The sequence below is a fragment of the Homarus americanus genome, unplaced genomic scaffold (assembly GCF_018991925.1).
Source record: "Homarus americanus isolate GMGI-L3 unplaced genomic scaffold, GMGI_Hamer_2.0 scaffold48354, whole genome shotgun sequence".
NCBI lineage: Eukaryota > Metazoa > Arthropoda > Malacostraca > Decapoda > Nephropidae > Homarus > Homarus americanus.
This window is the reverse complement of record NW_024723833.1, coordinates 7,806,774-8,094,273: the sequence shown is the minus strand read 5'-3', so window position 1 is coordinate 8,094,273 and position 287,500 is coordinate 7,806,774. Positions and strand designations below refer to the sequence as shown.

General features: G+C 39.0%; 9 protein-coding genes and 2 long non-coding RNA genes across 21 annotated transcripts in view; 6 read left to right on the top strand and 5 right to left on the bottom strand.

Moving 5' to 3' along the window:
- LOC121863908 overlaps nt 1-26,308 on the top strand; it is a 56,651-nt gene extending 30,343 nt beyond the window's left edge. Inside the window, exons 2-3 of the long non-coding RNA XR_006088472.1 lie at nt 4,097-4,308; nt 26,208-26,308. This is a non-coding gene — a long non-coding RNA (uncharacterized LOC121863908). The remainder of the gene's footprint in view (nt 1-4,096; nt 4,309-26,207) is intronic.
- A 45,061-nt stretch (nt 26,309-71,369) lies between these two features.
- Nucleotides 71,370-83,278, top strand: LOC121863870 (pleiotropic regulator 1-like). Its single transcript, XM_042362768.1, has 7 exons — nt 71,370-71,433; nt 72,741-73,462; nt 75,771-75,965; nt 77,429-77,617; nt 78,403-78,550; nt 80,138-80,253; nt 82,735-83,278. The coding sequence occupies exons 1-7, from the start codon at nt 71,388-71,390 to the stop codon at nt 82,792-82,794; spliced, it is 1,476 nt and encodes a 491-aa protein (XP_042218702.1). The 5' UTR covers nt 71,370-71,387; the 3' UTR covers nt 82,795-83,278.
- Nucleotides 83,279-86,441: 3,163 nt separating this feature from the next.
- On the bottom strand, nt 86,442-106,369 carry LOC121863902 (homeobox protein MSX-3-like). Its single transcript, XM_042362815.1, has 3 exons — nt 105,970-106,369; nt 90,352-90,455; nt 86,442-87,267 (listed from the first exon to the last, which is right to left on the bottom strand). The coding sequence occupies exons 1-3, from the start codon at nt 106,367-106,369 to the stop codon at nt 86,944-86,946; spliced, it is 828 nt and encodes a 275-aa protein (XP_042218749.1). The 3' UTR covers nt 86,442-86,943.
- Nucleotides 106,370-141,201: 34,832 nt separating this feature from the next.
- Nucleotides 141,202-161,313, top strand: LOC121863868 (translation initiation factor IF-2, mitochondrial-like). Of its 3 annotated transcripts, none has more exons than XM_042362765.1 (14): nt 141,202-141,391; nt 144,166-144,373; nt 145,043-145,154; nt 147,133-147,313; nt 147,841-148,001; nt 148,946-149,122; nt 150,507-150,556; nt 150,740-150,958; nt 151,945-152,085; nt 153,876-154,084; nt 155,985-156,205; nt 157,614-157,778; nt 158,086-158,226; nt 161,002-161,313. In XM_042362765.1, the coding sequence occupies exons 1-14, from the start codon at nt 141,384-141,386 to the stop codon at nt 161,172-161,174; spliced, it is 2,166 nt and encodes a 721-aa protein (XP_042218699.1). In that variant the 5' UTR covers nt 141,202-141,383; the 3' UTR covers nt 161,175-161,313. The 3 variants fall into 3 exon arrangements, with proteins under 3 accessions (XP_042218699.1, XP_042218701.1, XP_042218700.1); XM_042362766.1 differs by having other exon boundaries at nt 141,222-141,276; XM_042362767.1 differs by lacking the exons at nt 158,086-158,226; nt 161,002-161,313 and having other exon boundaries at nt 155,985-156,230; nt 157,614-157,777.
- Nucleotides 161,314-166,315: 5,002 nt separating this feature from the next.
- Nucleotides 166,316-200,282, top strand: LOC121863866 (sodium/glucose cotransporter 5-like). Of its 3 annotated transcripts, none has more exons than XM_042362762.1 (15): nt 166,316-166,405; nt 167,122-167,311; nt 177,689-177,760; nt 178,094-178,198; nt 178,685-178,849; nt 188,624-188,822; nt 189,697-189,917; nt 190,795-191,038; nt 192,880-193,114; nt 195,244-195,358; nt 197,473-197,563; nt 198,287-198,429; nt 198,660-198,804; nt 199,154-199,304; nt 200,089-200,282. In XM_042362762.1, exons 2-15 carry the CDS (start codon nt 167,189-167,191, stop codon nt 200,153-200,155), a joined length of 2,076 nt encoding a protein of 691 aa, XP_042218696.1. In that variant the 5' UTR covers nt 166,316-166,405; nt 167,122-167,188; the 3' UTR covers nt 200,156-200,282. The 3 variants fall into 3 exon arrangements, with proteins under 3 accessions (XP_042218696.1, XP_042218697.1, XP_042218698.1); XM_042362763.1 differs by lacking the exon at nt 166,316-166,405 and adding an exon at nt 166,411-166,435; XM_042362764.1 differs by lacking the exons at nt 166,316-166,405; nt 167,122-167,311 and adding an exon at nt 176,830-176,935.
- Nucleotides 192,722-195,380, bottom strand: LOC121863867. The gene is made up of 2 exons (XR_006088464.1): nt 195,261-195,380; nt 192,722-193,089 (listed from the first exon to the last, which is right to left on the bottom strand). It is a non-coding gene; the product is annotated as an uncharacterized LOC121863867 (long non-coding RNA).
- An 8,162-nt stretch (nt 200,283-208,444) lies between the features above and the next one.
- Nucleotides 208,445-250,205, bottom strand: LOC121863864 (PH-interacting protein-like). 3 transcript variants are annotated; one of them, XM_042362755.1, is made up of 25 exons: nt 250,056-250,205; nt 249,909-249,967; nt 249,803-249,832; nt 249,572-249,631; nt 247,833-247,983; nt 245,726-245,972; nt 245,310-245,499; nt 243,906-244,054; nt 242,955-243,071; nt 242,245-242,445; nt 239,947-240,170; nt 238,476-238,663; nt 237,720-237,945; nt 236,237-236,554; nt 235,099-235,451; nt 234,064-234,414; nt 232,733-232,978; nt 230,841-231,048; nt 228,156-228,329; nt 226,984-227,231; nt 223,241-223,392; nt 222,084-222,335; nt 219,874-220,054; nt 219,201-219,531; nt 208,445-212,518 (listed from the first exon to the last, which is right to left on the bottom strand). In XM_042362755.1, the coding sequence occupies exons 1-25, from the start codon at nt 250,123-250,125 to the stop codon at nt 210,690-210,692; spliced, it is 6,555 nt and encodes a 2,184-aa protein (XP_042218689.1). In that variant the 5' UTR covers nt 250,126-250,205; the 3' UTR covers nt 208,445-210,689. The 3 variants fall into 3 exon arrangements, with proteins under 3 accessions (XP_042218689.1, XP_042218692.1, XP_042218690.1); XM_042362758.1 differs by having other exon boundaries at nt 219,453-219,531; XM_042362756.1 differs by having other exon boundaries at nt 235,099-235,448.
- A 1,346-nt stretch (nt 250,206-251,551) lies between these two features.
- On the top strand, nt 251,552-254,646 carry LOC121863865 (dehydrodolichyl diphosphate synthase complex subunit DHDDS-like). Of its 3 annotated transcripts, none has more exons than XM_042362759.1 (2): nt 251,552-251,678; nt 253,165-254,646. In XM_042362759.1, exon 2 carries the CDS (start codon nt 253,186-253,188, stop codon nt 254,161-254,163), a length of 978 nt encoding a protein of 325 aa, XP_042218693.1. In that variant the 5' UTR covers nt 251,552-251,678; nt 253,165-253,185; the 3' UTR covers nt 254,164-254,646. The 3 variants fall into 3 exon arrangements, with proteins under 3 accessions (XP_042218693.1, XP_042218695.1, XP_042218694.1); XM_042362761.1 differs by lacking the exon at nt 251,552-251,678 and adding an exon at nt 251,960-251,980; XM_042362760.1 differs by lacking the exon at nt 251,552-251,678 and adding an exon at nt 252,183-252,513.
- Nucleotides 254,647-260,546: 5,900 nt separating this feature from the next.
- Nucleotides 260,547-271,484, bottom strand: LOC121863863 (F-box/WD repeat-containing protein 2-like). The gene is made up of 6 exons (XM_042362754.1): nt 271,358-271,484; nt 270,702-270,860; nt 269,029-269,181; nt 267,236-267,462; nt 263,580-264,492; nt 260,547-262,981 (listed from the first exon to the last, which is right to left on the bottom strand). Exons 2-6 carry the CDS (start codon nt 270,833-270,835, stop codon nt 262,357-262,359), a joined length of 2,052 nt encoding a protein of 683 aa, XP_042218688.1. The 5' UTR covers nt 270,836-270,860; nt 271,358-271,484; the 3' UTR covers nt 260,547-262,356.
- A 1,060-nt stretch (nt 271,485-272,544) lies between these two features.
- Nucleotides 272,545-279,427, top strand: LOC121863862 (microfibrillar-associated protein 1-like). Its single transcript, XM_042362753.1, has 8 exons — nt 272,545-272,760; nt 273,862-274,151; nt 274,877-275,125; nt 275,831-276,004; nt 276,561-276,767; nt 277,250-277,348; nt 278,486-278,641; nt 279,134-279,427. Exons 1-8 carry the CDS (start codon nt 272,667-272,669, stop codon nt 279,353-279,355), a joined length of 1,491 nt encoding a protein of 496 aa, XP_042218687.1. The 5' UTR covers nt 272,545-272,666; the 3' UTR covers nt 279,356-279,427.
- A 6,681-nt stretch (nt 279,428-286,108) lies between these two features.
- Nucleotides 286,109-287,500, bottom strand: part of LOC121863860 (metalloproteinase inhibitor 3-like) — a 77,670-nt gene continuing 76,278 nt past the window's right edge. For all 3 annotated transcript variants that reach the window (XM_042362751.1, XM_042362752.1, XM_042362750.1), the window contains one exon: nt 286,109-287,500. This exon is cut by the window's right edge and continues 592 nt beyond it. The gene's annotated coding sequence lies outside the window, so the exon portion shown is untranslated.

Below are 287,500 nucleotides of genomic sequence, written 5' to 3'. Positions count from 1 at the left end.
TTGGTGTTATTTTATTGCGAATTATTACAGGTTAATTCAGTCATACACCTTGTAACTCACCTGTGTTTATTTGTTTGTTTGTTTTTTGTTATCCGTTAAATACGCATGACAGCAACACCATGTCATGCGTTATTCTTGAGGTGACCCAGTACAGGTGTGCCCAGAGCCAAGGTCAACGAGAGTATTCCCGGGAATTCCCTTTGCCTCCCCACGAGGTCATCATAACGCCGTCACGACACCCGGACCTGGGAGGTGGGGAGACAGACAAAGAAAGAGGGAAGGAGTGGGAGAGACGGGAAGAGTGGGAAGGAGAGGAGTAGAGGTCCGAAGAGAGAGAGGGAAGGGGAGTGGAAAGGGAGAAGACGACAGATAGGAAGAAACAGGAATGGAGATGGAAGTAGACTAAAGGAAAGAGAAGGATGAAGAGGGAGTGGAAGAGAGAGGTAGAGAGGGAGACAAACAGGAGAAGAGAGGGAAGGAGAGGGAATCAGACTGAAAGAGAGAGAGAGGTGGGGGGGACAGACAAAAGGAAAGAGGGACAAATGGAAAGAGAGAGAGAGAGAGAGAGAGAGAGAGAGAGAGAGAGAGAGAGAGAGTGTATGAGGGAAGTGTGAAAAGGAAAGAAGAGGAGGAAGTGAAAGGAAATGAAGGGAGAGAATAGGGATCACCTATGAGTAGACCCCAACCTAATTTTACCTCTAGAACCTAACTTAACTCTTTACTTAACCTATCCTTAACCTAACCTAACCTTAATCTAACTTAACCTAATCTAACCTAAGTTTGCGTAGTTACCATCTGACCATTGCATTAGATGGATGGGTGAGGGGTTTCTCCTTGTATTATGGTGGGATGTTATGAATGTATATAGGCAGTAATAGATCAAACAAGGGATTTAAGAAAGAAAGTGGGGGGAAAATAAAGCCAGTGGTCTTTATTGTGACGTTTATGGCCGTACAGCACCGTTAAGCCTTTAGAGAGATGCAGTTAATGGCCTCTAGATTCATAGACAGACAGACACACACAGACAGACACACACAGACAGACACTGAAAATTAGATATATATAATACATGATGACTTCCATACGTAGACACAGTGGTGGTAGTAACATGCATAGTTTAACATAATACCGTCCAGGCAACACGGGGAGGTGGTGGTGGTGATGAGAGGAGAACACAACTCACCATGATGATCCTCAAGGCCGCTGTGTACACCATCATGTGCACAATTTATCCTCGTGATTGTGAACATATTTTCCTACATGTGTTGACGTAGTGTACATTACCTCCTCCTTCCTTCCTCTCTCTCTCTCGCTTTTCCTCCTCCTCCTCCTCCTCCTCCTCCTGACTTTCTGTTCGTGACGTCGAATACCCCATCCCCCCCCTCCTCCCCCCCTCTCTCTCTCTCTCTCTCTCTCTCTCTCTCTCTCTCTCTCTCTCTCGCTCTCTCTCTCTCTCTCTCTCTCTCTCTCTCTCTCCTTCATAGTAACACCTAATATAATACATTTATCTCAAGGAATTACTATATAACATTAAGTATCATCAAGATTACATAGTTAAATAGTCAAAGTAAATACCTATTAGAATGCATATGAGACTGGTATGTGGGTTATATGGTCAGCGGCTAATAAAAATGCATTGGAGAGAGTCAGTCCGCCTCAGCTAGCATACACAAGGTAAGGAGATGGATGATGTGAAGCAGAAATGACGCAGATACACAGGAATATACGAGTAAAGAGCGGGTAAGCGGATAATGGGATAATTGTGTTCATTAAGTGGATAATGTCAAGTTGATCGAAGTGTGTAAGTGGTGGTGGGGGTGGTGTGTAAGTGGTGTGTAAGGGGTGGTGTGTAAGGGGTGGTGTGTAAGGGATGGTGTGTAAGTGGTGGTGGAGGGTGGTGTGTGAGTGGTGGTAGGGGGGTGGTGGTGGTGGTGTGTAAGGGGTGGTGTGTAAGTGGTGGTGGGGGGGTGGTGTGTAAGTGGTGGTAGGGGGTGGTGTGTGTGTAAGGGTGTGTGTAGGTAAGGGGTGGTGTGTAAGGGTGGTGTGTAAGGGGTGGTGTGTAAGGGGTGGTGTGTAAGGGGTGGTGTGTATGGGGTGGTGTGTAAGTGGTTCCTTCTCTACCTCTCTACCCTTTCCATCCCCTCTCCACCTCCACTCCACCCTCTCCAACCCCTCTCCACCTCCACTCCACCCTCTCCAACCCCTCTCCACCCTCTCCAACCCCTCTCCACCTCCTCCACCCTCCAACCCTCTCCACCTCCACTCCCACCCTTCCCAACCCCTCTCCACCCCCCCAGCCCTCTCCACTCCCAGCCCTCTCCCGCTCCCCCCCCTCCTCCACTCCCCCACCCCTCTCCAACACCTCTCGATGGCAGAGTTCTCGCTACCTTGTGTTACAGAATGATTGGTAGCATCTTGTGTATGTCAGAGAGCCCCCTTTTGTTTCGGCTGCCACACTTGGTTTAAATATATACGTTAGTGTTGGCGGAGGCGAAGAGGAGAGAGAAAAAAAAATGGACGTGATCTCCTGAAAGCTGACTGATGTAAAAAGTTTGTGAACTGTTCTTAATAACCCTGTTAGTTGAGGAACCCTGATAAAAAAAAAACACAACACAACTTTTAGGTTTATTTTTACTGTTTTGTGTCCAATGACGTCAGCGTTTATATTATAATTCCTTTTAGGGAAAAAATCTCTCTCTTGTAACTCTTCCGCATACATAAGTGTTACCCATGTCATTAGAAAGGTCTTGCATTGGGGAAAGTTTTGGTTGTGATAATGAAAGTTGGGAAAGTTGGAGACCTAACCTTATCTATCCTTAAGCTAACCTAACCGAACCGAACCTAAAGCTAACCTAAAGCTAACCTATTCAAAGAGGTATTTTAGTAAGAGGTGTTTTATTGGTGAGAGAAAGAGTACCGTAGACCTTGGTGAGGTAGACACATGACAGGCAAGGGTACCACTTAGACGAAAGGAGTACCACTTAGCCAAAAGGAGTACCACTTAAAGGACGGGTACCACTTAGTCGAAATGGGTACCACTTAAAGAACGGGTACCACTTAGACGAAAGGGGTACCACCTAAAGGACAGATAATGTTGACAGAAGATTAGGTACTGTACATAATATTCGCATCTTTGTTCCTGTCTTAGGCCTCATCTTATGGAACCATTACCTATCATCATCACTATCACACCTCTAACAACCATCCACCACCACTACAACTACTACATCCCACAACCACCCACCCCTACCACCCCTACCACAGTCACCCACCACCACTACACCTCAAAACCACCCCCTACAACCACCTTCCTGTAACCACCCACCACTACTACTACTACTGCTACTACACCCCACCACACTCACCCACCCACCCACCCACCCACCCACCCCTACCACCTCTACCACACAGGTAAACAACACTACACGCCCCCCCCCCAAATGATGAAGGATGAAGATGTTCCCAAGAGCTATAGAATCCAGTTTTTCGTGTCCCAGACCAAGTTGAAGGACACCAACTAGCATAAGGACACCGCCTACCATTATTTAGGACATGTGTCTCTAGTTTACAGCTGACTAGGTTCAAGGACATGTATTGATACTAGTATGGGATGGTAATACGTGTCTTGTATCTTATTATAGGGTCGGTATGGACACGTGTCTAAACTCTCTTAATAGCGGTATTAGTACACGTGTCTCGCATCTCAATATTTGGTATTTTAAGACACGCGTCAGTATATCCTGGTTGGGAATTATTCATTATTCTATGATATGTAAGTCTTGTGATAATTGTTACTTAGGCTATTTTCCGGTAAACGGTTATTTTACATCTAACGGGGGCTATTTTCCACCTAACGGGGCTATTTTTCATTTAACGGGGGCTATTTTCCATTAACGAGGGTAAGGGGGGGGAGGGTCATGTTTTTCCAATATTAATTAAAAGATTTATTTAACTCCTCGGTAGAATTTCCATTAAAAATAAACCAACGTAACACAACATTATTCTAACATAAACCAACCAATTGAAATATTAACTTACGAGAAATTTTCATTATTGTCGTTTTATATATTTCTTCTATTTCCCTTTTTTTTTCCAGAACGATCATGACGGGCTTAAAGAAACACAACCAACCACTTGTTTCCTTCTGTGTGTGTGTTAACTATTGGTGTTGATGTCCACATATGAGGTCTGAGGACATTAGACAGTGAAAAGGACACGTATAGTTAATTGAGGACACGGCGCGACTCGTCTGGATGAAGGACACGAAGCGGACATCAAATTGGTCCCTCAAGTAATTTTTTTTCACAGGTGAGTCTCCGCAACGTGTGTCTTCTTGGACAGGATTATGTACATTAGGCAGGTGTGTTGTTTGAGGTGACAAGTGTGTTATTGGAGGTGACAGGTGTGTTGTTGGAGGTGATAGGTTTGGCTCTCTCTCATGGCTCTCCGTTACGTGCTGTCATCCCCGAGTTGGTTCTGTCTGTGTATGTCGTGCTTGAATGCTTAAGGAGGACTTGTCACGCAAAAGACGAAGGAAAACACCACAAGAGGAACTGCTTTGTGTGGTAGAAAAAAAGCGTAATAAATTAAAAGTTATTCGGTAATAAAAAGACTCAATCATGTGTCAGGAAAATAAGAGGGATTCGTTGGGGAGGGGGGAGGGATTTGGCGGGAATTTGTTTTTATTTTTTAGGTAATAAAGTTTTCTCTTAAGGTGACTTGTGATAGCTTTCCTTCTTGAAATGTGTTTGATACAGAAGGAAACACTATAGTTGAGGCAAATTATAATTATGTCTAGTTAGGGGACAAGATCTGAACAAATCATCATACTATTATTATTATTATTTTATTTTTTTTTTACGGTTAAAGGTTTGGGAAGAAAAAATGGATCTTCAAATTAAAAACATCGATTTATTCTGACGCGGTATGTAAAGACGCATATATTCTCCCCAAGAAAAGTTTATCAGCCGCTGGTTCGGAGAGTATCGCGAACATCTTTTCACACAGCGAGAGACGGCAGTAGTAGCGCCGACGACTGAGCAACACCTCCATATCCTTGTTCCTCCTGGCTCGTCTATCACCGGCCAGAACCAATACTCGACCAGCTCACCCCCCAACCCCTTGCTATATGCCCCCTCCCCGCCCCTCCCCGCCCCTCCCGGAGTAAAGTAGAATAACAAGGTCCTTTCTGGGTCCCAAGGATACACGTATGCATTCCAAATTCAAGGACACCTGTCGACCCCAAGATCTCCACGGAAGTTACCCACACCGGTCCAGGTTCGAGGAAATACAGCCCGAGTAAAGAGAACCAATTCTTCATGGGTGTCCACCAGGTTAATGGACACAAGAAATGCTCTGAATAATAAACAAGTTTTCACATACCCTGTGAGGACACTTACCGACGGTAGTAGTGATGACTTCACCACCCGTCCAAGGCAGGTTTAAGGACGCGCCTCCAGTTCTTTGCCTGAAGGACACGCGTCAGTCGTATGTAGGGTACGCGTATCACGTGTCCAGTAGATGTTTTAGGTAATAGATGGATAAAAGTGAATATGTATATATATAACAGTGTGGCCTTACTGCCATCTCAGGTTCACCAAAAGTCGACCATAATTCACGCTTGAGGAAAACATTCATAAGAGAAACCCGCCTAATATAGTAGTCTCTGATGCTCTTATATCTCTCAAGACCAATTATTTTTCAAAACCTAATACCAGTGAGAATCAGATCCCCCTTAAAGACCGAGTCACTTGTTTAAATATGTAGTCTTGGATCACATGTCTTCACAATGAGCTAATTTATCCCCCGCCCCGAGAAATCTCACAGTAAACCACCCACTTTGACGTAACCTCTGATCCCACAGCTTACAGGATCTGATTCTCTTCCCGTGTTGAGGTGGCAGTAGCAACAACAGCAGCTTCCGCTTGTCTCTCGCCGCTCTTGTTATGCTTTACACTTACCGGATCATTCTCGTTTTGGTAACTGGTCAAGTGACTTTTGTTTTGCTGGACCCCGCTCACACCTCCACCCCATCCTCCTCCTCCTCCCTGCTGACGGGGTGGCAGAAGCAAGGCATCCGGGATATAACCAGGGCGAACTGGAGTGTTAAGAACTGTAGACCATCACGTTCTCTGTAGACTTTAGTGAGACTGGTTGGTAATAATTATAATAATAAGAAGAGGAAGAAGAAGAATTAATATCAACATCAATAACAATAAACAATATCATTTAACTTCCAAGAAATATTCTACGAAGAAGTTACATATCTGTTATCAGTTTCTCTTAACAGGAACATTATTATGTTTAGTGTTACGAGTTTATGAAAAATGGACGACTAACACACATACGGCTAAGATCAGGCTGTTCATTTATCAGCTGAACGATGAAGCAAGTAGACCAACACACACACACACACACACAAACACACACACACACACACACACACACACACACCAGAGTAATATTTCTTGCACTCTAAATTTTCACGGGTTTGGCGAGTCCATTCGTGGTAGTTCATTACGTCGCTGGAAATGATGTAACTTGTAGGAAAATTCTTAGGTAACGAAATTATATAACAAACTACAATAATTATAAATCCTTTCACTACATCACTTAATAACTGTCAATAGATAAATGACATTAATTTAGCATAGACAGTCGATGTATTGAACTGACTAACTGTAAAGGGATCCTAACCTAACCTTAACCTATAAACGAAAGTCCAAATTAGTTACACTCAGGGTCACTTCTTGTTATAATGTCAGGTGTTAGTTTTGTTCAGGTGACACACGTATTACTTCAATGTTAGTATTACATTTATGGTGTTTTGAGTGTTCAGGTGTGTGTGCTGATATTATTTACGAGCCAGGTGTTAAAGGTGTTCAGGTGTGTACTGTTATTAATTACGAGACAGGTGTTTTAGGTGTTCAGGTGTGTACTGTTATTAATTACTAGACAGGTGTTTTAGGTGTTCAGGTGTGTACTGTTATTAATTACTAGACAGGTGTTTTAGGTGTTCAGGTGTGTACTGTTATTAATTACTAGACAGGTGTTTTAGGTGTTCAGGTGTGTACAGTTATTAATTACGAGGTCAACCATTCCTACTCACTCACTTACTACTACTACTACTACTACTTTTTTTTTTAACGTGGCCTCAGCCTCCCCAATAGCCACACCTTCGCCACCATTTATTTATAATATTAAATATCTAATACATAATAAGCTATCTACTACTACTACTACTACTACTACTACTACTACTACTACTACTACTACTATCACCATTAACACTAGGTCTTTTCATCTGACACTTCCCCTAGACAGTGACCAATGTCTTCGTCATCTTTGTCACCTCCCCCATTGGTCTTCCTCACTCACTCCCTCCTGTCTACCCCCCTCCCCCCTCCCCCCTCTCTCCCTCCTCCACACATCCTCCCTCACCCACCCCTTCCTATTTACCCCCCACCACTCCCTTCCCGCCTGACTCTCCCACATTTTATTTTCCAAAGTCTCACACTCCCTCCTCTGTCTCCCTCCTCCTCCCCATCCCTTCCTACCTCCTCCCTCCCCTCATCCCTCCCTATATCCCTCCCTCCTTCTCTCCCTCCCCCCCTCCCTCCCTCTCCCTCTCTCTCCCTCTCTCCCACACTCTTTTCAATCAGTATGTAGATAAATAATCCAGGCTTGCCATGTCCGTATATAAGGACATATTACCTGTGTAGGGCATGGCCATTCATGTTTTGTTTTATTAACTAATCTTTGGCCTAATTAGCCAATTATTTATCTTGATGATGTGCATATTTATTCAAGTAATAATGGGGTAATTCTGACACACACACGCACACACACACACACACACACACACACACACACACACACACGGTTCTGTATCAGTACTGGTGGAGAGTATACAGTACAGTGTGTATTTCTGGTCTCTCCCTCTCTTTCTCTCTTTCTTCACGCCTTCTTGTTTGACGAGTTGCTTCTTCCCTTCCTCTTCTCTATCACTGTTCCATAGAAACGCAGCAAACAACACATCAATCCATCCTTTCCTTCCTTTGCTTTCCTTCCTTCCTTCCTTCCTTCCTTCCTTCCTTCCTTCCTTCCTCCCTCCTCTTCCTTCCTTCCTTCCTCCCTCCCTCCCCTTCCTTCCTTCTTCACCTGAAGATTGCCCCCCCAGCTTATTTCACCTTAAGATTAACCACCCAACCTAACCCAACCACAACCTAACCACATCCCAACCACAACCTAACCCAACCATCACCTAACCACAACCTAACCACAACCACAACCTAACCACAACCACAACCTAACCACAACCTAACCACAACCTAACCACAACCTAACCACAACCTAAAATTTCAACATTACAATAAAACGTTGACTTAGATTAGGAAAGTCTTTAAAACCCCATTACAAAATATCCCCATAGAATCATAAGCTATTTTGGTCAAACACAAAAGTCACATGAGTTGACCCTGACCGGGTGTGTAGAATGATGCCCAAGGGGAGGCCGGAGGGAGGGTTGAAATATGGGTTGGGTTGGGTCATAGGTCTATAGTTATTGGTAGGGTACGCATTAATGTAGGAAGAGTGTTGGTTCGAGGGAGTGGTTGTGGTGAAATGGGTGCTGGTGTCTGTGTGGAGTGTCTGTGTGTGGGTGTCTGTGTGTGGGTGTCTCTGTAGGTGTCTGTCTGTGGAGTATCTGTGTGTGGGTGTCTGTCTGTAGGTGTGTCTGTCTGTAGGTGTCTGTGTGTTTTTCTTTCTTTCTCTCTTCTTTTCTCTTTGTGTTTGCATCAAATTAACCTTAAGTGAAAAAAAAAACTTACGATGTTTAGTTGATGAAAAGTGGAAATAAATTGATTGAGGTAGAGAAAGTGTGTGTGTGTGGTGGGTGGGGGGGGGGAGAGATAGGAACGTGTGGGAGATAGGAACGTGATGACAGTATGAGAACGTGAAGTAGCTAGGAACGTGATGATGGCGTGAGAATGTTAAATATTACAGCTAAAAGTCAGAAAATACTAAAGTTATGAGCCACGAAAACAAGTGAATCATGTAGGAATGAATAGTTAATAAATATACTGTGTACATATCGCGAGAACCCGGGGGAAAAATTTTTGTCTATTCAGTTAGGTAGAAAGGAAGAGATGCACAGGAGCAGCCACTAAAAGGATTAAAGGAGGAGGAGGAGGAGAATGTGAGGAGGAGAAGAAGAGAAACACAAACTGGAGAATTTGTGTCAAAGCGTGATGGTTTATGCAAGACGCAGAGGACATATTGTAAAGGGGCAATTCACGGTAAAGATGGATGGGTGTGAAGATTTTGTTTAATGTTTTTGGTATAAATGAGTATAAACGCCATGAAAACAGTATAAATGTCATGAAAAAAGTATAAACGCCATGAAAAAGTATACATGTCATGAAAAAAGTATAAACGCCATGAAATAAGTATAAACGCCATGAAAAACGCATAAACGCCATGAAAAAAGTATAAACACCGTGAAAAAAGTATAAACGCAATGAAATAAGTATAAACGCCATGAAAAACGTATAAACTCCATGATATATATATATATATATATATATATATATATATATATATATATATATATATATATATATATATATATATATATATATATACTCCATTAGAATAGTATAAACTCCATGAAAAAGAAATATAAACTCCATGAAATAATTATAAACTCCATGAAAAAAATATAAACGTCAGGCAAAAAGTATAAACGCCAGGGAAAAGTATAAACGCCATGAAATAAGTATAAACTCCATGAAAAAAATATAAACGTCAGGGAAAAGTATAAACGCCTTAACATAAATATAAACTCCATGAAAAGGTATAAACACCGAAATAAAAAACAAATGGGGTAACACACTGGCAGGAGGGGAAGAGGAAAGAGACCAGGAGAGTGTCCAGCTATGTGCACACGTGTGAGTCTTGATGCAATATATGTGAGAGCTTGGCAAGATAGTGGTGGTATGTATAACAGAATTGAATGGCTGCCATGATGGTAGGTATAACCTTTATACTGTACACTCAACAAAAACTCCTCCAACACCTGGGCACGATAGATGTGAGAATGAACAGAATCGGGGCTTGTCATCTCGGAATGGTTTCAGATTCATCGTTTGTTTGTTGTTGTTTTTTTTTCAGATTACATAGTGCTTATAGCGTCCAGGAAGTTTTTGGGTGAGAGTGTACAGAGTGAAAGCATAAAAAAAAATAGTGGTGAGTGAAGGGAGTGGTTATACAGACGAGTGAAAACAAGGTGAAGATAATGAAGTTAATAGTTTATTGTTTATCTGAAGAAAGAATTTGAAGCAAGAACAAGAGGAGAGTGTTATATAGGAGGGAAGGAGTTGTTTGACGTGTACAGTTAAGGATGTTGTTGAGATCTGAAACAGGACTCTCTACGGCTGGATTATGTCATTGTGTGTGTTAACAAGGCAAGCTCTGTGAGGGAAACATATTGTGTGTGTGTGTGTGTGCCCCCAACATTTTGCTATTTTAAAGGGTGACCTCATTAGCTTTATTTCATGCTCTCTCTCTCTCTCTCTCTCTCTCTCTCTCTCTCTCTCTCTCTCTCTCTCTCTCTCTCTCTCTCTCTCTCTCTCTCTCTCTCTCTCTCGTAACACTATAGGAAGATAACTGACTTCCTAATCTTATGTATACGTTCCATGATTCTCGGAGATACGTACCGTCAGTTGTTCCAAGTAACTTATGTTTACGGTAGGTATATAAAAAAAGTCCACTTTACGCTGGTAAGACTCATTCGCCCACAGACTCACCATTATTAACTGTCAGGTGCTATTATTAACTGTCAGGTACCATTATTAACTTTATGAAGATTGCCATTGTGTCCAACTTTGCCAGGTGCCATTGTATTAACTGCCAGGTGCCATTGACAACACAATGGGTGCCGGTATTAACTATCAAGGTGCCATTGTGTGCTGATAAAGGTGCCATTATTAACTGTCAGAATTTTCATTATTAACTGTCAGGTACCATTGGCCAACTGTCAGGTGCTATTATTAACTGTCAGGTACCATTATTAACTGTCAGGTGCTATTATTAACTGTCAGGTGCCATTATTAACTGTCAGGTACCATTATTAACTGTCAGGTGCTATTATTAACTGTCAGGTGCCATTATTAACTGCCAGGTGCCATTATTAACTGTCAGGTGCCATTATTAACTATCAGGTGCCATTATTAACTGTCAGGTGCCATTATTAACTGTCAGGTGCCATTATTAACTGTCAGGTGCCATTATTAACTGCCAGGTGCCATTATTAACTGCCAGGTGCCATTATTAACTGCCAGGTGACATTATTAACTGCCAGGTGACATTATTAACTGCCAGGTACCATTATTAACTGTTAGGTGCCATTATTAACTGTTAAGTGCCATTATTAACTGTTAGGTGCCATTATTAACTGTTAGTTGCCATTATTAACTGTCAGGTGCCATTATTAACTGTCAGGTGCCATTGTTAACTGTTAGGTGCCATTATTAACTGCCAGGTGCCTTTATTAATTGTCAAGTGCCATTGTGTGCTTTGCCAGGTGCCATTTATTAACTGCCAGGTGCCATTATTAACTGTCAGGTGCCATTATTAACTGTCAGGTGCCATTATTAACTGCCAGGTGCCATTATTAACTGCCAGATTGCCATTATTAACTGCCAGGTGCCATTGTCCCGCTTTGCCAGGTGCCATTGATATTAACTGTCAGATTGCCATTATTAATTGACAGGTGCCATTATTAACTGTCAGGTGCCATTATTTAACTTTGCCAAGGTGCCATTATTAACTGCCAGTGCCATTATTAACTACCAGGTGCCATTATTAACTGCCAGGTGCCATTATTAACTGTCAGGGTACCATTATTCGCTGCCAGGTGCCAAATATTATCTGCCAGGTGCCATTATTAACTGTCAGGTGCATTATTGGCTTTGTCGGAGTGCCATTATTATTAACTGCCAGGTGCCAAGTAGTAACTGCCAGGTGCCATTATTAACTGTCAGGTGCCATTATTAACTGCCAGATTGCCATTGTGCTTTGCCAAGGTGCCATTATTAACTGTATCAGATGCCATTATTAACTGTCAGGTGCCATTATTAACTGTCAGATGCCATTATTAACTGTCAGGTGCCATTATTAACTGTCAGATGCCATTATTAACTGTCAGGTGCCATTATTAACTGTCAGGTGCCATTTTTAACTGCCAGGTGCCATTATTAACTGTCAGGTGCCATTATTAATTGTCAGGTGCCATTATCAATTGGTGAAATGTCGATAGAAATCTCTCTCTCTCTCTCTCTCTCTATCTCTCTCTCTCTCTCTCTCTCTCTCTCTCTCTCTCTCTCTCTCTCTCTCTCTCTCTCTCTCTCTCTCTCTGGGACAGGTTGGAGATATACAGTATATGTGTTTGAGAGTGTTTGTATGTAATTGACTATTCACAGAAGCCTTAATGAATGTTAACTGCTGTGGGTGTCATTGTCCACCCCAGAATGACGGCAATATTTTCCCACTGTTGACGTGACCTGTCTGTCGTCCTGCTGTATCGTATACACTGTACTTCCTCTCTACAGTGACTCGTTGGACAATTTTACTCATTCACCAGTTGAAGTCATGGTCATTTATGGACATGGCTGGGCGGCATGATTGGTCACAGACTGCTTTAACGTCACACCGGGTTAATGGTAATAACTTCCCGCCTGAGTTGTTCTTATATCCAGCTGTGTATATTGTCTAAGAACTTCATGACTGTTTTTTTCTTATAGACCAAACGGCGGCGGATGTTTATTGTATAAACAACCATGGTCAAACAGTTCAAGTGTTATAACGTCATTTACCAGCCTTACCATCACTATCTAAAGTCTTAACGAAGGATTGGCTATATAATTATTTCATGTTCAATCATCCATCAATTATTCTTAAATTTTTTGATAGTTTTAAATCAGTTCGTCCGTCGTGTTTCGGGCCAGCAGGTGTTGGCGGTCGGCTTGTTGGAGGAGTAACTCAAGATAAGATAACAAGAATGGCTTTATGATAACACAACCTGGTATATTACTAATGGCAGAAGCGGATTGACTCTACTTTAGTGTTGAAGCTGGCGTAGTTATCTGGTCATTACTCTCTATACTGTACTCTTATTGCTGGCGTAGCATCGCCTGGCGTGACTGTATAAGATGTCATCAACGCTAGGGGTGGCAGTGGTTGTGTTGGGTGTGAGAACGCTTCCTGTCAACAGTGAGCAGAGCGGGAGCAACATAGGTTCTCTTAATAACTATCACTTAAGATAACAAAAAAATGGGTCTATAAAAGAACATACTGTACATCCTTGGAAATCCTAACCCAGACACTCACTTCATTACGGGTTGTGTTGGGGTGAAATACGTCATATACACGATTAATATTTTTTTTTTTTACATAGTAAGTAGTAAGCAGCTATCAGACAGGGAGGTACTACCGCCTGGGAAGATATTGGAAACATAATGTGTTGTCTTATTGGTAGACCCTGCTGCCATATGGCACCACGAAAATTGTGACCAACACAACACAACATACATACAGTATATTGTTTCTCACTATTGATCTTTTTTCTTTTTTGTTATCGTCCTTTATCATTACTTTTATTATTATTATTGTATATTTTTATCTAATATATTTTATTATTATTATTATTATTATTATTATTATTTTTATTATTATTATTATTATTATTATTATTATTATTATTATTATTATTATTATTATTATTATTATTATTATAATTATTACTATTGTAACCGCCAATCAGGCGGTTAAAGGAATATTCAGACTCGTGACGTTGAACTCAGACTTTATAATTCGGTCAAACCTGTTGGATACAATTCCTTTTAGTATTTCACATAAATCATACATAGGCAATCACATAAATGTCTAATCCAATATATGTTTGCATAACAATCATAGCTATGTCATCAGTCTAATCTTAACACTTACAATGAGTACTTAATTTTCCATATTTTTATGTCGTCACAATGATAAACGATGCAATGGACACAGTCTACCTGTGTACACAATAAATACCAGTTAAACTTACGTGTTGAAAGTTTCAAAGGAAACCAGGTTAGGTGCTGCCTCTGTGATCTGAATGACTACAGAGGAACCAGGTTAGGTGTTGCCTCTGTGGTGTCAATAACTACAGAGGAACCAGATTAGGTGTTGCCTCTGTGGTCTGAATCGCTACAGTGCCGATACCCTGCTGTCGCCTCCCCAACCCTCTCTCGATGGGCAAGGCTGAGTCAGGTGATTATAATTATACATAAACAAAACTCCCCTTACACACTCCAACCTCCTCTGGGCCTCTCATCTCCACCATGCCAATACTCTACACACTGTATACGGGCAGGCACACCCAATAAACATGACATGACTTACAGCCTAACATAATGTTTGTTTATGTGTCATCCTACTCATTACTGCTTGCGGTAACAACTATTATATTATTTTCGCCCCAGACCCTGATGTGGGTCATTGACCTGTGCCCAGGTGGGCTAACTCCGTAAAAAAAAAGTAGATTGTTGACTCGTATACTACATAAATTAATAAACAAATATGACTTAAACTTACCCGAAACACCTTGCATACCAATTAACCTGTCTACACCTGACCTTGCCTACAGCCATGCATTCCAGTTAACCTGTCTACACCTGTTACTTCACCTGACATTACTAACAGTTATGTATACCAATTAACCTGTCTACATCTGACCTTACCTACAATCATGCTTTCCAGTTAACCTGTCTACACCTGTTACTTCACCTGACATTACTAACAGTTATGTATACCAATTATCCTGTCTACATCTGACCTTACCTACAGTCATGCATTCCAGTTAACCTGTCTACACCTGTTACTTCACCTTCCATACACTTTATGGGTTAGGCTTTCACCACACTTCCACCACCACTTCCACCACTTTCACCACTTCCACCATCACTCCGGCATGCAGTAATGGATGTTTAATGAAAGAAGGAAACTGCATCATCGAATCGAACTTATAAGAGAAGGAAAAGAACTAGTTACCCGGAATGAAAGATTTTTATCAGACGGAGAAATAAAAAGGAAATGACGAGGAGGAAGGAATTGGGGGAAATGTGGACTCATAAGAAAACATCCTTAAGATATTTGAAAATGAGATGCATGAGGAAAAAATGGTAATGGTGAAATGGGAAAAGGGAACGAGTGTGAGAATAACGGAGCCATGTGTTAGTTAGTGGTGTCTGGATGGAAAGAGTGAACTTTGTTGATATAGGTTAGGTTAGGTTAGGTTAGGTGAACTTTGCTTTAAGGATGTCAGGATTTTATGTTTGAAACCATTTATTGTTGTGTGTGTGTGTGTGTGTTGATGATGATGAGGTGAACTGTATGTGTATATACGCCTGCTATACCCCTACGACTAAGTAAGTTGTTACCATCACTATAATCAACACACACACACACACACACACACACACACACGCATGGTAACTTGCTCATATAAACACAACATATTGATTTGCACCTTCGAAACACACACGCGACTTAACAGGTCTGAACAAGTATGACAGCAGCGAGACCGATCGATAAATTCAGTATCGACCCTGAGCGGTGGACGTCCTCGACACAGCGGCAGATAACAGTAAAACAGTAAAGAAAATATTTGATGTGTACTTTCTTCTCCTCGTATGAGTTTCGGATTACAGTACTACTTCTTACTGCGGAGGGATATATACGGTTAATATGATACGCGGCTCTCAGTCCCCCCCCCCCCCTTATTTAGAATGAATATTGAGTATATGATTAATATAAACTTAACATTTTTGTTCTTATTTTTATTGATTTCTTAATTTTGTGAATGGAAATTGATACGGAAATGCTGGAAAAGTGTTGAGGAAGTGCAGCGGTATGTTCTAAAGTGGAAGCATTCTACATCTGGCGACCCGACCATTGGTGAGTCACCCATTCATGTGATGTGCCTGGAGCTTAACGGCACCGAAATTCATCGTGACTTGTTCTTTTCAATAATACTCATTTTTAGCCACTGAACAACATCAAACCATATTAAAAACTTATACAGCTCATCTTCTTATTAATTCTGTTTCTATATGACTTCTTTTGAAAGAGAAATATTGATTCGTTAAGGATAAATAAGAAAAATTTGGCAGGTAGTGCGTGGTCCGGATCGAGTGGCGACGTGGATTGCGTCATGTGATGCTAGCCAGTGCACGTTTGTTTGTTTCCTGAAACATCTATTACGCTAGTTGACGCAACTTGCATCTTTACTTACGCTCTCACTTTGGCCTTCTTGCATTTAGTAGGTTTTGTTCAAGGCTTTTCCTGAAAGGGCAAAAGGTAGATATTTGTGCAGTATAATCGTCATATAAGTTCATTGTTGTATACAAAGATAAAGTCAGTCGATTAACACTAAAAAGTTTATCAACATTTATCCTTTACGTATTATAATGATGACAAAAATATATACATATATGCATGCATACAAACAACCAGACAGACATATACACTATACAGTGCCTCCACACTTACAGGCACACCTCCCATACAGTAGTCACGGCTGGTGGTCCGCGACAACGTTTGCTTAACGTTGTTGGGGACCACGACCCCCTAACGGAGACACGATGATCCTCCCCATACTGGCCAGATATTTTGTAAATAATATTGATATTGTGTTAAAGGAATATCCTTCCTTCCTTAGGCTTTAGTAAGCCCCTTTATAATATTTATACTGTATATACTTGTGACACTTGCCAGATGCTTCTGGTGTCATTGTACAGGGGTACCTAGTGACAGCACTAGGATCCCGCTTCCTCTATCAAGGAATAAACAATTGAAATTGAACGTTGTTGGTCCGGACGCTCAGTGGTAACAGGTGAGCTTTAGTACTCAGTCACTGGCGATGTAATTTTTAGTTCTCTTATAATCATTCATAAGGAAATTTTCTTATTGATTAATTTAATTATTAATGTTTCTTTTTTAATTACATTGCAGTACGTCTTACGTTATTTGTAAATCTGTCTGTCTTTGTTTTGTGTACTATTCATTGTAAGTGGGACGCCCCTAGTCGACCCAGCTGCAGACTGGATATGTAACTTACAGATGGGGAATTGAAATGGGGCAGCTACGTTCACTTCCAATATTCTATAAAAGATTCCTGTTTTAGTTATTCGTAAGGTATAGGAATCGTATGTTATTCTTTCCAGTGTAATTAAATTTTTATTCATATAAAAAATATTCATTAACAATGTATACGTTCTTGATTTATTTATTCATAATGTATAAATTCCAGTCTTATTCATTCGTCATGTATAGGGTTCATATATTATAACAAAATCAGTATGTATAAGTTCTTTATTTATTCATGATGTATAAATTCCAGGTTTAATCACTCGTCATGTATACAGTAACGTTCACATAACAAAATCGGATCAATTGTTTACGTAATTATACATCAGAGAGTTAAATATAATACTCAAAGACCTGAGTACCTGAGGTACAGGAGCTGCCATGCACAGGCCAACCGACCTATTGCAGACTCCTTATTTTCTTATGTTCTTATATAATCCAGCATCATCAGAGAGTCGTGGTAGTGACCCTTGGGCGTGTGTGTGTGTGTGTGTGTTGGTCAAGGTGACGCAATACCTGGTAGCTCGTGGGGTGGGGAAGGAAAAACGACTGTAGGACGTTTGGTATATGGATCAAAGTGTGTGTGTGTGTGTGTGTGTGTGTGTGTGTGTGTGTGTGTGTGTGTGTGTAATTTCAGTTTATTTGATAATCTAATTCAACTTGGTAGTAGTAGTAGTACAGTAGTATCAAAAGATGGATCACCTAGCTTATGTTGTCTGAGGATTAACCTAACCTAATCTGAATTAACCAAACCAGACCAAACCAAACCAAAATTGACCAAACCAACACTGACTAACCAAACTAAACCAAACCTTACGTAAACTCAACCAAACCAAGCCAAAATTAACCTAACCAAACCTAACTACACAACAAAAAACAAGATTCAGAAATTATGGAGTTTCCTTTACTTCTTAAATCTGTACAGCAACACACACACACACACACACACACACACACACACACACACACACACACACACACACACACACACACACGTGCTTTCCTACTCAAGGTTAACATTGTAAGAGAAATATTGACTACGTCCTAGGGAGTATTACGTGGCATCACCCCGCTATTGTGAACACTGACAGCTGACCGGGTAAACAAACACGCGCCTGCAGCTGACTACCTGTGACGTCACTCCGCCAGCATCTCGGCTCCCCCACAAGCGTCATAGGGTCATTAACGTGTTGGAGGATAATAGAGGTATAAAGTAAATATGTCATAATATCCAGGGTAGTGTTCAGGATAAATTGTTGTATTTGTTTTGGTTAGTTAACAGAGTACGTCAGAGCTCCTCGGTCTTCTTGGAATGCTTCGTTTGTTGACGTCGTTTAGGGGGGTCGGAAAAGGGATCTACTGGTTAGGCGACTCTTCTTACAACATATTATAATCAGGGATATTGGAGTCGTCTGTGGCCATCTTAACCTGTCTAGTGTTTGTCCAGGATCTACGGCCTTGGAAACGTGGCCTCTTGTTCAGGTAAGCTGGTGCACTCGTCCACCATGTACAGTCAGAGGTTATTTAGGTCAGTTTGGTGTGTAGATGTGTCTTGAACAACTTAAAATTCGCCTCTCTAGTTCAAACTCTGTGGATATACTGATTAAAGCCTTATTTTCAGTAAAGAATGTGATAGTTTTAACAGATACAAGATAATGAAGCACCGAAATCCTGCTTCAGTCGCAGGTTGAACTGAAATGCCACTTCCTGCACCACACACACTGATACTATCGGACATAATTAATGCTGTATTACGGAAGTGAAGCGAAAGAATTCACCATAGAACGTCACATGTGGTACAGGTACAGGTAGTGTGGCGTATACTAATGATTTATACGCCACACAGGTGCTCCAAGATACTCACGAGTAATTTCCACTCTGGTGACGTGAGAATGTTTTGAGACAGTCAGCCAGACTAAGTAAACAACGAGCTAAAAATAGACCCAAAGAGACCCCCCCCCCCAGATACGGTCTTAAATATTGTTAATTTCAAGTTTACACAGACGAAAGTAAGATGATGAATTCTGGCAAGGTAATAAATAGAAGTATAACACAAGAAGAATGATGGACACGATATAAAAAAAATAAGATCAGAGAGAGAGAAGGACTTGGCTGTAGTGGATGACATCAAATTGTTGTTTTCAAGTTAACATAAACAACAGAGATAACAAGGAGGATCAGATGGTAGGTGTGATCCAGTGACTATTCAAACACACAAGATGTAAAGTCCCTCGTCCAACCAGTTATGAGTATGCATATTTAGAAGTCTTTTGTCCCGCAAGAGGAAGGGCATCCACCCATTCGAAAGTGTTTAGTGAAGGACAATGGAATTATTATCTTGGTTAAGGAACTTGAGACAACGAAGACCTGAGAAAAAAACTGAAGATTCCATTATCGTTGTAGAGAAGATGTTGAAGAGGAAGTAATGAATATATATAATAGAGAAGCGTCCCTGAATCTCTGGCCACACAACGACTACCAGAAGTCACTCATAAAATTTGTAAAGGACATCGGGTATACAGACCAGGCTGGGACAGTGGGACATAGTACACTAGTACAGTACAACCTCTCAACGAAAGATAACCAACGTGACACGACTGGACAACTACTAAACCGATTAAAAGAATGACAACAGCTGCCCCTTAGTGCAGCGTACTTAATATTGGAAGAACAAATACTGTCAATATATACAGCCGTAACAACATCAACCTAGAGAAGTCGACTTGTGAAAGAGACTTAGGGGTACTTGTAAGCACGGACCTACGGCCTAGAAAACAGTGCGTTAATGTTCGAAATAAGGCAAACAGAGTATTAGGTTTTATATCTAGAAGTGTAAGTAATAAGAGTGCACAGGTCTTATTGTAACTATATCTTGCGTTAGTCAGGCCGCACCTCGATTATGCGGTTCGGTTCTGGTGCCCTTATTATAGAATGGATATAAATTCACTGGAGTCGGTGCAGCGAAGAATAACGAAAATGATTCCAGTACTTAGAAACCTGCCATATCAAGATAGATTAAAAAAACTAAACTTGCATTCCTTAGAAAGACAAAGAGTACGGGGAGATATGATAGAAGTATTTAAGTGGGTGAAAGGAATCAATAAAATAGAAATAGATAAAGTTCTTATAATATCCAAGCAGGATAGGACTCGGAGCAACGGATTTAAGTTGGATAAGTTTAAGTTTAGGAGGGAGATAGGAAGGAACTGGTTCACAAATAGGGTGGTGGACGAGTGGAACAAGCTTAGCAACTATGTAGTAAGTGCTGGAACGCTGGAAAGTTGTAAAAGGAGGCGAGATAGATTCATGGATGGTAAAGGGTGGTTGTAACTCTAGACAGGAGCTGCCATGCACAGGACAACCGGTCTATTGCAAACTCCTTATTTTCTTATGTAATAACTCCGCCACCACCAGCACCCCGCCAGAAACAGTACCGTTTGTGTTTTATCCTGTCCAGCAAGAAGTGTATGACGACCTATAGATTCAGTGGCCTTGACGCCTTTCATCTGTTAAGAATAAACACAAACAAGTAACAGGTAAATTAGGTGTAGTCTCAGCTGGGTCTCGTCATGATACATATCCCTTTTTACATCATGTTGAAGATCTCCATCACGCCTCTATTATACAAGTGTAAATTTACATACGCCTGTCTTTCATAATGTTGGGGGGAATCTACTCTATCCTTGTGTATGTTGTTTCCTTATATTTGTGTGTTTTATATACGCGTTGGATTCACACACACACACACACACACACACACACACACACACACACACACACACACACACGTCATCATCTATTGCAGACTCCTTATGTTCTTATGTGACTCAAGCATCAGTTTACTTTCCACGGCTCACTTATTATGTTCTCTTTTCCTTTCCTTGTTCTCCGTAACCCGAGTGTCTCACAGCTCCACTCACCCTCGTGTTTGAGAGTCTTGACATCACAGCGTCCCGTCCTAGGTGTTGTTTGTTTGTTTGTTTGTTTGTTTGTTTGTTTGTTACATATACCACACGGCATCACATCACATCCAAGGGCAATGCTGTTAACCACATACAGTATATGTTACAGCACGTGTGTGTGTGTGTGTGTGTGTGTGTGTGTGTGTGGCGGTAAACACGTACAGGTCATGAGTGGTGTGACTAACTGCATGAACTCCGGTGTTACAGTATGTGGTAACGCTCACTCCACGCCGTGAAGATACGCATGTAGGTGGGTTGGGCATGGTATGATGGTCACACACACACACACACACACACACACACACACACACACACACACACACACACACACACACACACACATTCATTTATTCATTCATGGGTAAAGTAAGAAGAAAATCAAACACATCCACAAGCTACCACACTTATTTCCACCACAACACCTCAGTCGCCGTTTGTTGCTCAGGGTCCCTAGAAGCAGCTGAAGCAACATAGCAACAAGTCTCTCTATGACAACATAAGCTTCTTCAAAACACAGCTGAGATTGAACTATAGGACCATGTAATACCCTGCCAAGCTTCACTAGGTCGATATTAAATAATGTTAGAGCAAAACTTAAAGAACTGATGTGGTTCGTCCTTCAGAAGTCCTCCTCGTTAGTCCCCAACATCAGTCACTTTTCTGACGATGTTGTGACAGAGATTTCCTAGGTTAGACTCTATCAATCTCCCGGTTACTGTAGAGGAGCTTAAAATCCTGTGACAAGCGTTCCATCACACTCGTTGTTCTTCAGACTGCAGAAGAATTCATACCTCGTCACCCACTGTCCCGTTAGCCCTCCTGTAGAAGCGATATCCTTCAGTAGCTCTCTCAGTCATTGACCTCATCAAGGCTCTCAAACTTGTATTCCCCGAAAGTATTGTCTCTTGGTTTGTGAATATCGGTTAGGAATGTCGTCAGGCTGTCTAGTATCGATAGCCCACACCCTACTTTCTGTAATTCACCTGTGGAGTTCCTCAAGGGGCGAGAATGGACCCTCAGTGACTTATCCATCCACCGGAAAAACACTTTGAAGACCCTCGACACAATCTTCTGAACTAAACCATGGCCACCAGTCAGGTCAACCTCCACTCAGGCAGTCGTAACTTCCAGCCGTATTGTAAAGTTTATAAATCCCCGAGAAATTTTGCTACAGATAAAGTGTATTGGAAAGTCCACGTCAACAACGTAATGAAACGTGCTAGTTATTACCCCACCTGCTGAGGCGGCTGAACATACACACTGGGATTTCCACCACTCCAGCTAAAACAAAAACAAACAAAACATCCACACCATCTTGAGGTGGCTGAGACAAACACACGTGCACCTCACCTGTCTGGATGGGCCTTCTCCTCTCAACTCCTGCAGGAGAAACAAAAGAGAGCTACAAGATCCTTCTCAACTGCCTCAATTATCACTTTGTATAATATTTTAATTATTTCTAACCAACAAACTCTTTAATAATGTTAATATCTTCTTGGACATCACACGTATATTTTTTTTTATTTTTAGTATTCTTTTGTAAATTTAATTCACTGTTTAAATTATTAGGCTTTGGGTACAGAGTCGTCAATCAAGCGTTAATAATAGTAGTAGTAGTAGTAGTTATAGTGTTGTTGTTGTTGTAGTAATATTATCACCATTATCAGAAATATTAACCTGTACATAATAATATTCACACTCATACTAACATCCTACAGAGGGCGGGAGGCAGGAGGTTCACTTACTGATAATATACATGACACTAACCACGTTTTATTTACCGCGTAGTATGTGACGTGCTTGGGTGTGCGTCTTACAAGCTGAAGGTGGTAGTAGAATCCTGGTGGTGGGTGGGTGGGTACTGGGTGGGTCAGTGGGTGGGTACTGGGTGGGTCAGTGGGTGGGCCCTCCTTTGATTACGTGTGTTTAGCTTCTCCCACTTATTTTTCTTCCTCGTTGAACTGGTTTTAATTTTGAGGTTTATTATTTCGTTTTTATTCTATTTTATTTGATTTTATTTTTTATTGACAATTTTATTTTGTTTTTTATTGAATGTTTCGTTGGATACTTTTTTTTTTGGGGGGGTTTGTTGATTCTATTTTGACCTTAGTTATAGTTATTGGTTAGGTTAGGTTAGGTTAGGTTAGGTTAGTTTAGTTTAGTTTAGTTTAGTTTAGTTTAGTTTAGTTTAGTTTAGTTTAGTTTAGTTTAGTTTAGTTTAGTTTAGTTTAGTTTAGTTTAGGGTTTAGTTTTTAGGGTTTTAGGTTTTAGGTTAGGTTTAGTTTAGGTTAGTTTAGTTTAGTTTAGTTTAGTTTAGTTTAGTTTAGTTTAGTTTAGTTTAGTTTAGTTTAGTTTTGGGTTTAGTTTAGTTTAGTTTAGTTTAGTTTAGTTTAGTTTAGTTTAGGGTTTGGTTTAGGTTGGGTTAGGTTGGGATTGCAGGTTGGGTTGGGTTGGGTTGGGTTAGGTTGGGATAGGTTGGGTTGGGTTAGGTTGGGTTAGGTTGGGTTAGGTTAGGGGTTGGGTTGAGTTAGTTTAGTTTAGTTTTAGTTTAGTTTAAGGTTTAGTTTAGTTTAGTTTAGTTTAGTTTAGTTTAGTTTAGTTTAGTTTAGTTTAGTTTAGTTTAGTTTAGTTTAGTTTAGTTTAGTTTAGTTTAGTTTAGTTTAGTTTAGTTTAGTTTAGTTTAGTTTAGTTTAGGTTATTAGGTAAAAATTAATTAGAATAACTTGTTTGAAAAAAAAATTGTTGGCTATAACAGAAAGAGGAAGAGAGAGAATGGAGTATGAAATAATGAGAAAATGTAATAAAACAAGAGAGAGAGAGAGTGTCATGAGTAACTAGAAACACAATGTGAATCATAAATAGAAAGGAAAAATTTTTTGTAACTCCTCCTTCTCTTCCTCCTCTTCTTCTTCCTCCTCTTCTTCTTCCTCCTCTTCTTCTTCCTCCTTCTCTTTTTCCCCCTCTTCCTTCTCCTCCTCCTTTTCTAGAAACCTCACTACTGGCTGTCACACATCCTCTCTCTCTCTCTCTCTCTCTCTCTCTCTCTCTCTCCTCTCTCCTCTCTCTCTCTCTCTCTCTCTCTCTCTCTCTCGTGCTAGTGTTGTATTTCCTAGACCGTGTATGTATTTTCACGTGTCTGTGTTGAATTTCCTAGATGTTACATGTAGGTTAGGTTAAGTTAAGTTAAGTTAAGTTAAGCTAAGTTAAGTTAAGTTAAGTTAAGTTAAGTTAAGTTAGGATGAGACACACCTCGTCAGGACATTTTTTTCCTACTGGTTTATCTTCTTGTCATATATAGTTTCGTGTGTGTGTGTGTGTGTGTGTGTGTGTGTGTGTGTGTGTGTGTGTGATAATAATAATAATAATAATAATAAACGGTTTATTAATAGATTTGCATCCGGTGGCTGAAAATATACAGACTTACATTTGATTTAGACATAATGATATAATATGCATTGAATACATTTACAGGGCTGTACAGTACATAAATCAGGAGTTGTTTATTATTTTAACAAGAGATGGGATGGTGCTGTTCTTATATCTATCGGTGCGGGCTCTAATGGGCTGAATTTTGTTGTAGTGGCGGACTACGCCAGTTGGGTGGGGGGCTGCCTGCGGCAGGAGGTGGCGATGGCGAGGGTGGTGCAGTAGTCCACTGCCAAACCTTTCCAGTGCTTGGTGGTGGAGGTCACTGAGGGATGGCATTTCCAGGGTGGAGAGAGCGTTGGTGTAGCCGGAGTATTCTGTGTGTGTGTGTGTGTGTGTGAGAGATTCAGAGAGATGAACGATAATAATGAATGAATGAATACACACACACACACACACACACACACACACACACACACACACACACACACACACAAACAAACAAACAAACAAACAAACACCTCAGTAGGAGGATACAAAAGAATTATATACTGTTAAGATTAAAATTTATATATAATACTGTACATCATCCCACTCTTCCCTCTCTCCCCACTCTCCACTCCCTCTCTCACCCCCTTCTCTCCACTCCCTCTCTCCCCCTCTCCCCCCCTTTTAACCTCCCATTCCTCACCCTCCACTCTATTTCTCTCCCCTCGATCCCTCTCCCTCTTCTCCCTCTCTCTACTCCCCTCTCCCTCTTCTCCCTCTCCCCTCTTTCCCCCTCTCCATCCCTTCCCCCTCTTCTCCACTACATTTCTCCCCCTCGCTCCCCCCTCTCCTCCCTTTCTCCCCACTCTCCCCACTTTCCCCTCTCCCCCACTTCCCCACCCCCTCTCCTCCCCCTCTCCCACGACTGTAGAGAATCAGCTAGTTGGTACCTTGCCTTGTTAGTGTGTTAGGTGAGCCAATCAGGCACCTCGACTCACTGCTCAATGGTCGCCAGCAATTGTTGATGTGTGCGTGACTGAGGGCATGGCTTGACCTACCTACTCTCTCTCTAACACAGGCTCCCAATGCCATGTTCAACCCGTTCGTGATACTTGTAATAATAATAATAATAATAATAATAATAATAATAATAATAATAATAATAATAATAATAATAATAATTAACGGTTTATTGATAAAGTTCTGGGTGGGTCGTTTAACAAAAGGTTCCATTACTGAAAGGAGAAGGAAAATGAACTGAACATACAAATTATTATAGTTTGCTGCTGATGGCCCAGGCTGGTCTCTTGCCATACTGTGTGAGGTCACAAAGGCCTCGTGGTGCAGTAACTCATCCGTAGGCGTTAAGATGAAGGACCTCACGTAGTCATGGGGACACCGTGGTGTGTGGGGTGGTGTCACAGTACTTCACTCTCTCTGCCAGGTGGTGTTGTGTTATCTCGTGTGTGTGTGTGTGTGTGTGTGTGTGTGTGTGTGTGTGTGTGTGTGTGTACGATAGATAGATGAAGACCATGTAGTATATATTTATGTATATTTAATCTTTGTTAATGTATAATATGTTCTATATAGTAATGTATACAGTATATCATGTATATTAATTTATATATAATGTATGATAATGTATATGTAATGTATATTGATGCATTTTGATGTATTTTAGTAACTGTATATGTCACTCAACAGGGGGTGCTGTGGCTGAGTGGCTACAGCGCTCACTTAACCTATTCCAAGGTCTCTGGTTCGATCCCAATGCACTCAAACGATACCCGCTGGAGTGCCAACCTGTGAGTGATATCAAGTACACTGTTGGCACCATGCACTCATTAATCTTGTGGCACCATAGACTCATTAAAGCTTTGTGGCACCATAGCCTCATTAAAGCTTTTGTGGCACCATAGACTCATTATAGCTTTTGTGGCACCATAGACTCATTATAGCTTTTGTGGCACCATAGACTCATGAAAGCTTTTGTGGCATCATTAAAGCTTTTGTGGCACCATAGACTTATTATAGCTCTCTGGCACCATATATATTATACCTCAAGTTATGGTGAATTTAGTGTATAGTGAATGGACTGCATACATCGCTAAACCAAACACAAATGGTTCATGGTGTATGGTGTATAATATTGTATTTTATGTATAGTATATATTGTATTTACTCCTTGGAATAATGTCTATGTCCTCAGTTGTATAGTTGTATAGATTACTTGGAGTGTATAGCGTGAGTGTGTATTTTTTGGTGGGTATATCGAGCATTATGGTCTCGTAAGTATTGTGTATTAGTGTATATCTACACCTTAAGACACCAATGACGTAGAGTCGTGTATACAAACTGTCACCACCGGAAGTAAGTATGCTGTATAAATGTATAGAGTATGATGTATTTCCCAGTCCTCTCACAAAAAAAAATCCTTTCCGCATTCACTAACGTTCTAAAGGTCATTATTCTGCGTAAGTGAAGGTATAAAATGGTACTAAACTAATTGACTAACTAAACTAATTGACCTAACCTAACCTCCCTCAAAAGTTTTCATCGTAAAATATCGTCAAAATTGTCCTGAGGTTCTCATTTGATCGAGTGTTGTTTGGTGGTATGAGTTACGTGATATAATGAAGGTAGTGTGTGAGTGAGTGTCGGGAAACTGTTATCTCGTGGCTTTAGATCCGCTAAACACGACTTACTTCCTCAGAAACCATACCACTTTTTTTTGGGGGGGGGTAGTCACAGTCACCAATTAGATCTCTTCCGACAAATACCTGATTACACAAATCTCGTGAGTGTGAACGTAAAAGTGTTAGATCCCCTGTCTCCTCCTGAGTGCGGAAGTTTATCATATATGGTTGTTACTACTAAAAGGCGAGTAGCTGGCACCCCCTCCACCACCCCCTCAAGATGATATATGAAGTGGTATACCCTTGAGACACCCCCCCCATGTTGGTGTATGTATGTCCTGCAAGTTCTCTGACGCCCACCCACCCCGCCCGCCCACTCCCCACCCACCAAAACCCGAGACGTAGTTCCGGGTTTCATAAAAGTCATTGCTGGAGAGGAGGTACAGTAGATGTGTCTAACCTCAAGATAGTGGTATTAAAAAAAATGGATCTTCTACGGGTATGTGTTAATCCATACTCGTTTCTTTACCTGCCTAGTGTGTGGTGTAATGATGTAGGTGGTGGATGAGGTGGATTATTTTCTGGATGTGTGTGTGTTTCTCTCTCTCTCTCTCTCTCTCTCTCTCTCTCTCTCTCTCTCTCTCTCTCTCTCTCTCTCTCTCTCTCTCTCAGCAGTAAACCCTTCACCATTATAGCGGAAACTGATAATAAATTTTTAATCTTCAGGAAGTTAGTGTCTTGAGATAAGAACCGAGACGCCACCTGACACTACATGACACAACACCACACCACACCACACCACACCCACACCCACACCCACACCACACCACACCACACCACACCCACACCCACACCCACATCACACCACATCACACAATACCAAATTAGTATAAGTGTGCTAGTTTTCCGCTGTAAAAACTAGACCTCACGTAACTATGCCATCATGTACTATCGTGGACAAAAGTTTGCTCCTTCCCAAACTGAAGCAGTATCGACCCGCACAGCACACCCGCACTAGATAACAATCAGGGTAAGTCAGTTCGGAGACTCATTCTCGTGTCTCAGTTTCACTACAGGGAGCGAACTTTTGTCCACGATAGTACAGTATTTTTTTCCCATTGACTCGTTTTTTTTTCCTTAACCACTGTTTTTAGGGGAAATAAAGTAAGAATGTGTGAGAATCTTTCTTTTATTTATGGCTGTGATACAGTGAGACTTTTTTCCTGGGTCTAGTTTTACTAAACTCTGAGAATCTTATTTTGTTTGTCCTTTTATGTCGTATAAGTGAGTCAGTTTGAGATAATCTTACATTGAAACCCACAATTCTTACGTCATAATTTAAGTGAACTGGTTAGGTTAGGGAAGGTTTGGTTAGGTTAGGGAAGGTTTGGTTAGGTTAGGTTAGGTTAGGGAAGGTTTGGTTAGGTTAGGGAAGGTTTGGTTAGGTTAGGTTAGGGAAGGTTTGGTTTGGTTTGGTTAGGGAAGGTTTGGTTAGGTTAGGGAAGGTTTGGTTAGGTTAGGTTAGGTTAGGGAAGGTTTGGTTAGGTTAGGGAAGGTTTGGTTAGGTTAGGTTAGGTTAGGTTAGGTTTGGTTAGGTTAGGGAAGGTTTGGTTAGGTTAGGGAAGATTTGGTTAGGTTAGGGAAGGTTTGGTTAGGTTTGGTTAGTTAGACTTGTGAGTTAGAGTTGTTCTTTCACTTGAAGTTAAGGGGAAATATTAACCCAAGAACTACTGAAGACATATCTTAGGCCTCACGAATATTAGGAACACCTGTTTAGTGCACCTGGGGATTAAATACCCTAATGCAAACTTAACCAAATATAATCTAACATAACCAAATATAATCTAACATAACCAAATATAATCTAACATAACCAAATATAATCTAACTTAACCAAATATAATCTAACTTAACCAAATATAATCTAACTTAACCAAATATAATCTAACTTAACGTAACATAACATATCCTAACGTAACGTATCCTAACGTAACCTAACCTAACCAAATAAACTAAGTAAACTTAACCTAACTAAACCTAACCACCAGACAACCCCATTAGTACTGTTATCGTCATTTCACTAAACTAGACAAGAGGGAATAAGAAATTACTTATAAAAAAATGAAATTCCAGCTTTAATAAGTTAGTGAAGTCAGGGATTTAAATATAATCTTACCTGCAATTTAAAGGAAAAAAATTAACTAATGAAGATTTCTGTTTGTTACTACGTATGGGAACTGACGCATTCCAGTACTGGTGGTGTGTGTGTGTGTGTGTGTGTGTGTGTGTGTGTGTGTGTGTGTGTGTGTGTGTGTCATCGGTAATGGCATTGTTGATTGAAGAAACTCTCTCTCTCTCTCTCTCTCTCTCTCTCTCTCTCTCTCCTCTCTCTCTCTCTCTCTCTCTCTCTCTCTCTCTCTCTCTCTCTCTCTCTCTCTCTCTCTCTCTCTCTCATAAGTCATCAAAATGTTACTTCCGAGGGATTAGTGAATAGTGTGGATGAATGCTGTTGGTAAGAGGTGGATGGTGTGGATGTGGGTGTGAGCTGGATGTGGGATGGATGATGTAAGTGAGGATGGCTATTGAGATGGATGGGGGTTGATTTGTCTGGATGGGAATGGATGATTTACTGAAGTGGATGGTAGATAAATGTAGTGTAAATGATAGTAAGTGGATGTGGATGAAACAAGTTCGTGGAAGAATATTACATCCATATAGATAGCAAGATAACATAAATGCGTATTGAGAGAGATAACATATGTGCGTATTGAGCGAGATAACTTATGTGCGTATTGAGGAAGATAACATATGTGCGTATTGAGCGAGATAACATATGTGCGTATTGAGCGAGATAACATATGTGCGTATTGAGGAAGATATCATATGTGCGTATTGAGGAAGATAACATATGTGCGTATTGAGCGAGATAACTTATGTGCGTATTGAGGAAGATAACATATGAGCGCATTGGAAGAGATAACATATGTGCGTATTGAGGAAGATAACATATGTGCGTATTGAGGGAGAATACATATGTGCGTAGTGGGAGAAATAATGACATAATGTAACACACTGGAAGCATAACGGCGTAAATCAACTGAGAGGAGGTGTGTGTGTGTGTGTGTGTGTGTGTGTGTGTGTGTGTGTGTGTGTACCGTGGAGGGGCGGCAGAGATTCACTACCACTTGTCTATCAAAACAACATCTCCGGGCCATGAATCAATCAGACGGGCGCCATCAGGTTGCCTTCCTCCCCTCCCCGTAGTTCAGCCATCAGCTTACGAAAGGCGGTGAGGAGGAGGAGAGGAAGGGTAGGAGGTAATGGGGGGGGGGAGGGGGAGTAAGGGGGTTGTATTTTCACTTCCCGTGGCCAAATAAGCTGGGCCTGATCTTGATCTTCAAAGGTCAGTTCCTTCTTAAGATACTTCGTGGGGGGGCGGGTGTCAATGCGGATACTCACTCACTCACTCACTCACTCACTGCCGGATACAGGTAAAGATTTGTTAAGGGGTGAAGCTGTTGGTATGTGTGGGGGGGGCGGTCCATGGTGCTTGTGCTTTATATTGTGAAGGGCTATCATCATCATTATCATCATAATCATCATCATCATTATAATCGTCATCATCATCATTATAATCATCATTATTATAATCGTCATCATCATTATTATCATCATTATTATAATCGTCATCATCATCATTATAATCATCATTATTATAATTGTCATCATCATTATCATCATTATAATCGTCATCATCATCATTATAATCGTCATCATCATGATCATCATTTTGCTGCCATTTTCCAAGATTGCGTGAATGGCAATGATGATGACAATGATGATGACAGATAATAATGATGATGATGATGATGATGATGATGATGATGATGATGATGATGACGACATTTATTACCTATAAGTTACTTTTTTAATTACCTGAAAATTAGTCACCCTAAATTATTTCACCTGTAGATTATTATTAAACCATCTTAACGTTACCTGTGGGGATGGGGTCAGGTCAGGTTAGGTTAGGTTAGGTTAGGTTAGGTTAGGTTAGGTTAGGTTAGGTTAGGTTAGGCTAGGCTAGGCTAGGCTAGGCTAGGCTAGGCTAGGTTAGGGTAGTTAATCTTCAGGTGAAACAAATTAAGTTGCATAATCTTCAGTTGAACCGAACAAACTTGATACTAACCTGTAAAAGACGAGTATAATAATACCTCACTTAACCGAATATTGATGTTAAATTAGAAGTTCGGATAAAGAATTAGAAGTAACATTAGCTCCTCTAGATGGCAGGTTAATGAGACAGGTAACGTGGCATCTAGGTATAGAATCCAGCACCACAGTTTGAGGGACTGGTCTTTTAGGGGCTGGTATTTAAGGTGCTGGTCTTTTCGGGGCTGGTATTTAAGGGGCTGATGTTTAAGGGGCTGATGTTTAAGGGGCTGTTATTTAAGGGACTGGTATATTAGGGGCTGGTATTTTAGGGGCTGATGTTTAAGGGGCTGTTATTTAAGGGAATGGTATTTTAGGGGATGGTCTTTAAGGGGCTGATGTTTTCGGGGTATTTTAATGGGAAATAAGGGCAAGGGTATTCTCCAGGGTCGTATGTTATTCCAGAAAAAAATAAATCATTATATACCATGTAATGTGTTAATGTATTACCTATTTCACTTTTTAATTTGGGTAATTTTTATGACCTGTAAAGTAATTTACCAGTGTAATAGCGTCAAGTAATTACGTCGATTTTTTTTGGGGGGGAGGGATGGTGGGGGGGGGTCATTAATGTATCACAGAAACATTTGAGATAAAAATGTATTTATTACTTCAACAACGGCAAGTGTTTTATTGTTCAGTTTCTCATAACACTAATATAACCCTTCATTTTTGTTTTTTGTTTTTAATGAAAGTTCGACCCATCTGTTGTTGCAATTTCCATAGTTATCATGTGAGAAAATATACGTAAAAATATTAGTTAATTGGTTGTATGTATAGAGATATGCAAATTATAATCCTACACATAACATAACCATAACATAACATAACCCTAACATAACCATAACATATCCTAACGTAACACCCTAACCTAACCTAACCAAACCAAGGAAGGATTCTTTTCTCACCTGGTAAATATATCAAGACTGTTGGATGTCATCTGTCACTCTGCTTAATTACCTCCGTCATACAGTATTTAATTATTAGTCGTATTGTGTTTTTGTCCACTGATTCTGTTATTAAAAGGTGGAATTATTTGTTTTTTTACATATTTAAATCATATCTGTTCTACCAGTTGATACGATACGCCTGATACCATACGCCTGACCCTGTACGCCTGACCCCGTACGCCTGACCCCGTACGCCTGACCCCGTACTCCTGACTCCATACGCCTGACCCCGTACACCTGAACTGACCCCATATACCTGACTCCATACGTCTGATGCTAAACCTCCGGTACACACGGAAGCAGTGTTGCCAGTCACTCAACTCAAGCATTTTCACTCCCTTAATTATATTGTTGGAGACACAGTCACAGTTGGGTCGACTGTGGGTGTCATGGGCGGGAACCTGGGGCCGTTAGGAGACAAGGTGAATGTTGTATCCATTCTGCCACCACACGCCTGGGGACTAATAATAATGTTAAGTACAGCTATCAGTCAACTACCATTTTTAGAGTTATTATCTGAAATAGGATAAATATATCTTCTTATGAGTAATTGTGGGCGAACATTATTATGAACCAATATTGAACATGTGCGGCAGAGTGGATCACCGTGAGCAAACAACCGTGCATGCTTTGACGTGATCCCTCATGACCCATGATGTCAGCTTAACTCTTCCGTCTCGTGTGTTTTGTGGTCACTAGATAATTGTATCTGAGTTTATCAGTGAAGTAAACTTTGATCTGTACACAAGCAAATACACTGTCAGGTGAGGCCCCCTGCTGTGACACACACACACACACAACACACACAAATGTTAAAATTTACTGCCTGATCGCACTTATAATCACGTATCAGTAATCATTTAGTTCGTGGCATAATATAACCTATCAAATAATAACATAACCAGTAAGACAATAATATATTATAATACGCATAAAGATACTGTAAATAGTGACATTTATTTCGGTGTAGGCAGAGGTGGACAACATGGTAGCCTAGCAACTGGCGCCATGACAACAGCTTACCTCTCCATCATGGCGTAACCCTCTCCCAGACCCTCACATACTCATTAATCTTTAATTTGAATTACCTCTCTACAAGGGCACTCACAATGGCCACATCATACGGCCCCTTCGTTTAGTTTGTGACATATCCGTTTATACCTTTGTTTGTCTTTAGTTAAATTATTTGATCCATTTGTTATGTAATTTATAACACTGGCGGTTATGGCCATTTTGCCTAAAATTGTGGTGTGGCGTGTGTGCAGGGCCACGTGCCTCCAGAAGCTCGTGTTATCTGCCATCACCACTCCCTCTGTTATCTCTTGTTATCATTATTATCCTTTAATGAGAGGGACTGTGGTGAGGCAACACGAGGAAGTCACCGAAGCTAGGCTGGGAACACTCCGCCATCTTGCCCACTCGCTAAACTCTCGCGTATTTTTTAATAATTTTTAAACAATTTTCCTTTGATTTTGAGTTAATTGTGCTCCCTTCTTCCTCCCTCATTCCTCCTCCAGGTGCCTCCAAGATATGAGTTCTGAATGGGTAGTTAATTTAATTGATCCGTGTGTTTGTTTGTTTGCTTGCTTGCTTGCTTCTTCAGACGTACTCAAGCAATGTGTGAACTATAATGCTGAATTTAGGACCCAGTAGTAACCAAGTTCTTCGGCAAAAACTTATTGTGGTTTTCTATTTAGTTTTCAAGTCAATTTTGAACGTATTTTTGCTCGTGTCACTCCACCTGTAACGTTGCAGTGTTGATGTAGTGCACGTCCCTTAAGTGTCAGTGCACCGTGTTGATGTAGTGCACGTCCCTTAAGTGTCAGTGCACCGTGTTGATGTAGTGCACGTCCCTTCAGTATCAATGCGCATAGAGACAAGCTATTTTGTTTTCGAAATTTTGAGTCAAGTTTCTTTTTTTGTGATTTGAACTAAAAAAATTTATTTATTCAGCTTCACGGTGACGCTTAACACAATTCATAGTGTCTCGCTTGTCCTCCATAGTTAATGTTTGGAACTCTCTAAAGTCTTTTAAAAATAGAGTACATAGTGTTTTTGTTTTTAACTATCCCTTCGTTAAAGCATTTATTTATTGTTATTCTTTGGTTATATGATTTTTTTTATCGTTTGTTGTTATTGCGTTTTTTATTCACTACGGGGACGCCATTTTAGTTCAGTACAGTATCTGCACTAAATTACTTTCTCCCACACAAGCAGCTCCTCCGACGTGCTCTTACCCCTGCAGTAACTGTTGACGTCACGTGATTAATTCTTGAGCAGCTGCACAACTCGACTCGTTTAACACCACCGACTAACAACAACATTCCACAGGCAAGAAAATTAACGTCTTGAGTTATAATCACCATCCGGTATTACTCCATCTTGTATTCCTCCGCCATGTGATGTATATATTACTCCATCTTGTATTCCTCCGCCATGTGATGCATATATTACTCCATCTTGCATTCCTCCGCCATGTGATGTATATATTACTCCATCTTGCATTCCTCCGCCATGTGATGTTATAAGGGAAATAGTCCGCATCACCTGAAGATTCTCTCTCCCCATCCCCAGATTATTCCACCTGGAGATAAACAACCTAACCTAACCTCGTCCCCATATAGCGCGCTGATTAGCCCTTATCGACATATAACGTAAAGGAAGTATTCTGGTAACTGCGCTTGTGATGAGAGTTTAGTTCGGACCAATCACCTCATGCTATGCCCTTATACGCATGTTTTGGGGGACCAGTTTTCTTCCGTATGAGTTTTGTAGGGTGAGGCAACAAAACACTTTAGGTTCGTCCTCCCTTACTGAATTACGATACATGTTTGATAATGTCATTAGTAGAATTTGGAACACTTAGTTTATTACAAGATGGGTTTTAAAAAGTAAGTAATTGTTATAGAAATCACTAAAAAGCATTGCAGGCTGCGTGTGTATAATATTGCCCTGATGTGAAGGTCTTCGCCATGTATTAAATTTTGTTTGCCTTATTTATTTATTTTTGTATTTATTTATTTATTTATTGCAATTATAGGCTGGTGATATGTTTGTCCTTCCTTCCGTCCGTTAGTCCTGTCCAACACTAATATTCCTCTTACAGTTATGAAATTTTTGTAACTTAAACAATATATAAGGGTACTATTATAATATAATTATAGATGCATATACTATAATGTGGGTCACGTCTCATAATTTTTTTCGACTTTCATTTGATTTCATATAATTTTAGTTTCAATGAGATAATTTCAGATATTATACTTTAGGGAAAATTACTATATGAAGCTATATTAAACGAATTGCCTAATGTTCCAGTTTTATGAGTTAATGTATAAATTCCATATATCTATTCCAATTACTGAAAATTAAATTACAGGAAAGAGAGCATTTTTGTGTTGTGTAAATGTGCTCATCAAATAACTTTCATTTTATTTTATTGTTTTATTTTTATTTTTTTGTAATATCTGTGAAATTAAATTGCTTTACCCTCTCTCCTCGGGACTTTGATGGGAGATACTATGTCACTGCTTAGTCTGTACACGGGACCACTGGGCGAGACGAGTTGTGTGTGTGTGTGTGTGTGTGTGTGTGTGTGTGTGTGTGTGTGTGTGTTTTACAGGTTTTATGTGTTTTTTTACCAATAAAATCAGTTTATTTCTTTTATTTATTTATTATTATTTGTTAGTACTTTTCCTACTTTTATTTTTCATATTTTTGTTAATTTATTCTTTATTTATCTTTCAGTCTTTCTTACGAGTCTCTATTTTCTCTCTGCCTCTGTGTACTGTTTTCTTATTATTTTTCTTTACACTGGGCGTTATTCTTTCTCTATCTATTCTCTTCATTTAATTCTTTTATCTATATATTTCTCTGGGTTTTCCTTCTCCCTCTCGCTTTCTCCCACTCGCTTTCTCCCTCTCGCTTTCCTTTCATCCTTATTCTCTTATCACTCCACCCACCTTATTCTTTCCCTCTCCTTCGCTCCTCACCCCTATCCCTCTCTCTCTCCCTCATATTTCCGTCTTCTCCTCTCATAAGCCTTTTGCCCATCTATCCTTTCCACTCTATCAGCCCCTTTTCCACTGTTTTATCACCTATGTCTACCCTTCCTACTTTATTCTATCGTGTTTCTTGTCCTTTATCAGGTATAGTGTCGAATTGCTCTACCGCCTCGTCATGTTCCGTGCCATCTGCTGCCGCCCCTCCATCCTCTTCCTCCTCCTCCTTCTTCTCCACTACTACCATCAGTGCTACCTCCTCCACCACCACCACCACCACTACCGCTACTGCCTCCCCCACCACCACCATTACCACCACCAGCTCTCTCAGTGAATCGTGTCTTATCCACTCTCTGTCGCACTGAGGTTGTTATTAATAGTGCCATTACCTGATGCACTGTCATGATGGTGCCAGAGTTATTACCCTCCAGTGCCAGTACCTGATGCCTCGCCAAGTGCCACCTCCTCTCCTAGCCTGACCATGCTGCTAAGTTACTCACCTGAGCTGAAAGTGAAAGTGGGGTCACATAAGCATGACTGCCCATTAGGGATACAACACACTGCATACTAAGCCTTCGGTACACAAGGAGGCATCATGGCCGGTACTGCACTCGACCGCCTTCACTTCTCCGTTTACAGCTGGGTGAACTGGGGTCGCCACGGGATCGGACTATCGACCCTCTTGACCAGAAAGCAAGCCCTGTTTCCACTCAACCACCGCACTCCAAATTACTCATTTAAAAAGTATATATATTTGTATATACTAACTCATTTACATAATTAACTTACAACAGTGACGGAAATGTTAATAGTAAAATAAGGGAGAGATTTAGAAAAATTAGAAAACTTAGTACAATTTTGTATATAATTAAATAAACCTAAGTCAAATTATGCCATCCAAACCTTAATCCTACTCAAACTTACTCCAATCTCAATTCTACCCTACCCTACCCTAGCCTTTAATTTTATTCCCAATCTTCACCCTAACGTAACCTAAACTTTTTAATCTGACGAGCACCAAACTTTCCTCCAGGTGGTCTGCTCTGCTCGGTAGCAGTCAGTGAGAAATTATGACGCAATGTTCTCAATCTAGAGATGGTGGCCGCGAACACGAACTGGACGATGTTAAGTAATGCAAAAGAGTAGAACAACGTGAGACTCTGAGGGTGCACAGCTAGTAGGAACCTCTGGCGCTGTGGAACGAGACATAGGGCGGAGGTAACAATAAAACCAGACTTAAATAACAGCTTAATTAGTTCAGGTAAGAAGGAAAAGTTGCTGTGTAGTATGTGTGAAAGTAGCGGAGAGAGGTAAATTGAACGTTAAGGCAGCAGGAGGCGGTGTAGGGGTCAGGCAGTGTGGGAGCAGGAGGCGGTGTTGTAGGGGTCAGGTAGTGTGGCAGCAGCAGGAGGCGGTGTAGGGGTCAGGTAGTGTGGCAGCAGCAGGAGGCGGTGTAGGGTGGCTGCTGCAGTACAGGTAACATGCACCGGGTAGTGGCGTGACTAACACGAGGTTGTAGTCCAAAGATGTGTTGTTGTTGTGGTGGTGGTGATGGCGGAGTGTGTTGTTGTGCGTGGCTGAGGGGTGTGTGTGTGTGTGCCAGTCGAAAATTCTTAATAAAAATGTTTGTTTAGTATCAGATAGTGTTGGGTGTTCTAAGTACTTGTCTGGCCTAGCTACTAGTCTGACTTGGGTACTTGTCTGACCTGGGTAGTAGTCTGACCTGGGTACTTGTCTGACCTGGGTACTTTTCTGGCCTGGGTACTTGCCCAGTGTGACGTGTTGATCTCAGTCGGTAAGGAAGGATGCAGGCGTGTTTTTTGGTAAACACGCATTATAATTTTAATAGATAATTAATTTAGAGACAATGGTTGTAAAAGTCGCATGTAATGATAGGAGTAATGACAAGTAGGAACCTTAAGCCAAGTAAACAATGTGTTTTTGCTCGTAACAAGGCTAATAAAGTACTTGGGTTCATACAAAGGAGTGTTAGTTACAAGACTAGCGAGGTCATCCTAAAACTGTATCTTGCTCTTGTGAGACCACACCTGGATTACGCAGTTCAGTTCTGGTCACTGTATTACAGAATGGATATAGAATCCTTGGAAAGAATTCAGAGGAGAATGACAAGCATTCAAGAAATAGGAACCTTGGAGCATAGAGAACAGGTTGGGGAAAGTAGTCTAATTTGCACCCATCGAGAGACGTAGAGCGAGAAGCGACCTGGTGTATCACAGTAGTCAGGCCAAACAAAGGGTTGTCATAAAGGTACTCAAACTATCCAACCAGGAGCGAACTCTGTAACAATGGTTTTAAATTAGACAAAATTCTAGATTTAGCGCAAAGAGGTAAACACTTACGGAAACAGAGTAGTGGATGAATGGAACAAGTTACTAAATATCACCATTAACTCGAATACGCTGAATAGCTTCAAACATAGGTTGGATGCTTATATGAGCAATAGGGGTTGGGTGTAAACGGGACTGCCCAGTATGGGCCAACAGGCCAGCTGCAGTTTCCTCCATTCTTATGTTCTTATGTTCTTATGTCATCGCCCCTTCCACCTCTTACAGCACAGCCAGTGCGTGACGTCAATAACCGGTTTTCATCTTCTCAGAATGTATCAAGTAACGTCACGACATACTGCAAATTTCTCGCACGTTGTCGGCAGGTTCGCGGTAAGGCTCGCCTCTCAGTTTCTAGGTATGGAAATTTCCTCCTGCAAATGGAGAAACCCCCCCTCACCGTGGCCGATGGAGAGAGAAGGGGAGAAGATATATATTCGTTAGAGTAACAGCGGATCTCTCCCGTTTGGCGACAGAAACTCAAAATTGTCAAATGTACAAACGCCATTACCACAAGAATTAAGTTGCCTGTTGTACAGTACTTGTTCATATTCTCAGTTTACACGCGCAGTATACCATGTGAATCCTTAATCTCCACATACAATACACTCATAGTGCTTCATATTTGTTTGTATATTTATCAAACTCTTAAGTGGGGCAAATTTTATATCCCTCCCCCTACAGGAATTGCCTAGCTTATACTACAGGTAGTCAAGGGGCGACTTAATTGAAGTTTATAAACAACTCAGAGGGCATTACTCAGTCGAGGGTTCATACCTGGAGCTGGGGGACGTGCCCCACTAGCCTAGCGGGGCGGGTGGTCACAGCTTATGGTTGAAGAAGCCACAAGTTCGGAAAATTGTCAAGGCAAACTTTTTCTGGTGTGTCCTGCTGCCCCGGAGCGAAGTCCTGCCCCATCTTCACGACACTTGGTGCCTCAACCTGTCCTCCACCCACCGCAAGCCGCGCCCACTCCTGTATCTGAGCAGTCTCCACCAGGGCTATCTGGACCTGAGGACACCACCCCCGGCTACCTGTACCCCACCGACATGTCGACGCACACACCATCACAATTACACTAAAAGGTGTGTCCCTCAATGATGTCAATGCCTATGTGCCTCCCTCCACCCCTACTGTACCTGCCCCACCACACCATATCACCTCCACCACCCCCACTGTACTTCGCCACGCCTAGTACATTGGCATCCCTGAGCCTGGCCGCACTGTTTGTAAACTTTGTGGTCAACCAATTCTAACACTCTCTTTCACCACATCCCCATTTGCCCTATGACCTCCTCCTACAGGTCCCCAACCGTCACCAACACCTCTTCCCTCCCTGACCAGATATCCCTCCATCTAGTCACTGGCCTGGCACTTGACATTATTAGGGACCTGCCACACTTTGCCATAAACAGATAAATTGTATCGGGAATTTTCCCCCCCACACACTCATCATTCTGTCACTTTATGTAACTTGCTGACAAAATCCATGACCCTTCAAGCTTTTACACCCTTAATGCATGAGTCATAAAGGCAAGCATGAACTCTGCATGCTTCCCAGTTGGGCACTGTAAACGGTTCTGCGCTTCACCTTGCACAGGATGCAAGGGGGTGCCCAATAAACTAGCCCCCTCGTGGGCAATCTGTAAAATCTGTAATCAGGTGGGCGGGGAGTCCAGGGGGATGGCTGCTTCCCGAGCTTCTCTCTGTTTGCGGCGAATTTGAGTCCTAAGCTGTAAAAGTGTTCGACGAACAATGTAGTCAGGTGTGGCCTTGTTGCAGCCAGTCTTGGCAAGGCCATCTGCTGCCTCATTCCCCAAGATACCGACATGACTGGGTACCCATATCAATATCACAGGATGGCCTGCATCCTGAAGTGTGGATGTTAACCCTCGTATTCGGAGGATGAAGTCCTTATTTTCCCCTGATCCAAATGCGATCCCGTCGAGAGCAGACCTGGAATCGGAGCAGACAAGCAAGGGGCAGAAGCCATCTGCTTCTTCCTCAGCGAGAAGGGCAGCAAGGAGGGCTATTAGTTCAGCCTGAGTGGAGGATGCCCTGTCAGAAACTCTGAGAGACAGTTTGATAGGCTCAGGGGCATCAGGACGGGAGATGTAGACACCAGCCCCGGCCCGACCTGTAGCGGGGTCAACAGAACCATCAGTGTAGCGGACGACCCTACCTGGGGACCAGTGGGCGATCCTGGAGAGGTGGTATTTGCAGAGAATAACAGGGTTCACGTGGGGTTTCGGGAGCGGTCCACCGAGGGCAATCACTTCAGGTTGAAATTCCAGCCAGGGAGAAGGAGACGAACCAAAAGCAGGGGCTCAATTGGATCTTGGGTTGTATATCGTAACGTGCGTATTTCTCTCCCACAAGACCAGGGTTCGAATCGCCTCTGGTTTAAATGTATGTCTCACGTAGCACGATTTCCGGTTTTCGCCAGCACCAACATTGGATAAACTAACCACCCAGATGGCTTGTGTCCCGATATCAGGTGTTCTTATATATGGTAAACAAAAATACTCAGCCTTTGGATACGCCCCTAGCAACCACGCCACTAGCAACCACGCCACTAGCAACTACGCGAGTATTATCATTTTATATTTAGCCTTTCATCCAGAGGTTTGCCACTGAGGGAATTAGTATGACTGACCATTCATAAATAGTAAATGAGGAACTCTGAGGTAGGTTATTATTGCACGGGGACGAAGCCATAATGTGGGGTGAAATGAAACCTAACCTAACCTCACCCCTGTAAATCAAACCAAGTGTGTGTGTAGTGATGATGAATTGTCTTATAATAACTGAGGATCATTCAGCAGCATCATTCATCATCATTATTCATCATCACCATCATTATCATCATCATCACACACACCACACATTACCACCCCTGAGCCCTCTCCCCCGCCCGCCTTGACTACCAGCAGTGTCAGTTGGTACAAATTAGTGGTTATTTCGGTTCGTTTACGCCATTTTGTAGATTTTCTCATAAAAATAAATATATCGTAATATACCAAATAAAAATCTTTGTTTGGCATATGCAATAAATTCTGATTATCTACATGACATTAAGTGTAATTTATTCAGAATGTATTCATCATGCAGAACCTCTACCTATCGGAATATGTCAACCTGTCGTTTGTATCATGAGTTCTGAGTGGCTGGTCACCACAAAGGAAGCGCTGAATCAGGAGTCGAGCTTGGCGCCACATTTCTCTGAACCATCTGTGATTTTTGTTGATCAGCTGAACAAAAAACGTTTCCCATTATTTCCTGCAGAAGCAACTCAGTTTTTCTGTTAGTGAGCATTTACATGTAATATCCGGTCCTTATCATTACAAGAGCGTTGGTTAGATAAAAGTTTCGATCGGGTGGTTCAGTGTCTGGGAGTCGAGCTCTCAGTTGTCACTTTGGAAGGTATCAGTACTTTCTTGTGGTGTCAAATTAAGCAAAAGAAATATGGCCACGCCAGCCATCCGATTAAGTGTTATTACTAAGGTTCGCAAGTGACGCTTAATATCATGTACTTCAATACCACAAGAGCGTATGTTCGTACTGGAGATGGTTCAGTGTGTGGTGGAGATGTGGATGAACTTTAGACCAGGGACAGCCAGACGTGGAGGGAGGGAGCCGGCCAGTAATGAGACGGTCGAGGCGATTAGTGGATGTGTGACGGAAGTTAACGTTTACAAAATGCTCCTAAATTAATACATCCAGTTGTCAAGGATTATAAAATACAGACGCCATCATGTGTGTGTTGGTGTTGAAAAATATACGGTATGTCGCTGTGTATATTTCCCTTACAACTTATTTCTCTCTCCAATCTACCCTGTTTGTGAACCAGTTCCTTCCTATCTCCTTCCTAAACCTAAACTTATCTAATTTAAATCCGTTGTTACGAGTCCTATCCTGCTCGGATGTTATAAGAACTTTATCTATATCTCCTCTATTGATTCCTTTCACCCACTTAAATACTTAAGTACTTCACCATAATCATTTGCCACCATCACTTCACAATCACTTCACCATCACCACAATCACTTAACCATCACCAAAATCACTTCGCCACAATTGCTTCACCACAATCTTCATCATCATCACAATCACAATCACTTCAATTGTGTCTTATAAAAACTAACCCACATTATAGAAATATTGCCCAGGCGTTTAGTATCTTAACCGCGGCTCATACACTAGTTCCTGTGGGTGATGTAATTATATAAACAATGTTTGTAACCCACATTAATATAAGTATTACGGTCTGTCTGACGGGCTAAGACGTTATTATTATGTACCATCCATTTCTATATTTATCATTTTTTTAAGTTGTTGTTCAGGTTTTAATCACCAGTAATTAAATATTTATAATAACGTAGATATGAGGATAAATATTGAAAAATACGAGGGTGGAAATCACATTTACTTTTAATATTTACCAACACAGGTCATACATATTATCAATAGCCTGTCCAATGGCCTCCCTTTTATATAGCCCCCTGGAGCCTTCTTGGGACTGAGACACTAGGTTATATAGGTGGTTGGTTCCTCACAAACTGCTCACACTCGTCATGGGTGTGTACTGTAGGTTCCCACCCGTTCAGTGTCTGGGTCCAAATGGTCTCTATAGGGTTGAGGTCTGGGTAGCACTAACAAACGGTCATAGTAATCTCTTAACACAAGCAATGGCCCTATACAATATTTGTGATATTAAATGTTTCAATAAAAATACAACATTATTATTCTATTGGGTAAAGGAAAAGTTGTATTGTTTAACTGAAAGAAACTTATTGAATATGGACCTGAAGATTTAGATGGCCAGTCCAAAAGATCAATTTCATTCGACCTTTCCTCTGACCAGCGCTTCATCTCTCGTGCCGTGTGAACAGGGCAGTTATCAAAGAAGTGAACAATATTCATCAAACATGATTTGTTAACACTTATATCATGAATTGGCGCCTTCATATAGGTGAAAATGCGCGACTTGGAAAAATAAAATAGGCGAGTGTGGAGGCACGGATGGTGGGCAGCCTCCATCAGCTCGAGGCAAACTTCAGAAATGATGATGGGTAATGTAAACTGTTGTACACTGAAGATGAAAAATAAGAGATAACTGTATTATATACTGATGGAAAAAAAGAACAAAATATTGGTATTGAGGGAAAGGTGTTTGTTGATCAAGTAACCCAAATTAAGGAGCACATTTCAGTATTAATGGTATGGATAGATCTACGTAGAATTAGTTAAGGGCTGCAAATTGGTGCCATCTTTTACTGTAATAATACAAGACTAATACCGTATGATGGAGTTTGATAAACTTTATATAGGAGCAACTTTTCTAGACTATTATAAATTCAAAATAGCAATTTAAAATATGTATGCCCTTTTTGACCCGATCTAATGTTGACACTGGTGTATATACTATTCAACACAGTATGGTGGCTCACTGGCAAGGTACCTGTTGTGGATGATGGAGGCTTCGGGTTCGACTGCCAGATGGACTGAAGTCGTGTTGAACTGGACGAGGCAGAGACAGGATTTTGAATGGTTCGTAAGTAAAATTTATGTTTTACCAGTGATGTTGGGGCTGGTGCAATGGAATTACTCTACTATAGAGAAAGAAGCTGTGGCTCTGCTTATGGCACTGGAAAAGTTCAACATATATCTTGGCAACACCTACCACAGAATTGTAGTTTACAGTGACAATAATTTATTACAGTTCAGAAGTCCAATGAAAAACAAGACTCAGAGACTTAATAGATCGTGATAAAATCTGCAGGGAAGGACTTGGTATGTTGTGTAGGAATGTGGGAAGGACTTGGTATGTTGAGTAGGAGTGAGTGATGGACTTGTAGTACTGTGTAGGAGTTAGGGAAGGACTTGGTATGTTGTGTAGGAGTGAGGGAAGGACTTGGTATGTTGTGTAAGAGTTAGGGAAGGACTTGGTATGTTGTGTAGGAGTGAGGGAATGACTTGGTATGTTGTGTAGGAGTGAGGGAAGGACTTGGTATGTTGTGTAGGAGTAAGGGGAGGAATTGGTATGTTGTGTAGGAGTGAGGGAAGGACTCGGTATGTTGTGTAGGAGTGAGGGATGGACTTGAAGTATAGTGTAGGAATGAGGGAAGGACCTGGTATGTTGTGTAGGAGTGAGGAAATGACTTGGTATGTTGTGTAGGAGTGAGGGATGGACTTGGTATGTTGTGTAGGAGTAAGGGAAGGACTTGGTATGTTGTGTAGGAGTGAGGGAAGGACTTGGTATGTTGTGTAGGAGTGAGGGATGGACTTGTGTAGGAGTGAGGGAGACTTATACTTGTAGTGCAGGATTGAGGGTGGACTTGGGATGTTGTGTAGGAGTAAGGGATGGACTTGTGGTATTGTGTAGGAGTACTTGTATGTGTAGGAGTAGGAGTGAGGGATGGACTTGTAGTAGTATTGTGTAGGAGTGAGGGAAGGACTTGCAGTATTGTGTAGGAGTGAGGGAAGGACTTAGTTGTGTAGGAGTGAGGGAAGTGTACCAGGGGGGTGAGGGAAGGACTTGTAGTATTGTGTAGGCGTGAGGGAAGGACTTGTAGTATTGTAGGAGTGAGGGATGGACTTGTAGTAGTGGACTTGTAGTAGTGTAGGGGTGAGGGAAGGACTGTAGAGTGACTTGTAGTATTGTGTAGGAGTGAGGGAAGGACTTGCAGTATTGTGTAGGAGTGAGGGAAGGACTTGGGTAGGAGGAGGGGAATGTATTTGTAGGAGTATGTTGTTTAGAATGAGAGATATATCTAGGTGTGTTGTAGGAGGAGATGACTTAAAGAAGCTTTGTGTGTAGGGGTGAGGAAGGACTCAGTATTGTGTAGAGTGAAGGAAGGACTTGGTAGTATTGTGTAGGGAGAGGAAGACTCTGCAGTATTGTGTAGGATTGAGGAAGGCCCTGCAGTATTGTGTAGAGTGAGGGAAGGACTTGTAGTATTGCAGGGAGTGAGGATGGACTGTAGTTTTGTAGGGGTGAGGGGAAGGACTTGCAGCTGTGTAGGAGTGAGGAAGGACTCTGTAGTATTGTAGGGAGTGAGGATGGACTTGCAGTTTTGTGTAGGGTGAGGGAAGGACTTGCAGTATTGTGTAGGAGTGAGGGAAGGACTTGCAGTATTGTGTAGGAGTGAGGGAAGGACTTGCAGTATTGTGTAGGAGTGAGGGAAGGACTTGTAGTATTGTGTAGGAGTGAGGGATGGACTTGTAGTTTTGTGTAGGGGTGAGGGAAGGACTTGCAGTATTGTGTAGGAGTGAGGGAAGGACTTGTAGTATTGTGTAGGAGTGAGGGATGGACTTGTAGTTTTGTGTAGGAGTGAGGGAAGGACTTGCAGTATTGTGTAGGAGTGAGGGAAGGACTTGCAGTATTGTGTAGGAGTGAGGGAAGGACTTGTAGTATTGTGTAGGAGTGAGGGATGGACTTGGTATGTTGTTTGCGAATGAGAGATGGACTTAGTGTGTTGTGTAGGAGTGAGGGATGGACTTGTAGTTTTGTGTAGGGGTGAGGGAAGGACTTGCAGTATGTGTGTTGCAGTATTGTGTAGGAGTGAGGGATGGACTTGGTATGTTGTTTGCGAATGAGAGATGGACTTAGTGTGTTGTGTAGGAGTGAGGGATGGACTTGTAGTTTTGTGTAGGGGTGAGGGAAGGACTTGTAGTATTGTGTAGGAGTGAGGGATGGACTTGTAGTTTTGTGTTGGAGTGAGGAATGGACTTGCAGTATTGTGTAGGAGTGAGGGAAGGAGTTGTAGTATTGTGTAGGAGTGACGGATGGACTTGGTATGTTGTGTAGGTAGTGAAGGAAGGACTTGTAGTATTGTTTAGGGGAGAGGGAAGGACTCTTAGTATTGTGTAGGAGTGAGGGAAGGAATTGCAGTATTGTGTAGGGGTGAGGGATGGACTTGGTATGTTGTGTAGGAGTGAAGGAAGGACTTGTAGTATTGAGTAGAAGTGAGGGAAGGACTTGTAGTATTGTGTAGGAGTGAGGGAAGGAATTGTAGTATTGTGTAGGGGTGAGGGAAGGACTTGCAGTATTGTGTTGGAGTGCGGGAAGGACTTGTAGTATTGTACAGGAGTGAGGGAAGGACTTGGTATGTTGTGTAGGAGTGAGGGAAGGACTTGGTATGTTGTGTATGAATGAGGGATGGACTTAGTATGTTGTGTGGGAGTGAGGGGTGAACTTGGTATGTTGTGTAGGAATGAGAGAAGAACTCGTAGTATTGTGTAGGAGTGGGGGATGGACTTGGTATGTTGTGTAGGAGTGAGTGATGGACTTTGTATGTTGTGTGGGAGTGAGAGAATTTCGTAGCAAATGCTCTATCTCATTCACCAGACAGAAAATAAAACACAAGTGTTTTATCTTTGGGGAGGGAGCTTTATATGGCACTGAATTTATATGATTGAGAGGTAATTACACTGCTTCTTCAGTAGGTAGGACAATATTTTATATGTGTTCCTGTATGTAAACATTATCTAGTATGTAATATATAATAATTTATAATAAGTATGTAATAAGTAAATCAGCTTAACGATGTGCATTTGTTAGGTAAACTAGTATGGTAATTGGCGGCATGGTAGCCACATTGTGTGGGTCACGGAAAGTGCAGGGAGGTAGACGAGCCTGGCTGGTGATAGTGTGTGGTGCAAGTGTGGTACAATTGGTCTGGACTCAGGATATATTTATATGGAGATAAGTGGTGTATACTTTTGTACTTTTCTAGTGTATGGTGAGGCTGAGGTTCGGGTTTGGGTTAATTTAGGCTGTGGTCATCTGTACTGTACTTAAATTGTTCCTTTACTTGACCTTTGTTTGTGGTCTCTTAACTTTATAATGCTAAGTTATGCATTTCATGAGTCATCTTCAACATGATACCTATATTTTGAGTTAATCTGAGGGTTATTATTGAGAATCTGGTGGAGATAATATAAGAGTCATTATAGTGTTTACCCTGCTTGTTGTTGTGACCACTCGTGTGACTTGACTAGTGGCAAATTCTAGATAAAGAGGAGTGCTGGAATAACAGTATGAAGAAAGGGTGATTTTAATTCTTGTCGCCTTGCAATTTATACAAAAAAAAACTATTTTTGGTGAATAAAATTTTAATTTCACAGGTATTAACAGAAAATGCTACTCCAGGGAGGATGAGGACCATAACTTGGTGTACAGATGACGAGGCAACATCAAGATGGACAAGAGAAACGATCAAGAATACAGTAAAGGATGAACATTCTCTAAATAACTCAGTCTACCAAACATGACAGGAAGTTGTATTGCATATATGTAAGTGTTGGTTAAATACGTCCACATAAATACTAAAACAGATTATAACAGTGTGTTGAAATCTTATCTACTGACTACTGTAGAGATACTGTAGCACTGTTGGAGTGAGGAAAGAACAAGCAATATTATGTAGGAGTGACGGAAGGACTTGCAGTGTTGTGTAGGAGTGAAAGAAGGACTTGCAGGGTTGTGTTGGAGTGAAAGAAGTACTTGTAGTATTGTGTAGGAGTGAGGGAAGGACCTGCAGTATTGTGTAGAAGTGAAAGAAGGACTTCCAGGGTTGTGTAGGAGTGAAGGAAGGAGTAGCAGGTTTGTGTAGGGGTGAGGGAAGGACCTGCAGGGTTTTGTAGGGGTGAGGGAAGGACTTGTAGTATTGTGTAGGAGTGAGGGAAGGACTTGTAGTATTGTGTGGGGGTGACGGAAGGACTTGTAGTATTGTGTAGGGGTAAGGGAAGGACTTGTAGTATTGTGTAGGGGTGAGGGAAGGACTTGTAATATTGTGTAGGGGTGAGGGAAGGACTTGTAGTGTGTAGGAGTGAGAAGGACTTATAGTATTAATGGAGTGAGGAAGGACTTGTAATATTAATAATGGGGATGAAGGAAAGGACTTATGTGAAGTATTATTAGCAAAGGGGTAAAGGGAAGGACTTATATAGTGTGTGTAGAGAATTGAGGAAAGGACTTGTAATGTGTGTAGAATTGAGGAAGGACTTATGAAGTGTGTGCTTAGGGGGTGAGGGGAAGGACTTGTAGTGTGTGTGGGGAGTTGAGGAAAGGATTTGTAGTATTAATAACCCAAGTGAGGAAGGACTTGTAGTGTTGTGTAAAGGTGGGGAAGGACTTATGTAGTGTTGTGTGGGGTGAGAAGGACTTATGTGCTGTGTGTAGGGGTGAGGGAAAAGGAGACTTGTGATGTAATCTAGGGGTGAGGGAGAAAGACTTGTAGTATTGTGTAGGAGTTAGGGAAGGACTTGTGATGTTGTGGAGGAGTGAGGGAAGGACTTGTATTATTGTGTAGGGGTGAGGGAAAGACTTGTAGTATTGTGTGGGGGTGAGGGAAAGACTTGTAGTATTGTGTAGGGGTGAGGGAAGGACTTGTAGTATTGTGTAGGGGTGAGGGAAGGACTTGTAGTATTGTGTAGGGGTGAGGGAAGGACTTGTAGTTTTGTGTAGTAGTGAGGAAAGACTTATAGTGTATTGTAGGGGTGAAGGAAGGACTTGTAGTGTTGTGTAGGAGTTAGGGAAGGACTTGTGGTGTTGTGGAGGAGTGAGGGAAGGACTTGTGGTGTTGTGGAGGAGTGAGGGAAGGACTTGTAGTGTTGTGTAGTAGTGAGGAAAGACTTATAGTGTATTGTAGGGGTGAAGGAAGGACTTGTAGTGTTGTGTAGGAGTTAGGGAAGGACTTGTAGTGTTGTTTAGGAGAGAGAAAAGGACTTGTAGTGTGGTGTAGGAGTGTGGGAAGGACTTGTAGTGTTGTGTAGGAGTGAGGAAATGACTTGTAGTGTTGTGTATGAGTGAGGGAAGGACTTGTATAGGAGTGACCATATAGACTTGTGGCGTTGCGAAGCCTTTAACTTCTAATACAGTGTTGTAATCTTTTATGTGGATTTGTAACTAGACACTCATTAAGTATTTTGTTCAACTCAATTATTTTGGACTTTAGTTTCATCTTCATTTGCAAAAGAAAATATTTTATTCTTCCTGGCAGTGAAATACAAGATGTTAGTCTAAGATTTTACTTTAAAATTAAGTAATTATTACAGCTTTACAACTTACTTGTAACCAATGAGCATTTCCTGTTTGCAAATTTTTGAAATTGTAAAAAAAAAAGATTGTATTTGCTGTAAATGTTCTGAGGCAGTTTGTCACTCCTAGGGGCTATGTGAGACCCCCAGGGCTTATATGCCGCCGCCACGGACTGTTTGGCTAATTAGGGCTCTGTGATGATCATAGGTGGTTGTATAATGGATTTAAGGACTATGTAAGGTTGTCAGGGATAGTCTGATCCAACCAGAGGCTGTTTGTGGCTATATTGTGAATATGAACTTGGAGATGTGTGAGGCTCTTCGAGAGCTACTGTACTTGTGACTGAGGGGGTTAATTGATGCTCCTAATGTCTGTGTATAGAAAGAGATGAATATATCCTAAATAATTCGGTCTACCCGGCAAGACAGGAAGTTGTATTGTGTATAATATTTACTGTTGGTTGGACAAATCTTTATAAATGCGAAAATAGATTATAACGGTGTATTGAAAGTTTTTCTACTGATTACTGTAGGACTGAGGGAAGGACATGCAGTGTTGTGTAGTATTGAGGGAAGGACTTCAATATTGTGTAGGAATGAGAGAAGGACTTGTAGTGTAGTGTAGGACCTAAGGAAGGACATGTAGTGATGTTCGTAAATGAGAGAAGGACTTGCTGACCTCCTTATGAATGAGAGGACTTACTGACCTGCTAAGGAATGAGAGGAGGACTTACTGACCTAAGGAGTGAGAGGAGGATTTGCAGTGTTTTATAGGAGTGAGGGAAGGACTCACTGTGCTGTGTATTGGAGTGTGGGAAGGACTCACTGTGATGTAAGAGTGAGGGAAGGTCTCGCTGTGATGTGTAGGAGTGAGGGAAGGACTCACTGTGATGTGTAGGAGTGAGGGAAGGTGTCGCTGTGATGTGCAGGAGTGAGGGAAGGACTCACTGTGATGTCTACGAGTCAGGGAAGGTCTCACTGTGATGTCTACGAGTGAGGGAAGGTCTCACTGTGATGTGTAGGATTGAGGGAAGGACTCACTGTGATGTGTAGGAGTGAGTTAAGAACTGACTGTGAGGTGTAGGAGTGAGGGAAGGACTGATTGTGAGGTGTAAAGTAAAGGGCTTCTGTCTCACCAATGAGGCAGACTACTGGTGATGACGTCATTGCTCTTGTCGTCTGTTCCACCATTGACGTAGACTACTAGTGGTGACGTCACTGTTGTGGTCCACCAATGGAATGCCCAAGGTTACTTCAGCTCACTTAAAATGCAGAGAACTTGTGACATAATGTTACAAGCAAGTTGTAATGATTTAATAAGAACTGAAAATTACAGTAAATTCTTGAAGTAGCATCTTTAAATCCAGTGCCAGCAAGAGTAAAATAGTTCGTTTTACAAGTGGAAATAAAACTGAAGTACAAAATAAGTCAACAATGTCATAACATTGTTGAAGTTACGATATTTTGTACAGTAGTTTCATCTTCATTTGTATAACACAATGTTTTACTCTAGCTGGCACAGTTTAATAAGTGACCTTAATTATCAGTTATTTATTTATTACGTGTTCACAACTTACTTTGTAACCAATGAATTTTTCCTCCGGACAAACTTTTGTAATTGTATTTTGTTTTTGTATTTTCAAATGTTACACACATTAAAAATTAATTACAAGACAGTATATCTTGTAGGGGATAAGTGATGTTTGTGGCAACTTGGGTATATGTGAGGCTCTTAAGAGCTCTATCTGTGTCTCTGGGGAGGCTGATTCATTCTCCCCTAAGATCTACATGATGCTTCTAGGGGGCTTATAAGTAGGTAGTTGTGTACAGCTAGTAAGGGCTATGTGATGACATTAAAGGCTGTATGTCACTGCTAGGGACAGTGATGCTGCCAAGGGCTGGGTGCCGAGGCTTGTCTGAGCCCCTTACTGTAGAGATAGGCGAGACACGTCGACCAAGGTACACTGGTAGCCTTGCATGATCCAGGTTGGGTCGCCTTTATGGGACCCTGTGTACACAGGTTGTAGTACCATAAGGGCAACCTAATCTAGCAGTAACCTGGTGTCAATCATTGCAATACCTATTTGTATATTAACTTAATGTGTCGTATAAATGAAAAAAAAAAACGTTGTCTTTCTTTATAATAATCCTAATAAAAAAGTTGAAAACAAAATGGTTCCAAAGACAAAAATGAAACGAGCCAATTATTCTACTTTCCCGAAAAGTAGAAAATCTACGTCACCGAAACGTAGATACTTACGATCTTTTGAGAATTAGAAAAATCGTAAGTTATTTTTTTTCTCTTAAGTTCCAACTTACGACAATTAAAAAGAGCGTAAATTCGGATTCTCAAAAGATCGTAAGTATCTACGTTTCGGGAAAGTAGATTATCGACTTTTTGGGGAAGTAGATTATCGACTTTTGGGGAAATATTACCTAATTTTGCGAAGTAGATTATCATAGAAAACGGGAAATTTATATCATAGAAAATGGGAAATATCTACTTTCCGGGAAAGTTGGTTATCTACTTTCCCGAAAAGTAGATTTTTTTCTACTCTTCGGGAAAGTAGATTATCGACTTTTCTGGGAAGTAAATTATCGAATTTTGGGGAAATATTACCTAATTTTGCGAAGTAGATTATCATAAAGCAGGAAATTTGTATCATAGAAAATGGGGAAATATCTACTTTCGAGAGAAGTTGGTTATCTACTTTCCAGAAAAGTAGATTTTTTTTCTACTTTTCGGGAAAGTAGATTACCGGCTTTTCTGGGAAGTAAATTATCGAATTTTGGGGAAATATTGCCTAATTTTGCGAAGTAGATGATCATAGAAAACGGGAAATTTGTATCATAGAAAATGGGAAATATCTACTTACCGGGAAAGTTGGTTATCTACTTTCCCGAAAAGTAGATTTTTTTCTACTTTTCGGGAAAGTAGATTATCGACTTTTCTGGGAAGGAAATTATCGAATTTTGGGGAAATATTACCTAATTTTGCGAAGTAGATTATCATAGAAAACGGGAAATTTGTATCATAGAAAATGGGAAATATCTACTTTCCGGGAAAGTTGGTTATCTACTTTCCCGAAAAGTAGATTTTTTTTCTACTTTTCGGGAAAGTAGATTATCGACTTTTCTGGGAAGTAAATTATCGAATTTGGGGGAAATATTACCTAATTTTGCGAAGTAGATTATCATAGAAAACGGGAAATTTGTATCATAGAAAATGGGAAATATCTACTTTCCGGGAAAGTTGGTTGTCTACTTTCCCGAAAAGTAGATTTTTTTTCTACTTTTCGGGAAAGTAGATTATCGACTTTCTGGGAAGTAAATTATCGACTTTTGGGGAAATATTACCTAATTTTGTGAAGTAGATTATCATAGAAAACGGGAAATTTGTATCATAGAAAATGGGAAATATCTACTTTCCGGGAAAGTTGGTTATCTACTTTCCCGAAAAGTAGATTTTTTTTCTACTTTTCGGGAAAGTAGATTATCGACTTTTCTGGGAAGTAAATTATCGAATTTGGGGGAAATATTACCTAATTTTGCGAAGTAGATTATCATAGAAAACGGGAAATTTGTATCATAGAAAATGGGAAATATCTACTTTCCGGGAAAGTTGGTTATCTACTTTCCCGAAAAGTAGATTTTTTTCTACTTTTCGGGAAAGTAGATTATCGACTTTTCTGGGAAGTAAATTATCGAATTTTGGGGAAATATTACCTAATTTTGCGAAGTAGATTATCATAGAAAACGGGAAATTTGTATCATAGAAAATGGGAAATATCTACTTTCCGGGAAAGTAGATTATCGACTTTTCTGGGAAGTAAATTATCGAATTTTGGGCAAATATTACCTAATTTTGCGAAGTAGATTATCATAGAAAACGGGAAATTTGTATCATAGAAAATGGGAAATATCTACTTTCCGAGAAAGTTGGTTATCTACTTTCCCGAAAAGTAGATTTTTTTCTACTTTTCGGGAAAGTAGATTATCGACTTTTCTGGGAAGTAAATTATCGAATTTTGGGCAAATATTACCTAATTTTGCGAAGTAGATTATCATAGAAAACGGGAAATTTGTATCATAGAAAATGGGAAATATCTTCTTTCTGGGAAAGTTGGTTATCTACTTTCCTGAAAAGTAGATTTTTTTCTACTTTTCGGGAAAGTAGATAACCAACTTTCCCGGAAAGTAGATATTTCCCATTTTCTATGACAAAAATTTCCCGTTTTCTATGATAAGTAGATAACCAACTTTCCCAGAAAGTAGATATTTCCCATTTTTGGTGATACAAATTTCCCGTTTTCTATGATAATCTACTTCGCAAAATTAGGTAATATTTCCCCAAAATTCGATAATTTACTTTCCAGAAAAGTCGATAATCTACTTTCCCGAAAAGTAGAAAAAAATCTACTTTTCGGGAAAGTAGATAACCAACTTTCCCGGAAAGTAGATATTTCCCATTTTCTATGATACAAATTTCTGTTTTTATGATAATCTACTTCGCAAAATTAGTAATATTTGCCCAAAATTCGATAATTTACTTCCCAGAAAATGATAATCTACTTTCCCGAAAAGTAGAAAAAAATCTACTTTTCGGGAAAGTAGATAACCAACTTTCCCGGAAAGTAGATATTTCCCATTTTCTATGATACAAATTTCCCGTTTTCTATGATAATCTACTTCGCAAAATTAGGTAATATTTGCCCAAAATTCGATAATTTACTTCCCAGAAAAGTCGATAATCTACTTTCCCGAAAAGTAGAAAAAAATCTACTTTTCGGGAAAGTAGATAACCAACTTTCCCGGAAAGTAGATATTTCCCATTTTCTATGATACAAATTTCCCGTTTTCTATGATAATCTACTTCGCAAAATTAGGTAATATTTCCCCAAAATTCGATAATTTACTTCCCAGAAAAGTCGATAATCTACTTTCCCGAAAAGTAGAAAAAAAATCTACTTTTCGGGAAAGTAGATAACCAACTTTCCCGGAAAGTAGATATTTCCCATTTTCTATGATACAAATTTCCCGTTTTCTATGATAATCTACTTCGCAAAATTAGGTAATATTTCCCCAAAATTCGATAATTTACTTCCCAGAAAAGTCGATAATCTACTTTCCCGAAGAGTAGAAAAAAATCTACTTTTCGGGAAAGTAGATAACCAACTTTCCCGGAAAGTAGATATTTCCCATTTTCTATGATACAAATTTCCCGTTTTCTATGATAATCTACTTCGGAAAATTAGGTAACATTTCCCCAAACGTCGATAATTTACTTCCCCAAAAAGTCGATAATCTACTTTCCCGAAAAGTAGATACTTACGATCTTTTGATAAGAAATATCGTAAGTTATTTTTTTCTCTTAAGTTCGAGCTTACAACAAGTAAAAAGATCGTAAATTCGGATTCTCAAAAGATGGTAAGTATCTACTTTTCGGTGACGTAGATTTTCTACTTTTCGGGAAAGTATAATAATTGGCTCTCATCATTTTTGCCTTTGGAACCATTTTGTTTTCAACTTTTTTATTAGGAATATTATAAAGAAAGACAACGTATTTTTTTTTTCATTTATACGACACATTAAGTTAATATACAAATAGGTATTGCAATGATAGACACCAGGTTACTGCTAGATTAGGTTGCCCTTATGGTACTACAACCTGTGTACACAGGGTCCCATAAAGGCGACCATTGTACCTTGGTTGACGTGTCTCGCCTATCTCTATAGTAGGGGGCTCAGACAAGCCTTGGCACCCAGCCCTTGGCAGCATCACTGTCCCTAGCAGTGACAGACAGCCTTTAGTGTCATCACATAGCCCTTACTAGCTGTACACAACTACCTACTTATAAGCCCCCTAGAAGCATCATGTAGATCTTAGGGGAGAATCAATCAGCCTCCCCAGAGACACAGATAGAGCTCTTAAGAGCCTCACATATACCCAAGTTGCCACAAACATCACTTATCCCCTACAAGATATACTGCCTTGTAATTAATTTTTAATGTGTGTAACATTTGAAAATACAAAAACAAAATACAATTACAAAAGTTTGTCCGGAGGAAAAATTCATTGGTTACCAAGTAAGTTGTGAACACGTAATAAATAAATAACTGATAATTAAGGTCACTTATTAAACTGTACCAGCTAGAGTAAAACATTGTGTTATACAAATGAAGATGAAACTACTGTACAAAATATCGTAACTTCAACAATGTTATGACATTGTTGACTTATTTTGTACTTCAGTTTTATTTCCACTTGTAAAACGAACTATTTTACTCTTGCTGGCACTGGATTTAAAGATGCTACTTCAAGAATTTACTGTAATTTTCAGTTCTTATTAAATCATTACAACTTGCTTGTAACATTATGTCACAAGTTCTCTGCATTTTAAGTGAGCTGAAGTAACCTTGGGCATTCCATTGGTGGACCACAACAGTGACGTCACCACTAGTAGTCTACGTCAATGGTGGAACAGACGACAAGAGCAATGACGTCATCACCAGTAGTCTGCCTCATTGGTGAGACAGAAGCCCTTTACTTTACACCTCACAATCAGTCCTTCCCTCACTCCTACACCTCACAGTCAGTCCTTCCCTCACTCCTACACATCACAGTGAGTCCTTCCCTCAATCCTGCACATAACAGTGAGACCTTCCCTCACTCTTATATCACAGTGAGACCTTCCCACACTCCAATACACAGCACAGTGAGTCGTCCTCTCACTCCTATATGTACATCACAATGAGTCCTTCCCTCATACTACACAACATTGCATGTCCTTCCCTCACTCCTATAAAACACTGCAAATCCTCTTCTCACTTCTTAGGTCAGTAAGTCCTCCTCTCACTCCACAGTAGGTCAGTAAATCCTCCTCTCACTTCTTAGCAGGTCAGTAAGTCCTCCTCTCACTCCTCAGTAGGTCAGTAAATCCTCCTCTCACTTCTTAGCAGGTCAGTAAGTCCTCTCATTCATTAGGAGGTCAGCAAGTCCTTCTCTCATTTACGAACATCACTACATGTCCTTCCTTAGGTCCTACACTACACTACAAGTCCTTCCCTCATTCCTACACAATATTGAAGTCCTTCCCTCAATACTACACAATACTGCATGTCCTTCCCTCAGTCCTACAGTAATCAGTAGATAAACTTTCAATACACCGTTATAATCTATTTTCGCATTTATAAAGACTTGCCCAACCAACAGTAAATATTATACACAATACAACTTCCTGTCTTGTCGGGTAGACCGAATTATTTATGATATATTCATCTCTTTCTATACACAGACATTAGGAGCATCAATTAACCCCCTCAGTCACAAGTACAGTCGCTCTCGAAGAGCCTCACACATCTCCAAGTTCATATTCACAATATAGCCACAAACAGCCTCTGGTTGGATCAGACTATCCCTGACAACCTTACATAGTCCTTAAATCCATTATACAACCACCTATGATCATCACACAGCCCTAATTACTCAAACAGTCCGTGGCAGCGGCATATAAGCCCTGGGGGCCTCACATAGCCCCTAGGAGTGACATATTGCCTCAGAACATTTACAACAAATATAATCTTTTTTTTTTATAATTTCAAAAGTTTGCCCACAGGAAATGCTCATTGGTTACAAGTAAATTGTATAGCTGTAATAATTACTTAATTTTACAGTCAAATCTCAAAATAACATCTTGTATTTCACTGCCAGGAAGAATAAAATATATTGTTTTGCAAATGAAGATGAAACTAAAGTCCAAAATAATTAAGTTGAACACAATACTTCCTAACTGTCTAATTACAAATCCACATAAAAGATTACAACACTGTATTAGAAGTTATAAGCTTCGCAACGCCACAAGTCTATATGGTCACTCCTATACAAGTCCTTCCCTCACTCCTACACAACCCTGCATGTCCTTCCTTAACTCATACACAACCCTGAAAGACCTCCCCTCACTCCTACACAACATTGCAATTCCTCCCCTCACTCCTACACAATACAACAAGTCCTTCCCTCACTCCTACATAATCCTGTAAGTCCTTCCCTCACTCCTACATAACCCTGTAAGTCCTTCCCTCACTCCTACACAACCCTGCAAGTTCTTCCCTCACTCCTACACAACCCTGCATGTCCTTCCTTAACTCCTACACAACCCTGAAATTCCTTCCCTCAATCCTACACAACAGTGCAAGTCCTTCCCTCACTCCTACACAACCCTGCAAGTCCTTCCCTCACTCCTACTCAACCCAGCATGTCCTTCCTTAACTCCTAAGCAATACTGCAAGTCCTTCTTTCACTCCTACACAACAGTTCCAGTCCTTCCTTCATTCCTACACAACAGTGCTAGTCCTTCCCTCACTCCTACACAACATTGCAATTCCTCCCCTCACTCCTGAACAATACTACAAGTCCTTCCCTCACTCCTACACAATACTAGAAGCCCTTCTCTCACTTCTACACTACCCTGCACGTCCTTCCCTCACTCCTACACAACATTGCAATTCCTCCCCTCACTCCTAAACAATATTACAAGTCCTTCCCTCACTCCTACACAAGGCTAGAAGCCCTTCCCTCATTTCTACACAACACTGCAAGTCCTTCCCTCACTCTTGCACAACCCTGCAAGCCCTTCCCTCACTCCTACACAACACTTCATGTCCTTTCCTCACTCTTACACAACACTTCATGTCCTTCCGTCACTCCTCCACATCACCGCATGTCCTTCCCTCACTCCTACATAATATTGCTTGTTCTTTCCTCACTCCAACAGTGCTACAGTATCTCTACAGTAGTCAGTCGATAAGATTTCAACACACTGTTATAATCTGTTTTAGTATTTATGTGGACGTATTTAACCAACACTTACATATATGCAATACAACTTCCTGTCATGTTTGGTAGACTGAGTTATTTAGAGAATGTTCATCCTTTACTGTACTCTTGATCGTTTCTCTTGTCCATCTTGATGTTGCCTCGTCATCTGTACACCATGTTATGGTCCTCATCCTCCCTGGAGTGGTATTTTCTGTTAATACCTGTGAAATTAGAATCTTATTAACCAAAAATAGTTTGTTTTTGTATATATTACAGGGGGACAAGAATAAAAATCACTCTTTCTTCATACTGTTATGCCAGCACTCCTCTTTATCAAGAATTTACCACTAGTCAAGTCACAAGTCACACGAGTGGTCACAACAACAAGCAGGGTAAACACTATAATGACTCTTATATTATCTCCACCAGGTTCTCAATAATAACCCTCAGATTAACTCAAAATATAGGTATCATGTTGAAGATGAATCATGAAATGCATAACTTAGCATTATAAAGTTAAGAGACCACAAACAAAGGTTAAGTAAAGGAACAATTTAAGTACAGTACAGATGACAACAGCCTAAACTAACCCAAACCCGAACCTCAGCCTCACCATACACTAGAAAGGTACAAAAGTATACACCACTTTTCTCCATATAAATATATCCTGAGTCCAGACAAATTGTACCACACTTGCACCACACACTATCACCAGCCAGGCTCGTCTACCTCCCTGCACTTGCCGTGACCCACACAATGTGGATACCAATCCGCCAATTACCATCCTATTTTACCTAGCAAATGCACAACGTTAAGCTAATTTACGTATTACATACCTATTATAAATTAATAATACATAACATACTAGACAATGTTTATATAGAGGAACATATATAAAATATAGCCCTACCTACTGAAGAAGCAGTGTAATTACCTCTCAATCAAATATATTCATTGCCTTATAAAACTCCCTCCCCAAAGATAAAACACTTGTGTTTCATTTTCAGTCTGGTGAATGAGAGAGAGCATTTGCTACGAAATTCTCTCACTCCCACACAACATACAAAGTCCATCACTCACTCCTACACAATACTACAAGTCCTTCTCTCACTCCTACACAATACTGCAAGTCATTCCCTCACTTCTACACAATACTACAAGTCCTTCATTCACTCTTACACAATACTACAAGTCCATCCCTCACTCGCACACAACATACCAAGTCCATCCCTCACTCCTACACAATACAACAAGTCCATCCCTCACTCCTATTAGTTCAACAAGTCCATCCCTCACTCCTACACAACATACCAATTCCATCCCTCACTCCTACACAACATACCAAGTCCTACACAACATACCAAGTCCTACACCTACAAGTCCTTCCCTCACTCCTATACCAAGTCCTTCCCTCACTCCTACACAACATACCAAGTCCTTCCCTCACTCCTACACAACATACCAAGTCCTCCCCTTACTCCTACACAACATACCAAGTCCTTCCCTCACGCCTACACAACATACCAAGTCATTCCCTCACTCCTACACAACATACCAAGTCCTTCCCTCACTCCTACATAATACTTCAAGTCCATCCCTCACTCCTACACAACATACCAATTCCTTCCCTAACTCCTACACAGTACTACAAGTCCATCACTCACTCCTACTCAACATACCAAGTCCTTCCCACACTCCTACACAACATACCAAGTCCATCCCTCACTCCCAATAACACACCAAGTCCTTCCCTCACTCCTACACAACATACCAAGTCATTCCCGCACTCCTCCACAACATACCAAGTCCTTCCCTTACTCCTACACAGTACTGCAAGTCCATCCCTACTCCTAAACAGCATAGCAAGTCCTTCCCTCACTCCTACACAACATACCAAGTCCTTCCCTGCAGATTTTATCACGATCTATTAAGTCTCTGATTCTTGTTTTTCATTGGACCTCTGAACTGTAATAAATTATTGTCACTGTAAACTACAATTCTCTGTTAGGCGTTGCCAAGATATATGTTAAACTTTTCCAGTGCCATAAGCAGAGCCACAGCTTCTTTCTCTATAGTAGAGTAATTCCAATGCACCAGCCCTAACATCACTGGTAAAACATAAATTTTACTTGCGAACCATTCAAAATCCTGTATTTGCCTCGTCCAGTTCAACACGACTTCAGTCCATCTGGCAGTCGAACCCGAAGCCTCCATCATCCACAACAGGTACCTTGCCAGTGAGCCACCATACTGTGTTGAATAGTATATACACCAGTGTCAACATTAGATCGGGTCAAAAAGGGCATACATATTTTAAATTGCTATTTTGAATTTGTAATAGTCTAGAAAAGTTGCTCCTATATAAAGTTTATCAAACTCCATCATATGGTATTAGTCTTGGATTATTACAGTCCAGATGGCAACAATTTGCAGCCCTTAACTAATACTACGTAGATCTATCCATACCATTAATAGTGAAATGTGCTCCTTAATTTGGGTTACTTGATCAACAAACACCTTTCCCTCAATACCAATATTTTGTTCTTTTTTTCCATCAGTATATAATACAGTTATCTCTTATTTTTCCTCTTCAGTGTACAACAGTTTACATTAACCATCATCATTTCTGACGTTTGCCTCGAGCTGCTGGAGGCTGCCCACCACCCGTGCCTCCACACTCGCCTCTTTTGTTTTTCCAAGTCGCGCATTTTCACCCTATATGAAGGCGCCAATTCATGATATAAGTGTTAACAAATAATGTTTGATGAATATTGTTCACTTCTTTGATAACTGCCCTGTTCACACGGCACGAGAGATGAAGCGCTGGTCAGAGGAAAGGTCGAATGAAATTGACCTTTTGGACTGGCCATCTAAATCTTCAGGTCCATATTCAATAAGTTTCTTTCAGTTAAACAATACAACTTTTCCTTTACCCAAAAGAATAATAATGTTGTATTTTTATTGAAACATTTAATATCACAAATATAATATTGTATAGGGCCATTGCTTGTGTTAAGAGATTACTATGACTGTTCGTGAGTGCTACCCAGACCTCAACCCTATAGTGACCATTTGGACCCAGACACTGAACGCGTGAGAACCTGAAGACAAGCTAAACACTGGTCCCGACTCCTCCTACACACCCAGGACGAGTGTGAGCAGTTTGTGAGGAACCAACCACCTATATAACCTTGTGTCTCAGTCCCAAGAAGGCTCCAGGGGGCTATATAAAAGGGAGGCCATTGGACAGGCTATTGATATTTTGTATGACCTGTGTTGGTAAATATTAAAAGTAAATGTGATTTCCACCCACGCATTTTTCAATATTTATCCTCATATCTACGTTATTATAAATATCTAATTACTGGTGAGTAAAACCTGAACAACAACTTAAAAAAATTATAAATATAGAAATGGATGGTACATAATAATAACGTATTAGCCCGTCAGACAGACCGTAATACTTATATTAGTGTGGGTTACAAACATTGTTTATATAATTACATCACCCACAGTAACTAGTCTATGAGCCACGGTTAAGATACTAAACGCCTGGGCAATATTTCTATAATGTGGGTTAGTTTTTATAAGACACAATTGAAGTGATTGTGATTGTGGTGATAGTGTAGACTGTAGTGATTTTGGTGATGATGAAGATTGTAGTGATGGTGAAATGATTGTGGTGATGGTGGTGAAGCGATTGTGGCGAAGTGATTTTGGTGATGGTTAAGTGATTGTGATGAAGTGATTGTGGTGAAGTGATTGTGGCAAAATGATTATGGTGAAGTGATTGTGGTGAAGTACTTAAGTATTTAAGTGGGTGAAAGGAATCAATAGAGGAGATATAGATTAAGTTCTTATAACATCCGAGCAGGATAGGACTCGTAACAACGGATTTAAATTAGATAAGTTTAGGTTAAGGAAGGAGATAGGAAGGAACTGGTTCACAAACAGGGTAGATTGGAGAGAGAAATAAGTTGTAAGGGAAATATACACAGCGACATACCTTATATTTTTCAACACCAACACACACATGATGGCGTCTGTATTTTATAATCCTTGACAACTGGATGTATTAATTTAGGAGCATTTTGTAAACGTTAACTTCCGTCACACATCCACTAATCGCCTCGACCGTCTCTTTACTGGCCGGCTCCCTCCCTCCACGTCTGGGTGTCCCTGGTCTAAAGTTCATCCACATCTCCACCACACACTGAACCATCTCCAGTACGAACATACGCTCTTCTGGTGTTGAAGCACATGATATTAAGCGTCACTTGCGAACCTTAGTAATAACACTTAATCGGATGGCTGGCGTGGCCATATTTCTTTTGCTTAATTTGACACCACAAGAAAGTACTGATACCTTCCAAAGTGACAACTGAGTTCTCGACTCCCAGACACTGAACCACCCGATCGAAACTTTTATCTAACCAACGCTCTTGTAATGATAAGGACCGGATATTACATGTAAATGCTCACTAACAGAAAAACTGAGTTGCTTCTGCACGAAATAATGGGAAACGTTTTTTATTCAGCTGATCAACAAAAATCACAGATGGTTCAGAGAAATGTGACTCCAAGCTCGACTCCTGATTCAGCGCTTCGTTTGTGGTGCCCAGCCACTCAGAACTCTCGATACAGATTCAGCGCTTCGTTTGTGGTGACCAGCCACTCAGAACTCATGATACAAACGACAGGTTGACATATTCCCATAGGTAAAGGTTCTGCATGATGAATACATTCTGAATAAATTACACGTAATGGCATGTAGATAATCGGAATTTATTGCATATGCCTAACAAAGATTTTTATTTGGTATATTACGATATATTTATTTTTATGAGAGAATCTACAAAATGGCGTAAACGAACCGAAATAACCACTAATTTGTACCAACTGACACTGCTGGTAGTGAAGGCGGGCGGGGGAGAGGGCTCAGGGGTGGTAATGTGTGGTGTGTGTGGTAATGTGTGGTGTGTGTGATGATAGATGATGATGATGGCGTATATGTGATGACGACGATGTTGATGAATGATGATAAATAATGAATGATGACGATAATGATGGTGATGATGAATATTGATGATGATTGATGCTGATAAATGATCCTCAGTTATTATAAGACAATTCATCATCACTACACACACACTTGGTTTGATTTACAGGGGTGAGGTTAGGTTAGGTTTCATTTCACCCCACATTATGGCTTCGTCCCCGTGCAATAATAACCTACCTCAGAGTTCCTCATTTACTATTTATGAATGGTCAGTCATACTAATTCCCTCAGTGGCAAACCTCTGGATGAAAGGCTAAATCTAAAATGATAATACTCGCGTAGTTGCTAGTGGCGTGGTTGCTAGTGGCGTAATTACTAGGGGCGTATCCAAAGGCTGAGTATTTTTGTTTACCATATATAAGAACACCTGATATCGGGACACAAGCCATCTGGGTGGTTAGTTTATCCAATGTTGGTGCTGGCGAAAACCGGAAATCGTGCTACGTGAGACATACATTTAAACCACAGGCGATTCGAACACTGGACTTGTGGGAGAGAAATACGCACGTTTCGATATACAACCCAAGATCCAAGTGAGCCCCTGCTGTTGGTTCGTCTCCTTCTCCCTGGCTGGATTTTCAACCTGAAGTGATTGCCCTCGGTGGACCGCTCCCGAAATCCCACGTGAACCCTGTTATTCTCTGCAAATACCACCTCTCCAGGATCGCCCACTGGTCCCCAGGTAGGGTCGTCCTCTACACTGATGGTTCTGTTGACCCCGCTACAGGTCGGGCCGGGACTGGTGTCTACATCTCCCGTCCTGATGCCCCTGAGGTCTCTGTCTACATCTCCCGTCCTGATGCCCCTGAGCCAATCAAACTGTCTCTCAGAGTTTCTGACGGGGCATCCTCCACTCAGGCGGAACTAATAGCCCTCCTTGTTGCCCTTCTCGCTGAAGAAGAAGCAGATGGTTTCTGCCCCTTGCTTGTCTGCTGCGATTCCAGGTCTGCTCTCGACGGGATCGCATTTGGATCAGGGGAACATAAGGACCTCATCCTCCGAATACGAGGATTAACATCCACACTTCAGGATGCAGGCCATCCTGTGACATTCATATGGATACCCAGTCATGTCGGTATCTTGGGGAATGAGGCAGCAGATGGCCTTGCCAAGACTGGCTGCAACAAGGCCACACCTGACTACGTTGTTCCTCGAACACTTTTACAGCTTAGGACTCAAATTCGCCGCAAACAGAGAGAAGCTCGGGAAGCAGCCATCTCCCTGGACTCCCCGCCCACCTGATTAGAGATTTTACAGATTGCCCACGAGGGGGCTAGTTTATTGGGCACCCCCTTACATCCTGTGCAAGGTGAAGCGCAGAAGCGTTTACAGTGCCCAACTGGGAAGCATGCGGAGTTCATGCTTGCCGTTATGACTCATGCATTAAGGGCGTAAAAGCTTGAAGGGTCATGGATTTTGTCAGCAAATTACATAAAGTGACAGAATGATGAGTGTGTGGGGGGAAAATTCCCGATACAATTTATCTGTTTATGGCAAAGTGTGGCAGGTCCCTAATAATGTCAAGTGCCAGGCCAGTGACTAGGTGGAGGGATATCTGGTCAGGGAGGGAAGAGGTGTTGGTGACGGTTGGGGAGCTGTAGGAGGAGGTCATAGGGCGAATGGGGATGTGGTGAAAGAGAGTGTGAGAGTCGGTTGACCACAAAGTTTACAAACAGTGCGGCCAGGCTCAGGGATGCCAATGTACTAGGCGTGGCGAAGTGCAGTGGGGGTGGTGGAGGTGATATGGTGTGGTGGGGCAGGTACAGTAGGGGTGGAGGGAGGCACATAGGCATTGACATCATTGAGGGACACACCTTTTAGTGTAATTGTGATGGTGTGTGCGTCGACATGTCGGTGGGGTACAGGTAGCCGGGGGTGGTGTCCTCAGGTCCAGATAGCCCTGGTGGAGACTGCTCAGATACAGGAGTGGGCGCGGCTTGCGGTGGGTGGAGGACAGGTTGAGGCACCAAGTGTCGTGAAGATGGGGCAGGACTTCGCTCCGGGGCAGCAGGACACACCAGAAAAAGTTTGCCTTGACAATTTTCCGAACTTGTGGCTTCTTCAACCATAAGCTGTGACCACCCGCCCCGCTAGGCTAGTGGGGCACGTCCCCCAGCTCCAGGTATGAACCCTTGACTGAGTAATGCCCTCTGAGTTATTTATAAACTTCAATTAAGTCGCCCCTTGACTACCTGTAGTATAAGCTAGGCAATTCCTGTAGGGGGAGGGATATAAAATTTGCCCCATTTAAGAGTTTGATAAAAAGCAAACAAATATGAAGCACTATGAGTGTATTGTATGTGGAGATTAAAGATTCACATGGTATACTGTGCGTGTAAACTGAGAATATGAACAAGTACTGTGTGTACTTGTACTGTACTACATCTGAGTGTCTGTCGCCCCACGGGAGAGATGCGCTGTTACACGTACAGGTAGTTTCAGATAATTGCTGTGGAGCGTATGAACGGCTGATAGGTTTTCATAAAGGTTTTGTTGCACTACTTTAGGAATCCAGATTCAGGTGATTATCTGATAGACTTATATCCTCTCACCCGGAGTTGAAAGATAATTAACTGAGTCACATTTGTTTGGGTGTTGTAGTGACGACCGACGAGAGAGAGAGAGAGAGAGTATCGTCTAGTATATGAACTAACTCGGTGGACATCGTTAAAAATATTACATCTCGAATCAAAGAAGTACATGAATAAAACAGTGACTAACGATCTTTTCAACTAGTTACATTATAATTATGTTGTCTTAAAAATATAAGGTAGGTATTTTTTTATGTAAGGTGATAGTTGTTAATTAAGGTGGATAAGGTTCAATATACAGGTATGGTCACGGTACACCCAACACTCGCTGTAATAAGGACACCAATATACTGACCAAATTAATGGATGGAAAAAATATTCTGAGGATTTTCTTAACCTTAACCCCCTAATTTATTTCACCTGAAGATTAACCACCCTAACGCTAACCCAGGTATCGTTAGGGTGTATAATAATCAGGTGAAATAAGTTACGGGTTAATGTTAAGGTGAACCCAATTTAAAAACACGAAAATTAATTTGTTATTTTGGAAGTTAATTTTCCAAATAAAAAATAAACGTGTATAATGTAATTTATGGGAATGGCCCGTGTTACCCGAGTCATCGGTTATAGATAAGGTGACATGCTCCCCTCAGTTAGGAACCTTAACTACTTGACTTGTCATAGCAAAAGCTGCTTATTAAATTCCTTGCAGATTTTCGATTAAGTTTAGTCAATACCCGCCGACCAAGTTCGGTTCGGAAGTTCAGTCTCTATGTCCACCTACCAAGTATTAGTAGTACAGTACAGTATCATTTAGTTACTCCTAAAATACATATCTATCACTCATTTTAAATAATTTCTTAATCGTATAATTTAAACCATATTAAATGTCTCATTTACTTATTGAATTTAATACCAAATGAGTTAGGTATACCACCGTCAGACGCGAGAAGGAGTCTAGGGTAAATCATAAGCCCTGTAAGGTGGGCTGAAACACGCAGCTGAAGACTTGGAATGACGGCTCTTTAGTCGAGTCCGCTCACGTGCCCAACTACTGACCTACATCAGTTGGTTGGTTCGTCTCTCACGGTCAGGTTTATATTATGATCCCTCTTCTCCCAACACTGAAATTTACATAAGCTTCTGCTGCGTTGGTTTTAGTTGATGATGGTCAGGGCTGGAGTCACGCGCTTGTGTGTGTGTTTGTGTTTGTATGTACTGTACTTACTGTAAATTTGGTTCCTTATTTGTGTATTATGTATATGCCGGTTTGTTTATTTATGTATGTGTTCCCTCTTTCGTTTTTTATGTATATGTTGGCTTATTTGTGTACATGTATGCTTTATGTTCTCGTTTATGTATGTCCTGGTTCAGTTCTTTATATAAATGCTCCCTCACGTTAGCCGCCACAGCACCACACAACCCAGCTCAGCCAACCTCTCCCTCTCTCAGCTGTTGGACAGGAAGTGGGTGTTTGTGACAAGATCTACCTCTCCTTTATCAGTTATTGCCCACCTAGTAATCAAAGAGGACTCATCTTGATCCGCCCAGCATTTCTCAGAATAGTCTCTTGAAGAGACACCACGACTTTATCACCTGTTCTGGCAAGGTGTCCAAAACGTCCACAAGTGTTGATTAGTTGTTTTGCTCACCTTGGACTGTCGTAGTGTGACCATTTATGTGCTTATTATATTGAGTCCAACTCTGCACATACTTCACTGAGGACAGGTTGGGTTCTGTGAGTGACTTGACGGGTCTTTCAACGGGGCTCCCTGCTGACTTAAACTGCGAGATAAGTGGCATCTGAATACTTGGTCAGAGTCATGTCAATATAAGTTACTGAGTCATGTGGTGGTGGAGAACTGCCACCTTCTACGGCACATCACAAAACATAGATAAACAACTGACTAATATCGTCGCCAGGTTACATGCCAGTCTGTTATCTGCACACTGCAAAGGACTTATCGTCTCCTTAGGTAAGGAAAGATTCTGCAGAAACATTCCAGTTTAATCTGCCATCGTCATTACCTGCGATGGTTTTTAACCACACGGAACTACTTACAAGTCATGTAAATCTTCCCAACTCTCAAGAAAAGCCTAATTGGTGCCTGTACTGCATAGACTCTCTTTGTACACCTATACCTCCATCTGCTGCCAGCACGAAATGGCGATTGAACGTCCAGTACGGCCAACTTTTTATAATGTCATCGTAGTGCGGCGATCGAGTGGATACAGTACTCACCTCCTGTTCTGTAAGTCAAAGGTTCGATCCCCGGGCACTCCCAATTCATCCAGCAGTAAACAGACGTCAAAGTTTACATATTGTGTACCGAAGGCTTAGTATACAATGTGTTGTATCCACACTGTCCCTAACGGGCAGTCAAGCCTATGAGAACCACTTTCTTTTTATATAGAATAAACACTGTTCAGTATGAACCGGGGCACTTAACGCTTCTACAAGAGCGATGTAGCCATACTTCCAGAATATTCAATAATAATTTATCTACTGCTTAAAGACGGAAACTACCTGAAACGTCGAGAGAAGACCATGGCAGCAGCCTCCGTACTGACCTTGACAGACGACTTTCTTACCTTTCATCGGTGTTTTGGTTGACGACAGAACAAGACATGATGCAACTAAAGGATTGGTAAAAACAGTTGATATCTGTCCCTCTTTTTATTCCAACAATAAGTGTTGTTCCCAAAGTATAACATTAACATGTGACCTGCTATGGCGTTCTTCAATAACAAGGCCCCAATTTCTTCCCTCTTCTCTGAGGAATTTTCACTATGTTCTTTAATGCAAAAACTTAATCCACAGATCCATTTTCTTTACTGATACACTCACTTTTTTCTCAATAAACTTTGAAATGCATTTTGGGATCAATTAACAACTTAGAATGGATAGAAATATCAAGTTATAGAGAGTGTCAGTCACGGAACTTAAAAGATAGCAACTACTCTTATAAAAGCGTACACATTCCTCCCTCGGAAAAAATCCACCACTGCCTGTTGTTTGTACAGATGCATTTCATAATTAGTGCACACAGTCAAGTGTTTGTACCAGACCTCAGGTGTGATGATATTACAAAACAAACCATCATATGATTACCACAGTCTCTCAGTTCATTCAGCACACAGAATGATAAACTGAAAATTTAGTGTTCGTGACCCCACCTGAAGCAAGGTAAAGTGAGAGTGATGTATCGTCCCGGAGACTTGGTGAATACATCGCAGAACGGTTGAGCCATAAACAGTTGGCAGACCTGTGAAGCCTTGGTAAGGGGTCGCCAGTGACACCATTCACTGTGTTGGGTAGTCAAGTTTCAATATACTTCGGCTAAAGCTTGGAACATACTTCATTCTCTCACTTTACATAGAAGAATAGGTAGTACCTCACATAAAGCTCTTTGGTGATCAGGAAAAAATATGAATCGTGGTTGAAGTTTTCTTATGCTATGAAATGCTTCATTAGCATACAAGATAATGTAGATTTTTTTTTTATTGCGATTGGAGCGACTGATACTAGATGACAATGGGCAAATTAATCACTCATCAGCGATTGGTTCAGGGTGCTGATTGGCTAGCTATGGAAACCACTTGGCTCCGCCCCTTTGTTCCGATTGTTAACTATGAAGGCGCGATTCTTAAAGTGATCACGATGATGTTTTTGTGTAGCAATGGTAGTTTTTTACTGTAGCGTCGTGCCGTGTTTGGTGGAAGATGAAGAGGGGGGGTTCGGACCCCTTGGATCCGCCCCTGTACATGTTCCGGTTATGACTGCATATACTGCTATTAGTGGCAGTTATAATACAGTAATGTCTTTAAGAACCTAGATATAAAATTCTCAGTTAACGAATGAGTACAAGTGATTACAACGGGCCGGCCCGCTGGATATTGCTAAAGTACATTTGGAAGGGTACGGGATTTGGGGGAATGTTCTAGTGTGGATCGGAGACTTTCTCCATGACCACAAGCAGTGTGGGGTGATTAATGGCACAAAATCATCATGTGTACCTGTCACAAGTGGGGTACTACAGGGCAGTGTATTGGGCTCGCTGTTGTTTGCTTGCTTGCTTCATAAATGACATGCCTGACATTGTACATTCCTCCATACACCAATAGCTGCAGAAGGATTTCTGTGAGCTTCAAGAATGGTCGAAGAAATGGCTGCTAAGATTCAATGTCACGAAGTGTAAGGGGCTGCACCTGGGGCGTACCAACGGTAAGGAGGCGTATCATGTCCCAACGGGACGAAGAAACTGCAATAATTGAGACTGAATGTGAAAAGGACCTGGGTGTGTATGTTGATAATGAGCTGAAGTTCTCGGGCCATTGCGAGAAGAAGGTGAATCAGGCAACTAAATTATTAGGTCTTATAAGAAGGTCGTTCAGATATCTAGACGATCTTCAAGAGTGAGGTGCTTCCTCGTCTTGAGTACTGTCGCCCCGTCTGATCCCCGAGATATGCTAGGGACTGTCAGTTGATTGAAAATATCCAAAGGAGGGCCACCAGACCGGTGCTTGCAATTGCCTAGCTTATACTACAGACGGGCAAGGGGGGAGGGGCTAATTGAGGTGTATAAACAACTCAAAGGGCACTACTCAGTCGAGTGTCCTTACCTGGGGCTGGCGGACACTCGCTCCACAAGGGGTCACAGCTCAAGGTTGAAGAAGTAGCTAGTCCAGAAAATTATGAGGGGTAACTTTTTCGGAGTGAGAGTTGTCAACTCTCGGAGCAATCTGCCAGAGAATGTTGTGGCGGCACCGAGTGTGCGCTCTTTCAAGACCAGACTTGACCAACACTGGAGCAGGTTCAGATACATTCAGAAGCCGGTGCATGCTCAGTACTTGCCAACAGTGCGTAACAGAGACGTGACCGATCGCCCAAGCAGCTAACGAGTCTATCAGTAGTGAAGAGGATAAAAGTAAAATGCAGTACTACTGTTGGTTGACTTGCCCAGTATTAAACGTGTACAGAATTTCATCTCAATTAAACAATGGACCAGGAATTTCTATGATTATTAAAACCCCGTGGATACCTAAGGTATGTAAATTTTGACGTTATAATATTAGTACTGCGCTTCATGTATATTACGTATTTGGTACCAACCTGTAATGACGTGATTCATTTCTGTTTACTAAAACTTTCAATCCGGATTTATAGATGACATCGTTTATATGTAATTGTATAACATAATAGATATAAAATACTTAGATTTTTTGTTTTTTTATTATTTTTTATTTGGTACTTTAAGGTACATAGCAACATTCAATGGAATATATGTTATGTGTATATTAAGTAATTTCCGTAGTATAAGCGACCGACCAGAAGGTAAACAACTGGTGTGGTAGTTAAGCCAAGCCACGTTTATTGTTATGTGTTATTTACTATACTATATATTGCATTAAGAGTGTTAAAACTAGGTACTTGAATTTAATTTTAATTGCCAGATATTAAGAAAACGGTTCAGCTAGAGTAAGGTAAGTTTCTTATTTTCTTTATTCATATTAGTGACGTCTGTAAGATTTATCATAAAGCTCTACTACAAGGGAAAGTCTCTTGTGTTCTGGGTCAGTTTCAAATACTTCAATATTTAAAATGTGAGGCTGAAGGGGGGCAGGAATATAGTTTCTAGGGTGTTATTTAACTTGTTGTCACCTACAGGATTTTGAGATATTTATGGTTGCTATCAATAGTTTAAGACAATTCAAAGACACTTTTCGGTACTGTATGAGAACACCGCTACCACCAGAAGGAGGTGTTTGATCTAGTTCATTTTATACCACAGATGTTCCTATCTATAATGATAAGAACATCTGGAGAATGTTTTAGTTTCGGTCATCCCTGTGTTTAGGTATCCGAACTAACATTACCTAACCTATTCCCCGAATGACCAAAACTAAAATAATACCGTATTTTAAAAGAGGTGAGAAATATTTTTTTTAAGTAATTAAAAAAATATGTACATTAGTAATTAACTCAAATATTATAATACTGTACATGTTTAAACCAACCAGAGAATCCAGAAGGATCTCACCTAACCTCCTATCCAGGGGATTGTGTAAACCTAACCTAACCCAACAAGACAGAAGAAATAACAAAGGAACCTGAAGAAACAAACCTTTTATAAATATATATATATATATATATATATATATATATATATATATATATATATATATATATATATATATATATATATATATATATATATATATATATATATATATATATCCGATGAAAGCACTATAGTTTTTTTGCTCTCTCCGTACTTTTGCTTTTGTTGTCCCTTTTCACATGCAGAGGTCCAGGGTTCGATTCCCAACGACAAGTGAGGTATTGTTTGTTTTATGGAAGTCCATGTGTATATGGACTGTTGAGATATATTTGTAGCCTCGTGTTTCCTAGCTGGAGTCTGTAAAATGCTACTGCGACCAAATAGTTGGTACGGCAAATCCCCAGTAGAGGCTCACGTTGCTAAGAATATGACGAATGAGCCTAGAATTGCTTTTGTTGTCCTTCTGATGCCGTGGTAGTGTGTGTGTGTGTGTGTGTGTGTGTGTAGAAATATGCATACAGTACTGTATCTGTATATGAATATATATGTCATTAATTATTTTATTTTCATTTTTCAACAGCAAAAATGCCATCAACCACAGATGATGTGCAGCGTCATTCAGTGCATACATTGGTTTTCCGATCCTTGAAGCGGACCCATGATATGTTTCTTTGTGATCAGGGAGCCTTACCTCCAATTGATGAAGCTTTAGAAAAACTCCGGAAGCTAGTGAAGTCTCGTGACCAGTACGGCCCCGTCCTCAATTTGGTAAAACAGAATAAGAGGAAAGCAGCAGCACAAGCAATTTATGATGGGGAACCTGAAGATATCCCAGTGAGACCAAACAGTGTTTCAAATGGTTCAGCATCTGGACCCTTGGCTCTTCCACCACCATCTGGACCTCAAGCCCCTCCTCCTCCTGCACCCTCACCACAAGGAATGGCTGTCGTTCCTGTTGCTCCAATTGCCAGTGCCAGTGTAGGACAGCAGTCACTTGTACCTCGCCGTGCCCCAACTTTACCAAGACCCAAGTGGCACCCACCTTGGAAACTTGCCCGTGTCATATCTGGTCACCTGGGTTGGGTGAGATGTGTTGCCGTTGAACCAGCAAATGAATGGTTCGCCACAGGATCTAATGATAGGGTGATTAAAATTTGGGACTTAGCATCAGGTCAGCTGAAACTTTCACTGACCGGTCATGTGTCTGCTGTACGAGGCCTGGCAGTCTCCCCTCGTCACCCTTACCTGTTTTCCTGTGGGGAGGATAAGCAGGTTAAATGTTGGGATCTGGAATACAACAAGGTAAAAATCATAACCTTCTTTTGTAGAACTTCAAGTAAATTAGGGTCTTTAACATAACTTTAGTGGCACATTTATTTGACAAAAGATCACTGCATTTCCACTTTAAAAAGTATAAATTTATGACAGAAGATAGATTTTCAGCTGCAGGAAATTGGATACATCAGTCATGTATATGAGTAATATTGATTGGGTGTAAACAAGGCTGCTTAGTATGGGCTAGTAGACCTGCTGCAGTTGTCTTCATTCTTATGTTCTTATGCTATTGGTACAGTAGTAGGATGCCTAGCATACTTGTACTGTAAACCATGTACAGCTCCTCCCCGACTTACGATGGGGTTAGGGACCCAAATCCAGGTCGTAAGTCGAAATGGTCGTAAGTCGAAAATGCTTAAATCTGAAATGGGTGTCTCTTTTTCTTCTCAGCACCACAAAACTCTCACTTTTAAGCTTGCCATCCATTTTAAAGTGAATTACAAAGGAAAATTTTGTCTGTGTACTGAATTTGGGACTCAAAAATACGTAATTTGAAAAAAGTTTGGTACGACTGAGGCAGGTCGTAAGTGCGGGTGGTCATGAGTTTAGGTCGTAAGTCAGGGAGGAGCTGTACTATACAGGCCCCTTCACTACTGCATTTACAGGGGCTCATCATACAAACATTACATTAATCATTATACTGTATTAAGATACTTGTTTTATTATTGTTGTACATTGGTTCCAAAGTATGTTTACTCTTGCGAGTTTCCCTTCCGTAGAATGTAAATGAACACGGTTACCACACAGCACAAAACCTGACGACCCCTGTAAATGCACTAGTAGTCTGGTATTCACTTTACTGACATAAATGTAATGTATAAAATAATCTATTTCATCTGCCTTCTCAGTAAAGGAAAATGCGTTCTCATTTGCATATTTTGCCATGTCCATGTACAGTAGCTAAAACAACTATCTGTGCAGGTGGGGGTTGATATGCTCCGAAATTTTACGTGTGACTAGTGACAGCCCTCATATACTAAAATTACATTTCAGTAATAGTACATTATGCAAAAACAAAATTTTAAAAGATCAGAATCACATTGAAATATTACACGACCGTTAGCAGAGGCAGGAAAAATATGAAGTAGTTCGCAGTCATATTTCCCGCCTCTGCTGACGGCCGTGTAATATTTCAATGTGATTCTGATCTTTTGAAATGTTGTTTTTGCATAATGTACTACAGTATTGTTGATAAGTAATTTGTCTTGGTATGACTTATTGTGGGTAAAAATAAATATATATTAAATGCATCCTCCGAAAGCGTGAATTTGCTACCCGAGTTTATCAGTTAATTCACGTATAATACTTCTGATAAACTTACTACGTGCTCCTGTTTGAAATAATTTAGTTAAATAGCTTTCTCGTTAGAAACGGTCATTATGAATGAACTCATTTAGAAATACATCATTACTCAGGACAAAATCGGACAGGTTTGCAACAGCCAATCAGCTGTAACTCTTGAGGAGGGGGCGGGGCATCTTTTCTCAGCTGGGAAAAATGCACTGTAGATGTTGGAGTTGGTCCTGAGTATGTTTTCCTTGGTATGAATTGAATTAGAATGATGGGAAATACTGTAAATGTTACTGTATATAATATTATCTTTTAGGAGATATTGTATGTTCATTTATGGTCCTGCATTATAAATCATGGAAGAACTCTTAAAGGAGCCTGTTAAATGTCCTGGGTAGGTTTGGACTGGTCAAAGAATGCAGTAATGAGTGGAGACAACCTAGTTCTTCCCATAAAATTTACATGTACCTTCCCCCTAGAAGATCTATTTTATAATGGATCCAAAAACCAATGACTCAAATACCCTCCCTCCACCTCCCAGTGGGTAGTGGGAAGAATACTGGGAAGTAAGGATTAGCACCAGAAATATAATAAAGTTGACCTGTAACAACAGCTGAATGGCATGGTGCAAATGCCTTGGTGTGATGTTATGACTCCAACTTGTTGAACTTATTGATTTAATGGTAATTGTTGACTCCAGTTGCACAATCACTTTTTATCAGTGGTGGTGCAACAGAGATTAAAACTGATCATCAAATTAGTTCCTAGTCTTTAATGTCTACAGGGTTTAATAAATGTATTTTACTGCCACTTGGTTGTAGACTTGGTAATAAAATGGGATTTCAGGGCCTTTACTGTATGCTATTTATTAATGCAGTATTGTACTGTAATTCTGCTTTAATCCATTATTTGTAATTTTATACAATATTTGGATGTCGAAATTGCACAAACAAAACAAGAATCAAATATATTTTATTCTTTTCAGGTCATTAGACATTATCATGGTCATCTGAGTGCCTGTTATGGGTTGGCATTACATCCCACAATTGACGTCCTGGTAACTTGTGGGAGAGATTCTACAGCACGTGTGTGGGACCTGAGGACCAAAGCAAACATTCACACCTTGACTGGTCACACAAATACTATTGCATCTGTTGTTTGTCAGGCAGCTGAGCCCCAGGTTAGTTTAGGTGACTGCAAAAAATATTTAGAGATTATTTATAATGCAGTACTGTACTGTACTGTATATTACATGGTTCAAATTCAACGTCAGGTTGTGCTTGTTATACAGTATTTCAGAAGCCCTTGTTTTATAGTTCCACCATCGTGGGGCATCCATGTTCATTCAGCATCATCATTAATATTTTACAGCAATTTTTCACACTTGCATAGGTTAGTCTTATGCTAATATAAATTATTACTCCATGTTTATAGTACATGTAGCTACTAATGACGAAAATGATTCCGGGACTTAGAAACCTTCCATATCAGGATAGGTTAAAGAAACTAAACTTGCATTCCCTAGAAAGACGAAGAGTGCGGGGAGATATGATAGAAGTATTTAAGTGGATGAAAGGAATCAATAAAGGGGATGTAGATAAAGTTCTTATAATATCCGAGCAGGATAGGACTCGGAGCAATGGACTTAAGTTGGATAAGTTTAGGTTTAGGAGGGAGATAGGAAGGAACTGGTTCACAAATAGGGTGGTGGACGAGTGGAACAAGCTTAGCAACTTTGTAGTAAGTGCTGGAACGCTGGAAAGCTTCAAAAGGAGGCTGGATAGATTCATGGATGATAGAGAGTGGTAGTAACTCTCGACAGGAGCTGCCATGCACAGGCCAACCGGCCTATTGCAGACTCCTTATGTTCTTATGTTCTCATATAAAAGTTAATACCTCGAGTGTATATGTGTATTCATTTACTATTTGGTTACCATATTGCTTTTAGTGCTGATTTTTTTTTTTTTTTTTATGCTTTTTATTTATATATTTATTTATTTTTACTGGTATTAGCCCACCCGGGCACAGGTCACTGACCCACATCCCGGCCTGGGGATGAAAATGTAATAATTTTACTAATAATAATAATAATAGTAATTCATAATAATTAAAATTTATAATAATAATAAAAATAAACATAATAAAATATTAATAATAATATTAAAGATGTACAAAAATGAAGAAAAACAAGACCAAGAGTGAGAAGCAATATATGTATGTTGTATTGTCAATAGTAAGAGAAACAATTGAGACCCTGCAATTGTGTGTAAATGAGACAGAAACTCAGATCAGCAACCTGGGAATTGTCACAATTTTTGTGATGCCATATGGCAGCAGGGACTACCTTTAGACAACACATTATGCTTCCAATATCTTCCCAGGTGGTAGTACCTCCCTGTTTGGTAGCTACCTACAAATACATATACCTGTACTGTATTGATATTTACATTTGGCAATTGGAATTAAGATAAAAGATTACAATTTGGTTATATCAAGAGTCTCTTTTACAGGAAGTTTATCATTTTAAATGCTTGCTTGTCTTCATGTGCATAGGCATGTGTGTTTTCATATGTGTACATCAATATGTGCATAGATCTTCTTGTTTATAAATATATAGATATGATTTACTAAACTTTTCAACAGGTTGTGACTGGGTCTCATGATTTTACTATACGTTTGTGGGATTTGGCTGCTGGTAAGAGCACTTGTACTCTCACCCACCACAAGAAGAGTGTACGGTCTCTGGCCGTGCATCCAGAACTGTACATGTTTGCTTCTGGAGCACCTGACAATATTAAACAATGGAAATGTCCTGAAGGAAAATTTGTGCAGGTAAGATTTTGTCTAAATCCTGGTACATTAATATTGAATATAATAATGTAAGAAATCATAGAGAATGAAAAGGAAGCCATAAAAAAAAAGGAGCCGGTTGAAGAATTTGGAAGGAAATTGAAATTTCACATCAGTGGAAGAATATGAAGTAGCATAAGTGATGGTGATTCATTTTGTCGTAAGCATCAGAAGTTTAGGTGAAAAATAATCTTTTTGACTTTAACTCAAATTTAGCAAAACAAAGTAAAACAACACTTTAGCATTTCTTCTGTTTCCATATCTCTTCAGTTTGCTCATTAAGTTAATTCATCTCTGAGATTTCTGTCTTTACTCACTCATCCACGTTCATAAACAGTTAGTATCCATTGTGCTTAGTCTCTTGTCTTTATATTTGTGCCTCCTTCACTTGTCTTTACCTTACCCAAGCCTGTACAGTCAACCATATAATGTATAGTAAAGTCTTATTCTCAGGTGTAATGCACAATAATGGTAACAGCATATCTTTGAATTATTTGCATAGTTATAATACCATTCACTCTCATATATGAGCTAATTTCCCAATAAGATTTCTTTAACAACTAATAAAACACATAAGTAAAAACTAACATGGAATCTTACTTAGGATTCACCCTCTTGGCTATTCCCAGTCGCTGTAGTGACACATATTATCTGTAGGTAAACGTCTTTCTCTTTGTAAAATTTTGCCATTATATGATAAAGTCAGTTAATTCTCAAGTATCAGTGCTAATTTTGTATGGTATCTGTGATTATACCCATTTTTACAGAACCTGATAGGTCACAATGCCATTGTCAACTGTCTCGCGATGAACCGTGAAGGAGTGCTGGTGTCAGGGGCAGACAATGGCACACTCTATTTCTGGGACTGGCGTACAGGTTACAACTTCCAGAAACTCCAGGCGCCAGTACAACCAGGTAAGAAGACACAACCTGGTACATATTCTATTTAACCATATATTTCACAATTAAAGAAGCTTTAGTAATATTTTTAGACACCGTAGCAGGGATACATTTTGCCCCACTGTCATTAGACTTGTTCAACCATGCCTGTCAATAGAGTGTCCACTTATCTCATATTATGGGACAGTAGACACTTCAGTATTTTTATTTCATTATTTTGCAACGCCCTAAATTACTCCTATTTTTCATTAATGTGCTGTCAGGCTCCTTTATTTTGCAATGTAAAATCAGAAAATTAAATTGTAGTAAATGGACCATTAAATTTATCAATTGATGTCAAATGTTTAGTGTGCAGTACAGGGTATTTTGTATTGTGACCAAATATATCTCTAGAACAGACTGTACTCTGAGCAAAAATAGAAATGAAGATAAAGTCGATGCATTTACTATTGATGAAAAAATTACAAGTTAATAAAACTTACCTTCCATTTTGAGCTGTTAGATACACATTCTTGACCCATGATAGACCAAAGTGCCCTGAAACTTAGCAGTGTACACATAAAACAAATCAGCACAATAAAAATTCACAGATAATTCCTGACCATTAAATTGCACTTCTTATATGGTAATGCATACGCACACTCACATTTACCCTTCATTCGTACTTCCCTTGAGGGGATGGACATTTGGGAAGTAGCAAGTGTAAATAATCAGAAAGCATGTTATTGAGTGATTTATAGAGTAGGACATGCTGCTTATAGATGATGATGGCTTGTGTAAGGAAACCGAGTAAACCAGATTTATTCCTCCTATGTAGAAGGGAATTTACCATAGTAAAACATATCTTTTACAGCAGTAACAATGAGTGAAGGAAAAATTTGCATGTTTTCTTGTTCTTGGCCACCCTGCTCTATATGGGAAAAGCACAAGATTAGAAAGAGTGAAAGTATTGTTATGAAATATTTTGTAAGACTGTTGACTTTTTCTAACACTGCATCCAGTGTTATTGAGTAAATAAAGAAAATGTTTACCAGTACAGTACATTATACATTTAGGGTAAGGTGACCAGCAGGTCATTGGTCCCAGATTAAAATTCTGGGTAAGGAAGCAACATGTGATTGATATACAGTACTAGCCAGTACTTGCAGTATAACTATATCCCAACAGGTTGTGCTCTGTTAGACAAACTGGCTTGCAGATTGTGGCGGGATATATCCCTACCGTATCATAACCTGCCACTTATATGTGAAACTATCAAAACAACCAGTGTGATAGAATTAATAAACAAATAAAGTTCAGTACAGTATATAATGTCACCTTTGTGTTCTAATGATTATTGTTAAAAGTTTGTTTTTGTCTGAGCACATTTTATGTGGTAAATACCAGTATGTAGATTTAAATTAGGAAGCCACAATGTGTTACGCCAAAACATGTTGCCTTTATACCTTTTCACTCTTAATTTTGAGGACAGCATTAGCGGTTTAAGTGTATTTTGTATTTTTTTTTTTTTTATTCTATACAGAGAAAAGACTCATCCGTATACTGTACATATTGAGAGTTAAGAATGTAAATGAAGAGGATTCAATAATATGTCTTCCTCAGGTTCAATGGACAGTGAAGCAGGTGTGTTTGCCATGACTTTTGATCAGAGTGGCTCACGACTGATCACCTGTGATGCTGATAAGACCATCAAAATTTACAAGGAAGATGACACTGCTGTAAGTATTATCATCATCATTATCTCCAGGTTGCCATCATTTATACTAGCTTAAGCATATTTGACATAAATTAAGATAGATTTCTTTAGTCAAAGGGGGGACTACATTCTCATCCACAGTCCCACATTTGGTGATAACTTTGTACAGTATTAAGTTGTCATACATAATTTAATAGCAGTTTAATTACTAACTCCTGTATATTTTATTTAATTAATATTACCACTGAGTATATTCTACTCTCTAATACATTCTGTTGTTTTCTGCATGAGTAGAGGCTGGTGTTGGGTGTGTGTAGAGAACTACTGTACATGGCTCATCAGTAGCTTCATGTAACAGATATTGTCCACCTCAAATACAGCGGGGTCTCATTTTATGCAGTTCTCGTGTATGCAGTTCTCGCTTTTGTGATTTGTTGAAGTGTGGCCAGTGTTGTAACTTGAGTGGAAAGCCATTAAGTGCGGGTAATGGTATAGCATTAATTTTAGTGATCATTTGCTTATTTAGGTCAATTCAACAAAAAAGGGGGGCTCTGGGTCACTCGAATTACCGAAAATTCCGGTGCTTGAGAGATGTTTAATGCTGATAACATTGTTAGAGAGAGCAGGAACAATCAGCTAAAACCACTCTGCACTGTAAATAAGAGACCGCAATAGCTCATCTGGGATTGAGTGTTGGACTCAGCTATTCAGTGAGAGCATTATTACTGACCCATTCTGGACTCAGACATTCAGTGAGAGCAATCAGATCATTGACCTGTCACCCAGTAAGTGATCTACCTCCTCACCCTACAGTCCATCACTTAACTTTGGGTTAACTCTGGGGCCCAGCATCCTAGGTGGAAAATTCTCTCCGTTTATATAACTGTTCTTATTGACTCAAAACAACGAGTTGGCTTATTTTATATTATGTCATTACAGATGCAATCTCATTCATATTTATTAGATGTATTTTGAGCCAGTTGTTGCCTAACCCTTTGGCTCCTGAATATTTCCCTGAGGTAAAGTCTAAAGTGTGACAATTGGCGGTAGAGGGTTAAATAGGATGAACTTCAGAGACTGTGTATATTAGTTTGTTTCTTGAGATGAGCCACTAAGTTGTAAGCAGGTACTTTACAATTTAGACAGTCATAGTGACTTGCCTTTTGAATTGATGTTACCTCTGTAAAATATTTTTATTGTAATTTATTTATTTATTTGATTTGCTGTTTCTGTGAGGAGAAATGACCTCTTCCCTAATAACTGAGGATGGCTTTTAAATTCTGAACTCAAGGCAGTGTTGGATGAAAGTACTCAGGCTAACAAGAGATCAGACCTCATTATGCCCACTGTCCTTGAGACTAATGTAATGGACTCTTCAGATTCCTTGACTTACATTCATGGTTCAAATGGAACTTATTCTCCTGGAAGACGTAAAAACTTCCAATTCTCACTTGGATTAGGTTTTTGATACTGACACAGGCTCTCCCTGAACCTCCCCAGTTCTGTTACATTAACTGATACAGATGTAGACCCTCCATGTAAGGAGATCTGGACGTTGTTGTATTTCTTATGGATTTTGTTGTAGATGATAGTGTGAGAATGGAAGCCATTGGCCATCTCATGATACCTTTCCTTGTATGTGGATTCAGGAAAGCCAGACTCCTGTCATTAAGAGGACAATACAGTACCATTATCAGTGGAAACCATGAACGCTGAGATTCAAACTCATGAATCCGAAGTATGTATGGACAGAATAATGTATCAGTGTCATGCTTTGGGTTCACGAGTCTGAATCTTGGGGTTCGTAATGCAGAGGGAGAGGCGAATGGACTTTACTAGTTGACTGTTCTTGTCCCAATACAGAAATTCATTATCAGGTAGATGCGGAAATTTTCATAACTATGGTTTGTTGTGAAACCCGTTAATGCAGTGTTTGATTTTCTATTTTGAAATAAAAAATTCTGATGTTTGAGTTTGACCAGGATCCCTTTATTCCTTAGCTCTGGATTGCAGCCTAGGTAATAGGCATTTGTAGTGCCATTTCAAACAGAGTTTTACTTCAAGGTTTTTAATGAACACGGACAATCATGTTGCTGCTTGGAAATTTGCTTTGGGAAGAATCTCTTATTGGACACTTCTCTGCTACATGCTTTCTTACTGACTTTCAGACCAATTTGATAAAATGATAGACAAGATTTTTCCAACTCCATCATTAAGAAAATATGATTGGATCTGTAGGTGACCAAAAATAATTGTGCTTTCATGTCAAATCCAAAATATGAATTAAAGCATTTACCACTAAAAGCTGAAAGCAGGGAGTCTTGCTATCTCACTAGCACTAGTGCACTCTACTACTCTGTTTATGATAAGCTGCATAGCCTCACATTTTCCTCCACTGAGAATGTATGTTATCTATGATATATTTAGTACATGTTTATTCACAGTCACAAGTAATTAAAGTATGATACTACAGTACTAATATAAATTCCTTCTTATTTTTCAGTCTGAAGAAACACATCCAGTCAACTGGAGACCAGAAATCTTGAAGAGACGAAAGTACTAGGTTGTGTAGTGAACCTGAAGAGGGAGACAATTCCTGCACCATGGAGATTAGCATTTTAATGCTCTATCACAGAAAAATATGTTTTAATAATTTTATTGTTCTTCTGGGTTTTTTTATAAAGAAAATAATGAAATATAAATTTGCTGTAATTATGCTTTCATCAGAAGCTTGTGGTTTGGGAACATCAGCAATTTTTTAAATTCACGGACAATGTAACATGATGTTTACCACATTGGACTTGGAGATACAAGATTTTTATGAGTGTTGTGACATTTAGTCTCTCAAGAATTTCTTCTTCTTTTTTGTAGCTGTATGTATAGTAGGCATTGATGAACCATTCTTATTATGATTCGTATTGACTTGCTGATTTAATAGTTACTTTGAAACTACAGTACGTAGTAGTATTTCTAGGTGATTTCAATAGTTTAAAGATGTGTAGAATTATCGTACAACAATATGTTTTTAAAGAAACTTGTGATCTGGAGTTCTTGTCTTTCATTTCAATCTGGATGTAAATCACAAGGTTTAGACTTTTTGGGAGAGGGGATACAGAAGAGGGACATCAGGTATGCAAGAGATACATGTTTACTGTACAAAGTTAATTGTCCTAAATTTTGTGGTTGCATCATGCTCCCATACTCATATGAGAATATTAAGGATGGGGAGAAACAAAGTACAGTACTGTATGTAAATATTAAAGTGAAAATTACCTCTTTACTCCTCATATAACACTATTCAACTAAGTTACCTAACATGACATATGAAGGAAAGATAACTTAGTGCTCTGTGTTGAGGTGATGGTGAGGTGTTGAAGGCTGATCATATACTAAAATGGCCGCCTTTCTCATTATGTCATTTTCGGGTGTTCAATCCTTATAACAGTTTCCTCGGCTTTCACCGATGTTCTTGCAACTTCTGTTGTACACGATGAAGTTTTCTGTAGGTTAGCAGTACAAATGTGAATACTGAAAAGCGTGACAATTGAAAATTGACCGCGGATTGCGTTGGAAAAGATGTCTACAGATCCAAACTTAGGACTGCACTGACTCAATTGAGAGCTGGGAGTAGTCGTCTGCTTTATCGAGTCAACGTCTACCAGCAAATTCTTAGATCCACACAAAAAGTAATTCTAATATTAATGAATGTTAATAAGTGAATATGAGTACCTGTATATACAGTACAGTATATATAATGAATTTTAATAGTAATTAAATAGTAAATGATACGTATTTACAAGAATGAAACATACAAATTAATATGATCCGTTCACCTAAAGTGTTAACACACTCAGACCCTACCTCAGGGGTGCCGGTTTATGCAAAATGGTGGGATGTTTCCTACACTAATGATATCCCATTTTACTACTAAGCCAGGATCAGGGCACCAAACATACAGTGTCGCTGTTCCAATATACAGATTGTAAAGCTAGTTTTATTCCCCAACATTATTGATAGAGTAAGTTCATTGCTCAGGTTATACCTTCCTGACCAATACAGTACAGGCTAAAAGCTGAGTATCCCCAGCATGTGCTCTCCTCAACCCTCATTTTTCCTTTGTTACAAACCATCTTTTCACAGGTTAACCCCCAGGTCCATGTTACTTGGAGAAGGGTAGATTACTTGAGTTTCCTGATGAAGGTTTAGTTATAAAATGGGATGGAAATAAAGAAATAAACCATAAAAATTCTTTAGTACACAGTCCTTCTCAAACCTTGTAGTAGTTAATATAAGCTTTGTGAATTAAATGATGTTCATCTGTGCATGCACAGGTGAGTGGAGCATACTGGGTTGGCCACCCCTGCTGACCCAGGCCTTCTCCCTCTGTCTTGTACCAGCCTTGATCGAGGATAAATGTCTCTCTCTCTCTCTCTTTCTCTTTTTGAACCATGTGGTTTAAGGTTTGTGTATCCTTTCCTAAGGAATGTTAGGTGGGAGTCAGGATGTGCATTTGTATTATGTCTTGTACCTTTTATTTGTAAATATATGTAAATTATAGGTAGTAGGTATTAGGCAGCTATCAAACAGGGAGGTACTACTGCCTGGGAAGATATTGGAAGCATAATGTGTTAGTCTAATGGTAGACCCTGCTGCCATATGGCATCACAAAAATTGTGACCAAGTCCCAGGTTGCTGATCTGACTTTCTGTCTCATTTACACACAATTGTAGGGTCTCAATTGTTTCTTTTACTCTTGACAAAACAACATACCTGTACATATTATATCATTTCTCACTAAATCATTTGTATTTATTTTTGGTTATTTTTTATTATACTTTTTATTTATTTTTTTAGTTTTTATTATTATTATTATTATTATTATCAGGCCCGTCCTTTAGGGGAGGCGAACAGGGGCGACCGCCTGGGGCCCCGCGGGACCCAGCACTAGACCCAGTGACCTCGGACACATCACCTGTTGACTGGTTAATCTGACCTGACGGCTTACGCCACCATCGCAAGCATGACCTTACCATCCATAGCGACAGTCCCATGGCGGTTGGTGGGGCCCCGCAGTGGCTGAGTTGCCCCGGGCCCTGCACCCTCCTAGGGATGGCCCTGATTATTATTATATTTTCAGCCCCAGGCACCATGCGGGTTACTGACTTGTGCCCAGGTGAGCTAATACCCAGTAGATTTATCTAGGTGTTACTATTGGTCCTTTTTACACAAGATTTTATTCTTCACCCATGTCTGAGTATTTGGGAACAACTAAAGAGTATATCATGAAGCCTACTCTACTTAAAACCGAAATAACAATATGACTTGTACAACACTATCACCCTTATTATTAAACAACATCTTTCCTTGAAGAGGGTCGTCGTGTTTCAACCCGAGTTTTAAAATAAATGAGTCCTGAGGGACACCGCAATACAGTACTTAACGGGGTGGTGTGGCGGTAAAATTAACTAATTCCAATACCTGTATTCTAAATTAATTTTACTGGAATTAGTTAATTTTACCGCCACACCACCCCGTTAAGTGCTGTATTGCGGTGTCCCTCAGGACTCATTTATTTTAAAACTCGGGTTGAAACACGACGACCCTCTTCAAGGGAAATGTTGTTTAATAATACGGGCGTATATATTTTGGGTGAGGAGACACAGGATTGTGACACCAAACACAAGCACCACCTTCCCAACCTAAACCTAGGCTGGCAAAAATCAATGGTTATGTAGTAAAGAAAGTCTTTCAATTGAGTCAGCAGATCTCCCATGGACTCGTTCATAAAATTCGAGGATGGCTTGCAAGGACAACTTCTTCATTATTGGATTAAATATTTTAAAAACCTATTCATAGGTTATGAGGCATTAATAAACCATAAGGGTATCTGTTGTGGAAGGTGAGAACCATATTAGTATACACTTATTGCAGCAGTATGAATGAATTACCTATACCTAGAGATTTTATGAACATGTTTGTTCTTCATTCTTATTACTGTAAAAAATAGGAATATGATTGAGAGATCAAGTGATTTAAGTGGTTAATAATATTGTACTATGGTAGGTCTACAGCATATTGGTAAGCAAGAGGTTCTTGTGAGACTCAGTACAGTACCCTCAGTCATTTCTCATTTTATATTCCCTTTTCTTATTTTTCATTGGATATGAATAGTTTAATGTTTGAATTAATTTTATTAACAAGCATTACAAGTTGCAGAAAACATCCATTAAAGTGTAAAGTACAGTAGTCAATAACTGTGACAGGCTGGAATTTTCTTATTTTCTGGTTGAAAAATGAATGATGAAAATATATTGGCAAATTTACTATAGTTTTGGAATACTGCACCCATAATAAACTGTCATGTGCTGTATGTAGGTGCTGTTTGTTGAAACGATCTCCGCATTTACACATAGCAGAAAAAGTTTCCAACAAGCCAATATTCAACCATTTTTTCGTATTAAAAAAATATTAGACTTGTTTTGGGGGATTTTTACCTAATACAGTCAACTTTGTAGTATTTATTTTATGCTAGATTTACTACATTATCTAGACTCCATTGAATGGCAGAATTATATACAATACAGGATAGTTATTATTAAGCCTCATGCAAAAAAAATGACTGCAGTGTCTGAAAAGTCTCGCCATATCGTTTGACCAGTTTTATCAAAATTGTTAGGGGCATCATATTCACTTAAAACAATACCTTTGTCATTTAGGATGAGGCAGGATCATGTGCAGTAGAGTATGGTGGATCTGGTGGTGACATGGGAGTTAGAAGGGGCGGAGGTGGCACAATATGGCCATGTGTGGGCGGTGTGAGAGGGTAATAGGGTCCCAAAATAGGAGGGATTGGTGGTAGAGCTGGGTAAAGATGTGGTGGAAGGAGTCCTTGACGTTGAGCCAACCGCATCCTTGCAGCCATTTGTTTCTTCCACTTCGTGCGTCTGTTTTGGAACCATGTCTTTATTTGAGTTTCGGTTAGGGAGAGTGCTTGAGATAGCTCCAGCCTCTTTGACACACTGAGATACTTGTCTATCTGTTGGGAAAAAAATAAGTACCTATATTAGTGGATAGATATTTGTTTTGTCAGGGTGGGGGTTATTGTATATTATAATTCTTGGTACCCATGGACAGCTGTGAGAACTAAGTCATTGTGCAAACTGAAATGATAATGAGTTCTGTGTATGGAATCTTAGTTTGTGTTACTGTACAGTACTACAGTACCTGTATTCTTATACTGTATCAATGAATTTATCTTATATCATTTAACATTGTTTTTGTTAGATCTTGACTCCACCAGATATAACATGCCGGGCCAAAAGATGGTACATTCTCTTATTTCCGACCCTTAAATTCAGTTTCACCAACTGCAACAGCTATGCCATGTTGAAAACAGCTTTTTGCCCAGTCAGTAAAGTTAAGCAACATTAGGACTGGTTAGTACTTGGATGGGTGACCGCCTGAGAACACCAGATACTGTATTCATTTAAACTAGAAGGACCCGAATGTAAATAAGCATTTTGTGGTTTTGTCGGCTATCCTTGGTCAATTTGTCTAAATATCAATAACTGTAGGTTGCCATACGTCTGTATTTTTCCGGACATGTCCTCCATTTAGGTCTCGAAATCTTCATCCGGAAGTAATTTTTAAAATTCTTCAAAAGTCCGGAATTTCAGCTTCCATCATTTTCTCCACGGAAAAAAACATGAAACTGTAATGACGAGAGAGGGAGACTGAGAGAGAGGGGAGGTGGAAACCGTAGAGATCTCGTTCAGTTTTCGTCAGCTGATAAGTCATGTGTACGCCTGTACGGTGTTGTCAACTTAGCTGTCAAATATTTGATTGATAAGGGGGTAGAAGTTGATGATGTGAAGTGTTTTGACCAAGTTAGTAACATGAAGCAGTTTGTGGAAAATTACAAGAGTTATGAAGAATTTAGTAATCTGCCAACACATAAAAAGTGGACCAGATACTTTGAAAAATCAAAGAACATTGAATGCCACTCAGAATTGCTAAGAATTGCACAATTCTTCTTTGCTACATCATCTCACTGCAAATGTAGAAAGAGTTTTTTCACTGATGCAAAGTTAATGGACAAAGGAAAGGAACAAATTGAGTGTTGAAACAATGAAAGGCATTCTGACTGTACAGTACAACTTCCGAGAAACATCTTGCAGTGACTTCTATACCTTTCTAAAGAGCAATCAGCCAATACTGAAAAAGATCCGATCTACAGAAAAGTATGCATGGGCACATCAAGTCACACACCCAGTGGGGGGAAAAGACTGCAGCTAAGGGAATGAAGATATTCAGCCTTAAGCAAAGGTCCTTTTTTTTTTTTTTAGATTTCTATACCATGTATGTTGTATATTAGCCTACATTAAAAACACAATGCTAATATGCAAAATTAATTGTCACGGCTGCTTCAAGGTTACATAGCGCCAAAGTGTGTGCCGGGCGGGCGGAGGGAGGGGGGGATGTCTTCCGGGGTGTCCTCTGTTTTTAATGTTCAGATATGGCAACCCTACAATAACAGGCATCATCATCTTCATTAGTAGCAGTAGTAGTATTGCACTATTAAAGAATGTATATATTATCAGCCTCAGCTTATGTGCTGATCATCTGATTCTGACCCAATATTGTGGTTATCAACCATCTCCGTACTGTCAGTTTGAGTGATGGAAATTTCTCACCATCAAAACAAGTATAGTACTCTATTACAAACTCAATAATCCAATACCGTCAGTCATCTCACGGAATCTCGCCAACTTAAGGCTTTCCAGGCGTGGATGACCAACAAGTCAATCAACTTTAAAGTGGTGTCGCACTAGCATTTATTTGTGTCAAATCTCCTATTTTCGTTTATTTCCTCAAGTTGTCATCTTAAACTTTTTCTCAGTCACGATAAAGAACTAAATTTTATTAGAAACGTTTTCGCTATCTAATTTTAGTAAGTTTCTTAAGTGGTAATTTTTTTACTGGTGATCTTAAATGCAGTAGTGTTCATTTGATGTTTGTTTACATTAGAAGCGCCTGAGTTTACAATAATTAAGACGAACACGAAATGACATTAGATCTACTCCATATGTTTGAGGCAGGGTGCTCTCAGAAGAATGACAATCCTTAGGGAAATTTATTCAAGAAAATTATTTAAAAAGTGCTAGTGTGACGCCATCTTAGGGTGATAAGTACAATACATGAGTGTTCTTGCATGAAACTGTCAGAATTCGCAGCTCGTGTCAGGTAAGACTTCTCTAATTTACGTAGTTTTAGTTTATTTGTATCATCGACCCTACCCACTACAGAATACAATTTGGTGTTGGCAGTGATAAACGAGACTAGCAAGTTTTCTAATTATGTCTTAAAATAGGTTTGGTTTGTTGTAGGTCATCGGTAATGGAGACCCGAAAAGCCTCCATGAGAGATTTTTGTTCACAAGTTGGAAACACTGGGAAGGGACACAGTTTGTAGTTTGTTTTGTTTTGTTTCCGGAAATTTAGTTTGTTTTACTCCCCAGCCGAATTTGTATTGAAACGAACATAAAATAAGTACAGTAGGCGACTTGTTTAAAAAATAGGTATTAACAGGGTGTTCAAGTGTTCTTTTGGCTGGCCTTAAATCTTTTTAAAAAGTATTGTTCTTAATACATAATTTTCAACTTTTCATTTGGCTAGTCGAGAAACAGTCCAAACAATATTCTTATAAAAGGAGGTGGAGTTTTGCTTGTTTTGACACTTTTACTGAACGTCTCAACAATGAAGGGTCTAGTTGAGAGCTATACAGCACACTCCTCTTGTCACAATAAGATGTTAACTATAATATTATGGCTATTCTTATTTTTAGGGACAACTATTAATTTTTGGAGTTGAGAACCCAACGTAAGGAGGATAACCGAGACCTTTTTAAGTCACTGAAACCATGATCACTTAAGTAATCCCTTAAACAGGTCTAATCATCATGAAATACGACCATACACTGAGAAGGGCCTGGTCGAGTGAACATGTACACAAACTGTTCATAACGCTGCTTCCTTTCTTCCAGGTACCAACAAATGCTGACACTCGACATATGTGGCACCTTACATTCATGACGCAAGTGAACTGATACTTGTGGTACTCACTTTGAATTCTGCCTCAAGTCGCTCCAGCTGTTTCGCACTGTAGGCTTGACGTGGTTTGCGGTCGACCCCTGGCTTCCTGGACCTTCGACCTGTAGGCCGCGGCGCTGTAACACACATCATCAGGTATGTTATGGTTATTAAAGGAACAGGGTAACAAGTAAACAAGATATGGTAAGGCAATTTCTTTCAGATTTGTGGTACATAATTACATATTGTAATTAATCTAAATTTATAGCAAGACTACACCCTACTACCTGCGAGATGCATTAGATCAGGCAGTAAAATGAATCAGGCGTTTATTCAACTGTCGAACTTCTTTGATGTTTGGAAAGTTACGCAGTTGATTGAAAAGTAAGCATTTACGACCCATGTGAAATTCAATACATCTGTAAAGACGTTCACCCACCGACCCGTGACCATAAATGGCTAGCAGGGCTTCACATATTATATGTTAAGAATTTGCAAGCGTTTCAGAGCAATATTCTTTTAAAAAACAGGCTTACAATAACCTAGATAGTGCGATATTGGTTCGATTTTTTTTTTTTAACGTGATTGAGACTTGTTCAGATCTATTCTACTTCGATAAACTTGCATACTATGCATTGCATTGTCGGCTGGTAAGCTAATACGTGGCGAAGTGCATAAGTAGGTAACTAAATCGGTGTCACCCGTCAAAGCTAGCAGGATTTACACGAAGGTAGTTCACACACCTAGATGGTCCGTCCCTCATAACGCTCTTCAGAAGTGAGGTGCTTCCTTGTTTGGAGTACGATCATCCTGTCTGGTCTCAGAGATAGACTAGAGACTGTCAGTTGACTGAAAATGTCCAAAAAGAGACATCAGACTGGTGCCTGCACTCCGGCACTTCCAAATGTTGCGATGTTACCGAGCTTGAATTAACCAAAACTGGCGCAGGTACAGATACATTTTGGAGCCAGTACTTGCCAACAACGCCTAACGTCACTGACTGCCCAAGCGGTTAACAAGCCGATCAATGGCGAAGAGGCTGAAGTATAAAGTGCCACCACGTCCCCACAACAAAACCATCCTACGTTACCTTCGCCTACGGTGATATTACCATCCCACACCACCCTGCCATCGTTAATCACAGCACCACTACCTCCCCACCATTCCTAAACACAATTACCACCCCACCATCGCTAAACAATCAACATGACCACCCTACATCACATCACCATTACCACCCCACATCACACCACCGTCGCTAAACACACAACTATTACCTCCACTGTACCAACACATCATACTACCATCATACCTTAACACACCTCACCTACCACCACTACCACAACATAATACATCTCACCTTCCATCACCACCATCACCACAAAAACAACAATACCTGCCCCCACCACAACAACACCTGCCATAATCACCACTACCACCACACCTGCCATAATCACCACTACCACCACACCTGCCATAATCACCAACCACCACACCTGCCATAATCACCACTACCTGCCCCCACCGCAACAACACCTGCCATAATCACCACTACCACCACACCTGCCATAATCACCACTACCACCACACCTGCCATAATCACCACTACCACCACACCGCCGCCACCACAGCAACATCACCTGCCACCACCTGCCACCTTCACAAGTCACTATCTCAACAGCGTCATTAACACAGGAAACTCATATACCTGAGACGTGATAAAGTTTTGCCTCGTCACTCATTAACAGACACAGTTTAAAATTTAAGTCTCCCCTATAAAGACATAGACTTGTTTGCTTTTGTTACGTTTTCTTTCATTTCTCTAAAATTTATGAGACTTTTTTTCATATTTCCCGACAATGGAGCATAAACTTTGATAATTTGTTATAGGTGAGTAAGAATGTGTTTTGTGTATACTGTAGTGTTGATTTGTGTGTGTTTAAATACCGGTTATATTGTCATTTTTTTTTATCGTTCTCAAACTTACTAGGCATTGTTCTCACACTGTTAAAACTAATATATCGTTCATTGATGTTTATAATGTTTTTTTTTTATCGTTCATAGGTCACATTACAAAGGTTTTATTTCTTGGACTTACTGTAAATATTGCTCAGTGGAAGAGGAGGAAGGGGTGTGTGTGTGTGTGTGTCTCCAGTAAACATCACGCCGCCGGGCCGACAACTCCTAGAGCCTGGGCGTTTATAACTCTGCTCCCTCCCCGTTGACACATCATATTTGTATCCCAGTGACACCTCCCTCTTCCCCCTTCCCCTTCTACCACCTCCCACTCCCCCCTTCCCCTTCTACCACCTCCCACTCCCCCCTTCCCCCCCTTCTACCACCTCTCACTCCCCTCTCGCCCCCTTCTACCACCTCCCACTACCTACCACAATTCTCATCCCTGTACCGTCCATAACCTTACTTTCACCATTTACACCACTGCCACAACTCACACCCATGCACCCCTACCACCACCTACCACACCTCAAACGTACCCTCCCCACCACCACCTACCACCTACCACAATTCACCCTCTATGTACAGAGAACTAAGTAAACAATATTATTTTAAATTCTGTGTAACATTCAATGCCATGATATCCTGATCACCCTTTGTGACTTCTACTCTGTAATCCTTTTGTCCTACCGCTCACAGGATGAGTATGGGTGCACTATAAACTAGCAGCAGTATGTGGCAAAATTAATGAAAAATTAATTTCTCAGCATCTATCACCAACAACAATCACAGTACACACCCTAACACCACCTCTTAACCACCACAATTAACACCTCTTATAACCACAACTCTCACTATCACCACCACCACCTATCACAATTCTCACTACGAACCACCTACCACAACTCTTCACTCCTCCCACTACCACAATCCTCACTCCCATCTCCCATCCACCTACCACAACTCTTCACTCCTCCCACTACCACAATCCTCACTCCCATCTCCCATCCACCTACCACCACCTACCACAACTCTTCACTCCTCCCACTACCACAATTCTCACTCCCACCACCCACCCACCTACCACAATTCACAACCCCCTACCACCATCATCACCTTCAGTAATATACGGTACGTCCCCTTAACATCAATGGGGAATAGTAAGTAATTTGGGGTGCCATTTACTATCCCTTAAGCCAACCAGTTTAATACAGTCTTAGGTATATTTTATCTTGAGTTGGTGAGCTAAGTAGTATTTTTCCTCCTGGGTGATGTGAATTAGCTGAGGATACCTTAAACAATAGTGAATTAGCTGAGGATTAAACAATAGTGAATTAGCTGAGGATACATTAAACAATAGTAAATTAGCGGAGTATTAAACAATAGTTAATTAGCTGAGGATTAAACAATAGTAAATTAGCTGAAGGTACATTAAACAATAGTGAATTAGCTGAGGATACCTTAAACAATAGTGAATTAGCTGAGGATTAAACAATAGTGAATTAGCTGAGGATACATTAAACAATAGTACAGAGTAAAACACACACACACACACACACACACACACTGTATGGCGTCACAGTCCAGTATCAAGACTGTATACAGTATCGAAAACCCTTAAGTCAGTCACCCAAAGTCACTGAGAGTAACTTTCCTTTAACTGGTGAACGCATCGAGTTAGTATCAAGTCTCGGTGGAATTTTGAAGCCATTTTTAGCCGGGTTGTGTTTCTCGTCAGGTTATAAATGTGTTGTCATGTTTATTTGGGGGGGGGGGGGCGGGTTAGGGTTACCTGGGAATCTTTGAGAATCTGGCCCCTGTGTTATGGATTCTTCATTATAAATAAGAATATAAATACCAGAAGGTTAGATTGAATTTTTTGTTTGTTTTTGTTTTTATGTTTTTTTTTACTTATTAAAAACAAAATGGTTATACCGTAGATAAGATTACAGGTACAGCCCGGTACAGGATCCGATACTACATAAGTATCGGTAGATTTACACACACACACACGTATAGGTGATACAGTTACATGGGTGGACATTTCACCGCTCATGACAACTTTCCCAGCGGACAATTCCCGCCAGATAATTCACAGTCGGACGATTCACATTTGGGCAATTCACAGTTGCGTATTTCACAGCTGGACAATTCACAGCCGGACAATTTCCAGCCGGACAATTTCCAGCCGGACAATTTCCAGCCGGACAATTTCCCGCCGTATAATAATCCATCGCCGGACAATTCCCCGCGGACGGCGCTGACTGGCTGGCTGTGGGGTGTCGCCAGGTCGCTAATAAAACTTTTATTGACTAGTGGTAAGCGGGTGATATGGGAAAGACAACACCTTGTACATGTGTCCGCCGCCCACTTTTGCCGTCGTCCATCCCGCCCTCTACCGCTCACCCCGCCCGCACCCGCCCATCCCAACCTACCCTACCCTCAACCCCGCCCATTCTAACCTACCTCCGCTCACCACTCTCTCCAACCCACCTCCACCCATCCCCCGCCCACTTCCACCCATCCCCCGCCCACCTCAAGTCACCCCAGCACACCTCCACCCATAACAATCCACTACCTGCCATCCAGCGTGTAAGTACAGCTATACGTCACCATTGCGTCATCCATGAGAGTAGGACGAACAAAGCGTGTACTAAGGAGCGGGGCGTAATACTGTTGGGTAAACACGGGGTAGAGACCCAGGATGTGACTCATGTACTGTACCAGCATCTCGCCTTGATCACCACCAACTCCAGCTAGCTCGGTAGACCACATACAATAGTAACACCGGATAATGTTTGATTGAAATAAGCCGGGGAGACTAATCTTTACGTCATCTTTCGATATTTTGTTTCTGTGTCGTCAAAATGTTTCCCGTGCTCGAAACACTTTATGTCTACTGTATATTGTGATGTGTGTAAAGCATTGGTTGTCGTTCTTGGCCACCGTATTTGTTATCACTACAACTCGTTTCTTATTGGTGAGCAGATCAATGGGTCAATCTCTATCGTTGTGCCAGTGGATATCTGTTGTGTGTGGATACTGACAACAGAGGGGGTCAGTTTAGTAGTGCTGGACATGGTCGTCACTAAAGTCTCGGTCTATTACTTCTTTCTGCCCACTTAACACCCCCACGTGTTATTTTTCGTGTATTTGTACATAGTTGTGTCCACACTTTAATTATGCCTTGTATCATTTAAGTACGACGCCCAAGGCCGGATTTTTAGCGAGTCAGAGACGCACAAATTAAAATTTATAAACATGAGTTAGTTTATTTATTTATTTATTTGTTTATTTTGACGTCAGTATTCAAAGGGCTCGTGTATGTTTGATCTTCCCCAATTAAAAAGTTTTTGAGGAGTTGTCTAGACGAGAAACACAGCTTAGAACTTTTTTATATTGAATGATTATCTGGATGATTTCTGACTTGTACAATAGCTCTTGTGTGCTGGGTAATAAATGAATACTGTACATTATCAGGCATACTTGTGAATAGTGGAACAATTCTTCGATAAGCTCCACCAGATCAGCAACACCTGCCCGACCTGATGTGCTTCGTCCAGCCTTCTCTTGCATCAGTTTACATTAGCAAGAACAGCGAGGTGGATACATGATAAATATTAATGCTACAATTTCACCTTCACCAATATATAGTCAACACGCCAAATAGACGTTGCACATCAGATTTGATGTGAAACAGAGACAGTATTGCATCTCCACCTCTCGAGGAAGCGTTGAACACACACATCGGCGGGTACATTTAGCAAACTTATCGTAAACCTGTGCCTGAAACAAGTGATAATTGTATCTACTCAAGCACCGAGAAGTTAACCACCAGCGTGCTAAAACGGTTTATTCTGATAGATGACCAAGCAACACGCAGCCTTTGATCACCTGTCTTTTGGCCTCTTGCGACTAATGTGGCAAGTGCAGGTGTGAAGGTATGAGTGAAAGCCAGCGAGCGAGCAGCCATCAGGACGCGGTGACTATTCTGCTGCACTGACGACTGGCATTCGTGTTTTATGACGAATCTATGACTCCGGTTTAACACCCTCCTGTACACGTGATAATGGATAGCTGAACTTTCCCACAAGTGAAATATCTTATCTTGGGTAAATACACATTAAGTATTCTGTTCCATGTTTACACTAGAATTACACCCGGGGTTCACTCGATACCCACATCTGTTAAGAACCTGTAGGCACTGTATAGGAACTGAGTGTTTGTTTACGTTTTTGACCAGAGTTTGTCGCTGTTGAACTGAATTCCATTATCGATTAGAAACTGACTTTTTCCTGGACAGCATGCAGAAATAGTATTGTTGACTAGTACTGCAGCTTCACCATCTCGTTAAGTCGCTACAATTATAACATTTGATCCTCAGTTTTATATGTAATTGTATATGTAATGTATTTATTCATAAAACACAATAAACATACATGAACACCAATAACAATACTGCATTACTGAGGTACGTGTAAATAATCACATACACTATATTATATTAAAGTAAATAATAATAGAGCGTTTAGTTAAGGAAATATTTCACTATTAACTGCCCCCTTTTATGTATATACCGTAATATAATAATCTCGCTTCCGTTGTAAAAGTTCTAATAACTGGTTTAAGACACATCGTAAAGTGAAATAGATACCCAAAGCGTTGTGTGAGGTGCGTCGGGCAATAAACACGTTAAGGCTATTGGCAGATATGTAAGTCCGCCTGCTCTGTGGGCGGTGGGTCGCGGTGTCGTGTTATCGCCTCATACTCCATTACCTAAATGATAAGCTGGATAATAAACAGCTTCATTTTAACAGGCAATTGCAACCTGGAATTTATAGGCGGTGTGTAATATCCTCTCTGGGTCGGTCGGTGTAAAGGAGGATCGTTGTTGTACCAGGATAAGTGTTTTTACGTGGGTTTCAGATAGTTTCCAAGGCTGTTTTGTATTACATGATGTTCAGCTGTTTCGCCTCTTTTGTACTCTCCTGTATAGACCGCATCAAGGGGTTCTTTGGCTATGAGTGATTATTTTTCTCCAAATAGATAACGCTTTTCAAATATTGTTTTCAGGAGATTACATAGTGATTAAAAACTCTTTGATGTTTTTTTTTAATTCACTATCATTGGACGGTAATCTGCAGTAAACGCCTCAGTGAGAAAGTATATCATCGTAGTGGCTAAGTACTGTACACGGTTTTTTTTTTGTTAGATTTATTTTATTACATGAGTTTGCTTTACGTTTTTGTTATCTATATATTACTTATTGATAAAAGAAATTCACTCATCCAATAACATTCTTGAGTTACTTTAATAATAATAATAATAATAATAATAATAATAATACACTGTATGGATGTACGTATTCATTTGTAATACTAGTAGACAGTATATACCACACACACACACACACACACACACACACACACACACACACTGTATCATCAGTATAATCATACGGTACTAGGCGCTATAATTTACCATACCCTCTATAAAATTTTCTACAGCATTCGATAATTTGGTAAAAAAAAAAGGAAAAAAATAGGAGTATTTACCGTAAATTGGCGGGAGCGGAAACTGAACGTTCATACGGACCAATTTACGATCAAATATGACTTAATAAACCTTATGAACGTAATATATACGCTGTTTTACCTTAATATATAATGATAGGACAAGCATCTCCCGTTAACCGGATTTTTATGTTAAATTCGGATATTCGGTGGAGTGAGGTCCTAATAACGTTATATTATACGGGGAATTTACTGTTTTATTATCCGGGTCGACGCGGCGGATGATGTCACAGTGTTTTTTTAATTGTAGGGTGAAGTACGTGGGTTATGGGCAGGTAACCTAGGAAAAGATGGATGTTATTAGTTGTCAGGTGTGGTGCTGCTTACCTGGTGTGTGTGTGTGTGTGTGTGTGTGTGCGCCACTTACTGCTATTTTATACTATTAACTGTGTGTATGCCACTTACTGTGTGCATGCCACATCGGATCAGATGCGCATCTCAAACCTTTGGCAGACTCCGTACTCGTGTCTTCAGCTGTAGGAAGCTGAAATTACCTATAAAATTGCACATATATCGAGCAGTGGTCCTCCCCACCCTGCTATATGGCAGCGAGACATGGGTCACATACAGGAGGCACCTCAAGGCACTTGAAAACTTTCACCAACGTAGTCTACGTTCCATCCTCAGAGTTCGCTGGGAAGACAAGAGTACAAATGCCAGTATTCTCGCTGACACCAACTGTAGGAGCATCGAGGCTACCATTATCCATGAACAACTATGCTGGACTGGCCATGTTACCCGCATGGACGACAGTAGACTGCCAAAGCAGCTACTTTGCAGTCACCTAACGAATAGTAAACGTAACGCCGGCGGACAACTGAAAAGGGATAGTCTTAAGATAAACCTGAAAAGGGCCAAATCGACCCCCTCACCTGGGAGTCGATTACTCCACATCGTAACGTTTGGAGGAGCACCACACGAGAAGGTGCCAATACTTTCGACTTATCCCAACTGCATACCGAGGCAGACAAGCGCCAACGCCGGAAAGACGCTGCCGCCGTCCCTCCCGCACTAGATGTACCCCCCCACACGTGCAACATCTGTGAAGGCCCCTGCCGGTTTCGTATCGGCCTTAATAACTCATATCATTGTATCATAGATGGATGATCGCCATACTCAATTCCGAGTGGCAGCCAAGTAGTAGTAGTAGTATGCCACTTTCTGTGTGAATATGCATGGAGGTGAGGCGGGAATGGGGGCTATAGTGCGTTACACCTGCCCCCTTCGTCCTTTAAGCTGAAGGTAAATCAATTATCTAGATACCTTCCCTAACGACCTTTTAGGAGAAAAATAAAAATAAAATCCTCGTCTTTAATATAATAATTTCCTACCCAACACACCTGCCTCACTAACATTCAGATGCATTGATGTCGTCACTACCTGAGTCCGTGGAGAGTTCCCGAGGTGTAAAGTCATAAAGGTTTATGTGGTCGTGACTCTCCCGCTCTCAACACCCTGTTTGGTTCAGGACGCCAAAACCTTCCCAAGATTTCATAATCATCGGAATGACTCTTGGTTGTGTTAGGTTTGGGAAGAAGACAGAGAGACAGGCGGCATTAATAGGTCTCTTCCTTGTGGTAGGTAGGGGGGAGGGGGGTGTGGGGGGAGGTAGGTAAGACAAAATATAAGCGAGAGAAAAGGAAGAATGGGATTACGTGAAGATTAGGTAACCCAACTTATTTCACCTAATAATTAAACCGCTTAATGCTAACTTAACCTAACCTACCACTCGAGATAGACATAAGGTGTTTAATCATCGGGTAGAAATAACATAGGGAGCTTAATAATCATCTCTCAACCTGAAGACTTCATCCATTTCAGATCGTCAAGACCTCCTTCTGCGCCCCTGGCAAACTTTACAAAGCCGTAACTCTGTATAATGATGAGAGAAATGGCTCGTTATTGAACCCGTCTGAGGTCTTGATACACCCACGTATATAGACCCACTTGTGATGCTTATAATCCTTAGGTGTGTGCTGCAATAGTGTGTTTATCTTCCTTACGGGTAGATAGACTGATAAAAGGACATTACTGGAAATAAACATTTGATGTATACTGTACCTGCACTGTCTAGGTATACATTGTTTATATACCTGCACTGTCTAGGTATACATTGTGTATATACCTGCACTGTCTAGGTATACATTGTGTATATACCTGCACTGTCTAGGTATACAGTGTTTATATACCTGTACTGTCTAGGTAAAGAGTGGACAATAACAGACCGAGGTTACTGTTGTCAGCGAGGGTGGCAACAAACAACAAAAAGTATGAGTGTTGTCAGCGCTCCGTGTCAGCCGCGTTACCCTGTCAGCACCATTCCATTATTCCCAATTTACGCAGCGTTAAGTTCCCGTACTTGTGCTCCACCACCCGTTAATTAGCCAACCGGTCATTAACACGTGACGTCACCGGTAATTAGCACGAGCCAGGGAACAAGGACCTGAAGTTACGGTCGAATCTTGGTGCGATATCGACTCCATTTTGGCCATTAAATACATCAGGACTCCAGCCTTTAACTCCCCCTTCCACCCCCAGCTACCGGTCCCCCCCCCCACCTCCCTCCAGCCCGTTGTCCCCCTAATATTAACAAAATCAAACCTAAACTAACCTCAGTCGGGCCATTTATTCCCATATAATTGAGTGTCCGTCGGGTAGAGAAGATGAGGGAACTCCGGTGTACTGTAGTGTGTCGGATCGGAAGCCTGTTAGGGGCTGTACAGTACTCAGTGTATATATTTTGTATGACTGTAGCGCACTAGTTTTCGTAGCTACAGAGAGATATTGGGCCAGTATACATCAATAATATACATAATAATGAAGGCGTGAGAGATGAGATGAGATGAGGTGAGATGAGATTTAGTTCCAGTCAAGGTTTAACTGGATACACAAACTTCACGTGTTTCTGTTTCGGTGTCACCCCACTCGTCTATCGTCTGGCCGCTAATATACGTGTTACTTGTATCTCTGTTGGTGTGGAGTTGTGGGTGCTGTCTTATGCCCCGTCAATGAAGGTCCAGGAGTTGTGATTGTCTTTTTTTTTACCTTGTCCTTATGGTCTGTCTGTCAATGTATTTTTTTTTAATTCCTTGATTTTTAGGAATATTTATAATTGATGGTGAATAGTGAATATTGACGACCTTTAGCTCTACACTCTACAGCTCCCAGTTTCACTATAATGACTACAAATATTTCTATGAACGCCGAACTTTAATCTCTACTATAATTAATATTATCTATTTCTGATATAGTTATCTGAGAATTCGGCAATAATTTGTTATCTTGATTATATCTGAAATCGGCCTGTCCCATCGATTGACTGAAATCGATTTTTACTTTTTTGTTGATAAATATTTTTCCCAGGGTGGCTAGGACCTAACGTCCGCTCACCGCACCCTATATCCACACTACGGAATCCTTGACCCACGCTTCTCAGGGTAAAAATAATATAATGTTTAGGAATTAAGAGAGTTAACAAGATGTACATATAATATTAACCTCTGGCTTAATGCAGAAACTAACAGAATGGATACAGCCTTATTCACTGCGTCTGTACACACAAAGTTGTGGAGGGCGCGGCATAACGCATACTGTAGGTGTCGCCGTTTGGGATGAAAGGAAGACGTCGGACCCTTGAGGAAAATTTCACTTTGAACTTGACATTACTTTTAGCATATGAAATTGATGAAGAAATCCAGAAACAATTATTACTGCTTTTATAAATTAGTTGTGCGTGCGGGGGTCAGTTGTGTTACCCCTTCACTACAGAGACGTCACTTTTATTATTTTATTTGTATAACACCAGACGATTTTATTCAGCACAGAAGGGGATCCCGTACACGAGTGGTTAAAGACAGCTGCCTAGATATACCTTCTTCATGATTGTGTTCAGTGACCAATTTATTATTAAGCTGAACTAACTTAATACAACGTAATGCACATTGAAGTAACTCGTTGATAGTATTAGGTCCGTTAATTCTGTTTTATACTGTCAAGATTTGTAGGAGTGATTAATTAACACTTATGACTGGTGTTTAAAGGCTGTTAAATGAAGTTATTCTGAGATTATCATTTGGATCCTTTCATAAACTAAATGTGGAATTAACGTTTAGATGAAATTACTGACTTTACCAACAAATCGCACGCTAAGAAAATCCAAAGTTTCCAGTTGTGGCCAAAGTTTACACGTAAGCAGCAAACAGTTCATGCGCTCTTACAAAATATCAAGAAAAATACAGTTCGTAGTTATGTTGGTCCACACACACACACACGGCGGTCTATATACATCGTGTGCATCTTTTAGCTCTGAAGCGGTTCATATATACTAGCGGTGGTGCAGATATTTTTAATTAATTTTTCTTGTAATTGATAAGTACTAAATGTTATATCAACGTAGTGATCTTAATTTGTTTCCTTAGCAAATCGTTTTAAGAGTGTTTAGCCGCCGTTATCACTATGGTAACTCGTAGTGGTCCAGGTAGCTTCTTGATACGAGTGAAAGAAAGAACGAGTTATGAATGAATATCAGCGTGTCTGTCCATGGCGGTTCTATAAGCATGTAACAATATACAGACCCCAGCGCCGCCTGCCAGTTCTTCAGAGGTAAACTTATACTTAATATTATTGGTTATTTACAAACTCTTTCATTTATTGTTTATGCCCTCATTTGGTGCATTTCTGTGGGGGACTTTTAGGATATTGGAAACCCTTACAGCACTCCCAGTCCAGCTCAAAATTACACTCGGCACCTAAATATTACAGCGTTTGTGTTTACTACTTTACATGCGCCGTTGCTCTCGGGTGATATCCTTACATGAACAAAACCTCCGCCCGCAATTTACACTGACTATTACACTGGTTAATTTATGTGTTGTTATTTCCCGACAGCGATAACACAACCAAAAAAGACGGGGCTCAGTGACTTTGCCAACCTTACGAGAATATATTTCACACCACTTCACGCCATATTACTGGGAATCTATTTCATTTGTAGTGGTTTATATTTCCATTCATATTAACACACGACTCTTAATTTATACCACCAGTAACAGCTGTACCCGCCATGAATTTAGTATCGTGTGTGAATATTGACAGATCATTCAAAATTTTCTCCATACTATTTTTTTTTACCATTGCTCGTTATGAAAATCTTCTAAAACTATTGATACTTTTATATGTATTTGTTTTTCGACTTTGAAGGTTTTAAATACAATTCATATCGATTTAATTTTGAAGTTTTTAAAGACAGTTGTTTTAATCCCATCCTGACATTATTTTATCTTATATTTCTGTTACTTATTTGATATCCAAGTATTCCTATTACAAGACTCAGAAAGATGTTTCACTCTTAACTCTTACTTTCTGTTAACTTGTGTATCTATGTATCTAGAGTAACGCGTAGTAATACATTATAACATCAATAACATCAACTAGTACCGGAATTTAGTGTAGAATTCTGTCTCTTTTTAGCGAGTTTTTGTACCAGGATGTTGTGAGCTCGTAGGCGACATATACTGTAATACCTACCTACCTACCTACCTACCTACCTACCTACCTACCTACCTACCTACCTACCTATCTAACCTAACCTAACCTGCCTTACTGAAGAGGGAGAGGAAGGATTGCCTCACACGTTACCCAAACATATAAACAAGTTACAAATGTATATCCCCCTTGACCTCAACTCCTCTTAAGGTTTATAACACGTGGTGGGTAAAATTTGTTTGAGAAGTAGAGAATGATGACTTTATATTTTAAGTGAGAAGGAATGAGAAAGTTGAAGACTCGTTAATTTCCATAAAAAAATAATTCAAGTAGTTTCAGTAAGTTGTATGTGTGTTTACATTACGGAATTAAACTACTCCAGTAATACATCATAACACCAATATCAATTTAATGGTTTGTGTGTTGTACAGTACATTATTATTCAGTTTAAACAACGAGGTTTCGATTACAGCTATTGGTAGGAATGAGTAAAAACAATGTGTCTTATATTTATATATAAGAGTTTTTGCTTGAGTTATTTAGTTTAAGATCAGGTCAGTTCGTGAGGTATCTTGAGAGTATAGCTACACTTATTAATAATAGCAACAGTTGATTATTATTTATACTGGTATGTGAACCATCTCCTTCTTATGTTTACTCCACAACTGAGAAACAATCTTTTACAAAACTTACATATGGACGAGTGACTGTATTTTACATATGGACGAGTGACTGTATTTTACATATGGACGAGTGTTTTTCCTGTAAACAGAAGGTCTTTTTCACGGTTTGGCTGAAAACGAGAATTTGTGTTTGCATAATGTACATGTAAAAGAGAGAAAATATGTACATTTTACATGTAAATAAAAGTGTTGGGAATTTTACGTGTAAACAAAAACTTGTACATTTTACATGCCAATATGAGGCGGTATTTGCACATTTCACATGTAAATGAGACACAAGTTTACACTCTTACATATAAACCAAAACGCTTTACGTATTTTGTCTGTAAAAAAAGAAGTATCTTTTACACATTTTTACCTGTTAATGTAAGACCTAAAAATGAAAAATATTTATTTTAGCTTATTTTTCCTGATAAACATTTCCTTCATAATTTATACAATATGTAAACGATCCTTTGATTATTTACATATATTTTACCCGTAAAAATGGGGTATTTCTTGTTGGTTTACATAATATAAATTTCTTTATGGTAATATAGAGAAATTCATTTACACAATTTTACCTGTAAGTGATTAAAGGAGTTTACCTGTTACTGAAAAACGGTCATTTACAAAGTTCGTGACCATACATAGTGAACTGATTTCTAGACTTTTGTAAATGAATCTTCTTCATCATCCTATATAACATGATATTTACGTCATTTACTTATACCTAGAATATTTGTTTATCCTTTTTTACAAGTTTATTAATACCTGGAAGTCTTTTACACATTTACAAATAACAGGAGGACTTCTACCTCTATACCTTTATACCTGTAAATTAGATGTGTGTTTTACATATCTTTGGGTAATTACTGAGGACTCAAAACACCCCCCCTCCCCTCCCCTACCCCCTGGTGTTGGTGTTGCCACAGAGAAGTATCTAAGAGGTCATAAGTGGTGATTAACAGAGAAGTATCTAAGAGGTCATAAGTGGTGATTAACAGAGAAGTATCTAAGAGGTCATAAGTGGTGATTAACAGAGAAGTATCTAAGAGGTCATAAGTGGTGATTAACAGAGAAGTATCTAAGAGGTCATAAGTGGTGATTATTGTTATCTCCCCAGGTAGAGTTACTTAGCCGTAGTTAGGATTAATACTTAAATTGAGTGTGTGTGTGTGTGTGTGTGTGTGTGTGTGTGTGTGTGTGTGTGTGTGTGTGTGTGTGTGTGTGTGTGTGTGTGTTAGCTATTCTGATTCATGTATGTATTTAACCCTGTGACTGGAAGATGTATTTATGTGAGTACATCTTATGTGTATTTTCATTTTGGGTGATGATGTGCACTTGTTTCTCAGGTGTTGTGATGTGAGGTTGTGTTCTTATGTTTTGTTTTACAGTTTAGGTGTTTCAGTGGACTTGTGTTGGTGTTAGATCATGTTGTTCGTGAGTTGTATTGGACAACTAAAGTCCTGTCCTTCGTATGTTGTGTTAAGGTATAGTCATAGCTGTTTCGGTGTTATGTTGGTGCTGTACTGTAATTGACAGCTCTTGTGTTCTCTGTGACGGCCGGGTGAATGCAGTGCTCGCCTCCTATCTCAAGAGTCGCTGGTTCGCGTCCGGGGCACAGTGCTGTACAGTGCCGGCCTTACTGGGTCCTAGTGTGTCGAAGCTTAGGCCTGTGCGACACATTTGTATATTGTTGTGTCGTGGGAGTGTTATGTTCGCTTTAACCAGAACAATACCCGTCTCGTGCAGTGAAGGTGTTGCACTGTACAATTACTGTAGTAGGAAGATGTCATATTGTACCTAAGTTGTGCTGCACCAATTTTGTGATGTACAAGTGTTGCACAGGTGTGGAATTGTGTACGTGTTGTACAGCACAAATGATATGGTATACTGTGTTGGGTTATAAACGTGTTGTGGACAGGTGTTGTGTACATCATATAACAACAAGTGTCCCGCTGACGTGTGTTTACCTTGTAGACCGAACATGGGCTTGAAGGCGGCCACCCAGGGGGGATACCATAGAGGAGGGAGGTGGGCGGCGGGGTTCCCTAGGTGGCCACCCAGCGCCCCAGCACCCAGCCCCGTCATGCCTTCCACACCCTCTAGCTCCGGGCGGAGGTGTAGGGGCGTGGGGCGGACGAAAGCTGACGGGTGGTGAACATCTATTCCGTGTGGGCGGAGGTCGTCGGCGCTCACATCATCACTGACGCCAACACCGGGTTCACTGCCGTCTTCGTCGTCGCCGGAGGCTGCCTCGTCCACGTCCTCGTCCATAAGGGCGTCCTCGTGGGCGGAGGTGAAGGAGGCGTCGTGGGGCTGCAGGTGGCCGCTGGAGGTGTGTGTAGGCGGCTCCTCACTCCCCTCCCCCATGTACATAGAGTATGTGGGTGTGGTGGGACGTTGTGGAGATCTGGTATGTGCGTGTGTGGGCGTGGTAGGCCGGGCGTGTGTATAAGTGGGTGTGGAGGGTCTTCCGTGTATATAGGTGGGCGTTGTGGGTCTCCCGTGTGAATAGGTGGGCGTGGTAGGTCTCTCGTGTGTGTAGGTGGGCGTGGTGGGTCTGCCATGTGTGTAGGTGGGCGTAGAAGGCCTGCCGTGGTTGTAAGTGGGCGTGGATGGTCTACCATGTGTGTAGGTGGGCGTGGTGGAGCCCCTCTTGGTGTAGGTGGGGATGGAGGAGGCGGAGTGGAGGTGGGGGTAGGGTGGAGGGGCCGGGCTGTTGGTGTCTTGGTGGAGCCGCTGGGAGGTGTCCAGGCCCAGGATGGAGCTGATGGAGAAGTGTGGGCGGCTTGTGTTACCCGAGCTGCCTCCCACGCCCACGCCTTCCCTAGCCTCGGGCGGGGGCGGCGGAGAGGCAGGCGGACACTCACACTCCCGGGAACCGTCTGGGTAGGACGCGCGACCTTCCGCTGACATCATTAACACAAAAATTGACCTTCGCTTCAAACTCAGTTTTTTGATGTTATCAATATTTATTTTATGTAACCCATTGTATTTTTCATGTTTCATGAGCATTTAACTGTTCTAAGACACAAAATCATTTTGCTTGCGTGTTTTTGAAATGCCGTTCGTGTACTCAACTTTTGAAAAAAAGGAAATTTAGTCACAGTTCTTGGTTCGTTTTCACCTAAGCCAGAGTGTTCATTCTGGTACATATATAATAGATTTTCTGTTTTTGTTGTTATATGACAGGTTTATTTTTCTTAATTTCATAATGGGAAGAGTAGATAACACTACCAGTGCCACCCGCGTTATCACGCACGGTTCGTGTTGACAAGTTACTAACCTTAACTGAATCAGATTCTTACACGATTCACAAATGTCTGATAAATTTAGTTACTCTTGTCTTGAGCCAGTTACAAATAGGTTGTCACCACCAGAGCACCACCACAGCCTCAGCAGCCACCGACAAGTGTGAATGCAAAGGTGAGACGGATTTATCTGGAGGAGGGGGGCGGGGCCGTGAGAGCGAGGGGGCGGAGCCAAACCAGGGCTGGGGCGGTGCCACACACACAGTGGGAGGGGCTTATCAGTTAGCTCCTCCCTCCTGGCCTCGTGAAATGTTAATTGAGATATACGTTTATTCCTGTTATTATTTTGATTATTATGTTAATTTGAAAATAGCAAGAGAATAATCGCCTTTGTTGTCGGAAATTTGCATATTAGATTAATTTTACAATTTAAAGGGATTCATATAACAGAGAAAATCACAATGGAAATTATAAACTAAAAGTGTTATAAATCTATCATCTGCTCTGGTCATGTCCTCATAGAAAGTTCATTAAAGATGAGTAAGAGATTTATCAAATGTAATTCCTCACCTGGCAACATTAATATCAAAGTGAGAGCCATAAGCTATTAATCTGAACCAGTCATTACTCTGCTTAACGATGATAAACGGTGATTCATAACAGTTTGGGAGCAACCGTACCTTAACGCTTTATCATGCCTCGGCGTCCAGTGGTGGTTACTTCATTATGTTGCGTCTGGTTGGTTTAGTAATATACATATACAGTATTTATATTACACACACATATATATACATAAAACATATGATTACGTACACTTACACATGTACACATCAAAACTAGTATGCTTACTTGGTGTTATCAGCAAACAGTGATCATGAGGTAATTTAAAAGCACACACACACACACATACACACACACACACACACACACACACACACACACACACACACACACACACTAGACTGTCATAGTTAACTCCCCTAATGCAGTGTCCTTCAAAAGTAATACTTCTTTAATGTTATAATTCCCTTAAAGGCAATTACCCTAATATTACAACTCTTTTAAATGTAACAACTCCATTTAATATAGTAATTCCATTGGATACATTTAATACAATTACTTCCTTTAATGCACAAATATTGCAAATCGGGATATATATTGTAAAACACGGCGTATATTGCAAACAAAGGGTTGTATTGCAGAAGTGTTGCTAGTTTTGATGTTCTATTAACCGGGAAAAAAAGTAATTTATTTATATTTCCGATCATTTATATAGTAATTTACCACTGATGACGAGAGAATAATCACAACTTATAGTACAGGTAATTAACTCAACCACCTGTGTGTATAATTACCTGTAGTCCAGCACCACTAACGACTAAGATCATTGCTGCTGCTGTATGACTGTGACAGATACTTCCTCGTACTGAAGTGTTACTCGAGGTTGGTGGTAGTGGTGAGTCTATACTGGTGAACTGATATATCCTCTCTATTAGTTTAAGACCAGGTAGACCTTTTGTGTTGTTTAGTGGAATATATATGTGGGTTTTTGTCGTCTCTGTCACAGTAGTTTTTAAAGCCAGTGTATTTTCTTTCATGAGGAGGAGACTATCTTACTCTTTGACTTGCTGACTGACTTACTTTTCCGGTTTTATAGATAATGTTATTTGTTTTCTCAAAGACTTAAGAGTTTTACCAAATATATGATTCACAGGGAAGAAAATTCACCTTTTTTTTACTATATTGTTGTTTAGAAATAATGTCTTATCCACACAATCCATTTTCACTTTGTTTTATGCTTACCTTTTAATCCGCTTTCAGGTGGTAAACTCATTTTTGCTCAACGACATAACACACTGGGTGAAAAATGACAAACTCCTGTGAAAAATTAGTCTTTATTTTATATCTGAGAATATCTTTGTAATCACTCAAACCTATCTTCATGAATTTTTGCGTCCTGATGTATTTTTATGGGTCGATGTACAGAGTAAAAACCATTTTGCTCTATGACATGCCATTTTTTTAAATAACTTTTATAATGAAAACGGTGTTCCTTGGCTGACGGGTTTTGGAGGGAGACAAATTGTATATGTTTGGGAATGGAATATTTTTTATATTTGTTTTTTGTCTTTTTTAATATTTGTATTTTGAAGTGTTTAAGACATTGCATTATAAGAGATTCTGATACGTTAATATCTCCTATTGTTTAAGCTGACAGCACAGTTAAAGCTTCATGTACTGTAGTATACTAAGCTTACAATAGTAATAACATAACCCTCAACAATAACAACTTAAAATACAGCAATATATTTTATTCGATCTTTTAACACAACAAAATCTGATTCAGGCTTATAAAAAAATGTGCTTCAAGCTTATAACACAAAATCTGATTAAAGCTTATAACAAAATCTGATTCAAGCATATAACACCAAATCTGATTCAAGCTTATAACACATCAAAATCCCAGCACAATTAAAAACTGCCTTCAGATTACAGTACTTTATTTTAACATACAAAATAACTACACACACACTGAGGATACGCACACACACACACACACACACACACACACACACACACACACACACACACACACACACACACACACACACACACACACACACACACACACACACACACAAACACACACACACACACACACACACACACACACACACAGCAAATGAATGAACCAAGATAAACCAATGGTGCTTTTCTCGTGTGGTAAAAGGGTAAAACAGGAGCGAGCAAAGGTCTTGGCCTCTCTTAACCCAGGTCGTTAAAACTTTGGGTAAATGTTGCGTGTAATCAAAGAACATGGTAACGACCTCAACTCACGTCCAGCTTCTTCCTCTGCTGATTGGCGGAAAACTTAAAGTATCTGAACTGTGATTGGTGGAGACTGTACTAGAGTTATTACAGAGTTGTCAACTTCTAATTTTGTTTTTTAGTTCATATGAGTTAACCCAGGTCGTTAAAACTTTGGGTAAATGTTGCGTGTAATCAAAGAACATGGTAACGACCTCAACTCACGTCCAGCTTCTTCCTCTGCTGATTGGCGGAAAACTTAAAGTATCTGAACTGTGATTGGTGGAGACTGTACTAGAGTTATTACAGGGTTGTCAACTTCTAATTTTGTTTTTTAGTTCATATGAGTTACCTCTAGCTGACTGAGAATCTATCACCCGTTTGTAACACTGAAGCAACACATTATTAACTTGGTACACTTAACCTACCCTAACCTAACCTAACCTAACCAAACCAAACCAAACCTAATCTAAACAGTTTTAAGTAAGAAATAAACCAGTAATTTATGTCTTTGTTTTAATAATATATATATAATGATAAAATAAAGCACCAAAATAAGAACAAAACTCTTTCCTGCATCTTGCTTAAATACAATTAAAACTTCCCAAAACACGTAACCTAAGTTTCCATTATGCTGTTGCCAAAGTTGTAATTGTATTTAACCATGAATAAAAGACGGTGAATATAACTTGGGGGAAACTTATAGGATTCAGTTGTGGGTAATGTGTTTGTGGTGGTGGTGGTGGTGGTAGTGTGTTGTGGTGGTGTGGTGTGTTGTGGTGTGTTGTGTGGTTGGTTGTGGTGTGTTGTGGTAGTGGTGGTGTGTGGTGGTGGTGGTGTGTGGTGGTGTGGTGTGGTGTGTTGTGTGGGTGGTTGTGGTGGTGGTGGTGGTGATGGTGGTGGTGGTGTTGTGGTAGTGGTGGTGTGTGTGTTGATGGTGGTGGTGGTGGTGGTGTGTGGTAGTGGTTTTAGTGGTGGTGGTGTGTGTGTGGTAGTGGTGGTGTGGTGATGGTGTGGTCTGGTGTGTGGTGGTGATGGAGGGTGTTCTTTAACTCTCTCTCTCTATTTCAAGTTTATCATCCCTGGGTCTTATTATCTTCTCATACTGCTCCTCTCCCTAATTATTATTCGTCTTTGTGTTTCTTCCTTCTACTTGGTTCAGTTTGCGTCTGTGTGCATATCTCTCTCTCCTTTCCTTTTCTTTATAACCCTTCTCCCTCCCTTTACTACCTCTCCCTTCTTTTACTCTTTTTCTCTCCCTCTCTTTACTCCCTCTCCCCTCTTTACCCCCTCTCCCTCCCCTCACTTTTACGCCATCTTCCTTTCTTTACTCCCTCTCCCTTTCTTTAATCCCTCTTCCTCTGTGCTTTCTCCCTGTTTATTTCATGCCTTTTTATCCTCCTCCCTGCGTCTCTCCCTTTACTCTCCCTCTTCCTCTGTCTATAGCACCCTGTTCTTCTCTCTCTCTCTCTCTCTCTCTCTCTCTCTCTCTCTCTCTCTCTCTCTTTATGTTGCTGTTTCCATCTTCTTGTGATCCGTCTCTCTTCCATTTCCTTCTTTCTCTTTCATTTCTTTCCCTTCTTTGTCATCTCTTCCTTGTTTATTCTTTCTCGCTTTATTTTCTCTTTCGTGGTAATGGTAATGTGGTAGTGTGGTAGAGCTGTGGTAAGTGTGGTAGTTACTGTGGTCGGTAGTGTGGTAGAGCTGTGGTGATTGCGGTAGTTACTGTGGTCGGTAGTGTGGTAGAGCTGTGGTGATTGTGGTAATGTTTATACTTCTCACTAACTATAGGTATATATATTCATTAAAATATCAGAATATAAATTCAATCCATTAAAAACTAAAGAACTGTAGTGAGCCTTCCCGTGTCTGACCATGCACCGGCCAGCCAATCACCTACCGTAGTGCCATACTTAAAATGTGTCTCACGTACTGGTAAAGAGTGAGACACCCATGCTTCCTATTGTAACCTGTACAGCATCTACCAGCAACTTGGGTCAACTCTGTTTATTGTTCTATCTTATATACCTGAAGTGTCCGTCACGTTCGCTACCCCCTGCAAAATTATACTCTGGTGAATTTTAGTTTTGTTTATATATCTGTGTGTTACAGAAGTATATAATGCACAAAATTAGACTTCCTCCCAGCGGCTACAAACCCTGCCCGTGAATCGTTATCATGACAGGGTGAATATCGAGCTAATGGCGCTGGAGACTGTTGATTAATGTAGTCACCCCTGGAGACTGTCTCGTGTCATCGTTTTCTTTAATCTCCGAATATGTGTTATTGTTGTGTGAACCGTTATATCCCCTATCTGGTTCTTGAGTTATTTTACGGAGACAGACAGACAGACAGACAGACAGACAGGACTTAAAGCATTACCATATCCTGCAGTTACGAGCTGGGTAGTAAACTGTATTATACTGTATCCAAGCAACACATATTTTTGGGGGGAGGGGAGAAGAGACAGGAAAATGTACCAACTAAGGTGGACAAAGAGACAGACACAAACAGAAAGACAGATAAGATATATCAGGTGAAAAATATAGGACAGTAGGTATCGGGTTGAGGAGTATGAGACAGCACCAACGATCGGCTGGGCGAGGAGTATCGGTCAACAGGTGTGAGGTGTTGACCCCGGGGTGACGGAGGGGCACTAACACGTCCACTGTGGGAGGCAGCGTCAATGGCGACGACTACATCAGGCACGAGGGGGCCACTATTGGTTATCGATGACGCCACCACCTCCACACCTAACACCTCCGCCACCACTACCTCGCCACTTAACCATGCCATCACTACCACACCACTTAACCATTTAGAGGGCAGGAGTTTCAGCTGAATTAAATCGTCTTGTGTTAGCCAGAATAAAATACATCTATGCGGCACTGCCCTCTAAAAGGTTAACCACACCATCACACTTTACCACACAGTACCACCACACTTAAATATGTACACACACACACACACACACACACACACACACACACACACACACACACACACACACACACACACACGCGCGCGCACACACAATTTCGTATTTTGTTGTGGATAAATCTGGTTGGTGACTCACTGCTCCTTATTGCCCGTCACCCCAAGGTACAGTCTTGTCCTTTACTACCCGCTGAGTCTCATTCTTCACGGTCTTATTGTTTTGTTGGGGTCTTTGGTTCCTTGGCTTCTTGGTCTTGATTCAGGACACTGGTCCCTTCTTCGGCACCACCGGCCTGGACCACACCTTGTCCTTATGGTACACCGTCGTGGTGATGTGTCTTAATGACACTGGCAGTCCACTGAGATAGATTCACAAATTGGCCTTGAGAAATACAGTTGAGTTTTTAATTTTTGTACTGTTGACTGTTTACGGTATAGTGTAGGTTTTGTTTTAGCTAATAATAATATTATATAAACATCAACGGGTGTAACGGTTGTTTATCTTGGTGGGGGGGGCTGGTCCACCGCACTAAATCCAAGATGAATAAAGAACATGACGGTGCTCTCAGACCTACTGGATGGTGGTATGGGGTCACGAGGACTCTACTAGCGTGCTCCTCCGCCTCTTGGCCTGTACTGTGACGTCTAAGTGAGCAAAAGTTCCAGTGATCGGGGTGTTTGTGTTGAAGCTCAAGCAAAGAGAGTACTATACTTGCTGGACGTGATGCTTCATCTTCAGCAGGAACAGAGGGAGGTCAGGCCGGTGCCCATCATTTGTATGATCGTGTTGGGCTCGTTCAAGGAAGCGTTGGTGCTCCTCTATAGGTGTCGTCTCTGGCAGAGTTTGGTGGGGTGCTGCATCCGGGGTAGCAGCTGTAAGCAGCTTCAAGGCAGCTGTGAGCAGACACTGGACAGCTGTGACCATTACTGTTGTGGGCAGCCTCTGGGCACTTGTGAGCATTGTTGTGTGAAGCAAGAGTGTGTTTTGTGAGATGATGATTGTGGTGTTTGTGAGACGAGAAGTGTGTGTGTGTGGGGTGTGGTGAAGAGGGGGAGTGTAAGTGTGTGTGAGAGATGAGGAAGAGGAGTGAGTGTGTGTGTGTGGGAGGAGAGGAGCAAAAAGTGTGTGTGGAAGGTATATAGTGCTTGGGAGATGGATAAGGTGTGTGTGGGAGGGAAGGTAGAGTGTGTGATTGGTCGGGTGTGTGTGTGGGTAGAGTGTGTGATTGGTCGAGTGTGTGTGGGTGGTAGAGTTTGTGTCAGGTGGGAATGAGTGTTAGCGTGTCGTTTCTAATGAACCTAAAATAAACATATCAAATCTTTCCTAATTAGCCTAATCTTCAGGCACACTATACTGTACTGTACATTATATTTAGCATCGAACCAATGAGTGTACACATTATTCATAAACATTCAAATAAAACTAGCAGCATTGTTTATCATAATAGTTGTGTATATTTGCCTGAAAACTAGTTATAAATTTAGAATGTCATAACATATCTCTAGGGTAAATGTGAGTATATTTCCACCTCAACAGAGAAAGCTAGGGTGTATTTGTCTCCACTTTACCTTCTCACTGAGGCGAGCGTCGGCCGGAAGCGTCAAGTAAACATGAGTATGCGACTTCCGCCACGCCGACGCTCGTGATTGGCTGACTCACTCTGGGCGGGAGGAGCTATGATTGGCTTTTGCTGGCAGCCACGCCTCCTCACGGACCCTTGCATGTGATTGGGTGTCTCTACCGCCCAGATTTCCTCCTAAACGATTTTATGGATATTAGTACAATGTGTGCGAGTCTCTCCCTGGGCGTAACAGTGAGCTTTAGCCTCCACCACCGGTAGGAGGGGATACCAACCCATGAATATATTATATCACGGCTGTGTCCCCTTCCTTCATTACCACTAACTGTAAATCCCTGCATATTAATGATTAACTTAATTACCTGTATAAAATTAATATACCGACGCTTTAAGTGTTTGAATATATGGCCTGCAGTAATGGTAGTGTGCATAAAACATTTTTATTACTTTAGTATTGCTCTGAGTTAAAATATTATACCGTTGACACAAAAATGGTGAATAATTATTGCAGGAACGAAGTGTTAGTATTATGTCGTCACTAATAATCTTTGCGTCAAAAAATAAACACAAAAAATTCCTGAAAAGATCTTTAAATGATATAGACATCGTATTGTAACTTTATACCGGGAAGGTTTCTCGGTTATATCCCCCCTCCCCCCACTCCCTCGCAGCACGGGGCTAGTGTATTGTGCACTCCTTACATCCTGTGTAAGGCGAGACACCGGGGAGGTCAGAAACATATTAGTAATCTTCCTTCCCAAGAAAAAATTATAAAGTACCGAAAACGGACACTCGGTGAAATCTAAAGAGTTGTTACCCATCATACCTGAGAAACATGTAAGAACTATATAATGTGTAAACCATGGGAATGAGAAAGACACTTATCAAGCTAACTGTGAGAGGGCGACTGTATCATGAGACTATATTTTAAGTTGGTGAACATATAGCAGTGGCCAGAGGTACAGAGGAACACGGTGTTTAGGGGGATATAATGATGGTATAGCACGGGAAGACAGAGAGAGAGAGAGAGACCCTTGGCAACACATCCAGCAGGAAGGAAGGGAGAGATGCGTGAAGAAGCCTGGGACGTTCTGTAGGCTAGATAGATGATCAAGGTAAAATAAACTAGGAAACTTTTAATACTAAGAATTAAAGTTGAACAGGAAAGGAAGCGTTTAGAATATTACAAAAGCTATATTGAAGTTTGTGTTTATAGCGTCCCTGGTGAGGAAATTATGTGGGTGTGTCCTTAGTCATTTTCTGAAAGTTATCGTAGCATTTGGTCGTGTTCAGTGTGAGTTTGAAGGGGAAGTTATCTAACGTCTTGGGTATTGACTGGAGTAACTGATGCTCTATATGGTTCATGGCACGACCAAGAACCATCATCCGTGAGTACAGTGTGTAGTTTTGTGGACTATGAGTTATACTCCTTCGGCGTAGTGGGTCCAGGGTATTGCTTATGTAGACCATTTCTGTGCAGTGTGTGTGTGTGTGTGTGTGGCACATAGTACATTCACTGTCATTGTTCATAGTGGATATTAAATCCTACTCATGTCTAAACAGATAAGTTTATCCTCATGTATAAAATGTAAATATGATCTACTTAATGTAGCTTTTTAATAAATAAGTGAGAATATTTGAATATTTATGTAATTTGTACTAAGGTGTACAGTACAGGGGCCAATGATGGGATTTTTCCCAGGAGAGAGAGCTAATTGCCAGTTGTTCCTGCAATTATAATAATCGCCGTGCCCAACCTCTTCCCTGTTCTCCCCACATAATATTGACTAGACTTTTCTGAGCTTCGTGATTGGTTAATAGACTTCATAGAGTATAGCAAGTAAAATCTCGGAGCGCGCGCGCGTGTGTATTTTGTTGCATCAACCATAAGTGTGTTCAACAACCTTCCACTGTTGACCTCTGACTGTATACAAAGTTATTCCTTATCAACAAACACTGTACTGTATATTATGTGACGTAGAACAGGAGTTTTGTTTTGACTTTTAAGTGAAGTTGTTATAGTTAGTTATATATAAAGTGAGTTACTTCTTGCATCTTGTAGGAATAACTAGACGTTCTCTGATGGAGTGTTGATGATAGTTATGGAGAGGGCGAGGAAGTGTCAGACGAGAGAGAGAGAGAGAGAGAGAGAGAGAGAGAGAGTGAGAGAGAGTGACTTACCATATAGCCAGAAGACGTGTGTGGATGAAAGAATTATATACATTTGAAAATCAACTCAGGAGCAGCAGTCTGTATCATTCATTAAGGTGTCTTCTAATAGTATGTGAGACATTTTGAAGCTTCGAGTTTTGTTATTTAGAAAGAGAATGAATCGTAAAGGAGGTGAGTGAAGGGGGTTGTTGCCAGGGGAGTAGGAGGGGGGCTGCAATTCTTATGCTAATTCTATCTCCTCCATCCTCATCACCACATTACTCACCTCACCCCCCCACAACCATACTGCATCACATCACATCCCCCCACCGCCATATACCCCACACCACATCCCCCCACAACCATACAGCATCACCACATCCCCACCGCCATACTATACCCCACACCACATCCCCACCCCTGCCATGCTAGTCCACACCACCTCCCCTTACCACTAACACCCCTCAACACCAACACCTCACCACCACCAGCCCTTAACACCACTTGCCCTTCTCACCACCACTTCCCTTCACCACCACTTTCCTTCACCACCACTTCCCCTCACCATCACTTCCCCTCACCATCACTTCCCCTCACCAACCACTTCCCCTCAACGCCACTTACACCCTCACCACTGATTCATAACACAATATGCACTAATTCAGGGTCTGACAAAATTTAAGTTTTAATTAGCGATTATCTCATTAAAAAACACTTTGAGCGAATCTACCAGATTTTATCACTTAAGGCAAATGTCTCCGGAAGATTTCAATAGTTGAGTGATGGCAAACATTCAGTGTAATCAGGCGGTAATGACCTCGTTAGCGGTCGTTAGCAAGAGCACTGCTGCCTCGGGGCCACACATCACCTTTGTCGAGGGCCACACATCACTTTTGTCAAGGGCCACACATCACTTTCGTTGAGGGCCACACATCATCACTACGGTACTATCAACCTCGGGCCATACATCACTACTACCTACCTAAGGGCCACACATCACCACTGTCTACCTGGGGCCACACAAAATCTTTACCTACCTGTGGGCCACACATCACCTTTACCTACCTAAGGGCCACACATCACTCTCCACCTGGGCCACACATCACTTCTATCTACCTGAGGGCCACACGTCCCCACTACCTACCTGAGGCCACACATCACTTCTATCTACCTGGGCCACACATCACTTCTATCTACCTGAGGGCCACACATCCCCACTACCTACCTGAGGGCCACACATAACCACTACCTACCTGAGGGTCACACATCCCCACTCACCTGAGGGGCCCACACATCACCATTACCTACTGAGGGCCACACATCACCACTACCTACCTGAGGGCCACACACCCCACCTACCTGGGGCCACACATCATCACCCACCTGAGGGCCACACATCACCACACCACCTGAGGGCCACACATGACCTCTACCTACCTGAGGGCCACACATGACCCCACCTACCTGGGGGCCACACAACACCTCACCTACCTGAGGGCCACACATCACCCTACCTACCTGAGGCCACACATCACCAATCTGGGCCACACATCACCCTACCTACCTGAGGGCCACACATCACCTTTACCTACCTGAGGGCCACACATCACCTTTACCTACCTGAGGGCCACACATCACCTCTACCTACCTGAGAGCCACACATCACCACTACCTACCTGAGGGCCACACATCACCTTTACCTACCTCGATAGGAAAAATACCGTATCATTTGTAAGTGAAACTCTACATGTAAATTCCCTAGACTTTGTGGGTATGTGCGTGTGTGGGGGGGGGCTATTTTTTATGCACACACGCACACATACATACACGCATGCATACATACATAAATATAAAATATATAAAATTAAATCAATAATTATCTCTCTCTCTCTCTCTCTCTCTCTCTCTCTCTCTGTATATTTCTCCATTGTTTTAAATTCGTCTTTAATATTTATTTTCTTATTTTTCGAAGCATTGTAATGTATGACCATGTGACAAATGGGGATTATTTTATATTCCCTACGATAATGTACTAATGTATGTGTCGTTTTTCCCGGCCAGATGGTTTAAAACAGCTGGTGTTGACGAGGGGTGTTAAGTTACCACCTGCACGCGCACCTGTACACTCGTGGAGAGGTGATAAGTACCGTCTGTTCGTTAGTCTGTTAATTTCACTTGTTGGATTTGTTAGCTGTTGATTTACGGATAATAATTAGTTATGTTTATTGATATTATACTTTCAGCCTAAAGACATGTCAGTGTGGAGCTATTTGTAAAATTTCACCGTAGTCCATTATTGGTTGCCTGGTCACTGTGGGTCAGTAGTGGGCACTTATAGGAAGACTGACGGCGGTAATGGGTTTGGTCTGTACTCTATTGACTGATTTTGGTCTTTTTTTTTCTTCTCCTGGGTGGGATGGGACCCTACCTAACTTAAGCATCGGGATAGTCCTTTGCTATAACTCTTATCAACGTGTTATGTCATTAGTTTGTTTTATTTTAGCGTAAAATTACAAAAGAAAAGCAAAAAAAAAACCACTTCACTCTCAAGAAACTCAATATATCCCCATGTTAAAAAATATCTCGTGTCCTCTCAGTATTTCTCAAACTTGATCTCAATCTGTTTGTGTTGGTGAACCGAGAATAAAGAATTAGTAGTGACGATACTAGTACACACGAGCCAGGGAGGATTAGGGGGAGGGGGGTTTATTCTCGCGTGCGTATCCCCTAACCTAACCCTTAATATGAATGTCTTTATTTGTTTATATATGGAACATCAGTCATTTATGTGTAGTATACAGCGGAGACGAAATGTTTAAGAATTACCAGAAGATGAAAAGATTTATAACAGCAGTCTAAGTTGTGCTTCTCTCACGGTCTACAATGTTTAGTAAAACATGAGAATGAAAATAGACTCGTCCACCGCCGCCTCCTCCTCCTCCTCGCTCACAACAAAACGCGGGAAAAATGAAGTGGATAAAAGGTATGAAAGCAGCGTATATACAGCGGCCGCCAACGATGCCTCCCTTTTCATACTGCGCAACCTAATCAAGTAGTGTGAATTTAATAGCTTTATTCGCCTCTTCCCCGCTTGGTGTAAAGCAAGAGGAAAGGGAAGTAGATTAAAGCGTGCGTGGTGCGTGGAGAGCGGGTGGCCCTAATGCCGCCCCGACATGTAAAGTCGCGCCGATGATCAGGGTGGGCGGGGCCCTGGTATGAGCTACACCCAAATTACCTAAACAGAGGTTGCCCTAACAGGGTCATCCCCCGCCCCGCCGACCTGATCACGACAATATTTGTTTGCTCTCTCTTAAAATGTGACGGCGGTGTTGTTGTTTATAAAATAGATATGGCCTGGCTACACTGTTTTGTTGTACCATCACCTAGATGTATTTACCGCACTGTTTCATGTGTTATATGAACGGATGAAAATAAGATAAATAAGAACAAGGTAGAGTACAGTATGTGGAGTCTCTGTTAGGTGTGGCGAACAAGTGCATATATTATTTTACACAAGAGAGACGTGTGTTCACCCAGAGGGCTACTGACCCTCTATAATGAAGCCCTTCTTTTGCCGAGTATATTGGTGAATTTTCGATACGTTTTACGTAAAAATATTATGGCCAGTCAGTGATAATCAGTAAATCTGCAACATTATATTATTTTTTTTTTATTATTTACATACAGTATAGTAATTTTGAATCATCATTACCATTAAACAGTATCAGTGCGGTAATAATAATAATAATAATAATAATAATAATAATAATAATAATAATAATAATAATAATAATAATGGGTGTCTATAAATTTGAATAAGATTGAACTCTACTGTTGTCAGCTGGAGTTGTTCCAAGTAATGTAAATACATGTCATTATTATAAGAGTTACAGTATGTTACCCAGAGGTACTTGTAGACAATATAACACGACACTATGAAGGAAGAACTGTGTGTTGACACAGTTCTTACAATTATGTATATTTTGAAATACGATATTGATGGAACAGTAAAGATAATGGTGTAGAACGGCCAAGGAACCGCACATAAGCTGTAGACGAAGCTAAAGTTGTTGTTCTTTTATGTAAGCTGTTGTTTAGTTTTAGTTTTCGACAAATACTGTACAAGGTGTTGTGTATACATTTGAAAAGGTCATGATGCTAAGTTTGCCATAATGACTCCAGAGAGATGATGGTAAATACTTTGACAACTGTAAGTAGTCAGTTATAGCTTTTCTGGTGCTGTTGTAGATCTTGTTAAATATGTGGACAGTGGTCAGTGTTTCCATCGATTTATTAAGCACAAGGTTCACTTTATAACATTTCCTCGTCAAGTGAAAAGAGTAAGAATTAACATTTACGAGTTACTGGTGTTCAGTATATGTACAGTACAGTGAGATGATGTATAAAGAAATATGAGGTCATTGTAACTTACTATACTGTACAAGTTAACAAGAGTTACATCAGTTATAAGGTTTAGATAATAATACTTGATTACAATGACCAGTGAAGGTGTATATATCAGGTACACGAACATATGCCATAGTATAACTTGCATACGACGATGCATAAATTAATTCATTGGGTCCACGTTGGTAAAATTTAAAGGTGGTGTGACGGGGAGCACCTCTGCTTCAGGTAACCCGAGCGGTAATACTGTTAACTTCTGCAGGTGGTGGTGTAGTGTTTATGTTTATACTGTACAGTGTTGGTTCCCCGCTGGGTTCTGGCATCTTAAGGAGGGTAGACAGGAATGGGTGCCGTTAGTGTGTGAGTTTATCCTGCCTGTGGAGTGTTGTAGGACTCTGCCACCACTGTACACACATACCTTAACTGAGGCCAATATTTTCTGTTTTCTCTAATTTTTCGAGGAATTTAAAAATGTCCAGAAATTTACACATTATTTGTTGGTCTTTATTTTCACGTTTGTGTTTATTGTATGTATTTGTTCACGTCTTGTGTATAGATAATTTAAAAACATGAGACAGTGGGTTTAAAAATTAGTGGTATTTCAGATTTATCGATAAGTAAAGTAAAAGTTCATTCAGAGTAAGATATTTAAGTGCACTGTACTGTAGATAAGTAGTTTTAAACGTTATAATTTAATGTAGTTTTTATATCCATATTTTTATTAATAGATTTTAATGTTTAATATTCTCTAGCTGTTTTCCTACCGATTTTTAAGGAAAGAATCTGATTTTTTTTAAGCATCAGTTTTTTTTTTTTTTACTTTATCGTTAATATGTTTTACTATTGTTAAGTATCATGAGGTAAGATTATAATGTTATTTTTATTATCACGTATATTTTGTTTGTCTACTTCATGTTCCACCTTCACTTGTAACTCGTAATCTTTTGACCATAATATTTTCGTGTAGTTCTGGAGGCGACAGTAAAAGTCTCAGTAAATATTGGTTCGTGTCCTGTCTTCCCTGCCACCAGGTGACCTTGTTAGTGAGGTATGGTGCCACCAGGTGACCTTGTTAGTGAGGTATGGTGCCACCAGGTGACCTTGTTAGTGAGGTATGGTGCCACCAGGTGACCTTGTTAGTGAGGTATGGTGACCTTGTTGGTGAGTATGGTGCCTGGGTGACCTTTGTTAGTGAGGTATGAACACGGTACCTTGTTGGTGAGGTGGTGCCACCGGGTAATCTTGTTAGTGAGGTATGGTGCCACCGTTGACCTTGTTGGTGCGGTATGGTGCCACCGGGTGACCTTGTTAGTGGTATGGTGCCGCGGTGACCTTGTTGGTGAGGTATGGTGCCACCGGGTGACCTTGATAGTGAGGTATGGGTGCCACCAAGTGACCTTGTTGGTGCGGGTATGGTTTTGCAAAGTAACCTTATTAGTGGTTATGGGTGCCGCAGGTGACCTTGTTGGTGCAGTATGGTGCCACCAGGTGACCTTGTTAGTGAGGTATGGTGCCACCAGGTGACCTTGTTGGTGCGGTATGGTGCCACCAGGTTACCTTATTAGTGGTATGGTGCCACCAGGTGACTTTGTTGGTGAGGTGCTGGTGCTCCACCGGGCGAGCCTTACTGGTGAGCATGGTGCCTGGGTGGCTTGTTGGTGGTACTTGCCACCAGGTGACCTTATTAGTGAGTGTAAGGGTGCCTGGGTGACCTTGACCAGTGAGGTATGGTGCCACCAGGTGACCTTGTTGGTGAGGTATGGTGCCACCAGGTGACCTTGTTGGTGAGGTATGGTGCCACCAGGTGACCTTGTTGGTGAGGTATGGTGCCACCAGGTGACCTTGTTGGTGAGGTATGGTGCCACCAGGTGACCTTGTTAGTAAAGAAGTCGGTAGTGAGTTAAAGAGTGTAAATGGATGAGGAGGAGGAGGAGGGTTACGGGAGGAGGAAGTGAGGTTACGGGAGGAGGAAATGAAATTACGGGAGGAGGAGGTGGGTTACGGGAGGAGGAGGAAGGGGAGTTACGGGAGGGAGGAGGAAGGAGAATTGAGTTACAGGAGGAGGAAGGAGGTGGGTTACGGGAGGAAGAAAGGGAGTAACGGGAGGAGGAAGGGGAGTAACGGGAGGAGAAAGGAGTAGGTGTGAGGTTGAGAGGGACGTGGGACGCAGGGGTGGGATAATGAAGTGTGAGTTTTGGTGAGGGATAAAAAGAGTGAGGGACAGTGGGCGGGATGAAGAAGGGGTAAGAGTGGGCGGGGGTGGGCGGGAGAAGGAGAGGGTGGGAATGGGCGGTAGAAGGAGAGGGTGGGAGTGGGAGTGGGCGGGATGAAGAGAGGGTGGGGGTAGGCGGGAGGAGGAGACGGTGGGAATGGGTGGACTTAAATTGGGCATTTCAGGAGAGGTTTACATGTCTCACCGCCCATCTTGTACTAATTTACGCCCACCCCACCCCCCCTCCCCCCACACACACACAGACAACACACAAAACATGTCCCTTACTTTACACGCAATCACGCAAACTCACACACTTCTTCCCACACTCACCCACACACTCATGCGTACACCGATCATACATTCTCACACTAACCCACCCATCCACACGCACACACACACACACACACACACACTCACAGTCCACACGTCCACTCATAACACACACTCACACACCATACTCACATATCTCACAAGCACTCACACAAACACTATAAACACACACACTAGAATCTACAAGCACTAACACAAGTACTCGCTCTCATATGAGTTCACAAGCACACCTCCAAGCAGTCATTCACAAGACTCCACAAGCATTCACTCAAACAGAAGTCCACAAGCACTCGTATAAGCACTAAAAACACACACTTACACTCCACAAGTACTACATAAGTACCAAAAACACATATTCACAGTTCACAAGCACTCACTCCCAGAAGTTTACAAGCACTCACTCCCAGAAATCCATAAGTGCTCACATAAGCACTAAAAACGCACACTCACCTTCCACAAGCACTTACTCTGACAGGAGTCCACAAGCACTCACACAAGCACTATAAGACATACTCTCACACCCCATGAGAGAGAGCACAAGCAGGGCTGCGGCGTGAGGTCATTACCTGGTTTATGGAGTGTGGCTGACGCACAACTTACACCCCGCGCGGGATCCTGCTGAAAGGCTGGGGGAAATATACCTCTTACCTTTATGTATTTTATAGCAAAACTCACAAAATACTCCATAAATATAAAAGAGATTCAATAATAATACGGCAGTAATATAAACTTATACCCAAATACGACATAAGGAACATTGGCAAGGGAATGCTATAAACGCCAGAACACAACAACAAAGAAACAAGTGAGGATCGCCGGCGGTGGGGTAAAAGGGTTTACATCAGGCCGGCGAGGCTGGAAATAAAGGTTTGGAAACTTTAAGCCCAGCTGCACCAGGCGCCTGGAATAAACTGCCAAACGACTTACGGTTATTGAGAATTGAACTGTTGAACGCCGCCATTGAGCCCAGTAACTGGTGTTATTTATCGCCTTTGTGTTAGGGAAAGCTTGTAAGTAGTCTTAAACATGGTTTTAAAGATTTCTGAACAAAGAGAAAAAAAATAAATACTTTTGCCATTCAGTTTTTATTTCTTTCCGTGCATGAAGTTTTTTTTTTATGTCGGGAGTTTGATATATATTATGGCGACGATTATTATTGGTTGTGTACAGTATATAAGTAGATGAAAATAGTGGTATAAAGCAGGAGACAGGCGAGACCCACAAGTTGCACCATTAAAGCAAGAGACGGAATCATCATCGACGCGTCCCGAGAGGGTGTAGAAAATTCCATCCTTCTTAATCATCCTAATGAGGCAAAGTTGTGGGAAAGTCTTTGTAACTTGGTGCATCTTCCTTCCTGTTGTAATTATCGAAGACTGGGCAATTTGGGGTAATTCAATCTTAGCGTGCTACAATAAGCGCCACCAAATCGGCCGTGTTAGAAGATTACCTGAGCATCCCAGCTCAACCCGACTAAAAACTACTCAACGCTCTTTGCCTGCACACCGTCCGACACCACAGCCAGGATGACTTCCTATTCTGACTCTTACATCCTCGGGTGTTAAGGGCGAGCGTGTGAGGGTCTATGGGAGGGTGGGTTACGCCCCAAGCACCAGGTTGCCCCCGCTGTGCTTTCTTTGCCCGGCCAAAACTCATTGCGGGCGGGTCGTAAATCATGTATTTCTACGAGACAACGCCGATGGCCGCCACCGGTGGTTTCCCAACTGGCGGTAATCATTATCGGGCCCTTCACGCCTCGCTCCTAAGGCTCATTCCCTCGTATACTGGCCGGCCTTAATTCACCCGTAAGAAGCGTGCCGCCAGAGCCTTATTGGGGCGCTAAATGGTTTTGAGGCAGAATGGCGATTCATAATGGGCGCGAGATGGCGTGTTTGGCCCCAGCACGCCACCTCGCGCTACCCCGTCACCTCTTTGCTGAAATTCTGAGACGCCCCTTAAAACATTACTTAAGCGCGCCCGCTGGGGGAGAAAAATAATTGGATGGCCGTATTTAGGGTAAGCAAATGGCGTATTTTTGTTTCTGTGAGTGTCGCCGAATTAGTTTTGTTCGATCAGCGGAGGGAGTTTTAAAGCGCCGTTTGGGTATTACGTGTCCGCCATTCTCCCCGCAAACTCATCATTCACAGGAGGCCGCCCCGGGTGATGAATGGCACCTGATGACGCCGCCAGATGAGGCGAGGGGAGAAACTTTGGAGGTGAGGGGAAGCTTAAGAGGTGAGGAGAAATTTGAGAGGTGAGAAGAAACATGGGAGGTGAGGGGAAACTTTGGATGTGGGGGGGGGAACTTAAGAGGTGAGAGGAAACTTAAGAGGTGAAGGGAAACTTAACAGGTGAAGGGAAACTTGAGAGGTGAGGAGAAACATGGGAGGTGGAGGGAAACTTAAGAGGTGAGGGAAGAAAATTAAAGAGGACGGGAGGGACATTAAGAGAGTGAGGGGAAGCTTACAAAAAGAAGGAAATTTTAAAAGTCTCTTAGGAAACTTAACGAGGGGAAACAAACTCAAGAGGCCGAGGGAAAAAGTAAAAGACTGAGGGGGAAGTATAAAAGACTGAGGGGAAAAAGTAAAAGACTGAGGGGAAAAAGTAAGACTGAAGGGAAAAGTAAAAGACTGAGGGGAAAAAGTAAAAGACTGAGGGGAAAAGTATAAAACACTGAAAAAAATACAAGACTGGGGGGGGAGTAAGACTGAGGGAAAAAAAGTATAAGACTGATGGGGAAAGATAGAAAAGACGACGAGGGGAAAACTAAAGAGGGGAGGGTGTATCAGTGATGAGGGAAAGTAATACAACACGGGACTCAATAGCGGGGGCTGATAATGAGGTATTTGAATAGTGCCACCGAGCGATTGGGAGAGCGGCGGTGGTGAGAGGGAGGGAGAGTGAGAGGGGTGAGGGAGAGGGGAGAGTGTCAGTGGGGAGTAAGGGAAGGAAGGAAGGGAGGGGTGGAAGAGTAGATGAAAGACAGGGTGATGTTCGAGTGAGGAGGGACAAGGGGAATGATGAGGGAGAGAAGAGTGATGAGAGGGAGGAGAGGGAGGGAGGGAAAGCTTGAGAGGGAGATTCGTGGAAGAGAATTATAAAAAAAAATGAAATATGAGGGAAGAGGAAGGAAGGAGGGAGGCGAAAGGGGGAATGGAGGAAATGCTAAGAATAGAGTGGACAGAGGACGTAAAGTAAAGGAAAAGAAACAAAGAGTTAAAAAGGGGGAGAAGAGAGAGAGAGAGAGGGAGAACTAATACACGAAAGGGAGTTAAAGAGAGAAAAAAAGAGATAATGAAGGGTGTAGCGTTGAGATGATAAAAGTAATAAGTGAAAATATGAAGAGAAAGTAACAAGTGAAAGTATACAGATAAAAGGAACATTAAAAATAGGACAAAATAAAACAATAACAAAAGGAACTATAAGTGAAAGTAAGGAGATGAAAGTAATAAGAAAAGTGTCAAGGGGGGAAAGTAAAATAATAAAAAAATCAGAGAACAGAGAGTAAATAGAAGAAAGCCATTATACAATATGGAGATAATTGAGAATAAGTGGGAAATTATATGATAAAAGGGGCGAGAAGTGACACGGGCAGTAATTCTGGGAAATGGACGTGGGGGAGATTAGGTAAGCCAGAAGATGACTAGCACGATTGGTGATTGGGATGGGTAATTAGCTGGATTGGTTGATTATGGTGGGTAATTAGCTGGATTGGGTGATTATGGTGGGTAATTAGCTGGATTGGTTGATTATGGTGGGTAATTAGCTGGATTGGGTGGGTGATTGTGGTGGGTAATTAGCTGGATTGGGTGAGTGATTATGGTGGGTAATTAGCTGGATTGGTTGATTATGGTGGGTAATTAGCAGGATTGGGTGATAATGTTGTATAATTATTACAATTGGAATATTGCTGTATAACTTTTAGGACTGGGAAGGTATATAATTATTACGATTAGGTTAATGTGTTGCATAATTAAAAACGAAAATGAAAAATATAATTACAAGGTTTGGGAAATTGATAGCTGCCCCCCCCCCCCTTCTCCCCCTCCCCCTGTAGTTATTAACATTAGAATTATTTCAGCCCAAACACTTCATTTCAGGTCAAGACACGCAATGTTAGGTTCAAACACTGATTTTTAGGTCCACAAACTGAAAATTTAGGACCAGATACTGAAATTTTTAGGTCCAGATAATGATTTTAGGTCCAAGCAATGAATTTTCGATCTGAACATAAAATTATTAGACCCAAACAACATGTGAAGCAATACAATGTGAGAAAGTTAAATTAAGACAAGAAAACGATCACAATCAGGGTCATGTATGTGTTAAATAGTGAAAATAATTTGGTATTGGTAATTTCTATCATTGTAGCAAAGTATAGAAAAAGTAAATTACAGATATTTTAATACTTTGCTATTAGATCAGGTAATTTTAAGAGGGGGGGGGGGGTCTGTGGTTTGACACCTGACTGTGACCAAGACTATGACCTTAGTTAATCCCAGGTCACGTCAGGTCAGTGAATATTACCTCACATCATTAGGCTGGATGGAGTGAAATTGAGTTAACATTTTTTTTTTATCATTATTGTTTCATTTTATATTTTCTTAGTTTCGGGAGAGATAAATAAAGGTAGACTAAAGAGAGATGGAGAGAGATAGAGTGAGAGATCCGTACATACGCTCATGACAAAGCCAATACACATGAATACCTCAATAGAATTCATCTAACTTACATCTCCAGGAGTATGAGTGAGGTCAAGTCTCTAGGGGGGGGGAACACCTCTCTACCCCTCCCCCACCCCCCCTTACCCACGTCACTTTTACCTGCTTACCTGGTTTCAAATCTTCTTCTTGTGTTAAGAGTCGTTACACATATTCACGTTAACAGAATCACTATGTTTAATGAGACTAGATTCTAAAATATTAATACTTGACTCACGAGCTAAAATTGAAGAGGCATTATCCCAGTCAATACCAACAAAGCACTGTATTCATGTCTTGTCTTATATATACGCTATTTGAGTTCACCTACAAGATTTTTCACCCGTCTGCACCAATACAACGTAGAACGTAACACAGTCTTTGCGTGGAACCTTGATATTGCCAACACATGAATTATTTGGAGAATCCTTAATTAGCATTTTCTTTACAGTATATAAGAATGAGATTTATGCGTCGATTTTATATTGTGGGCGTTTAATTTATGTATTTTGCGTTTAATTGATGTTTTAGGCGTTTAATTGAAGTCTTATGCTCTCTCTCTCTCTCTCTAATGCGCTTTCCTCTCTTGCCATCTACGTATCTCTACATTTTTCTCTCTATCTCTCTGTCAATCTTTATTTATACCTAGTTATCTCTACCTTATCGTCTCTTCTCTTGTTCACACTCATTCAGTTTTGTTTCTTTCTCCTCCTCGTCCTCTCCGCCGTCTCCTCCTCTTCTCCTCCTCATCTTCATCATCATCATCATCATTCTTCTCCTTCTCCTGGTCTTCTCTTGCCCCTTCTCCTCCTTCTGATCTTCCCTCGCCCCTTCTCCTCCTCCTGATCTTCCCTCGCCCCTTCTCTCTCTCTCTCCCCTTTATCATGTTCCTCTTTTAGTCACTTCTCCTATACCCATTCTTTACTTCTCTTCTCTTTGTTCTTTGTTTCAAACTTTCAACACATTTTAGTTTTCATCTTTCATGGTTAAGAATAAATATAGTTTACCTTAATATATTCACGTATTTATTCTTAAGTACTCTGTATAATTATCCGGACTATATTTTTTTCTGATACACCCTGTTTATATATTATCCTGGTATTATAGTGAGGTTAGGTTGACTGCCTTTGTTGGTTGTCTAGTGTATGGTTGTTCGTTAGTGATATCTTGGTTGTTGTTATTATTGTTGGTATTATTATTGTAATTATTATTGGTGTTATTATTATTATTAGTTTTTCATAATTTATTTCACTGTTATAATTAAGTGTAAACACAATAGGATATTAAGAAAGCGTATTAGTTCATCATCTTTTAATGGGAAAAATAATAAATAACTCCTTAAAAAAAATTCTAGTCCGAGAATCGTATTATGATTTTGGTCAGTTATAATGAGAACCGCACTGCAATTCTCCCCACCACACAGAGCGTTTAAAAAAAGTTTATATCATCTCTCGCTTGGTATTTTTTTCCCCCAGTGTGAAAGAATGCGACTCCCTGTAACGTCCTGGGATTAATTGTCGTTCATCCAGGAAGGTTTCGCTCCTTTTTTCTGTTTTGTTTACACTGTTATCTTCCGTTCATTATAGCTGCATCAGTTCTGGCTTGTGGTGTTGAATGTATTGTGTTTAGTTTCAGTAGTTGAAATTTTATGTTAAATGTCCGTCTTTTAGTGTGGTAATGTTAACTTAGCCTTATGGATATTTGTTAACATAAGAACATAAGAAAGTAAGGAGTCTGCAATAGGCCGGTTGGCCTGTGCAATGTGCATGGCAGCTCCTGTCGAGAGTTACTACCACTCTCTATCATCCATGAATCTATCCAGCCTCTTTTTGAAACTTTCCAGCGTTCCATCACTTACTACAAAGTTGCTAAGCTTGTTCCACTCGTCCACCACCCTATTTGTGAACCAGTTCCTTCCTATCTCCCTCCTAAACCTCTTGAGTACGGTTGTCTTCCCCTGAATACTATGAATCTGCCCAGTGAATAATATAACTTTACCCCTGAGTACCCTCTGAAAACGATGGCTAATCCCCTTTGAGTACAATAACACTGTACTCCAGATATTAAGTCATCGTACTCAAGGGATTAAAGACGAAGTTACGGTCGGTTATAAGAACATAAGAAAATAAGGAGTCTGCAATAGGCCGGTTGGCCTGTGCATGGCAGCTCCTGTCGAGAGTTACTACCAAGGTTGATCGTGGGTAGACGTATACCTACAAGTAATGTTCTCATCTACTCAAATCACCTGGCAACATTTATCATCTCAAACACCTGAAGAATCCCCCCACCTTACCTTACCTGAGCTAACCCAACTCATTCCAACCTAACCTAACCTACCCACACCTCTCACCCTCCCCTCTCAACTACCCCTATACCACCCGCTAAGATCTCCTGTTGGTGGCCTCAAGGACTCTAATGTATATATGTATGTATGTATGTATGTATGTATGTATGTAAGTATGTATGTATGTGTAGGGGTGTATAACTCTTGGGGAAGGGGACACCCAACCTCAATAACTGCCCCTTTTTTTAAGAGGTCTGAGAGAGTGTTACTGAAGCACCCTGTACGTAATGAGATGTTGGCATAATGATATTAATGTGTGTGTGTGTGTGTATGTGTCATCCAGGTAAAGGTGGACTTATACGTGTTATTATGGGTAAAGGTGGTAAAGTCTTATATAGGTGAGGTGACATTGTTATTAGTGGTGGTTTGAGTAGGATCTCTCTCTCTCTCTCTCTCTCTCTCTCTCTCTCTCTCTCTCTCTCTCTCTCTCTCTCTCCTCCTCCTACACTCATCATCATTAAATTCACCGCCATTTTACGTAACTAATAAAAGTGTTATTATCTAATGCTCTACATGGGGGTAATTTGGGATTGTGTATAATGTGTAGGTATACATACACATACATACACGCAAACATGTAGTATATTATGTAAATGCATGATATACGTGTAAATTAATGCAGACCCAGTATAATTCAGGGCCATGTTCCTGGTGCACCCTGCCGCCACCGTATGTACAACAATACTGCATCATACAATCAGGCTGCATCATACAATCAGGCTGTATCATACAATCAGGCTGCATCATACAATCAGGCTGCATCATACAATCAGGCTGCACCATACAATCAGGCTGCATCATACAATCAGGCTGCATCATTCAACAATAGTCTATCATACAATAATACTTTATCATGGTGGAAAATATGTAAAACCCCTGGGTGAAAATATCTCCTTTCCCAGGGCGGTATAAATTGGGCGGCCGGAGTGGGTATTATACTTCACCGACGACAAAATTGTAAAGCAATATGAAATCGAGACCATTAATATTAGCGCCCTCCTCTCTACTATGTGTACCAGGCCCACCCACCCCACTCACCCCACCCTGCCCACTCACCCCACCCGGCCGCCCTCCCACTCCTCCTGCCGACCCGCACACCAGCCACTAGACACACCCCTCCCCTCACCCCGCCAAACAGCCATACCCCCTCTCCCTCACTCAGCCATGCACCCCCTCCTTCACCCCGCCAACCAGCCACACCCCACCAACCAGCCACACCCCTCTCTCACCCCGCCAACCAGCCACACCTCTCCCTCACCCCGCTCAAAGGCCACTCCTCTCCCCCACCTCACCCTCAATCCACTCTCCTTCCTCACCCCACCCACCTCCAAGCCACACCCCACCCATCCACATCCTTCCCCCACCCCACCCACAATCTACTTTCCTCCCTCACCCCACCCACCTACCAACCACTCCCTTCCCACTCACAAGCCACTCTCCCCACCCCGCCCACAAGCCACTCTCCCCACCCCGCCCACAAGCCACACCCACTAATAGGATGAACACCTTATCATCTCTTGTATCGATATTGTCGTGTGAATATCGTGGCGGGATAATCACCGGTGTTATAATTTACAAATTAGGTCATGTTAGAAAGACTGTCCAATTATACGATCTGGAAATTAGGCGCGGGAGAGATTGTGGGTGTGGGTGTGATACAGGCAGCCGCGCCCTCTTCTGTAAGTTGTGTAACCGAGTAACTGTAGTGAGAGAGACAGCTAATGCCTGGCCTTCCCTCCCTCCCCCCACTCACCTCATCCAGAATAACATATCATCTGCTCAAAGTCCACTTAGAATACGACAGAGCGCGCTGGGTAAATGTGTTCCCTCTACACCGCTTTTGTGTGCAGAGAAAAGAGCTATTTGCTTGTTAATGGATCGCATTTCGCGCCAGAAAAAGATGACAAATGAATCTCACATTGCGCACCATGAGGTGAGACGGATGCCGGGTGCGCGATGCTTGGCGGAGTGGCTGGCGGTGCATAGTGCCAGTGATCCTCGAGAGGGTTTTAACGTGGTGTAGTTAATGACAACATGCATCACTGCGTCGTGTGTTAGTTCTTACTAGCAAAGCAGTAGTAAAAGTCCGTCTTTGTAGCCAGATCGGGTGCACAGGTTGCATCTCAGTTAGGGAACTCGAGCCTAACCACTTTCATCTGCGGTCTATGGATTTCCATCAGAGTGCTTCCTCTTCCATTAAGTTTCGTTTAAATATAACAACAGTTTGTCGCGCTCTGAGAGGATGTTTTGGGAAGGCTGAGTGATAACAAGAGAATGCTGGGAAACTGGGCAATCAGCGGCCGGGATCGTCAGGTGTGCCGAGTCCCACTACCTTAACCCCGCTACTGTGAAGCTGGCCAAAATACGCGTTATCCTCATCCTTTAGACAGTTCCTATCACAACTATCCAGGAAGATGGTCATGTGCTTTCACGGAGAGACAATATGACACGCGTATTTATTGTTATAACAAGGTGTTTGGGCTCTTGCGGCGAAACACCCAATCCCATTCTCCCTGATGCTCTCTTATTGGTAAATCTGGGGCGAGCTAATGTTATGTGCCACCCGTTTGAGTAGGATCAGTTGCAGGGTGTCGCCATCGTCCTAACACCACCAACGTTTTCCTAGATGGTAACAAATCCACAACGTTTGTTATTATAATGAATCCTGCATCTTGTATTCAGCTGTAGATAGCGATCTCTGTGTGTGGGTGTATAACCGCTCTCTGACCCAGTGTTAGAAAATATGAGATAAAAATGGTGAGGCAGTGCTGCGCCTCACCCCCTTCAGCCCACAATAACAGCTATCGCATCACTGTCGCTGTCATCATGTTTGGACGAGAGGAGGGAATAGGTGTTTGAAAGCCTTTGTGTGTTATATCTCAATGGCCATGCCTTACACCCTTATGACAGTATCATGCATACCGGGGGAAATATCGTACGTTACCGTGATAATAACGTACCTTGCAGTAGTCGTAACGTTCATATCGCCGGTAATGCCCTACACCTTAATGGTAGTCTCGTATATTTGTAGGGTTGTTATCGTGCATTACAGCAACAATAGCTACAGCACAAACAGCGGCCACTGCGCATGCGTCAATTGTTTGTATTGTGGGAGGATATAAGCCATGAGTCATGACATCGAGACGAGTAGTAGGAGTAGTCACGAGTAGTGGGAGTAGTCACGAGTAGTGGGAGTAGTCACGAGTAGTAGGAGTAGTCACGAGTAGTAGGAGTAGTCACGAGTAGTGGGAGTAGTCACGAGTTAGGTGATGATACAGAAAGAGCTTCTCACCTAAATGGAACCCAAAGAACATCATTACACTATCTGTCCATCCCCAATAGCTTATTAATGTTATACGGTTTCAGTCAGGTATAATCTTCAAACTTTTAACGACAGCATAGATCAATAGACTCGAACGTGTATCGCCTGCAGGGTATTACGGTTCAACGTTTTATAAAACACTTATGCTCCATTAACTAATTAACTGATCAGCGCGACACCCATGACACCATATATTTCTCGCCTTATGTTATTATATATTAGTGTAATAGGAGGATATCTTATTAGTTAGTACCTTATGTTATCGTAGTGGATACTCTTATTTATTGATAGTGTCGTGTTTGTGTTTCTCCTCTCCCTCCCATCCCCCTCTACTCCCTACCACCCCCTTCCACCCTCTTCCTCCACTCCCTACCATCCCCCTCTACTCCCTACCACCCCCTTCCACCCTCTTCCTCCACTCCCTACCATCCCCCTCTACTCCCTACCACCCTCTTCCTCCACTCCCTACCATCCTCCTCCACTCCCTACCACCCAGGCATATAATAAGTAATAGAGAAAATACAAAAGGGCAACAGTTCATGACACCAGAATGAAGAGGAGTTACCTACTGTGGTGACCCCCCCCCCCTCCTCCCACGAAACAGGTGTGCTAATTGATGGAGTCACTGACAGGACAGGTGTCACCTTAGTTGACATCTTAATCTAGCTTATAACCTTACCTATATTAACCTAACCTAACTTAACCTACTGTAGCTTATAACCAAACCTATCTTTATCAAACCTGATCAAAACTAACCTAATCTAGTTTATAACCTGGACCAACCTAACCTAACTTGATAAAAATTTAACTAGGCTAATCTAATCTAACTTCTCACTTAACCTAACTTGACCTAACGTAAAAACCTGACCTGACCTGACCTAACGTGACCTAACCCCCCGAATCTATAGCTTACTAGACTGACTGACACATATTCAGGTCCCACTTGAGGATGATGGAAGTGGGAGGAGGAGGAGGTTGGTAGAAGGAAGAGGAGGGGGGTGATAAGGGGTGGAGGAGGAGGATGGAAGGGAGTGGAGGGTGGTGAAGAGGATGATGGGGAGTGGAGGAGGTGGATGGGGATAAGGAGTGGATGAAGAGAATGATGGGGAGTGGAGGAGGTGGATGGAGAGGTGAAATATAATAGGGATATACTGTATGTGTCAGTGTTTAAGTACATGAATTATATAGTTTCGTTCATCCAAATAGTTCCCTCGCTTGACTCCTAATTCACAAAGGTTCGTTCATAGTCTAATTTGGGTTCGTTCTTCAAAGACTTCGTCCCTCACAGTAATTTTTTTCTATAGATTAAACGCGAATTTTTACTTTGTTTACGGAAATATCATGTTGGTGTGTTTTCGTTTAAACACTCATGATAAACTTTTTTTTGTTCAGATTACAAAGTGTATCATGTTAAAATACCAATTTTTTTGTTTAGATTACAGGGAGTATCATGTTATTCAGGTGCGCCAGTGTTGTGTCGAGGCTGGTGGGTCTGTGATCAGTGTTACAGCCAATTTTCCCGGTGTATTTTATAGGTGTAATCTGCTAAACGATATTGCGGTAATATCAGTGAACGGTCGGTGATTCCCATGAACTGAACGTGGTAACTCGATTTTGCATGTTTATATGAAAATTTACATGTGTGTGTGTGTGTGTTAGTGTGAGTGTATCCATGCATATACGTATAATAAAGATTAAGTGTGCATATTTATATCATGTTTTTTTATGGTTTGATTATGTTTCTAAACACGTTGATGAGATGTTATAGAAGCGCTTGTTGCCGTAGTCAGGCCTTGGTGTTTGTGTACACAGGAACAGCGGGACGAGTGTTCTGTCCTTATTGCCCCAGGTTTGTGGTATGTTGTGTTTTAGCACGAGTGATGGGGGGGGGGGTCTGCCTTCAGTTCCTCTATTATGTTAAAGACTCTTAAGATAAAAAGACTAAGACCTTCAGTACAAGACCGTTGGCCTGTTTATTAGATGATCAGGGATAACATACATAAGAAGATAAGAAAATAAGGAGTCTGCAATAGGCCGGTTGGCCTGTGCATGGCAGCTCCTGTCAAGAGTTACTACCACTCTCTATCATCCGTGAATCTATCTAGCCTCCTTTTAAAACATTCCAGCACTTACTACAAAGTTGCTAAGCTTGTTCCACTCGTCCACCACCCTATTTGTGAACCAGTTCCTTCCTATCTCCCTCCTAAACCTAAACTTATCCAACTTAAATCCGTTGCTACGAGTCCTATCCTGCTTGGATATTATAAGAACTTTATTTACATCTCCTTTATTGATTCCTTTCACCCACTTAAATACTTATATCATATCTCCCAGCACTCTTCGTCTTTCTAGGGAATGCAAGTTTAGTTTCATTAATCTATCTTGATATGGAAGGTTTCTAAGTCCCGAAATCATTTTCGTCATTCTTCGTTGCACCGACTCCAGTGAATTGATATCCATTCTATAATAAGCGCACCAGAACTGAACCGCATAATCGAGGTGCGGCCTGACTAACGCAAGATATAGTTGCAATAAGACCTCTGCACTCTTATTACTTACACTTCCAGATATAAAACCTAATACTCTGTTTGCCTTATTTCGAACATTAACGCACTGTTTTCTAGATAGGTTAAAGAAGCTAAACTTGCATTCCCTAGAAAGACGAAGAGTGCGGGGAGATATGATAGAAGTATTTAAGTGGGTGAAAGGAATCAATAAAGGAGATATAGATAAAGTTCTTATAATATCCGAGCAGGATAGGACTCGTAGCAACGGATTTAAGTTGGATAAGTTTAGGAGGGAGATAGGAAGGAACTGGTTCACAAATAGGGTGGTGGACGAGTGGAACAAGCTTAGCAACTTTTTAGTAAGTGCTGGAACGCTGGAAAGTATTATAATGAGGCTTGATAGATTCATGGATGATAGAGTGGTAGTAACTCTTGACAGGAGCTGCCATGCACAGGCCAACCGACCTATTGCAGACTCCTTATTTTCTTATGTGCTACCACATGCTTGGGTACGAGTTGTAAAGTACCCGTGTGTATGTGTACCTCCTTCACGTGTATGTAAGGTAGGAAGGGGGAAGCAGAGAGAATTAAGTAGTGTTATTTCCTTCAGCATAACAACCACAGCTTTAGTGTAACAGAGTGTGAAGGGAAGATCGGACAGATCGGTAGACGGAGGTAAATGCCACCAAGGTCCTGTTCTAAGCTCCACCCAGACAGCTACACCAGCAATGGACAACCAGACGTAAGTAATGTGAGAAAAGGATGAAATTACACAGATATTTATATGTAATTTATGTATTTTATTGTACATAATACCGTAATAAACCAAATAAATATCAATAATAAAGAGGAAAATTTCCTCAGTAATACATCTTAATACTGTTAAAAATCAAGTATTGTGTCAGCCCATAACCGTAACCATGTGCAGGAACTCAAAGTGATAGATTGTCGGTGACTCAGCCGATCCTCGCCCCACACCACCTGACATGCACTACACTATAACTTATACCCACAACTGGACCTCACACTGTTATTACTTGCCAGCAGAATATTACACTAGGCATTCTCACTGTTTCATAACACTGCAGGAAGGATATATAGTCACTATACTATACGCAGAATAAACAGGGAGAGAAACATGCACAAAAAGTTTCTTGTGTCACTACATCTTGGTGCATCTCTCTACCTGGCCGAGAAAACCACAGGTGTCACATTTTTTGTCTTGAGGCAATTTGGGGAGTCTGTGTAGGTTCTTATGCATGAAAAACAGAAATCTGACAATTAGGGCAAAAAGCAGTACTGACGACAACACTGTGAAGACGATATTCCGGTTGACCCAACGAGTTTCAATCGCTGTAGGGTCAGGGACAGGACAGACGCCTTCAAGAGTCATCTTGATGGAGGGCGAAGTGTTGGAGTCTGTAGTGAGGGTGACGTTGTAAACAATCTGCTCATTTGTTTCCAACATCGAGGCTGTAGCTGGACAGTTTGTTTCCAAGTTGCTCTCATTGACCTTCGGCTGAAGTAAAGTCGATAAAGCCAGGCTGTCTTGAGAGGAGATCCTGGCAATAACAACTAAGTCTTCACCTTCTTCATGAATAACATTAACACGTGCATTAAACTGTACAGGAGACATCACGGTGTGTGGTGCTTGTAGTGGAATCTGAAGTTCTTGCCGGACTAAGTTAACCTCTGCAACTGTGCCTCGGTCAATGGGCACAGACAGGGCACAGCACACTACAGCACCAACGAACAAGTAAGATAATGCTCTTGGAGACATGGCCGCTCTTTGCCGAGTCTAACTGACGATTGTCCACGATCAGGATCAAGAAGACTGTTAATCCGTCTACTGCCAACCCTTATATATTGTGACGTCATGTGAGATCCTCCCACCCAGATGATCACTCGCGGATTACCTGTCCTCTCATTGGTGAACAAGCAATGACTGGGTATGGGTGCAGCCAATCTGGGCGCGCGTATTATGGGCTCGGATTGAGAATTGTAAATTATGAATCTCATTTAAAAAATGAAACGAGCACTTGTAATAAAGAATAATTAAATTTCTTCCCTCTATAAACAAAGAAGAGGCTTAAAGTCCATTAGATAAACCCAAAATAGGCACCTGACCGTAAAAGTGAGTGCTAAGGCTTTTGTCCATAAAATTATAGTTGGTCATTATTACTTTATGAAAATGATGGGTGCCACCCTAGCACTGTTGAGAATTTTTTTATGGCACCCCCCCAACCCCCTTAGGCTGAATTACGTCAAATTTGAACATTGCCACAAATATGTCATGTAAGATATTAAATTAAAGCTAATAAAATGGGAAAACAAATCTAACATTTAAAACTGAATATTTAATATAATATGACATTTACTGATAAAATTATGATAAACTCAATCGTATCAAGTATGATGTTAAGCGAAAGCTGAAGGGTTGCACAATGCTACCATTGACTTTTCAAAATATTTTGTGAACTCTTACACTATTCCCCGAGAATATACACACAATAGTGACACAATACTTCCTGCAAAAGATGCAGTTATGAAAAGTGAAAATAAAAATAATGAGTGACATGCTGGAATTTCTGCCTAAGAGCTACATACAAATTTTAGCTGATGACGCAGATATCTTTGTGCTTCTGGTCTTCTTTAGGTTGAGAAAACCTTCTGCCCGAGTGTCCAGGAGAGAATATGGTGGGAAAATAATAGATATTAATGCATCAGCCTTGAAATTAAAAGACAAGTGTTTGCTATAAATCCAGATGAACTTAACAAAACTCTTAATATATTATCATGGTCCCAGCAAAATCACGTCAGTATTTGGCTGGCTATTGGTGAGATTAGCTGGATGGTAAAGGTGGGGATGAGGGGGGATCACTGCTCTACCCTTCCTGCCTGGTTACCTGAGGAATTCCCAGGTGGGATTGACCTACCCTTCGTGACGTGAGGTTTGAGGTCACTCACAAGTGTAATGATTGTTTATCAGACCACAGCTTACAGCCCAGAGAAGAACAGCACTTATAACAGTAAGTGGATGAGCCGGTGTACACCCACGCAAGTTGGCACACCCTACAGTGAGATTAAGACCTGACCCAGGAAAGGTCACGGCCTAAAGGTACCTGAGTTAACCCAGTGTTATGACCGTGTTACTCAAGAAACTCACCTGACACACCCTGGTGGTAATAGTTAGGAAGCATAGCCGACATGACCACGCACCAGGGCAAACACAGCTGTCCAGACCTGACCAAAGTAGAGGTCACGGTCTCATTGACCCAGAGTTCTCACCGCCGCGTCATTAGCTAACCCAGCGATCCTTAGGGTGAATTACTTACGGTGGGAAGTGTATTGGTGTCTAGTAACTTTGATAGATTGATCTCTTAATGTGTCCGTGCCATTGAGTTGAATGATAAATAGCTGTACTTAGAATTAGTGTTTAGAAGATTTCTCCTAAAAATATATTAACAGTTAAATAACTAATCGGTCACGCTACCAATCTTCTTCACTTTACAATCCTACAACTAATTATTCTACCTATATCTTCTATACGAGTTTTGACTTGTTATACAAGTACATGTAGCTTGCCGATGTGATTGGTGAGATTGACCAGCGTGTTAAAGACTAAAGGTTATATTCTGCCCAGATGAATGTTGAGGATTACGTTAAGGCTCCACTCTCCTCCTCCCCCAGCTGACGCCCGAGCTCCACACCACCACCGCACATAAAAGCCTGGGAGACTGGGCATTAGAGTCACATGTCAGGTGAACATGATGACCTAACCTCACCTCAGTGACCTGTTTCCCAATCAGTCACCACTCACCAAAAACCTAAGATGTATTTGAATGTACAGTCCCCTTCACTAGTGCGTTTACAGGGGCTCGTCATATAAACATTCAACAAATCATTACATTTATATATTTTTTAAATATTGTTTTACTTTTATTCCATAGTATGTTTACTATTGCGAGTTTCCTTTTGTCGAATGTAAACAAACGCACTAGTGAAGGGGACTGTCCCGTACTTGTATTTTCAAGCACATTGGGGCTAGTCCAAGACCAAGTATAAGTACTGAATAATTTGAGACCTTGAGTCCAAGTACAAGTGCATTAAAATTGTGTCCAAGTACAAGTACTCAACCCTGCACAGGACCTAACCTAAAGTAACCTAACATAACCTCTTTTATGACTTTAATTGTTAATGGCTTTTAAATAAAATGTGAATTTTTTCCTGTGACTTTCCTAGCCAAAAAATTTGACTTTTTTCTGTGACTTTATTTCCGTTCACTTCACCGTCTTTGTATGATGGTCTGGAATCATCTTCTGTCAACAACTTGAGCTTTAAATTATTCAGCAGGAAAAGGGAGCCACCAAATGACCAACGATTCGTAGTCTTCCGCCCACAGTTAGAGCTGCAACAACACATGTCAAGTTCTCATATGGAGAGCAGCAGAACAGCTAAAGCAACCACAGGACTGGTTGACATCTCCGTCAATGCTTATGATCCATCCACATGAACTATGAACTTGACTGCCTTAAGAAAAAAATAAACCTTTGCTCTATTATTTCCTTTGTTTTCCCCATAAACAACACAACGGTGGCCAGCCATGTGTTTATATTGACCGCCAGGGCCGCACGCCACCTGGCCCGGCCATCGTTGAAGCTCACAATGTAAACAGACAGCCGACACACCGGCTTGCCTCTAGGAGCGAGGGACTGATTTACTCCCGTAAGACTAATAGTTCCTTATAATATTCCTTGGTTAGAACAGAGTAAAATATGACGGCCTCCTTAAGCCCCAGTTGAGAGCTACAGAAGTTACTGAAGACCATCATTATGATAAGGTTGGTAATGACAGTTAACATAACATAAGAATGGAGGAAACTGCAGCGGGCCTATTGGCCCATACTGGGCAGTCCCGTTTACACCCAACCCCTATTGCTCATATAAGCATCCAACCTATGTTTGAAGCTATTCAGCGTATTCGAGTTAATGATGATATTTGGTAACTTGTTCCCGTCGTCCACTACTCTATTTCCAAACCAGTGTTTACCTATTTCGTGCATAAATCTAAATTTGTCAAATTTAAAACTATTGTTACGAGTTCGTTCCTGGTTGTATAGTTCGAGTACCTCGGTAATGTCCCCTTTGTTCAGCCCTGACTTCCATTTATACACCTCTATCATATCACCCCTCACTCTACGTCTCTCGAGGGAGTGCAAATAAAGATGCTTTATTCTGTCTCTGTACTCAAGGTTCCTAATGCCCGGGATTAGTCTTGTCATTCTCCTCTGAATTCTTTCCAAGGATTCTATAACCATTCTGTAATACGGTGACCAGAATTGAACTGTGTAATCCAGGTGTGGTCTCACAAGCGAAAGGTATAGTTTTAAGATGACTTTGCTAGTCTTGTAACTAATACTCCTTTGTACGAACCCAAGTACTTTATTAGCCCTGTTTCTACAAATACACATTTCTTACTTGGCTTAAGATTCCTACTTATCATTACAACTAAATCTTTCTAGCTAGTCGGATTTCTCAATAACATCGTTGTTCATCTGGTATCTGGTTTCCCTGTTTACATCTCCTATGCTGAGTATTTTACATTTGTCCACATTGAATTTCATCTGCCATTTTTCAGACCATACGAAAATTTTTTTTAGATCTTCCTGTAGTTTTGCAGAGTCCTCATCAGATTTAAATACATGGCCTATTTTAGTGTCATCAGCAAATTTACTTATGTTGCTGTCTATGCCGATATCTATGTCGTTTATGTATACAGGTATAATAAATAATAATGGTCCGAGTACTGAGCCTTGGGGAACTCCACTAGTGACATTGCTCCAATGGGATTTAGTGCCGTGAATGCTCACTCGCTGTTTCCTGTCCTGTAACCATGCCCTAATCCATTTTAGAATATCTCCTTTAATGCCATGAGCCTCCACTTTTCTTATTAGAAGTGTTATATGAGAGAATGCTGCTGTTAATAGGAACGTTCTCAAGACATTTTGCTGAACATTGCGTGTATTTTAAGTGACAAGTAATTGGCTTCCTTTATTTGGTAAAATTTGAGTCTTGGTCATCCCTGTATTTAGATATCCAAACTAGGGATGTGATTTCTGACGGATATGAAAGACTAAATCGTTGAAACTACATGAAGAGCCATTGGAAAAACATAGCTTGGATATCTAACCTAACCTAATTCCTAAGATTCCTTGGATGACTGAAACTAAAATAATACCAAAGCAACATTACTTCGTCATTTGAGTGTGAAGTCGATGCGCAGGAATTCTTAGCCAATTAGCATTCTTTCTGGGTCCGAGAGCAGCTTAGGTTAGGTTATGAGTTATTTACAATAGAAATGAATCACAACAGAAAACACCAGTAAACACATGGCTCTATAAAAATATCCATGGTTGTATGAAATGACAAATAGACCTAAAACTTAGTCAATTTGGTGATATTGGAGATGATTAACACCAGATGGCGTTGTTCAATTTTGTTAATTTTTTCCCACGTGTTTTAATCATTATAGTAAGTCTTTTAAAGGAAGCCTCTACTTTTTATTTTTTCTCTATCTACAAACATAAATCACCTGTAGTAGGCAGGGCATAAAGGATTTGTTCATAAGTTACACCAGTGTTAATTCCATAGTTTAGGTTAGGTTTAAGCACAACCCTGCCCATACAAAACAACAATAGTACTCCATTCATAACAAATATTGTAAATAAAGTGATGTTAAACAATATAGAATAGTGAAAAAAATGTAAAAAGAAAAAAAAAAGATTTTAATTAAATTTTTGCGATGAACATTTTGGGGTCCTGTTCGTAAGTGCGGATGATCATAAGTCGGGCGGTCGTAACTCAGGAACTGCCTGTATTTGCTTATATGACGATGAATGATGGTATTCTGTGGCCTTCATTTTTATTTTATTTTTGGATAATAATGTTAGAAAAATATTACAGAATATTGAAGGAAAGGAAATTCATTACAATTAATAAGTGTATAACCAATCACTCAGATACTGTACTGTACTGTAATAATTTTAAGTACGGTATTGTATTGAGAAAATTTATGATTACTGTACAGTGTTGACAATGACCATCCATAATTGTTACATTACAGTATTATAACTAAGAGATGGGCTACTGGTTAGCTGTGACTATAAGAAGCTAGGGGTGGAATAACCATCCACCATGACAACCTCAACAACTGTCAGCTAATTGTGGATGATATTGATTACTAATATTTATTAAGTTGTTATTTTTTGATAAATTATAATAATACCTGGGTACTACCATCCACCCAATTGGCTGATAAAGAAATCCAAGTTAATAAGACCATTTTAAGCTTTATTTTAAACATGTGTGCTGACAGGAATGATGGTGGAGCTCAGTAGGTATTTGTGCATGACTGACACATCCAATCATACTGTTTGACTTGCCAACTACAGTACACTGTATCATGGTTGGATGTTATTAGTGTGCATTACGTAAGATGTGACAGCTGACTAGTACTACAGGTACAGTAATTTGAAAATGGGATTTGAGATGGAGTGCAGCAAATACTGTAGTGTGATAACTAATATTTATATATAAAAAAATTTCAAAATTACAGCAGAGGTTGGGTTTTACGAAGATGGCTTCAACCAAGAAGCATCAGTCAAGTTTCAGTTTTGGCACATAGTGTGGTGGCGCTAACTCCTCCGGAGGTTGGTCGCAACACTTTACGAGTGGCACCATGTCTGTTATGTGGGCATCATCAGCCTTTATTTTTACATGTCTCATCAACTTTACACAAGAAAAGGAAAGGAAGAGATGAGAAGGTACAGTACCTATTCTTTTTTGTTTCTGTTTTCATAAATTTTTCTTATGGTGTATTTTGTAATTTTTTGTATCTTGTATCAATAGATTCAATACTTTTAACTACTCCATATTCATTACTCACACCAGAGTCTTATAGGAAATCTTATAATCCTGACCAGTATGATACAACCTAATCAGTCAATGAACTAAAATCATGAGGTGACATTTGTTTGGCGATACAATATGATTTTTTTTTTTTTTTAAGATTCAAAGGTTGTATGTAACACAAGGTTACCAGTAAGATTATTACTTGCATAATTTTGATGACATAAATGCATCTAGTACTGATTATTGCTTAGTAGTGATGCCTAAATATAACCCTTATGTGACTTCATCAACTTATCCTTCTTTAAGTTCCTTTGATAAGTAGCTAGCTAATACAGTCGTGATGTGCTGTACTGTACCAAGATAAGGGATTTTTTTCAAAACTTATGTATTGATGGAGTTTAATAATCATTCATGAAGATTGATTCTCTCTCTCATTTACCACATGATGGTAGCTGCTGTGTTAGTAGATTCTGGTTTATGTATGTCGGCAAGTGAAGTGAAACTTTCAGACTTAACCAACACAATAATCAGCCAACATAATAATAAGAAAAAATAATTGTGTGCTGAATGATTTGTTTCAGAAAGCTGTGATGTTAAATCCTAAGAGTCTTAAAAAGGAGAAAGCTGCTGTGGTCAGCATCTGGAAGAACATGACAGTTCAAGAGCTTGCTGATGCCCTGGGAAAAGATCTGGGTATGACTCAATGTAGTATCTCCTTTATGGTATTGTACTGTATACTGATCTACCCTATGCACACTGTTCCCACCTGTACATTATTGATACACATCTGTAGTCACGTAGTACAGGTAGCAGTTTCTTACATGATTCCTCCATTGCCCAATGCATTTGTTTTTTTATCCCTTCAACTTAAAAGGTTGAGGGGAATATAGTTACAGTTTAGTGTTGTTCACCCTTATGATTTCCTCTTTTAAGTTGACAAGTCAGATTAATTTTGTACAAAGAGTTGATATGAAGTGTTATTGATCACAATGGTGGTTCGGGACTCACTTCGTTTACATTGCATGTAATATGAGGATATGAGTACTTATGTAAGAATGTTTTTACTTGGTATCTTATAGTGCATTTTTGCCGGTTTCAAACCTGTCCAATTTTGTCCTGAAGTAATGAAGTATTTCTAAACAAGTTTATTCATAATCGTTGGGATGACCGTTTCTGATGAGAAAGATATTTAGCTAAATTATATAAAGATACATACATTCATTATTTCAAACATAAGTACATAGGAAGTTTATCAGAAGTATTATACATGAATTAACTGTTAAACTCTGGTAGCAAATTCACGCTTTCGGAGGATGCACTTAATGTACCAGGTACAGGTATACTTATTCTCACCAACAATAAGGCATACTAAGACAAATTACATATCAGTAATACTACTGTACATTATACAAAAACTAACATTTTAAAAGATTAGAATCACATTGAAATATTTGCAGGGCCGTCAGCAAAGGCGGGAATTGCGAGCTGTAATATGATATAAATGGTGAAAACTGCAATAATGGATGATATTGGTGGTACAAGAAATTTAATCTTTATTTTCCAGTTGCACAATAGACACTTGATCATATGGTTTTATGGTAACATAACCACTTTTGGGATATAGTCCCATGTAAGAATGAAGGTTTACATACTTAGTCCTTATGAAATTGAGTTCTCTTGAAAATTACCTGCTTCTGGTAGGGAGACAGGATTGATGTTATACAGTACAGGTAACTGGAAATCCCAGGTAACCATTGATGGACAAGGAGAACTGCACATGCAGGTTGCTCTAGACGTAAGAGCTTGTGACTTCCCAATTTTTCAGGGAAATTCACTTTTAATCTCCAATTTTAAGCATAAAAGTTGTGATGGGTGAGATATATTAATTCCACAGGTATAATACTGTCGGTGTTGAAGGTTTATACTTTGGTTGCATCCCTAAGACTTGATGGCATGCTATACTGTACATAGATATCCTTGGGCTGATGCCAATTCATGAAATTTAGTTGAATAAACAAAGATTTCCATTAAAATATTTTAAAATGTAGTAATGCTGAAATACTGAATGTATCTGCTCCACATGCCATAGGCACAGACTTCTGAGATTTGGAAAGGGCTCCAAGCAACATAGGCAGAGACCTGTGACATTTAAAAGGAGCTCCTTGTACCACAGGTGGGCCAGGTTTTGGAATGAAATGAGGTCCATATATTAGGAAGATAGTGAGAAAAAAAAGTTTACGGGAAATATCAGACAAGACAGATCAAGAAACGTGAAAAGAGTAATGGTTATTATGGGGAAAAGTGAATAAACTTTATGACATATAGAGGATGGAAGTAGTTAATACAGGTTGGTCCTCGCTAATCTGGGAAGCTTGGGACCAGACTGGTTAAAAGAGGCTGAATAATGCATAAAATGTACTATTACTGTCTAATTTCTTCAGTATAGACATCTTTTCTTAAATAGTTAATGTCACATGCTTATGTTTTTATTCAGTAACTTGAAAAAAAGGAAATACACTGATATGGTTCAGAGGAAGACAGTAGGAAATAGCCTGAAAGTTTAGTTGAAATTTGACAGGTAACAAAGTATGATGCTGTTGTGGTAGATCTTAGTAACAAAACCAACATATATTTTGAAAAACTTGTCAATTTTTTATTTCTCCTTTGACAGACACTGTGTTTGAAATATTCATATATGTGGAGAATAGTGATCCATACGACAGCCCCACAGCTGTCATAGACAACCTGAAAGTCATACAAGATGCTGTTAAGAGAGCCGGCTTACGCTTTAAAATTGACAATCCTGAAGACAAGAAAGAAAAAGTGAAGGAGAATAAAGATGTTTTCAGAAGGTTTGTGTACATCTGCCAGCATTTTTAGTTTTGTCATTCTTAATTTTTAGTCTTTTAGTGTGGATAAACCAAGGGCACACATTATGGAAAATATACCATGGTGGGACACTGCTTAAATGGGCAGTAACCAAATTCGACCCTACCTTCTTGTGGTGACTCCTTTACTATAGCACACCCTCTACCATAGAGAGATACTGGAATTGACAGGTGGTGAGAGGAAGGGTGCTACCAAAGTACGGTTCAGGAGCATTGATTTTATTTTTTTATTTATTTTTTTTTTAAGTCAAGAGGGTTTACTTTTTTATTGATTTTTTTTTTATTCAGACTAAATATGATTTGATTTGAATTATATATTATAATGGTAAGAAATGTGTGGTGTGAGTGTTAATACAGTAGCTTTTAGGAATGCTACTCCTAGGCCCTCAAGGTTGAAAATGCACTGATGTTTGCTGGTGATTGAGAATGACTCTACAGTTTCCAGGGGCAGGTGTATATACTGTATGTAAATATATATGTTTGTATTACAGACCTCCACCGAAGGAGAGTGACCTTATCCCTAGACCACCTGTAGTAACCATAATGGGACATGTTGATCATGGCAAGACTACTTTACTGGATGCCCTGAGACACTCTGCCATTGTTGACACAGAGTTTGGGGGAATCACTCAGCACATTGGGGCATTTTCTGGTAAGCTCTAATGCTAAGCTTTTGGCATTGATTTAATGGTGTCTTGTTTTGTTAATCTGAACTTATTGTAGGGTATTGAGAAGCAGGGTTATTTCTTGAGCCCTAAGGGAAGTTATGATAATAATTATGATGATTATTGCACTGTATGGAGTACATAAAAAAAGATATAAAAGAAATTCCAGTGCTGTAGTTGAATAATCTTAACAATAGTAATAATAATTGAATTATTTGAATAACTACAGTGATGAATAACTTTGCTGACATGGTGAAGTTAAATTGGTAGAAGGCATGCACACTTCCTAATTATTTTTCTGATATATACTCTCCACCAGGTGGCTTCATGTAGTATGAGCTATCCATTTTCTTTAGCCAACTGGTTATACTGCTAATGTTGATATTTTGATCCAGATTCGTAATCCAGTCACCTTTCCCTTCACATTAGGTGCAACAGCTGTCCACTGGACTGGTTGTGTCTGACCAGTCAGCACAATTTATGCCAAAATATATTAGTGTCTGTTATTATTATTATTATTTTTTCCTTCTGACTGGAATACTATGTGGCCAGATTCAAAAGCTAACATGCCCACAGTTATTGGTGAGGAAATGGGCTACCTGTTCAAGGTGTGATGTAACAAAAAAAAATTAATTTGTAAGCATTAGGCTAGCAACCCCACCGTATTGTATTCAGTTAACAAAAAGTTGAAAGTTAATGGAAAATATAAACTTATACTGGAATGGGTCATTTATGGATACAGACTTATAAGTTATCAGTTGATTTTGTACCGTTAAAGAGTTCTGTATTCATTGTGTTGTTCTATAAATGAAGATACTGTACAGTTCTATATTATTAGGTAAGCATTTGAATTTTTATATTCCTGGATGATAAGAAAAAGTTTGGATACTAAGGAGGAATAAGAAGATTTATATAAAAAAAATTTCTTCAGTAAAACTTGACTCGGGCGAAGAAGTAACATTCCTGGACACTCCCGGCCACGCTGCCTTCAAGGCGATGCGGGCACGGGGAGCAACTGTGACTGACGTGGTGGTGCTGGTGGTTGCTGCTGATGATGGTGTCATGGAGCAGACTAAAGAATCCATTCAACATGCTTTAGAAGCCAATGGTAACTCGGGAATGAGTAATGTATTAGTATTGTTGTCCTCTAGTAAGTATAAAGTTTGGCAATTAGGGAGAGTGAATGATTTTGGCAATCCCATGGTGGAGTAGGAAAATACTAGCAAGATTTAAAAAAAAAGGCCAAGTAATGTTACAGTAGAAGTCCAAAAGTCCGGACTGCTTGGGGATTGGGTCGGTCCGGATTTTCGGATTTTCCAGATTCTTAGGCAGTACTTTTAAAATTAAAATTTAAGGAGGAATAAAGAAGAGGTGAACAGGTACATTTTGATAGTTTATTCATTAGCAAATATAGCATGCTTCATTTATCAAAACGAGCAGTTTTAAAGAAAAATAAAGTCAACACTAGACAAAAATGTAAACAAACTGTCTAATACCATGACGAGTCTTGAAATTCCTAAGCCATCCATCACTAAATGCACACTCTGATTCAATGTTCATTTGCTCCTTAAAAGACTTTGCTTTGGCAATAAGCATCGGCCCAGAAATTGCCATACCTTCTGATCGTTTTAACAAAAACCATTCGTGCAACACTTTATCAAGATTTTTCTAATTTGGGCCAATGTAAACTTTTTCTTTCAGCAATTTTAATGTAAGGCTCAGAAGAAGCTGTGAATTCTAGAATTTTATTCTTTGCCTTTTTCAAATCATAAATTGTAGACTTTCCAATGTCGTATGTTTCCATTAGAACAGCATTGCTCACACCACGTTCTAGTTTCATAATTATTTCAAGTTTGTCACTCAATTTCAATGTGTTCTTCTTTTTCTTCACACAACGAAGTTTATCTACTTTAGGGGCCATTATTATGGGCTTGTACTCTGTACATGAAAAGAGTAGAACTCAAAATTACATACGTTGTCACAGTTTGATTGCTTGTTTTTAAGTGGCGTTCGCGTGGTCGTTTGTTGTCGCTGTGTAGCTGTGGCATTCATGCATGCACACATACACACAAAAGATTTATAGTTCCTCAAATTTTACATTTCAGTTCAAGCTAATTACAAAACTAACAAAATTAGCTACCTATAATTTACAAATACTTTTATTATTAGAATTATGTAAATTCATTTTTTAAAGCAACTCCATTCATTCACGTAACCCACAAAAGCCCGCTAAATTTAAAAAATTTGAGTTTTCGAAAAGTCCGGATTCTCGGGTGGTCCGGATTCCTGGCATCCGGATTTTTGGACTTTTACTGTAGTTGCATTTTTATCCTATTAACTAAAGAGGAGATGCTAAGTAATCTCATATCCTACCATGAACCTTCACCACTTATACAGGAACCCATATACAGTATATGTTATGTTTCCGTGTACAGTACAGTAATTAGATAACTGTAATTTAGATACATTAAAGGATTTTTTTCCTTCTTCAGTTCCCATTGTTGTGGCCATCAACAAGATTGACAAGCCAGAAGCTGACATTGTAAGTTTTTTATAAGACTGGTCATTTTCCAACTTGAAAATAGTTTAGGTTTGAAAGTCACCAATGAATCTTCATATCTTTTCCACATGAATATACACTTGTACTAACATTTCTAAAAGAATTTGGGTAATCAATTTGAAATACATTAGTCCTCTTTTTCATTAACATCTGTATAATTTTCAGCCACGTACCAGAGAAATGTTGCTCCATAATGGCCTGCAACTGGAGGAAGATGGTGGGGAGGTGCAGGCTGTACCAGTGTCCGCTCTCAAAGGCCAGAACCTTAATTTGCTGGTAGAGGCCATAGTCACCCAAGCAGAGCTGCTCAACCTTAAAGCTGACCCTCGTGGCCTGGTAGAAGCTGTTGTTGTGGAGTCAAAACTTGACCCTGGTAGAGGAAAGGTCAGTATATAATTGTGATGGCATTAGGTCAGTAGAGTAGATGGTGTTGATGGCATTAAGTTAGTACAGTTGATGGTTGTGGTGATATTTTGTTTATTTTTGTGAAAGAAGGATTCCTCAAACATTGCTCCAATTTAAAATCACATTCCCTAAAACGCCACTACTATATTAACACAAAAATGTTGAGTGAAATAAGGGAGGGTCTGTGTGTGTGGGTTTTTCATTCCAAACACTTTGCATTGTACTGTACTGCATTGGGGAAAATATAAAAAAGTGAAGCAAGAAAATGACTGAAATGATGGTTTTGTGTTGTGCATTCCCAGAGTGTTGACTACCACTGTCCTCATTTGATCATAATGGTTAAACAGTGTTAGGGATGGATTTATATTTCCTTACATGTAATACCGATACATATTAGATGTAGCATTGTACTTTAACTTAAACAGATGTAGTACTTTAAACTTTTGTGGAAGTAATACTTTTATTTTTGCAGATATAGTTTTGATACTTAATTGGATGATGTACTTACACTCATCTGGACATAGTATTTGTATTGTACTTTACTGGATGGAATTACTTTTACTGTAGTGGATGGAATTCTCATAATTTTGTGGCCATAGTACTTATACTGTAGTTGTTGTCATACTTCTACTTTAGAGGATGAATGACTTATACTTTGATGAAAGTTAGATGGTTGTGATTTACAATACTACTGGTATACTGTATGTCAATCTTCAGCAGTTGGTTGAAATGTACAACTTATATTGCAGTAGATTTAGTACAGTGAGGACAAGTTATGTGTATCTAATAAGATAAATATTTGAATGGCTACAAGTCACATGCTCTCACTGAGAGCTTACTGTACTGTATATTTAGTTGTTGTTTTCATGTGTGTGTAAATTTAACTACCTGTTTACTAGATCTAGCATATGAGATATGCTTACTTGCTGGAGTGTGAACTGAAATCTGTCATTTGTTTATAACAGGTAGCAACATGTGTGATAGAGAGAGGCACGTTGAGAAAAGGAGCAGTGTTAGTCGCTGGGACTGCCTGGTGCAAAGTGCGTAATATGTTCAATGATGCAGGAAAATCAGTTAAAGCTGCTCCACCTGCCACACCTGTCCAAGTAAGCTAATTTTGACTCTTCAGATTGCTTGACTGATTCATTATGTGTGTCACAACATCTGGGTCTTTGGTGAGTCAACCTCTTCAAACTAATAATTGATATATCACTTGTATCACAACTTTTTGGTCAGCAATGAGTCTGACTCTTCAAAGTTGACAATAAACAGTACACTATAAAATTGATCGGTTTATCAAGTGTTTATGATGTATGATTTGTGAAGATTTTCAAGTGTAGTGTGAACAAGGATGTCTCCAGCTAGTAAAGTAAAGATGATTGGGAGAAAGAGGTAAAATGGGCACCAGTTCCAGATAGGAAATTATTTAGCTATTTTATGTTAACTGCATATGTGATGGGCTAACATAACTTAATATTGTCATCAACATTTTATAGTCTTATTACTTCTGTCTTCATGAACCACTCGAATAAAAAAATTAAGTTAAAATTTAGACAAAATGCTGTACTTTTCTTCCTGCCTCTAGGTTTTCTGTGAGTAACTGTGATCACACAGATATTATTTAAATATTGGTTAGGAAGTTATTGTGTCACCCATGGAACAGACTAACAGAAACTAGCCTGTTAAAATAATGACTACCCTATTTAGCAACTTTTATATACAGGTTAGGTGTGTAATCTCATATACCCTGCACTTGTTTTTTATTACAGTATACCTTTACCTTACCTTGACAGCAGTTTCACACATTTAAACTTATGTAAGTTCAGATTAACTGAAGATTCATGGCAGATCATCCAGAATTTCATAGAATAGATATGTTGTGTTGCACTTCCTAGGCTGGTAGGGCCTGTAATCTCATGGGTTTTAATTGAACCTGATTTAACCTTCTGTAGTACAGGAGTGTTATGTGACAGTTTGGGAATTACCAGAAAAGGTCAATGGTAAGGGTATCAAATGAGGTACACTGTTGCCTGAGTATTTGTAAACAGGCTTAGATGATCAGTCACACATTTTTTATTTGAAAAATCAATATGACAACTTATACCTAGTAAATGTGGGTTCTTGTAAGTTACTGTCATTTGACTTTATGAATTTTGAAGTGTGGTAGACAGAAATTTCCTTTTGCACAATAAGATAATTCAAACAGAGCAAAATGGAAATTATGCTTGAAGGACCAACTTGTTTAATTCCTTAGTGGTGAACCCTGCAGTGATCAAAGAAGCACATGTCTTCTTACCTTATGTGCAATACCTCACTCCTCTAGCAAGCTCCCATTTAACGGAGTAATGAAGATAGAAGTGCCTCTACGTCACCCTATCCTTATAATATAATTTGCTCTTTGGGTATCATTATAATCACTATAATATTCTTCAGTGTACTGTACGTACTCATTTCTTAAAAATAAAAGCCATTTATACAGTTGATACTGAATCTTATTATAACCTGCCTAAATGAATTACTGTATAGCAAAGCATGAAGTTTTTCTTTTCTGAGGATAAAATTGTAGACGTAGACCATGTGGATAAAGATTCAGTCATAAAAGTCACTTTTCTGGGGGATTCCAATGAATGTGAGATTGTGTGAGAGAGAAAGTGTATCCTGTCATTTTGCAACACAACTCAGGAAAGGTAGGCAGAGAGAGTGCAGTATACTGTACAGTATGTATTTTGTGTATACAGTACTGTACTGAATATTAAAAAAATTATATTATTAACTTAGAGAATCTGTATTTTCTGCTATTTCAGTTTAGACTGGACTTATGACCTCTTAGACTCTGCTGTGGTTACAAACTTGGCCATTTTTGGTAAGAAACATTTGCATTTTATTATCATGACAGGTTATTGGATGGAGGGAGCTACCATCAGCAGGTGACCTGATACTGGAGGTGGAATCAGAGCGACAAGCAACAGAGGTGGTCCACTGGAGAAACCATGAATTTAAATTAGAGAAGCAGGAAGAAGAACAAGCAGCTATACAAGACAAGTTAAATGAACACCTCAGAGTGTATAAAGCTCAGTTAGAAGAGAAAAGAAGACTGGGCATCAGGTGAGACCAAACATAGTACAGGATGTTGTGACATTGTGATTAGTACAGGTAGATCCATATTTATGAAAGGGTTTTGTTCAAGAAACCTTTTGTAAATTGAAGCACATTTCCCATAGACTCCCATTTTGAAAGCTGAGATATGTTCTGATGAAAAAAAATGACTTAAAATACTACAAAACATATTTTTAAGGAAATTTTTAGTGTTCACAATGATACAATCATAAGCCAATAATAAACTTGAAATGATGGTTTAGCTTAGTTAACCATGTTTAATGTGTTGTTTTTAGTTTAATTCTTTATAATTCTATAGTTGTGCGAGAAGTGACCGACTACACCAAAGTGGAGCCTGCCACATGTGTTTTCAGGCTTCAGCAAAGTTCTTGTGTATAGCTTTACCATTAAATAATGTGACTTGCTCAAAGGTTATCCAAAAATATTACAGGTATTGCTTTCTCTTGTAACATTCTTATAACACTGGACCTGTGGGAATTTGGATTTCATTTACTGTCATTTTGCATATTGTATGATGTAAAGATGATACACAAGTACCACCACAAAAACAAATTGTAACATTGAAAATTCATACACTGAAGCTTCATAAATCAGGGTCTACTTGTACATTATTTGATGTTTTGGGGGTGAATGAACTTTTATTTACATTCCTGAGGTATAGTGTAGTTTCTTTAAAATTTCCTCTTATCATAATGAGTTGAAGTATATTTTTGAAATGTGAAGAGTAAGGGCATATTGCAACACCACTCTGCTTATTCATATACTGTATATCCCTAAGGTGGAAGAGTAAATGAAAACTGCTTGATAAGTTGAAATTTATTAAGATTAGTAATTGATGCATCCTCAAGTTATATTACATAAACAAATTTCCCATAAGACTGTCTAAATACTAAAATGTCTCATATCAATCAACATTACTAAGTAACCAAAAATGGGCAAATCTAAATTATCTCTCTGTTTACCATCAATCATATTATACTGTTACTGACGCAACATCCCCACAAGCCTGTCACTGTTGTGTTCTCTTATTATGGTCATATCCTGCACATGCCAACAAATTTATACCTGGAGAATCACATCATTAGCAAAATTGTCCTATGCAAACTGTTATTTCCATGTTAAATAAAGGAATATGTTCCAGATCCCTCCAATTGGCCTCATATTGGCTCCATATGCACACACAAAAATACAGTACAAGACATTGCATTAAGACAAATTTGTATTAGTACAGTCAGTAATGAATAAATTGCCATACTGTGCATTATTGTATTTCTGGTGATTTTTTTAACACACAATCACTTAATTAATTTATTTACTTGAAAAATGAAGGCTTACCTCCTCCTCCCTCTCCTACAAAACCACTGTTCTCTAGTACTATCAGGTACTTAGCTTTATCATAAGCTTAAGTAAGCAATAAAAATTTTTAAATCTGGAGTTGTGCTAGGTAGAGTTTAGCCCACTGGAGACAGCAACTTCACATTTAGGATGCAGGCTGATATTTCTCATCCATTTTTCAGACAAAAAGATGCCTCCTATATGCCGCAAAATGTGGTGCTTTTCTTTTGTGTCACTGTTTACCCATAAAGTTCTATCATCTTAAGTGAGAGAAAGTATTGTACTGCAGAATCAAGATTTTATTCACAAATTTTATATGTAAATCTTATCTAGTCATGGATCCAGTATCATAACAATACAATACTACTGTATGCTTATTATTTTTCTAGTTACTAAGAATATACTTTTATATGTACCAATGTACCAATGTTTCTTTTTATGAGTACACTTGTGTCTCCTTAGTTTTACAAGTGTGATCAGGTGAATAAGGGAAATTTTTTTCAAATGAAAATCACTATTTTTCATACAGCTACAGTTTGAACTTACTCCACAGGTTCAAACGTCGTCGTCGAGAACCTCGTAAGAAAGAGAACATAGAATTAGATACAGGACCTCGAGTGTCTGTGGTGCTGAAGGGGGATGTAGATGGCACTGTAGAGGCCATCCTCAACGTGCTGGACACTTACCACAGTGAAGAATGTCAGCTGGACATCATCAGCTATGGTGTGGGCACAGTTTCCCCCAATGACGTGACAATGGCCTCATCATTTAATGGTGTATACCTTTTTTCTTTCCCTCAGTAAGGTCATGTTTAGATCTTGTTAATCCTAAGAAATAGAGTTTGTCTGGCTTATGTAACTCATATATAATCAGCAAGTCCACGGCATTGGAAACCCAGGTTTCCTAGGATCCAGATATGTCAGTAACTACTGGATTTCTATAAAAACCTGATGGTAATGGCAGTCATTAAGTGCCAGTTACCCATAAAAAAATTTATTTTTGAGTCTCACCTTCACACTAGCATCAGCACACCTCTTGATTTGCACAGCTACATGACTAGTGCCATCTCATAGTAACCCCTTCATTTTTAGTCAAATAGCAAGCTGAACGGATGTCAACAGACTCAACTCGTTGATAGTTAAGTGCATCTAAATGAAATATTTCTGCATTTTGTTAGTTTAATTGTGCTGTGTTGTTGTAAATGTGATCAGGTTTTTATTGCAGTTGCAAATGTTTACAAATGTTAATCAACCTAGTGTGAGTTTCATGGGAGTTAGTTTTGGGGGGCCAACACCTGTTGTGTCATTATGGTGCAGATTTGTCCTACAGGTTATTAAAAGATTATTCCTTTGTACAGTCTTCCAGATTGGAATTTTAGAAAAGTTTCATATCAGGTTGGATTGGTTGGCCCACCTGAGGATCTGTCAATTCTGCATGTAATATTAAGTTTTATGTTCATGAAATTGGGAGTCAGTTACTCTTGAATGACATTATTATTCTAGTTAATTTGGATGGGGCTAGGAGAGTCTTTATGGATAACTTGATTGTGAAGCTTAGTGTGAAATTAGGTCTGAGAATGTTGAGATGTATGGAAAGGGGTTGGAAAATCTCTTCACAAATGTTGTCTCAAAGGAGTCACCATCTTCTCTTAAAATATAGCTTCCTATTGCTGTACTTTGGAGGCCTCTTGCAGTAAACTTATACTCATATGTTAAAATAGTGGACACAGATTTTGGAACCATCAACTGCTTAGTTTTCATATCCTGTAATTTTGTCAGTAGTTTCAGTGTACAGTATATGGATTTTTTTTTTATTATTCTAGTTTGGTAAAGAATAATTTATTTTGGATTTCATTTGACTTTTTTTCCACAGACGTTCATAATGTCTTTGCAGGCATTATTCTAAGGTGAAGTTCCAGTTTATGGACTTGTTGCTGCTACAAATGAACTGGCAACAAGGAGATCTGTTATTTGTGCTCTCTTCCTACTATGTGAACAGTGTTCACTGAATTATTAAATTCATTTAGTAACTGGTATACTTTTATTGCTTTCTTGGTTAATGTTTTTATGTTAAATGTCAGGCTCTCTTTCAGTCTCCTCATGACAAACAAGGAATCCTGAGGATATTATATTTCTGGCCAGACCTTCAGCATATCAAGAACATAATCTAACCTCTGTTCCAGGATCAATTTACACATTCAATACACAAGTCCCTCCTGATGTACGGAAGATGGCCATAGCAGAGGGGGTGACCATCAAGGAAAACAATGTGATATATCATTTGGTGGAAGATTTAAAGAAGGAATTATCAGAAAATTTACCTTTTAAAGAGGTGGAAGAAGTCTTGGGTAAGTAAAAAGAATACATTACTGTATACGAGTCTATTCCTCGGGTAATTTAAAGCCCCCTTGAGTAGCTGCTTCCCTAAAATTTGGGTTGCTAACTCCTGCAATCATTCTTAGGCGTTTTGGAACAAACAGGGTTACCTCAAAGGATGGATTTGATCTTATTCAGGATAGGCCTCAAGGCACAGTTCTTAACTGACTTTGTGATCTCAGCTAAGAACATCCAAGTGACTCTGTCAAGGAAAGAAGTTTGCAGTTGGTGTAAGAAGTGTAATGGTGTATGTATGGTCTTTTTTACTCTCATTCTCAGGTGAAGCAAATGTGATAGAAGAGTTTGTTATAACAGAAGGCAAAAAGAAGGTACCAGTTGCTGGCTGTCGCTGTGTCAAAGGAACACTCAAGAAAGAAGCATTATACCGAGTAATTCGAGGACAAGATACTATACAGGAGGGTAAATAAATTTATAATCAAGATTCTATCTGTATATTTCCTGTAACCCCCATGTATTATATGTACAGTATACCTGTACATACATACATACATGCAAATACATACATACATACATACATACTGTACATACATACACACATACACAGTGGTTGGAAAAGGCATATGATAGGGTGAACCGAAAAGCATTGTGGGAGGCATTACAGTACAAGTGTATGGGGTGGGAGGAAGGCTATTATATGCAGTACTAATAGCATTATTTGAGAACAGCTGGGCAACAGTAAGAGAAAATGGGAAAGAAAATAAAACAGTTGAAATAAATGTGGGTGTTAGACAGGGATAAGTTATGTCCCATTGGTATAGACATGGGTGTGAACCACTGGTGAAAGTGGTGATAAAAAGCTTTCTTACTGAGCTGCGCTCATCTCAGATCCTTATTATAGGGGAGCCATGTTGCTACTGTTCAGTATAACTTGTGACTGCTTCTGTTTATGGTTGGACTCTTAGCCTTTTATTCTAATGTGTTGAGATCATGTATTATATGGGTCCAGGAGAGCCAAGTTGCCATTGCCCATGTCTCTCTCTCTCTCCAACTGTTCTTAAATGAATTATTTAAAATTTTCTACTGTAAAAGTTTAATAATTTTTCATGCATTAAGATGAACTTAAACTTATATTTTGCCTTTAAGCATGTAGGATGAGTCTGGCTGACTGATCAAAGCGTGTGTTTTTCAAATTTGGCCTTCGCAGTGATTTATTTTAGATAGAAAAGAATATAAATGATTGCTAAATCATCCTGAATGTAATTTTTTTATTAATAGCATTTTAAAAGGTTATAAAAAGGCTACAAATACTTAAAACTTATTAAAACCAACATTATAGCATTGAAACAAAAAAAAACAAAAATACCAATGGTTTTTGCCAACCCTGGATTTTCAAGGTCACTTGTTGGTGTTTATGTTATTCTGGATGTACCTAAGTAGTTAGACACATTAAATTTAAATTCTGAGATATATGTACTCTTGAACAAACTGATTAAGGATCTGTTGTCTACAATTTGATATCTGTATGATTACTTATCCAAAGGACAGCTCAAAAGTTTTAATTGCATAATAACTGAAGTCACTCATATTTTAGCTGTAACACTGAATCATCTACTGCAGCAGTGATATGTGCAAACATTAACACATTGTACAATTATATATGAATCTTGCACCTCTTTCCACTGTCCTTGCTCTCACTTCTCACTATACCAATTATGAAATTATTAAATAGTCTTGGTGACAATACATTTTGTTAACATTGTCCTACTATCACTGGAAACCAGTTTCTCTGTTCCAAACAAACTTAACACGTGCTTCACCCACCCTATAAAAACTCTGGACAGCATTTGACAATTTCTCTACACTATTCAAAAACTAAATTTCAAACAAGTGTGCTTTTTAAATGCATGTTTCTTTAAAAAATTCTTCATCACTGGGATTCCAACTTTACCCAGCCATTTAACAGAAATATATGTTTGTTTTTTTTGTTTGTTTTTCAATTTAACATGTGGATGCCTCATACTCATGCTCTTATCCTATGACCATCAAATACATGTAGTGATTTGTGAAAATATTGGAGCATACAGATGCAAAGGTGTAGGGGTGGTTGGTGGTGGGGGATTTTAAAATTTCTGGGTGATGTTAAGCATCTTACTGTAATTCAGTACAGTATTTGATACCAAATGAAGTGGCAATTGTGATACCACAGTCATTTCTTGAATCATGTAAACATAAATCACATTTCATGAAATAGTATACAGTAGATGTTTCTATTCTACCTACCTTTATTAGAGGATATTGTATTTACTGTGATAGTATCATGCTTTCAGTGTCATATTACATTACTGTTTAGAATTTCTACCACCTCAGTGTTTTTGGTATACATTCAGCTCTTGACAGATTATCCACCACCCATATTCAGGGGGGTCCTGGGGGTCTGGACCCCCCCTCCCCCTTTTTCTCGTCAGAAAATTCCAGTACTTTTTCTTTAATGCAGTACTGTACTCAGGCATTTTTATATAGTAAAAGGTAATTACTATTGACCTTAGAATATCTCCCAGTATCAAGTGCACATGGCTTCAAAATAGCCTCACAATGCCCATGATATTGGTCAGATTTAAAAAAAATTCTGCGGGGCTTATAGCATGCACCCCCAAAATACCCCCAGCTGGGTGTGCTTGCCTTGTTCTCTCACAACTTCTTGGACCCCCCTTTTTCTTGATATTCCTGGATATTGTATTTATACATTACAATAAACCCTCAATAACTCAGCATTTGATAACTCGGAATTTCATATAACTTGGCATGGATATGGTCTCAGAATGTATTAGTATAACTTGGGAAATGCTGAGATATGTAAAATGATCTGGGAAAATCTTGGCACATCTGGTCACCTGCATCACCTACCATGCCTCTGTGTCACCTACTGTGATGCTTCATTATTTGCCTGCATTACTGCTAAGTAATGGGTCGATAATTTTTTATTGTTGTATTTCCGTAGGAGGGGGCAAGTGCCTCGATAAGTTGGAATTTGGGATAACTTGGCAAGGCCAAAGCCCCATATGTGCCAAGTTATTGAGGGTTTACTGTACTGTATATTATCATGAGACAAAACATAATTTTGTTTAAAGAATTTGTGATTTAAGTCTTCCTAAAGAGCACAGTATACTGCTCATGTTGACTCATAAATGCAATTTAGTAAAAGCATGAATACGTAATGCCTTTTTTTTTTTGTAGGGATGCTATCATCAATGCGTCACTTAAAGTCGGAAGTGGCCACTATCAATCGAGGAAATGAATGTGGACTAAAGTTTACTGATGAATCACTGCGGTTTGAACCTGGTGACACATTAGTATGTTACAAGATAAACAAGGTACAGCAGGTCACAGACTGGGATCCAGGGTTCTAGAAAAGAGTAACATGTATGGAGTGATCTTGACACCAGGATCACCATTTCTAGAACGGAATCAAAGCTTGGCACGCTTTTTGTTACGCTTACTGCTAACTCCTCTTGTATTTGTACAAATGCAATAAATATAAGACTGTTACCTTAACTGGTCTTTCAGTTTTATTTTCTCCATAAATTACTTAAGATTTTGGCTTTTCCTTGCAATATAGGCTGGTTGTAACTTGTGAAGACAAAGGTGCATTAAAGGGAGGCACATGCACTTCCAACCCCTTTTGTTCATCCACCTTCTTGATATACTTATAAAGAATATTAAATTTCTAGGCGTCCCTCACTTCCAAACTTCATAATTTGTGTACTGATTGGTTATAAAACTGATAAACCTTTGTCATCAGGTATTTTATGGCTAATGGAAAAGTGAATAGTGTTTCAACACTAGAGGTCGACTACCACTTTACCTTTCAGTGGGTCACCTCCTCCTCTGGTTTATATTTTGTACAGTATAATGTATATTATGCTCCCTCTCTACTGCAAGGGAAATTTAGGTAATAGTTTCATTCATTAGCAACTGAAGCTTGTTCTATTTGTTTACCTAATTAATGCACTGTACAGTAATTGATCCTTTAAAAGCTGTAAAATACCAGCTCTGAATTGTTTTGTCTAATATTTGTTAAATACTATCAATGCCTCAAACTCAAGGGGACATAGCTACAAGCTCAACAAGCTGTCATGGATAATGAACATAAGGGAATAAGTCTTCACACAGGGTGGTAGACCTATGGAGCAGTCTACCAGCTCAAGCTGTAGAATCATGAACAGCACTGGGCTTCAAAATAGCTCTTGGGAAATGATCAAGAACAGGCCATGTGGCATGGCCACCTTCAGTAGGTGACCATTAGGTAAATGAGGTAGGTAATGTAAATAAATATTAAAGCTCACCCTTCTGGAGTTTAGTTGCAACAAGGGAATTTTATATATATATATATATATATATATATATATATATATATATATATATATATATATATATATATATATATATATATATATATATATATATATATATATATATATATATATATATATATATATATATGCAAGTAAATCACTGTAGGTGCGCGTGATCTAGGTATATGCTGATAACCACAAGGAAAGAAGAAAACACGAAGTTCCCAAGCGCTTTCGTGTAATTCACATCTTCAGGGGTGAGTACAGACTAGAGAGAGTAATACAAATCAAGGTGTATATATACAGAGGAGGGTGAGACCAGGTCCACAATGGTCAGGTATTAGGTAATGACCTTACTAATCTTTAAATAGCACACAACGGTTGGTGGTCAGGTCAGATGGTCAAGTGACCCGGCCTTCTCACCTGATCACAAATCTTCTTAATTACAAAATTGTCCAGCTTGTACATGCCGTTACTCAAATTCATGTTGGATGCTTCGGTATGTTTAATAAGACTAGATTCTATGATGTTCCTACTATCAATTGAATTACATGGTAATATTGAGGAGGCATTATCCCAGTCAATGCAATGCTTGTTATCCCTCAAATGAACAAACAGAGCATTGGATTCCTGGCCTGTCCTAACACTGTATTTGTGTTGTTTAATTCTAGTTGCAAGATCTTTACCTGTCTGGCCTAAGTAAAACATATTACATTCCTTGCAAGGAACTTTATAAATGCAACCAATTGTGTTGTTGGGGGAGTTCTTGATTAACATTTGTTTAACAGTGCATGAGTTTTTAAATGCCACATTGACGTTCCAGGTTTTTAGCTGTGCAGGAATGTGTGAGAAATTTTTGTGAAATGGTAATATTAAGATATTCTTATGGTCATGGGTGGGCTTGGGGTCAGTTCTATAAAAAGTTTTCTTAGTAATGTTTAAGCATTTGTCTATGAAAGATCTAGGGTATTTAAGGTTTGAGCCAATATTATATATATATTTGTATTCCTCATCGATGAATTCCGGACTGCAAATTCTCAAGGCACGTAAAAACATTGTTGAAAATACTGACTGTTTGACTTTATTATGGTGGGCAGAATAATAATGAATGTATGAACACACATTAGTTGGTTTTCTATAAATACTGAACTTAAAAGTGTTACCTATTCTGTGTATCAGACAGTCTAGGAATGGCAATTTACAGTCTTGCTCTAATTCCACAGTGAATTTGATCGAGGGGGCTAAGTTGTTAAGTTGTGGCAGGAAAGCTTTTAGGTCCTCATTACATGGCCAGAGACATAATACATCATCAACATATCTAAACCAGACTGCTGAGGGTGGTAAAATATTACTTAATAGTTTCTTTTCAAAGAATTCCATATATAGGTTGCTTAATACAGGTGAGAGTGGATTACCCATTGCCATACCAAATTTTTTAGCATAATATTCCCCATTGAATTCGAATTTGCAATCCTTAATACATAGTTTGATGAGTTCGATGAAGTCGTCTTTCGAGACGGGCAGTGAAATGTTATCCAGGGAATCTATGAGGAACTCTAGTAAATCATCAACTGGGACCTTTGTAAAGAGTGACGTTACATCAAAGCTGACCAGTTTAAAATCATGATTAATGTGTAAGTTATTGAGTTTATCAACCAGATCCGTATTATTCTTGATATTGGAGTTAGAAATGTTGCCAACTAGGGGATTTAGTAAAGTAACTAACCATTTAGATAGTTTATAAGAGATTGACCCAACTGAGCTAATGATGGGTCTTGCTGGACCATTGTGGACCTGGTCTCACCCTCCTCTGTATATATACACCTTGATTTGTATTACTCTCTCTAGTCTGTACTCACCCCTGAAGATGCGAATTACACGAAAGCGCTTGGGAACTTCGTGTTTTCTTCTTTCCTTGTGGTTATCAGCATATATATATATATATATATATATATATATATATATATATATATATATATATATATATATATATATATATATATATATATATATATATATATATATATATATATATATATGCAAGTAAATCACTGTCTATGAAAGATCTAGGGTATTTAAGGTTTGAGCCAATATTATATATATATTTGTATTCCTCATCAATGAATTCCCGACTGCAAATTCTCAAAGCACGTAAAAACATTGTTGAAAATACTGACTGTTTGACTTTATTATGGTGGGCAGAATAATAATGAATGTATGAACACACATTAGTTGGTTTTCTATAAATACCCTAGATCTTTCATAGACAAATGCCGAAACATTACTAAGAAAGCTTTTTATAGAACTGATCCCAAGCCCACCCATGACCATAAGAATATCTTAATATTACCATTTCACAAAAATTTCTCACATTCCTTCACAACTAAAAACCTGGAACGTCAATGTGGCATTTAAAAACTCATGCACTGTTAAACAAATGTTAATCAAGAACTCCCCTAACAACACAATTGGTTGCATTTATAAAGTTCCTTGCAAGGAATGTAATATGTTTTACTTAGGCCAGACAGGTAAAGATCTTGCAACTAGAATTAAACAAAACAATAGTGTTAGGATAGGCCAAGAATCCAATGCTCTGTTTGTTCATTTGAGGGATAACAAGCATTGCATTGACTGGGATAATGCCTCCTCAATATTACCTTGTAATTCAATAGATAGTAGGAACATCATAGAATCTAGTCTTATTAAACATACCGAAGCATCCAACATGAATTTGAGTAATGGCTTGTACAAACTGGACAATTTTGTAATTAAGAAGATTTGTAACCAGGTGAGAAGGTCGGGTCACCTTACCATCTGACCTGACCACCAACCGTTGTGTGCTATTTAAAGATTAGTAGGGTCATTACCTAATACCTGACCATTGTGGACTTGATCTCACCCTCTTCTGTGTCTATACACCTTGTTTTGTACTTCTCCTTAGTCTGTACTCACCCCTGAAGATGTGAATTACACGAAAGCGCTTGGGAACTTCGTGTTTTCTTCTTTCCTTGTGGTTATCAGCATATATATATATATATATATATATATATATATATATATATATATATATATATATATATATATATATATATATATATATATATATATATATATATATATATATATATATATATATATATATATATATATATATATATATATTTTTTTTTTTTTTTTTTTTTTTTAATGGTCTGTATATACAGTCGATTATGTGCGCAATCAAAATAAAAATGATAAATAAATAACATCATTACTAACTCAACCTAACTCGATTTAAGCATACAGCCATACATGGTAGTTTAAAGGGTAAATGACGTCATGAATGAAACAAAAACTTTTACCTAACTGTATATGAAAAACATTCAATTTAATTACAATAATGAAGACCAAGAAATATGAATGTTTAGCATTAAAATTTTATTTATAGTGAGGGCGAAATGCAGTTTCAGACCCTCGCCTCTTCACTCAGAGAAAGTTTAGTGCCTTGTGACCCTGGGAACAGGTACTGTGACCAGCGCCGCCCGCCAAGATCGAGTTTGGTCACCTCGGTGATCGAACCTGATTGGCTGAGCCAGTCCCGCGACACATAGCGCCATGTACTTCTGTAGACGATAATGATGTTTATTCAGTAAAATTGTCATACATGTTTACAGACTATTCAGTTATACAATTCAGCAAGATTATAGTCAATGTAGGTTCAGTACTGTACTGTATAGGCCCCGGGCTTTTGGCTGTGCTCATACTAAGAGAAAGTATTTTCTCAAGTTACGATCGACGTGCATAAATGTCTACACAGACGGCACTAACAGCACCATTGAAACGACCAAACCCATCATCTGTCATATTTTGAGATTAAAACTTGTTATAGGACTATTTATTTTCCTAGCCAACCTACATTTGCGTAATGTAACAACTCTACCTTCACTTGTACCTGTATTTGTACCCATATCTACTTGAACCTGTAAAAGTACAGTACTTATACCCGTTCTCTTGTACTTTATAATTAAAAAAAATAGGAAATGAGTTTTTTGTGATACGCAAATTACAAAACTTTCAAATATTTGACCTGTATATGCGTACTTAAATAGTTAACATTCAAATATCAGACATATAATGACACTCAAAATTAAAAACAAAAATACTACAGCAGGTTATCGTACCATCAAAGCATCATTGACACACAATTTTCTCGGAGCACGAACACCAGATGTACTGGAGGCAGTCGGATGAGTTGTGGAGCTTGAGGTGTGGTTACAGGCGGCAGTGTGCTGTTGACTGTGGTTGAGGTAGGATGTGCTTCGTTTCCCACCTATGACGTATGGGACCTTACTTTATCGCTTAACTAGGATCTGGAGAAACTTGTTGGGTTTTGTCATAGCTAAATGGCGCCACCTTAATAACCTGTTTTGAACCTGAAGTGTGTTTATATTTGTAGTTTACGAATCATAAAACCTCCCTTTGAGTACAAGTTCTCTATTACCCATACTCCCCTGCCTACAGCATATTAATAGAGAATATCGGTGTATGATTTTAGGTGCATGGAACACCTGCTCATCAACACCCGGTCCCATCCTAGCTCGTGTTGAGGTGGAATGAGTACTGGTGCAGTAGTGGTGCTCATTATCAGTTTCCACATTTTCCTGTGCTCGTCATATAGAAATTTTAAAGACTTGTGTATCGTAGAAAAGTTGTATTTACCTCGACAATAGCTCGTGTCCACCCGAGGAATTGCTTATACGTATTTTTCCCTCTTGCGTTATGCTTTGTTTCAAGTTGCCAGTCGTCACGAGCTTTCTTAATATCTTAGTACCTATTTTAAGTTTTAATAAATTATATTGTTGCAATATTTTTATACTATTTTAATATGTTTACCAAAATATACAATAGAAAATAAAAAAATAACCAAGGAGTCCGTTTCTGTAAGTGGCCTGTAAGTACGTGCGACGTGTTGGAGAAATCGAAGTTTTAAGGTGGCGCTTCTTAACATTACCTCTTGCTGCAGGAAAGGACGGAGATAGATCTTGAGGTGATCTGTCTCTGGGATTATTGTGCCCTTGGTGACAGACATCATGACGGACGTCAGCAGCACAGTGTCGCCCCTCCCACCACAGGATGAAGGATCGAAACTGGACTGGCCTGACGTGGTGGTGATCGTAGTCTACTTTGTCTTCGTATTAGCCGTCGGGCTCTTCGTAAGTATTGCTTCTTCCACTTGATGTATGTCAGTTCTCGGAGGTTCTTACAACAACTATTTAATTTTGTGCCCTTTAACTTTATCATCTGCCACTGGCCGGTTTTAGCCGGTGGGGAAGTCGGCCACTTCTGATGGCAAGTACTCCAATATACTCAGTAAAAGTTAACTCCAGCAATTTTCTATACTTGTGGCTTTAACTTGAGGTTGTAACCTCTAGCGAGGCAGCCTCCAGATATGATCACTTCACAGATGACATTTTGGATGAGGCTTAATTAGTCTGTCTCCAGCTCCTGAATTTCATGAATAATTTGGGTTTGGCTGCGACGGTTGAAAGAGCGTGTATTTTACAAGAGTTTTATAGTTAAATTTTTCTGTTCTTTGAGGTGCTTATATACTTCTATTATATCACTCCCGGTCATTTAATAGTATAAGCCAGGCAACTGTACCCTAAATGGTACTATGAAGGTAAAGCCATTTATTATGTTAACATAAGAACATAAGAAAATAAGGAGTCTGCAATAGGCCGGTTGACCTGTGCATGGCAGCTCCTGTCGAGAGTTACTACCACTCTCTATCATCCATGAATCTATCTAGCCTCCTTTTAAAACATTCCAGCACTTACTACAAAGTTGCTAAGCTTGTTCCACTCGTCCACCACCCTATTTGTGAACCAGTTCCTTCCTATCTCCCTCCTAAACCTAAACTTATCCAACTTAAATCCGTTGCTACGAGTCCTATCCTGCTTGGATATTATAAGAACTTTATCTATATCCCCTTTATTGATTCCTTTCACCCACTTAAATACTTCTATCATATCTCTTGTTATTGTTGTTATTCTTGGACAATATTTTTGTGTTTTAGCTCAAGTCAGCCAGCTAAGTATATTTTTGGATTCATTGTACAAACTCACCAAAGGAGGGTCACCAGACTGGTGCCTGTATTACGACACCTCAGTTACCCAGGGAAATTAGAACGTCTGCAATTGCCTAGCTTATACTATAGATGGGCAAAGGGTGACCTAATTGAAGTTTACAAACATCTCAGAGGGTACTATTCAGTCAAGTGTCATGCCTGGAACTGGCTGACTCCCGCCCCACTAGAGGTCACAGCTCAAGATTGAAGAATTATCAAGCCCAGAAAACTGTGAGGGCAAACTTTTTCGGAGTGAGAGTTGTGAACTCTTGGAACAATCTGCCAGTGTGGGCTCTTTCAAGTTCAGGCTCGACTAACACTGGAGCAGGTACAGCTACTGTATATCCAGAAGCCAGTTTATGCCCAGTACTTGCCAACAGTGCGTAAGAGATGTGACCGACCGCCCAAGCGGCTAACAGTTGCTCATTGGCGAAGAGGATAAAAGTAAAAAAGTGAACATCGGTTCCCCAACGAAGTAGGTCAAGATGACATTTTTTTTTACAATAAACTTTTCCACTACTTTGTCGAAGGAACGACGAATGTCAGTGACTACGAAATTTTTTACGGGATTTCATGAACGAGTGGAAATAAAGTGATTGTGAAAATAGTGAGAAATTGCCGTCTTGTCACTCTCTAGCCGCGTCTAGCGTCAACGTAAAGTTTAGATCAAGGGAGGTAGAGTGAAGGGAGAGTGAAGGTCATGTATGAAGGTTGCCACTCCCAGGTTTTCCCCGCACGCGGCTAGTGACTATTGTTGCTTTCCAAGGTTCACATGCAACAGGATATATGGTAACGCTTCTGTTGGTTTACTTAGTTTAGATGATGTTGATACAGCGACCAAAATAATGCCCAAATTTTTATAAGACTGCAGAAACTACTGAACGAAAAATGCTTTACGTACTCACCTAATATTGATATTTCAAACTCGCTATTATGAGAGCATCGATTCGTTTGTTATTTTCCAGCGGACTGGTGATGCAAGAACGCCGGCTGGCTAAAATAGTTTACCATACTGTTGTTGGTGTGTGTTTAATTTCCCTGGCCGTCAACGGCATCGATTGTTATGGCCATAAACTTGTTAGTTGGATCTCTTTCTCTTGTTATTATTTGACACTTTCCACACTTCTTGTTTTTCTTAGTGTTCTTATTCTTCTGGTTTTTGCTGTTCTTGTTCTCGTTGTTTTTCTTGTTCCGGATCTTTTTTCTGGTTTCTCCTCACTTTGAGGAGCGCACCCCTGTAGTTAAAAGTTTTTGTGTTTCACCTTAAATCAGATCTTATGGGATGTTTGTGGGCTCTAGTCGACGAGCCTGACCTCCACCTTAACGAGCATGTCATTGATGCTTGTTACTTCCTTCAATTGTTCAGACTGTCCCCAGTCACCAAGGTAACCAAAAAACTACCATTCGGCCGATGGACAACTTTCGTAACCCCCTCTATACTCGAAGAAGTAAAAATACCTCGTCAGGACGAGGAGGTTTAGCTTCTCAAGAGTGGAAGCTGGGGTATAGAGCCTCACAACTTTCACCTGCTCCCAAATTGTTCGCATGTCTGCTCTGGCTGAGGTCTGGTCTCTGGTGTTTCAACACAAAAACATTCATCATAGATTCGTAAGTAAATCTAGCCCTCAAACTAGAGATCTGTGAATACACTTGAAATATTGCTAAGGCACAGTGCAAGGTTGGTGGCAAAACTAATGTCTGAAATACACCGAGGCCCATTTGTTTGTGTTTAAAAGTTGTCAGTGACTAAATGTTTCTTCTTAACCCCCTGTGTACAGTGCCGCCTTTGAGCTGAATAAAATCTTTTGGCGTCCCCGTAGTGAAGGGACTGACACTCAATGACGGAAATGACAAATTTTTTTACATTCATGAGTTCCCGTGAAATGGCGGATGACTGCAACAGAGTTGCTTACATTACTGTTGTGTTGGTTTTGTGTGTGTGCGCTGCAGAGTGTTTTGAGGTCACGTTTGACAGTAGCACCGGTAACTCACTCACAAATTCGCTGGATTTTTCTCAAATCTTAGCCGGGTTCACAAATTTTTAAATGTTAATTGTTGTTCCAGGATTTGAGCAGGGCCGGATTCAGGAGTGGGCAAAGTGGGCAGCTGCCCAGGGGCCTCCACATATTACAATATGTTCTAATTTCCTCAATATAACTGCATATGGCTTCAAAATTCTCCAAAGAAGTGTTCAAATTTCAAAATTTTCCCGGGGGGCTTACAGCGCCCCCCGGAACTCCCAGATGTTTAGGCTCGCTTCACTCGCCACCCCACCCTCTTGGGTAGTTATAATGAGGGGGGCCTCCACAAAGATGCTGCCCATGGGCCTCCACAGGTCTAAATCCGGCACTGGATTTGAGAATATAAGAGCGATCCCGGTTATGGTAGTCATTTCAGTACTGACACCATTCAGGGTTCAGTCTCAAATGTTTATACGTTCAATTTTGCTCGTAACTGTTGATGCGAGAATTGATATAACTGATTATGAAAAAAAGAAAAGATTCATAATGTGAGTAAAATTTACATTTTTGTGGGAACAAATATGATTGTTCATAAGTACGTTCATATATCTAAACAGTATGTAGGTACAAATTAAAACCCTGTATGGTCATCCATCACAACAACTATAGTGATGTCATCCACCAACATATAAAATCAACAATCGAGCGATTACACCAGCAAACATGTCCGAGCTCACCAAACAAGACAGGTAGTAAGCTGCTACCAAGTAGGGAGGTACTACCGCCTGGGAAGATATTAGAAGCATAATGTGTTGCTGCTATATGGCATCACGAAAATCGTGACTAAGTTCCAGGTTGCTGATCTAACTTCTGCCTCGTTTACACCCAATTGCAGGGTCTCAATTGGGTCTCTTACTTTGATAACACAACATACTGTACATGTACAGTATTGTTTCTCACTTTTGATTTTTTTTTCATTTTTGTATTTCATTATTACTATTATTATTATTATTATTATTATTATTATTATTATTATTATTATTATTATTATTATTATTACATTTTCGCCCCCAGGCCCCGATGTGGGTCAGCGACCTGTGCCCGGGTGGGTTAATCCCCGTAAAAAAATAAAAATAAAAAAAATAAAAAAGAAGAGAAGGAAAAAAGCATCGAATGCTACCTTTCAGAATAAAAACACCAGTGGATAATCAACACTGGTACTGTATAAACATGTAAATTGAACCTTGAATGCCTGTGTATAAGAATTAGAAATCACAGTCAGATAATGGAAGGATATTATTAAAACGTCCTTAAACTCATTCTATAATCTAACCTAACCATGCCATGTCCATAATAATAATATGTTAGCTAAGATGAAACGTCCTTGGACCTAATATCCGTCTGTTTATTATCTGTACTCCTCTCTTACCCGAGTTTACGTTGAATCAAAAGATAAAGAAAGCTCAAGGGAAGTGAAGGAATAAGAAAGTGATGCAAGACACGTGTAGAGAAATCTAGGACATCACTACCACAACAAGGAGAAATACCCTGTACATTTACGCCTATTCAGTGATCCGTTGAGAGGTTAAGAAGGGAGAGGGTTTTTCCATAGACGTCAACCACTCCCGTGTTAATTAAATACAGCTCATGACAGGTTCTCGCTCACCCTTCAGTATCTAAGAATACGTGTTATCCAGATTTTAGAATATGTAATTTGATAAACTTATAGAGTGATAAGAGAAAAAGATTTAGGGTAACTTATTTTTACAAAGGTATCATTATGACGACAAATGAGTGATGGTACAATAACGATGGCGATGCTGATTACATTTCACTAGTACTCTAAGGGTCCCTGCCTCTTGTGTGTGTGTGTGTCTCTGTCTGTCTGCTACCTTTGACTTTAATGCTGTTTTTGTGTGTTAATACTTCCATAGTGATGAAAAGAATTACGTTTGTATTTGTAATAACAAGCGCCAACGAGACCTGGAGTGTGTTCTTTCTGTAAAGCGTCATTGGAGGGTAGTTTTGGTCTTCTATAATAAGGTTGTCAGGTGTTAAAGGATGTGTGTGTGTGTGTGTGTGTGTGTCTTAAGTACAACATGTGAGTCAGGTAAAATCCCACACTCACTTAAACTGGAATTTCCTGTCGCAATCAACACAATGGGGACGCCCCTCTACATCTGACGCAATAAACACTTGTTTACAATAATTAAGTTCACTATGCCTGTCATAACTGAACAGTATCATATCTAACTTATAGCCAAATTAAATGTGATTTTGAGCTCAGCACAACCAACTGTAGCTTACTTGAGTACGACGTGACCCGATTTAATCCAACTTAACATAGCTAAACAAAATGTTGACGTCATTTAATGTAAGCTAATCCTGATCATATCTACGTAACTTCATTATGATTCGTATATTCAAAGTGTATCTTAATTGCAAGTTGTTCCGTTTACCTTGTTTTAACCCATCTGAAGTAATTATGCCTAAATACAAATGCAAACCCACACACAAACATGCATGCACATTCAAGCACACACCGACACACAAACGCATTCCCAAACACAAACATACACTCACATACAAACACACTCACAACCACACACCCACATACAAACACATTTCCAAACACTTAACATGCATTCACACACCCATACACGAACACAACCCCACACACCAACTCATCCACAAACACACACACAAATACACATAAACATACAGGTATACAGTACACTCTACCACACATACAAGTCCTTCCACACACAAGCACACATTTGCCCACCCACAAATACACACTCCTCCCCCACACACAAATCTCCACACCCCCCCCAACATACTGTATACACACACGAACTTTCACAACAAAAGATATCCGGTTTACACTGGGACAGCCCCGCTTGATATATCTAGAACAGAATTTGGGATGATAACCTGAGCTCACTCATTAATGCATGTTCTGAATGTCCCGTCGTCATTTTCTGTAGTGTGGGAGACTTGTAGTGTAGTGACGAACCCTTCCTTATGTCACTCTGTAAAACATTCCGTACCTCTTAAAAATTAAAGATTCAGTTTCAGGCATTAAATGTGTAGAATGACAAAAAAAAATCAGCGCTAGCCGAACACATCTACAACACTTATCACGAGTTTCTTATTCCGGTCAATTTTGGACAATTTGGGCTGGGGTAAACATAATTTTCATGATTATCTTGTCAATATAATTATTTTTGTATTTTATCTAGTGTTGTAGCACGATCATCTGAAGATTAACCCCTATCTTATTTCACCTCATGATTAACCACGCTAACCTAATCTGACCCAATCTAACCTAACCTCCCCAGGTAGCAGTTAGTCCATGGACCAGATCTCAATAATTGTATTTCCGTTGCACCTCCCTGGCAACGTTGGTTTGATGGTCCCAGAGGGTTCCTTGGCCACATACGACAATATTTTCATTTATCTTTCACACAACCTACAAAGCAGTTTTAACAGTGCATTGTGTGAAAGGGGGAAGCCTAGTGTAACTTTTCAGCATAACACGCAAAGCCACTGAGGGTCACCACTTGTTCATTTTATAATCTTAGTACAGTATTTACAGTATGTTTAACTGGAGAGATCGCTTAACCTTTCATATTACACATACTAAAACTGTCTGGCCTTTTTTTTTATTATTCTAAATGTTGACTATTTTTTACTATCAAAAAATATCTTTAATTTTCAATTTACACTGGCCATATCTGCTTTATGAAGTTGCTGTCACATTTTTGGGCCATTCAAGTTTTGTACAACTATTCAGTGTCATCGATGGAAGCACTATGAAGTTTTGTCCACTTTTCTTCAAACAACCCGTCATAACTCACATACAGTATATACATTTCTTTATTTACCACTTACTTTACCTTCCTCCTACTCCTTGCATTTTCAGGGCCTGTGGCCTTTTTCTCTACATATAACATAAGAACATAAGAATGGAGGAAACTGCAGCGGGCCTATTGGCCCATACTGGGCAGTCCCGTTTACACCCAACCCCTATTGCTCATATGAGCATCCAACCTATGTTTGAAGCAATTCAGCGTATTCGAGTTAATGATGATATTTGGTAACTTGTTCCATTCATCCACTACTCAGTTTCCAAACCAGTGTTTACCCATTTCACGCCTAAATCTAAATTTGTCTAATTTAAAACTATTGTTACGAGTTCGCTCCTGGTTGGATAGTTTGAGTACCTTTGTAATGTCCCCTTTGTTTAGCCCTGCCTTCCACTTATACACCTCTATCAGGTCGCCCCTCGCTCTACGTCTCTCAAGGGAGTAAGATGCTTTTAACCTGTCTCTATACTCAAGGTTCCTAATGCCCGGGATTAGTCTTGTCATGCTCCTCTGAATTCTTTCCAAGGATTCTATATCCATTCTGTAATACGGTGACCAGAACTGAACTGCGTAATCCAGGTGTGGTCTCACAAGAGCAAGATACAGTTTTAGGATGACCTCGCTAGTCTTGTAACTAACACTCCTTTGTATGAACCCAAGTACTTTATTAGCCTTGTTACGAGCAAAAACACATTGTTTACTTGGCTTAAGGTTCCTACTTATCATTACTCCTAAATCTCTCTCGCAGTCGGATTTCTCTATGGCATCGTTGTTCATCTGGAATCTGGTTTCCCTGTTTACATCTCCTATACTGAGTACTTTACATTTGTCGACGTTGAATTTCATCTGCCATTTTTCAGACCATTCGAAAAATTTGTTTAGATCTTCCTGTAGTTTTGCCGAGTCCTCGTCAGATTTGATAACACGTCCTATTTTAGTGTCATCAGCAAATTTACTTATGTTGCTGTCAATGCCGATATCTATGTCGTTTATGTATATAATAAATAATAATGGTCCAAGTACTTAGCCTTGGGGAACTCCACTTGTGACGTTGCTCCAATGGGACTTAGTGCCGTTAATGCTCACTCGCTGTTTCCTGTCCTGTAATCACGCCCTAATCCATTTAAGGATGTCACCTTTGATGCCATGAGCTTCTACCTTTCTAATTAGTCTTTCGTGGGGGACTCTGTCGAAGGCTTTGCTAAAGTTGAGATATACCACATCATAATTGTGCCCCTCGTCCACCGATTCGAAAACTGATGAAAAGAATGTTAATAGATTAGTTAGGCAAGAACGTCCGCTTGTGAAGCCATGCTGGGAATCATTGATCAATCGGTGCTTCTCCAGGTGATTTCGAATAGAGTTTGAAATGATTGCTTCCAGTAATATGCCTACTATTGATGTTAGACTGATTGTGCATGGCAGCTCCTGTCGGGAGTTACAACCACCCTCTATCGTCCATGAATCTATCTCACCTCATTTTAAAACTTTCCAGCGTCCCAGCACTTACTACAAAGTTGCTAAGCTTGTTCCACTAATCTACCACCCTATTTGTGAACCAGTTTCTTCCTATCTCCCTCCTAAACCTAACTTATCCAACTTAAATCTGTTGCTATACCAGTCCTATCCTGCTCGGATATTATAAGAATTTTCTCTATATCTCCTTTATTGATTCTCAGCATCATACATATGCAGCTTGCGGAATGAGTAGGTTGTGTACTAGAACATCAGTATGGTCAACTCGTAGAAGCAACACACAAAGCATATTACCCCCTCCTCACACAACGAAATTATACATAGTTCGTTCGTTGTTAGGGGATTTTGGTCCACTAGTCGTCCTATGAATTCTATACCTTACAAGGCCACGATTGGGGTTGCCAGGTCATGATTGTGAAGGTAGCGGAAGTGCAGGACGGTTGGGGGACTCACTCACCGTACCTATACTGTGTTTTTCTCCAAAGTCGTTGAAAGACGCGCGCCCATTGCATTGCCTTTCAGAATCCGTTAAGCATAACTTTTTAACTTACTATACTGTATTTAACTTTAACATATACGTAATGATACTTTACCTACCTTTATATTATTTAACACTGTTTTACTTAAACCTACTTTATCACACCTTAATTGTATTTTCCCTTGCCTTATTCATTTAACCTTTACCTTATTTTAACTTATCTCACTTTATCTCACTTTAATTTACTTTACCCAGGTTGTTTATATTGCTTTTCTCAATCTAACTTTTCTTTGATGCAATGTAGTGTCTAAGCTTGGATGTAGCGTTTAAGCTTGGATGTAGTATTTATAAGCTTGAGTGTAGTATTTATAGGTTTGCTTGTAGTGCTTGTAAGCTTCGTGGTAGTGTTTATAAACTTGGGTGTAGTGTTTATAAGCTTGAATGTAGTGTTTATAAGCTTGATTGTAGTATTTATAAGCTTGGGGTAGTGTTTATAAGCTTGATTGTAGTGTTTAAGCTAGAGTGTAGTGTTTAAGGTAGAGTGCAGTGTCCATGACTCAACCATCCCCTCCCTTTATGGATTTTTTCACGGAACATCTCTTCGCACTGCGTAGTAGGAAAAAATAGAAATGTCGCTACATCCTTTGACCTTCAGTTGATCACGTGTCCCCCAGCTGACTCGAGTTGTACTGATATTGTGGTAACTGGCAACTCTTTCAACATTCATAAGTGAGTGGAAACTAACATTGTGTGTATTTCTTATTGTAATAATATACGCCACTGTGTTTTCCAAAGCCAACCGAACAATACTCAGATTCACAAGGATACATTTGTTAAACATTCCTCCCACCATAACCTAACCGGTGATGTGATACGGATTCCGAATAACATCAGTACGACAGTGATGACAAACGATATATGACGCTGTAAGTGCACTGAGAACCTACCTACCTACCTACCGTGACTACATGGATCTTCTTGCCTCACATGGGGAAGAAAATTCAACGTAGGCAACCAATGATAATATAGAATTCTAGATCATGAACACGTTGGGAAAGTTTAATGCGAAGCAGCAAGTGATCCTGCCGGTCTCGTGCCTCGCAACTATCACCAAGAATTTTTTTATTGTCTACAACTTTCGCCGCTATTCTTATGGCGGGGGAGGGGTGTAAGAGTGAGGGAGTTACAGGTCATAATGGTTTTATTTGTAAAGTAATTGATCAAGTGAAATAGATGCAAAGTATTCATGCACTGTACAGTAAAATAATTATAATGTGCTGCAGGTAACTACAAGGGCATATATCACGAAATTGTTTTACTTTCTTTGTATTTGTTTCCTACTGTATACTATATAAATCACGTGTAAATAATAATAATAATAATTAACGGTTTATTGAAAAAGTTCTGCACACCCGAAGGCTGAAAATATACATTGGACATAAATGACTTATTACATACATTAGTGGTTTAACAAAAGCTTTCATTAGAGAAAGGAAAAGGAACAAACAGTGAACATACAGATTAATGTTTACAGTGGAAGTTACTACACGTAGTGTTGGAAAGTTTCATGACGACGTTCAAACATATTCGTCTTGCATTATCATTGACATCATAATTATTTTTAAAGAAATGATAGGTGTGTGTCACACATTCGCTGATTCTTATTTTTCATGTTACAGTCATCATGGAAGAGTCAACGAGGCAGTGTGAGCGGCTACTTCCTCGCCTCCCGCAAAATGCACTGGGTTCCCGTAAGTGCTCTATGTTACTTCTCTATTGTATAATCATAGAAATGGAAGTTGTTGGCTTAATATTTTTCCATTTGTTTAGTAATTGATAAAGTTAATATTTACCAATTTGTGTTTTTACAAATACCAAATATTTTGTTATTTATTCATGAAACTATTTTTTGGAAAATTTTAGAACAAATTAACTGGATCATATTATATGAAGTTACTATGTGTAGAGCAGCATTCCAGTAGTTGACAAATTGCTGCCATAGGCCATTACCTTTATCATTCGTATTTTTGTTGCTTTATCAGTTACCTATGCAAAAACAATAATTAACCCCTCAACCCCGACAGGTGGGAGCGTCACTGTTTGCCAGTAACATAGGTTCTGGTCACTTCATCGGCCTGGCGGGGTCTGGTGCTGCCGCCGGCATCGGCGTTGCAGGGTTCGAGCAGAGTGTGAGTATTACTGCACTACGTATGTCTTATACAATTGCTCCAGAAAATATTTTGGCACTGGAGTGTACGTATCTATTTTCAGTCTGATATCAATATCTAACACTGCAAGTACTGTTTTTTTTCAGTAGCTTTACTGTACAGTTGATTACATTAACAAATTAAAACTAATTAAATTGTTCATTATTTGAATAACTATTTATATACCCCAATAGTTGTGCATTTTGATTTTTGAGTAAACAATAGTAACAATCAATTTAGTTATTTTTTGTTCTTGTTATTTATATATACCTTTAGGGTAGGGGGCCCCCAAGCTGATCTGTGCATCAGGCCCCTATTAAGCTTAATCCGGCCCTGATTTAATGGCATATATAGCTAAATATTTTTATCCTTAGAATCTGGGGGCCCCTAAGAGTCTGGGGGCCTGAGGCCAGTGCCTCAAGTGCCTCATGGTTAATCCGGCCCTGACAATATGTTTGTTATCCTCAGGCTGTGTACATCCTGATGTTGCTTGGATGGTTATTTGTGCCAGTGTACATGAGTTCTGGAGTGTACACAATGCCGGAGTACTTGAGGGAGAGGTTTGGAGGCCAGAGGATCCGCATATATTTGTCCTTTCTGGCGCTGCTTCTCTACATCTTCACTAAGATCTCAGTTAGTAATTTAATATATGTATTTTTATCCTCCAACCGTAGAATATTTTGGGGTGGAAGGAGCACATATGATAACCGTTGTTCAACCATCCATCCTTCTTCATTAATTAGTTTCCATACAAATACTTGAGTTTTGTTGGTCACTGATCGGCCTGTTAGACACTTGGGTAGATGGTCACTTCTCTGTTGTGAACTGTTCGAAAGTACAGTACAATGTACTGGGTTTGGACATCCACTGACACCAGAATATATCTGAGCCAGCACCAGTGTGCATGTTGGTCAACTTGGTCTTCAATGAGCTCACACTCGGTGCTATGACATTCGGTATTATTTCACTTGTCTTTAAACGAATCTCGGGAATGTTAAAGTTGCAATCAGTAATTTTGGAGGGGGGAGGGTGCCTTATCTCAGAAACTATTGATTTACTCCACAAATAAAGGTCAAATTCGCTTATAACACATCAAAACCATCGGAAAACCATTGTTTCAACTACGATTTAGTACAGCGGTAACAAGTAACTATTTACCCAACATTCTCGGGTAGATTAATCCGATTATTCCAAGAACTCACAACTCTCACACCAAAAAAGTTTACCTGATAATTTAATGAAATTGTCTTATTCAACCGCAAGGTATTGTACATAGGAAAGGTAGCACCATGTCGGCTCAGTGACAATCCCAATAGGCAACTTCTTTTCACTTGTCCCCGCCCAGTCGCCCACGCAGGCGTCAGATTCAACAACATCAAACATGCCGAGTACCTGCTCAATTCTTGGGAGTTTATCACAAATTCGTAACAGGGGTGATGTAACTTACATCGCTTTCCGAAGGATAAAGAAATGAGAAGTTGGATTCACGTGTACAAGAGGAAAGACTTCTATAAATGCGGAAAATCCCCAAATATGCAGCTTGCATTTGGGAAGTTGAATTATAAACTGCTTGGACTACCAGTTCCAAGAGAACCTTTAACTAACGTTAAGGATTAAGAATTAAACAATACCAACATCACAAATACCATGTTCAAAAGGTAAGCTTATATTACTTCAACTACAACGTAAAAATATGAGTGTTATAACACAATGTATAGTCTCGTTCAAGATTCCTCGAACACTGCTGGAGACGGCTGGCAACTCAAGGTCGTAGTAAAAATATTAAATACATGTAAAAGTGATAGGTGGTTACTTAGTTCACAGTTGCTTAATTTAATGGTAGGGCTTTGTTGTTTCGTATTATATTATAGTATAATTATACTATACTATACTTTGAGTTGCCAGCTGTGTCCAGCAGTGTTCGAAGAATCTTGAACGAGGCTGTACCATACTGTTTGTTTGAAATTAAACTGACCCCAAAACAATTTAGAATAGCTTTTTTATATTGTTAAAAAAACAAGAACAGCAAAACACTATACACTGCTTCTTTTGAAGGAGTGTCAGTTTTACTTTCTTTGGTAAAGGTTTACGAAACCGTTATCACCAGAAGGAAATGTGCGATTTGATTTACATTTTTTGTACACACTATTAGCATGATATTAAACACAGAAATGGAAACAATTCATAGAACCTAATAGAGCCTGACCTAACATACCCATAGGTTCGGTAAGTTAGGTTAAGTTTTTTAGGTTCTATGTATTGTATTAATTTACCTTAACATTGAGGTTGATATACAGTACATCAGCAATGGCGAGGAGGAATTCGTGGAAGCGTTCACCATAATTTAGGAAACGTCTCTTGAAGAGGGATTCAGTGAGATAAACAACAAAAATGGTGCTGGGAGGAGAATTGTGAAGCGGGATATATGTAGTAAATAAGAAATAAAATACTTAAAATTATACTAGAAAATTTTCGTTTCTTTTAATATAATTAAAATCATCAAAACAATAAGTATAGCAAAAATAAAGAAAATCAACAAACAACTTCTAGTAATAACGGTTTTGTAAACATTTACCCAAAAGTGCTAAATTAGTAAATTAGTGAAATCTAAATAATACACTATATCAAATAAAACCCCATGAGTAAATTACTACTGTTAAAATATAATGAACGGTCCGACTAATTACCCAAATATAGCCGGAATGAAGTCAAATAATGGTCCTACATGAATAAATCGGACTGCTAATCACTTCTCGACACGTATTTGGTGTCAGAAAGTCACAAAAAATTGGAAAACTTAATTTAATCTGAGTTGTGTTGTGTTAGGTTAGGTTAGGTTAGGTTAGGTTAGGTTAGGTACATGCACTTGATCTATTAACTCAGATTAAATTAAGTTTACCAATTTTTTGTGACTTCGTGACACCAAATACTAGTCGAGGTTAGGTTAGGTTAGGTACATGCACTCGATCTATTAACTCAGATTAAATTAAGTTTACCAATTTTTTGTGACTTTGTGACACCAAATACTAGTCGAGAAGTGATTGGCAGTCCGATTTATTCATCTAGGACCATTATTTGACTTCATTGCGACTACATTTGGGTACATTTGGGTAATTAGTCGGACCCTATAATGAAAGCTGTTTATGCAACCCACTTTTATTTCCCTAGTCACACTGAAAGAAATTGTCCACATATAAGTAGACACTATGAAAATTGTTAGTAGAACTTCAATACAATTGTAATGACGGCTAATATTGATGACTAATCTGCCAACACATTATTTATTTTTATGTTTATATTCATATTATATTGTCATCAGTGAGATCTGATATGATAATCAATTTTTGGAAACTTCTTCATTTGGTAGATATATAATTAGGCGACTAGGTGCACACTACTTTGTCTTTCTCGGTGGTAATGCAACCGAGAAGGAACATCCCCGCCAATCACATTAACGGCTTTGATCGACGCCAGTGTATGGCTATGAGTGCTCTCATGTCCACAAAAAAACGTAAACTGACCTCCATATAATAGTAAGTTCCTTGTTTAATATGTTGGGTGGTCTGAGGGGTGGAGCCCCATGGCTAGGAAGTTAGGTAAGATTATGTAGGTTTCTTTGGTTAGGCTGGTGAAGTCTTCTGTGGGGTATGAGATGTTTGGCTCACACTCAGGATGGAATGGAGAAAGGAAACTCACAATGTGCTCTCTGTATACATGTTGTATTGGATGTACAATGCAGGTTGGTGCTGGGAAGGCAGCATGGTTACAAGCGTGATGTAGAGAGAGCTGGTTGGTGAGGACGCTCAGAGAAGGACAGCTTGTGGGTCGCCATGCTCGCCAGCGGGAGAGAGGACCGCCAGGCAGGCGGAGGAGCGAGGGCCGCCAGGCAGCGGCGGAGGAGGAGGTGTTGCTGGCTGCGGCTGTAGGTAGAAAGAGAGAGATCACCACGAGGTCAGGTCTTAAATAGCGGGGGTAGGCGTGGCTTAGCAGTTGACCCCCGCTCCGTGATGTATGGCGGCGCTGGTTGACCTAGACCACGAGGCATACACTGGGGAATTGGTGGGGTCGGCTAGGCAGCGACAAACAGCGTTTGTAGGGGAGAATTCCACTACAATACTCCCCCTTCCCTCCAGGCGGTGTAGGAGACTTGTTGTCTGCAGAGTTGCTTAGCACATGTGAGGCAGAACGGGCGGTGCATGCCTCATGTGAGACAACGGCGATGGCGTGGATAAGCCGGTCGCTGGGGACAACTGTCTATATACACACTATCCGTGGGAGAAGAGAGGGAGAAAAAGGGTGTGTGGAGGCGATGAATGTTATGCTTCCCTCACGGCAGGTACAGAGTCGTCAGATGCGCCTGCTGGGGTGTGTGGGCCTGGGTCAGGAGCAGGGGCTGTGTCAGCAGAAGCGGATGAGGGCTCGTGACAGCAGCTGGGTCCACGACAGCAGCAGGGTGCAGGACATTAGCAGGGAGTACCTGAGGGAGAAAAGAGGGGTGTGTGGGTCCGCACTCAGGAACAGAGGCCGCATCAGGGGCGGCAGGGGTTACTGCTGGGCCGGGGTCGGCGTCTGAGGCAGGACGGGTGTGCTGGGGTCGGTAGGACGTGGTGCTTGGGGGCAGGAAAAGGAGCTGGTGTCTGCTAGGAGAAACAGTGCTGCTCTAGGGTGTCTAACCTGCGGTGTAGAGACAGTAGCTGTAGAGCCGATGAAAGCTGCTTCTGTGTGGATAAGCCAGTCTTCCATGTTGCTTGAAGACTGGGAGCGTGATCAGTTTCTCCTCCATCCTGTGTGAGTGCGAATCTCCGGGAGTCACCATTTGTGGGGTATGAAATTGTTTGGTGTTCACTCAGGATGGAATGGAGAAAGGAAACTCACAATGTGCTCTCTCTATACATGTTGTATTGGATGTACAATGCAGCTTGGTGCTGGGAAGGCAGCATGGTTACAAGTGTGATGTAGAGAGCTGGTTGGTGAGGACGCTCAGAGAAGGACAGCTTGTGGGTCGCCATGCTCGCCAGCGGGAGAGAGGACCGCCAGGCAGGCGGAGGAGCGAGGGCCGCCAGGCAGCGGCGGAGGAGGAGGTGTTGCTGGCTGCGGCTGTAGGTAGAAAGAGAGTGATCACCACGAGGTCAGGTCTTAAATAGCGGGGGTAGGCGTGGCTTAGCAGTTGACCCCCGCTCCGTGGTGTATGGCGGCGCTGGTTGACCTAGACCACGAGGCATACACTGGGGAATTGGTGGGGTCGGCTAGGCAGCGACAAACAGCGTTTGTAGGGGAGAATTCCACTACACTTCTAACAATGCTTCTGCCAATTGTTTTCTTATCAAATATGGTTAGGTTAGGTTTAATTTAGAAATAATCACTTTTTAACACATTTGCCAAAACTATGTCAGTGTCCACTATAAAACACATTGAGATTGCAGCATTTGAAAAATAATTAATATATAAATTAAAAATCAGTGGCGGGTCAGTTGTCATTAATTACCGTAATGACAATTATTGAAGCTTAAATTTTGTCTCGGTATAATATGTGATCCCGGTGAGAGAGGGCTGGGCACAAGTGACGTCACGACCTTGAGTCATACATAAGCATTATTATGAGATCGTTTTTCTGATCCAAATTTAATGGTTAGAAACTTAATAAATTTGATTTTTTTTCATAAATATATACTGTAACTGTAATACAGTTGTACCCCACTTAACGCGGTCAATTGAACCCAGAGGGTCCCGCGTTAAGTGAAAACCGCGTTAAGTGAATAACAGAACATATGGGATTAATTCCAATAGAACCCAGCCCGACCCCCAAACTCCACTTTTTGACGACAAATAACTATGTTGTAGTAAAAATTCTATCTTAACTTTATGGTGGCATGAAAAACAAGTAATATAGAAGAGGTTAGGTTAGGAAAGATAAAGGTTAACATAGGAAAAATAAAGAATAGGTTAAAAAACGAAAATTTTTGAGGAACACTCACGGTAGTAGAAGAGATGGGTCGGCATACGGGGATGGAGGCTGGTTCCGAGGCAGAGGGCAGATTACTGCCCCTCAGGTGAATCACCATTACTAGGTGAATCAATATCACTGTCACTTACAGTTGTCATGGCTTCCCTGACAAATCCCTCAAAATCAACTTCACTATCACTATCACTGGCTTGGGCTGGCTGTGGTGGGTTGCGGGCGAAGAACTCGGTTATGCTTTGCTGACGGCTGGCTTTGATGTTGTCATGATACACCGTGATGTACGGCTCCATAGCCTGCACCAGTCGGGTATGGAAGACGTCATGGCGTTCATCGTCAGTGTCGCGGGAAACGATGGACTTAATTTTTTCTGTTAACTCTATGAGACACTTAATATCACTATGACTTAAACTAGGTTCTTCGGAGAATGACGCACCTTCTTCCTCCTCTTCACTGGCGGGTTCTTCTTCCAACATCTCGTCGGCAGTCACTTCAGGATCTCTGATCACCTCCATGATGTCTTCGTTGGTGGTCTCGGAGAAGCCTTCAGCTGTAATACTGAGCGCAGCTTCTCTGGCAAGGTCCACTGCTACTGCAACAGTCTGAACCTGACCAGTCACAGGTTCACTCCTCCTCTCACCTGGTATGCCATGCAACACATGTCTCCATGCGTGACGAATCGTAGCAATAGTCAGCAGATCCCATGCCTCCACCAAGAAGTCTACAGCTTGTTTGACGTTAAACTTCTTCCAAAATTGTTTGACGAGAAGTTCTTGAGTCGCCGCCTCTTGTTCCTTGTCCTCGTCGCTTTTACTCTCGCTGTCGGTGTCACCCAGCTTACGCAACTCATCCTTGGTGTTGGTAGAGTCGTTCAGGAGCTTGAATTTCTTTGCCGAGTATGCAGCTTTAACATTGCAGATTAACTCCTGGTCCATAGGCTGGATTAATGACGTAGTGTTGGGAGGAAGGAAGACCACTTTTACGTTGGGGTGACGATCCATAAGTAGGGGCGAGTGTCCAGGTGCGTTGTCAAGGAGCAACAAAATATTGAAAGGAACATTCTGTTGCTCGCAGAATTTCTGCACGTCAGGAACAAAACAGTTGTCAAACCAGAAGAGGGACAGAGAAGAGGACATCCACGCCTTACGTGCGGTTAGCCAGTGGACATTAAGCTTGTTCATGTCCATATTCTTGTAGGCGTGCGGCTTGCGGGCTTTGTGAATCACCGATAACTTTGGTTTACAGGTACCGGAGGCATTGGTGGTAAACAGGACGGTGATGCGTTCCTTCTGCATCTTCCGGCCCCTTACCTTGCTCGCAGACTGGACAACGAAGGTCTTGGAAGGTAACTTTTTCCAGAAAAGACCAGATTCGTCCATGTTAAACACCTGGTCGTCACTGTACTGTCCTTCCTCCATAATCTCACGTAAAAACGGAGGAAAATCTCTAGCCGCCGCACGGTCAGCACTCGCTTCCTCACCAACAATGCTGATGTTGGTGACCTTGTTCCTCCTCTTAAACCTATGCAGCCAACCATGGGAAGCATTGAAGGGTTTGGGCTCTGCAATTCCCAGTTTACGTGTCACTGCTGCGTATAGCTCACGTGCGTACTCCTGCACTGAGCGCGTGTCCACCGCCATGTTGCGTCGCGCCTGACGCACCAAATAACTCACCAGCAAAGTTTCCACTTTTGCCAGCACCCTGTTCTGGCAATACCTGATAGATGAAGCACCTGCAGACTTTGTGATCTTCATGTGCTCCTTTATCTTGGCTGCATCCTTCTTTATTGTACGAATCGTAGATTCGTTGACGCCATGCTGGCGCGCGAGATCAACTTGGCGTCTTCCTTTCTCCAAATCTTGAACAATTTGGTACTTCAGCTCGTAGCTTAATGAACGTCGTGTCTTCTTTGGTTTAGTGCCGCTGGGTCCAGGTAAGGAAAGGTTTCTCTCTGGGGGTGGTGGTCCGGCGGAAGCCATTTTACGGAACAATGGATGCGCGTTAACCCGGCGTGGCCTTGAGGGATGAAACTGCCGCGGCTAGGTCAAGCGTCGTCTCTCCTCCCTCCCTCCCTCCCCGGGGTAGTCACGTCATAATACTTTAAGCCAATTACAGCTAGCAGCAGAGGGGGGTAGGGCTGCATGGCCAATCACAGTCCGAGATGTCATATGACGTCAGTGATAACGCAACAAAGACACACACTGCGCAACCTTACCGCGCCGCTTGCCCAAGCGGAGGGAGGAGGAAGGAGAGGCAGGCAGGCAGGCAGGAGGGCGGGCGGGAGGGTGGCGCGTGGTCAAAATCTAAAAATAGCATCCGAGCCGGACACTCACCGCGTATATGATGAAAAATGCCGCGTTAAGTGAAAGTTCAGCTTTGGCAAGGCACCGCGTATATGCGAAAACGCGTTAAGCGGGGTAAAACTGTATACAATATATATTTGTTTGTTTCAAAATTGACATTCTGGGAGCTATACACTCCTTCATACAAATGTTTGCAGATGATGCCAAGTTATCCAGAGAAATTAAGAACCTAACAGACTGTGAAAAACTACAGAAAGATCTGTCAGCTTCAAGAGAGGTCAAAGAAATTGCTGCTAAGATTCAATGTCACGAAGTGGAAGAGGATGAACCTAAGTCAAAGCAACAGTAGGGAGGCATATCACATGTCCCATCAGGATGAAGAAACTGCATTAGCAGAGATCGAATGTGAAAAGGACCTAGGTGTGTATGTTGACAACAAACTAAAGTTCTTGGACCATTGTGAGTAAAAGGTGAATCGAGCAACTAAACTAGGAGGCCATCAAAGAAGGTCGCTCAGATATCTAGACTGTCCATCCCACGTAATGCTCTTCAAGAGTGAGGTGCTTCCCTGTCTGGAGTACTGTCACCCTGTCTGGTCCCCGAGATATGCTAGAGACTGTCAGTTGATTGAAAATGTCCAAAAGAGGGCCACCAGACTGGTGCCTGCACTACAGCACCTCAGTTACTCAGAGAGATTAGAACGCCTGCAAATGCATAGCTTATACTGTACTAGACGAGTAAGGGGTGACCTAACTGAAGTTTATAAACATCTCAGAGGGCACTACTCAGTTGAGTGCCCATGCCTGGAGCTGGCAAACGCCCACCTCACAAGGGGTCACAGCTCAAGGTCGAAGAAGCCACAAGTCCAGAAAACGTTGAGGGCAAACTTTTTCAGAGAGAGAAGTGTAAACTCTTGGAACAACCTGCCAGAGTGTGTTGTGACAGCACTTTCAAGACCAGACTTGACTAACACTGGAGCAGATGCAGTACAGATACATTCAGGAACCAGTACATGCCCAGTACTGTACATGCCAACAGTGCATAACAGAGACATGACCAACACCCAAGCGGCTAACGAGCCGATCAGTGGTGAAGAGGATAAAATTTAAAAAAAAGTAATATCATGAATATCTTGGTTGAGTTCAGTAATCAACACAGTCTAATCTTGTTTATGAGAGTTTTGGCCCACCCATATTTAACTTACAAATGCTGGAGGGAGCATTTAATATCTTCAGTGGTACAATAGTGTATTTGACAATCTTATTGGGAAGTTGTAGGTTTCTACCACAGAATTTTATCGATGACTTCTTGGCATAGATCAAACCTTCAGTGAGTAGAAGTTATTTACGTATGGTACTGTAGTTAGTTCATAACTCATATTGCTCTTATGGCTGATATGGATTAATACAAGCAAAGATGTAGCTATAAAATATCAATCTTGTACTACACAAGTACTGTACAGTACTGTACACATTTAAGTACAGTACATATACTGTATTAAGTACAGATATAGTAATTTCCATATACTGGCTAGTGATACATTAGTAACATTAGAAGCTTTAGTTTAAGACCAGGTTTTAATACAAAAGTACAGGTTCAGTTCAATATCATGAGATTTATGCTTTACTGTATGATATGAATACTGTACTGTACTACACTAATGTAGATATGTGAATCAAAGCTTCTCATCATGATGATAAACAGGGCACATGATACGGTAATTGAATTAACCAACTCCTTAATCATCTTGGTCATAAAGTATGAATGAAATTATAATGTATCAGTATCTTTAAAAGTCACTTCACTTGGTAGCAATCCATTGGCCTGTGACAGAAATCCTTCAGAGATAATAAATTTCTAAGTCAGGATATTATTGCTTTATAGATTTTTCATTTCCACTGCACACTGCACACCAATTATATTACCGTATACAGTATAACTTTGCTGTAAATTAAATTAGCTACCTTTAAATTATACTGATCATTCTTGCAAAGAAGAAATTTCAGTAATAAGAACATACTGTACCAAGTTGATTATCCTAACTGGATTATTTATTCCCTTAAAGCAAAAAGAGATCACACGTCCATCAGTGGGGCTCTTTTATCCAACTGGTTCTCAATAAAAATTGTTGTCCTCTTTCCCCAGGCTGACCTGTATGCTGGGGCTCTGTTCATCCAGCTGGCTCTTAACAAGAACACAACAGAGTGGCTGTATCTAAGCATCCTCTTCCTCTTGGCTGTGGCTGCCATCTTCACCATTGCCGGTGGACTTACGGCTGTGGTTTGGACTGATTTCGTACAGACCATTCTTATGATTGTTGGTGCCTTCATCCTTATGGTTATGTGTGAGTAACTACATGTTAGGTGTTCTGTTGAAGGATTGTTATAACCAGTTCTGAATTGAATTAGTGTCATGAGGTTCTGAATATGATCACAAATATATACTCAAACAGGACAACAAAATATGACTTACATTATAATGATTAGTGAAATACTGTACTGGTATGATTTTTTTTACTTAACCACTTTATGCAATGAAATTCAGGTACAGTGCTGTATCATTTTTTTACATCTACAATATGATTGAGCCAAGTACTGCAATTGTATGTACTGTACAGTAATAGTTTTCCACACCAGTTATTAAGAATTAATTTTTTCACCTGATGAAATAGAATGTGATGTCTGATGTCCAATTAAAAAAAATTTGGACACGCTCGGATATTTTATGTGTTGTAGTTTTCAGTTCAGCTTTTCGTGTTCATAACTTAAAGGTTTCATCCCTAAACCCTATAACTTCATTAATTTTCAACATACTGTGCAGTATCTTGGCTTCCTTCTCCTTAACCTACCTTCCTCTGGCACATCCCAAATTTATTGCACTAACTTTTTTTTTTACAATCTTTCACTTTCCATTCTCTCAGCAAGTTCATGCCCCGATACTTCTTTTATTTCTACATCTTTTAATTTCTGTATATACTGTACTATATTTATTTTCATTGTCTCATAGTGACCCCACATATTACATTCAATTATGCGATACAGTATCTATCGCTTCTTCCTCTTGCATCCAGAATAAAAAAAATTGCACCCCTACACTGTAGTTATTTTGAGTTATGGTAAGAAAAAAGAAATAATAAAAAATTTTGCTTTTAATTTTATTACATAACTTGTGTTAGGTAGTTTAACTTTTAATATACATACACGACTTATGTTTGACAGCATTCAATGCGGTGGGAGGGTTCGAGGCATTGGTGGAACAATTCCCGTATGCGACAGCCACCAACAGGTCGGTGGACTCCAACAACAACTCTTGTGGTGAGCCTCCAAGTGACTACATGAACCTTCTCAGGACCATTGAGCCTGGCAAGAGTGACTATCCTTGGACTGGCATGGTGTTTGGCCTCACCATTAACTCCATCTGGTATTGGTGTACTGATCAGGTGAGTTAGTGAACTCATTATTCAGTGAGAGCTACCATTTGAAAAAATTATCTGTCTGTCCTCACAGAATCGTTTGTCTTGATAGTGCTGAATCTGAGTGTCTCCTTACTGTTAGTAACTCGCAACATCTCTTTCTGTGTCCTAATTTCCAACCTGCCAACCTTCCAGTGCTGCTTTTTTGAGGATACCATTGTATATTGGCCTTAGAGAGAATTACAAGATGGACTGGTTAACAAAACAATTACAGTATGTAGTAAACTCTTAATTGATGGAAACTTTGGACTCGTTTTACAGCTTTGTCAAACACGTGTTCTTGTATTGCTAGGGAATGATAAAGATACCCCCTAAGTGCTGAGAACTGTAACACACTCCATTACTAAGGACTTCATAAACTTAGCACCCATCTCTGTGACATCATGTCAGTGCACATCAGGATCAGGTAGGTCTTGGACAACCCACTAATCACTGACATTTAATGCAAGTTATGCAAAAGGCCCAATATATATACCCCTCAATCCTGCACTATAGAGTGTAATGTTATTTCAGTTTTCAGGTGTGCTGGACTACAATAAACTGATCCATGTAACTGTCTTCTTAACTCAAACATATTACAGTTCTTCCTTACTCTAGGTTGCATTGACATACAGTAGTATACTATGTATGTATATGCCATATGCCACAAAACCTGGGGTATGTCACACAATTTACTTGGTATCAACAAACACCACTGAAAGGCTGATTGTCTTATCTTTTGTACCTATGGCCACTGTATTCTAGATTACTGTTCATGAAGCTGTTATAGCCTATTATAGCCTTGCAATCTAGTTCAGTATTTGATGGTTTAGATAAAGATATGATAACTACTTAACTCTCCCAGGTGATTGTTCAGCGGACATTGGCCAGCAAGAACATGACTCATGCCAAAGCAGGATGTATCCTGGCAGCCTATCTCAAGTTCTTGCCACTGTGGTTGCTGGTTTTCCCTGGAATGGCTGCCAGGGTGCTCTACAAAGACCGGGTGGCATGTGCCAGTCCTGAATTATGTAAGGCCATATGTGGCAGTCGTGGAGGATGTACTAATATTGCCTATGCTGAGTTGGTATTGAACCTTCTCCCAACAGGTGAGGTCATAATTATGATATACAGGGTATAAGAAATTTGACAGGCAACATGGTATTTGAATGGAGTGCTATGTTCCAGCCAATGTGTACCAGGTAAATGTTTATATTGTGTATGTGTCTTTCTCTTATTTTATTAAATAGCGAATATAAGTCAAATTGGGTTATGTTATATAGTATTGTGTGCTGCCACTTTTTTTTTTTCTGTAGATCATTTCACCTACACACTCCAATGGAGATAACACTGCTATCTGGACTGTTTAAAGAAAATTGGGTTTTGTTATAATGTTATTACTATGCTTCAACAATTAAGGTCTTAAATTGCATAGCAAAGTTATTAATACAGGTACACTATTACATCAACAATAAAAATTATGAAACGGAACTCTCTGGGTTGAAAATCAGTATATATAAGTCTAGTTGTCGACAACTGTTTTCACCGACAGGAATGTTATGTGCTGTAAAGTGATTCATGGAAGGTAACCACAGAATTTGTCTTATAAAGAGAAAACTGTATACAGTACAGTACTTTAAAGATATAAATAAGAGGGTAGGGATATCTTGTGAGTGGGAGCAACAGGTGGGGGGGTGTAGCGCAAGTGGGTGGCTCCCTCCACCAAGATCCCTTTAATACATCTTCATGCAATTTAGCCATAATTCTCATTATCATTTAGGTTTATTTCGTGCCTGAAAAAAGAATCCGACACTCAACACCACAAGTCGTTCCTTTACAAAAGGCAAACAGCTGATCGGCTTAGCTCCTTATCACCGATGCTTACCGCATTTCTTCAGCACTTAGTAAATTAGTATAGTACTGTAGTGTATTTATCATCACTTAATAAATAATATTGTAGTGTATTTATCAACACTTAATAAGTAATATTGTAGTGTCCAGTACTATGCGTCTGCATATACTCTGGTTTATTTATTAATCAGTTGTCTAGTGTACAAATAGTCAAATTGAGCCATCATGTATCACTTAAAGGTAGTAAATAACATTGTTTGGAAAGTATCTTCATACAATATTAAATATTATACAGTATGTTATATATGCGCGAATATCTTCCGATACAGTTTATCTTTTTATTTTCAAGTTAAATTACAAATTACATATTGTATTTTTTCTTTATTATTGAAGGTTTTATATTAATCATGATGAATCATACACCATAAGAGGCTGATCATAAGAGAATACTGTATAATATTGAAACAAATAAACCTGACAAATACGGCAATGCCTTGAAACCCCCACCTGCTTGCATATGCAGTGTTTTAACTCTTGTTAGGTCAACAGTAAATGTAACTGTGAGCAAGTGCTGTTCTTTTCATATTTTTTATTTTTTTTTATTTTTGTAATTTTACCCATTTCTTAAAACACTCTAGTATCCCTGTTAAAGATACTACTCACTCTACAAAAAAAGTTCACATAAATGAGTATAGGTAGCGAGGTGTGACATTGAGACCATACATATGAAGGCAAGACTCTGACTGTGACATAGTCTGCAACAGTGAGACACTTGCCACAAAACACCCACACACAGGCATTCAACCCATATACGAATACACAAACCGTCCAGACTCTTGCTGGATATTCCAGACTTTTTCTTTCTTTTTTTCGGGGTGAATAGAGGGGCAGTCTAGAGTTCCTCAGAGAGTTTGAAAAAGATGAATTCCAATATATTGAAGTCCAAGTTATGAGATTTTATTGTACAGTACTTCTTATAATTTCCAGTTATGTCTCGTAGGATGCTGATGACAATATTGGCTGTTTGTGCTGTGCCCACTTTTATCATCAATTTAGCCTCACCATTGTCATTCTCACTTCACCAATATTCTCTCTTCAGGTCTGTCAGGTTTAATGTTGGCAGTAATGATGGCAGCCCTCATGTCATCCCTCACCTCCATCTTCAATTCAGCATCTACCATCTTCACCATCGACGTGTGGATGTTGGTCAGGAAGAAAATATCAAGAAGGATGGGCATAGATGCCAAGCCCTCAGATGCGGAGCTGCTCATAGTGGGCCGTGTGTTTGTCGTCGTCTTGGTCTTCGTCTCTGTGATTTGGATTCCTGTGATTCAGTAAGTAAGGCAGGAAGTAGGAGTCATTGGGAACAGATTTTGATTCCTACGATTCAGACATAATGATAGATGTGGGCAGAGAAGAGAGATATGACTTGCGAACTTTAATGCATATCATATTGGAATACTACTGTACTGTACAATCCAAATTAAAAGTGTTAGTAACTATTTACTGTATAATCTCTTTTTCTGCTATTACTCTCTCTATAATTAGTCAATAGAATTAAACACTGATCCTGTATACTGTATATTCCTTGGTTATAAAGTAACAAAGAACTCACAAAATCTAGTATCCTTGGGTGACAGTTATCCATACTATGAATCTCATTAATGAAAATATGCAGGCAATATATTGTACAGTACAGGTATCTGAAAAAAAATAGTGAAGTAATGTAGTTCGATGTGCAACCAGCAACAAAGGAGGTTGTTGTCATGTAATCACTGTGGTAGGGAGTTCTGTTGGATTTTGTGCATAGCCTGCCAAAGAAGTCTTGAGCCTTGATTTCAGGCCTCTTATCCACTCCCATCACCACCTTCTCTTCCTGTCTTTTATCTGTTGATATATTATGGTTAATTCAAGTGGCACAAAATGTTGCCCATGACAAGCATAATGAGATGCTAAATGTTTTTCACTTATCTATACAAATGTTTGCCAGTGCACAAAATTTTTTATTTTAGCTTGAAATCTTATTGGGTGCACATTATTGGCTTCAGGCCTGGTTACAGGAATGGATATTGTGATTCAATATTGCAAAATGCTAGAGGCTGCATCTTGTTCATAATAATACTCAGGAAATATGCCTTATGTCCCAACGTGAAGATATTTTCCTAACAGAACTAACAGAAATTAGATGTGGGAAAGATCTGGGTGCTTGTGCTGGCAATGAAGCGAAGTTCCTTGCAAATAAATTACCATAGTTGGATTAATAGGAAAGTTTTTCCATTTCTGGCGATCAAGTACAGTGCCCGTGTCATGCGACAAATCTTCCGGTGCGATAAACCTTCCGGGCTCAGCAATTACTGATGTTCATTATCGACAACTAAGATGTATGATTGATTTGTGAGAGCTGAAAATATTAATAAATACGGTAACGGAAGGTTTTGAATGAATTTCCCATTATATCTTGGGCAAACTGACTACAGTATAAGGACGATATGAAACATACTCACTACCAAAGACAATGTAAGCACAAAGTGGGCAGTGCTTTGAAGTCGATGGAAATTGTGGGGTAAGAACACAAAAAATGAACCAATCAAACCCAAGGAATCCTGACCTATCCTGCTCTAACCTAACATTACAAAATCTTATCCTACTTAACCGATGGTGGAGGCTGATCATGTGTGCACCGCGTGAAGAAGTAAACAATAAACACTTAAGCGAACTGGAGAACCACCAAAGTTGTATGAAATTTACTAACTTTATAATTAAATTTAATACCCAAAACTAAGCATTTACCCCGGAAGGTTTTGCGCACGACACCGGCTATGCTGCCTCCTTGTGTACCAAAGGCTTTGTATACAGTGTACTATATTCATACTATCCCTAACAGGAAGTCATGCCTATGAGACCCCACTTTCTTTCACTAGCACTTTAAAGTCTACTACTAAGTCAGTATTGCAATCAGTATCTGGAATTAGAGAATGGCCATTCCACAAGAGGTCAAAGCCTTAAGTTGAGGGAGTTATCAGTACAGAAATCTGTCAAGAGCTAACTTTTTGGAATAAGAGTTGTAAAGTCTTGAATAACCTGCCGGCAAATATTGTGACAGGACAAGCATGAGCTCCGTTAAGGCCAGGTTTAACCAATACTGAAGCATATTCAGGTACAATTAGGAGCCCATACATGCCCAGTACTGTACTTGGCAACAATACTGTATATAACAAAGAATTGACCAACTCCCTGATCATCTAGTAAGTTGAAATATGGAGGTTGAGATGCAATAGAGTGGTAAAATAAAAATATTCCATGAAAGACACCAGAATCTCTGTAAGGAGAGGTACAAGTAGTGCATTATATTAATATTTCCCATGAATTTGAACATTATGTACTAAATTACAGCCAAGATTATGATGATAAATTCTCATGACTTCATAGTAGGGAAATAAAATTATGTCTTTCCTCCCCACAGGAAGACTGGCAACTCACAGCTGTTTGACTACATCCAGAGTATTTCATCCTTCCTTGCCCCACCTATATGTGCTGTCTACCTTTTGGCTATCTTCTGGAAGAGAACCAATGAGCCAGTTAGTACCACTAACATTATGCAACTGTGCCTCAAAGCTACCTAAGTTAATTTTTTTCCTTAATTTGAGAGCAGAAGAAATGCATCCAATTACTGTTTAATTGTACCCTGTAGTGTATTATTAGCCATTGTGACTGCATTTTGTTTTAGAGTTTAAGGGTTAACTCCATGTCCACTATTAATTTCATGATTATTGATGTTACTTTTCATTAAGTGGGTGAAAATTGATTAGTGATGTTACTTTTCATTAAGTGGGTGAAAATTGATTAGTGATGTTTCTTTTCATTAAGTGGGTGAAAATTGAAAAGGTATTTTTCATAAAGTAACAGCCATCGGAAATTATTCTCATTATGGAATCAGCAAGTCTACATAAGAGTTTGCCTTTATCATATGAATAGTTTACTTCCTTCCTACAACTGGAGCCCTCAGAAGAGTTAGCATTTAATGCAGAAGGTAAACAAATTGTATTACTCCATCAGCAGGGCATGTCACTCCAGTCTTTTGTTTAGTCATAACAGTGGCTTTCTTTTTTTTTCTGGCTGCTTGCTTACTGGATGTAGATATATTCTTCTGGCTACACTGCTTCACCTGGGAGCAGATAACGACATTTTAATTTTCTAACACGTGTAGAAGTTAGTGGCTAGGCCACAAGACCATGGTGTTTTCTCAAGGCAAAGCAGTTTTTCTAGAAAGGAATATGCCTCCTTATAGCTTCATAATGCAAGAGTTCATAAAGTCTGATAAAAATGTAGTTAGGTAATCAGCCACAGTTCCACCTGTTACAGTGGTTGGCACTTTTGTGAGATCTGGCAGCTCTGTGTTTATTTACATTGTAGTATAACTCCCAGAATGGCCCTAAGGAACCTCGCAATAGTAGCCAGTTCTACAGGTTAAAAATAGAACTTCATGGGCTCCAACCTGCTATTTGTTAGCCAGTGACAGTTTAGCTAGGCACTATGTCATTGTGAGTTGGATGGGTATAATGAAGTTTAGTTAAATAAAAATTTTATTTCTAATCTCTCTTCCAAGATGTCTGTATGGATCATTCATGGAGGCTCTGAGCAAATATGTGAAAGCTGGTCCTGCTACCACCACGCAACCTCACTCACACCACACTCCATGATAGAACCTTTCACTACCCATATTTATTCTACCATCTCTTATACTATGTTTGTTTGTTTCCTACCTTTAAAGGAAAACCGCTAGATTTATACTGAGTAAAAAATTTTAGCTACTCACTTATATTGGTAGTTAGGTTGTGGAGTAAATTAAGGATTTGGCCACAATCTATTATTCCTGATGTTTCATATCTGATTGTGTACATGCAACTTATCAGGGTATGTTTGTAAAAATATTTTTAACTGCATATGTCATATAGCCTCCACTACACTGTACAACTTTTGAAAAATAAGTGATCCTACATGGACTAAGATTTTTCATGGCAGCTCTCTCATTTAATATTATATTATTACTAATCATTCAAAAACTACTATGAGACTTAGGATATAAAATTAATATTTGGACCTTCTCATAATATTCGAACTTAATACTGTACAGTACATGGGTTCTGTAAAGGATGCCTGACTTTACAGTTTACTCAAACCAATCTATGTAATTATTTCAACCTGTTGTTAGCTGCATTCCCTGCCTGTTCCAACTACTTTAATCTTAATCCATGTCCACAGAGTGAGCCTTCACGACACCACCTATACAGCATATACAGTATAGTTCATTGTATGGTACAGTAGTGTATAGTCTATCAGATAATAAAATGATAGTGGCAAATCTGATTAGCCATCATTATAAACAGCATGTGACCTGAGCTTAAATACAGATAATTATTACTTCTTCCATTGTGGGGTGGGTCTCCATCCATGGTAAGGGTGACTTCACCAGGATTGAGTGGAAGTTTACTACTGCAAAAATTATGGATATTTTGCAAGAATTTCCTTCCTCTCACTTCAGGAATGGAACTATCCACTCCACAACCTAACTACCAATATACAGCATGTGTGTGTGGCAATAGATATTTACACAAGAGACTATCTAGACACTGTACATCTAAATTACTGGGTACAGTAACAGTTGTGATAATAATTTAAAATTTTCTCTCAGGGGGCTTTCTGGGGGCTGATGATTGGACTGGCCATTGGATTGCTGAGGTTTATCCTCGAGTTTTCTCAAGTCGCTCCTCCATGTGGCTCAAGTGAGTTTTTTTTTTCTAGCATTCCTGTGCCTCCTAATTCTTAAGATTTTTTAAGTGCTTTATTTCCTCTCTTTTTTCTTATACCTGTATTATTCTTAGCACTTATGGATTTTTTTCTGTTCATTCACTTGATAATTCTTTGTTCTACAACCTTCTCTCCCCCTGACTTACCACATCCTGTATCATATGTGCAATGTGCATGTTTCACAGTGTCTCAGTGCATCCAATAAGGGACAGTGTTTGAATAATGTCACAACAGCAAGCGTATCTTTTTTGGAGATGATAGAAATTTCGTTATTTAAAGAACAACTTGCTGTTTACAATGATTTTATTAATGAATAACTGTAAGAGAAAAGTTTGTTATCATGCTAGTGGAGTTAAACCACAAGGGGATGTAGGAAGGTAAGACAATTATTATAAAGCTATTAACTCTTAACAGAGCACTTATTCAAGATATTCTCCTGTGTGAGATGATACTTTCAGAACAACACAGAGGCATCTTAGATCTTGTAATGAACCAACCTGTATTACTCTATAGGATCCCCTACCTAGTTCTCGTCAAAAGGTTTATAAAATATTCCAGTAGAAGAGGTATTATCTTTAATATACAGTATACTGTACCTGTACTCTAAAATTTATTTAGATCAATCTTTAAAATTCTAGTGTGTGTATTATTAGTTGCTGTCCATCCAGCAGACAGGTGAACAAATTGTCCTTTTGCAGGTGACCCAGACCCAAGATCACACTTAATGAAGCTGTTGGTTGGCAATGTGCATTATCTCCATTTTAGCTGTATCCTCTTTATCATAACTGGGGCTTTCACCATTGGCATCTCCCTTGTGACTGCACCTATTCCTGAAGATTGTGTAAGTATTAGGGGTTTCTAACAGCAGAGAAAAGGTCAGTGGCTTTTCCCTTGGCCTTGTTATGACTGTTTAGTAGTTGAAGAATTTTGAGGATGGCCATTGTGGCCCCATAGTATATATCACAGGTGTACTGTAATTTCATTAAGCATGTGTGTGTGGTGTGAAAATTAGGAATTCGGTAAGCCAAACTAAGACTTACTATTACTTATTTAAATTCATCTTGCCACCAGCTGTACCGACTTACCTTCTGGACACGGAGAGACCCCCGGGTGAGGAGGTCCATTAAACTTATCCAAGATCTGGTCCAAGACACCCCTGACAACACTGTTGTTACTAATGGTACTGAGCAAATGATCATAGAAAATACTCAGCCAGGTATAGTTTTTTATTTGTTTAGTACTACAATACTGTACAGTATATATCCAAACTAGTTCAGTATGATAAAGGCTTGTAAGAATGGCCCTTTCTCTGGAATGTCAGTAAGAACTACTTATGATAAAAATAATTTGCAGCAGTAATAGTGTCCATCGTATATTGATGTGCTGTCATGTTTTTTATCGTTAAGCCGTAAGCGTATAGTAAAATTTGCCTCTTGGGGTTATTCTCTCAGAAACTTAATGACTATCTCTGTGCTCTTAACTAGTTTTCTTGTACTATTCATAGTTGCTAGTGTTCATTTTATTTGTAAGTTTTCTTTCATTCATTGGTACCATAATGTTGACAGAAGTGTCCAAATTGAAGCGGTACCTCAATGTGGTATGCGGTGTGTCGGGTAGTAGTAATGCAGGGGTAGAAAACCCACAACCACAGATGTCAGAGGATGAGAAGGCTGAGTCTGCTGCTGAATTCCTTAATGAACCTCCCTTCTGGAAAAAGTAAGTTTGAACTTATCTTTTTTTTTTTTAATATTATTAAAAGTAGACTTAGCATTAAACAATAAAACTGTAGGTGGTATAGTGGTAACACAGATATCTCTTGTCACTATATTATGGGTTTGAGTCCTGTTTGGCCCAGGATACATACAGTACATGGGAAGGATGTTATTCAGTGTGACTCCAATTTTCCCTTGTAGTACTAACACTGGAAAATAATAATAATGGATGCCCCTCGAGATTGAGAATGGCCTGCCCTAGGGCCACCTAGGCGTGAATTTGTTTAAGGTGTAGAAGTTGTTGCCAACACAACAACCACACCCTAAGTTAACAAGCTGCATGACCCAGTGTCAAGAAACAGTGCGAGAAGACCGGACAACTCGCCAACTGCACTGGCTAACCATTAAGCTGAAAAGTGACAAGGAGGTTATACATAAACATACTGGTGCACCTATCTACCCCATAGTTGTAAATGTAAGTTTGATAGAGTAACTACCTGTACTAACTTTATTAGTGTTTGCCAGCCATCATGTTTTTCAGCTTCATGCAAACTTTGTTGTAATAGTCTTATCTCATACATATTAAAATATATCAGCAATTGATTTTTTTAATGTGTTTTCTAGTCTGGGACAAAAGTATTTCCTTAACTTATCAAGATGGTGAAAGGTGAGGGGTTCTGTTAAGTAATTAGAAAATATTGGAAGAGTAAGTGATATGTGGGTGGCAATGACCTTACAGTTATACAGTACAAAACTTTATAATAATTACTTCTGTTTCTCCTACACAGCCTGGTGAACATCAATGCCATCATCTGCCTTACCCTCACTACATTTGTATGGGGCTTCTTTGCTTAGCTGCTGAGAGGAACCTTCTGCCCCTCCCTTGTTGTTATTAGATATAAAGACGATTTAACAGGCACTGAGTGGCTGTAAAGTATTTTTATTAATGTTTACAATTGTATTAATAAAGTGTCCTGTGAAAGACAGGGTGTCATTGATTATATATATACTGTATATATATATACAGTATAGTTTGCATTTACGCGGCTTTTGTTTATGCGTTTGGTCATTTACGCGGTGCCTTGCCAGAATGAAAATGTTTTAATTACACGGTAAATTTGGTCATTTACTTGGCAAGCGGCTGGAGAGGTCCAGACCGCCGCACCATTTTTTACCCACGCGGGAAGCGCCGTGGTGAGTGGTGCGCATTAGGCCGCTCTTACACTATCACTGACGTCATGTGACGTATCGGACTGTGATTGGGCCACGCATCCTTACCACCCACGCATTCCCTCCGCCGCTAGCTGTGATTGGTCTAATGTAACATGACGTGCCCTGCCACCAGAGGGTAGAAGTCGCTGACCTAGCAGGGCCTGTCTCATTGTTCTCAGTCCGCGTATGCAGTTCTCTCTTGTGCCCGCTATTCCCCTCACAACTCACAATGGCTTCCGCGGGACCCCCACCACCAGAGAAAAACATTGAATTACCTGGACCAAGCCATGATAATGTGAAGGAAATCATCGAGTTGGGGGAGAAACTTAAGCTCATCCTTGACAACGACCCAGACAAGCATCGGTGATAGTGATATTGACAGTGAGGATATGGACTTTGAGAGGTTTGTCTGGGAGGCTCTGCAAACCTCTGCGAGTAGTGAAAGTGAAAGTGATTCACCGGAGGGCAATTAATCTGCCCTCTGCCTCGGAACCAGCCGCCATCCACGTGTGCCGACCCAGCTTTTCTACTAACGTAAGTGTTAAAAAACCTAATATTATTGATATTTCTCTTAATTATTAATCGTTTGTGCATACCACCATAAAATTAAGATGTTATTTTTACTACAACGTACGTATTGTGTCGGAAAAAGTGGAGTTTGGGGGTCGGCCCAGTCTCTATTTCAATTAATCCCATATGTTGTTATTTCATTTACGCGGTACTCCACGGGTTCAATTGACCGCGTTGTTTCCCTTTTCCCGTGTGATTTTATCAAGATTTATCTTATCCATGTTTTCATTGTGGATCTACATGAAGTGTGTATATATATATATATATACTGTATATATATATATACTGTATATATATATATATATATATATATATATATATATATATATATATATATATATAACATATATATATGTATATATATATAGCTATATATATATATATATATATATATATATATATATATATATATATATATATATATATATATATATATATATATATATATATATATATATATATATATATATATATATATATATATATATATATATATATATATATATATATATACTGTATATATATATATATAAGATACACAGTAGACTCGCAACTTACGCATATTTTTCTTATGCAATTTCAACTACACGGATTACCCCTGGGGTTAGGTTACAATTTCCAATTTCAAACTCAATATTTTGAAAATGGGTCATAAGCCCGCCAAACGCAAGCCCGCCAAAGCTCCACCCCTGCCATCCCACCTCTCTGTCTTCAGTTACCGCATGGGTATTGTCGGAGTTACACCTGCCTCTCGTGTGTGTCAATTTAGTGCGCTTAAACCTCTCTCATACTCATTCATAATGCCCAAACACAGGTCAACCTTTCTTCATTTATTTTTTACCCATTTACATGCACACACTGTCCTAAGGGCAAAGCTGTGCTGTACATGTACTCAAATGTACTAAATAATTACTAAAATTTTTGTCTAGTGCAAATTAATCAGTATCTTACAAGAATCCCAGCAATGTAAGTTTTTTCTCCCAGATCAGTTCAGTGACATTTTATAAGAGAAAAACTTAGTCGTTAAAAGACAAATAAATAAATACCACGATACCTTTGGCGCCAACTGTCACAATACATCACCTCACCTCCCCCTCCATCCCTCCTTCTCCCCCATCTTCCCAGCCAGTTCTAGTGTATATGTACGTATGTATACTGTAGTGATTTAAGGGCAATTTAGGGGTAGCTTTACGCGAGGTTCCAGAAACGTAACCCTCACGTAAGTTGTGAGTCTACTGTACTGTATATATAAATACTGTATATATACATGTATATATATTTGCAGGGGTTAGGTTCCAAGGAATGGCGTGAGTAGGCTAAACCGCGAATAGCAACTTATACTACCTTAGTGCACTACTGTATGCCTAAACCAAACAACTGACCAGCCATGGCAGCACTCATCCCTTCTTTTAACTTATCTAATAATTCAACATACTTTTTCACTGACTTCTGCATTTTACATTTCACTCCACTAGGTATCACTAACACTGACACTAGGTGGTCTTTTAGGGATCATTTCACACAGAAACACTAAAGTTTTGAAAGTACAACACAAGATGCTGTTTGGGGTGACTCCTTGCGCTGCGGGAAAAGGCTCGCAAGCTAGCCACTATCTGCTTACCGTGAAATTCATTTACTGTCAAAATGGCAGCAAGAGGACACCCCTGTGTGTTATGCTGCAGAACCAAGAAAGATCATCCTCAATTTGTATACCATTCATTCCCAAAGGATAAAGAAAGGTAGGAGCACAGTTTTGAATTACATACATATGATATGACATGTTCATTTATCATTATATTTACAAACAATGTGAAAACTCCCTGCAGGCAAAGTAGAATCTGATTTCTAAATATTTACAGGTGCTTGCAATTGATACAAGAGCTGGGTTTGAGAAACTTAAAGGAAAGAGCCCAGACAGTATAAGCAAAAACACCAGATTATGCAGCCATCATTTTTTAGAAGGCAATTACACTGCAGGGAAGGCAACTTCTCAGCTTTGTAAATACAATCAGTCCTCGACTTACGACGGGGTTAGGGACTGACGACCAGATCAAGTCGAATTGGTCGTAAGTCGAAAATGCGAAAATAATACATAGAAATTCTAAAATGGGTGTCTCTTTTTCTTCTCAGCACCACAAGAACTCTCACTTTTATGCTTGCCAGCCATTTTAAAGGGAATTACAAACGAAATTTTGTCAGTACACAGCACGATCACTAACGTCGGTACTAGAAAATACATAATTTGAAAAATATTTTATACGACTGCGGCGGTCGTATGTCCAGGTGGTCGTAAGTCGAGGAGTACCTGTATGTATGTCCAGATATTAACCTAGGATTGTATTATAATATGTACAGTATGTCATGTACCAAATATTGCAAATAAATATGTTTGCATATGTAAATGTCCATAGACTTTATTTTATGATCCACATTTATATATTTATATATTTTTGTGGAAAATAAACCATAAAACTATTTATGTATATCCATCACTGCCAAAATACTGACTGTTACTGTACTTATGATCCTAAAAAACAATGTAATATTTTATATTCTAAAGCATAGAAATGAGTTGGCATTCAGTTGACTTAAATGAATACATGAAATAGGATATTTATATGATTCACACATTAAATATGCAAAAACATGTTCTAAACATGAATAAAAATTAAAAAGAGTTACAATTCTTCCAGTAGCTTATTATAACATAGCAAGGTGAATGACTAATTTATACATTTTATGTGTATTTTATGGAGAAAATATAAAATTGGTTACGTATATTAACATAACTTAAGCATATTTCATATGAAAAATTGACACGTTGGCAACCGTTAAATGATGCTCCGTATAGTGATGTGCGAGCTCATGGATTTAGACACACTACATGTGGTAGCACGTGTTAAATACCACACAATAGATGTGGTAGCACATGTTAAATACCACACACTACGTGTGGTAGCACATATTAAATACCACACACTACATGTGGTAACACATGTTAAATACCACACACTAGATATGGTAGCACATGTTAAATATCACACACCACATTTGGCAGCACATGTTATATACCACACACTACATGTTGCAGCACATGTTAAATACCACACACTAGATGTGGTAGGACATGTTAAATACCACACACTACATGTTGCAGCACATGTTAAATACCACACACTACATGTTGCAGCACATGTTAAATACAACACACACTAGATGTGGTAGGACATGTTAAATCCACACACTACATGTTAAAGGCAAGTTCTGATATGTGTGTGTGTGTGCATCAAGACCAATCTGCTGTAGATTTATTAGTTCACTGCACAATAATGCCAGTTGTATAATTCCCTGATAAATGTACCAGGAACTAAATGACGATACATTATTCTTAATAAAGTCCAGAACCTTGACGTATATGCACCAAATTATCCTCGTGAGCAAAATATAAATGGTACATTGTATACATTCTGAGTTGTTTATGTCTTGTTTCAGTGAAGATTGTTCTATTCTCTTCAGGTTTATCCATATGCAGTACAGGTACTACATATGCTATTGAAACCCCCAGTTGTTGGTACATTATAGATAAATCCCTTTGGTAAGTATTAAATTTTGAATTCTCACACAATACAGTGCAAAGAAAACTTACATTTTAGTTTATCATCTCTCGATAATGGTGCACAATTAAAAATATTAAACAAATTCAAGTTTATTAACCACTAAAATTGTAAAGGAATTATTAGGACTATATGCATGAAAAATATTGTTGCAATAAACATACATGTTTGATTTTGGGTACTGTGTATTTTAACTATTAGGCACTCACAAAATGAGTAACAATGTGAGAAATTAAGTTAAATATGGTAAAAACTTCCTGGGTAGGTGTTTCCCAGGGCTCCCCAAAAATTTCATGGTTTTTTTTTTTTCGAGACCCAATCGCATCCATGGCTCATCATGATGACTTGTGCTGAAGTGTGCATGTTGAATGCTCACCCATATTTGTGACAGCATTCACCAACATTTCTTGAACTCGTTTCTTTATTACGTCTGTACATGTATTGTATTTTCAAGTTTTAATGTCAACCATTTTAACTTTTATACCATTATCCTCTTCACCACTGATCGGCTCGTTAGCCACTTGGGCGATCGGTCACATCTCTGTTATGGACTGTTGGCAAGTAATGGGCATGAAGTGGCTCCTGAATGTATCTTAACCTGCTCCAGTGCTTATCAAGTCTGGTCTTGAAAGATTTCACAATCGGTGCCATCACAACACTGGCAGTGTTCCAAGAGTTCACAATTCTCACTCAGATAAAGTTACCCCTCACAGTTTTCTGGACTTGCGGGGCTTGGATGCTGATGCCAAAATAGCTGCTTTGCTATCATTAGAATCATCGAGGCTAAGAAACTGTTTTCAAATTAGACTAAAAGATATATATTTCTCCCATGCGTATTTCAATTGTACGCCTGGCAACGGGAGACAGGATCACTAGTTAAAGCATTGTCTGCAGTTGTAACTCCTCCGTCCCTGCCATATTTCACTGGATTTACTGTGATTTTTAGTGTTTACTGATATAATAGTGTGTTAATCATAGCATTGTAGCCAACTAAGACTCACCACTGTAACCACCAGGCCATTCGGCCAAGCTGAGAGATGTTTTTCAACTCTTATTTTCGGGTACATGTATGTAACTTTCTTCATTTATTTTTACTCAGTTACATTCATATTGTGAAAATAGTAAAAGAAATAATTGTCCTACGGGCATGCAGTATACATTTCTTTGCACACGATTTAGATCAGTGGTGTCAAACTCAAAACCTTTCAAGGGCCAATTCTTATTTTAGTTACCCTCTTCAGGGCCAACACAAGTGCTATACGTATCACATATTTACAGGATTGAAGTTTACAGCTTCACACATTGCCTTTCCTGGCTTACCAGGAATACCTCATTTGGGTTTGTCTGATCTTAAGTATGTAAAATTCATTTTACTAATTAACATGATTATATCTATTTTTTTCATAATTTCATGGGAAGATAAATTTTACCGTCATCCCAAGGGCCACATTTGGCTTGCGGGCCATGAGTTTGACACCCCTAATTTAGATGGCTTGGTGAGGGAGGGGAAGACTGGTCAGACTGTGGTCAGGATCTTGCTGCTGTGGATCATTGGCCTAGTCCTCTTAAACAGACTTTTTCCTGAGGCGGAAAATTTCCTTCCAGAATTTCAATGTGGCTTTAGACCATCATGTGGCACCATTGACATGATCTTTGCTGCCAGCAGAGAACAGTGTCGTGACCTGCATATGGCCTTCATCGACCTATGAAAGGCCTTGACTTGGTCAAGAGGGAAGCCCTCTGGTGGACACTCAGCTGTTTTGGCTGCCCACCATAATTCATCGCCATTGTGGGGCAACTCCACGAAGGCAGTGTCCTGCACAATAGCACCCAATCTGAGTTCTTCGCCATCCAAACGGGTAAAACAAGGAGGTGTACTGGCACCAACTCTCTTTTCCATTTTCTTGGCTGCCTTCCTTACTCGTGCCAGTGACAATTTTGCCGACGGGGTGGACATCCAGTACCGGATGAAGGGCCTTTTCAACAGAAGACAACTCCAGGCAGGAACAAAGGTGTTGGCAGCTTTCATTACTGAACTTCAGTATGCAGATGACCTCACCCTTGTCCCTCACACTGAACGCAACCTACAGGAGATCCTGAACATCTACGCAGATGCTTATGCACACTTCAGCCTTGAGGTGAATGTACGTAAGACTCGGATTCTCTTTCAGCTTGCCCCTAGTTCAGCCACACCTCCACCATCCATCCAGCTTAACCGTACTATCCTCTGTAATGTTACCCACTTTCAGTATCTCAGCTCCCACTTGTCCACCACCCCAGACATCGATGAAGAGATTCAACATCGGATCAGATGTGCATCTCCAGCCTTTGGCAGACTCTGTACCCGTTTCTTCAGCTGTAGGGAGCTGAAATTAACTACAAAGTTGCACATATATCAAGCAGTGGTCCTCCCCACCCTGCTATATGGCAGCGAGACATGGGTCACATACAGGAGGCACCTCAAGGCACTTGAAAACTTTCACCAACGTAGTCTACATTCCATCCTCAGAGTTCGCTGGGAAGACAAAAGAACAAATGCCAGTATTCTCGCTGACACCAACTGTAGGAGCATCAAGGCTACCATTATCCATAAACAATTACGTACATTGGACTGGCCATGTTACCCACATGGACGACAGTAGATTGCCAAAGCAGCTACTTTACAGTCACCTAATGAATAGTAAACGTAACGCTGACAGGCAACTAAAAAGGTACAGTATAAGGATAGTCTTAAGACAAACCTGAAAACGTGCCAAATCAACCCCCTTACCTGAGAGACAATTACTCCACACCACAATGCTTGGAGGAGCACCACACAAGGTGTCAATACTTTCAAGTTAACCTGACTGCATACCGAGGTAGACAAGCATCAACGCCGGAAAGACACCGCCTCTCCCGAACTAGATGTAGCACTGCTCGGTTGAATGTACATACCTGGAGCTGGCAACATCCACCCCACAAGGGGTCACAGCTCAAGGTTGAAGAAGCCACAAGTCCAGAAACTGTGAGGGTAAACTTTTTGGGAGAGAATTGTTAACTCTTGGGAAAATCTGCCAGTGTGTGTTATGATGGCATCGTTGGCTCATTCAAGGCCAGACTTGACCAACACTGGAGCAGGTTCCGATATATTCAGTCATCAGTGCATGCCCAGTACTTGCCAACAGTGTGTAACAGACGTGACCGACCACCTAAGTGGCTAACGAGCCGATCAGTGGTGAAAAAGATAAAAGTAACAAGGCACTGGTGTAATAGTTGAGGGGTACAAGACCACAAAATTCTGGTCATTCTGACTGCATCTGTTGCAGGAAAATGTTTTGAAAGGGTTAAAGCTGAAATCTGTTCTTAGTTCTGCAGGCAGACTGTTTCAACAGGTCTATAATACTCTGCACCCTGCAGGATAACTTACTGAGCTTGAGATCTTCACTCAGTGAGGCTGTGAGCATCCATAAATCCTAACAATGAGTTTGAATTGTATCAAAAAAGAATTGACTTGTAATATATAGTACAGAAGTACATGCCTACTATTATAGGGCCACAAGACCAAACATCTGACATTACACACAGTTCTTACTGCTAAAAGATTTAAGATATTCTAGATATTTGAAAGCCTATAACTGGCAACCCTTCTGTTTTGCCCGATTTTCTTTGCTCTACTGTATTGAAAACCCCAAGCAACAATTACTTATGCTTAGTTTACAATTTAAAACAGTACATTTAAACATTTACAGGGCAAGACTAAAAGATCCAGAAAACAGTCTCTTTTATTACAAAATTTATGAGCAAATCCAGAATGGCCTCAATTTAAGCAATGAACTTACAAAACTTACAAATAGCTTAAAAAAGTAAATTACGTCATAAAAGTTGAGAATACTATACAGTAAATGTACATTCCTGAAGACATCATTTCATGAACTGCTAGCTTTACCTGAACAACATCCACATGCCAAAGGTCTGGTTATCACCCCTCAAAAACTTGCATCTCTTCATGATTAATTTGTAGAATAATCACTGTGACAAAGAATTGTCTTTGGTCTATGAAAAAAGTATGTGAAAAAATCGATTAAAATACTAGTGTACATCTCAACCTTGCAAAAGCACAAGATATGTCTTCAAAATACCAATTAATACCTCCAGCCATACTATTATCAACACATGACTGTAGAGTTTGTTCAACTGCAACTATTATTTTAGTAGCAGCTATGTACTACAATATTAGGAAATTGACCAATATAATATAAAATTTAAGTTAAAAGAGAATCTTTACCTGATGAATAAAAACAATTACTATTATGCAAATTTGCAAGGTAAAAATAAAAAATAATAATACTACTGTACTATACTGTTTTGAGAAATTGGAACCATGCTAATATCTTACCTTTTCCATAACACTATCATTTTAAAATACTATACAATAATAATACTGACATTTGTATTTTCAACACTACTGTTCAAAGGTGTTACTTCTAAGATTCATTTTTTTTTAACTCTTTCAAGCGCTTTCTCACTACGTATTGGAGTTTAGGAGGAAAAAATTATACTGTTTTAAAACTGACAAGTTCTTGAACTTTATTGTAAATATATAATGATACTGCTATGTATCATTCACTCCAACTCCAAAAATTCAACTGGGTCTGCTTCACTGTCATACACAGGTATGTACAAAACCAGCCACTTCACTTATTGACCATTGGCATACCCTCAATGATATATATGCAAGGAAGTATGTACAAAACCTTTGAACAATTTCTTCTCTACTAACCATCTCCACCCTTTAAAGTGTCACATGCAGGGAGATACATAAAGTACTTTGACCAAACACTTCACTTTCTGATCATCTCAACTCCGTAAAGTGTCATATGCAGTGACCTTCATCAATTACACCCTCACGTGTCAATCATTCATCAATGCTAAAAACATATAATGAAAACTTCTGAATGTTCTTTAACTGTAAGTTGGACATATTTTCAAGCTCCTCCAATCAAATGAGCTTGAGCTTCCCAAATATTGTTGCCACTTCAACAACCATCATGTAACAATTATAATATTTTTGGATCCATAGTTGCTATTCTTTGTTCTTACTGCTCATACTCACAGAATTAGGTATCTCGTGTATACCCTAAGTATTGACATTAAGAAGGATATCATTTGTAGTCAGCCTTCAGCTCACCTGAATGGAAGAGCTGAATAAGGTAAATAATGTTATCGCCCAATAAGAGAATCCATAAGAGATCACCTAATAATCCTGATCACAAGGACAATAAATAAATATTTAAAAGCATAAAGGCAGTTATCTTGTCAACATTTGGTCATGTTGTAATCTAGTTTTAATTAAATTAATAAGAATGAGACCAATAAAAAAGGTACTGAGTAAGAAAATAAATTGGTTATAGACACCCTGAGTGATTGTATTAATGGTATCACACACTGAAGTAATATCTTAGTCATCGCCATAACTCCCCTCATATATACAGTATATATATTTACTCATGTGTAAAAATCACAAACTTCAGTCAAAAGTTTCTACAATATATCACAGTTAAACGTCTGAAAATCCAGTACCACCTCAAAATATTTCTAGAGTTGATATCACTCAAGATTTAGAGGATGACATCATATAATTGAAGTAAATGATCCTACCTGGTAACAGATACTCATTAAATACTTCAACATCTATATACCTGAGGTGAAGGTGAATACATCAGAGAAAATTTGTAACATTCCTGGGCCCAAATTCTCAAAGATTTGTATGCTGAATTTTCCTTTTAAATAAAAATGTAAGAATGTATTGTACCTAACTGATTGAATAATAATAAAGTGACGGTGAAAGAATGCATGAACTGGTCGACTTATGGAGAGAAATAAAATATCAATGAGATACTACTGTAACTACATCCATTTAATTTTAGTCAAGGAATAAAATTAAACATACAGAACTTGTGTAAATCCAGACCCTGGTTTTTACGTAGTAGTTAATAACTATACATCACCTAATACTATATGAAGTCTCTCATCAAGGTGTTTGCTTTCCTCACTCTACCTCGACTGCTGACGTCAATCTCATCGTCATCATCGTCATCATCATCATCGTCATCATCATCATCATCATCATCGTCATCATCATCATCGCTGTACCTCATTCTCTTTTGTGAAATTTTTTTTGGTGTGCTCTCATATTCAGAGTCACTGTAAAGTGAACGTTTCAGGTTACCTAAATTCTTCACAGATTTACCTTTTCCTTTCCCAAGAGGTGTTGGTCCTTTATATTCATCACTTTCTTCATCTGAACCCAATTCATCTTCAGTGTCATCATCATCATCGTCATCACCATCATCAAACTTAGAGGTGATAACCCTCCCAACAATCCGTCCCTTGTGCTTTACCTCGTTGACAATTACTTCATTTGATGCAAAATTGATTGGTTTATATGGTATAGGTGCCTGACCTACTCTGTTAACTGTGATAAACTCCTGGAACTGGCGCCTATCAGGTGTTCGCTTTTTGGCCACAGTCATCGATTTTTTCGCTGGTGTTTTTTTCTTTGGAACTGGCTTTTTTGATTTGCCATTCTTTGCTTTCTTTTTTACTGGCTTTTTCTTTTTTGTTGGTTTGGGCTTTTGTTTTGGCCTTTTCTTCTTTTTCTTTGACTTTTTGACCTCGTCATCACTTCCATCGTCGGTCTCTGATTCTGAGCTGGAGTCGTCATCTGTAACATCGGCATCATCAATAAAATCCTTATCAGCAATAAAATCTGTATCGTCTTCATCATCACCATCAAGAATAATCTTCCTCGCTCTCCTTACACCAGATGCAACACCTCTCTTCCTCCCTCTCTTTGCAGATGTCTCTTCTTCTACACTTTCCTCACTGCTGGATTCTAGATCTTCATCATCAAATTCCACCTCACTCTCATCTTTAGTGCGCTTGCTAGGTCCCGTTTTGCTCTTATTTATATTCGGTGGACGACCTATTCGTTTTTTTACTGTTTTTTTATTCCTGCTTAAATCACTACTATTACTGCTACTACTACTACTAGCGGATCGTCTTCTCTTATCATTACCTGGATTTTTACTGGGTTTTTGTTGAGCACTATCACCCTCAGGTGGACTAGAAGAATCACTACTCCCTTCACTGTCATCACTATCACTAACCTTCTTTGCTTTATCAATACTTTTTCTCTTTGCTAGAGCACCCATTTTCTTTTTTGCTAAACCATTCACACCATTTGATGCCTTTTTAGGTTTCTCATCAATATTCTCTTCACCTGAAGAACTTTTGAGCCTACTTTCAATACCATACAACTGGCCATTAGTTCTCTTTGCACTGGGCCCGGCATCATCACCACTACTGCTCTCACTGTTGCTGCTACTGCCACTTGTCAGCACGTTTTTCTTTTTTACCTTTGCCACACTTGTTGCAACTTTCACTTTTGAAGTCAAATCCTCCTCCTCACTTTCTTCATTGTACTGCACAGTAACCTTGCCTCTGTTTCTTGTGGCCACACCCTTCTTCTTGGCTTTAGCCACAGTCTTAGTAGGTCTATTTCTAGGACTGTACTCTTCGCCCGAGTCACTATCTTCATCCTCATCGTTCAAATGCTTCTTACGGGCAACCCTTCTAGATCTTCTCATTGTGTCCTTTCTGGATGCCTTCCCAAAAGTAGTTTCACCATCCTCATCATTGTATCCATCTTCAAGATTCATGTCATCATCAAAAGTAGTTAATAAAGAGTAATCTGTCTGATGTAGAGGAACAACTGGCCGCCCACAAGCTGTTAATGATGTTGCACTTTTCTTTGTGTCACCGCTGGCTTTAGATGGCACATCTGAAATATCAACATTTATTAACCCTCTGACTTACCATACTTAATTAAGTACTTAAAACTATCATACAGTTTTTAATCTGCTATTATACAACTATAACTTTTATCAGTCTACATTCAACATAACCATTGTGACATTAAAAACATGGCAGCTTATGCAAAATTACAAAAGTCAATACTCGACTTCATCCCTCAAGTAAATGTAATTAACACATAACAAAATCACAAGTTTTGAAACACAATGTTGATGAATTACAGTGAAATGATAAATTTATATTCAATATACCTATTATGATATAAAAGGGTAGAGTCCTTAAAACACAACTTGAGCAACTAACATCAACCACAAACACCCACTCCAACACCATGTTATTTTGACAGCCTAGGTTAGTTATCCCCTACACCTACTCAGAGTCATGTTAATAAACTGCAGTCAGTAATATTATCATCATTTTATGTCTAAAATACTTTAAATTTTCTACCATTTGACCAAAAATACATCATTCTCCAAACTGTAAGGGCGCACTTGTACATTTAGATGTTTTGCAAAACATTTGTTTACTACACATACTGTATACAATAATTGAAATCTTCTTGTCAAGGAAAGTTTAATTAAAGGAGATTTTTTTTATACATAAAATACATAGAAGAAGAAGAGAATGAGAAGAAAAGAGAGAGAAGAAAAGACAGCGAGAAAACTTGGAAAGCATTAATTTCTGACATCTTTGGATATCCATCTCTAATGCAAATACATACACTTCACAGGTCACTCTCTACTTGCAAACTCTTGTTGTAATTACCACAATCCATCAAACCAAACTCTTGACTAGAACTTTTCAATGAAATGCAAGACGTAACCATCCATCAGCATTTGTTGTGCACGCCTGTTGAATCTATCTTTGACACACTGAAACCTCGTCCTTAATTCTGAAACTATCTGCCACCTCTATTATGAGACTATCTGCCACCACCACCACCACTACAGTACTATGAAACTACCTGCCATCATTACAGTACAGATGCTCCTCTACTTAAGAACATTCAACTTAAAAACTTTCAGAGATACAAACATCATCACTGAGGGGCGTTATCTGCCAGAACAGGTGTCTTATGTGGATGAGACTGGATTATTTTGAAGAAAATTCCAGATAGAACAAACATTACCTAAATGGAGAAGAGCGAGCCAGGTTTTAAGGCTGTATTAAAGGGTATAGCTGTACTAAATATCCATAACCTTTTAATTTTTTACAATATGTTTGGTATCGACAAGAGTAAAGTTGGACTTACAAACAAGCCTCAAGAACGTAACTCGTTCGTAAGTAGAGGAGCACCTGTACTATGAATCTACATGCCACCACTATTATGAAACTATTAACCACCATTATTATGAAGCTACCCCTCACCATTACACTCTCCAACTCTACCTACATCCTACACTCTCGAGGTGTGAACTGTCATCAGTGCAGGAGGATGAGTAAATGTAAAATGAGCCAGAATGTTATGTCTAATGTGATCTGGAAAAATGAGGCAATATCATAGTTTTAAAGGATTCAGCATGAACCATTTTAGTCACAAAATAAATCACATTGCCAATGATGAAATGAAACCCACTCTTTAATATTAATGCCAAAGGTTGAACAAATAAAAATAAATCAAGAAATAGCTATTTTGAAAATAAATGAAATATTCAACAACCAGTTTTTCTGATACGATTCTTCATTCTTATTAAAAAACTCATTCTTTTGTAGTTCTCTTAAGGTTTTCTCTGAAGGAATTTTTTCCCAATCCCTTTCAAACACAATCAGTCTTATAGAATATCCTTTCACATTTCACAGAACCTTCAAACTTTGGCCAATGTCTACTGTTCATGTGCAGTCATCAAATATAGAAATATCCTCAACCTAAAAACAACTACTTTTCTACCTATGATGTTTAAGTCCATAAAGTTCATTCCAATCTCGACTGACTGGTGTATAAGCGACAATCCCAATAGTCTTTATTTTTCTTTCATTCACATTATTAGGGGTGCCACCAGTCAAAGCCTTTTAAAACATTACTCAGGACGGATGTACAGATGCTGATCCCTGATAATTAGCCACTATTGGGTTATCTCACCCCCTTGGCAGGATAATGGCCCATCACTGGAGTGTTCCACCCTCAGAAAGTGCACCCAAAAGTGTACTGCACTCATGTACAAGGATTTGGTAAAAGGAGAAAATTCAATCCTCCAATTCCAGATAGTAATCAAACATAAGATCCTCCACATCACAAATGCTGTATCATTGAGCAGGAAAAACTTTAGAATAATTCAATGAATCATTAAGAACCTAACACAACTAATTTGGCAGTAAACACCTGTGATTTATTCCAACCTTTACATCAAGTAACTTGATGAAGTCTTTTCCTTTCAAGTCACATATATTTCACTATAATATAATAAAACAGTCAGCCCCCCCAAATCAGCTGATGTTGGCATGACAATGGTTACCAAGTTGATTAATGTAATTATGATGGAATTTATTGCTCCAATTGGCTGACTGAAAAACATGACTGTGAATACTTAAAAAGGCGATGTATTTGAATAAGGAAACTATAGAGGGCTGTTATAGATGTTATGGAAAAGAGTGATAAAGAAATTGAAAAAGGAGAGAGCAGATATTTATGAAATGCAGTCAGTTTAAACATCCTCAGCACTGTATCATGCATGTTATCATAACTTATACAGTGTCAATACACTCTCATCCATGCTTTCATAAGATTACAAATTCCATACATTTGTCCATGTTTTCACATACATAGTCTCAATTTAATTTTATTTTTTGTTTTCATTAGTTTTTGTCATCTTTACACACTTTCGGGAAGACTTTCGTGACTTTGAGTAATCTCGGTACCATTTATCCAGTGTCTCGATATCTGGAATGCTCCAAAACCTGGCTATATTCTGGAATAAACTATTTAAAATGAGTACCAAGTAATTTCCGAGTCGAGCGGGAAATTTTCAAAGGGTCTGCCACCTATAAGCATATGTTTGGGCTTTTTCAATTCACAGTTTCACATAGATACCATACCCATAATGTTCTTCATTTCTTTTGCTCATTTACATGCACACACAATTCTACATACAAAAAGTACAAAAATAAATAAATAAATAAATAGTTATCATAAGGTATAAAGCTTTAGGTATCTACGGGTCCATGGTGCTCTAAGGATGCTGTTGACTTGCTAAGGTGAGTGTCAGTGGTGAATGAGATGCAGTTTGTACAGTAACTTATACTGTATCAATTTTGCTCTTTTAATGCTTTCATCATTGCTATTAATATACTTTTGTTATAGCTGTTTATATGCCTACAAATTCAAGTTTTAATGTTGCAGTGTAAAGTTAAAGCTACTTTTAGGGGTGAATTTAGTGATCTGAACAGTTTTTACAGTGAGTTACACAGGTTTTACTGTACATTTAATACATTTTAAGCCTGGCTCTCCAAATTATGAAAAAACCTTATCCAATAATCCCCAGGACCCAAGCATGCTGGATAAATAGTCCCAGACTTGTACAGTATATAAAAATTATTAGTCATCCCTATTGACTGGAAGTTAATTATGGTTATTTTGAATCCATGGAGAAGTGGATGTTAAATGTCTATAATATGGGTTACACCGAAGGCATAGTATGAAAAACTCAGTGAATGAAAGTAAAAGATGTAATTATATGTTAGCAACTGACATGTAATAGTAAAATACAGTAATGCAGTCAAATTACTGTATTGAAAAAAATATAATATAATAATGAAATGAAGAGAGTAGACCCTGATAGTCACACCAAGTACAAGCAGACAAGAAGGCTGTTATGAGCAATAGCTAGGATAAAGCAGAAAACAATCAAAGGACAAAGAAGAACACATATGACATAAAACTAGCAGAGTTAGTTGATTGTACACACAGGACAGTGTTGAGATGGTATGTTTAAGTGGAGGAAATACTGGACACATAAGTCTATCTGTGCATGTGGTTTAATAGTAGATGTAGCAAGAACTATAGGTATGAACTACTGGTGAAGTGTTTGTGTAGTGGATGGCACATATGATACATGTCGATGTTAACACATAAAGGGGTGCCTAAATAGAGCAAAAACAAGTGTGTAAAACATGTCCACCACCCAGTGTTAGTAATATTCGATAGTCACTTTTGCCTAAATACACAAACTAAACATTATATACATGTGAACTTTGCTATTTGTATGAAACACATCTCACATAGTTCAGTAAGGTGTGAACAACAGGTGAGAGCTAGAGTACAGTACTGTACAGTATATACAAGAGGAAGTGACTGAAAAATAGTGTCATATTATATTTTTCAGAGTTAGCAAAGGCGCAGGATGTAATACAACAATGCATCTTGTTCAGGTTCCCTTACTCTTTTGAAAATATGATGCTACATTTTGCTGTAAAAGACAGCCACATCAATGGAAGTACCTTCATATTATAATATAATGCGCTATTACAAGAATATTAACCCCGAGAGCATGGAGAGGTTTATGAATTTGCCAATTGTGGAATCCAAGGTTAACTTGGAATATCATATAAACTAAAATTATCAGGGAGGAGGGTATACAGTACTTTGTTTTTAATAGAATATGTAAATAACTAATGTATATTGCTGAAGCAGATTTTCTTAAAACACCATATCTTGCTTTTACTGATACACGATGCCTACATCCTCATGATCCCTTAAGTAGTCCATAATTTAAAGTCATACCTAAAAGGGCCTCATCATATCTAATCACCACAAACAATGAAATATCAAATACAGGTCAATATCCTTGATGATGACCAATGAATGCCAAACAATCTTTCATATAAAGATCTTGTGACATGTCAAGACAATACTTTAACTCCCATGCTGGTCTTGGTCTAACTGTCACTGAAGACTTGAGTTAATGCTGACTTTGCAAAATACTGTGCCTCCAAAACTTAAGCAAGCAGTTTCTTTAACAACACTTCTACTGTATTCTTCCCAAACTTATATTGTTTGACGAACAGTAAATCAATATCTGCTTGAATCAAACAATCTGCTAATGTATCAAAAATATACCTAAAGGACTTTATTTTCATTTCTATATTTGTTCCTTCTTAATTAAAGACTGCATTTTCAAAAAAATCAATATATGATCTTACACTGAAAACTAATACCCACTTGGGTAGGTGGATCCTAATCCTACTTTAAACAAATTCACTTTAATAGCACCTGCCTTCCCTATCCAACCTTTATTTCCATTCTCCTGTCCTTCAGATCTGTTAGGTATCTTACCATTTACTGATATATCATAATTTCAGCATTGTGAAAATTTTCAAACCATCATCCCTCTATTATTAAAAACTACTTCCACAGCACCGATTGTCACCATAACACTACCGAGATATTGTATCACATACAACACCCTCCTTTGAAACCTTTGATTTTTGTATCTAACAAATGTGAAACTTTCATTCAGCAGCTATTTTTCTTCTGTACAAACCTGTAACCCTCCAATATAGGACATGGAGGGACCTCACATTTTTCCTCAGTCAATCTTTCTTCTCTCCTAATAGTTACAAGCCAACTTCTTGAACAATGGGCTCCATGTCAAAAGAGTAACTTTGTGTGTCAATGCTGTTATGTGCATCTAGTTTTACAACTCTCCATGAGCAACAAAAGAAAAAAATACAAGCCAATCCATCTTCAGATACTCTACCTGCATCATCTGAGGATCATACAGGAGCCATTTGTGTCGTGTATTATGGCCTGAGATTATGAAATTCCCTTGAGGCCAAATTAATGCTGTAAAACATCTATTAAAGAGGCCCTCAAATACATCTAACCTTATCCTCCCCTACAAGCTACTCCTTCTAGTTTCCCAGTACAGTAAAATCCCAGGTGCCAGACAAAGAGTTTTGTGGTTAGTTGAAACTCACTCTTAGAATCTCCCAATAAATCCTACAATGCACAGTGATACAGACCGACCTCGCAAATTCGCGTCTGGGAAAAACAGACTTCTTTAACACGTATTCCACTCTACATAAACGACGTGGTTTAGAAATAATGAAAATATAATATAAAATTATAAAATAAGAAAAATGAAGAGCATGGGTGCACATGTGTCTGATTGGCCAACCCAGCTGCTGCATTTATTGTTACTTGTAATAAAGCTATAAAAGTTGTGGAACATATTCTCTACTTATAAAACTAAGTCTATTGGAAAATCGCTTCACTATAAAAATTTAAGGAATGCATCCCTTTCATGTATCAAGGATAGCCTGTACACATTAAACAACATAAATAACCATATGTTGTGTACAGTACTAAAAAATTAAAAACAAATTCAGATAAGTGAATATAGACTTCGTCAACCAATGTACAGACGTTATATTTAAATTAAGTAACTGCAGGTTCTCTCTCCCTCTGTATGCTAATTTTTTTCTTTTCCCTGTGTATGGTTTTTTCTATCTCCCTCTGTATGTTAATTTTTTTTTCCAATATAAGTTAACGAGCTCAAGGGGTTATACAAATTTGGAGGAGTGTTTTACATCCTGCAGGTGGTGTGAGAGCCAGAGAAGCTGAGTGCTGCAGCAGTATAGACAACAGCCAAAGAGCCAACACCACCATCACTCGGCACAATTCTGGACACGTGGGGTTAGTTACCCTCACGTACGTTTTGTGCGTAGGTTGCTCGTCCTGCCGGAAGTTCCTCTCCTTGTCAAGACTGTTGTGGGAGACTGTGAGGTGGCTGACGGTAGCCTTTTCTGCTCGACTCCACTGCCTCCCAAGGAGAGAGCTGGAGATACCTTGCGAGAGGTCGCCCCAGTCTGGGACACACAACCTCTTCCGCTCTGCATTTTATGAGAAGTAGTGAGTAACTTTCCTTTTTGATTGCGAGGATTGATCTTAGAGAGATTACGCTTACCTTGCACTTTGTGAGTGGATAAAATGGATTTTATCTGGTCTTCAAAATAAGCTTCCATACGTAGAGTCATTGAGTATATCTGAAATGAGTGGGTGACATCATTATAAGAGGGTGATAATGAAATAGTAAGTACCATCCTCAGGTTTTAATATATATATATATATATATATATATATATATATATATATATATATATATATATATATATATATATATATATATATATATATATATATATATATATATATATATATATATATATTATATCTGTACCTTGCATATGGTATATAAAATTCTAAAAAATTATTAGTAGTAAAATTCGATATTATTTTTGTCTATCAAAATATATAATATCAAACCTTAAAAGAAATTTACCAGTGAAAACCCTTGTGATGAAGAGAAGCCCTACAGCGTTACTCACCCGGGACCTCTTATTCGTGTTATAATTTTTAGAGTTAGTAAATATAAGCCTCATATCCTTGGCAAAGTCATGGGGTGTGGTGTAACCGTTGGCAGACAGTTCCTCTCGTACTGTTGTCAAGTCCATTGGAACATCAATTACTTGGCTGTAGTCTGGGTAACGATCCAAATCTACAGGATATCTGTGGGAAAACACAATAAAATATATAGAAAAGTATGGAAGAAATGAAAAGCAACAGTTAATGAGGATGTGAAAATATCCATAAAGTCATGTACACTACTAACAAAATAAGTAATTGCACAGTTTTAAGCATCTAAATAATTAGTCTTCAACTGTTATATATTCTTTTAAGTCTGAATCCCATGTCATAAGCAGGACTGGCAGGATTAAAATCAAGTGAACTAAATATTTCTAACTCAGAGCAGAAATGTGATTTAAGTTGTTTTGATTTGTACTGGTATTACCTATGAAACCCGAGACTTTCATTGATAGTATTTGAGATTTAGATCAGACACACATTTCCATTTTTTCAATCTTTCCAGCCCTCCCTCCTCCATTCTATCTTTTCCCTTCCCATACCCAAAGACTAGTTACACTGTATTCTCTATTTTACGTTTTTACTTTGTACATACAGGGGTATTTTAATATATATATATAAATATATACCTATACAGTTGTACCCCGCTTTCCGCGGTCAATTGAACCCACAGGGTACCGCGTTAAGTGAACAACAGAACATATGGGATTAATTCCAATAGAGACTGGCCCGACCCCCAAACTCCACTTTTTGACAACACACAACTATGTTGTAGTAAAAATATTATCTTAACTTTATGATGGTATGCACACAATTAATAATTAAGAGAAATATCAATAATATTAGGTTTTTTAACACTTACATTAGTAGAAAAGATGGCTGGGCACACGGGGATGTGGGGTTGGTTCCGAGGCAGAGGGCAGATTATTGGACCTCACCTGTATCACTTGTATCAATTGTATCACTATCCACCACAGAGGCTTGCAGGGCCTCTTTGTCAAACCCCTCAAAGTCCATATAAGTCCATATCCTCACTATAATTATCACTATCACTGACTTGGGCCAGCTGTGGTGGGTGGCGAGTGAAGAACTCGGTAATGTTTTGATGACTGGGTGTCCTTGTGCGCATCGTGCCCGCGCCGCTTCCCGCGTATATGAGTAGATGAACCGCGTTAAGTGAAAGTTCGGTTCTGGCGAGGCACCGCGTATATGAGAAATCGCGTTAAGTGAAACCGCGTAAAGCGGGGTAATACTCTGTGTGTGTGTGTGTGTGTGTATATATGTGTATATATATATGTATGTATGTATGTATGTATGTATGTATGTATGTATGTATGTATGTATGTATGTATATATATATATATATATATATATATATATATATATATATATATATATATATATATATATATATATATATATATATATATATATATATACAGAAAACTGAATATTTAAAGCTATTACTGGTACCCGACGATAGTAAAACTGGTTACAACAGTAAGAATGAATGAACACTGACTGAAGGGAGATTGTTTCCACTTGATTTCAGATTTCAGCCTCCCTGCATTGCAGTGGAAAAAGACTTCCAAGAGAGAGAGAGAGAGAGAACGGATTAAATTTGGTAGTTACTGTGTCTGTCAGTGATGGGAAAAATAAATATCATTTTTGAACATTACCTTAAATTCTAAGATAATTTTTCAAATCCTCTCCCACTAAGTAACAGGATAGTCAGGAACAACAGTCGTTTTTCTACTTTTGCCATCATCCATTCACTTTTACAGCTTTGAAAGCAAGTGAGTCCCAAAGGCATGACTGCCCGTGGACACAGCCACTGTACAGCATACTAAGCCTTCGGTACACAAGGAGGCAGCATGGCCAATACTGCACTTGACCACCTTCACTTACCCAAGTTGTATACATAGGTACCCATTTACAGCAGGGTGAACTGGGAGTGCCTAGCTGTAATATCCCTATAAACCCCCTCAGTATCATGCTCTCCCATAATTCATGTACTCTGCTGCTTCCTTGAGTACCATTCCCAGAATTATTTCAGGGCAGCCTTCATCTTATCCTTTCATCTTCCTCTCTCCCTTTTGCTAACCACCTCTGAAATGTACAGACTTTTTACCAATATTTCACTATCCATTCTTTCTGATAAACACAATCTCACCTGAAAGGCATGGAATCCTCTCTTTCAAAAATACTCCGTAGGAGATCTTTGCATCTCTGCTGCCAGGTGCGACTATCTGGAAGTGGTTGGCCACGGCCCCTCAGTCCCTTGCTGTGACCCCCTTTACTGTGGTAACCTCTAGATATGCCTCCATCTGCTCTATTTACATTGTCCTCATCGCTGTGGTCTGGGGAGTGGTAGTTAGCCTGAAGCTGATGATACAGTTGTGTTGGGTCTTCACACTTCCCATCTCTGAGAATGAAATTTAAAATAATGACTAGTATTCAAGGGAAATTTTTATGTAGTATATTCTTTACATAATATAGCATCATGGTCTACATTCCCTTTCAGTTTTCTGAGAAAAACCAAAGTTAAGTGAGCATGTCTGTAAGAAAGAGGAAAACTGTACAGAAAAGTGTCTGACAACTGAAAATCTACTTTGTGAAAGATTTGAGCATTCTAAATATGAAATTTAAGAATATAGACTTATTCTCTTTTATTTAATTTTTCACATACTATATGGTATTAACTGAGGAAAAATTGGACAATCAGGCAACTGAATCAGTGACTGTGTGCTTGTCTACTTGTCTTCACATTAGTTTGAGGACTAAGTTATATGGTGATTGTAGAAGAATGATGACACATTGAAATCCAATTTGCACACTCAATAACTCTGAGCGTTAGAGAATAATAAAGTAAATTAGTGTACTGTACAGTACAAGTATTTGCAGATACTAATGGTATAATTAAATTGAAACATGTAATATGGTTTATCACATGCTTTCAATGTACAGTACACATGTTCATGTTAGCTTCCACTTTTAAATAATTACCGTATCTATTTAACAGCAACCTCTTGGTCCCAAACTTATTGGTTGACAGATACTTTACTATGTAACAAAAGAAGTAATACCCATTTCATCTTCAAAGAAAAAATCTGTTTCTTCACTTTTATTGTTGTACCAAAGAAAATGAGTAAATTTTTAATGTAATGGCAAGAATGACAAGTAAGGCATTAATATGATGAAAGTAAGTATGATATTGCCATGATATGAATGATGAGGGAGGGATGACTAAAAACTTTGACTTTACAGCAAGTGACAGTCGATGGACAGCAATCAATACTTCAAGGATAAAATGCACATCTGAGAACATACTTGATAAGCTTTAGGCAGAGCTCTGTGACAATTCTAGCTTGGCGGACAATGTTGCTCCCCTTCTGGTTAAACTTCTCTGTATTTGTTGCAATATATCGCACATCAAATTGGACTGCGTTGATGCGCCGATAAAACCGATTATCTAGTCTACTCTGAAAAGTAATCAAACGTCAGTAGAGAAAACTGCACACAATAGTTGCATTTATGCCATAAACTGCACATCAATTAAGCACAATAAGTAGTAAAGGTCCAAAATTGTCAATGCACATTTGTAGAAAAGTATAGAGGTGCACCTCAGTAACCACAAGGAGGAATAAGAAATTCCAACAGTCACTTGTCAAAAAGACATTTTACTACCTACAGTAAATACTACATGAAGAGTCAAAGCCAATAATTGTAAGAATCCCTTTCCACATCTAAATAATGCCATATCTGCTATTAAAACCTGTTGACTACTGAAGTATTTTTGGTAAATACTATATCAAAGGTTACAAAAAATATTTTCTTATTCTTACAAGGGTTTTCCAGCTATGGCAGAGAGAGGATACAATCAAGAGCAACATGAACAAACTTTCATTTCTTCTTCTTGCTGCCTGACCAAATAACGAGTATGTTCTTATATGATGTTTCCTTTTTTAAAAAAGTCCGCAGATATTCATCTTGTTTACCAAAGCCATTTTATTTATCATTCCAGAATTACTCTCCTTTTAAAAATACAGTAATACCCCGGCTAGTGCTCAGGATATGCTCCTGGAAAATGGAGTGTTATCCAAAACAGTGCTCTGTGAGTCATTATACCATTGCATATATGGATATGCATTGCCAATGACATTATATTTTACCTATGAGATTTATACACGTAGTACCATATTGTGTGTGAAGGGTACAGGTATTAATAAACACAGATTATTGTTGTAACATATCTTTACTGATTAATTAAAAATAAAGAAAGAATATTGTGTCATGAATGACAGTCTTTTGATGAATAGTGATGACAGAAGTAGAATAAGTGACAGAAACAGCATGTAAGTAAAATGAAGTGGGAGGGAGGGAGGGAGGGAGGGAGGCAGGAGGCAGTGTATATTGTATGGCTTTGCTTTGGCTAATCCATCACCAATATTATGAATTAGGTGGTGATAATAGAGGTAGTGGTGAAACATCTTGTGGTAAATGGTGAGGTGGTAATGCGTCAATTGGTTTCTTTGGTAATACTGCACCTGGAGCACTGCCAGATGCTATTGAACAGCTGATATCTACCCACAAAATTGAGTGTAAAAACAAATGAGCAACAGTGTATCACTTAAACATAACATAACATTTCAAAATATGAAATGAAGCGAGACCTGCACATAAAATAAAATTGTAAAATACATTTATTAATCAACTGTAGTTATGGGTACTTACCAACACAGCACTAAACCAGCAACACATCACAACAGCAGTGGGAGACTTGATGCGTAAAATAGTCACAATAATATATATAAAAAAAAAAAAAAAACGGGGCAACAAGAAAGTGTCCACAGAGTAAGCGCAGCAAAATTTGTACTGTACTGTAAACAGGGAACTCGGCCCTGATTGGCCGAGTAAGTAAAAACAGAGCAGCTTCTGGTGTGTTGTTAGTGTTCGGACTCGTGGCCTTTGATTATCTTTATGGATATTTTTTCTTTCCCTAGAGCTCCAAGATGCAAGCAAGAGTGCTATAACAAAACAGCTCTATTTTTGAAGGACTTTCAACCATATTTCTATTCTAGCTAGAGGGTCAACATGTAGAGGAAGGGTGAAAATGGTGATATCTACCAAAAACGCATTTTGCCCGGGGTGGCGCTTCACCCCCTTCTAATGCTGAGCGCCTCATATACTATATGTACCTTTGTTCATTTTTTACTCAGTTACATGAACATACAATTCTACATACATATTGTGCAAAAACATAAAAATAAAAAAGTAAAAAATAATTATCATAGGTAAAACACATATAAAGGGAATAAACATTTCTTTATGCACGAGTTAGCGAGCTGGCTGGGGAGTGGGAAGAGGGAGAAGTGTGTGTGTGTATGGGGGGGGGCCACTGCTAGGAAATCAGCTGGGTTGCATTGCTATAGTGAGTGTTCAGGTGAAGCAGCTAGCGTCTATGCAAATGACAGTTGTATTAAATTTTCATTTGGCTTAAACTATATTGTATACAGATGTAGTTTGAAGTAGCACAATTGTTGAATAATATAAGAAAGGTGGATGGCATGGTATTAAGAATAATGGGAAAGGAGGTACAGGGAGTTGTGAGTTTTCTTCAACCTTTTGATTTACTGTGTAGGCCGTTACTTTACATCGGTGATAATATTCCTTAGGTTTTTAATTTATATATTGGTATTATTTTTATTTATTCTTCATATTTACTGGTACAGTATATATTATTTTAAGAAAACTGTGGCTACAAGAGAAAAATTACACACAAAAGTTTTGCCCTAAATCTTCCCTGTTGAAATGGGGGTTGCATCTTATATGCAGTAAAATACAGTAGCAGCATACCTCCATACATCATCACCTTTGCTTCCTTTAATACTACTGTATCAAGCTGGAATCTCCAATCCCTGAAACTTTCCAATAGTCAGAATTTCTTTTTTAAACATTCCAAGAAATTTAAGGAAAAATCTCTCCATTCCAGGTATCCAAATGAATTTCCGAGATGTCAGATCATACTTTGATGCAGGAATGCGTACTAGGCGTGTAGATGGGCAATCTGATTGAGTAACTTAAGCCACAGGCTAACACACTGTAATTGGCTAATACTGTCATGTGACTGCATGGCATGTCTGTGATTGGTTGATGCATCTCCCAGCTTATCTCCTCAAACCCTAGCATCATGACGTGTTTAGTTCATAGTCCGCTGCCATTGTACCAGGTTGTTCCCTTGCTCACTGCTGTTTTTGCATACTATCTGTGTTGTGCAGTACTGTACATTGCTGTACCAAGACATAAGCAGCTAAGAATACAGTCTTAAGAAGTAAACAGTGACTACAGTGTGTGTATACTGTTAATTTACATTTTTGAAGTGTGAGTACTGTACATACAGTTCTGTACATAGCAGAGTGAACAGTGTTTGCATACTGTAGCCTTGTGAGTAGTGTTTCTGTGCACTGTACAGTACTTTACTGCACGTGTACATTGACGAAAGTTGAACAAACTTGAAAAGAATGTTCTTGTGAATGTTTTATAGGAGTGTGGAGTGGGCTTGTCGACCATCTACAATGTTAAATATACCAAAGCAAAGCTGAGGAGGCAAAAACAGAAAGCTATGCCAGGTGCAGGTGATTGCTGTAATATAGTGATAATAATGTGTTTGTAAGTAGCTGAACATTCATGTGCCAAGAATTAGAGGGAAATCATTTCATTAAAATGGAAAACTTGGGGTGCCTCACAGTAAGTTTTCACCAATTTCATTCCACAAACATTTTCTTTAGAAAAGGAACCAGAAAGAATCACAAAACAATGCTCAAATAACAACATTTTATCTCATTATAGTCATAAGTGTTGTAAATAATGTATTTACATAAATATTCACAGAAAAACATGAAATAAAAGAGGGACAATAGAAGAGCAAGCATGAAGTAGTAATATAATAGAAAAATTTAAAATTGTAAGCCAGGTAAAAGTAAATGTAGTACAGTACCTCTAGTAGGTGGGTTTAGGGTTACAGTATATCAGTCCCAAGGAACGTAAGGTTAAAAAAATCTTCATAAACTTACCTTAATTGTGGTGAGATCCATCGGGTAGTCAATAATTAAAGCGTACATGGGATAAACGTTAAGATCAACAGGAACAAGGAATGGTTCAGCGATGGCTAGACTCATGATCTTCGAGAGACCCACGGAAATTCTGTCACATTCGAGGCCAGGGTCCCGCATTGCCCATTCTTCATCCAGCAGAGTATACATCAAGCCTTCTAGCTCTTCCTTTTTCACTGCCACACTGCCTCCAGTCTCCACTGCCTCCACTGAGTTAACACATCATTGTATCATGTTAAAAATTTAATTATGAAACGAATAACGACAATACAGGGTAACCGTTATACTGACATCTATCTTTTTTAAATTTACTAGTGGTGATAGAGTACTGATCTTGATGAAACAAAGCAGCATCTGAGTGGTTCCCTGCTTTAGCAAGCATTAGGGTTTATAATTATAAAAAATGGGCCTCATTTTATCAAAATGTGACTGTAATTGTCCTCCCACATTTGTACCTTGTTCTTTCAGCATTATTACATCTCCAATAGGAATTTTAGTTGCACCCAGCTATATTCATAGTTGTGACATTCTAGGAGCAAGTGTCATTGCTGAATAATACACAGATAAGATATTCAAGGTGCATGTATAGTCAACAAAAATAATTTCTGCATCTTTACGGTGCTATAAAATATAACACACTGGGCCAAGAATTCTGAACAACTCATTTATTAGGGTGATTCCAGTTATTTTCTCTGCATTAACTATATGTCATATACATAATACATTATATTAGTTACACAATGCATTGCACAATCAGAAATACCAACCTTACCAAATTAACATGGCCTCAGTCAGTTATCATTGCGAAGGCAGTCAGATCCAGAAGTGCAGATTTTTTTTTTGACTGTACGTACACATGCCAATTGTTTGATTTGTGTGATAAGAGAAAATAAACCAATATTGTATTAAGAAATTTTTACTAGTTGTTCCAAGTGTAACATTCGTGAGCTTGTGGAGAAGGTCAATGGCTGAGATATTGGGGAGGGTAAAAAAAAAAAAAACTATGCAATTCGAAAGTCATATGAAAAGAAGTTACCTCATGATTATAAACTACTTGTTTGTATTACTGTCTATAATTTCATGAAGTTCTCAAATCTATCAACTATAACTTACTGTTATCAATCACAACTTACTTTCATCATCTATGACTTCCATGTCCCATGGACTAAGTCGTTCTCGTTCTCCGTTGTCCCAAAGAACACGATAACACATGAACATAGAATCTTGAAACTCGGGTAGATGAGGCTCCTGGCTCTCTACTGTGCCCAGCCACCAGGCATCATCAATGATACACCGGAATCTGTCACCTGGTCACAACAACCACAAATTATAATGTAGACCATGTTTTTAATCACACTTGCTACAATATCTACAACAGCTTAGTACTGTACCTGCTATTATGATTCATGGATACTTTCTGCAATACAAAACAAAGGATATTTGCATTATGCAGACAGAAGTTATGATCCACAATATTAGAGAACTCAAGAAGTTCATTCTTTTCTTGGGTGTCCCAAGCAATTACTTTACTATTAATTTTTCTTTAATATAATGACAGTCTACATTGTAATGAACTGGTTAGCACCATTCCGATTAAAAGTATATAGGTACTTTTAATAAGTTTTATTTTACACTCTAGCAAGCCTTAATGAGTAATAATAAATTTATGGTGAGGTAGTGTTACACAGTTGACACAACTATATACTCATCTCTCATCACACCTAATCCTGTTTGCTTTTGACATCAAGGATCTTTCCTCAGTTATTAAAATTCAGTAAATGGTAATTATCAAGAGGGTTGGCATCCCTTTACCCTTCAGAATTTCAACATAACTTACATAAAGTTGTTGCATTCATCAATACTCAGTCAAAGAGGACTAAGGAGTCAACCAAAGAATGAAATTTTGTCTAACAACTTTCAACAGCCAACCACACTCTTACAGTCTAGAATGGGGTGATAGCAAATGTTTTAACATTTTCCCCACTTAAAACAGGATGGCCATAACCAAGATCATGCATGCTCACATGCAGGCACACACATGCACACAAAATTACCTTTCATTAACTGCCATATATTCTTTCTTACTGAGGTAATAATTGTATTCTCCTACGGTATTTCCTTTCCATCTTGTTTATCACTGTCACTTCATCAAACCCAGCATCATGCATCACCAGGAAAGACCTATTCTCTGCTAAGTCAGTCACTTACACTAGTTGTTCTCTATGAAGGTTCCTCCCCCTTACTTCTTGTGCATCCTTCACCTCACCTCTTCGTCTTTCACTTTTACCTTCTATCATTCACCTTTGAAGGGTACAGTACTCCCTCTTTACCAATCTTTTATTTCTCATGTCTAAATGTGTTCATACCATCTAAACAGACCCTTACCTGCATCTCTCTGACATTTTACCCACTTCTACAGCTCATTTCTGTGTCACTTATTCTCTCTATCTTTTAATAAAATGTAATTCCTTCAAACATGTCTTTCTGTCCCTTCTAATTTGATTCTTCTTTCAGCATCCAGAATAACAGGTTTCAAACCCATAAAAATTAGATCCTAAGGATTAAACACTTGGAAGCCTTGATAGTATCATGTCATCTGTGTACCAAAACAAACTACAAAATATGTGAGAGCCTCTGAACATCACAACCAAATAAAAAATAAAAAATCCTCTATATTCCATTTGCTATTATGATGTGACTCCGATTATTACAACCTGACTGCCATACAAGCATCTTCAGACACTAATCCCAGAATAGAATATCACATGCAGTACAAAATTTAAGACATTTAACACGAAAATGCAGACATAAACGTTGGTGAAGCAGAATAATCAGAATGTCTTACAAGACAATATGTGACAATTGGATACATGCAACAGCATTTAACTCATAGGACAAGAGCAAAGGTAAGTACAGTGGTCTTTCAATTAACGAAATTTCGGTTAACAAATTACCTCCCATAAGGATCTTCAATTCGGTTAACAAACAAAACTTTGATTAATGAAATCCTTATGAACAACACGTTTTGTTGTGAGCATCAGCTGATCAGCTGATGGGCTAGTCTGCCAATTCAGTAATCTGTTCTATGTTTACATTCGCTTCCAGTGGAGTAAATACCAAGAAAGTTGTGCTCTTTAATATTTTTGCATTTTTATATAAAAATTATTAGTCATTTTAAAATTTAGTTAGCATATTGATAATATATGCAGCACAGGGAACTAGTTTTTTGTGCACCCATCAGCCGCTTGACTCAGTAACCAGGCGTCAGTTTGGCTTTATTGACAGTGAAGTGAACATCTATTTTGTTGGTGTCTTGAATATTTTTGCATTTTTACATTGAAATTATTGGTGATTCTGAAATTTAGTTAACATATTGATAATATATAGCGCAGTGCAGTGTTCATTTAATTAAAATAATCTTGAATTACACCAAGTGAACTTAAAATTTTATTGGTGAAATTACTGAATCAAGCATGGGTCCCCTGAAAGGTGATTTCTACTCCATCCCCACTTCCTTCTCTTCTCCCTTCTCCTCCTCCACCCCCCATTTCTAATTCCCATCATCATCATCAAACAGGAACCTTCTACACACCTCAAAGTAAGTGTACTTTACTGCATTTTTTTTTACTTTGTATGTACTTTTCTGTGAGCTGGAACCAATTACCCAATATCCCATTGAAACAATGGATTCAGTTAACGAACGACTCTGTGGAACAAATTGCATTCGTTAACCGAGGGACCACTGTAACTGTGTACAATGGGGTAAGAGACCAAGAACATTATCTATATAAAACAAAACAATGTTCAAACAAACTCACCTGGCCTCCACTGTCTCCTTACAGCACTATCATATGTAGCCTTCAGAATTAAAAAATCCAGGACATCCGGCATGTCATGGTATTTGATAGTAAAGGAGTCTGAGGTGAGCTTTCCCTTGCCCAATTCCAAGATCCCCAGTTTAAGGCAGCACAAGCGTGGTGGCTTAATTTCATATTTTATTCCAATAATTTTTACGTATTCTTGGTGCTGAAACATAACAAAAAGCAATAGTCTTAAAATTTCTTAATTCACAAGATGAAAAATTGAATTATTTTACAAAACAAATTTCTGTAAATATTACCTGAAATTAAATAAAAAAAGAAAATGGATCAAACAAAGAATTGTCTAAAACCTAATCAAAGAAAACAGCCTTCAGAACACCCATGGACAAGCTATACATAATTTACAGGGTTTCCACCACTTTTACCACATGTATTATCCAGGCTTTTCCAAGGTAAAATTAAATGTTTCAAAACTCTTTTATAAACCAATCCATAACATTTTAACACAAACAACAAATAATATTCTTTGTTCCTTTTTGATGTTCGCAACTCCTAAGATGGTCCATACACTGTTTTCTTTCATAGAAAAGTTATCAAGAGCATCAATATAAAATCATTATCAGACTTAAATAATCACAAAAAACCTTTGTATTCCTAAAAGATGGAAAACATAAGATTATACAGTAATCACTATATTTCACAACAATTAATTCTAGCTGTAAACAAAAGTGAACTACTGTATTTTTAAGAATAGCTACAGAGTTCAGAGGTATATTTCTCTCTGCCAAAGATGAGAACTGTCATAAACATTATGTTTTAGAACTGATTTCCAGATTTTTCAAGTCTATTCACAAAATTTAGTAATGTTCATAGCTCTTCCAGGTCATAATTTTTTGAAGGCTTCACCATGTTTTCACAGTCAGTGGGAACCCTGAATTACAATGTAGCCCACACCAAAGACTATAAAAAGGACAGGAAAGCTCAGGCATTCACATGCAATGTTTAACACACGAACGAAAGCACACATTTGGTAGTGGGACGGATAGATGTTGCTAGTGTGGAGCACGTCATCTGCCCGTTTACACAATGAATATGACAATCGGAATCCGCACACGAGCGCAATATACAATTGAATGGACTTCTCAACATGACAAGTAAAGGACACCCGTGCATAATCTGCAAACGGAGAAAGGATACACATCCCGATTTTGCATTTCATCGATTCCCCAAAAATAAAGAAAAGTAAGTATTATAAATATATTTAAAAAATAGACTAAGAGTAAGATTGTATTAGACCTATTTATTACCGATGTATAATATGTTGAAAGTTAAATAATTTCCATGAAAGATGCTAGGGGCAGGTATTATCCTTATTATAATTTAGTAACTAAGTAATTCTGGATAAATTTCTTCATATGTAGTAGATGGCAGAGGATACTAGGCACACTTTTGAAGGGGAAAACATTTGAAGAGTGTTTGTTGGGGTATGTGCCGGTTTGGCAACAGTGTATCAGTCCGTCAGGGGACGGGAGTTAGTTCCGGCACAGACGCCATGCTGTGTGGACATGTCTGTCTTCCCTTGTCACCTTCGCTAATAAACAGACTATGAATGCGGCATTTAATTAGGGTTGGCACCCTAACAAAGAGCTAAATAGAAGCCACTGTGTATGCATTATTATTATTATTATTCAGCATCCTGTTGGGAAAGGTACTTGGTAGTGCGCACAATATGCTGAGAAAATATTACACCTAGTTGTGGTGTTTATGCCCGAGCTTTTCCGTCTTTCTTATAGTGTTTGCCCACACCCTTCTCCGTATACAATTCACAAAAAATCGAACAGAATACAGTACAGTATATCACAACATTTGAAGGCAAATATCATACTTACCCTGAGCTTATTTGTAGTTCTCATCCAAGGCAAACTCCGCTTATCATAAGTATAAAGCTTCCTGTTCATGACAGCTTCAACGTAGAGCATGTGGCCTTGCATAAAATAAATTAGTTCATCTCCCATTTGTGGGAAATATGGAGCTTTCTTGGGAACAGTTTCTGTTAACCATTCTGGTGGACGGAACTCCTCGGGGATTTCATCTGCACCTCCACTGATCTCTGAGAGGTTAGGTCTTGGTCCTCGCTGGAAGAAAAAAAAAATCACTACTGAGTGATAACAAGTAAGTCTTCACAAACAAGAATACAGTTCACTCAATACAATAAATAAGCCTTCTTTTTCGCACTTCTCTTTAAAATACTGTGGATTAGGAGAGACAAATGCGACAATACCGTCCGAGTGTCATCATCAATGCTTTTTTTTTCTCCCTATTTTTCACACTTGCAAGAGTTAGCCATGACTACCTGATGACAGCTCTCCATGCTGTGCTTTCTCTTGCAACCTCTCTTCCTAGGATAATAGCTGATATAACTTCTCACAACCTCTCCCCATGTCATTCTTGGCCTACCTCTAGTTCCCCTCCCCTCCACATTTAGACTCATGTACCTCTTGATCCAATTAGTCTCCTCCATTCTATCTATATGCCCTAACCATCACAGCCTACCTCTATGCAAAACTTCACTAATACTTTCAATACCCAGCCAACCTCTTAGTTCTGAACAAGGATATCTTTCAGTGTTACATTGCACATACATCTCACCTTTCTCATTTCAGCTAGCTTTAGCCTGTGTGGGTCATCATCGTTAACCTTCCACTTTTCATTGTCATACTTCATCACACTTCTCCCACCAGTTGTATACATCTTTTCTTTCACACAAAAAGAAGGTCCTCCTGCTGTCAATAAAGGCAGTGACCTATATTAAAGCTAAGCTTGCCTAGTACATTACAGATAAGAAAGATAAAAATATATTTAGCCTTGTAATAAAAGATGGGCATATGCCCAGTGCTTAGAGCTGGGTTCAACAAGATTAATGACCGGATTCTGGTAATTTTTTTCATGGTTTGGGATACATGCGTCCGGTGCTGGACTCCAATCCGGTTTGAAAGGGAATCTGGATTAAGCGAGTCCAGGTTAGAGGGAGCTTACTGCATTGTATAAAAGGAAGGAAGACATGAGAGAGAGAGAGAGTGTGGGGGGCAGCAGCACCCTGGTAAAATCTTAAGTAGGAATATCAGAGACCTTAGTATTAACATTGTTTAAGAATTTAAATCAGTGTAAAAAATTAAAGGCATTTTGGAATATGTATCATTAAAAATAGTGCTTTACACACCTTTCTTTGAGACCGAGGTACAGTCCATAAGTTACTTTTGTCATTTTCCTTATTTTTCTCCTCATCCTCCTCATCATCATCATCATCATCATCATCATCATCATCTTTTTGTTCTTTATTATCATCTTCGTCACTGCCAACTTTATCCTTCTTCTTCTTTTTCCGAGGGCTCTTCTTTTGTTTGTGAACCGTTCGTTTGGGGGGCTCCAGGTTGACCCCAGCTTCAGCAGTCCAGTCTGAATAGTCTGTTGACTGGTCATCTGAGCTGGATGACTCTTGGAGTTCATCATTTACAACTTCTGATCCTGATGAACTACCAGAGCTACTAGAGCCACCAGCATTTTCTACATCCTGCATTGAAAAATGTATAAATGATTATTCACATAAAATGCAGAGTTTTCAATAAATTTTTACAGTAGACAGAAGGCCCAGTGAGGGCTTAAAGACTGGGGATCAAAGGGGCTGTGGTTTATATATGGCAGTGTAATTAATTTAAGATAAATGAAAGACTCCATTAACTGGTGGATGAACATATTGTAAATTGTATTTAAAACCAACTAGAGTTAAAAAAGGATTCAAAAATCAGATAAAGATTGTTTTTTATAGATACAATTTAATCTTGTATGAATGTCAGAGGAATCAGTGACTTTGCAAGGCAGCTGGTTCTAAATGAACAACTCTCATTACAAAATTACTAAGACTTGAGTTAAGGACGAAAAATTCAAACATCCCAATCACAGTACCGGGTAACCCAAAGTCACTGGCTTTCATAATACAATACTGTACAAGTTTCTTATTCATGTGTGTGCATGTGTGTTTAGAACTTGGTGTGGTGTAGTGTATGAATGTTAACTCATAAAACCCCCCATCATAATAAAATTAGGAAAATTTACAGAAATATTAATAACTTCCAAACAAGTTATATAAATCAGAAGAATTGGTTTACAGACACCAAACAACACAAAAAGATATACATAATGTTATAAATGTCAGATTTTGAGTTTGTAGAAATAAAATTAATCTTTTCATACAGACCTCATAATCATGATGTTCATAAGGACCTCCTCCAGACTCTCTTACAGATCGCGTTGAGTATGAGTGCGTTTGTTTCTTCTGCTTCTTCCGTAGTTTCTTGTCAGACTCATGATGTTGCTGGAGAGGAGAACGTACTGGTTCTGGCTTTTTTTTACTTTCTTCATCATACATTTGCAGTTCCATCTCTCCTAACACTCTTCTTCTCTCTAATGACTGTTTAATATCTGATACATATTGCCGTTTCACAATTACGCGTCGGTTCCATTTGATGTTGGGATCCCGCTGCCAGTTACCAGTGGACTGACGAACGCCTTCCACATCACCAACTCTACGAGCCCCAACACGACCTGCTGCTGGGAAAAGAAACAAATTTATTCAAATCTTTAAGTGCATTTCTTGCAAAAATACAAGAGTAACTTCATGGGATGGATGGAAAGAGGGAGGAAGGGTAAAGAGAAAAAATCATTCTTCCAGATTCATCCAAACTTTACCTCTCCTGCTCTCTTTTGGCCACTGCATAATGTATGTTGACATGAACAAGAGTTCCAAGTTTACCACAACAAAACATAATTTTGACATCAAGGATCTTTCCCCAGTTATTCAAATTCAGTAAATGGTAATTATCAAGAGGGTTGGCATCCCTTTACCCTTCAGAATTTCAACATACAGTAACTTACAAAAGAAATGTTGCATTCACCAAATCTCACTCAGAGACCTAGGTCGGTCAACCAGAGAAAAATTTTGTATGCCTAAACCACTTTTAATACCCTGCCACTCTTACAGTTTAGCATGAGGTGATTAATTTTTTAACCCTTTTCCCGACAAAAAAACAGGATAGCTATATTCAAGAGCACACACACACACATGCACGCACGCACGCACGCACACATGCATGCACGCGCACACACACACACACACGAGAGAGAGATAATCGGATCTTTTTAATATAGATCAATTTCTTTGTCATAAATTCGGATTTTTATTTTGTAAACTGGGAACTGCCTGTATTGAATCATGTAATGAGACAGAAAAATTTGATGGATAACACAAACATAACCAGCAGTCTCCCTCATTAGGTTGTAGGACAAATAAATGCAAAACCTAAAAACCAAACCAAGAATGTGGTATATGTCCTTACTGGCTCGAGGTGATAATGGGTCATGCAGAGCAGCGACGGCATAAGAGTGGTCATTGGGTGGTCCACCAGAACTGGCTCGGCGCTCTCCTCTTCTACTGTTACTACTCTCACGTCTCTCTCTAACCCCACTGGGCCCTGGCTGCTCTCTTGTTTCAGATGATCTTCTACCGTGAGCCATTCTCTGGTCCTGCTCTTGTGCCAGACGCTGAATCATGTCATCAATACTTGGCCTCGGACCAGATATATATTCTGGGGTTTGTATAACTGGCACACTGTTGTCAACATCTATGAGAGCAATATCAAGCACCTCCTGGTCACCTACAGAAAAATAGGAAACAAGATGAACGATAATTTTTTGTCTTGACATCTTTAAAGGAGCAATGGAATACAAAGTTATGATTAGGATGGGGCACCAGGATTACAGTTATGTATGAACCACAATGAAAATATTTTCTAAGTTGAAATTGTAATGTTCAAAAGGGAAATAAGCTGTCTGAGAAGAAACACAGTATATGGTATGGTATGGTTTCAGCAGCTATTACAACAAAACACAAGTGAACCAAATACAGAGTGATGTAGTATTATCTGAATTATGACTCCTTATAATCTCTTTCTGAAGATTACAGTAATTCCCATACCAGTATCTTGTATGAAGTTACATCATGAATTAAATGAAATACCTTCCCAAAGTCACAAGTTGCACAAGGTGTTAACAAAATACTTATGTAACAGAAAGGAGTACATCACAGCACATTGTTAAAAATCAAAGCCAGGAGCAAATCTAGAGAGTCGGTGTGTACTCATAGGTATTGAAATGTACAGTACGGGTTCACAGCCTCATAACATACAATAAGAAATTCTTTAAGACACTAGCACTTTTTTCACTTCAACACTAGCTCCATTATTTCAAAATACTTTTTTTTTTTTTTATTATAACCCACTTTCAGTCTGAACAACTGCTTCCTGGACTGCAGTTGCTCAGACTCAAGGTGACTCATGAAGCAATAAAACTCTGAGTGCCATGAATCATTAGTTATCAACTATGTAGATGCTGTAGACCAGTCTAGGCTTTCACCAGCTGATCAATTGTCTTTGTTTATTATTAACTTCAAAACATATTTAATGCTTCTCTAAGAAATTAAACTTTAAAGACATATCTAATTTTCTTACACTAAAAGCAAAGAGGATAAGGTAAACAATTCTTAACCTGCCAGAGAATGTTGTGACAACAAGAGTATACAATTTGGCACATTGGTTTATATATTCTCCAGGTGTGTTGTATAGCAGAAAATGGCTGTAAAACAATGAGGATGACACTCAAACTACTCTTTTTCTCCCCTTCACTTTTCAGGTATCAAGCCCTCTCCTTTGTTAATATACACACACCATTGAGAAACTTAGTGCATCACACACACACCATTGAGAAACTTAGTGCATCACACACACACCATTGAGAAACTTAGTGCATCACACAGACACTTACCATTGGCATTTAACAGAACATTGGGTATGAGTTGATCATGTCTACAGCTCTCTCTTCCAGGTACAAGCCGCTGATACTCAGGTGGGTAAGGGTCACCATCCATGTTCACAAGGAATGGTGGAGGCATCAAGTGAGGAGCCATTTGTGTTTGTTCATCTAATACATGGTGGTTGCCATCACGCATCAGAGGACGATAATCAGTGTGGAAAAAAAGCTCTTTTGGTATCTGAAACATAATATTCTGAATTTGTGACATATTTTGATATTTATGTTTTCATGACAGCAAAACTTTTCATCACTGTTCCTACAACTGTATGGGTTCACCTCAGTTTTCCTTAGTCCTTCAACCTGGTGTTTGACCGAGAGCTGAGCATCATAACAACCTGGCCCAAACCTTTAAATTCCATTCTCTCCTTGCCAAGGAAAGTGAATCCTCTTTTTATCAATAACTAGACTCACTTATTCATCTCCATCAAAAACCTCTGACTACTTAGTTTCTAATACAGATACAGAAATTGGTTCCCTGTTGATACCGTAGTAAACAAAAATATACACTGTCTTTTCACTTTTTATTAAATAACTGTTGCTGTTAAAAGTTGTAATGTTCAGTATACTGTATGTCATATTTTCTGATTGGTCTCTTGTACATTTTGTTAAAAGAGCGCCGTTGAAAAAGCCCGGAAGTTTTAAAGAAACAAAACAACTATAATCATTTCTATCATAAAAAACATGGTCAGCTAACCTACAACACATTACCTGTTGGAACTTTTCATTATGTCCAATTCCAAAAAGTGCGAGGTGGCCGTGAGAGTCTGTGGCAGCTATTGTGAAGCCATCTGGGGACCACTTGGCATCAAAAAGTGCCCCATAACCTTGACCTTCAATGGTATTCTTGAAGTTCCAGACAAGAGTGCCAGTGAAAATGTCCCACATCATAAGCTGACCTGTTTGGGTAAACACAAAACAAAAAACTTCACTTCGGAAATGTAACTGGTACCAAAAAATATAAAAATTATTTTAAAACAAGGTAACAACATATAAAGCTTTATACATGCTTATCATATTCTATGCATAAGTATGAAGCTACCTACTGTAGCTTAAAGAGGAGTTGTAGAGAACAGACAGCCAATTTTACTGGTTTACAAAAGCTGGTAGGAGAGCATGCACCAAGGATGATATTCCTTAGTTAGAGCGGACTTTTAAAATATCACTTATGCCTATTAATTGCTTTCATAATACCTGCTTAAGGTGCCTATGCCTTTACAGAATTTATGTGACCAATAGTGTATTGTATTGCAACTGCAACTGGTATTAGGGCTGTGGCCAATCATCCACTCACAAAATTCTTGGCTTTTAGTTCAGATTGCTTCAAGAGACAGTGCATGAAGCAAGAACTGCTGACAACTTAAGATAGTGTTGTGGTAGGTGAGGCAGTAGGAAGCAGACATTAGTTTTTGTGTGCTTATGTAATGCAGGACAGGAAACCTTACCACATAACTATAACTATTTTCTGTACTGTATTAAGTTTGGTGCCTGTAAAGTACAGACAATTTGGGATACAGCAAATAGAGCTAAGATTGCAATAGATAGCTATGGTAGATATGGATAGATATGAGTTAGATATTTTGAGTTTGTGAATGTATATCAGAACACACAGGACAAAGTTTATGGAATAACATTTATTTTTTCTGGCTGATATAATGGTGTGCTTATATTTTGTTCAAAGAAAGCAGCAAACAGCTTTATATCACATAACCCATAAATGAATGATAACAGCAGGTTTCAAGTCATGGTATGGTAAATTCATGGTATAGTGTGCTGTGCCATATATGAAGCTTTAAATGCAGAGGAAAAATATCAGTTTTATCCAAAATTGCAAGAAGTGCTGAAATGGAGTTCCTCTTGGCACATTAGGAATGGGAATGAAGAATGTTAAAGAATTCATATTTGTGGAATATGCAAGAAGAATAGTTATCAAGCAGAAAACATTTTGAGGTCTTGGATATACTTCCTCCATCACAGTTATGTCATGTAGCATTGTCTTAAAAGAAACACAAGGTAGATAAACTTATGATACTCATTTGAAGTGTTTTAATATCTAACAATTGTTCATCATTCAGGGATTAATTTTCTTGTACTCTGAAATACGAAACACGGAGAGAAAATATATTTGTCGTAATAGTGCTTAAAATATCCTAAATAAATGGGTGAATGAGGTAATATTTACCGTCATGAGCAGCAGTAAGGATGAGTCTGGCATCGTGAGGATGGGCCTCAATTACATAGGAATTATCTTCATGACCTCGAAGGATGTGCTTCAGCTCTCCCGTGGAGCTGTCCCACACTCGTAGCCACTTGTCACTGCTGGCAGTGATGACATATTCATCTGACTGGTTCCACCCAACCATTGTTACTTGCAACCGACGGATATCTTCAGTAGGAGGACTGAGTCTGTGAGAAGAACTTTGCATGACACTAAAATTTTAAATATTATTAGCATCACAACGATGTAGAGGCAAAATAATGGTCAAATGTAATAACTGTGTACATGAATGAGGGACACAGAGTAAAAGAGAATATAGCTGAGGTTTTTTTTTCTTAACTGTGTAATGGACTAAGGTAACTAGTACAGTAGCTACATACAATTATGTGCCCTCCAGAGAGTAACATAACTGAAAAGTGACCTCAAGCTAAGCCAGCCTGGTACACCATGGATCAAAAAATAATGATGAATGAATTAGTTATATATACAATAATAAGAAGTGAATGCCCTATAATAAAATTGCAAGATGTAAGTGGATGGAAAGACATGAAAAAGAACAAAGTTCTACTGATGAAGAATAAAGAAGGGGGAATAACAAAAAATTGACTAAATGAAACTTGCACAGGGCTGTGGTGGCAAGATGAAGGACACACATTTGAATGTAATCGATAATTGCTGATGTATTGTCATAAGAAATATATTTGGTCCTACAACATATAAAGGAATGAAAAATGAACTCCATATGCTGAAATCAAGCAAGATCAGATACATTCATCCTCAGCTAAAATTTGCCTAGAGTTGTTAAATTAGCAGGCTAAAGACAGCTAGTCCACTTTTTATACCAATGAAAAGAAGTATCCTGCAAGTAAAAATAAAAACGATTTTCTTTGATATGAAAGTAACGAACATTTATGAAGCCACTATGACTAATGACACAGTGCAGGCTTAGAATTGTCAAGTTATACAAAAAGACAATGCACAAGGTAGAAACATTCGTACTAGAAGCAGCCATTGTGGCTGATGAAAATGGGATTGCTGCAACCAACAATACTGAAGGTGTTTGCTTTCTACTCAATTCCTTTGGATAGCTGCAAGGAGACAAAAAAGGCTTCCTTGTTGAATTTCCTACAGCAAATGCAATGGAGTAAGCTAGTGAATCAAGAGATTCCTATTTCACTTAACCTACAGAATTTGCCATTTTTAAGCAGTACAAAATAAAAATTTAATATATAAAATAAAATTTAAAAAAGCTTAAGTCAGATTATCTTGAATGGAATTGCCATCTCATTCTCTGAAGATGCAATTATTATGGTTATCATCAGAAAGAATAAAGAAATAGAATACCGTACCTAACAAAGGGCAGTACAATAACCCTTTGCAAATTTGTAATAGGTACAGAAGATGTCTGTCCAAGATGGCTGGATGTATTTATGCTGGACTAAATCAATGCAAGATAACTGACAGATTTTGAATTACACTATACAGGTATTTCTATTGCCAAGTTTCACTTTTGCTTCACACTGTCCAAAATAGATTACACACCAACCTATGCCTTCTGCCTTGAAAAATATGAATCAAGAACTTGTGCTAATAAGTGACCTTACTGTGAAAATTACTTCATCCTCAATGTACCTCTAAACTCTTGTGATGGTCTCAATGTCAAAGGATGGCTGAAAATACTACTACTCAAAAATATTATAATGCCCTCACTGGGCTTGTTGAGGATAGGTCTCTCTAACCCCTTCACTGTGGGACACCACTTTAAAATCTATGTGAAATAAGGTGATCCATGCTGACCAAATTTTTAAGGATTTTGAATTATGATATTCTTTGCATTAGTTAGGTAATATGAGTTAGGCCAAGAATAACATGGGGAGAGTTTGTATTACTTAAAAGATGAGAACCAGATGTAAGGGGCTGTAAAAAAATGCAAAGCATGGATAGCTGCCATCAGATGGCTAATCCTTTCAAGTGTGGAAAATGACAAAATGCGATGATGATGATGTATTACTGATATCAGGTTGTTTGTGTCAGATATTCATGATAAGAAACATTTACTTATTTCATATTCCCAGATTCTCTAGAACAGGAATAGGTACTAGTGGACGAGGGAGAGAAGGTGTCTGAATTATCAACCACAATACAGTATATAGACATCAATACATTTGGAGGAGTAATTGAGACTCACCTTTTTGATTGACTTCTAACTAATCAGATTGGTAGAACATGGATAAGAATAAATTATATTCTGAAAATCCTTACCCTGGTAGTAAGCTGGACATGTTAAGTACAATATTTTTCCATTGCTGGCGCTCATACTTCCAGACCAGTGCAGTGCCATCCCTACTGCCAGAGATAAACTGGAGGCCTTTATGACACCACTGAATACTATCCACACGATCTAGATGTCTTTCAGTTTCAATCAGCTTCTCTACCCCATCTTCACCCCCAAGGTGATACACCCTGGCAGAATGACAAAACACCAAGATTATTACACCAGAACCACTCCGTTATAACACTGTATACTGCCTTACTGACAAACAATAATTACAATGTTAATGGGGAAAAATTGCGCCATGTGTTGAGTACAATGCAAGAGGAAAATTAATAAGAGGTAATGACAGCCTTTTAGGAGTGTAAATCATAAATAAGAAGCACCAAGAGGATCACATGGCCATTTTAAGTTAAAACTAAAAGGAAATGTTGATGATGCTAAAGTTTTGGACTACTCAAAAAGTGACAAACATATACTGAAAATGTACTGGATGTCTGTTGGAGTTGTCTAACAATTGCTCAATGGATACTGTTGGAACATATAATGGAGATATAAATTATGCATTAAAATTTTTACTCGTCTCAAATTTGTGTGGGATGGTGCACAGGATAAAGAAACCTTAAAGAGGGAGGGTAAATAACAGGGGAAAGTAGTGAAAGACAAGTGCAGAAAGTAACAGGAGAGGACTGTGACTTACCTGACAAAATGATCTGCACCTCCCAGAGCCAAGAAATGTCCTCCTTGACTAAAAGATGCACAAATGAGTTGGGCATTGCCAGGTCGAACTCTCTCATTAACTTTCAATGGCTTGGAGCTGAAATTATTACCCAACATATGAGACAGATAAAGAATAGCTAAATCTATAATAAATCTTATAAATGGGTCATTTCTCAATGCATTTGTGAAAGTACAGTAGTGTATACAATTCCAATACAGTAGTTATTGCACTATGTCAATTAATGAATTCTGTTGAGATATTTCATTTAGTATGGTATACAGTGCAGTAGTTCTTCCACTCACAAAAATCATAAAATTATCATTTAATAACCTTTGGCCAGTTTTACTCTTTCACAAACAACTTCAGATATTTGTTACGCAATCTACTGTGTGTGTGTGTGTGTGTGTGTGTGTGTCACACTAAATAGGTATAATGTCAAAATGGCAATATATTTTCTTATCCAAAATTTGAACTGGTCTGTACATAGACATAATCATGTAGACAACCCAAATAAAACTATATGAACATCATTACTAACCTAATCATGATATAGTTTGGTTATACAAGTATTATGGTAACAAATACCTTTAATAAAAAAAGCAAATTTAACAATTTATAAAATAATTTCCATAATTACAGCAATAAACACAAGTTATTTATATTTGACAAAAATGTCAGATTTGTTTCAAGACATAACTTCAGAGATATTATATATACAGTACGGTGTTACTAAATACAAATAACTGCCAGATAAGTGGTAGTCTACTGAACCAAATCACTCCAAGTGGCACTTTGCATTAACAAAACCCACCTGGCAAGAGTATTTGGCAGGATAAATCAAAACTTATAACAAATGGACAATATAAATGTCAATACTGTACTCAAGATAAGTACACTATGTAAAAATTCTATCAAAACAGTCTAACTTACTCAAACTTTACATCACAACCCCTTCGAACATATGTCCAAAATGCTACACAACCATCGCCGCCTGTTGAAACTAGAACACCTTCACTGTCAGGAGCAGGACAGAATTGCAAGGCTGTGATCATTCCAGTGTGGCTTGATAACACTGCTATCTGTGGATTATATATAGGTATATATCAAGATGTTATTAAAAAATTTTGTGAATGAAATTAGAATTGTATGTGAGAAGTAAGTTAAAAGTGAATGTGAACAAGAGATGAGAATTAATAGAGAAGACAGAAGAATCATGACAGCTTGAATGGAGATACAACAGGGAAAGTCAAGGGTACTAAACACCTGCGAGTGAATATGCTGTGAATGGAACACTAATTGATAAACCAGTAACAGAAGAAAAGAAAGTAAATGATGCATAAAAGAATATAAGGTAACAGAGAACTCTCAATGAAAGCAGAGTTGAGGATTTATAGAGGAATTCTTGAGTCAACATCATTATATGGGAGTGAAGCATGGACTCTGGATATAAGAGGAGGAAGGACACATAAAGTCACAGGAACGAGATAACTGAGAGCATTAAATGAGAAAGACATAATAAAACTATTGAGAAATAGTGAAATTAAATGGAGATATGGAAATAAAATAAGTCAAGAGATGACCAGAGTCTATGAAGGAGGTACAGGGAAACCTAGAAACAGATGAAGGAAATAACCGTGCTAGAGGTGATGAGGATGTTAATCTAAGAAGTAGCAGAGAAAGTGAATGATAGGCGGGCATGGCATTGAGTGGTTTACACAGAGGTCACAGCAATTATAGCAAATAGATGAAGGTGAGCGATGAGAATTTATTTTTGCTCTTGATTCCACCCACCCTGCACCATAGGTGGAAAAGGTTTAAAAAATCATGTTAGATACCTTACAAGTCTAAGATAAAAATCCACATCCATGGATACTTTTTCATGCAATGGTCAAAGCTCAAGTGCAGCTGCAAATTACTGTACTGTACTGACATTACCTACATTGCATATTTTACATAAAGCTGTAAATTAAACAGCTCTAAGTTTGAGCAAGCCCAAACAAACCCCAATGAAAACATTTTCCACAACACAAATTTATATTAACATGAATAACTTTCAAAATACTGAGAAAGGCAATGGCAGTGCTCTTTACCCGAAGCCTTAAAATAAACCCTGGGAATATATGATACAAAAACAAGTATGATACAAATAACTCAAATTTTTCTCTTACATAAACAGTAAGGGTGTTGTTTTGAATAAGACCCGATCTCTTATACTTCCCAACTTTAACCTCTTTGCAATTAAATCCATACTCCTAATTGAGATAAGTAAAACAATGCTAATATGAGCATCATTCACTAGATCAAATCTCACAGCACAAATAGCAATGAACTCACAGGTGCGAGGGTCTGTAGACTCCACACACGAATGATCTTATCACAGGATCCAGCAGCAACAAGTGTGTTCTCACTGTCAATGGCCAAGTCGGATATCTCTGCAGAAGCTCCTCTCAGGGTAGCCAACAACCGCCCATCAAGAATACTCCATATTTTAACCAAGGTATCATCTGCACCTGTGATGATATATCTGGAAAACAAAAATAAAAACTTCATAATAAGAAAGTAGACTGCCAAATGATTGGAAAAAATAAACCAGGTAATAATCTTGAGGTTTTGTTAAGAAAGGTAAAAGCCATTGGTGTAAGATCACACCTAATAAATACTAAACACTTATAGAGGCCATCATCTTTGTACTTTATCAAAACTTTAAATTTTTTTGTATCACTGTACTAAGAAAAAAAAAATCAACATACTTCCCCGATCGGTCAAACAGCATGCAGTAAACTGCCGACAGATGACCAACGGAGCGCTGAAACAACTGTGTACGACAGTAAAATTTGTTTGTGACCACATGCTTGCGGTTGACAGTGCCTGTGAGCTCTCTCCCGACAATGGTCTGGGTGAGGCTGGGAGGCCCACACACCCGCACGGGTTCCAGAGGAGGAGAGCCATGGTGACGCACCAACACATGAGACAAAGTTCTGTAGCGTTTTATCAGATCTGAGGATAAAAAAAAGTGGTGATAATATACTGTACAGGTACTGTAAATGGCTTCCCATGTTCAAATGATTATATATATATATATATATATATATATATATATATATATATATATATATATATATATATATATATATATATATATATATATATATATATATATATATATATATATATATATATATATATGAGAAAAAGGTAGATTGGTGGGATTTGACTAAGATTTCATTTCTTATTTGGATGATGTAGACAACATTACAAATAGCAAATGCTACAAGGGTAAAGAATTTAAAAGGAAAATATTCTGCAATGCCTATGTAGAGAACAGCAAAGGTGACTGCATCTAAGGACCAGAGATTTAGTATAAAATATGTACAAATGTTGAAGTTAACATGCACTGGTTTCAGACTTAACCTCTTCTTTACCGAACACTCCTTCCAATGTAAACAAACTTATCCTCCCTCATACCTCACCCCCCCCCCCGATTGCACAGTGCAATAGGAAGGTGTTATAATTATCCCTGCACACACACTGTTTATTCTATGATAATTATTTATATATCTACGATCAAATAAACCCAATAAAATGCAGTTCAAATGATAAAATTATTAATATTGTCATTTTTTTTATGCTTTCATCTATATACAGTACAGTATTATACTTAAATGTTCAATGTTCACACCTGTGAATTGGATAAATATACTGTATACAGAACATGTGAAAATTATTGCATACACAGTAATGTTATGTTTATTTACGTTGTGAGTGATGTCGAGTTCCTGCAAAAAATGTCTGGCCTTTTATCTGTCTGCAAATGGGTCTGATTTGTGCAAGAAACGATGAGTGGGGGTGGAGGGACCAGGGAGGGAGGTGGTGAACCACTGCTGCCACTACTACTATCTTCAAGAATGTCTATCTCTTTTCAGAATTATAATCACTGTAATATTCCTCTGAAGAGTCATTTGAAAGATTATTATCACTTTCTGAATAATTTTCAAACTGATCTTCACTATCAGACATATCTAATGATACTGAGACTACAGTGAATAAAAGCATATCCCACTCACAGAAAACATAAGAGAATACTGGCCATCAGCATGGCATCAATTACATATTTGAAAATCTAAGGGGGGGGGGTTATTATACCACAATTTTTCAAAACCTATTACTGTATCAGGAAATGGAGCAATGTGTAAAGAAGTGAATCAAGAGTAATGGAGCAAAAGTAAGCAATAAGAGAACAATGTCAAGGGAGGAAGAGGTGAGGATATATGAGAAACTATTAGCAGACATAATACCAGTGTGCAGCATTAACTCTGGATGCAAATCGGAAAGTAAGAGAAATGATGTATCCGAGAGCAATAACAATGATAAATAAGATGCACAGAAGTGAAAAATACAAAAGTTAGAATATGTGGCAATAAAGAATTAAAACTAACCTTATAAACATTAGCAAGAGTGTATACTTCAGAGGTACAGTAGAAGGTTGGAGGGAGTAGAGAAGATCAAAGAAATAAAAAGATATAATGAAGGAGGTATTAGGAAAGACAGGATGATCATCCAGGCAGCAGAAGTGACTATGATTAATAAAAGAGCATGGTACTGAGTGGTTCAAAAGGGAGTCATAGCAGTTAAGAGTTAACGGATGCTTGCTGTTGATTCCAGCCACCCTGCAGCAAAAGAAAAAATATGAGGGTGAACAAAATTCTTCTTTTTCTGCTCACCATCCAACTTATTTTGTGGAATATCGTATAGCACTTCAATCTAAATTCCCTGTGATGACTTAATGCCCCCAAATGGTTAAATTACTTGGGATATCTAACTTGGAGGTGCCATCAATACAAAACAAACAATATTTACCTTGTTCTGTGCGTAGAAGTGACTGTGAGCCAGCGCCTAAGAGAGTAGATGCTGCAGAGTGAGGAAGTTTCACTAACTGGTTGATGGCCGGACCAAGGCGTGCCACCATGCGTAATAGGTGATCATTTGCAATGTGTCGATGTTGCTCATCCTGTAATAATGTAATATTCAGTTTTATAATTCATGAGACATGTAAAAAAAAATAAAAATAAATGATTACTGGCAAATTTTCCCTTACTGGGTCTAGTGTTGATTTGTTTATATTCCCACCTTTTATCTATCAAACAGTCTTGAAGAATTAGTGTGCTAAATACAGATCTTAATTTTGATAAATATACAGAAAGGATCAAAAAATAAGTGCTACTATAGTTTGTTGTCTACCAAGCTGGAGTTGTGTCTACCGGGATATTTACACTGTAGCATCCATTAACCTAACTTAACCTAGATTACAAGAGTTTAGGTTAGGTTAAGATGGACTAAGTTCGGTTAGGTTAGTAGATGCTACAGTGTTAATATCCCGGTTGACCACCTCCAGCTCGGTAGACTGCATACTATAGGAGCACCAAAAAATATTTAGCTATTGGTAAATACATTTCCTCATTTTGCATGCATTCATTCTTTTGTTCCCTCCTTAAGGCAAATAAAGATTATTCGCCCTATATTAAATTACATGAAGGTCGACCAAAAATGAGATCGTTCAGTTCATTCTCGACTTACATTATTAATGTTTATTTTCCCTTCGTTATTATTCATTTTCAATCATCAATTTCATTTATTATTCAAGAGAAACAAATACAGAAGTGCGCATTTTTTCTCCAGATCAATCCTTTTATTCTCTCACTCCTGCTTTGTTACCGTTATGTCCACTTAACCTCATTCGAGGACCTTAATGAGTAAGTAAAGACAATGGTTACATACTGCAAATCTTCGTCATAATTCATGACGGATAAACATTACTAAACATTACTATACAAGATATGTATATACTGTATACAGCATATACACTGCATTATAAACATCCCCCTTGTCTTTGTTAATGCGATGTTTACTTCAACCTTCAGCTAATGACTCTTGAAAAAATGTATAATTACAAAGTGAACATTAATTCGGTTCGTAATTCAAGAGCCTATATTATACAGCAAAAAGTCAAAAATGACACTTTTATTATGATCTTTGCCTAGAGGTGTTTCTTTGTTTGGTCCTTGTTGCTCAATATTGATCCCTACGGCACGCCCCGCCCCCTCCACCTCCACCAATGAAAACCCTCGCACAGCTTTAGGGAGGAAGGTGTCCCGGACTCTCATTGGCCCTGAGTTTCATCACTGGCTGGCTGGTTGGCTGGCACGCACCCAACCTAACGGGTCCCAACGTTTATTTTAATTCAATAGGTTTTTCACATATTTAAGGATTTTTTTTCGTCTTGATTCTAATGAGGGATATAAAAAGAAGAACATGTGAAGGAAAATAAGGGGATAAGATGATGGTAATGAGGGTAAATATATTATTATAGTAATGATGGCAACTGAGTGGTGGGGAGGGGGGGGTGTGGGAGAGAGAGCCTCCCCATAAACATAAAACCTTCCAGCTACAACCTTCGCTCTCCCTCCCCCGGCCGCTAATTATCCTCCTCATATTTACCAGTTCCCCAAAATTATGAATAAAAAAATAAAAATATATATATTTTACAGTTTTAAGGAATTGAGCCAAAAATGCTGATGTAAATTTTTGATTCAACTTACCACTTCTTCAAATGTGTTGTTACGTTGTTGGCCCAACCAGTCGTGTCTTTTTGGCAGCAACTGAAAAACAAAGATAAAAGATAAAAATGAGATTAAAAAAAGGAGGGGTGAGGAGGGGTGGTGGTGTGGGGGCGACCCCCCCTCACCCCCTCACCGGCACCTCCAGTATGTACACACAACCACGTGGTCCACATCAGCTGACACACACCACAACAACACTCTCAAACTTACCTCATTTTCCTCGATTTCTCGCCTCAGCACCTGAAAAGGAAGAAAAACTCGTCAGATCCAGCCAGTTTACGATCTTGTGTTTCATTTTGACAAGAAATAACCTTACCTCATAAGCTTCCTTGCACGGACCAGTAGATATATACTTGGCGATCAAATAGTACAGTTCTGCAACAGAGAAAGACTCTTGGTTAAACCGCGAAATTCACCTCTCTTTCAAATATCATTTCACGCGTCCATTCCGCAAGTAACTCACCGATTTCCAAGACACTGTATCGCTTATTCACTGCACTATTACACCGTGAGGTTGACGGTACCACATCCATAGCAGAATGCACGGAAATATGCGGAAAACCCGAGGTCACTCTGTTTTACTTGAAACCTGCATTTTCTTCCTCTCTCTCCCCGCTGTCTGGGCCGCACAACACCTCGTGACGTCATGAAAGCCACCGCTCCATAAACTAGTCCTGTCTAACACACCTAATTGTACAATAATTTAGTTATATAGGACCGTAGTTATGTATTAATGCATTTACATAACTAATAAAGTATGTATTTTAATATATTAGAAGTTTATATCAAGTTTGATTCATTAAACAGGTTGTGCGGACTTCGATACGTTACAGTTGAAGCATTCACCGTCTTTTAATTTCGCGAGAACGAAATAAATTCTTCGTTTCATATATTTTCTCAGCACATTGCAATATTTTATTCCATATTTTTTATATGATAACATTAGTTTATAATTTATCTACAATTTTCATGAGTATTGTAATGTGAGAGATGTAACTATTTACCAGATTTAAATGCCTGAGACAATCATGTTATCCTCCAGGGTACAGATTCTCAAAGATTCTTAAGTTGGATATTCCTCATAACTCAAGATGAAAGAATTAAACTAAAAAAAATAATGTGCAAAAATATAATAAACGCATAGTTAGACTGTTTCAATTAATTAGTCAAGTAAATTGACCTAAAGAATCTTCCCCAAGATGATGTGTTGATTCGGTGTTCTAACATTGATATTGATATTAAGAGTGAACATATTGCATTTAGTTAGTGTCAATGAAAATTTCAAGTCATTCGTAATTGCTTCTTTAAATTCTGTAGCTGAAGAGAATAAATTAGGATTTTTTTACATCTTTCATTGCAAGTTAGGTGTGACAAATTTCATCAATTTAATAATGTCATCGATACCTGTAAAAAGCAAAGATAGATAAATATAGCCACATATATTTAATAACGTACTAAAATGAGTTTAGCATCAAGTAGTTACTCTGCTAAATCGAAGTAAGTTTTATCAGTTAAAGAGCACACCAGACTCAACATGCCAATATCTTCAACAGAAACATAACTAAAAAAAATAATGGCAATTATAAAACAAAAAAAAATCATACAAATAAAAATTCAAACTATATGAATTTTGTTGCTAAATGTTATAAATGAATTTGTGCTAAGGAGTAGCGGGTATGGCAAGTCCTCTGTGTGACACCTGCTGAAGTCCAAAAACAATTAAACTTAATAAACTTAAATATCTTAACTTATATATCTATAGTCAAATAATACAACCCTCGTTTTAGCATTTATTTTAAAGATTATATTAAAGTTTTGCATTTCCATTATGAAAAGATAAACAAAAATAATATTCAACTCACTACAGTATAACATCAGCATGCCTTTTAAGTTATATATTTCCATATGTAAATATATGACTTTGATACGAGAATTTTTATTACAAACAAAATTAAGAAATATACTCTTCAATATCTTCAAATAATGAATGTTGAGGTTTATTATAGTTCCTCCTCATTCTTTAAAGCCCATTACGTTTAGTGGTATTTCTCTTTCCAGGGTGACAGCTGAGGTAACTTTGGCTTAGGTGAGTAACTGGAATGTTTGCCGTTTCCTCACATTCAATCGATCTAGAAGTTCCAAGTTGGCATAGTGTTATCTGTGGAGAATGTAATTTTATCTGGGGAACGTTCATATTATGTAAATGGAATCAAGAGTCACTCATGAAAACGTGTATGTTGTCCATTAAACGATGCTATATTGTTTGGCTTCAAAACCCCCGACACTTTATTGATAAAATATATCTTCCTATCTGTAAAACAAAATATGAAGGTTCTGTGTGTTATTTTGGACCTTTTGTTTCGTCATGTGTTTGTGCCCTAAATACTAGTTCGTGTTCTTCCAGGTTTTTCAATAAAAGCTATGGCAGACTGTTAGAAAATAGGATTTCCAAATTAAATCTCCAGTTATATGTATTTGGTCAATTTATAGTAGCTTACCGTTCTTTCTTTTGGTAGAAGAAATGTGTAAAAAAAACATAAATTCACCCAAAACCAACCAAACCTAACCTAATCAGGAGGGTCCACCCCCGTGATTAGGTTAGGTTAGATAGAACGATGCACTAATATAAGAAGACCATGTGTTTTGTCTTTCATCACCCCGTTCATTAATACTTCCTGACATCCACAACCTTGTTCTTTCCAAACCGTGCAGGACATGTTTTGGTGCAATATAAAACAGTATGGGCTGAATCACTGGTATCATGTTAATTTACCTTTGCTTCGTTATAAAGAAAAGAAATGTAGCCTGTACTGTGTTCAGCTAGTTTGGGGCTACTTTATAAGGAAACCACAGTATTATTTGGTAATTCGTCGGATCGTGACTGTCAGCTGATTTTCATTGAAAATGAGTTTAAAAATACAGTACGTACCCAGTTATTACCGTTTTTATTAAAGGTTCCAGTATTTTGTTATGGGAAAATATAAAAATGGTTGAAATTATGTGCTAACCAAACCTAACGATAACTTAATGTAACCTTACCTAACCGCGGGGCAAACCCCCTCAGATTCCTTGGATGACCAAAATTAAAATATCGGTAATACAACCTAGCCTAACCTATGCCTTAACGTGCCTATATCTAGAAGACTAAGCATTTACACAAGAAAATGAACAGAAGTGAAAGTAATCAGCGTACAAAACTGTTTGTAATAACAAATACCTGTACATCATCTACAATAATTAATACCTTATGTACCTCCAACTTTACTTGGCTTAGCATAGCTGTTGCTCACCTATATACCTTGTCTCTTTCTTTCCATACCACATTCTCTCGCACATTCTTTTTCTGTATCTTTGTTTCTCTGTCTCACCCTTTTTTAGTGTTACAATACTTATAATTCGTATTAGTCATTAAATAACTAGAATTTAACTCAAGATACAGTACAGTATTGTATTGTATTGTACAGTACAGTACTACACTTTTGGAGTTTGTGTCCATAACTACTACTGTATGTGTTATAGTATTGTCAATATATTTTTTCACCAAACTTTACAACTAAATTTTCTCTTGACAGATGTAGAGGTTTCACTGCAAGATGACTTGGATTGTTGAACAGGACCGTACTTGGGCAGAATGGGCTGCCCTGAGGGTTTTACGAGTGGGACCAGTACCCAACCATCTGGCCATTATAATGGATGGTAACCGCAGATTTGCTAGAAAGGAGCACAAGGACACTCTTGCTGGTCATACACAAGGATTTCATAAGCTGACAGAGGTGTTATGTTGGTGTCGAGATCTGGGAATCAATGAGGTCACAGCTTATGCCTTCAGCATAGAAAATTTTAAACGGTCAAAACAGGAGGTTGATGGATTGATGGATCTTGCTGCTGAAAAATTTGCAAAATTGCTTGAAGAAAAGGAGAAGTTAGCCAAGCATGGAGTTTGCATCAGAGTGATTGGTGATCTAGACCTTCTTCCTCCACGCATCAGAAAACTTACAGCAGAGGCCATACTGGCCACAAGACTTAATACAAAATGTTTCCTCAACCTAGCTCTTGCGTACACTTCACGGGAAGAAATAACCTCTGCCATGAATCAGCTTTCACAAGGAGTAGACAAAGGAGAACTTCTGACCAGTGATATTTGTGAAGAATTATTAGAGAAGTGCCTGCACACTCGAGGTTCACGAGATCCAGACCTGCTGGTGCGCACCTCTGGAGAGGTCCGTCTGTCTGATTTCTTGTTGTGGCAGAGTGGTTTTTCCTGCTTATTCTTCACAAAAGTTCTATGGCCAGAATTTACCATCTGGCATCTTTTTGGGGCAGTGTTCTATTACCAAAGACACTACCACACTCTCACTGCTGCACGACAAGAGAGTCTAGCATTAAGGCAATGTATTGTGGAGGAGAGTGACATTGAGAACTGTCATGTAAAATTTGGCGAAAAGGTTTCACAAGAACACATTTCTGCTTATACATCTGCAAGGCAGGAACGAGTTCAGAATTTCCTCTCAAATTTACATAAAATAAGAATTGATAACTTGCAACAAATAAGTAATGAAGGAGAAGATTAAAATTGGAAGTTAAATTTATTGGGCTGCTATGTGGAATGTGATGTTGCTGTACCAATGTTTTATCTACATTTCTATGATGTTAAACAGGATTATTTAAGGGTAGACCTTGTTGAATATTTTACACTTAATGAATACAGTATCTCTCCAATTGATTTACTGATACTGAAGTTTTCCAAGTAATTGATGAGTTACACAAAACTAGTGCCTTGTAGATATAAGAAAATGTAGTATGAAGGATTATTGGCAAAACAAAAAAAAATATATATATATACTGTAAAGCTTTGCCAAAATATATAGTAAACTACATTAATTGTATAATTTGTGAAATTTTTAGCTCGCAGATAGCCGAGGTTAAAGATATAATTTTTTCCAACTGGACCAAAGTCAAGGTTTATAGAAAAGGGTAAAAACTGTTACTAACATTTAATTGTGTGCAGTTAAAGTTTTGTTATTGATGATGTTAATAAATATTTATGATGGTGATTTTATTATTATAATAATCCACCTATTCTAACTTAACATGCTTTTCTGTTCTTACAATATACAGTACTGTAATTAATATGATTTTAAAATCATCATTGTTTTGTTGCCATTTTCCATGCTTGTATAAGTTAGCCAAAATTAATGTACTGTACAGTACTGTATCTGATGGCAGCTGTTGTGTAAAATCAGAACAAGATGTCCCCTCCCTCCGCTCCCACTACTACAAACCCAGGGCACCAGCACAGAAATTGCAATAAAGACCAGGGATTGGGTACTGCTCTGATGACCTGATTGCCATCAGGCATTTTGAAGCAAAATTGTTCAGGTGGATACCCTTCTGAATGCCAATCAACAGGGTGGGAGCAGCTGGCAAGGCAGGTCACAACTCTCTTGAGGTAATCAAATACTCCCTGTACTACATTTCACAAAAACAGTTGACTTGTCGACTAAACTTTGCCAATGTTAGCAGCCTTATCAACTGTCATGTCAATATTTTATGACCATTTTCCACACTTGTATGGGTTAGCCACGATTACTTGGTGGCAGCTTTCCATGCTGCAGTCTCTTGTTGCTGCTCTTGTCAAAATTCTTACTCTGCAGGTACCACACATTGAAAAGCATTACTTTCTAAAAGTACCAGCAATGTCTGTGAAGTGTAGATGGCATGTTTATGCCAATAAAACGCTGGCAGGTGGGACACAGGTCGCTTTGAAAAGTAGGTCGAATGCCTATGCCCTGGTCGCTCATTGCCACAGGATGCTCGCACATGGGACATAGCCTAATGTCCAGTTCAGTAGTGAATAATGTATCGGTTATGGTTTGTGTGGGGGGGTGAGGTTCAACCCAACAAGATATTGAGAAGAATACAAAAAGAAAACTACAAGGGGGAATAATAATAATACACATCTTAATTAAATGTTTACTCCTTGAACATATAAATGACACAAGAAACAGGAGATTGATCATGAAATCCCAGTTAACAGCTGAATACAGTGTGGGTGGCTCTAGTTACAATCTACTGTCCATGGGTTGAAAGCTCAGGAACAGAACCAGCTAGTGCCACATACTGGTCATCTAACTATAGCACAAAAATAACCCTGACTCGGATAATCCTTCCCTACTGCAACCATGAGACCCAAAAGAGCATCAACTGGAAGCACTGTTTTACCCCAATGATGAAGGTTTGGTAGCTACACCTATGTGCAACTAGAAGTGCTCTGAAATCATCACTTACTCAACCATAGCCCCATGACCTAGGATCAGTCCCCTTCAGCTCCCAGTTTGCTTGATTATTCTCAGGAGAAGAGGGCTGAAGTGTGAGGTGCCAGATCTATACTATTCATTAGGATTTCAGGATCAATCTCCTGCTTAGAGTTAAAAGTACATCTCTGACAACTTCATTTACCCAAGACAAGGAAATAAGGAGGATGGATGATATGCTGTACAGGATATATAGTATATATATATATATATATATATGCTGATAACCACAAGAAAACACGAAGTTCCCAAGTGCTTTCGTGTAATTCCCATCTTCAGGGGTGAGTACAGACTAAGGAGAAATACTTGACAAGGCTAATATATACAGTAGAGGAGAGTGAGATCAAGTCCCCTAGGGTACAGCAGGTGTCCACAATGTTCCGGTCATAAGGCAGTGACCCTTATTAATTCCCCTTGTCAAGTATTTCTTCTTGGTCTGTACTCACCCCTGAATATGTGAATTACACGAAAGCGCTTGGGAACTTCGTGTTTTCTTCTTTCCTTGTGGTTATCAGCATATACCTAGATCACGTGCACCTACAGTGATTTACTTGCATATACAGTCAGTTCTGCTATAACGCGATAGTTGTGTTCTTGTAAAATATCGTGTCATAGAAAATCGCGTAATAGAAATAACAGGGCTTATGGAGAAAATAGGGTTAGGTGCAGATTACTCAAAATCGAAAAAATTTAGTAGTTAGCCTAACACAATGGATGGCACAGTCTAAATAAATGTTACATTCATATCTAATAATGAAATCATACAGTAAATAAAACACTTTACCTTGACAAAATATGAATGTAACTTGATGGGGGAGAAGGGTGATTTTGAGGTTGATAACATCGAGCTTCTCTTCAAGTGTTATATCCTTTCTTTTATGATCATCACCGGGAATTCGATCACCAGAACGCTTCTTGGAGATATTCTTCTTTACCATATTCACAGTTAATACCACAAAATTGGAAAAATAGTAAGCAAAAATCGCGTTACAGCAAACAAGCGTTCGCGTTATACAAATATCATTCCTCTATTCATAAATCGCGTGAGAGCAAATTCACGTTATCAAAACACGCGTTATAGCAGAACTCACTGTATATATATATATATATATATATATATATATATATATATATATATATATATATATATATATATATATATATATATATATATATATATATATATATATATATATATATATATATAAAGCTGAGAAGCACAATTTACACCTTTATAGAGAGCTGACTACCCAACCAAATAATGAAAAAGTATTAACTTTACAAGATCCCAAGGGCCATTTGTGTACCAACAATTGACTGGTCCAATTTCTATATTTTCCTGTTTGAAAACTGTGAGCTTAGAGGGTTAGGCTAATAGAATCACTCGGGAATTTGTCTCTGGGTTAGTAGTATTACTTAAAGCTACATCATGCACTATGTTAACGTTATTTACAGTTGGTTCACTTCTTGCCCCTATTAGTGGGAGGACTGGTACATTACTCGGAATTCCCCATCTTCCTGTACCCTGACTTCTTGGCCTTTTCTGATCTTTAGCTGTGAATATTGTGGGTTGCTAACAGTGGTGGGCACAGCTAAACGAAAAGTTAGCTTTGCTAACCGCTAATCTGTGAACTAAAAAGTTAACTTTGCTAATGCTAAACAGCTAAAAAAATTAGCAGAAGCTAATGCTAACCGCTAACTTTTATTATATGAATTTAGCTTCTTTTTTTTGGGGGGGGGGGACTCTAAAACCCTTAAAAACAAACCTAGAGAGCTGAAAATTTCATATGTTGTCTTGTAGCTTAGACAAAGAGTTTTCCAAAAAGGTATAGCATGCCAAGATCAGATGATGATCAAGGTGTACACAAATAATTAAATGAACAAATGAAATTAAACATTAGTTTACATTCAAGTTTCAACATACACTTTATAATCTTTATTTACTGTACGAAAAGACAAAGTATTAAACGAATCCAAAAACTATAGTACTGTACAGCATAGGTAGCAAATAGCATCATGCCAAGATCAGATGATGATCAACTTATCAAGGTGTACACTGTACACAATTTCACAAATAATTAATTTGCATTCTCATACAACCTATCGGCATTATTCATGTAAATATGCAATACCAACCACATACACATTATACCAGTGCATTTTTATATAACTTATTGTTGGTCTTAGTTATTATGCCAGTGCATTTTTATATAACTTATTGTTGGTCATAGTCATGTAAATAAACAGAAAAATCCAAACTTTAATGAAAAGTAAGTTTTTAGAAAATTTTGTTTGGCGCACACCTTGGATGACATCCTGGTTATGAACTTATGCAGTATTTAGCATAAACACATATATATTGACACAGAAAAATCCTAATTAAATTAACAAATAAATGAGAAATGAAATTATACATTAGTTTACAATTACATTCTATGATTCTTTCAACATACACTGACAGTCTTGTCACGTTTACACGCACTAACACGCAGTCAGCCAAGCGTGTTTGACTGGCTGTTGGAGACACGCGTCGCGGCGTCACACGCTTACAACAGACAGGAACAAACTTATAAATTTTGTTAGCGGAAGCTAATTGGTCCGCTAATGGTTTCCAAAGTAAGCGAAAACGCTAATCCACTAACGAGAAAGTTAGCTTCGCTAATTAGCGGTTAGCAAATTAGGGGAACCGTGCCCACCATTGGTTGCTAAGTACAGTAGTTTTTTCAGTTTGTCCCCGAGCTCTTTGCCGATATTTTATTGGTGAACTGTCAGGGTGGGGGTTATGTACACATTACTATTCTGTTACTTGCTTGGGGTTCCAGTATCCCTCTTGTGCTCGTGTTTAGGGATGGTGATCCTTACTAACTGCACTGTGCTTATATTAAGTCATCTTTCCATATTCGTGACGTTTAACTTGTCTACAAAGTCAACCCTATTTCTCAGCATGTTTGACTGATTGTTCATTTGTCTTTCTCTTTCCTCACCAGGTTTTTTATGATGAGGTTGTTCCTGTGTCTAACTCTTCTCAAGTTTACTTGTATATTGTTTTTTTTTCCTACCTTATCTATCTTGATCCTGACTAGATTAGAGCATTTATTTGTTTTGTTGCTTGGTTCTTAATTTCCCCAAATAACTTGGCGTCATCTGCAAACATTTGTATGGAGGAATGTAGTGTCAGGCATGTCATTTATGAAACAAACAAACAAACAACGGGCCCAATACAATGCCCCGTCACAATCGGGGTACCACCCGTTTTGACGGGTACACGTAATGATTTCATGCCATTAATCACCATACACTGCTTGTGGTCATGGAGAAAGTCTCCAATCCACGCTAGTACAGTTTAATTTTTAGCCTTTCATGGGGTACTCTGTTGAAAGCCTTGGCAAAATCTGGGTATATATTGTTATTACCACCCTGTTCCAGAATTTGGGTCCAAACATCCAGTACCTTGAGTAATTGTGTTAAGCAGGAGCGCCCCATCATAAAACCATATTGGCAATCCTTTACAAGGTTGTTTCGTAGTAGATGTTCCATCATGGCATCTCTTATAATGCTCTCAAATACTTTACATACTATGCTGGTCAGGCTCATCAGTCTATAGTTATTCATGGAGTGATGATTGCCCTTCTTGAAGATAGGACTCGCATAAGCCATTTTCCAATCACTGGGGACCTTTTGCTTATCCAGTCATTTACAGAACAGGATCTTCAGGGGTTCAGCAAGCTCATTGCACAACTCTCTTAGCACTCTGGGATGCACCATATCAGAGCCGGGACTCTTATGAACCTTTAGCTTTGACAGTTTATTTCCTATAACCTTTCCTCAAACGCAGGAAGATTGATCGCATCATCTCGTTAAGATCGAAAAAAAAAATTGTTCAATGCCTCAGCTTTCTCCTGGTCAGAATCTGCGTAACTACCATCTTCAAGCATCAGGTCCGATACTCCTACTCGCATTTTTAATTTTGACTTTGCATAGCGGTAAAATGCCGTAGGATTTGATTTGACCTCACTTGCAACCAGCCTCTGGAACTCCTTTTTAGCCCTTCTACACTCTGACTTTGCTTGGTTCCTGGCTCTTGCATACATCCTCCTGTCCTGCTCATCGTTTAACCTAACCCACGCCGTGAATTTCTGGGTTTTTTTTTCTTAACTTTGTCGACCGCAGCATAGTTCATGTGCAGAGGTCTCCTTGTATTCTTAGAGGCACTGGGTTTGGTCTTGGGTATATATTTTTCGATCAAATGGTTCACTTTACTAGCTATGATATTCAGCGTAGTGTCTGCGTTCTTATGCCTTAGTGAGTCAGGCCAGTGGATACCCCTCATCTTGTCATAATTTCTCTTGTAATATTTGCACCTTGGCATGGTTTTGTCATGAACTAAGTAACAGTTAAATCTGAATGACAACATTGCATGGTGGCTGGTGCTAACTGGGGCTAGATGTTCCAGTTTGGCCACCATACCCTCCTCATTTGTTATGAATGAACTGATGAGTAAATTTTCATTTTAGTGGTGCCATTTTATTTTACAATGGAATATGTTCTTAAATTCCAATGTTCATGACACTAAAAAGGCACCATTTGAAACTAACTTGCAAACGCTAACCTAATTATGGGTATTGTTTTAAAAAACTGGCCTCTTGTTTCTCTTTAATATTCTCACTAAAAAATAGAAGTACAGGAAAGTAGCGCTTAACAAGCAACATATATTGTTGAAAAAGTGCTCATTAGGTGAATATTCAGTCAACAGGATCTGTTTTCCCATAGGATCCCATATTTGACCCAAAGTCCCATGGTACTGTCTAAACTTGGATGTCCAAAGAATTTCAACACTAAAGCCAAACCGAATAAGATTAAACATTGTTTTAGTATACAGTATATCTGTAGTATTGTACTGTACTTACCAGAGTTGAAAATAAATGCTGCTATGTTGGCCTAGCATTGTTCGTTAAAGCTGTAGAGAACACGGTGATAAAATAACACGGCCAAGTTCTATAGGCTCATGGGATAGCCAGGCTGGGTCAGCCAACCACTGACTTCACCTCACGAGTATAAAGAATATGTCTGCAAGTGCACTTATCTGGCTGGCCACTCATGAATCAACAAAGCATGACTAACCTCACTCCACAAATGATAATCCGAGCTGGGTTCCCTTGTGATTTTGCTCGTTAAATGAAAAAAAAAGAAGTATGTTCATTAAATTTTCACACCCTAAAATATTAAACTCATACTAAATTCTTGTTCATCAGTTACTCATTCAATAGGACATTACTGTACTGTAATGTGTTACTAGTATCTGGAATCTAATTTTTTCTCAGTTATACAGTACAGGTACTCCCTGACTTACGACAGGGTTAGGGACCAACATCCAGGTTGTAAGTTGAAATGGTCGTAAATCGGAAATACTTAAATAACACATAGAAAATTTAAAATTTGGGTCTCTTTTTCTTCTCAGCACCACAAAACACTCACTTTTAAGCTTGCCAGCCATTTTAAAGTGAATTACAGATGAAAATTTGGGTCTGTGTACTGACTTTGGGACTCAAAAATACATAATTTGACCACATTTTGGTACGACTGAGGCAGTCGTAAGTCGGGGACTACCTGTATATATGTACTGTACAGTACTTAAAATGAGTCCTAATTTATTTTAGTTTGCATCAAGGGGAAAATTTTTGTCCATAGGAAGCCATTAGGAACCAAGCTTTGAGTTCTGGAAAACTTTTCAGGATTGTAACCTATTGGTAACTTAAGAGGGATGCCCACAAATGTATGACTAAATGCAACCTTGTGTACAAATGAGGGTTTACTCTATTAACATATCTGATCATACTAACAAATTTTTGGTAAATTTTAAATGTTGTACAATATGTGGGGAACTGGCAAAACTTATTGCATGGGAAAGTATTATAGACTAGATTTATTGTGATATGTAATATTTTAAGAACAAGAACAACATTATTTCAGCTTATGCTTGCATTAGGAGGCAATGTATTTGGTTCAATATATTTTCTACAATCATTTTGTTTCAAATTAAAATTTAATATGGGGTACATGGCATCAGAAAACTAGACCCTACATGTAAGAAAACACTGAGATGGGAGCTTTAAATAAATGCCATATCATCCACAACTAACTATGGTTGAAAGTGGCAACAGTACAAAAAGTCCATAGTTTGGTAAGTGACAACACTAACCTGCCATGGTCTCTGTTAATTTCAGAACCCTGCTATGATATAAAAATAGGTTTCTTATATTAGTTTGCTGCAAGAGAGTCTCATGGCCATGGTATAGTGGGGGATTTACTGTTGTCAAATTTGTACACTGTATCCCAAAATGTTTGAAGTCTTTGAGTATACAGTACAGGACAAAGGCATCAGATTTCATGAAATTATTGATAAATTATATGCCTGGTAATTAAGATAAATGCTTTCCTTTGCATTCACTATTACTCCTTTTTACATTTTAAAGTTTGTTTAGAATTAGACCACCAGAGGGTGAACAACCTGCCAGGCTCACTCTGGACTCCTGCAGCTAACACCAAATGGCCAGGCCTCTCCAGTCTTACTGACAACTGTGTATCTTTTGTACAGTTCATGTTACTGCCATGATACTGAAGACTGGCGGCCTGGAGTGGCACATCCTCAGACGAGATAGTAGCAGGACTGTTGTTGTTGGAATAATGAAGGTTTGTGTCTGAGTTTCCCATCATACATACAGGTAGCTCACCTCCTACAGCACCAATGGGTGAAACCTCCTCTTCAGCATCCCTACACTCACATAATTCAGCTGGCTGGCAAGGGGAGAATTGCTGTGTGCCACACTCTGGACTCCTGTTCTGTTGGAATATTTTATGACTATCTTCACTGGACACTACACTGCTCACTTTGTTCAAGTTTTGTTGTCTTTCGGCATCACTGCAACAACTTTTAGTACTTTTAACTTCATTACTCTGGTCGTTATTAAATTCAGTAGTTAATGGTGGCTCTGATAAATCTAGCAGGTGTCCTCCAAGACCATTAAGCCAATCAATGTCACCCACCACCAGCTGAGCTCCATCTGGTGTTGTCATTCTGTGGAACGTACAGATTCCTTGTAAATAAATCAAAGTTGTGACTTTAAATATTCTATAGTAACTTTTGTCAAAACACAAGTTTAATATTTGGAAAAGCATTATGGGCATATAAAGAATTCAAGAGACTTATTAATGATGATGATGCAGCAGTCTCCCTTACCCAGATTATTTGTTGAATGGCTGGTCCAGACAAAGGACAATTATCTTCTATACAGATAAAATGGGATGGAAGATACAGAACTCGCCATTAGAGGCTGTAGGGTCCATGGGCAATTACAACTTTTGACTTTGATTAGTATCACGCATTTCAAGCCTATGAAAATTACTCAAACGTTTAATAAACCCTTATTTCATTTGATATGATAAAACAAATTAATCTGTCAAATATTTAAGAATTACTTACTATCCAGCCACACATTGGTGGGGTTCACTGTATGCCTTAGACTTTTTCAGGTGAAAAATGCTGGAAAAGATGTTACTGTGACAAAAAGATACATACAGCGCATATATCCTAGTTAGGCTAATAAATACCAGAAAGAAAATATTGTATAGTACTGTACGTACTCTAAAAATTACTAATAAGTTTTACAACGTACTTGGAGTGTGGGACTGCATGTGTGCCTGCTGTTTCTCCTGTGACAACATCCACAACCACCAGAGTTGATGAGTAGAGAACACTGCCAATTGTCAAGAGAAGAGCATATCTGTTGCCAAGAGCAAGTAGTTTTTTCACTTTGAATTTCAATATTATATTATACAACAGCTTAAATGTTTCTATCTCATACACACATAAATTTGCATGTTTTTCATCAATATCTTGTTTAATCAATCCCACATACTTCGTACTATACTGAAGACCTGGGGTAAAGAAATTATTGTTTCCCTCATTGAGACGTATGCATGATTTTAACAAAATTTCATCAATGTTACCAATTTTATCCATTAAACAGACGGAATTGAGTTCAGAGTTATCATTTGTTATATTTTCAGTGGTGTTTAATTTATCATCTGAATTTTTGTTACTACTGGCAGGCCAGCTTATCTTATTGACATTATCTCTAGTCATACAAATAATCTCATGATAGAAACTGCAAGAAAGGTCTGGCAATAAAATAACACGCAAAACCCAATGATCTTGATTGGGTAATGACTTGATAACTAGACCAGTCGACAAGCACCACAGTTTTATGCACTCATCAGCTCCACCACTGACTAACAGGTCCAACTCTTCTGAAAAGTCACTGCTGAAAACAGGACCAGCGTGCATCTTAAACTTGCTCCACAGAAGGAAATACTGGCCAGGACTGTTACCCAAAGAATTATCTATTACACACGAGACTTCGCTCATCTTGCTGAGGTCCCAGGCAGTGAGGATCCCAACAAAATGGCCACAGATAAGGAGAGAATTTGGTCTGAATTTGATGCATGAGACAGCACGCTCTACTGGGAAGGCCAGCACTGGGATGTTGAGTTCTAGTTGCCAGATGTTTACATAATCCTCTTCTGATACTGAAAATAAATAATACAGTAAATTTATTTAATGTTTCAATGTTATTTACAAAAGTAGAAATAGAAGAGTGATTCGGAAATCCCTTTATCTTGCAGGAACTTGAACCAGGTTAGGTTAGGTAACTTCAAGGGGGCTCTTGAGTCCTCCCACTGGACCTCCCAACATCAACTTACCGGTAGGTTAATTTGTTAATCCTTTCCCACTATGCCATAAGCTTTGAATGCAAGGGATACAGCACAGCAGTTGTTAAAGAAAAAATAAATAAAATAAAATAAAAAATAAATATTTAATCATGATTACACAACTAAGCACTCACTTGCCATGGTGACCAACTTTATTATCCAAAAACTCAAGTAAACCAGACTCTGCGCCCCCCCCCCAAAAAAAAAAAAAAAAAAATTGAGCAATTCCAGGACTAGTTGACCACTCATCTTGCCCCAGTTTCTGCTAACTAGTCATAACATCAAGATTGATATTTGGTTCCACTAGGAAAAGATTTTAAGCTCAATTTGTAGCCAATACCCTTTTAAAAGCAGCTCCCATTATCCTATGCCAGGAAAACCTAAGAGGGAGGAAAACGTGTGACACAAAACACTGTAGAGTTAAAAAAGGCATAGTGAGATGACCCATTGTATTCACTGGGTAGGGAATTCAATACTCCCTGCTGTTATCCTTCATCCTCTTGGAAGTGCACCCTTCAGAATTCAGAGCCATCCATAACAGAGAACAATAAAGATGGAGTGCCGGACAATGTACTGTATCCCCTAAGGGCCTAAGAGAACCATGTACTGTACATGCATGTCACATCTGACTTAGGCTGATGTAAGGAGGTCCTATTTGAAGACTTCAAAACTCCTGAAAGTTGTCCAGTATTAAAAGAACCATCTGGTAGAGGATGCCAAGCATAAAATATAAAATAGATAATTGTTCATTTTGAAAATTATTTTGTTATGCTAAGGATCATTAACTAAACATCAAAATTGTCTGTGGTCAAATTTCTGACATTGATTGTAGCTTTCCTTTAAATTATGTCAAAACATCAACTTTTTCAGTTATGTTTCAGACTTTTGTGTGAGAATCTGTACCAGTTCCACATACACATTATATCTCATCATCAGTGGGGGGATGGGACATGCATCAAACATAAATTTTATAAAAAATCTTTCTTAACATAAAACACAAAAAATAATTGCTTACAGAGAACTTTTTAATAATACAGCAAGTCCTCGCTTAAAGTCGGGGTTACGTTCCTAAAAATGTGACGTTATACGAAACAACGTTAAGAGGATCAATTTTCCCCATAAGAAATAGATCAAATACAGGAGTTACGTTCCTGAGCCTACCCCATGAAATACATTACATATACAGAAAATAATTGCCATTTCTATAGAAAATAGTGCATACATATACAACTACTAAGTTTGTATTGGTACTCATCGATGGGCAGAGGTGGTAGACCGAGTGTGTGGTGGGTAGTGAAGCAGAGGAGGCAGATGGCGAGAGGGAAGGAATATGGTGGGAGCGGAGGAGGGCGGTGAGTCATTGAGACTCTGTGCCGAGCCGAGAGAGTGGCCAGGCGAGTGCGGATGATGCGCAGTAGAAAGTAGTGCGTGACGACGTAAAACTAAGTAGTATCAGATCACCGGGACGTTAAACGAATTTTTGGTCTCTAAAGTTTAGCGTCGTAGTACCGGAACAAAGCTAAGCGGGAAGACGTTATGCGCGGACACACTGTACTGTAACTACATATCTCTACTGTATACTCAAGCAATCTTTTGAATTTTCTAATCTCCTTCTCTCAATGATTCTCACTTCCTCCACATCCACTCCTTACACTTACATTTTCGTAATCTCTTTCTCATTCCCAGCCTTTTCGTCCTCCCAGCTTGATAACCAGTATTTTCCTCCACCACCAATTGCCTCTTTTTGTTACTGTTTTCTTATCGACCTTCCTGACACTATCAAGCTAATTTTATGTAATCTGCAACTAACCTATCAACTAAGCTTTCCTTATTATTGGCTTCCTTTGCAAATGTTACAAGCCGTAAAAGGTGACAGGTTGTTGAATGCATCATGAAGTAACACTTGAAAATTTTCTGACTTTTTGGAGGGGTTTTCACTGTTTATTTTTTTCTGTCAACAGGGACAATATTGAGTTAATTTTTTTATCCTTGCAGTCTCTAACCACTCTGGCTATCTCTCAAGTAACTTTATGTCTCCTGTGCTCTATTCTAATTCAATCACTCTTCCTTATAACTACAACACATGTATCCTTCTTTATCTTCATTTCTTTGATACTGTACAGTCAACCATCTCATAAAATCTTAAAGGAACCTGAGGGGGGAAAAATTTAATTACAGTAATATACAATTTTATGAGACTTGAGAATTGGCATTCTTTTACAGTACAGTACTACCGGTAGATAGAAATTAACCTTGTGTATAGGTCGGCTTGAAAAGTTGAAAAAATGTAACCAGTCTGCTTCAAAATGAGGAAGGTAAAAAGATCTTAAGATTTAAACTGTCTATCAATAACTTCTCTTCTAATAATTTTCCATATGGTATGGCCAATCTGCAATTCATAGGTCTTAGGATAAAAAACCCTATACATATACAGAAAAAAGAGGAACTTAGAACTAGTCATAAGCAGCACCAGTACAAGCTAGTGAAAAAGATCTCTCAGTTAGATAGTGAATTAGTTAAGACTAGTGCAGTATAATATCCTACAAAAAGGTGATATTACCTGTACAAAGGAATCCATTCTGATAATCCACAGCCTTTACAGCCTTCTTACAGTTCTGAAGCTGCATGAAGCGCTCACTAAAGGCTGTGCCATTTTTAAGTGAGAGTTGTTGCCGTAATGATGATACATACGCTTGATGCCAATTAGCGCCACAGTGAACTTTCTCAATGTTTACTCCGAGTTCTTTGCATTTCTTGACCCATATATGGTTGTGGTTCTTGATAATCCTGAAATAAGGATAATTATTCCCCTGTTATAAATAGTACAACTATACCTTTCATAAGTAAGAAGGGAAGTCACACATGAGTGGATGTCTAGCAGAACAAATCTGTGGAAATGTACCAAGCTGGAGGTGTACAGAAGATGAACTATGACAAAACATCAGCCTAATCTTGGTCTGTCTCAGCTACACATGTATCATTCATTCCCTTCTCCCTGAATAATGGAGTAACTAAATCTGTTCTACCAGTGTTCATCTTATTCTTAACAAAATTCTAGCTTGGAATATTTTGGTATCTTATCTGTATTTCCATTGTGAAGTGTTTATATGAGTTGAATTTGGGTTCCTCATTTCAATATACAGTACATGTATAGTCTTTTTTTTTAGTTGACAGTACTAGGCTAAGAAGCCCCCCCCCCCTTTTTGCAGCTCATTGGCTCATACATAATGTTCAATTTATATTGATACATCGCAAATAATTCCATATACCTGTATGGTATAAGTGTTCAGGATACCTAGTTCTGGCTCACTTTAATCCCATTCTTTATTATGGAGCAAGATTGTGAGATTTAAGATTAGTAAATAGAAAAGGAATATGTAATAACCCTTCCGCACATCATGACAAATCATTGGGTAGCACTAGTTGCACTGGTAGCATGAATTGCACCATTAAACTTATACAATTTGTACAAAAAGTTTTCAAGATTATTGGGCCAAATTGTCGCGCATCATAAATGAATGCTTGACCTTGCGAGTGAAGCTTCCAGAAAGTACCAAAACACTGGAGGAATTCTGCTGTCCATTAGTTTCTTCCCATCAGTTGTGCTGGTAGGTCACATTTGTCTCTATATCTACAGTATATCCTCTCCCACCCTCCCCATAATTAGTTGTACAGGTATCATAATTCCAAAACAACTGTTGGAAAGCTCATAAAATTCCACTTCTATAACTATATTATACCTTGGTAGGTTTGAGAGAAAATATCTGAGATATGATGCTCGCAACACAAATATTTTTTTTATCTGGAGTGAAAAAATAGCATCTTATTCTTGTCTTTTTTCCTGCACATGTTAAAACCAAAATAATAACAAAGCCAGTGATGCATAAATCATGTAAAAATACAAAAATTAAATCTTGTGGGATAAATTGGTTGCAGAACGAAGATGACCAGACCTCACATGAATGGTTCCATATGACTTTTGTTGTGGTCACGGAAACCTAGAAACTTGCTGAATGCTGAGAGGGTAAATAATGCATGTACAAAAGTGCTGTAATAATCTTATAATGATCAAATTATCATCTTGGTAATTATGTGATATTTGCATTGCATATACAGGTACTACCAGGGTGTAATACAGACTCTGCAAAACATGAAGCAGAACTACTCAAGTGGAGTTCAAAAGCAGCAGAAGATAAAATTAAAGGAATGGATATACAGTACAGAGATATGGAATACAGTTCTTGTTGTTTTTCCAGCTACAGTAATTAGAGTTGGTATAGGAGCCCCTTATGGAATTTTGCAAGGGGTCTCTAAATCACTAAGGCTGCTCCTGACTGAAAAGATAATACATACCCATTCCATTCTCTTGAGACCTGAGTTGCATTCAAGAGGCTGGGTCCATCCACAAACTGTAGTACAGCAATCTGTAACTCTGGAGGAAGCAGCGTCAGCAAGTCTGGGGTGTCTTGGCCAGAGATAAAAGACACCAAACGCCATTTAACATAACTGATGGAGATGATAACAAAAACACAATTACACACAATAAAATGAAAACTACTAAACAATATAGACTAAATAAATTTGTCACATGCACATAAGAAGTGTACTATATATATTCTAGGTAGCTATCATATTTACTCTTCTCTCATCTTTGTGTGAGGCAAATTAAGGGTTACAAGAAACTTCAGTGTGTCATATGGCAACTTTACTACCAGGTGAGTGTTCAAAACAATAGCACTGCAGCCCCCAGCCACTGAATCCACTTGAGCTGCACATGTTTGGCCAGTCAGGAAATGTTGAAAGATTCCCTATAATGATTTCTGTGACAATCCTTCAAAAGAACCTTAAACATTAGTGGAAAATGTCCTGCAAGTACATCCACCACGAAGGACCATAAGGCTATTATTTTGGATGTTAAATTAGATGTAATTAAAGACTTCTATCAAAACCTAATACAAGTTTCAAACTTCACCAGAACCTGATGCAACACCAGTATCAGTTCAGCAATGCAGGAATCCAGTCTGGTATTTTCAGGTGATGAAGCAGGTAGGCTTAACCCACCCTCACAGTTACCCTTCCACTCCCCAACTGCAAATGTCCTATCCTAGACACATAATCTCAATTTTATTTTGTTGAGTACCAATGCATCTGCATTCATATACAGTACTGTAATTGCTTATTTATGCATTTCCCTTACATTCTCTATTAATTTATTAAATTTTTGTCCTTACTAATTAGTTACAGTAAGTGAAGTTTATGGTAGATTAAGGTCTCTGAAATTTTGGCCCAGGTACACATCCCCAAAATAAATCAGCGACTTACTGTACTACAGGAACCCCTTGAGTTAAGGAAGATCCAGTTTCAGAAATTAACATTAATAAAATTTAAATACCAGTAGCAGAGAACGAGTTTTAATATATAAAAAAATAATAATGTTTGATCGTCTGGAAATTTCCAGTTATAAAAGAGGGGAAAATATATAAAACATATCAATCTGTAGTATTTCACAAATCACAAAATAAATACACAACACTACTGCACACTGTGCAAGGAGTTAAACTACTCTATAGTTCTCTCTTTAATTTCCCTCACCACCAAATCCCTCTTACTTAATATGACTTCACTTTCATTACAGAATATAATAGAGTATTATTAGAAATTTTATGACTATTATTTAATTGCACTTATCAATAATCTTAGTGCCTGCCTTTTTGTTGAAAGATATACGGTACTGCAGTAGGGTAGAAGCATGGAACCAATCCTATGGGTGGGTACTGCTTTGGTACAGACTGTACTGTAATTTACTATCCACCAAAACAAACTTTCCTATAAATTCTGGAACAGAGGAATGTGGTCAAGCCACACCTGACTGTACACAGATTCTAAAATGTACTTTCATACTAAACAACATAGTGTTATTGTTTCTGAATTAGTAAAATGAATTAAAATACGGTACTGTAGCCATATCAAACAAACTTCATTGGAATAAAAATTTTTATATTTGTCAAAATATGTCAAGAGTGAACCTGGAGGCAGCAGTTACGGTGGGAAGTAAAAGAGCTTGTTGGCCCTCAGGTGGGAGTGTAGTTACGAGAGCCGTCACTAGCTTCTGTTGATCCTGATGGTCAAGTTCTTTGACCTTCTCCAATAAACTGTTCATCTTGACAAATCAATCTTCTTTATACCTGAAATTTTTTTACAGCATGATTACTATGCATGTTCACCCCTACAAGAATATAAAGTTACTTAAATCTTACACACACATAAGTACAGTACATTTCTCCAGGTGTAATATATTATTTCAACAATTTCATATGCATTATGTTGCCCTTAATAAGCTAGGAATGTGAGCCAGAACCAGTGTGTGTTTGTTGAGTATTCAGGTGGTTTTCAGACTCACTAAAGATATAAGCATAAACAAAGAATCTGGCCTTCATTTCTGGTGCTAACCGCCCTAATCTAACCTAACCGAAACCTGGCTACTATCCTAAATTAACCCACAATGAACTCTTTTTTTTATATAACTCTAGGGCTATGGTCCAGGACAAACTGCAAAATCTTACCTAAATATTTTAAGGTTTGTAACTTCACCACCCCAACAATTAAGGTATTACTATTACGGCACCTCACCAGGGGCACAGTCACCAGTATGATGCACACAACAACGGGACATGATACTTACACACGGTAACATGATGAATACTGAACATCAGGGAGACAATGAATATCTTTGTGACATTTGTGTTTACTGCCAGGCGTTAGTGGTCAGCTGTTTGTTATTGTGGCGGCGAACATCATCAGCAAACACTATGGGAAGTAAACACTATCAGCCAACACTAGAGGAAGTAAACACTATCAGCAAACACTAGTAGTATTAATTAACAGTCGGTAAATTTAGTCATAATGGTCAACAGTACCATACTACCATTTGTGATAATAAACTTTACATATTTGTGGTAGCAAGCATTACAATCTAATATCCGTGATAGTAAACACTACCAGTCAACATTCACTACAAAAAAAAAGAATCTTAAGCAAACAATATTCTTGATAGTATACAAGGAGCCAACACATCAGGAAGTAAATTTTACCAACCACTACTCAGGAGGCTTTTTTCATATTTTCTACCACAAATCAACTTATTTCTAGCCGTTCAGGCAGCTGGTATGTTCTTTTCACTGTCCAGTGTTAATGCAGGAGAAAACCGGAGAAAATCTGCAATGTTTGGCAGTCACACTGGATAACACTTGACACAGAGCTGTGCCGGAGATCGAACCCGAGACAAGTTAAGAGGCACGCTGTGACTGCTGTACCACCAAACAATGCTAAGGCAACAGTTACCAGCACCAAGCATTAGTAGTCTATTACCATTCAATACGAGTACCAAAAAACCCATGACCCAATTTCCAAATACTGAATATTGTTTCTTTGTGTATAACAATAACTACTACAGTAACTATAAGCCTCTTAGTTCACATGATAATACTAGCTTCCTCTAGCTTAAACATGAGTGAAGTGTACATGAACGGGTTGTATATAAACGGATTATACACAGATTATTATGTATATGAATGAGGCTGTATATGAAGGATGACCATACAGTCGCTGGTGATGGTGGTGGTTGGGAGTGTTCGCTGCCCACACCACAACAAACACAAGGGCAATATTTACCAGTGTTAAAAATATAACAGTAACAGAGTTGGTACACTGTTTATTTTATCAAACGAATAAAACAATAAAATACACTCAATTCTAATTTAAAAATCTTCAAAACTGTTTTTAAATTAATTATCATGCAAAATTAGGTTTGGAAAGTCTCTTAAAAAAAATATAAAGTATGGATTAGCGATACTGTTCGTAGTGTTAAGTCAACATTGGCCATCTTACCACTAGGTACCATCACAAGCCAGGCACTCAGAGGTGTATTGAAGACAGTGTGTGTGTGTGTACGTTTAATATATATTGTCCCCTTCAAGCAACAGAACTTCATTATGGATAACTCATCGTGGACAGCTCCTCCGGGGGCTGCCCAGCCCATGGGGATACAGTCAACAGCAGGGGCAGTGCCCATAATGAATGATAAAGGTGAGTGTCCAACTGATGCACAAGGCAGTTGTTTTGGTAAAATTATCGTTTCGGTCATGCATCTATTTGGAATTCGTTCAAAACACACAAAAAAAACCCATCGAAAAAACATAATTTCAACCCAATCCAACCTAACCTAAACTTAAAAATCCGCTGCATGACCGAAATTATAATAATACCCTTGTTTTACTCCATACCATTCAGAACCATAACTAATGCGGTAAAACTCTGGAACATGGGTCCAGGTTAACTTGCAACTTTAATTTTTCTATAGCGGATAACTAATTTCTCACCTCAAGAATACCCCAGGATGCATTGTTTGTCCTTCAACTGTTGCCTAACACTTCCCAATAACAGACCAAATGCTTCTCATCGACCTGTCCATACCCTAGCTAATTAACCCTATCTAATATAATGTAAACTAATCCAGCTAAACCAAACCTAGTATAGTGTGTTCGACTGTATTTGGTTGGTTCGTCTTACCTGCAGCAAAATATTTATTGTAAACAGTCATTAGGGCTCCCAAAACCTGCCAACTACCTATCCACACTTTAATTTATTGCATTCACCACACTCATGTGACCCACACTTGTGGGTTAGGGTCATCTCGTACCCAAGACAACTCGTACCCAACTCACGAGATAAGTCGTATCCAAGATTATTTACACCCAATTAAAAAATAATCCATACCTATTAGTATATATACCATGCAATTTAGCTTTATCTATGATTACAAAAAAATATTATATAATCTTGTAGGAAAGTGCATTGAAAGAGAAATGTAATGCAGGCTTTAAAATGGTTGCATCTCATTACATAAGTATGTTATTCCGTCACAAATATTACACTACAAGTATATATTTCACACTATGTGGTTTAGAGTAACTTTATTGCAATTTACAGATTTCAGGCTAATAGATTTAGCAGTTTCAATTTATAAACCGGGCGACGTAAACGTTTAAAATGGTCATAATTCAACAAAATACTGTAAAGACATGCATAAAAACAGATTGATTTTCCAGCACCAGCTTTTTACAAACAAATCAGTTAGTGTACAGTACAGTATATATATATAAATTTTTTTGTTCCTCCATGAAACAGGTGAGGTGTCAATGAAGAAGGTTAAAGTGCAGCGCTACGTGAGTGGTAAAAGACCAGACTACGCTCCTGCTTCTTCAGATGAAGAGGAGGAGGAAGATGAAGATTTCACCCGGCCACGAGGGGCTGCCCCTCCATCCCCTCCTCAGCACAAGTCGCTCACAGAAGCCGAGATGGCTGACCCCAGGCTACGACGTCTTCTGGCCACTCAACAAGAGGAAGAAGAAGAAGAAGAAGAAGCCAGTGATGAAGAAATGGAAACAGATGCTCCTCATAGGCGAATAATACATCAGGTGCAGTATATAGCTAGCCACTGTAGCCTCAAAGATATGTGGGTTACCTTCAGTGGTGCTTTCATACTTTAAGGATAAAGTCTATCTGGAAAGTAGAGTGTATATGGATTATCACAGAGTAGGCACAAAAACTTTTATGTATGATTTGTTCATCACTTGGTTACAAAAATATATTTTTCTTGTAACGAGTAAAATCATGTTTTCATTTGCAATACTATTTACAGTACTAAACTTATACTGTACTGCATCTCAATATTTCTTATAATATGGCTCCTGAATAGGAAATAAAATTATGAAGAAGTTTATTTTTTTCAATCCAAAGACACATTTTATTGTATTGGTGATACTGTATTTGTACATGTACTGTATATTGATGGAGACTAGTGAGGCCTTGGGATCCTTGACAAAGCTGCCAGCTGCACTGATGACTTCATTGCCATAATTATGACAATTTAAAGTTACCTGTTAGACTTTGCATTTATACGAGCTAAACATGATATTGTCAATGCATTTACAGGTATTGCCATTAATACCAAGTCAGAATGTTAAAATTGCTATTGAAGGGTATGGTCTGAAAGGTGATGACCAGATTCTTTGTATACTGTACTTCAAATCACACAGTTAAAACTGTCTTGTGCTTGGTGGAGCTTGTTTTACATATAACTATAAACTATTAATCTAACAACTGATTTTATCTTTTTTTTTATTTCTTTGGATGTAAACAGGCAGAAGTTGTAGAAGTAAGTGAGGAAGAAAAAGAAGAAGAGGCAGAAAAAGACGAAATGGAGGAGGATGAAGAAGAGCAAGAGGAGGAAGATGCAGAAGCTCAATCTATGAGACCAGAAATGAGAACCAGCCATCGTCTGGCTGAGTCTGACAGTGAATCAGAAGGTGAGGTGGACGAAGATGAGTTAGCATTGCGTCGTCTCAATCTCCGTCAACGAGCACTACAAAAGATTCATCAAGAGGAAGAGGTGAGTGCTTCTGTGTTGAAAGAAAAATTCTTAGATGTGAACAAGATAACATTATACTGTAAAATGTTGAAAAAAGTAAAAATATAGCAATCAGTCTACAGTCTACCATGGCTTTCAGACCTTTAAGTACAGTAATGTTTAAAGTTTAGTTCTTATACTGACCATATACAGTAAAATCCCATTATTACAAATACAGGATGTGATTTAATATAAGTATTTTTTTAATGGCAAATGATTGATAACTCTAATACTGTACTGTACAGGTGCAGTGTACAGTATGGGGATAAAGAGGAAATGTTTCAGAGAGAAATGGCAATTTTAACTTGTTACTGTACTTTGTAATGACAGTGGCAGGACCGAGGTGAGAATCTTGAAAGAGGAACAAAGTTATTAAGGGGTGTGCACACTAGACCTGTTGTTTCACGGTAACTGGGATAGTACTGTACTTGGTAGAGGTGGATTGTGGAACAGTGAGACACAGATGGGTCTGACGTTTTTATATTGTGTATACCAAATTTTTAGACAAAATCGTTTTTAAAGTCATATACGGTACTCTTTGCATTTCTTTATTATTTTCTTTTTTCAAGAATACTAACCCATGACTTTTAATAGTGGAACTGTTCAACTTTGATTATGATATTATAACTTACCATTCCAGCAGAATTATTAATTAAGATTTTCATAATTGGTCATATTTGTTTCCAGTTATTGGGTAAAGAGGAGGAAGGCAGTGAAGAATCATCAGAGGAGGAAAGTTCAGAATACTCTGAGGAGACAGACTCCGAGGAAGAAGGTCCAAGATTAAAACCTGTATTTGTGCGAAAAAAAGATCGTGTCACCATACACCAAAAAGAACAGCAGCAAGTAAAGATAAAACAGGTAAAGCTATGTCCTTCATCTTACCATTTTTATATATACAGTAGAGTACAATATACTGTATATGCATTTGACAGCAGTAAAACACATGTTGCTGTTACCAGTGTGCTGTGTTCAAGTGATGCTTCCCCTTTTCCCTAATAAAGGAGAAGAATGCTAAGTTACGGTTGTTTGTAGGTGCCTATATATCCTACACTTGAATAGCTGTAGAGTGAATATAAAAGGAGGTGCATGAACAGGAAGAAAGTTTCAAGGTGAAAGATATGAGAGATGAAATGTACAGGAGGGTTATGTGTAGTATAAAGTTTTAACACAATGTTGTTTAAAAAAATTTGTGTAGCGTGTGAATGGCCCACTGGGGTTGTAACACATTAACTTTGACTGATAGGGTTTGAAACACAAGGCAAGATTCACAAATCTTTTCTGTAGGCACAGTTGTGTCTTTCACACTAGTGTGATAACTATAAAAATACCATCTAGCAAGTGCATAAATATATCACAAGTCATGTCTTCATCCTTGTCCAATATATACATGTTAATCTTTTAACAAATATTTCAGCAAGAAACCGAGAATCGAAAGCGGATAGAGGAACGTCGCCGTGAAACACTGCGTATGATAGAGCAGGAACATCGGCAAGCAGCTAATTTGCGTAATGCTGTGGATAGTAATGACCCCATGAATGCCATTAATACTGATGACGAAGCTGACGATGCAGAGTATGAAGCCTGGAAGTTACGTGAACTGAGAAGACTGAAGAGAGACAAGGTACTGTACACCTTTTTTTACCAAGAAGTTGCCTTTAAAGTAGTAGTTTTTACTTATTATAATTTGTTCTTTTGAGTTTCAATTATAGTTGAGTGTGTTGGACTGAGGTTTTCAGCACAAAATCTTGGCTCGGTTAATTGCTGCAGGGGTTGTGTTAGTTCCAATTTGTAAAGTGGGTTGACAATAGGAAGACCATCCAGCTGTAAAACTTGCTTCAACTTCACCTGTGGTAACTGGAACATTATAGAAAGAATTCCAGCTTACCTACGCAAGTGTGGAAAATGGCTGTAAAACACCGACGTTGATGGACCAAGATTTTTATAAATTCTAGTATTCAAGTTTTGTGTGATGTAGGTGCATTGATATAAGTAATCTAATGAAGAATAACTGAGTTTTGCATAGATGCCTTTTTTTAGTTTAAATAGTCCTGTATATAAGTATTACTATAATTTCTTACACATGCTGTATATTTGGCCTTTCAGGAGGAACGTGATGCAGCAGAAAAGGAACATGAAGAAGTTGACAAGCTAAGGACCATGGGAGAAGAAGAGAGAAGAATTGAACTCAGAAATAATCCAAAGGTTTGTAACTGGAGGGTTCATGAGACTGTAGGGGAATGGATTCTTTGCACATTATTGGTAAATGACTATATTGATGGTGGATCATTTAAAAAATTTAAATATGTAATAAGTGAGTTGTGTACAAGTTTTTGTACAGTGTATTAGGAAAGTGTGGGAATAGTTTTAACAAATTAATTTCATGGTCGCAGAGGCATAAAATGCTTTTTGTGACAAGCTGCACCTAGCATCATCCAGATGCCTATGGGTGTGCTTGTCTGTAAACATAAATCGTGGAAATATTATGAAGCCTTTGTTTTAAAATCAGTTTTGATGAAACATTTAAGAATTTTATTCTGGACAAAATCATGGTTAAAATTGCTTTTGAGCCATCTGTGAGCATTTGAAATAAACCAATATATTGAAAATGTTCATAGAGTAGCTACTGCAGTAGTAAAGGGATTGTCCCTGTTTGCCTACTGAAGTGTTTTGTCAGAAGCCACAGGCACACTGCAGTGCCACTTGGTAGTCCATCACAATTTCTTGAACATCACAGTTTGCCTACAATATAAGTATTTTCTCATTCTTTATACTGTATTGTATCTCTGATTTGTTCTGTTTTTACATCTTGCTGACGAAAACTGAGGGATACGTATTATGTTTTAACTGTCCTTGGTGCTGATTTCCAAGGAATTATTCTTGGTCTGTTTCATATTTCATCAAAATTGACAGGTGGCTTATATATTTACTGATTTTATGGACAAAGTCAAAATTCAAGGTCTCTATTACCCAAACACAAGAAAAAATTTTCCACTTTATCTTCTGCCATTAAATGAAATGAGATAAATATTTCTAGTTTCCAGTTTATGCCTTTCTTCCCTCTCACTTGCTAAGTCAATCCTCAACCTCTCCACGTATGTTTTTCTTTCTCCGTACAAGCATACAAGTCACTTTAGCAGGTGTTCAAAGCCTATATGACTTGTAAGGAGGGAGTTTGTAAAATACCACCTTAAGGCATCCTAGGGTAAATGGAGCAGGAATGGTGTACATAGATAATGATGATAAAGCAGTTCTATTTATTATACATAAGATAGAGGATAATTATGAAATTATGCTTTATATGTACTTATTAATTTATACATTTATTTCTTCACTGTGTAGATAATCACCAACAAAGCCCAGAAAGGAAAGTACAAGTTCCTTCAGAAGTACTACCATAGAGGAGCCTTCTTCTTGGACCAGGAGGAGGACGTATTCAAGAGGGACTTCTCTGGTGCTACACTGGAGGACCACTTTGATAAGACAATTTTACCTAAGGTAAGCAAGAAATGACTTCATGTATAATTTTTGGACACTTTTAGCCAATCTTTTGTGACCTGAGTGATGCATGTTTTCACAAACTGATGGATAGTTATATACTATACTGTATAGTACTTGTGAAATGTCATGTAACTAATGATGAATTGTTGGTAGGCCTTGTTGTCTCTTTGCAAAATGAGGAGACTTGTGAGAAGACTTCATCTGGCATCATCCAGATAACTGTTTATCTGTGCAGACATCTCTTGTCAGCATGTTTGTCCCGTTTGAAATTAAATTTGACTTAGTAAGAATGTTCTTGGCAAAATCTCTGATGGGTTTGTATTAACTTCTGCATAAGACTTGCTGTAACTTGAGAACAAATGAAGCGTGCTGTATTAGTTTCTTATAAGATTTGATGTACATTTTCTAATCCATTTAATTGTAAAAGGTTCTTTGATAGACAGGCGACTACCACATACCACTGTATCTTATCATAAATTGTTGTTGCAGGTGATGCAGGTGAAGAACTTTGGACGATCTGGTCGCACCAAATACACACATCTGGTTGATCAAGACACTACCTCCTTTGACTCCCCATGGGCTTCAGACTCTCAGATGAACCACAAGTTCTTTAATGCAAATGCAGGAGGCATGAAGCAAGTATATGATCGACCTGCACTGAAGAAACGAGTGGCGGCTGCAGCAACCAACAACGCCAATCCAAGGAAATAAGGTGGTTCAACAATGGCATCAAAACTTGTATATTTTTATTCCAGTGCTGCCAATAAATTTTATGAGAGAAAATTTTTTATAAAAAAGTTGAAATGCAAAGTTGCTTGGAGAGCAATATTTAACAAAAAAAAATCTTTGTCCTTGAGTTTCCAAACAATGACCTTTGATGAAGACAGGTGGGAAAAAATAAATGGAGTAGGTTTCCAGGAAAATCGTAAAGACAGACTGACACTGATGTATCAGATTATAGAGGTGTAGCTATCACTGTTCCTGAGATAATCCAGTGATATAACAAATTCACATGCATATGAAAGCCACCAAATATGATTTTTCTGATCACTACAATTAGTGGTAATAAGAACCATCAGTTGTTATACTGTATATGCAATAAGATCCTTCTACAGTGGTCCCTCAGTTAACGAACGCCTCGGTTAACGAATTACTTTCCATAAGAATCTTCAATTCGGTTAACGAACAAAAATTTGATTAACGAAAACATGTCAACATGTTTTGGCTTGCTCATCAGCTGGGAGGTTACTCCGCCAATACAGTAATCGGTTCTAGGGCTTACATTCTTTCCCATTGGAGTAAATATCAAGAAGGTTGTGCTATTCAATATTTTTCCAAGTTTTATATTAAAATTATTAGTAATTTTAACACTTATTTAACATAATTGCAGTACAGAGGACTAGTTTTTGGTGCGCCCATCAGCCACTTCACTCACCCACCAAGGCGTCTGTTTGTCTCTCTTCAGTGGAGGAACCATCTTGCTTGTGGCTCTCTTGCAGTATTTTTACAGTACAATTATTGGTCATTCTGAAATTTATTTAACATATTGATAATATATAGCGCAGTGCAGTGTTGATTTAAAGAAAATAATCTTGAATTACACCTAGTGAACTTAAAATTTTATTGGCGAAATGATGGCATCAAGAATGGGTCCCCTGGCAGGTGATTTCTCCTCCATCCCCACTTCCTTCTCTTCTCCCTTCTCCTCCACCCCCACTTCCTTCTCTTCTCCCTTCTACTCCACCCCCACTTCCTTCTCTTCTCCCTTCTCCTCCACCCCCACTTCTAATTCCCATCATCATCAACCAGGAGCCTTCTACATATACACCTCAAAGTAAGTGTACTTTACTGCATTTTTGTTTTTGTTTTTTTACTTTGTATGTACTTTAAGGTGAGCTGGCACCAATTACCCAATATCCCATTGAAACAATGGATTTGGTTAACAAAATTTTCGGTTACCGAACAACCTTCTGGAACGAATTGTGTTCGTAAATCGAGGGACCACTGTATTTAGCTCTCTTTTTATACACAATATTAAGCAGAGTTTTCTATTTTGGACACTTTATCCCATGCAATTATACAAGAAGAAAATAATTTGAGCAAAAACTGTGTATTCTCTTATTTAGACTGAAATGTTACAGCATGTGAATTATCTCATTGATATTTTGTAATTATGGCATATTCTTAATGTTTAAGAAGATGACACAAGATTTAGAGATGTATTTGTATGAAAGTTGTAGTGAAGTTTGAATACCGTGTAAGTGATGAATAGCCCTTTGTTTCTTGTATGAGATTCCCTTCATCAGTACTTGATTAAGAAAATACTTTACTAATGTATGAACTTTAATCTGCACAGGCTTGAAGAGTGAGATGTGTAAAAAGAAGTTTTTATTAAATGATGAATGGAGACAGATTTTGAAGGAATACAGTACATTTTTTTTTTCAAGGGGATTAGCCCACACGGGCACAGGTCACTGACCAACATCAGGGCCTGAGGGGAGAAAATGTAATAATAATTATAATAAAGAACCATAAAGAAATACAAAAATTTAAAAAAAAAGATAGTGAGAAACAATATTTGTATGTTGTGTTGTCAATGGTAAGAGAAACAATTGAGACCCTGCAATTGTGTGTAAATGAGGCAAAAAGTCAGATCAGCAACATGTGATTGCTTCTCAATACTTATTATAATATATGAATTTTTTCATAGCCTATAAAAATTTTTGGTTATCCCCAACCTAAGAAGTTCAAAGTAATAGACAAGGTGTCATCTGTCTGTACGTAAATGACTTGGCTACCATGTTGGCCTGCCCACTTGTTGCAGATGCACTTGTAAATAGCATGGAATAGGGCCCCCAAGATGAAGGTCTATTCCTGCATGACTGGGCCTGGGGATCAAGGGTAATGCTTTTAAGGAATACAGTACTGTAGTTTGGGATGGCCAGAATTAAGTCTCGGCATGAAGGGGCACTTACTACCAGCAGATGAGCTCTACCCATGCTGATGTTACACTATGGAGGTCAATTTTGCAGTTTGGAGTTTGGATGTTATTGTTGCACTTGTGGAGGTTATTGTTTCAGTGGAGGTTGTTGCAGCAGTGGAGGTTTTGTTGAATAGAGATATGGTTGTCATTGGAAGTATTTGTAGCCCTGTGGAGGAGGTTGTAGCACTGGAGATTATTGTTGCAGTTTGGAGGTGGTTGTAGCACTGTGAAGGTTGTTGCTGCAATACTGTCACACCCAATCTTCCCTTCATACTTTATGATTGAATATTACACCCAATCTTACATTCACACTTCATTGTTGACTGTTCCACCCAATCTTACCACGAGCCAATTGTTGTTAATCCACTTCAATATTTTGCCTGTGATGCCATGTGCCCATAAATGTGGCACTTTGTCAAACACCATAGAAAGATCCATATACAGTTTAACATATTCATCAGTAAACCTTGGTACACATTCTATAGTCTGTTACCATTCCAAGGAAAGCGAGTAAGCTTGTCAGGCAGGGTTTTCTCTCCATGAAACCGTGTTGTAATGTCTTGATAAGATTGTGCTCAGTCAGGTGTTGGGAAGAAGGTGACCCTCATAATTTTCTTAATAAAAGTTTGTACATGTGATATTAGGCTGATTGGCCTGTGGATTTCTGCTGCACTTTATCTACCCTGGGGTAATATTGGCAGATTTCCAGTCCTTTAACACTTTTCCTTGGTCCAGAGACTTCCTGCATAAGTGTCTTATAAAGTGCAAATTTTGTTTTCCTCTTCCTTTATCACCTTGGTCTGTGCATAAAAAAGGGTTACCTTCCAAGAAAAAGGAAATGTATACAGTACACTGTACAGTATGTATAAGTCATTTTAAAAAAAAGATGATGCACAAGGGAACTTATGGTAAACCAACACCCTAATGAAAAGGACATTAACTTCAATTGGAGAAAAAGGCTGCTGAAAGGCTTTATATGGCAAGGACTGATATGGACACTTTCAGCAGACACCAGAAAGAGGATGGAGGCCTTTGAAATGCGGTGTTACAGGCAAATGCTAAGAATAAGCTACACTGACAGGAAAACAAATGAAGAAGTACTAAGATTGGCAAATAATAATAATAGAAATATTAATGGGCAAAGTTGAGGGAAGGAGGACCATGAAAAGGCAGAGACTGGGATGGTTGAATGAAATAAAAAACTGGGTCCTCAGAGAGATTCAAAACCTCAGAGGATTAGTAAAAACAACCTGAGAATGTTTAGAGTGGAGGACTGTGATAGCCAACCCTGAGATTTGAGGATGGTACTCTGATTGATTGAGGACCTAGTAGACACCCCTGTTGTGATACACCAACACCCACCTTGTAGTGTAGTGAATCCAGGTAAAAAAGTCACAGGTAAAAAAGTCACAGAAAAAGAGTCACAGGAAAAAAAGAAAAGTTAACTATCGAATTCTCACATTTTTTAAGGTTAATATGCCAAGCCAAGCCAACCCAACCTAACCTAACCTTTATTACCGGCCACCATAAATTAATTGTGACTTTTTTTTCCTAGCCAAAATTGTGACTTTTTTTCTGTGACTTTATTACCGGCCACCAGTGTAGTACACCAACACTCCTCTTGTGGTACACCAACACTCCCCTTGTAGTGTGGTACACCAACACTCTTCTTGTGGTACACGAGCACCCACCTTGTGGTTTGAAGAAAATTATGCATACAAAAATTTAATACCACTGTATTAATAAATAATATTTGGATATTACTTTTGATGAAGTTATATTACATCCATAATAATATATAAGATGACAATACTATATTATTATCAGGACAGTATAAGAACCTTCAGTGGTGTTAATCTCATGGTAGATATTAACATTACACTTGATTCATAAGTATTATAACTAACCTGATTCTTTTTCAAAAGTCTGTTGTACTGTGCACACCAAAGCATATTCAAATAGCTAGTTACAAAATTGCCCACATTTATATTTTGCAAATAAGCAAAATATTAAATCTTATAATGTGGCAATAAGAAATACATTTTTCTCTTAATTTTATTTCTTAATATTTGTTAAAGAATCTGACATAGGCTAAAATAAAGCTTACATTAAATATACCATCAGGATATATACATAAACACATGTCAGTAACTATAAGCACCAGTGTGTTGGTTACCTAGTTGACACCATTTTGTAATTTGTACACTAATAATCTTGTGATGAAACACTACCAGGAGCAAATTTTCTCAGCAAGGGGTTTATAGTAGAAAAAAGCAGAAACTGTTATGATGGACTGCTGTGGTTTTGATGTTATGAATATTGTATTAGTAGAGCTACAAAACAGAATGATAAAGAATTTTTTTTTAGAATAAATTTTGTTGTTTAATGATTCACTATGTGTACTGTAGTAAGATGGGGATATGAGAGAAATGTTCAACTTGTTTCAGCCCTTTCTTGTTGCTTTATACACGTATCTTACACCACTCTCCCCTGCTATTTATATTACCCTTCATCCACCACATTGGAAAATAAAGAGGCGTAAAAATAACAGCTACACACTTGGTATACAAATTGACAGAAACTTTTACTTGATTGAGGTATGTTTTACTATTATTTCTGTCATCAATAATGAATTACAAAAATCCTCTCTACATTAAACACGGATACAATACTTTTAATTACTTTTTTATATACGTAGTACTGTACACTATACTAAAATTCATCAAATATAAAACTTAAGTAAAAAACTAAATATTAAGGGAATCAGTGCAGACTTCAGAGGCATGTAGACAGGGCTGAATGGAAGAAACATCTCTGCCAAGGCATGTATGAACATACAGTTATTATAAGTTCCATAAACATCAAAACCTTCATATTTCGAATGAATTTTTAATGTATGCATTTTCACCTTATCATGGCAGAGAAAAAATTTAGATATTAATTACTAATTAAATTTTATTAGGGATGACATGTTGCTGATGGATAATATTAAGTTATGTTAAGTGATATAAACACAAATACTGTGTGTGTGTGTGTGTGTGTGCCGTGCTGTGGTAGAGCAGTATCACTGCAGAACACATCAACAGTATTACAGCAGTAAGAAGAATTGCTGCTTTACTCTAAACGGAGGGAGAGTCTGTGTTTACTATTACTAATGGCCATCCTGCATTAAGGGAAGAAGGGCACTGAGAGTGTAAACCTTTAATGTTGTTATAGCTGAATACTGTGGAGAATTTCTCAATTTAACTGTTCTTCATTGTTGCAAAGAAAACAAGAGCTATGATATACAGGTATTTGTATATAAATAGAGGTTGACCAGTCGTACCAAGAGAATTGCTCCTTCCTTCACAAAATTACCTTGAACCTACAGTTTAATACAACAAATTATGACACAACATACAATTAAATTATGTGCAAATATTTCTAAATCTACAAGACATATACAGTACTACATACATTGTTGGATGGAAACTGATTGGTGAGGGGGGACAGGTGGGTATGTTGCCTAATTATAAATGTACTGAAGATATGGTTGCAGATCATATGAGCTCCAGTCCTAAGAGGCCCTTATACCACAAACCCCAGCCTAATCAAACCAATATGCTCAATACTTGCCAACTATGCATAACAAAGACATAACCTACCACCCAAGCGGCTAACAAGCCGATCAGTGGCGAAGTGGATAAAGTATTAGATTTGGGACCATTAGGATTGAGACCCATTAGGATTGGAACCATTAGGATTGGAACCCAGTAGGATTGGGACCATTAGGATTGGGGCCACCTAAGACTGGAGCCCACTTGATCAGTTACTCATACATGCTAGTCATGTATACAGTATTACCAAGGATGATGGTATTGTTTCCAGTACTGTAAAAAAGTAACAGCTATGCTTCCATATTTATTTTCATTCAGATAATGACATACTAGCTACTCAAGTTTCTGGTAAATTTTGACATGCATGTAGGCTTTTCAACATATTACTTTATATACTCTTGATTTAAATAATTTCCACCTTTATAGTTTATGTCACTCTTCCCCTTCCCCTGCACCTTTAATTAGATATTGACACCCATGCAATGTTGCAAATAATATGATGTGTATTACACAAAAAAGGACCACTGGGACTTTGCAAAAACCTAAACATGAAGTTGAACAACTTATCTTGACATGAACTAAACTTATCTTTGTTATTACTGGGTATATCCTCCAAAATATTAAATTAAATTGGAAAGTCCAAGAACACTTAGTACACAGTTGTTCCAATGAAGGCAGATCTGCCAAACAATGTTGTGACAGCACAGAGAGTGAGCTCTGAACTCATTCAAAACCAGACTTGACTTGCAATGGCGAAAGTTCAGATAAATTCTGGAGCCATTGCATGGCCAGTATACTTACAAACAATGTGCAATTGATACATGACTGACTGCCCAAGTGGCTAATAAGCCGACCAGTGGCAAAGAGGATAAAGGAAAGATAAAGTAAAGATAACACTTCTAATAATAGTGGACAAGGAGTTACAACAAGGAGGCAGCGCTGCATCGTTAAACCGTCTTAATAAAGTAAATATGATTACCATAAACAGGCTTAAGCTTTTGGCTTAATTCAAAATTACAACCAAAATTTCATATACTGTAAGTGAGAAGTGAATAAAAGATTAAGTGATGACCAAGACTAAAGCTTTTAAATTAAACTGGAAGTTGCAAATATATTTTTCCATTTCTGAAGTGTCAAATATTTTTACAAATAATTTACATACTATATTTGGACTTGCACTTTATTTGGTGCGAAAAATATTCAGTACTAAATCCACAGCTGTACTGCATGTACAGTATAACATAATTTGCTTCATATCCAATATAGTTTTGTTTCTTTGTTGTTTCAGTAAATGACTGACAAAAGCAAATACAAAAAACTTTCTCCTATCACCTTCCCCTGGCAATGACAGTTAATGGGTCAAGGCAGAAATTGATCACATTAATGCTGTACCTTCAGAGTATGTGTCCATCATCTCTTCAGAAAGATGTATCATCATCATGTTCCTACTGATCCCTTTGTCAGATGTAAGTGCAGTATTGTACCTATTATCATGTTCATATTTTAGTTAAAGTCATGGCTTCAGATTTACTGCAATTGTCAATTATCATTAATTTATGTTTACCAAGCCCTTTAATATCACCGCCAACCGTCTTCAATTGTATGTCATCCAAGAGTAACAAGAATACAGTACTGTACTTACTGTTTGTGACTCATCAACATTATGACAGAAAACTCATTCAACAATAATTTTTTGCTACTCTAATAGTTCAGATGGAAGCTACTGTACTTATACTACCAACAGACTAGATTCATTCCAACCAAATATAGACAAACCATCACCACAAAATAGAGCAACTGTACTACCAAAAAAATAATATCTACTGCTACTAACTCATTACTGTCAATATAGATATGATGTACAGGAAAGATAGCTCTCCATGATAGTTTGTCAGGGGCAGATCCTGGGTGGGGGCCACTGGGTGCCCACAAACCCCTTTCATAAATGACCTATAAATTCATAAAAGAACATGCAGTCTCACTTAAATCAACTACAGTTAAGCTTGGCTAATCAATAATCACTAATGTAAGATATGTCAACATAATAATAACCCAATTTCTAATGGGAGTCACCCTCCTTGTAGTACAATACAGTATCTGGTGAATCTCCCATTAAAATTCCCTGGATCCACCCCTGTTTGTCATGTTTTATAAATAGTTAGTTCAGCAATACCCCGGGTGTCCAGACCTGCTCACCTCCACAACTACGCTTGAACATTACCACTAATCACAAAACATAACATAAGCTACTTTTAAGATTTTAAGACTACTTTACAA

What these genes read in the sequence shown, in the direction of transcription:
- LOC121863870 (XM_042362768.1), top strand. Translation starts at nt 71,388, where the DNA reads ATGTGTATATTAAGTAATTTCCGTAGTATAAGCGACCGACCAGAAG. An exon ending in TATAAGCGACCGACCAGAAG is followed by an intron (nt 71,434 to 72,740) that starts GTAAACAACTGG and finishes ATTTTTCAACAG; the next exon opens with CAAAAATGCCATCAACCACA. An exon ending in GTCAGGCAGCTGAGCCCCAG is followed by an intron (nt 75,966 to 77,428) that starts GTTAGTTTAGGT and finishes ACTTTTCAACAG; the next exon opens with GTTGTGACTGGGTCTCATGA.
- LOC121863902 (XM_042362815.1), bottom strand. Translation starts at nt 106,369, where the DNA reads ATGGGGGAGGGGAGTGAGGAGCCGCCTACACACACCTCCAGCGGCCAC. An exon ending in GCCCATGTTCGGTCTACAAG is followed by an intron (nt 90,456 to 105,969) that starts GTAAACACACGT and finishes TGTGTGTTACAG; the next exon opens with CGCCGCGGCCTACAGGTCGA. An exon ending in GACTTGAGGCAGAATTCAAA is followed by an intron (nt 87,268 to 90,351) that starts GTGAGTACCACA and finishes TTTTCCCAACAG; the next exon opens with ATAGACAAGTATCTCAGTGT.
- LOC121863868 (XM_042362765.1), top strand. An exon ending in ACAAGCCAGAAGCTGACATT is followed by an intron (nt 150,557 to 150,739) that starts GTAAGTTTTTTA and finishes TATAATTTTCAG; the next exon opens with CCACGTACCAGAGAAATGTT. An exon ending in AAAAGAAGACTGGGCATCAG is followed by an intron (nt 154,085 to 155,984) that starts GTGAGACCAAAC and finishes CTTACTCCACAG; the next exon opens with GTTCAAACGTCGTCGTCGAG.
- LOC121863866 (XM_042362762.1), top strand. Translation starts at nt 167,189, where the DNA reads ATGACGGACGTCAGCAGCACAGTGTCGCCCCTCCCACCACAGGATGAA. An exon ending in GGAAGAGAACCAATGAGCCA is followed by an intron (nt 195,359 to 197,472) that starts GTTAGTACCACT and finishes ATTTTCTCTCAG; the next exon opens with GGGGCTTTCTGGGGGCTGAT. An exon ending in GAACCTCCCTTCTGGAAAAA is followed by an intron (nt 199,305 to 200,088) that starts GTAAGTTTGAAC and finishes TCTCCTACACAG; the next exon opens with CCTGGTGAACATCAATGCCA.
- LOC121863864 (XM_042362755.1), bottom strand. Translation starts at nt 250,125, where the DNA reads ATGGATGTGGTACCGTCAACCTCACGGTGTAATAGTGCAGTGAATAAG. An exon ending in ACTTCTACGCACAGAACAAG is followed by an intron (nt 245,973 to 247,832) that starts GTAAATATTGTT and finishes TTTTATCCTCAG; the next exon opens with ATCTGATAAAACGCTACAGA. An exon ending in CTCTGCCTAAAGCTTATCAA is followed by an intron (nt 222,336 to 223,240) that starts GTATGTTCTCAG and finishes TTTCATTCTCAG; the next exon opens with AGATGGGAAGTGTGAAGACC.
- LOC121863865 (XM_042362759.1), top strand. Translation starts at nt 253,186, where the DNA reads ATGACTTGGATTGTTGAACAGGACCGTACTTGGGCAGAATGGGCTGCC.
- LOC121863863 (XM_042362754.1), bottom strand. Translation starts at nt 270,835, where the DNA reads ATGAACAGTTTATTGGAGAAGGTCAAAGAACTTGACCATCAGGATCAA. An exon ending in GTCTCAAGAGAATGGAATGG is followed by an intron (nt 267,463 to 269,028) that starts GTATGTATTATC and finishes TCCTTATTTCAG; the next exon opens with GATTATCAAGAACCACAACC. An exon ending in CATGCAGTCCCACACTCCAA is followed by an intron (nt 262,982 to 263,579) that starts GTACGTTGTAAA and finishes TACGTTCCACAG; the next exon opens with AATGACAACACCAGATGGAG.
- LOC121863862 (XM_042362753.1), top strand. Translation starts at nt 272,667, where the DNA reads ATGGATAACTCATCGTGGACAGCTCCTCCGGGGGCTGCCCAGCCCATG. An exon ending in AGCAAGTAAAGATAAAACAG is followed by an intron (nt 276,005 to 276,560) that starts GTAAAGCTATGT and finishes CAAATATTTCAG; the next exon opens with CAAGAAACCGAGAATCGAAA. An exon ending in AACTCAGAAATAATCCAAAG is followed by an intron (nt 277,349 to 278,485) that starts GTTTGTAACTGG and finishes TTCACTGTGTAG; the next exon opens with ATAATCACCAACAAAGCCCA.